The sequence below is a fragment of the Ranitomeya variabilis genome, chromosome 8, assembly GCF_051348905.1.
Source record: "Ranitomeya variabilis isolate aRanVar5 chromosome 8, aRanVar5.hap1, whole genome shotgun sequence".
Classification (NCBI taxonomy): domain Eukaryota; kingdom Metazoa; phylum Chordata; class Amphibia; order Anura; family Dendrobatidae; genus Ranitomeya; species Ranitomeya variabilis.
In genome coordinates, this window is record NC_135239.1 from 153,988,742 (window position 1) to 154,277,099 (window position 288,358).

At 46.2% G+C, this 288,358-nt stretch overlaps 1 protein-coding gene across 3 annotated transcripts; it reads right to left on the reverse strand.

Moving 5' to 3' along the window:
- Window positions 1-6,245: 6,245 nt before the first annotated feature.
- LOC143788250 (cytochrome P450 2D14-like) lies at window positions 6,246-229,866 on the reverse strand. Of its 3 annotated transcripts, XM_077277772.1 has the most exons (9): window positions 229,630-229,866; window positions 134,048-134,219; window positions 108,340-108,492; window positions 79,729-79,886; window positions 79,131-79,304; window positions 40,763-40,904; window positions 40,464-40,651; window positions 27,646-27,787; window positions 6,246-6,631 (listed from the first exon to the last, which is right to left on the reverse strand). In XM_077277772.1, the coding sequence occupies exons 1-9, from the start codon at window positions 229,822-229,824 to the stop codon at window positions 6,450-6,452; spliced, it is 1,506 nt and encodes a 501-aa protein (XP_077133887.1). In that variant the 5' UTR covers window positions 229,825-229,866; the 3' UTR covers window positions 6,246-6,449. The 3 variants fall into 3 exon arrangements, with proteins under 3 accessions (XP_077133887.1, XP_077133888.1, XP_077133889.1); XM_077277773.1 differs by lacking the exon at window positions 108,340-108,492; XM_077277774.1 differs by lacking the exons at window positions 40,464-40,651; window positions 40,763-40,904.
- Between the last annotated feature and the right edge of the window lie 58,492 nt (window positions 229,867-288,358).

The following is a 288,358-nucleotide window of genomic DNA, read 5'->3' on the forward strand; positions in this document are numbered from 1 at the left end:
ACAACACTTTAAACTTATCTTCTGGGTGCAGAGCCTCCAGGCAGCCCGTCCACCGGCTATCCACAGTCCATAGATTCAAACAAAAACCAGGCAGCACTCCATTATTTCTTAATCAATTGTGCAGTGTTTAATTACACCCACATGTCTGTCCGACGTTTCGGCTCTAACTGAGCCTTTCTCAAGTCTTGGCTCAGGCTCAGTTAGGCTCAGTTAGAGCCGAAACGTCGGACAGACATGTGGGTGTAATTAAACACTGCACAATTGATTAAGAAATAATGGAGTGCTGCCTGGTTTTTGTTTGAATCTATATATATATATATATATATATATATATATATATATATATATATATATATATATATATACAGGTCCTTCTCAAAAAATTAGCATATAGTGTTAAATTTCATTATTTACCATAATGTAATGATTACAATTAAACTTTCATATATTATAGATTCATTATCCACCAACTGAAATTTGTCAGGTCTTTTATTGTTTTAATACTGATGATTTTGGCCTACAACTCCTGATAACCCAAAAAACCTGTCTCAATAAATTAGCATATCAAGAAAAGGTTCTCTAAACGACCTATTACCCTAATCTTCTGAATCAACTAATTAACTCTAAACACATGCAAAAGATACCTGAGGCTTTTAAAAACTCCCTGCCTGGTTCATTACTCAAAACCCCCATCATGGGTAAGACTAGCGACCTGACAGATGTCAAGAAGGCCATCATTGACACCCTCAAGCAAGAGGGTAAGACCCAGAAAGAAATTTCTCAACAAATAGGCTGTTCCCAGAGTGCTGTATCAAGGCACCTCAATGGTAAGTCTGTTGGAAGGAAACAATGTGGCAGAAAACGCTGTACAACGAGAAGAGGTGACCGGACCCTGAGGAAGATTGTGGAGAAGGACCGATTCCAGACCTTGGGGAACCTGAGGAAGCAGTGGACTGAGTCTGGTGTGGAAACATCCAGAGCCACCGTGCACAGGCGTGTGCAGGAAATGGGCTACAGGTGCCGCATTCCCCAGGTAAAGCCACTTTTGAACCATAAACAGTGGCAGAAGCGCCTGACCTGGGCTACAGAGAAGCAGCACTGGACTGTTGCTAAGTGGTCCCAAGTACTTTTTTCTGATGAAAGCAAATTTTGCATGTCATTCAGAAATCAAGGTGCCAGAGTCTGGAGGAAGACTGGGGAGAAGGAAATGCCAAAATGCCTGAAGTCCAGTGTCAAGTACCCAGTCAGTGATGGTGTGGGGTGCCATGTCAGCTGCTGGTGTTGGTCCACTGTGTTTCATCAAGGGCAGGGTCAATGCAGCTAGCTATCAGGAGATTTTGGAGCACTTCATGCTTCCTGGCACCTGGTCACAGTGCCAAAACCACTGGTAAATGGTTTACTGACCATGGTATTACTGTGCTCAATTGGCCTGCCAACTCTCCTGACCTGAACCCCATAGAGAATCTGTGGGATATTGTGAAGAGAAAGTTGAGAGACGCAAGACCCAACACTCTGGATGAGCTTAAGGCCGCTATTGAAGCATCCTGGGCCTCCATAACATCTCAGCAGTGTCACAGGCTGATTGCCTCCATGCCACGCCGCATTGAAGCAGTCATTTCTGCCAAAGGATTCCCGACCAAGTATTGAGTGCATAACTGAACATTATTATTTGATGGTTTTTTTGTTTGTTATTAAAAAACACTTTTATTTGATTGGACGGTTGAAATATGCTAATTTATTGAGACAGGTTTTTTGGGTTATCAGGAGTTGTAGGCCAAAATCATCAGTATTAAAACAATAAAAGACCTGACAAATTTCAGTTGGTGGATAATGAATCTATAATATATGAAAGTTTAATTGTAATCATTACATTATGGTAAATAATGAAATTTAACACTATATGCTAATTTTTTGAGAAGGACCTGTATATATATATATATATATATATATATATATATATATATATATATATGTGTCATTGAGACACACACACATATATATATATACTGTATTTATATTTAATTCAGCGCGAGATATGTGAAAAGCCGGTAATTCAATTGCCGGCTTTTAATTTCTCCTTCACAAACCCGACATGATATGAGACATGGTTTACATACAGTAAACCATCTCATATCCCTTTTTTTTGCATATTCCACACTACTAATGTTAGTAGTGTGTATGTGCAAAATTTGGGCGCTGTAGCTGGTAAAATAAATGTTAAATGGCGGAAAAAAATGGCGTGGGCTCCTGCGCAATTTTCTCCTCCAGAGTGGTAAAGCCAGTAACTGAGGGCAGATATTAATAGCCTAGAGAGGGTCCATGGTTATTGCCCCCCCCCCTGGCTACAAACATCTGCCCCCAGCCACCCCAGAAAAGGCACATCTGGAAGATGCGCCTATTCTGGCACTTGGCCACTCTCTTCCCACTCCCGTGTAGCGGTGGGATATGGGGTAATGAAGGGTTAATGTCACCTTGCTATTGTAAGGTGAGATTAAGCCAGATTAATAAGGGAGAGGCGTCAATTATGACACCTATCCATTATTAATACAATAGTATGAAATGGTTAAGAAAACACACACACATTATTACAAAGTATTTTAATGAAATAAAGACACATGTTGTTGTAATATTTTGTTAGACTCTTAATCCACCTGAAGATCCTTGTCACCTGAAACAAAGTTAAAAAAAAACAGTAGTTACCTTGAGTTGCAGTGATGCGCCCTCTGCTGGATGTCCTCATATGAACTCGAGCGTGGGAGCTTTTCCCAGGCTCCAGTTCATGAGGACATCCAGCAGAGGGTGCAGCTCACCCTGCTTTCCATTCATTCCCCGGGTTTTTACAGGCAGGGGCGGCTGCATTAACAGGCTTCTGCTTGTAAAATTAGTTAACCCTTTCAGATGGATTTACAACGTGGGACAGAACGACGGAAGGTATGGAATATTGTTGTTTGGGTTTTTTTAACTTTGTTTCAGGTGACAAGGATCTTCAGGTGGATTAAGAGTCTTATAAAATATTACAACAACATGTGTCTTTATTTCATTAAAATACTTTGTAATAATGTGTGTGTGTTTTCTTAACCATTTCATACTATTGTATTAATAATGGATAGGTGTCATAATTGACGCCTCTCCATTATTAATCTGGCTTAATCTCACCTTACAATAGCAAGGTGACATTAACCCTTCATTACCCCATATCCCACCGCTACACGGGAGTGGGAAGAGAGTGGCCAAGTGCCAGAATAGGCGTATCTTCCAGATGTGCCTTTTCTGGGGTGGCTGGGGGCAGATGTTTGTAGCTAGGAGGGGCCAATAACCATGGACCCTCTCTAGGCTATTAATATCTGCCCTCAGTCACTGGCTTTACCACTCGGGCGGAGAAAATTGCGCGGGAGCCCACGCCAATTTTTCTGCCATTTAACCCTTTATTTTACCAGCTACTGCACCCAAATTTTGCACATACACACTACTAACATTAGTAGTGTGGAATATGCAAAAAAAAAGGGATATGAGATGGTTTACTGTATGTAAACCATGTCTCATATCATGTCGGGTTTGTGAAGGAGAAAGAAAAAGCCGGCAATTGAATTACCGGCTTTTCTATAGAACACCGCTGCGTATTTCTCGCAAGTCACACTGCTGGTCCGTGTGTAATCCGTATTTTTCTCGCCCCCATAGACTTTCATTGGCAATTTTTTTGCGCAATACGGTGACAAACGCAGCATGCTGCAATTTTCTACGGCCGTAGAAGACCGTATAATACGGATCCGTATAATACGGCTGATAGGAGCTGGGCCATAGAGAATCATTGGGCCGTGTGTTATGCGGAATTTACGGACATATTTTCTGTGCTCATACGTCTGTAAAACTCGCTAGTGTGACGCCGGCCTGACTACCACGTTTTTTGTTCTTGATTTCTTTTAGTGTTTCTTAAAGCCAGAAAGTTGACATTTGAAATGACTTTAGTTTTGTGCCATGTCTGATCTGCTTTTTTTTCTACAAAATTAAACAACTGAATGAACATCCTCCAAGGCCGGTGATTCCATAATTTTTGCCAGGGGTTGTATGAGGTTCTTTTTCAGTGTGGCACCAGTGCAGAACATTTCCTGACTGCACTTGCACACTGATATCTTTTGACTTTATTGAGCTACTGTGGGGTGATTGTCTTTTTAGTGATGTGGTATACTACCTAGCAGCCTTACAGCAGTTTACTGTCACACCAGTACAAAGGTATTATGCATTTTTTTGCTTGCTATGGATACTATGGTCATCTCAGCCCACACTTTTAGGGTATGTGCACACGTTGCGGATTACTCTGTGGATTTTTCCAGACTGATTTTTGTAATTCCGCAGGTAAACCACACTGCGGATTTCCTGCGGAATTACCACAGATTTACCGCAATTTTTTGGCTGATTTTGTGCGGATTCCACCTGTGGATTCCTATTATGGAGCAGGTGTAAACCGCTGTGGAATCCGCACATAGAATTGACATGCTGAGGAATAAACAACGCTACGTTTCTGCGTGTTTTTTTTCCACAGCATGTGCACTGTGGATTTTGTTTTCCATAGGTTTACATAGTACTGTAAACTCAGGGAAAACTGCTGCGAATCTGCAGCGGACAATCCACTGTGGAACTGCAGCAAAATCTGAAACATGTGCACATAACCTTAGATTCACACCAGGTTAACCCCCACCCTCCCATTCTAACACCGTTTTTTGATTTTCTGATTTTCTAATTTATCGGCTGTTTATTTTTCTCCTCTTTTTTGGAGGTTTTTGTTCCCTGTCTTTTTAATTGATTTTATATATTGATATTTAATAACTTTTGTTTTATTATTGAGTTGGAATCGCTTCTCATCTAAGGGTGTTTTACCACATTAAATTATTTTGATTGAAAAATTGGAATAGGTGATATGACAGGCATCTTTGAACCAGTAAGGAAAGAAGAAAGAGGTTCTCAAACTATGATGAAGACAAAGATCTAGTTGAACCAAAAGTTAGATTGCCCTACTCAAACCATGACAACGGTCTCTGAATCTGTAAATCATCCAGTGCAGGAATTTTTTCCATCTACATTTTCTTTCTTAGGGTAAGTTCACACAGGGCGTTTTTGCTGCTTTTTTTTTCTGCAGCAAAGCCTGATCATCTTGGCAGGAAAGAAGCTTCTCCAAAAACGCAGGTTTAGGTGCATTTTTGGTGCATTTTTTTCATGCGTTTTTTTCACTTTGTGCATGCCAATAAAGTTGAGTGCACACAGAGAAAAAAAACCAACAACTTCCTGTAGATAGAATGAATAGATAGAATGATAGAATAGACAGATTGATAGAATAGATAGATTGAATAGATAGATTGATAGAATAGATCGATACATTGCCTGCAGTATCTTCTCTGGCATTTTCCCACGGTGCAGAAGTTACCTCAGGTCAGGCTGTGCCCGCTCCGTCTCATTCATTCCCCAGTAGCTTACAGCCGGGAGCCGTCGCATTAGCAGCGCTCCCGGTTGTAAGATTTATCTCCCCCAGATACTACGTGGGACACTCGTTATATTGGACTACGACGGATCAGGGAGTATACTTTTGCTTTTTTTAAATTTTTATTACAGAAGATCAAGGGCTTCACTTTGGAATGGCAGAACAATAAAATGGTAAAACTGTGTGTATTGTTTTATTTCATTAAAATACTTTATTCTTAGTGTGTGTGTTTATTTAACCTTTTAATTACTATAGGATTAGTAATGGATAGGTGTCTTATTAACGCCTCTCCATTACTAAACTGGCTTAATGTCACCTTATAATAGCAAGGTGACATTAACCCCTCATTACCCCGCTTGCCACCGCTACAGGGCAAGTGGGAAGAGCCAGACAAAGCGCCAGAAATGGCGTATCTAGTAGATGCGCCTTTTCTGGGCAGCTGCGGGCTGCTATTTTTAGGCTGGGGGCCTATATCAATGGCCCCTTACCAGCCTGAGAATACCAGCCCCCAGCTGTCTGCTTTAGTAAGGCTGGTTGTCAAAAATAGAGGGACCCCACACCGTTTTTTTTACATTATTTATTTAAATAATTTAAAAAAAGCGTGAGGACCCCTCTATTCTTGATAACTAGCCTTGCTGAAGCTGACAGTTGAGGGTTGCAGCCCCCAGCTGTGAGTTTTGTCTGGTTGGTTATCAAAATTTGGGGGGAATCCACACCGCTTTTTTTTAAATTATATAAATAAATATATATAATAAAAAATATAACTTTAAAAATATATTTACCAATTTTATTAATTTGTTTAAACAATATTCATTTGATTCTAATAGCTTTTAACATTATTATATAATATATGAGTCATCTTCTGAAAATAACTATTAATAATTAGCTAAGATTTTTAGCATGACATTGATGAGACACATTCCATCAGACAGATGCAGTGATGTAAAATAAATCAGATCCCTTTGTAATTTGAAAGCTACACCCTAGCTACAACATGAATATTGTAGGGATTTGGTTTTTGTGTAAACGCATAGAAAGGATCTTCTCTTGGGCGAGCTTGGTCACTTGGAATCTCAAAGGTAAGTTGCTGTAATAAAGTGGTAAAAAGCAGGAAGAGTTCCATCCTGGCAAGTTGTTCTGCCAAGCAACCTCTACGACCTAAAAGAGAAAACAAATTTTATGCATACAAGTTTACATACCTCAAAAACCAGTTATTACTATTGTTTGTTGTGACGAGGACATTGTTTTAATTATCAACAGTTAAAACTATACACATATTGCAGGAAGTGTGGCATAAAGGAGTTTTCCCACAAACAAAAGTTCATTTTATTCACTAGATCTTGGAATTAAATTACTTGTAAGGTCCACAATAGGAAGTGATTAAAACAAATGGTCCTGTGCTGAGATAATCTTATAAATGTGGCCCTGTTATGTACTATGCAATGGCTGTGCCTGACCATGTAGGAACATGGTCTGATCATACCACAGCTTCAGGGAGGGGAGTAAGCAAAAGTTCATACAGACATTACAGCAGGGAATGACAGCTAATTATTTTTATGAGGTGAAATATTCCTGCTTTTAAACAATGTTTTTATCTCACAGAATCCACTGTGATCCCCTGCTGTCCCATTCTCTGTATACTCCTTTTTGTGTCCTCCCCTGCCCAGGAGAGGTGGTATCAGACCATGTTCCTGCAAATAAGTTAAAAAACAATTAGGTTGCACCATAATTTACCAAGAATGATTACTCTAGAACATTAGAAAGTAATGAAAAGCTAGCACACAATCAATGAAGTTCACGGTGCTAGTGAACGGGATATTGAGTCCCACACGTCATCAAATTCAAAAGATCACTGCACTCGTATGGTTTTCAAATGCATAATTCCAAAAGTTTATTAAATTTGTGTCAGAGGAAAAAGGTACTTGGCGAATTGACGTTTCGGCCAACCCGTAGCCTTGTTCACAAAATCGCTGTAACAAGTAGAAGATAAAACAATGTCACTCACAGGTAAGTATATACATATTTACAATTGTACACAGAAGAAAGAAATCCATATCACGGTGATACAATCGCCGATAGTTGGACATATTCTATATAGAATATGTCCAACTATCGGCGATTGTATCATATAACTTTTGGAATTATGCATTTGAAAACCATACGAGTGCAGTGATCTTTTGAATTTGATGACGTGTGGGACTCAATATCCCGTTCACTAGCACCGTGAACTTCATTGATTGTGTGCTAGCTTTTCATTACTTTCTACAGTTATTTGCTTTGTAAGCTATAAGCACCAATCGAAACCATGTCCGCCGAAACATATGTATACGACGAGTCAACAGGGTCTACCATTCTATCAAAGATTAAGACTAATACGGATTTCTTACATCTACCAAGTAAAGACGTTAAATCGAGAGACTGGGAGAAAGAGAGAAAGAAACTCATCAGCTACGACCTACATTGTGCAACGTTGGGAGAATACCATCGCCAGGCCAGAATACCTCGTGGTCTACGCTGCAATTTACGTCCCACTTTATTTTCAGATAATGAGAAATACTGTGCCACATTCCAGAAAATTCTGAACAAATGCTCCTTTGATATAATACTTTTAACCATTGAATACCTGCAGGAGGCCATTGAGAGTACTGAGGAAAAGATTGAGAGCATTGAAACCCAACTAACCGCTACCCTCAGTTCCACCGATCTCTCTACTCTCAAAAGTAAAATAGACTCTAGCCTAAACTCCTATCAACGATCCTTAGAAGAAAGAAAACGCACGAAGTTTCAAAGGGACACTGAGGACTACATATCTAACAAAGTGTACCGATGGGAGGACACAGCCCCCCGCCGACAGAGACCAAGATATCGATGCACACCAGGGGGCAACTACCCCTCAGGGGGCTCCTCGCCAGCTGGGGGATCATCTGCGGGATCCGGCAGCGAAACTGGTGGGGCCCAAGCAATAGGACCGCGTTTTTTAGGACAAACCGCGCGCCCACAAGGAGGGGAAGGAAGAAGAAACGTGGATCGACACATGACGCTGAGATCTCAGGTAGGAGTCCAAACTGTGGTAAATATTTCTGATTACACCCTTTCTCCTCTAGAACTCAAAGTCTTGAACATGGGCTTATCTTTCTGCCCTACTCCCAAGTGGGATTCTTTTCAACTTGAAAAGGATCTGCAACGATTTTACAGAAATATAAGACTTAAGGTACATTTCAACGAATTACCTATTCCAGTAACCAATAGGTTGGGCACTACACCTAGCCAGAGGGAAGAAACCGGCATTACCATAGGCACACTAGGCTTAAGGAGCCCTAGTACTTTTACCCCACCCAAATCAAATCATGCAGTGGAAACTTTCATAGACCTCCTTGACAGGGATATCAGGGAAACCATACATGATCAACGCCTTGGTCTTCTCCCAGTCAGACACAATCTTAACTCCTCAGAAAAACAAGCACTAGATATATTGAGTGAGAATAGGAACATCATAATCAAACCAGCAGACAAGGGGGGAGCCATTGTCGTCATGAACAAACACCACTATGTTACCGAGGTGAGACGCCAACTTTCTGATACAGGTACCTACAAAAAACTCCAGGGGGATCCCACATACTCCATACAGCGGAAGATCAATAGTGTAGTTGATAAGTATATGAGCCTGGGCACCATAGACAGTAAAACTAAAACCTACCTCATTAATCATCATCCAGTAACTCCAGTTTTGTATATTCTTCCAAAGATACACAAAAATCTTCAGAATCCCCCTGGCCGCCCTATCGTAGCCTCAACTGACTCAGTACTCAATCCCCTCTCTAAATTTCTGGAAAAAGTACTTACACCATACACTCGGCTGACCAGATCCTTCATACTTGATACCAGTGACTTTCTATCCAAAATTCGCAACATCTCTAATATCCCTCCCGAAAGCCTACTATGTACCTTGGATGTCAACAGCCTGTATACCTCTATCGTCCACGATAGAGGAATTACAGCTGTTTCACGTACTTTGCAGGAAGCAGGCCTGGACAGGAACTCACATGACCTTTGCATAGATCTTCTGAACCTGGTGCTCAGAGAAAACTTCTTCCTCTTTGAGGACGACTTCTTTGTGCAGACCTGCGGCACTGCCATGGGGTCCAACATGGCCCCGGCATACGCTAATCTTTACATGGACCACTTTGAGAGGGAGCATGTATACGCCAACCCCATTTTTCAACAAAATGCTTTAATCTGGTACAGATATATCGACGATATATTCTGTATCTGGCAGGGGACCCGCACCAGCCTTCAGGAGTTCTATGATACCATCAATACCACTCGACCTGAACTTACCTTCACACTTGCATACCATGAGAGTGAAGTCACGTTCTTGGATACCAAAGTCCTTAAGAACGCCCTGGGTAATCTTAATACGGATTTATATTCCAAACCCACTGATTGTAATAGCCTTTTGCTCTACAACAGCTGTCACCCTAAATCCACGAAAAATAGTCTCCCAAGATCTCAGTTCAAGAGAGTGTCAAGGATAGTCTCCGATCCTGACCTGAAGGCCACCAGATTACAGGAAATGTCCAACAAATTCAGGGCACGCAACTACCCAGCCGACCTCCTTAACACCGAATCCACCAGGGTTCTCAATGAAATAGAGGATGGGACAATAAAAACTCAAAAGAACCCAAGGCTCCCATTCGTGCATAGCCATCATCCTACAATGCGTAGAGTACATAACCTGATCAGGGCACATTGGCCACTCTTAACTAAAGCTTATCCCACCATCCCTACATTCAAGGAACCTCCCCTGATGTGTACTAGGAGGCCGAAGAACATAAAGGTCAGGGTCGTCAAAGCAGACTTGGGCACACAAAAAACGCTGGCACCTAGAACACTTTCTGGCCAAAAACGTACAGGGACTTTTCCGTGTTTGGGCTGCATGAGCTGCTCAAATGTAATTAAGGGCAGCGAAGTAGTACACCCAAGAACAGGCAAATCTCACTTGTAAAGCGCCATGGAATAAATGGCGCTATAACAATAAATAATAATAATAATAATAATAATAATAAATCATATAGGATCAAGGATTACTATACCTGTGAAACAAATTTTGTGGTATATATCATAAAGTGCCCTTGCGGGCTACTTTATGTGGGGGAAACCACTCAAGCGGTTAGAGATCGTATCTCTAACCATAAATCTACTATCCGCTGTGGGAAAATATGGCTCCCCCTCCCTCTTCATTTCAAAGAAGCTAACCACAATGTAGCGCAATTAAGATTTCAAGTTATAGAGCGAGTTCCCCGACCTAGGCGAGGAGGGAATCATATAAAATTATTAAAGCAACGAGAAACCTTTTGGATCTATACGCTCGACACCCTGCACCCACGGGGCTTGAACCGCGAGATGGACTGGCTAATTTGATTTTTCTCCTATATAGGCCAACTGACCAATTGCACAACCGTCTTCAATAACAAACGCGTTGTGGCTGGTAAGATACATACCCTAATAGTCCTTTTATAAGTTTCCTTACATAGATTTTTTAAAAAACTATTTTTATAAAAAAATTTTTTTCCTTTTTTTCATTTCTTTTCATTTCATTTTTTTCATTCCATTTTTGTTACCAATTTATTACATAGGAGGTTTCATCCTCAAGTACAAAAAGTTGTAACCCATTTTATCAACCCCCCCTTTTTAATTTTATTTTTATTTTTAATTTATTTTTTTCAGTTTATATTCATTTTTTCATTTCATTAGTCCATTTTCATTTTCTTTATTTCATTACTTTTATTTCATTTCTTTTCTTTGACTTTTTCCTTATTTTCTTCATTAAGGTTTGGACTCCTACCCTAATATTATAATGTATCTCATGTGATTGTTGTATATTCATGACTGTGATGTGTCCACTCGTGCAGCCTGGTGCCCTACAAGGTTGACATTGCTTTGCACTCCCATACAAGGTCCATTTGCATTTAGCATACTTTCCCTAAACATCTCTCTCATATCAAAAGAAAAGGGGGGGCACACTGTGAATTACTCAGACAAACAGACGCTGATGTTCCCCCATTATGCACAGCATACTAGCATAGACCAGTGGGGCCACACGGTATGATGCACGAGCGCCAAGTATTCACATTCAGACCCACACTCTATTCTGCCTACACAGCCCGATCAGTGTACAGACGCAGGCGCTGTGAACCAGCGTCCTGCCAAGTGTGGTGTGCGCAGGCGCCGCTCTTCCTGCCCACACATAGTGAGGGAACTCTAGTGCGCAGGCGCCGGCGTCCCCTTGCACTTCCGGTCATATGACCGGCTGGGGAAACAGATAAAACGCGGGGCCTCACTGAACACACCGAGCTGACTCACCGCCTTGACACAGGACTGTGTCGGCTTCCTCCACTACGCCACCAACGCTTGCTTCTGACCTGCACACAGGACCAGGACGTGAGATTACAGCATAATAATCTGATAAGTATAACTTCATCTTTATGAACCTTTTAGCTCATATCACCATCCCTTTTACACAGGTGCATTAATCCTGTACCTACAGGCAGCATTTCCTAATATACAGAGGAGACACCTCTACAACCAGTGGCCAGCACTTGGGTGGTCCCCTGCATTAATTGGTGACACAGGTACTAATACCTTGAATAGGTATTATAACGGGTCCTCCGTACCATTCCCTATATGAGACATGGTCCAATTAATAATTACTCCCCCTTCTCTTCCCTTGCACATAGCACTATACCCTCATATTACGTCTGGGACACTGCTAAATACACTCACCGGCCACTTTATTAGGTACACCTGTCCAACTTCTTGTTAACACTTAATTTCTAATCAGCCAATCACATGGCGGCAACTCAGTGCATTTAGGCATGTAGACATGGTCAAGACAATCTCCTGCAGTTCAAACCGAGCATCAGTATGGGGAAGAAAGGTGATTTGAGTGCCTTTGAACGTGGCATGGTTGTTGGTGCCAGAAGGGCTGGTCTGAGTATTTCAGAAACTGCTGATCTACTGGGATTTTCACGCACAACCATCTCTAGGGTTTACAGAGAATGGTCCGAAAAAGAAAAAAAATCCAGTGAGCGGCAGTTCTGTGGGCGGAAATGCCTTGTTGATGCCAGAGGTCAGAGGAGAATGGGCAGACTGGTTCGAGCAGATAGAAAGGCAACAGTGACTCAAATCGCCACCCGTTACAACCAAGGTAGGCCTAAGAGCATCTCTGAACGCACAGTGCGTCGAACTTTGAGGCAGATGGGCTACAGCAGCAGAAGACCACACCGGGTACCACTCCTTTCAGCTAAGAACAGGAAACTGAGGCTACAATTTGCACAAGCTCATCGAAATTGGACAGTAGAAGATTGGAAAAACGTTGCTTGGTCTGATGAGTCTCGATTTCTGCTGCGACATTCGGATGGTAGGGTCAGAATTTGGCGTAAACAACATGAAAGCATGGATCCATCCTGCCTTGTATGGAGCATCTTTGGGATGTGCAGCCGACAAATCTGCGGCAACTGTGTGATGCCATCATGTCAATATGGACCAAAATCTCTGAGGAATGCTTCCAGCACCTTGTTGAATCTATGCCACGAAGAATTGAGGCAGTTCTGAAGGCAAAAGGGGGTCCAACCCGTTACTAGCATGGTGTACCTAACAAAGTGGCCGGTGAGTGTATACTGAACGGATACAAGCTGACATCCAGTATTGACTGCATCCACAGGACAGGTATTCCAATAGCTCCTTATACCCCACAGTTTAACCAGTCTATATCATTGGGTCTCATTGTTCTTATGTATATATATATATATTGCAGCTACAAGTCTCGGTCCAGCCGCTTACACGGTTTTTGTGCATGGGCTTATGTTCGCTAGCACTCCTGCTAGGTCAGTACCTCTATGATGTACTATTCTATTTGGGGTGGAGATATAAGTAACCGGGCTCCAAAGAGGGAATTACTATCAATATTATATTATGTACTATATATACATGTGTCGGGTGCAGGCCCCGCCCCCCCCTCCCCCTCTGCCATGGACCTTGTGGCTCTGCTGCTTCCTCATGCTATATTGTTCTTTTCAGGTTATGCTTCTTCATCGCTTTATTTGACTCACCAAACGTAAAGGGTCCTTTCTTTGTATGCAATACAGTTCTAACAGGGTATGCTCTTCCTCCACAATTGTTTTCTCCAGATCCAACATGAACTCCTTCTCTCAACTCCTCCTCTCAAGTGTCTAGCAATTCATGTTTTTTGTTTTTTTTTTTGAAATAGATGATTCCTAGTCGTTAATCTTTATAGAATATGTCCAACTATCGGCGATTGTATCACCGTGATATGGATTTCTTTCTTCTGTGTACAATTGTAAATATGTATATACTTATGCAGCGCCCCAGAGTTCTGGTCGTTGCAGTACTGTGGCTTCGCCGCTAAGGGGAGCCATGGTACGTTCGATGGCACCGAAGGAGTTCCTCCAATCAGGTATCACAGACACCAATATGTTTCACAGCTGGGCCTCCGGGGGGAGCTAAGGGTGCTATTCATTAGGCCACTCCCCACCATAGTGGGTAAACTGGGGGTCAGGCAGAAAGTTAGAGAGAACGCTGACGTGATTGAACGGAGCAACACCCTGTGGCAGGGGGTGTTGTGAAGGGAGAGACTGTAGGGTCTCTGCCAGGGGTGGGATCCTGGCAGAGGCTTGGCATTGAAAGAACGTAACGGGTCCGCGCAGGCTCCTGGAAGCGGCGGGACTCAAGGAAAGGACTAGAAGCGAGACAGATTGTGCTGAGTGAGAAACGAGATCAAGCAGAAGGAGAATACCAGCAGGGGTTTTGTTGAAAGAGGCAGCACCCTGCTGAGGCGCAATACCGGTGGCCGGAACGCCGAGGGAGTGGATTAGAATACAGCTTCAAGCCATACTCCAAACAGCGGCAGGACAGTCGGTCTTAGGCGGGCTGTCTACCACATATCACCTATGAAGTCTTGGGGGGCAATTGCGGGAGAGGGGCGACTCTAGGGTCCCGGAAGAACTCCAGGCCTACCTGACAAACGGGTGCCATTCCAACCTGAATACAGGGAAGGGGTGGATTACAGAGGAACATCAAATCGAGTTGTGAGGGAACTTAAGAAACAGACACAACCGTTGTGGGGTTACTTTCCGTAAGCACAGCAGGGAAGGACTACAACACATAGCGCTAGAAGGAAGGCACAGATTTCCACCTGAGAGGAGAACTCTGGAGGTGCCATTGGACCGGCCGGACTTGCGTAGCCTGGTGAACCGTATTCTGGACTGAGGACTCAGAGATCTCCAGTAAAGAGGTAAAGAGACTGCAACCTGGTGTCCTCGTTATTTACCGCGACTTACACCCCACAACTGCACCGCTCCACCGCTATCATTACTACCACCTATTACACCGGACGTCCCCCACTGCCGGACAGGGCCACGGACCGGGTCTAGCCACCGTGACAACCCCGAGACTGAGACCCAGAGGCCCGGCTCCGGGTACCCCTCGGCCCTGCGGCGGTGTGGGGGCGCGCCGCAGACTTGGCGTCACGAACAGGATCTACTTAAGCCTGAAGAATCAGGTCATGTGTGCCTAGAGACTGTGATTTACTGTACTTGAACCGTACTTTATTGAAAAGACTGTGTTGTGCCATTTGCCGCCAAAATCCGCCGCCATTGCAGCGCTGAGGAAAGCGCAGGAAGAGAAGAGGGGCGTGGAGTGGGCGTAGACGAGCTGGAGAGCGCGAAGAATAATGGCCGCCCAGTCTAAATATTTCTGTGCAGTGAGGACGTGTCCGTCAGCAGCAGAGATCCGCCTCCTAATCCTTAATGGGGGGCGGAGGCAGAGAAAACGAAACTGCTCACGCAGGAGAGAGCGGGAAAAAGACCAGGAAGCGACCCACGTGGAGGACGCTATGGCCAGCAGCTCCGAACCCGACAGCGGGGTTGAAGTGGAAGTCTCCCCTGACTACCCGGCTGAGCCCAGCAGCTTGTCCTCCGTGGATAACACCAAATTCCTGAGAGCCGAGATGGAGGATTTATATAACCAGCTCCTCCAACTGCATGTAAGAGTCCAGGCCCCGCATCAGGTGGGACCGGCAGTGGATTCCCGGACATCGGAAGAACCAGCGGGACCTGTCGCGGAAAGTGGAATCGTACCAGTGGGTGAGTCCGCCGATCCTACCCCACTAGCAGAGGGTGTGTTAGTGGGTCCCGTAGCAGCACCACCTCTCCCGGGGACCCATAGACTTCAGCGCCTGTTACCATGGGAGGAAGCCACGGGCATGGAACACCGTATGCGAGCCCCAATCACCCCTACTCCCTTGCCGTGTGAGGTCAGCGCGGAGCGCACGGTGTGCCGCTGGGTGAACCCTGGATCCAATCTCATGGGGTTCCCCGGGGTGGAGACCCAGAAGGGAGAAATGGTGCAGGCCCTAAGCTGGGAGGAATACCAGATCCAGCTAGAACAGCGGTGGCGAGAGGAAGAGAAAACACATCAGGCTAAACGGGAGGCCTATCATCAAAAAGATTTGGCGGTCAAGGACCGGGCCCGTAAGGACCCCACCACTCACCAGGCCCCGCGCAGGCAGGGCATCATCACCGTCTTTAAACTCCAAGGAGGCTGGGGCTTCATTAAAGAACCGGGGCTATACGCAGAGGTCTTTGTTAACCGACGGGATGTCGAGTCACACCTTAGAGAGGGTCACCCCGATCGAGACCTCTATCCGGGAGACAGTGTTACCTACACCCGGCACCTTGGGGAAAAGAGGTGGTTCGCTCTGAACGTCTACAAGAAAGAGAAACCAGCCCCTGTGGCCAAAGTGCCGCCGTGTGACCGATCTGTAACCACCCTGGTCGGCCCCACCTGCCTGACCACAGAACTTGCGATCTGCCACCCGATCGCCGCCACCACTGTCGTGCCTAAAGAGGTGCCCCTTCGAGTGACCGATGTTCCGGATGTGCCAGCACAGAGAGAAGTGGGAACACAGACCTTGATCGCCGCGCACGACCTGGTCGTGCAACAGACCCGAACCCATGGGGTGTATCTGGCAGCGGGAGTGGACCTGAAACCTGGATTGCAGGGGTCCGCCCGCCAGGAGGCGCCTCATGGAAACTTCTGAAAGAAGAGTCACTTTGTGAAAATGTAAATAGTTACTATTTGTTCTTTTGAGTTGTTGCTAAACCCGCCCAGGGTTAATGGATCCCTCTGTTGACCCGGGATCCTCTTTGTTTGTTTTCCTTTTCTGAAGTTGTTGCACAAAAGTTACACGAACTGCAGAAATCATGGACTGTGCATGATTCGAACTTCCCTTGTAAATAGTTTGCACCTTCTTAAAGGTGCTCCCTACTGGTTTTAGCCAAAGACACTTTGCGAAGATATTTGCCCTATTTGTTTGAGCCAAAGACACTTTGTGAAGATGCCTTTCCTACCGGTTCTAGTTAAAGACACTTTGCGAAGATACCATACCGGAACCTTTGCGTGGGCTGGTAGGCTGAGAAGACGAGCTACCTCAGAAAGACTTGGTCCCCTCTTAAAGGGGATGTGAGAAACTGAACTTGAGAGAGATACTGTTGCAGAACAGTAATGCCATAATGATGCTTTGAAAAGAAATGTAACTGTTTTACATGCTAAGTTATATGTGTTGAATTTGTTGAAATGTCTAAATAATGTTTTGCAGAAAGAAAAGATGCAGAGAGCCCGTAGGGGTAGAGATAGAGGTCTGCATAATTGAAAGTAAGCAAAGTAATAATGAAGGTGAGGATAGAAGGTAAACCCCGCGTCCCCATTGAAAGTTACTTTGTTACTAAGGACAGAGAGTGAACCCGTAGGGGTTAGAGAGTGAGTCCTTAAAGGAGCCGAGTAGAGCTGGCTCAGAGTTCTTTAAACGAAAGGAATGTTATGTCTATACTATGTATAGTAGCGAAAGGCAGTAGGCCCTGGCTGAACGGGGCGGTCCTGTAAAAGAAAGGAGAGGCAGTAGGTCTGGTGCCATAGGGACAGGCGGTCCTGCAGGTTCAAAGTAGGAGAATGTGAAGTTACCTTACCCTGTAATGTGATTATAGGAAGGCCTTTGGTAAACTAAGAGTGTATGTTTCCTAAAGGCAATGTTAATTTATTGTTCCAGAATTTGCACTAAGTAGAATACCCGGTTGGGTAACAGGAGTTATGCATAGCCTGTAATTTATAATGTTGACTATGTTTGTAACGTTAAAAGTGTCCTCACCTCCCATAAAGGGAAGCCTGTTCAAGTATACTTATTGTTTTGCACTCAACAAAATTGTATGTCTGTTTACTAATCTGTATTGTTGTTTTTCTTCCCAGTCCCGGAGTACTGTGTTTAACCAGGGGGGAGTGCAGCGCCCCAGAGTTCTGGTCGTTGCAGTACTGTGGCTTCGCCGCTAAGGGGAGCCATGGTACGTTCGATGGCACCGAAGGAGTTCCTCCAATCAGGTATCAAAGACACCAATATGTTTCACAGCTGGGCCTCCGGGGGGAGCTAAGGGTGCTATTCATTAGGCCACTCCCCACCATAGTGGGTAAACTGGGGGTCAGGCAGAAAGTTAGAGAGAACGCTGACGGGATTGAACGGAGCAACACCCTGTGGCAGGGGGTGTTGTGAAGGGAGAGACTGTAGGGTCTCTGCCAGGGGTGGGATCCTGGCAGAGGCTTGGCATTGAAAGAACGTAACGGGTCCGCGCAGGCTCCTGGAAGCGGCGGGACTCAAGGAAAGGACTAGAAGCGAGACAGATTGTGCTGAGTGAGAAACGAGATCAAGCAGAAGGAGAATACCAGCAGGGGTTTTGTTGAAAGAGGCAGCACCCTGCTGAGGCGCAATACCGGTGGCCGGAACGCCGAGGGAGTGGATTAGAATACAGCTTCAAGCCATACTCCAAACAGCGGCAGGACAGTCGGTCTTAGGCGGGCTGTCTACCACATATCACCTATGAAGTCTTGGGGGGCAATTGCGGGAGAGGGGCGACTCTAGGGTCCCGGAAGAACTCCAGGCCTACCTGACAAACGGGTGCCATTCCAACCTGAATACAGGGAAGGGGTGGATTACAGAGGAACATCAAATCGAGTTGTGAGGGAACTTAAGAAACAGACACAACCGTTGTGGGGTTACTTTCCGTAAGCACAGCAGGGAAGGACTACAACACATAGCGCTAGAAGGAAGGCACAGATTTCCACCTGAGAGGAGAACTCTGGAGGTGCCATTGGACCGGCCGGACTTGCGTAGCCTGGTGAACCGTATTCTGGACTGAGGACTCAGAGATCTCCAGTAAAGAGGTAAAGAGACTGCAACCTGGTGTCCTCGTTATTTACCGCGACTTACACCCCACAACTGCACCGCTCCACCGCTATCATTACTACCACCTATTACACCGGACGTCCCCCACTGACGGACAGGGCCACGGACCGGGTCTAGCCACCGTGACAACCCCGAGACTGAGACCCAGAGGCCCGGCTCTGGGTACCCCTCGGCCCTGCGGCGGTGTGGGGGCGCGCCGCACTTACCTGTGAGTGACATTGTTTTATCTTCTACTTGTTACAGCGATTTTGTGAACAAGGCTACGGGTTGGTCGAAACGTCAATTCGCCAAGTACCTTTTTCCTCGGATACAAATTTAATAAACTCTAGAACACTGACATTGCATTGCTGCCATAGAAAATGGGGAAAAAAAACGCTATACGATGCATATATGACATATTCGTCTGCAAAAATTGCTATGTATATAGACATCACAAGAACGCAGTTAAATGCTCCCATAAAATGTATACGTTTATTTAGTAACCAATAAAACATATATCAAAACAGAGGACAGATAAATGGACAACAATAAGGGGAAGTGAAGCACTATGTGGAGGTACAAGTTGCCCAAGAACTCCAAGGCCCCATCACTGCACAACCATACCAATAATTATAGTAAATGAACGACCAATGGCCATATCAAATAGAAAGGATAAATATCCCTATGTATAGAAACATAGTAGCATCGCACAAATCATGGCCCCATACACCTAAATATGCAACAATAATACCTGGTATGTGTTACAGCCAGGAGTCCAGTTGCTATGAAAAAAAGGATAAATATTATTTATCCCCAATTTTTTATTTTCACAAGGGTAACAGAAGAAAATGGAACCAAAAATGTGTTATGCAGTTTCATCTGGGTATGCTGATACCCCTGTAACACCCCAGGTTCCTGGTTGTTATAGTGGTATTGCCTTCCACATGGGGAGGGTGATGCCATGCTTGGAAGTGAGGAAGGATCCCTTTAACAGGTATCACAAACATGCAACATGTTCTTACTCCAGGCCAGAAGGGGGAGCTCTGATCCAGTTTGTGGGTGGCTCCCCTACATATATTCTGGCTGGAGGGAAAGTAGTAGAGTCTGTCAGAGACCGAGACTGAGAGCAGTCAGGCAGACAGTAGGGTACATGCAGATATGAGGTTCTGCAGCTCCTGGAAATTAAAGAAAGGAACGGAACAGTTTGTAGAGAGCGTGAAGGAGGAAGAAGCAAAGGCGAAATGAAGAGCTGGAGAGAAGCTGCAATTAAGCTTCCTCCACATTGAAGCGCACGAAACTGGTGGCCGGAAGACCGAGGTTGTGGGGGTAACTTTATGTCCCATAGCAAAAACTGGCGGACAGCAGATTGACAGTCTCCTGTCCACCATTAACACTCGAAGGCACAGCAACACATAGAGGCCAGAGTCATCTGAGAGACCCTGTAAAAAGGCTCGGGTTGCCTGCCATGCGGGTAGTGCCCTACCCAAAGGGGGACAGAGAGAGAGTGAGGACCTTGTGTGAGGCCTAAGGGAGCAAGGTACTACAACATAGCGCAGAGAGGAAGGCTTCCAACCCCACCTGGTTAGGGGGATTCCTGAATCGTTTCCAAGCCGGCCGGACCACACCAGCACATGTGATCCGTACCCTGGACTGTGGCTACCTTACACCAGTAAAAAGGTAAAGAGACTGCAACCTTGTGTCTTCTGCACCATTTATCATCGTTATCATCGTTCTATCATCGTTCACCTGTGGGAAGCCATACCATCCCTGCTGCCACAACATCACTCCCAGTGGACCCCTTTAAGCAGCGTCGGTCATCCCTGACCGAAAACCACAGGTGGCATCACAAACACTATCATAAACCTTACTCCCCTTGTATTGGATGCCCAGGGCCACGGACCGGGTCACTGCCGCCGTGACATACCCCTTTAAGAACCTGCCCAGTTCCGAGTACCCCATGGCCCTGGCGGGTGCTCCAAACTTGGCGTCACAAACAGGATGGACCAACCCAGCAAACTGGGTCTTGTGCACCTATGATACTGTGATTTGTTGAGAGACTATTGAGCTGCTAATTGCCGCCAAAACTGCCACCAATATAGCACCATGTGGCGTGCAGGAGGAGAAGGGTGTGTTGTCATGGGTGGAGGTTGGAGAAAGGGCGTGAAAGCTATGGCCGCCCCTCACCAATACTACTATGCGAGAGAAGTATGCCCATCAACTCGAGAAGTCTGCCTCCTGATCTGGGATGGCGAGAAGAAGTAGAAGAAACGCCCACGAAGACAGGCGTGGTGGAGTGAAACCGTGTGAACCCAGACGGAGGAGGAAGTGCTGGAAAGCAGCATGGCAGAGGGAGGTGAGCAAGCACTGGAGCGTGGGGTGGAGCAGGAGGACTCCCTCAGCCGGGACCCGCAAAAACTGAACCAGCCACCGACGTTGGATTTGGACCTCCTGCGGAAGGAAGTGGAGGAACTTACTTGGCAGCTTATGCAGATGCAGCTGGAGGCTGTGACCGGGTGGAAAGAGGCCTTCCTCGGACATCATACCAGGCGACCGCCAGCAACCTTGTCCGGTGTGGAGCGAGAAAAGAGATCCGCCGCTCCGGAAGAAAACGTAAGGGGTATGACCCTGACCCCGGCAGCAGAAGGTCCCACGGCTAGGCCTGAATTACCCCCATCACTGTACACACCCGACCAGGGTTTTGGGTCCCTCGGTGAAATGTCACCATACACTGAGGGTACCTCGGCCTCAAGTCCCGCTGCAACCCCTGCACCAGATGACACCCTAGTGGGCCCCCTACCGACCCCACTGACTCCGAGGCCTGGAGGAACAGGCCATCGACTGTACTGGGACTAGGGGGGACGGCAGCTTGGATCAGATGACAGCCCCTCTAGTCTCAACCAGTGGGACCTGGGTTAACTATACCGAACCTGTGGTGTTTGAGGAGGGACCCGTGGAGGAGGTCATGATAGAGCTCCAAGGAGAAATCCCCATTATGACCTGGCAGGAGCACTGCAGACGTCGGGAAAAGCAGGAGAGACAAAATCCCTGCCCCGGCAGGCCTAAGAGGAAGTAGAGAGTTAAGTAATTGTTGCTGAGAGTTGAAATGATTGCTGAAGTTTAAAGGTTAATCTGTTTGAAAAGATATTTGGATCATGGACGGTGAATAACCAAGAAACTTTCCATTGTACATAGTTCGCACCTCTTAGAGTGCTTTCTACCTACGGGTTTTACATATAACCCATGAAAAAACTGTTCATTGTTGTTTACACTAAAAAGTTGTTTGCCTTAAAGTGACCAAGAAGAAAAAACGTTTGGCGTGGCCAAAGAAGCGGTCCAGAGAGGAGACCACTTATACCTTGCAGTCCGCGCAAAACCTACTTTGGGAGTTTAGAACGAGTCCCCCGCATCACTACTGTTGTTGATGAGAGATCTCACAATTTGCTGAATGGAACTGTTACTGTTATAACGTGAAGCACTGGAATGTTTTTACTTTTAAATGTTGCACTACCTCATTTTAAGAAATGTTGACCTTATTGCACTGTATTAAAAGTGATAGTATTAGATACTGATAAGGAAGTTGACCCGTAGGGAAATGAATAGTAGTCCAAAGTGATGTTTTGTATTACAGAGAGTTTTATATGTTTTTGGTAAAGCTAATGTTTTGCACTTATATATAGTTACTGTAACGTTCAAGAAAGTAACCTCCCATAAAGGGAAGCACAGTTATTTAACCTGTTGAAATGCATTTCTCAAAATGTTTGCAAAATCTAACCTATATTGTTGTTTTTGTTTTCCCAGTCCAGGAGTACTGGATTTAACGGGGGGGGGGGGGGGAAGGGGGGTGTAACACCCCAGGTTCCTGGTTGTTACAGTGGTATTGCCTTTCTCACCGGGAGGGGAATGCCATGCTTGGAAGCGAGGAAGGATCCCTTTAACAGGTATCACAAACATGCAACATGTTCTTACTCCAGGCCAGAAGGAGGAGCTCTACACCAGTTTGTGGGTGGCTACCCTATATATATTCTGGCTGGAGGGAAAGTAGTAGAGTCTGTCAGAGACCGAGACTGAGAGCAGTCAGGCAGACAGTAGGGTCCATGCAGACATGAGGTTCTGCAGCTCCTGGATATTAAAGAAAGGAACGGAACAGTTTGTAAAGAGCGTTAAGGAGGAAGAAGCAAAGGCGAAATGAAGAGCTGGAGAGAAGCTGCAATTGAGCTTCCTCCACGCTGAAGCACATGAAACCGGTGGCCGGAAGACCGAGGTTGTGGGGGTAACTTTATGCCCCACTGCAAAACCGGTGGACAGCAGATTGCAAGTCTCCTGTCCACCATTAACACCCAAAGGCACAGTAACACATAGAGCTCGGAGTCATCTGAGAGACCCAGTAAAAAGGCTAGAGTTGCCTGCCATGCGGGTAGTGTCCTACCTAAAGGGGACGGAGAGAGAGTGAGGACCTTGTGTGATGCCTAAGGTAGCAAGGGACTACAACATAGCGCAGAGAGGAAGACTTCCAACCCAATCTGGTTAGGGGGATTCCTGAATCGCTTCCATGCCGGCCGGACCATACCAGCACCTGTTATCTGTACCCTGGACTGGGGCTGTCTTACACCAGTAAAAAGGTAAAGAGACTGCAACCTTGTGTCTTCTGATTCTTTCTGCACCATCTATCATTGTTATCTGCACACTGGGAGCCCTGGGGACCCAGCTTCTCCTGTGGGAAGCCATACCTTCCCTGCTGCCACAACATCACCCCCAGTGGACCCCTTTAAGCAGCGTCGGTCATCCATGACCGAAAACCACAGGTGGCATCTCAAACACTTTCATAAACTTTACCCCCCTTGTAGACACCCATGGCCACGGACAGGGTCACTGATGCTGTGACATACCCCTTTAAAAGCCGGCCCGGTACCCCATGGCCCTGGTGGAAGTTCCACCCCCATTTGTGGTTGAAAACTACTTTTGAGGCACAGTGCAACTCTCAAAAGGGTAGAGGCACCATATTGTAGTTCAGATGTTGCTGGACTGGTTTGAGGGTGCCATGTCACATTGGCAGAGTCCCTGAGATGCCAGAACAGCAGAACCCCCATTAAAATACACCATTTTACAAACTAATCCTCTGAATTAATTCAACTAGGGGTGCAGTGATTATATTTACTCCACAGGTGGGTCACAGAACTGTATACCATTGGGCAGTGAAGAAAAAAATAAATACATTTTTACCACCAAAATTTTGTTTTAACCCCAGATTTTACATTTTCACATAGAGAAATGGGTAAAAATAGCAGCAAAATTTGTCCCATAAATGCTGCTGGATGTGGAAATACCCCATATGTGGCTGTAGTGTACAGCATAGGCACACGGTGAGATTCGGGAGGAATGAAGTGCTATTTGCCTTCTGGAGTGCAGATTTTCCTAGAATAGTTAATAGACTCCATGGGTGCTTTCCAAAAACAAGCAGCAGTGGATGTTGCGGAGTGAAAATTGCAACTACTGTTGCAGTGACCAGTATGTTGCAGTGACCAGTACGGTGTAGTGACGAGTACGTAATGCATAGAGATGAACAAATATCTTTGTCTCCCTCCTTATTCAGCAAGCTATTGCGCTTACCGAATTAGCTGCAGCGGGAACCCAGATTCCTGGAGCGCTCCTGCTCATGAGCTGTTCGGTGCCGCAGCTGCATGTATCGCGGCTGTGTGACAGTCACAACACATGCATGTGTTGGATAAAGGGATTAACTAGTGGGACAGTTTTATAGGTTGAGTTCTGGATGCGGCTATACCAAATATCAGCACTTTTATGGTTTATTTTTTTCATAAAAATATTTATTTATGGGTACAATATATTTTTATTATCATTTTGTGTTTATTTATATTTCTACAATTGTTTTCACTTTTTTACTTTGTCACACTATGAGACTTTTACTTTTTTTGCAGTCTGATTGCTTTACAAATTGTCAGAATTTCACAGACAGACAAATTTGCTACAACATGCTCTGGGAATGATCTAGCAAGTTTGCTAGCTCTGGTGACACGGATGTCGTCATGATGACATCGTGTCCCCATGGCAATGATGGGCCCCTCGCGATGACGTCTTTGGTGTGCCGATGGGAGAGCAGAGAAGCCTCCCTCCCTTTGTTTTGCTGGTAAATACTGTGATCAATATCCATTGCAGTATTTAAGGGGTTAAAGTGCTAGTAGCGATGTGGACACCCCTCTTGTCCTGAGCTCTGGGTGTCAGCTGTCAGAATCAGCTGACACCAGGCAGCGATCACGTGCGCACAGCCCGTGTGTGTGCTCACTATCGCCATGACATATCCATAATTCCAAGGTCGGTAAGTACCAGTTGACCTGGACATATGGATATGTCTAAGTTGGTAAAAGGGTTAAGAGGCATAGAAAAGCCAGGTAGGATGGGCTTAAATCCTAGCTCTGCAGGGTCTGTTTAGGGGTACTAGATCCAGGAAATGGGTTCACTTCACAACAGAGCAGTGTGTGGATTCTGCTAGGAGTTGCAGAGCTCCGCTTGCCACTGAGTCAGGGGAAGTGCCTGGATTCCTGCATGGGTGTGAGACTGTGGTCTGTGTGTGGGAAGAAGAAAAAGACCCCCAGTGTTGGCAGCTTTAGCTAGAAGCTTAGACCTAGGGGACTGTGATCTGAACGGTGAGCCTGCCCTGATATCACTTGTATGCAGGTACACAAACTATTTATCTTCCTGTCAAACCTTTGCGCCTTGAAGAGGTTGTTTTGTTTTTATAACCACTGGAGTTTAACGAAGCAATAAAACTTCAGATCTTTGGACCAGTGTTGTGAATTCCGTTCTGGAGCTCCCTCCTGTGGTTGCTAATGGTATTTTTATGAATTCTGCCCTTGGGCTCCCTCTGGTGGTTTCGAGTGGAACTGCTGCTTCTCTAGGTAGCTGTAGCAGCTGCCTTCACTAATCGCCTTGCCTGGGTTTGTTATTTAAACCTGCTCTGGGCTTTAGTTCATGCCAGCTGTCAATGTCTTAGGTTGAATTTGGTTCTCTCCTTGGATTTCTCTTATGGCCTGTCCTTGTCAGCAAAAGATAAGTTTCTGCTAATTCTTGTTTGTCCATTTGCTTTGGACTCTATTGTTTTGCAAACATGTCTCTTTTTGTCCAACTTGTCACTATGTCATATTTAGGCTAGCTGGAAGCTCTGGGGTAGCAGATTTGCCCCTCCACTCCGTGAGTCGGTGTGGAGTTCATTTTTGTAAACTCTGCGTGGATTTTTGGAGTTTTTAATACTGACCGCAGTATCCTTTTCTCTCTGTCTATCAAGTTTAGTATTGGCCTCCTTTGCTGAAAACTGATTTCATTTCTGTGTATGTCATTTCCCTCTCCACTCACAGTCAATATTTGTGGGGGGCTATCTTTCCTTTTGGGGTTTTCTCTGAGGCAAGATAGCTTTCTATTTCCTTCTTTAGGGGTAGTTAATTCTTAGGCTGTGAAGAGGTGTCTAGGGAGAGTCAGGAACATCCCACGGCTATTACTAGTGTTGTTGTTAGGATTAGGGACTGCGGTCAGTAGAGATACCACCACCTCAGAGCTCGTCCCATGTTGCGTTTTAGCCACCAGGTCATATCAGTGTGGCCTCTTAACCACCAGGTCATAACAGACCAGACCACATTGCCTGTGTGAACTCTACCAACTGCCAGAGAGAGTGAATCCCTACAAGGGGTATGCCATTCCATCAAAACGCAGTAATCATTTCTAGATTAGAGGGGGTTCCACTCCTGTGACCCTCACCAATAATCAGAATAGGGGTCTATTCTGTCCTGCCAGGTCACTCAAACTCTATGGCACTGATGTAGACAGACACTGCTCCAGAGACAATGAATGAAGCAGCAGGGCGCACCTGTGAGTGCCTACATCTATTCAAGATGACTTCTGTGGAAAGGTCAGTAAGGACCAAGTAAGCAAACATGAATAAAAAATGTATACTTTATTGAATAACACATATGTCCAGACACTGACAAGTAAAAGACATAATAACAGGATATTTAAACCCATAGGAGGCAGAGGAACACAGCACAATGAATATTTGGAACTAGTAATAGACATGGATATATTTCAGGAATTAATAAGTCTGGATCCGTGCAAATTATGCAATAATTAGATCAAAAACAGAAACTACTCTGAACAACAATAAAATGCTTAGTCCAAGGGGGATGAGCCAAAATATAGCTAAATATATGTAATAATGATAATAGAATCTACATTCCAAAAAGTAAGCCAATGTGCGGCCAGATGTTTTGAACAATTGTAATCTGGTATAGCCCTAAGTCACACTCTAAGGGCGCAGTCAGACGAACATGTATATTGGACCGAGATCGGACAGCAATGCTCTGAATGGTTGTAGCTCTCCCAACCCCAGCGAGACAGCTGCATAGGAAGTCTGGGCATTGCAGTCTAATCTTGGTCCGATTAATATGACTGTCTGACTACACCCTAGTAGACAGGACTAAAGGTACCCTATACTGTCAGGAGCAGAAATCAGAATAGAAAGCATGTAGTGCAATTTATTAGAGACAGGCCAAATGAGGAAAATACAAAGTGCAAACTGTAATGTGTAAAATGCAAAAAGTATGTGCAAGAAAAAGCATAACAAGTAAATCCAGTTCTATAAAGAAATAAAGGAGAATATAACCTAACATGGATAATGGTAAGGCTATTTGAGGTACATATTGTTGTCCATAATACCGATTTAATATGTCATGGAGAGTGCTATGGGACCTCCACCTCACACTCCACGAAGATAGCCATCTTGAGAGCTAATTGATCCAACTTATTCCAGGAGCTATGCTAAAACAATTTAAACATTTTGCATATAAAATAAGACTGATAACACCAATTTGGCTTCTCTTACCTGCAGAAAATGGGATAAATGCTGCTTGTTTTATAAACTTTCCATTCTCATCAAGAAAATGTTTTGGGTAAAACTGTAAAGGTTTCTCCCAGACTTCGGGATCTTTGAGTACAGAGGACAGATTGATGATGATCGTGGTGCCCTGTGGAAAAAAGTATTAAATGGAATGTGTCACCTGGTTTTTGCTACCTCATCTGAGAGCACTATGGTGTAGGCAAAGAGACCCTGATTACAGATATGTATGACTTTACTGGGTGCAGTAGATGTGATACAATCAGTTTCCTGAGGAGTAAATGGAGCAGTGCTCAGAAATCTGATCCCACACACTACTATTACAGCTTTCTATATACATTGTATATTGACAGTAAGCTACTAATCAGTGGTGGGGCAGGTTGGACCAGGTGCACACGGGCAGCTAGTCTGGTAACAATAATCTCCTACTTATAAAACTGATTGTATTGAAACAACAGCACTGCCTAATAAGTGACACATTGCTGAAATCAGTGTTTTCAGCCCCTACATCATGCTGCCTCATACAACATAGCAAAAACCTGATATATTTTCTTTAAGAATTTAAAAAATGCTACAGAACAATTGTGGTGAACATTTTGTCTGTGTCACAGGCACAAAGTCTAGTAGCAAAAATAATCGTATACTAATGTGAACTAGCAGAACAGACCCTTTTTCACAAAAGTATATTCATGCTGCAGGTCAGCTAACTCAAACTTCTGTACTCATGTGAGTGACTCATGAGTTGAGACCATGCCATCCACAGTGGGCGATGGTTATAATTAGTGATGGGGCAATACATTCGGCACTATTCGTTACTCGCATGGATAGTACTGTATTCAAGCTATTCATTATGGGACGAAAAAATTTCTATTTGGCACTTTATTTGCAGCCAATGAATATGCTGAGCTTGCTTGCCAATCATAGCAATGCTGGTGCCATCTTTGATGTGGCATTACTGTGACTGGCTTGCACCACAGCTTCATAGGGGATATTTAATCGCCGCCAGCGCCATCTTGTGCATATTACAGCCAGAAACAGCATAGGGAGAGCGTAGTGTGAGCATAGGGAAAATGAAAGCAGCGTATAGGGAGAGTTTGTGTTTACAAAAAGCTCTTTTAAGAGCTACTGAGTGTAAAGATTAGTTCAGTGTTAGGTGGAGATAACGTATAGAGAGGTTTAATACTAGAGAAAGGCAGCACCTGGCTGTTATCATTGCAAGTACGTGCTGCAGATCTCTGCTAGTTTGCATTGTGTTGTATAGTGTAGGAACAAACTGTGGGATTAGGGAAAGATAGGCAGGGTTTCATGCACTACCATAATATACAAAGCACCTGTTTTTAGAGGCGAATAATATAAGTTAGTACCAGCATATACTAAACAAACTTTTTTGGAGCTACATAATATTCCTGCGTAACACCATATAAAAAAAACATTTTTTTTACAGATAAATAATATTTGTCAGTGCCAGCATATAGTAAACATCTTTTTAAAAGCTAATTGCTTAATAATATTCCTTGCCTATTGCTGAAATAGCTAATATTTATTGTTGTGAGACTGGCACAAAACCTGCTCAGCTACGCAAACGTCACTATTTACCAGTACGTAATTTCCCTGAGTCTGTTGTTGGCATGTGTCATAAAGGCAATATTAAAAAAACCTAAATTGGTTAAATAAATAGTGTATCTTTATCTAGCAGTTGTGCGACTTCTGCAAAAGCGTGCAGAGATGCGCAAACGTCACAATTTACCAGTGCCAATAATTTTCCTTACTCTGCTGTTGGCCTGTGTCATAAGGGCAATATAAAAAAATACAAATTTTGTATTGGTTAAATAAATAGTGTATCTTTATCTAGTAGCTGTGCAACAGCACATTGCTAGATACAGGTAATTTGTACATAACAGCGCTATGAAGACACTTGTGAAAAATAAAGCCAGGAATTTTTTTTTCCATAACACATTCAATATGGGAAAGGGTGACATTAAGGAACTTGGATGTTGATGTGGTGGTGCCCGCCAAGTCTGTGTGACAAATCAGAAGGTGACTATATGTCATTCTAACTTCCTGTCAAAATTCGGTCAGCGCGCTACACCACTGTCAAACCCAGACAAGTACGAGGATGTTGTGGGGTGAATGGCAGACAAAGGCACCAGTGTGTTGACAAGCAGCACCACCATGTCTTCCACATGGTCCACTCTCAGTAGCCAAGAGGCTGGGCCTCACAATCCTCAACCTGGTCCTCCTTTCTTCCCCATCAAGAGTCCCAGGAGACATATGACCCCAACGCTGACCACTCTGAGGAACTGTTTACATTCCCTTGTAATTATTCAGGCTTGTCAACATGCACCATTAAAGAGGGTCATGAGGAGGTGGAGTGTACTGATGCACAAACATTTGAGCACCCATGGGCAGGAGAAAGCCACCTTGGGGAAGGTCAATTTATGTCTGAAGAGGTGGAGGATAATAAGTTGCCATCAGGTCATCCTAAAATCACAACTCAGAAGGAGGATCAGATTGATGAAATGGAAGACGACATATTAGAAGATAAAGCCATTGATCGAACCTGGCACGGTGGCACGCCTAGCGAGCACAGCACTGTAGACAGGGATGGATCTGTAGCATGAAAACAGGCAAGTAGAGGAAGTGGTTTGACCAGAGGGAGAACTAGGGCAACTGTTCCACAGAGCCCCCCCCCCCCCCCATTTGGCTAGATAACAGGCCAAGGGTGCGTTGTTCCACTGTATGGCAGTTTTTTTTCTGAAAGTCGTTCATACAAAACAACTGTAATCTGCAGCATCTGCCATACCAAGCTGAGAAGAAGCAAGAACACTGCCAACCAGAGCACCACCAGCATACAGAAGCACATGGCAGCCAAGCACCCCAGTAGGTGGGGGGAACACCTGGGTACAAAATCTGTGTCTGAAGGTGAAACCATTGCTCCTTCCCCTATGTTACAACCTTCCCAATCTGCTGTCCATAAAACAGGCACTGATGCCTCCTGCCCACAACCTGCAGTTGCACAGACACAAGTGAGCAACCACGTCCAGTTCATTGTCCCAGCACAGCATTCAGGTGTCCCTGCCCCAGACGTTTCACAGGAAGCAGAAATATCCATTCACCCTCCCACATGCCCAAAAGCTAAACACCCACATTGCAGATTGCTAGCCCTTGAAATGTTGCCATTTTGGCTTGTGGGAAGTGAATCTTTTTGTGACCTCTTGGCAGTGGCAGCCAAACGGTACTCGATTCCCAGCCGACACTATTTTTCCCAGTGTGCTGTCCCCACACTATATAAGCACGTGTTACACCATCAGCCATGCTCTGGTGAACGCAGTCACAGGGATGGTCCACCCTACCACAGACACATTGACAAGTTCTTGTGGACAGAGATGCTACATTTCCCTGATGGCACACTGGGTGAACCAGTCTGGGACAGAGTCAGAGGCTTGGATATCACATATCTTATCCACACCAAAAATAGCAGGCTCAACCTGCATCAAGGTTTCAGTCTCCTTGTATTCCAGTTCCTGTCTCTCCTCCTCATCCTCAGCAGAACTAGTCTCACCATCACTCCCCCAGCTGGGAGGTCTGCAGCACTGCCTTGGCAAAGTGGCAGCATGCTCTGCTGAAGAGCAGAGCTGTTGAAAGGGATAAAAGACCTCACCAATCAGTGGCTATCCCTGCTGAACCTTCAACCAGGTCTGGTTTTGCGAGATAATGGGTGGCAGGCAAAGCCAAAAATTCAAATGGGCATGTTTTAGCTGGCATTGTATAGTGATGTGGAATATGCATTCCACTATCTAGCTAACAATTTGGAATGAGGGAGGGACTTTCCAAATGTAGGAAAAACTGAAGCCAAAACGCTCCTTGTGAACATCACTAAAAGGGGGGTAAAACATTTTTATTTTGCATTATATTCATGTAAATATCAAGGAAAAATGTTTCTTAGCATTTTTCCCTTTAAAAAAAAAAATTAGATATGGTTTGGTAGTGTGGCGCCCCAGGGTCCTGGTCGTCACAGTGGCATTGCTCTCCTGTCGAGAAGAGTGATGCTATGTTCGGAGGCAAGAAAGGATAACTGTAACCAGGTACCACAAACATGCAACACATTCACACTCCAGGCCACCAGGGGGAGCTTTTGATCCTATTTACTAGGTGACTCCCTATATATATATATATATATATATATATATATGGTAGTCAGTAGGAAAAGTTAGTTAGTTCCAGACATCCGTCTGAGGAGGACAGAGGGTTTACGGAGCTGTGCATGCCCCCAGAGCTGCAGCTCCTGGAAATAGGCATTTAGAAAGCAGAATTGATTGCAGCAAGCATGCAGGAGGGGAAGCACAGGAGAGGATATGAGAAGGGGACCAGCCCCGAGCAGCTGCCTCCTTCTGAGGAGCAGAACGCCGGTAGCCAAAACACCGAGGTTGTAAGAGCCTCCACGCCTTACATCAGAGACCGGCAGGACAGCTAATTGCACGTTACCTGTCCACACCCACACCCAGGAGGCACGGTGACACCCCACAGAGCCAGGTCATCTAAGAGACCCTATAAACAGGTTCAAGTCACCAGTCATACGGGTTTTGTCCTATCCTATCCGGGGGACAGAGAGAGAGATAACATCTGTGAGGACCTTATGTGAAGCTTCTAGCAGTAAGGGACTACACCTCTACAGCGCAAAGGAAGGCTTTTATTCTTCACCTGGATTTTAAGCAAAGCAGGCTGCCGGTTACCAGCGGTGATGTCCAGGGGCCTCCGGAGAGGTGAGTGTAGCGCCCAACTGCCGCAGGGCCGAGGGGTACCCGGTACCGGGCCTCTGAGTCTCTGCGCTGGGATTGTCACGGTGGCTAGACCCGGTCCGTGACCCTGCTGAGGGGCGCCCAATAATAGGTGTGGAAGGTGGTGGTAGTGCGGTGGAGTGCCGGTCGCAGTAAATAACGAGGACACCAGGTTGCAGTCTCTTTACCTCTTTACTGGAGGCTTCAGGACACTCAGTCTGGAATACGGTTAACCGGGCTGCGCAAGTCCGGCCGGTCTGATGGCACCTCCAGAGTTCCCTTTGCAGGTGGAAATCGGTGCCTACCTTCTAGCGCTTGTGTGTTGTGGTCCTCCCCTGCTGTGCTTACGGGATAGTCCCCACAACTGTTGTGTCTGTTTCTGAAGTTCCCTCACAACTCGATTCTGATGTTCTTCTTCGTCCCCCAGATTATATGGCTAGGACGCACCCGTATGACAGGTAGGCTCGGAGCTCTTCCTGGACCCTAGTGTCGCCCCTCTCCTGTTGTTGCCCCCTATGTCTTCTTAGGTGATTTGGGTGAGACAGCCCGCCTATAACTGACTGTCCTGCCGTAGGTTTGAAGTTAGGCCTGGAGCTCTATACTTCCTCAGCGTTCCGGCCACCGGCTGCGCGCCTCAGTAGGATGTTGCCTCGTCTTACAGCACGACTCCTACTGGTGTTTCTCCTTGTTGCGTTGATCTCGTTTCTCACTCAGCACAATAAACCTCGCTTCTTGTCCTTTCTTGGGGTACCGCCGCGATCAGGTGCAGGCGCGGTCCCGTAACGTTCTCTCTGTTCGCTAGGCCTCTGTCAGGATCCCACCCCTGACAGGGACCCCCCTGAGTCTTCCCCTGCAACACCCTCTGCCACAGGATGTTGCCTGGCTCCAACCCAGTCAGCTTTCTGCCTAACTTCCTCTCTAACCCCCAGTTTTACCAGATTGTGAGGAGTGGCCTAATACATAGCACCCTTAGCTCCCCCTGGAGGTCAGACTGTGAAGTGTATTGGTGTCTGTGATACCTGGTCAGATGAACTCCTTCAGTGCCATCAGACGTAACATCACTCCCCTTAGCGGCAGAGCGACGTTACTGCAACGACCAGGACTCTGGGGCGCTGCATGAGTATATCAATATTTTTTATTTTTATTCTTTATTTTTTACATGGATATGGATCCCAGGGCCTGAAGGAGAGTTTCCTCTCCTTCAGACCCTGGGAACCATACACTGGGAACTTCCGATTCCGATTCCCGATACCACAAAAGCATCGGATCTCGGTATCGGAATTCCGATACCGCAAGTATCGGCCGATACCCGATACTTGCGGTATCGGAATGCTCAACACTAGTTATAACATATAATCCAATGGCCGAGACTGCTGAAAGTGGTATCATGGCTGTTTAACTCTTTCAGATGCTGCATTAAAGTGAAACTATCATGTCCCGAAAGGCAATGAATCTGCATAAATGTAGTTAATCTGCAGGTTAATAGTGTTCCCAAACTATGTAGCTGCCATACGGAACGCACAGCTACCGGGATGACATTAACTGTTTCTCCCACAGTCATGCTGGCATGGCTTCAGTGAACCACACAGCACACACACACTGCACTCTGGAGCTCCGTGCCATCTAACTGTGATGCTTGTTAAAGGCAACAAGTTCAAAAAGGCTACCTCGAACACACTTGGCACAAGCTTCTCCGTCTAACATACCATTCCAGAGAAACCCTGACCTACATCCTTAAACCTCTATGCAAGGATTTGGTTATCATGATCCAGACCGGGTTTTGAGTCCTGTCTTCTCTTTTCCCAGTCTCATCATGTCAGTGGTTAACTTTTCTCAGCCTCAGTCTGGTCTCAGGTTTGCTATTTAGACCCACTGTGTCCTGCAGATCATGGCAGTTATAGTTTCTGCCTAGTGCTGCTGTAAGCTGACTCTGATTGCTCCGATTTGTCCTGCTGCCTTTGCTGTCTGAACTCGTGTCTCTGTTTTCCCGTTCCCATCTTGACTCAGTGTTCCCCTTTAGTGTGCAGACTCCCCGGCTTGACTTGTCGTGTATCCTGACCTGTTTCTGTCATTTTGTTTTTTGGCTTATCCGCTCCTGACTGTTACTGACCCCTGGCTTGTCTCTGACCTCGAGTTTGCTTTTTCCTTTGGTGCTGTGCTACTGTCTAGGATTTGACCCTGCTTGTTTGTACTATCCTGAGGCCACCTGTGGTAGCCCTGCTTTTGTACTGCAGGTTAGCTCTGTTTAGGTGCAGACCTGTCACGGGGCTTCCGCGACAGAGAGGTTCCAGAGAACCGCAGCGCTCTGGGCCTCGTTCACACAGTGAACAGAAGCTCTTCACCTGTATTCTGACCTGGCTGCTTTGTGCCAGCAGTGCAGGAGTTAACCTTATTGCTGTGTTGCTGAGAGCTGGGTCTCTCAGCTGAAGTGGATCTTGTAATCTGATCCTCTATATAGACCCAGTCCTGACTTCAGCTGTTGTCAGTGATCAGTTCTATTGCCTGGCTTGGAGGTTGAAGGAGCATAGTGTTGGAGTTGGAGGTTTATTTACAGAGATTGGGGTCTGCTGTTTTGGTTGCATGTAAAACCAGTTTCCCTTCCTAGTTTATTCCTTCTCTTCCCTTCTCTGTGTTTCCTCTGTGGTTGTGTGAGCATTTGGTGAGTTTGAGACTTTTAGTTACCTTGTCTGTTTACCCTGTTGTTTGTTGTATAGTTACACTGGTGCAGTCCACCTCCTTTGGGGGAGAGGGGGCCCCTGATAGGGCCAACTCAGGAGACAGGGATACGCTGGCGGCTCAGGCCTCCTAACCATCATAGGTACCCCTGAGATAAGGGAAAGCCAGGGCCCCATTATTGTGGCAGGGTCAGGTGCGGGTCCCAGTACGCCGTCCTGCCCCTTTATGGCCATTTACGGTGTGACAAGGCCTACATCCTCTCTACTGCCATCTAGTGAAGCCTGCATCTACCTGCAATGCAGCAGCATGCACTGGTTTTCCAACTGGGTCCAGTGGATTGCTTCCATAGAAGAGATGCTGTCTGTAAGTGCAAATCAGAAGCAGGAAGAGTTGCCAAGCTGGGTCAAAGCCAAGATGTCATCTCAAGGACAAAAGCAGGAGACAAACCATTAGTCGAAATACAAACTGGAGTCAGAACATGGAAAACACAAAACAGACCACAGGAGCCAAGTCAGAAAGCCTAGGTCTCTAGCTGAACATTAACTAATAACTGGCAGCTAGAGACTATCTACTAAGGTTTATATAGAAGGAAGCCCAACAGAGGGGTAATTACCTACCAGCTCACTGCAGTAAAACACAAGTGAATAGCAAAGGAGAAACTGGTCTCAGGAATTTAAAACCTAAACACTCAAATACTACCAGTGTCCAGCAGTAACCAGAGTGTTACTGCTGCATTGCCTTGTGACCAGGGCAGGTGTTCCAGCAGCATGTTTAAACACACATGTACAATAGCAGACTTAGTCTGAATTTTTCTCTTATGCGTTGAAAAAATCATTCTTTTAAGCCCTGGTGAACTCATTCACCTACTCCGGATCTCGCAAGAGTAATTTCACACATATCTAATGTGCACCAAACATGTAACCTGCAACCTGCGCTCACTAAGAACAGCTGCAAACTCTCCCTCATGTTATACAAATAGCTACATGAGAAATCGGAATCATGACTTGTATACTGCAACTAACAAATCCAAACCTGCATCACCAGTCAGTGGCTCAGGCTCCTCTGACAAAGAAGGCTCCAAGCATCCCCATCCAGGGCAAACAAGTCACAGCTCACAGACTTTGAGCCAAAACAGGTTGCAGTATTTCCTCTCGCCATGAATCTAAGACCCACTCTTCTTTCAAGCTTTCCAACTAGGATGTCCTAATCAGAAACAATGCAGACAACCTCACTCCTTCCTGGACCACAGAATGAGGAGAGATAATGCAAAAAAATTCTACCTTCTATATTCTATATTTATTAAACTCAAGGGGAAATTGAAGACTAAGTCAAAATTGACAGCGCACATAGGGTCCGGAAGCACAAGCTACGAGATCACAAAGGTCATAATGGATAAAGTGCATGACTTCAACCATGCCACAAAATGACCTGCTTACATAATTTCAGTGATTTTCTTATTAGCTTAGGAGAAAGTGTTAACGAGGATAAGGTAGATGATATCACTGTCATGCTGATTGATTTTTAAGAGTAGAATTATTGCTTTAATAGGGGACTGGTGCTTGTAATCATTATCTTCTTCTGTTAAAAATGGTAAACTCCAAAGAAACTTGCAGTCATGATTGGTTTGCATTAAAAGCGCTTTACAGACAATGGCATTACTGCTTGAAAGATTGCCAATAAAATCAACCATTTATTTGATCATCGAGAACTTCAAAGAGACAAGTTCAATTGCTGTGAAGGCTTTTTTGGACCAAAGAAAGTCCAGCAAGTGCAAAAGAGGATTTATCCTTTGGATTAATTCAGCACTGGTGCTGAGCTTGCTCACAAATGGCAGCAGGCAGGTGTCAGAGCATCTGCACACTAGTAGAAATGAAACTGGTTGTAACTAGTGTTGCGCGATACCGTCCGATACTTGAAAGTATCGGTATCGGAAAGTATCGGCCGATACCGGCAAAGTATCGGATCCAATCAGATACCGATACCCGATACCAATACAAGTCAATGGGACTCAAGTATCGGACGGTATCCCTGATGGTTCCCAGGGTCTGAAGGAGAGGAAACTCTCCTTCAGGCCCTGGGAACCATATTAATGTGTAAAATAAAGAATTAAAATAAAAAATATTGCTATACTCACCTCTCCGAGGGAACCGGCAGCGTTGTTTGCTTAAAATGCGCGCTTTTCCTTCCTTCCGTGATGTCACGGCTTCTGATTGGTCGCGTGCCGCCCATGTGGCCGCGACGCGACCAATCACAGCAAGCCGTGACGTAATTTTCAGGTCCTTCTAGGCATTCAGTATTTTAAAATTACGTTCCGGCTTTGTGATTGGTCGCGTCGCGGGTCACATGGGCGACGCGACCAATCACAAGCCGTGACGTCACGGGAGGCAGGAGATGCGCGCATTTTAAAATGCGCGCGTGTCCAGCCTCCCGTGACGTCACGGGTTGTGATTGGTCGCGTCGCCCATGTGACCGCGACGCGACCAATCACAGCAAGCCGTGATGTAATTTCAGGTCCTTCAGTATTTTAAAATTACGTTCCGGCTTTGTGATTGGTCGCGTCGCGGTCACATGGGCGACGCGACCAATCACAAGCCGTGACGTCACGGGAGGCTGGACACGCGCGCATTTTAAAATGCGCGCGTCTCCTGCCTCCCGTGACGTCACGGCTTGTGATTGGTCGCGTCGCCCATGTGACCCGCGACGCGACCAATCACAAAGCCGGAACGTAATTTTAAAATACTGAATGCCTAGAAGGACCTGAAAATTACGTCACGGCTTGCTGTGATTGGTCGCGTCGCGGCCACATTGGCGGCACGCGACCAATCAGAAGCCGTGACGTCACGGAAGGAAGGAAAAGCGCGCATTTTAAGCAAACAACGCTGCCGGTTCCCTCGGTGAGGTCCAGGCTGCGTCGGAGAGGTGAGTATAGCAATATTTTTTATTTTAATTCTTTATTTTACACATTAATGTTGTTTCGATACCGATACCCGATACCACAAAAGTATCGGATCTCGGTATCGGAATTCCGATACCTGCAAGTATCGGCCGATACCCGATACTTGCGGTATCGGAATGCTCAACACTAGTTGTAACTCATTATGCATATGACACCTGCGACATTTCAGTCTGCGGTTTCCTTTTCTAAACCTAAGGATTTTTAAAGGATATGATCAGCTAATATACTTTCTGAGATATTTATAAGATATACAAAAAATTTGACTTTGATACATCCGCCATATATAACCCCTGGCAAAAAGTATGGAATCACCGGCCTTGGAGGCTGTTCATTCAGTTGTTTAATTCTGTAGAAAAAAAGCAGATCACAGACATGGCACAAACCTAAAGTTATTTCAAATGGCAACTTTCTGGCTTTAAGAAACACTAAAAGAAATCAAGAACAAAAAATGTGGTAGTCAGTAATGGTTACTTTTTTAACCAAGCATAGGGAAAAAATTATGGAATCACTCAATTCTGAGGAAAAAATTATGGAGTCACGAAAAACAAGCAAAAAAACACTCCAAAACATCACTAGTATTTTGTTGCACCACCTCTGGCTTTTATAACAGCTTGCAGTCTCTGAGGCATGGACTTAATGAGTGTCAAACAGTCCTCTTCATCAATCTGGCTCCAACTTTCTCTGATTGTTGCCAGATCAACTTTGCAGGTTGGAGCCTTGTTATGGACCATTTTCTTCAACTTCCACCAAAGATTTTCAATTGGATTGAGATCCGTACTGTTTGCAGGCCATGACATTGACCTTATGTGTCTTTTTTCAAGGAATGTTTTCACAGTTTTTGCTCTATGGCAGGATGCATTATCATCTTGAAAAATGATTTCATCATCCCCAAACATCCTTTCAATTGATGGAATAAGAAACGTGTCCAAAATATCAACATAAACTTGTGCATTTATTGAAGATGTAATGACAGCCATCTCCCCAGTGCCTTTACCTGACATGCAGCCCAATATCATCAATGGCTATGGAAATTTACATGTTCTCTTCAGTCAGTCATCTTTATAAATCTCATTGGAACGGCACCAAACAAAAGTTCCAGCATCATCACCTTTCCCAATGCAGATTTGCGATTCATCACTGAATATGACTTTCATCCAGTCATCCACAGTCCACGATTGCTTTTCCTTAGCCCACTGTAACCTTGTTTTTTTCTGTTTAGGTGTTAATGATGGCTTTCGTTTAGCTTGTCTGTATGTAAATTCCATTTGCTTTAGGCGGTTTCTTACAGTTCGGTCACAGACATTGACTCCAGTTTCCACCCATTTGTTCCTCATTTGTTTTGTTGTGCATTTCCTGTTTTTTAAACATATTGCTTTAAGTTTCTGGTCTTGATGCTTTGATGTCTTCCTTGGTCTACCAGTATGTTTGCCTTTAACAACCTTCCCATGTTGTTTGTATTTGGTCCAGATTTTAGACACAGCTGACTGTGACCAGCCAACATCTTTTGCAACATTGCATGATGATTTACCCTCTTTCAAGAGTTTGATAATCCTCTCCTTTGTTTCAATTGACATCTCTCGTGTTGGAGCCATGATACATGTCAGTCCACTTGGTGCAACAGCTCTCCAAGGTGTGATCACTCCTTTTTAGATGCACACTAACAAGCAGATCTAATTTGATGCAGGTGTTATTTTTGGGTATGAAAATTTACAGGGTGATTCCATAATTTTTCCCCTATGCTTGGTTAAATTAGTAACCATTACTGACTACCACATTTTTTGTTCTTGATTTCTTTTAGTGTTTCTTAAAGTCAGAAAGTTGCCATTTGAAATTACTTTAGTTTTGTGCCATGTCTGTGATCTGCTTTTTTTCTACAAAATTAAACAACTGAATGAACATCCTTCAAGGCCAGTTATTCCATAATTTTGTGCCAGGGGTTGTATTCATAAATGCTTAAGCAAAAAACCTATCTTTGATGTTAAGTCATACTCGGACCAATGTTATTCTATGAGGCCAGGCATATGTCCAATTTTTTCTTTGTACCGAGCGGTCCAAGAATAAAAATTGCATCATGCCCAAGTTGAATCTGATTATCTGATCATACTTGGCCATGCAAATCAATAAGTCAATGGAAAACATGGGACTGCACCCGAATAACATCTGATCTCATTTGAGATAATCTGATCAAACTGTGATCAAGCTCTGAGTGTGATTTGCATAATCAACTCAATTTTCTCACATGAGAGAATATATGCTGGTGTGACTCTAGCTGAACCAATTAAAAATGTTGACGATATAGTATAACCACCTAGTCTTACCAGATTGTATAAATTCCTCAATTTTAACACCTGGTAAATATACACAATCCTACATTAATCATTAGTTACAGATCTTACCTTTGGGATAAGGTAACCTTTTATCTCCATGTCTCGGTAGGTCATATGAGGCAAAGCCAAGGGAGAAATATCTCCAAATCGTTGTACTTCATGGATCACAGCATTAGTATATGGCATTTGTAGAACATCGCCCATTGTTGGTTTCCTCTCTCTTCCAATTACTCGATCAATTTCTTCCTGAACCTTGGCTGAATAGAATTATTTGCTACTACATAAATACTTCTAAGTATTACACCTTACTATATGAATAGTATACCTTACAATATGATTACTACACCTTACTATATGTTTTTACTCACATTGTACATCTGGGTAGAGGAGCATAAACAGCACTGCCCACCTCATGGTGGAACTTGTTGTTTCTGTCCCAACACTAAACAAATCGTATGTTGTCATGAGCAGGTTCCCCTCATGAAAACTAGTGGAACCATCTTCTTTCACCTAGAAGAAATCAGTTTTAATATTATGGTAGTTAAATTATGGGCACCAGGAAAAATGATCTCTGTTGGGTTATGGTCAAACAGTCGTAGATTCTCTCATTTGAAAGAATCAGGCCGATTATGAAAATGACACTCTGATCAGAAATTAATTCAAGAGTCAGCATAGTGTGATCTGAATCTCTGTGAGAGAATCGGACCACACTGTAAGGAGAAGGAGAACAAAATTTCTCCATCCTCTCCATTCTGTAAGTCCGCAGAAATTGGGCTGCACTCAGATGACCTGCTTTCCATGCACCCATAGACTTGAATGGGTGAGTTGCATCTGATTTCAAAGTGAGTGGGAGGCGGTCATTTTAACATAATAATCTGTTGCTTTTATTGCAGATTTTCCCTGTAACTGGCGCTGGTATAGTAAACCCAATTACATTGCCTGCATAACAGAACTGAGTGAGTCTCCTGGGACACACCAGCTCCTCCTTCTTCTCAACACAATCAGTGTATGGTGAAGTGTGGACTGCCAGGATGTTTAAAGTCTATGGGCATTTCATAACTGGTCAAATAGACCCCTAACATGTTGCCTATTGTCACTGGTTTACCGCGACAGAGAGAAGCCAGAAGACTGCAGCATCTGAGTTCTCCTACTACTGTGCTGAATAGAAGCACTTCACCTTTTTATTAAACAGTGTAAATTTCTTTGGGCAGTGCAGGGGTTATTCTGCTCTGCTGAGAGTTCTTGGAGGTAAGGTTCTCAGCTGTGCACTGTTAGCCACTCCCATCCCATATATAATGTGGGTCCTGACTAACACACATCCTCACTGCTAGCTTATGCTGCATGGCTTGGAGGACATTTGCTAGTAGTTATTTGAGTAGTTGGTTGGTGGATTTATCTGAGACAGTTGCTTGGTTCTGCCAGTGTGATAATTCCCTTTCTTCTTCTACTTTAGTTTAACCCCATCCTTCACTCCCTGGTGAATACCTCTGTTATATGTGAGTGTATATGTTAGGTGTCAGGATTTTCCCGCTGCGTGGGATAGATCCCAAGCATTATCTGCTTCTGCGGTCTCGCATTCAGGTCCGGCCACTGCTATTGCTGCTCAGCACAGACGTCGATCTCAGCATCTTGCTCAGGCTCGTGGTATACAATTGGTTACTGCTGGCTCTCCAGACAAGTCTATGGTAACCAATGATATGTGGGTGCAGCCTTGCGCTCTGGAGTCTAGCGTCAAAGAGTTTTCTCTTTTGGGTCAACATCTGCTTCATTCGGGTGTGCAGTTAGCACCATTTAGTTGCAGTACCAGCCCAATCCATGTGCAATTATCCCTGTGTTGTTAACAGGGTATAGCACTTCGCATACTCGTGCCGTACCTCTCGGTGAAGTAACTGAGCTTGGTACTCAGTGTTCCATTCACATTGAGTGGTGTTAACTCAGTGTGTTCAAGGTTATACTTGCTGTTGTGTTCCATCATTGTTTACTAGCAGCAGGTTCATCTCTGCATGGTGGACCCCGGGTTGCGATTGCACTTCAGTTTATATTTTATTTAGTGCAATCCGCCAACCCTAACAGTATATTTGCATGTTTGGTATTTTCCATTACCCCTGTTCTTATTATCTTGTTAATCTGGTTGGTGTACTATGGTGCCCTACTATTCCCCTCTTCCTTGGGTGGGGGAAGGGTTCAGGCTGAAGGCAGATTCAGGAGCTAAAGCAAGGTAAGTGGCCCTGGCATCTTCACCTTCAAAGGTAACCCAGGGAACAGGGCGAGCTAAGGCGCCCCCTAGCATTAGGGACAGGGAAGGAGCCCTTGGTCCCCGGACATCTGATAACAGAGTTGTAACATTAGCTCTGACCGAAAACATTTTTTCATCCATTATGAATCCTATTACTGCTCTGATAGGGCAACTGCAGCAGCTCAGTTTGGAGGTGGCAGATCTACGCACTGTCATTTTGCAACACCCTAACATATCAGGTGTGGGGATCATGACTCCCCATACAACCTTTAGTGGTGCCCAAGATCGCTTTGCCTGCCAAGTTTTCTGGGGGTGGCGTGACAAGTTTGTTGTTTTTAGGAAGGCTTGTAAACTATACGTTAGGTTACTTCCTTGTTCCTCAGTAATCGAAGAGCAAAGGGTGGGGATAATAATCTCACTCCTTCAGGGTGACCCCCAAGCATGAACATTTTCTCTCCTGACGCCCAGTGGCTCCAGATGGTGGACGAATGTTTTCTGGCGCTGGGTCATATATACGATGACCCCAGCTACAGCAGGGAGACTGGTCGGTGGAGGAATATTGCTCTAAGTTTTGGAGGTGGTCCACAGACACTAACTGGAATAACTCCTCACTCCGTAGCCAGTTCTTTGAAGAGTTATCAGTAAGGGTGAAGGATGCCTTAGCCCTGTATGAGACTCCAGTTTCCCTTGAGGTGGCCATGTCTCTGGCCATCCAGGTGGATCACCGTCTTTGCCAAAGAAATAAGGAGACACTCCAATGTGTGGGAGGTCAGGGGCAAAGGGAAATCAGGTCTGAGTAATCTGAGGAACACATGCAGTTGAATGCGGCAACTCATTCTGGCAAGCAGTCTGTTGTTTGCCGCAAAGGGGAGTATGTTTTTACTGTGGTAAAAAGGGTCATTTTGTGGGCATGTGTCATTCCCAATCTCATGATAAACAGCCACCTGAAAAACAAAGGAGCCTGGGTTGCAATGAGGTTAGCAATCCGAGATACATATCACGTCCCTGGGCAGGACACAATTTTTTCTGCCAGCTGAGATCCATCTGGAAAAAAATAAGGTAGTTATTTCTGCATTCCTGGACAGTGGAGCAGGGTTTAACTTGATCAAAGCTAGGTTTTTCTAGGTCCAGGGCCTCAATCCACATACAATCTCCAGACCTATACCCATAATTGCCATCGACTCCGCACCCTTGAAACAGGGGTATTTTACTCCATCCGTCCAAGGGTTACATCTTCAGGTAGGAGCCATGCACTCAGAAGTTATTGACTGTTATGTGATAGAGGGTCTCCCCTCTCCTGTGGTTCTTGGGCTTCCTTGATGCACTCTGCACAATCTTCTGGTAGATTGGCAAACTCAGGAAGTGGTAAAGTGGAGTTAGTATTGTCAAGGACACTGCTCGGGCACCCGGCTTGCAAGGGTGGATACCCAGTCTGTGCCTAAATACCTGTCAGACTTTGGTGATGTGTTCTCCGAGCAGGGGTGCCAATAACTTCCTCCCCATCGTCCTTATGACTGCGCCCTTAATTTTGTCCTTGGGCCAAGCTGCCTAAGAGCAGACTATATAATATCTCTGGTCCAGAGAGGCAAGCCACGAAGGACTATATCACGGAGAGTTTGGCAAAAGGTTATATCAGACCATCCTCATCCCCCATTGCTGGAGGGTATTTCTTTGTAAAGTAGAAAGATGGGGGGTTACACTCCTGCCTAGAATCCCATGAACTCAATCTGATCACAGTCCGAGATCTGTATCCACTTCCTTTCATCCTGGACCTCTTTAATCAGATTGTAGGGGCAAAATGGTTTTCTAAACTGGGTCACAGGGGGGCATATAATCTCATTTGTATTAATAAGGGGGATGAGTGGAAAACAGCTTTTTATACACATGAAAGACACTATGAGAAACTTGCGATGCCATTTAGGTTGATGAATGCTCCCACCGTCTTTCAGCACATCTTTAGTCACCTGATAGGTAGATTTGTGGTAATCTATCTTGATGACATATTAATTTATTCACCTGACCTTGAGTCACATCAGGTACATAGTTATTAAGGTTGAAGGAAGACTTTAAGTCCATCTAGTTCAACCCATAGCCTAACCTAACATGCTCTAACATGTTATAAAGCCTAAATCAAAAAAAAGGGGGGTGCAACTAATGCGCCAAAAGAGCATACACAGAAAAGAAGAAAAAGAATCCCAAAAATAAATGCAGCAAAACGATGGGCAGTCCAAATCATCCATAAAAAGATTAAATTCAAGGCAAAAGGAAGCCAGTGTAGAGCAAATCCTCATTGAGGCCCCCCGGCGAGACAGACCCAAGTAAATATATCCAACGGGCCTCTAATCTGAGCAATTCTCCCTGTCGATCAATTTTCCGGAAGTTATTTGGGACCTTCTATAGTCCCAGCACCCGTAGACCACGGGTACTGCTAGAATGAACCTGTAAAAAATGCATAGCAACCGTAGAGATATTTTTACCTTTAGACAAGTCCTGTCTAGCTAAATTAATATTTGAGATATGTTGCTGTACACGTCTGCGTAGCTCCTGAGAGGTCTGCCCCACATAAATCTTTGGACAAGAACATACAATGGCATAAACTAGATTTGTAGACTAAGGGTACCGTCTCACAAAACGATTTACCAACGATCACGACCAGCGATACGACCTGGCCGTGATCGTTGGTAAGTCGTTGTGTGGTCGCTGGGGAGCTGTCACACAGACAGTTCTCCAGCAACCAACGATGCCGAGGTCCACGGGTAACCAGGGTAAACATCGGGTTACTAAGCGCAGGGCCGCGCTTAGTAACCCGATGTTTACCCTGGTTACCGTCGTAAATGTAAAAAAAAACAAACAGTACATACTCACATTCCGGTGTCCGTCAGGTCCCTTGCCGTCTGCTTCCCGCACTGACTGACTGCCGGCCGTAAAGTGAAAGCAGAGCACAGCGGTGACCCGATGTTTACCCTGGTTACAAGCGAACGCATCGTTGGATCGGTGTCACACACACCGATCCAACGATGACAGCGGGAGATCCAGCGACAAAAGAAAGTTCCAAGCGATCTGCTACGACGTACGATTCTCAGCAGGGTCCCTGATCGCTGCTGCGTGTCAGACACAGCGATATCGTATGGATATCGCTGGAACGTCACGGATCGTGCCGTCGTAGCGACAAAAGTGCCACTGTGAGACGGTACCCTTACAGTTCATATAATCTTTTAGTGTGTAAACTACCGCATCCCTCGGGTTGGTAAAGGAAGAGCACCTATCCACAAAAGGACAGATGTGGCAATCACCACAAGGTTACATGCCTCGTAGGGTAAAACCTCTACCAATTCGCGTAGTGGGTCTCACAAAGTGGCTCCTAGACAGAGTATCCCATAAATTTGGTGCTCGTCTAGCTGTCAATAATGGAGTCACAGGCAAAAGGTCAGATACTCTTGGGTCAGTTTTTAAAATACCCCAATGTTGTTTAAACAAATCAGAAACTGAATTTCAATGTTTATGAAATGTGGTGATAAATCTTAAGCTCTCATCCGGACACCTATGAGTAGCTTTTAATAAATTGTCCCTCGGGATAGACTTGGTACGTTGGAAGGCATTTGAAATAATCAATCTCGGATATCCCCTTGCACGTAAACGTTCCAAAAGCGATTTGGCCTGTGAGTTGAAGTCACTTAAAAATACATGGGAAGCTGGTCTAGCACAGTGTTCCAGAATCATTATTAATCTCCTATTGCAACATGACAATGATTTATTGGTGACATTAAAAACAAACACTAAAAATTTGGAGATGCAACTGGTCAATTATGATTCTGTGACACAAGTCCAACCCTTCCAGACTAAACTTAAGGATATTATTACAAAATGTGAAAAATAAATTGCGGAAGGGAAAAGGAAAAAACTCCAATGTGACAAGCAAGATTATGAGAGGGGGATGTGTTGTGAATTTGGATTCTGGGCTCCCCCGGTGGCCGCTTGTGGAATTGGACTTGTCATCCTCTTTCCTGTTTCACCTGATTCCATCAGTAGTGGGTGTCGCTATTTAAGCTCATTTCTCTGGTGGTTTCTTGCCGGTCAACAATGTTATCTGATGCCTCTCAGTGCTTGTTCCTGCTTCTAGACTACTACTAGATAAGTTGGACTTTTGTCCATGTTTTGTTTTGCCTATTTGTTCCAGTTCACAGCTGAAGTTTTGTTACTGTGTCTGGAAAGCTCTCGTTGATCAGGGATTGCTACTCTGGCGTTATGAGTTAATGCCAGAGTTTAAGGTAATCTCTGGATGGTGTTTTGTTAGTGTTTTTCTGCTGACCATGAAAGTATACTATCTGTCTTCTGCTATCTAGTAAGCGGACCTCAAATTTGCTAAGACTATTTTCCTGCTGCGTTTGTTGTTTCATCTGAACTCACCGTCATTATATGTGGGGGGCTACTGTCTTCTTTGGAATATTTCTCTAGAGGTGAGCCAGGTCTTATATTTCCCTCTGCTAGCTATTTAGGTCTTAGGCCAGAGCTGGGCATCTAGCGATAAATAGGAAATGCTACCTGGCTATTTCTAGTTGCGCGGCAGGCTTAGTTCATGGTCAGTATAGTTCCATCTTCCGAGAGCTTGTCCCTCTATAGGCTTGCTATGATCTCTGCCTGCAGAGATCATGACAGTTTGACCGGCCAATAAAGTGTTAATGACCCAGGTTGAGAAAGGAGAGTTATAAGAAGTCTGCTGAAATTTTTTTTTTTTTTTTTTCCTCCAGTCTGCCTTGCTGCAGTCTTTTCTCTCTCTCTCCTCCTAATCTCTGTATGCTCTGTGTGCACCTGACAATAATGGATCTCCAGAGTGTAACTGCGGGTTTGAATAATCTCATCACGAAAGTACAAAATTTACAAGATTTTGTGGTACATGCTCCGGTATCTGAGCCGAGAATTCCTTTGCCGGAGTTCTTCACAGGGAATAGAGCTAGCTTCCAGAATTTCCGAAATAATTGTAAGCTTTATTTGTCCCTGAAGTCTCGTTCAGCTGGAGACCCTGCTCAGCAGGTTAGGATTGTGATTTCCTTGCTCAGGGGTGACCCTCAAGATTGGGCCTTCTCATTGCCAGCAGGGGATCCTGCGTTACGCGATGTGGATGCGTTTTTTCTGGCCTTGGGCTTGCTTTATGAGGAACCTCATTTGGAACTTCAGGCAGAAAAAACTTTGATGGCACTATCTCAGGGGCAAGACGAAGCTGAAGTTTTCTGCCAAAAATTCCGTAAATGGTCTGTGCTTACTCAGTGGAATGAGTGCGCCTTGGCGGCAACTTTCAGAGAAGGTCTCTCTGATGCCGTTAAGGATGTTATGGTGGGGTTCCCTTTGCCTGCAGGTCTGAATGAGTCCATGACAATGGCTATTCAGATTGATAGGCGTCTGCGGGAGCGCAAACCGGTGCACCATCTGGCGGTGTCTATGGAAAAGACGCCAGAAAGTATGCAGTGTGATAGAATTCTGTCCAGGAGCGAGCGACAGAATTTTAGACGGAAGAATGGATTGTGTTTCTATTGTGGGGATTCTACTCATGTTATATCGGCATGCTCTAGGCGTACAAAGAAGCTTGATAAGTCTGTTTCCATTAGCACCATTCAGTCTAAGTTTATTTTGTCTGTAACCCTGATTTGCTCTTTGTCATCCATTGCCACGGACGCCTATGTTGACTCTGGCGCCGCTCTGAGTCTTATGGATTGGTCCTTTGCCAATCGTTGTGGTTTTGATTTAGAGCCTTTGGAGACTCTTATTCCTCTGAAGGGGATTGACTCCACCCCATTGGCTAATAATAAACCACAATACTGGACACAAGTAACCATGCGTATCAATCCGGATCACCAGGAGATTATTCGTTTCCTGGTGCTGTATAATTTACATGACGATTTGGTACTGGGATTGCCATGGTTGCAGTCTCACAACCCAGTCTTGGACTGGAGAGCAATGTCTGTGTTGAGCTGGGGATGTAAGGGTATTCATGGGGACGTACCTTTGGTTTCTATTTCGTCGTCCATTCCCTCTGAAGTCCCTGAGTTCCTCTCTGATTATCAAGACGTCTTTGACGAACCCAAGCTTGGGTCGTTACCTCCGCACCGTGAGTGCGATTGTGCCATAGATTTGATACCGGGTTGTAAATATCCAAAGGGTCGTTTGTTTAATTTGTCTGTGCCGGAACATGCTGCTATGCGGGAATATATAAAGGAGTCTTTGGAAAAGGGACATATTCGTCCATCTTCTTCTCCCTTGGGAGCTGGGTTTTTCTTTGTCTCAAAAAAAGACGGCTCTTTGAGACCATGTATTGATTATCGGCTTCTGAATAAGATCACTGTTAAGTATCAATACCCATTGCCATTGCTTACTGATTTGTTTGCTCGTATAGAGGGTGCTAAGTGGTTCTCTAAAATTGATCTTCGTGGGGCGTATAATTTGGTGCGGATCAGGCAGGGGGATGAGTGGAAGACCGCATTTAATACGCCCGAGGGCCACTTTGAGTATTTGGTCATGCCTTTTGGTCTTTCTAATGCCCCTTCAGTTTTCCAGTCTTTTATGCATGATATTTTCCGCGATTTTCTGGATAAGTTTATGATAATATATCTGGATGATATTCTGATTTTTTCTGATGACTGGGACTCTCATGTCCAGCAGGTCAGGAGAGTTTTTCAGGTTCTGCGGTCTAATTCTTTATGTGTGAAGGGGTCTAAGTGCGTTTTTGGGGTCCAGAAAATTTCCTTTTTGGGGTATATTTTTTCTCCCTCTTCCATTGAGATGGATCCCGTCAAGGTGCAAGCTATTTGTGACTGGACTCAGCCCTCCTCTCTTAAGGGTCTTCAGAGATTTTTGGGCTTTGCCAACTTTTACCGCCGATTTATTGCTGGTTTTTCGGATGTCGTTAAACCACTGACTGATTTGACCAGACAAGGCGCTGATGTTGCTAATTGGTCCCCTCATGCTGTAGAGGCCTTTCAGGAGCTTAAGCGCCGTTTTGCCTCTGCCCCTGTGTTGCGTCAGCCTGATGTGAATCTGCCTTTTCAGGTTGAGGTTGACGCTTCGGAGATCGGAGCTGGGGCAGTGTTGTCGCAGAAAGGTTCCGACTGCTCCGTCATTAGGCCTTGTGCCTTCTTTTCTCGCAAATTTTCGCCCGCAGAGCGGAATTATGATGTTGGGAATCGGAAGCTTTTGGCCATGAAGTGGGCGTTTGAGGAGTGGCGCCATTGGCTCGAGGGGGCTAGACATCAGGTGGTGGTATTGACTGACCACAAAAATTTGATTTATCTTGAGACTGCCAGACGCCTGAATCCTAGACAGGCGCGCTGGTCTTTATTTTTTTCTCGCTTTAATTTTGTGGTGTCATACCTACCGGGTTCTAAGAATGTTAAGGCAGATGCCCTTTCTAGGAGTTTTGACCCGGACTCTCCTGGTAATTCTGAACCCACAGGTATCCTTAGGGAGGGAGTAATTTTGTCGGCCGTTTTTCCTGATCTGCGGCGGTCCTTGCAAGAGTTTCAGGCGGATAGACCGGATCGTTGTCCGCCTGATAGACTGTTTGTTCCGGATGATTGGACCAGCAGAGTCATCTCTGAGGTACATTCTTCTGCATTGGCAGGTCATCCCGGAATTTTTGGTACCAGGGATTTGGTGGCAAGATCCTTCTGGTGGCCTTCTCTGTCACGAGATGTGCGAGTCTTTGTGCAGTCATGTGACGTTTGTGCTCGGGCCAAGTCTTGTAGTTCTCGGGCTAGCGGACTGCTGTTGCCCTTGCCTATTCCTAAGAGGCCTTGGACACACATCTCGATGGATTTTATTTCAGATCTGCCTGTTTCCCAGAAGATGTCTGTCATCTGGGTGGTCTGTGACCGTTTCTCTAAAATGGTCCATTTGGTTCCTCTGCCCAAGTTGCCTTCTTCTTCTGAGTTGGTTCCTCTGTTTTTTCAGAATGTTGTCCGATTGCACGGTATTCCTGAGAATATTGTTTCTGACAGAGGTACCCAATTTGTGTCTAGATTTTGGCGGGCATTCTGTGCTAGGATGGGCATAGATTTGTCTTTTTCGTCTGCTTTTCACCCTCAGACTAATGGCCAGACCGAGCGGACTAATCAGACCCTTGAGACATATCTGAGGTGTTTTGTCTCTGCTGACCAGGATGATTGGGTTGCTTTTTTGCCATTGGCAGAGTTCGCCCTCAATAATCGGGCCAGTTCTTCCACCTTGGTGTCCCCGTTTTTCTGTAATTCGGGGTTTCACCCTCGATTTTCCTCCGGTCAGGTGGAATCCTCGGATTGTCCTGGAGTGGATGCGGTGGTAGAGAGATTGCATCACATTTGGGGGCAGGTTATGGACAATTTGAAGTTGTCCCAGGAGAAGACTCAGCGTTTTGCCAACCGTCATCGTCGTGTTGGTTCTCGGCTTTGTGTTGGAGATTTAGTGTGGTTGTCTTCTCGTTTTGTCCCTATGAGGGTCTCTTCTCCTAAGTTTAAACCTCGGTTCATCGGCCCTTATAGAATATTGGAGATTCTTAATCCTGTTTCTTTCCGTTTGGACCTCCCTGCGTCCTTTTCCATTCATAACGTTTTTCATCGGTCGTTATTGCGCAGGTATGAGGTACCTGTTGTACCTTCAGTTGAGCCTCCTGCTCCGGTGTTGGTTGAGGGTGAGTTGGAGTACGTTGTGGAGAAAATTTTGGACTCTCGTGTTTCCAGACGGAAACTCCAGTATCTGGTCAACTGGAAGGGTTACGGCCAGGAGGATAATTCTTGGGTCAATGCATCTGATGTTCATGCTTCTGATCTTGTTCGTGCCTTCCATAGGGCTCATCCTGGTCGCCCTGGTGGATCTGGTGAGGGTTCGGTGCCCCCTCCTTGAGGGGGGGGTACTGTTGTGAATTTGGATTCTGGGCTCCCCCGGTGGCCGCTTGTGGAATTGGACTTGTCATCCTCTTTCCTGTTTCACCTGATTCCATCAGTAGTGGGTGTCGCTATTTAAGCTCATTTCTCTGGTGGTTTCTTGCCGGTCAACAATGTTATCTGATGCCTCTCAGTGCTTGTTCCTGCTTCTAGACTACTACTAGATAAGTTGGACTTTTGTCCATGTTTTGTTTTGCCTATTTGTTCCAGTTCACAGCTGAAGTTTTGTTACTGTGTCTGGAAAGCTCTCGTTGATCAGGGATTGCTACTCTGGCGTTATGAGTTAATGCCAGAGTTTAAGGTAATCTCTGGATGGTGTTTTGTTAGTGTTTTTCTGCTGACCATGAAAGTATACTATCTGTCTTCTGCTATCTAGTAAGCGGACCTCAAATTTGCTAAGACTATTTTCCTGCTGCGTTTGTTGTTTCATCTGAACTCACCGTCATTATATGTGGGGGGCTACTGTCTTCTTTGGAATATTTCTCTAGAGGTGAGCCAGGTCTTATATTTCCCTCTGCTAGCTATTTAGGTCTTAGGCCAGAGCTGGGCATCTAGCGATAAATAGGAAATGCTACCTGGCTATTTCTAGTTGCGCGGCAGGCTTAGTTCATGGTCAGTATAGTTCCATCTTCCGAGAGCTTGTCCCTCTATAGGCTTGCTATGATCTCTGCCTGCAGAGATCATGACAGGGATGGCCTTTAAGTGGAAACATTCTGGTAATAGGAGGCCTTTACCCACTCCAACTTCTATGAATACTGGTGCACAAGCCGAACATAGCTTAAGTGATTTTTTAGCGTTGGATACAAGCGTCACGGACGGCGGACAAGATGGGGGAAACGTAAAACAAAACACCAGACAACAACGTCACTACCCGTCGCATGGACCAAGGAAGGGTGCCAGACGCCAGAAATAGTGAATAACCAATTACAGATCATCAATCTCTCCTCGTATACATTATCAGAAGCAGAAAGGTCAGTGCTCCAAAGGGGTCTTACCTTTTCCCTCATGTTGATGACTGATAAATTCACTATTATTAAGGACTTGTACCTTTTTTGCAGAAAGATTATTTTGAGAGCATTACATCATAAACCAGATCTTTTGCGTGAATCTTCGGCTATTTTGGACAGACGTGTTTTTTCTGACCTTTTGGATCTTTTGAATGAGAGTGATACATCTCCAGGTAGGAAGAATTTTCCTCATAGATTACCCTCTACCACAACTCCTCCTTTATCATTAGTTGCATCAGTTAAAACCTTTTTTGAGGTTGTTAAACGAGAGATAGAAAAACTTCCATTAAGTCAAAACAAAGATCAAAATTTATCTCTGAATGATAGGAGGGCTCTTGCTAGCCTGAGATCTAATAAGGATTTTTTAATAAAAGAAGCAGACAAGGGGGGCAACGTGGTCCTGTGGCCAATCGATATGTACCTGTGTGAGGTTTCCAAGCAATTGAATGATTCTAGAAACTATGTTAAGTTGCCATCAGATCCCACACATATTTTCAATAACAAATTGGAGCGCCTACTTGATGTGGCACTCTCGGAGGGGGTAATTAAGAAACCTGAAAGAGACTACATTTTTGTGAAAAAACCAGTGGTTCCTACTTTTTACCTCTTACCCAAAGTGCACAAAGATCTTGTTTGCCCTCCGGGTAGGCCCATAGTGTCGGGTATTGGAGGTCTAGGCGAGAGAGCCTGTGTCTATATTGATTTCTATCTGCAACCAATGGTACAAGACTTATCTTCTTATATAAGGGACTCAACGCAACTGATTGAGAAATTAAGGGGCATTCAGTTACCTGACCAGGCATTACTGGTGACAGTTGATGTTTCATCACTGTATACCAGTATTGCGAATGATGATAGTTTAATGGCTGTAGATCAGGGGATCTTCCTCATGGTGCCTTTCTCTTGAGCCTTCTCAGATTTGTGTTAACGCATAATTATTTTGTTTTTGATTTTTCTTTTTACCGGCAGTTGTCTGGTACTGCGATGGGTGCCCGCTGTGCTCCTTCCTTTGCCAGCCTATTCATGGGTTGGTGGGAGGAGAACAGCGTGCACCCATCGCGTGTTAGGGCTGGCAGAACTCACCGAGTTAATAGAGAGATGTTATTTGGTGCGTTCGCAGCCCGGGGTCCACCGTGCAGGAGACCTTCCAGTCCACCAAATAAAATTTTTTGCCACGTACTACCTTGCACCCCAAAATAGCGTTCACCTTGTAATCGTCCGTAGACGAACCCGATGTTCCGGCAGATGACTCAGAAAACCGAGACATGTATACGGGCTTAAGGAGGGACACATGAAAGGTGTCGGTGATACCTAAGCGTGGAGGAAGGGCCAGACGGTAGACCACAGGTTTAACCTGTTCGAGGACCTTGAAGGGACCCAAGTAGCGAGGTGCAAACTTAGTGGACTCAACACACAGCCTGATGTTACGGGCAGAGAGCCACACTAAGTCACCAGGAGCAAAGGTCGGAGCAGGGTGCCGATGTGCATCGGCGGAGGACCTCATTCTCTCCTTGGAGGCCCAGATGGCATCCTGAGTGCGGTCCCAAATGTCCCATGCCTCCACTGCCCAGTCTGCCACCCTGGAGTCAGCAGAAGACACGGGCATAGGCACAGGAACCCGTGGATGCTGGCCGTAATTAAGAAGGAAAGGAGTTTGACCGGTGGAGTCAGCTACAGCGTTGTTAAGCGCAAACTCCGCCCACGGTAGCAAGGATGCCCAGTCATCCTGCCTGGCAGAGACAAAATGTCGCAGATATGTGACCAGGGTCTGGTTGGCCCCCTCTACCAACCCATTCGTCTCAGGATGATATGCTGAGGAGAGATTCAACTCAATGCTGAGTAGACGACAAAGCTCTCTCCAGAATCGAGACGCAAACTGGGGACCCCGGTCACTGACAATTTTGGCCGGCATACCGTGTAGGCGAAATATGTGTTTGATAAACAACGCCGCCAGAGCCCGTGCAGAAGGTAGCCGTGGAAGAGGCACCAAGTGCACCATTTTGGAAAAATGGTCGGTGATCACCCAAATAATGGTGCAGCTACGAGACTTGGGTAAGCCCACCACAAAATCCATCCCGACCATCTCCCAGGGCCTATCTGCCACCGGAAGAGGGTGAAGCAACCCAGCTGGCCGTTGACGAGGAGACTTGTTCTTGGCGCAAGAGACACATGCCCGAACACAGTTAGCGACGTCACGGACAGTATAAGGCCACCAATATGTCCTCGCCAGTAACTCAGATGTCCTTTTGGTCCCAAAATGTCCACCCACCCTAGACGAGTGAGCCCAAGAGAGAACCTCCGGACGCAAACTGGATGGTACAAAAGTCTTGCCCGGAGGCACAGACTCTAGCGAAACCGGGGCCACAGTTCTCAGGCTCTCGGAAGGGACAATAAGCCGAGGCTCCTCTGCCTCCTCCTCAGATGATACCACGGAGTGAGAGAGACTGTCGGCATGAATGTTCTTCTCCCTGGAAAGAAAATGGAGGGTGAAATGAAACCGAGAGAAGAACAAGGACCATCTGGTCTGGCGAGAATTTAGCCGCTGAGCGGTCTGTAAATAAACCAAATTCTTGTGGTCTGGCTATACTTGAAAGGGAAAGCGAGCCCCTTCCAAGAGATGTCTCCACTCAGAGAAAGCCAATTTCATGGCTAGCAACTCCCTGTCCCCAATGGAATAGTTCCTCTCCGCCGGTGTGAAGGTCATGGAGAAGAAGAAGCAAGGATGCTTCCAACCTTGAGCATGCTTTTGGAAAAGGGCTGCTCCAGCACCAACGGATGAGGCATCCACCTCCATGATAAATGGCTTATCTACATCGGGGCGATGTAGGATGGGAGCGCTAGCAAAATGTGACTTAGTAGAAGAAAAGGCCTTGGAGACCTCTTCAGACCACAATTTGGGATTTGCTCCCTTCTTGGTGAGGGCTACCAAGGGAGCTACCACAGTGGAGAAGTTGGGAATGAACTCGCGATAGTAATTAATGAACCCCATAAAGCGCTGCACCACTTTAAGAGAATGGGGTTCTTGCCAGTCCATCACAGCCTGTAGTTTGGCAGGATCCATAGCCAATCCCTGGGCAGAGATGATATAGCCCAGGAAAGGTAAAGACTCCTGCTCAAACATACACTTCTCCAACTTTGCATAGAGGGAATTTGCCTGTAAAAGGTCGAAGACTCTGCCAACATCTCTCCAGTGGGAGTCAATATCTGGAGTGTAGATGAGAATATCATCCAGATAGACTACGATCGAGGTGGAGAGCATATCCCGGAAGATATTGTCAACAAAGTCTTGGAAAATGGCTGGGGCATTACAGAGCCCGAAGGTCATCACCAGATATTCATAGTGCCCATCCCTGGTGTTAAAACCGTCTTCCATTTGTCCCCCTCACGGATGCGAATCAGGTTGTAAGCACCCCGCAGATCTAATTTTGTGAATACCCTTGCTCCCCGAAGCCTATCAAAGAGCTCAGATATCAGGGGCAGAGGATACTTATTCTTAACGGTAATGGCGTTAAGACCCCTGTAATCTATGCATGGACGTAGTTCCCCATTCTTCTTCTGTACGAAGAAGAACCCAGCCCCTGCAGGTGACACTGACTTCCTGATGAACCCTCTTGCCCCAGATTCTCTTGAATGTACTGAGACATTTCCTCCGTCTCCGGGAGAGATAACGGGTAGACTCGACCCTGGGGAGGCTCAGCACCAGGCAAGAGATCAATAGGACAGTCATAGGGGCGATGGGGCGGAAGGGTCTCTGCCGCCTTTTTTGAGAACACGTCCGCATAGGGCCAATATTGCTTGGGGAGAGAGGATAGATCTGCTGGTACCTCAGTAGTAGCAACCCGAACGCATTCCCTCTGACACCTACCCCCACAAGATTAACCCCATCCCAGAATTCTGCCTGAGGACCACTCGATATGAGGAGAGTGGTACCGTAGCCAAGGTATCCCCAACAGGACCTCATCAATTCCCTCAGGAATGACGAGCAGAGATATAATCTGATGGGATGGCGACATGGACAGAGTAAAAGGGATGGTCTGGTGTGTTATCTGTGAGGGCAGTGTCGACCCATTCACCACTCGTACCATTACTGGTTTAGCTAGCATTACCAGGGTATTGCATGACGTTGGGCGAAGGCAGAAGACATAAAATTGCCCTCAGCCCCAGAATCCACGCAGAGCTCTACCGAGTGGGTGGATGAGCCTATAGTAATTGTCCCCTTAAAGGACAATTTGGAGGCAAACATCACCGTGTCTAGTGTACCTCCACCTACTACCACAAGACGCTGACATTTCCTCGACCGCTGGGAACATCTGGTGGCAAGATGTCCTGACTGCTGGCAAACATGACAGACCTTGAGTGCACAAGTGGTCCGGGACTTAGATCCCGCTCGTGACACTTCCATGGCCTCATGTGACTCAGGGACCAGGACCGGAGATTCCAGAGGTTTGGCGAAGGTGGGAGCCAGCCGAAACCTCTGCCTACACTGGGCTAGCTCTAACCTCCGCTTGTTAAAACGGAGGTCAATACGAGTGTAGACAGCTATTAACTCCTCCAGTGTGGCGGGAATCTCCCTAGTGGCCAGAGCGTCCTTCACGTGGTCAGCCAGCCCCCTCAAAAATATGGGGATAAGGGCTTTATCTGACCACTCCAGCTCAGATGCTAGGGTACAGAAGTGGACGGCAAAATGGCTGACCAAGGACAAACTCTGAGTCAATGCCATCAGTTGGAGCGCGGTGTCATGGGTGACTCGAGGTCCTAAAAAGACCTGTTTCAGAGTGCTCAGGAACAGCGGAGCACTCTGCAGCACATGATCGCCACGCTCCCACAGCGGTGTAGCCCATTCCAGCGCCCTGTCCGACAAGAGAGACACAATAAATCCCACCTTTGCCCACTCTGTGGGAAAACGTGCAGCCAGGAGCTCGAGGAATATAGAGCACTGACTCACACTAACCCCTACAAGATTTACTATCTCCAGAAAATTTTTCTGGCAGCAGGAGGCGAGATAATGTCGGAACAAGGGTGGCAGTGGACAAGGTTGCTGCTGCCACGCTAGCAGCCTGTACAGCAACTGCGGTAACATCCACAGCTGAGGTTGTGCTCTCGAGAGCCGCCAACCTACCCTCCAGCTGCTGGATGTGCCATTTACTAGCCAGACCCTGGCGCTAGTATTCTGTTAGGGCTGGCAGAACTCACCGAGTTAATAGAGAGATGTTATTTGTGCGTTCGCAGCCCTGGGTCCACTGTGCAGGAGAGGACCTGCTGCTGGCAAATGGCGGCCCTTTATGGTGGTAGAAGCGAACTCTGTTACTTCACAGAGACGCTGTGCCAGGTCTCACTTTGACCCTCGGTGGCTTTTGAGCCCGCGCCTGAGGACGCCCCGTGTCAGCAGCTGAGACCTTGGCAACTAAGATACGCGGAACCCTTTTGATTTCACAGGAGCATCCAGCAACTGCCGAGCTGATGGCAGTGTGTGGCAACACAAACGTACAATCTCCTCACCGGAGGAGCCGGTATTCTAGAGGCTTATTTCAGCCGAGTCCCTGAACACACATAAATGTGACCACACTGGTGCATGCACATAACTGATTCAATACTAGCGCATGGCCATGCCGTCATGAGAGCCTTAAATAGCTGCAGCAAGTACAGGACCTTCCTAGAAGGACCAATGAGAGGCTGCTACAGAGCCTGAGCACCTTCAGGACCTTCCTGGAGGACCAATGGATTAAGCTGCAGTATCTGAACATGTGACCCTCGATCTCCACTGAGAGATCTTACTCTGGGCATGCTCAGAACGAGAAATGCAGGACTTAGTCCCAGAAGCGTCTGCTCGCCGCTGCCCAGCACTGACTTCAATGGCAGAAGCTGGAAAAGCAGCAGTAACCCTTTGTACAGAGTCAGACTGAGCGAGACGCAGGGACCGACGTCTCTGCTGAGCAGGCTCCACTGTGGCAGGAGAAGAATGGGAGACCGCAGCGGAGATGACCCGAGATTCCCCCTGTGCAGAGGCGGGAACTTGACCTGTTATGACCCCAATGGCGAGGGTCTCAGAGGAACAAGTAAGTCTGCGAAGTACAAAAATCCAGCTCATAGGGCAGTGGTAACTGGGTTGACCATATATCTACTCCTAACGCCAACACTAGAAGTAGCCGGGGAACATGCCTACGTTGGTCGCTAGATGTCTCGCGCCAGCCGGAGGACTAACTACCCCTAGAAGAGGAAAACAAAGACCTCTCTTGCCTCCAGATAATAGACCCCAAAAGTTGGATACAAGCCCCCCACAAATAATAACGGTGAGGTAAGAGGAAATGACAAACACAGAGATGAACTAGGTTTAGCATAGAGAGGCCCACTTACTAATAGCAGAATGTAGTAAGATAACTTATATGGTCAACAAAAACCCTATCAAAATTCCACACTGGAAATTCAAGAACCCCCGAACCGTCTAACGGCCCGGGGGGAGAACTCCAGCCTCCCTAGAGCTTCCAGCAAGGTTAGGATACAGATTATGTACAAGCTGGACAAAAATGCAAACAAAAACAAATAGCAAAAAGCAAGAAAGCAGACTTAGCTTACTCTAGCAGGAACCAGGATCAGTAGACAAGAGCACAACAGATTAGCTCTGATTACAACGTTGCCAGGCATTGAACTGAAGGTCCAGGGAGCTTATATAGCAACACCCCTGAACTAACGGCCCAGGTGAGCATACAAGGGATGACTGACATACCCAGAGTCAAATCACTAGTAACCACTAGAGGGAGCCAAAAAGCAAATTCACAACAGTACCCCCCCCCTTAGTGAGGGGTCACCGAACCCTCACCAAGACCACCAGGGCGATCAGGATGAGCGGCGTGAAAGGCACGAACCAAATCGGCCGCATGCACATCAGAGGCAACCACCCAGGAATTATCCTCCTGACCATAGCCCTTCCACTTGACCAGGTACTGAAGCCTCCGCCTGGAGAGACAAGAATCTAAGATCTTCTCCACCACGTACTCCAACTCGCCCTCAACCAACACCGGAGCAGGAGGCTCCGCAGAAGGGACCACAGGCACAACGTACCGCCGCAACAAGGACCTATGAAATACGTTGTGAATGGCAAACGACACCGGAAGATCCAGGCGAAAGGATACAGGATTAAGGATTTCCAATATCTTGTAAGGACCAATGAAGCGAGGCCTAAATTTGGGAGAGGAGACCTTCATAGGAACAAATCGAGAAGACAGCCACACCAAATCCCCAACGCGAAGTCGGGGACCCACACCGCGGCGGCGGTTGGCAAAACGCTGAGCCTTCTCCTGTGACAACTTCAAGTTGTCCACCACATGACTCCAGATCCGCTGCAACCTATCCACCACAGAATCCACCCCAGGACAGTCAGAAGGCTCCACATGTCCCGAGGAAAAACGAGGATGGAAACCAGAGTTGCAGAAAAATGGCGAAACCAAGGTGGCGGAACTAGCCCGATTATTAAGGGCAAATTCAGCCAACGGCAAGAAGGTCACCCAATCATCCTGATCAGAAGAGACAAAACACCTCAAATAAGCCTCCAGAGTCTGATTAGTTCGCTCCGTTTGTCCGTTAGTCTGGGGATGAAAAGCGGACGAAAACGACAAATCAGTGCCCATCCTACCACAAAAGGATCGCCAGAACCTGGAAACAAACTGGGATCCTCTGTCCGACACAATATTCTCAGGAATGCCGTGCAAACGAACCACGTTCTGGAAGAACACAGGAACCAGATCAGAAGAGGAGGGCAGCTTAGGCAAAGGAACCAAATGGACCATCTTGGAGAAACGATCACATATCACCCAGATGACAGACATGCCCTGAGACACCGGAAGATCAGAAATGAAATCCATAGAAATGTGTGTCCAAGGTCTCTTCGGGACAGGCAAGGGCAAGAGCAACCCGCTGGCACGAGAACAGCAAGGCTTAGCTCGAGCACAAGTTCCACAGGACTGCACAAATGACCGCACATCCCTTGACAAGGAAGGCCACCAAAAGGACCTGGCCACCAGATCTCTGGTGCCAAAAATTCCCGGGTGCCCTGCCAACACTGAGGAATGAACCTCGGAAATGACTCTGCTGGTCCATTTAGCAGGCACAAACAATCTGTCAGATGGACAAGAGTCAGGCCTACCAGCCTGAAATCTCTGCAACACACGCCGCAGATCAGGAGAAATAGCTGACAAGATAACTCCTTCCTTAAGAATACCCACAGGTTCAGCGACTCCAGGAGCATCAGGCACAAAGCTCCTAGACAGAGCATCGGCCTTCACATTCTTAGAACCTGGTAAATACGAGACCACAAAGTCAAAACGGGAGAAAAACAATGACCAGCGGGCCTGTCTAGGATTCAGGCGTTTAGCAGACTCGAGATACATCAGATTTTTGTGATCAGTCAAGACCACCACACGATGCTTAGCACCCTCGAGCCAATGACGCCACTCCTCAAATGCCCACTTCATGGCCAACAACTCCCGATTGCCCACATCATAATTTCGCTCTGCCGGCGAAAACTTCCTGGAGAAAAAGGCACAAGGTCTCATAGTAGAGCAACCAGGGCCTCTCTGCGACAAAACGGCCCCTGCCCCAATCTCCGAAGCATCCACCTCCACCTGAAAGGGAAGTGAGGTGTCAGGTTGGCACAAAACAGGCGCCGAAGTAAACCGGCGTTTCAACTCCTGGAAAGCCTCCACGGCAGCAGGAGCCCAGTTAGCTACATCAGAGCCTTTCTTGGTCATATCCGTCAATGGTTTAACAACGCTAGAAAAATTTGCGATAAAACGACGGTAGAAGTTAGCAAAATCCAAGAACTTCTGAAGACTCTTAACTGACGAGGGTTGAGTCCAATCATGAATAGCTCGGACCTTGACTGGGTCCATCTCCACAGCAGAAGGGGAAAAAATGAACCCCAAAAAGGGAACCCTCTGTACACCAAAGAGACACTTTGAGCCTTTAACAAACAAAGAATTTTCACGCAAAATCTTAAAAACCATCCTGACCTGCTCCACATGCGAGTCCCAATTATCAGAAAAAAACAGAATATCATCCAGATAAACAATCAAAAATTTATCCAGATACTTCCGGAAAATGTCATGCATGAAGGACTGAAAAACTGAAGGTGCATTAGAGAGCCCAAATGGCATCACCAAGTACTCAAAATGACCTTCGGGCGTATTGAATGCGGTTTTCCATTCATCGCCTTGCTTAATGCGCACAAGGTTGTACGCACCACGAAGGTCTATCTTGGTGAACCACTTGGCACCTTTAATCCGGGCAAACAAGTCTGACAACAGCGGCAAAGGATACTGAAATTTGACAGTGATCTTGTTTAAAAGCCGATAGTCAATACAAGGCCTCAAAGATCCGTCCTTTTTGGCCACAAAAAAGAATCCCGCACCAAGAGGGGAAGAAGAAGGACGGATATGCCCCTTCTCAAGAGACTCCTTGATATATGAACGCATCGCGGTATGTTCAGGTACCGACAAATTAAACAGTCTCCCCTTAGGAAACGTACTGCCAGGAATCAAATCTATTGCACAGTCACATTCCCTATGAGGAGGCAGTGCACTGGACTTAGACTCGCTGAAGACATCCTGATAATCAGACAAATACGCCGGAACTTCCGAAGGCGTAGAAAAAGCAATAGACAAGGGCAGGGAATCTCCATGAATTCCATGGCAGCCCCAACTTGACACCGACATTGCCTTCCAGTCCAAGACTGGATTATGGGTCTGTAACCATGGCAAACCCAAAACAACCAAATCATGCATCTTATGCAGAACAAGAAAACGTATCACCTCCCGATGTTCGGGAGTCATGCACATGGTAACCTGTGTCCAAAACTGCGGTTTATTTTTTGCCAAAGGCGTAGCATCAATACCCCTAAGAGGGATAGGATTTTCTAATGGCTCCAGAACAAAACCGCAGCGCTTGGCAAATGACAGATCCATCAGACTCAGGGCAGCACCTGAGTCTACAAACGCCATGACAGGATACGATGACAGTGAGCAAATCAAAGTTACAGATAGAATAAATTTAGGTTGCAAATTACCAATGGCGACAGGACTAACAACCCTAGTAAGACGTTTAGAGCATGCTGAGATAACATGTGTAGAATCACCACAGTAGTAACACAAGCCATTCTGGCGTCTATGAATTTTCCGCTCATTTCTAGTCAGGATTCTATCACATTGCATTAAATCAGGTGCCTGTTCAGACAACACCATGAGGGAATTTGCGGTTTTGCGCTCCCGCAACCGCCGGTCGATTTGAATTGCCAGGGCCATGGAATCATTCAGACCTGTGGGAATGGGAAAACCCACCATCACATTCTTAATGGCTTCAGAAAGGCCATTTCTGAAATTTGCAGCCAATGCACACTCGTTCCACTGGGTCAGCACGGACCATTTCCGAAATTTTTGGCAATACACTTCAGCCTCGTCCTGGCCCTGAGACATAGCCAGCAAGGCTTTTTCTGCCTGAATCTCAAGATTGGGTTCCTCATAAAGCAAACCGAGCGCCAGAAAAAACGCATCAATATCAGCCAATGCCGGATCTCCTGGCGCCAGCGAGAAGGCCCAATCCTGAGGGTCGCCCCGTAAAAAAGAAATAACAATTTTCACTTGCTGAGCGGAGTCTCCAGATGAACAGGGTCTCAGGGACAAAAACAATTTACAATTATTCCTGAAATTTCTAAATTTAAATCGGTCTCCGGAAAACAGTTCAGGAATCGGTATCTTAGGTTCTGACATAGGATTTCTGATAACATAATCTTGTATGCCCTGCACACGAGCAGTAAGCTGGTCCACACCTGTAATCAAGGTCTGGACATTCATGTCTGCAGCAAACACAAGCCACTCAGAGGTAAAGGGGAAAAGAAAAAAAAAAATGAGAAAAAGAAAAAAAAAACTCAGAATTTTCTTTCTTATAATCCCGCTTCTGCAATGCATTTAACATTTAATACTGGCCTGGCAAACTGTTATGACCCCAATGGCGAGGGTCTCAGAGGAACAAGTAAGTCTGCGAAGTACAAAAATCCAGCTCATAGGGCAGTGGTAACTGGGTTGACCATATATCTACTCCTAACGCCAACACTAGAAGTAGCCGGGGAACATGCCTACGTTGGTCGCTAGATGTCTCGCGCCAGCCGGAGGACTAACTACCCCTAGAAGAGGAAAACAAAGACCTCTCTTGCCTCCAGATAATAGACCCCAAAAGTTGGATACAAGCCCCCCACAAATAATAACGGTGAGGTAAGAGGAAATGACAAACACAGAGATGAACTAGGTTTAGCAAAGAGAGGCCCACTTACTAATAGCAGAATGTAGTAAGATAACTTATATGGTCAACAAAAACCCTATCAAAATTCCACACTGGAAATTCAAGAACCCCCGAACCGTCTAACGGCCCGGGGGGAGAACTCCAGCCTCCCTAGAGCTTCCAGCAAGGTTAGGATACAGATTATGTACAAGCTGGACAAAAATGCAAACAAAAACAAATAGCAAAAAGTAAGAAAGCAGACTTAGCTTACTCTAGCAGGAACCAGGATCAGTAGACAAGAGCACAACAGATTAGCTCTGATTACAACGTTGCCAGGCATTGAACTGAAGGTCCAGGGAGCTTATATAGCAACACCCCTGAACTAACGGCCCTATGGGGCATACAAGGGATGACTGACATACCCAGAGTCAAATCACTAGTAACCACTAGAGGGAGCCAAAAAGCAAATTCACAACATTGACCCCTAACATTGCAGGCCTTTAAAGAACATGTTTTATATTGGTTTCGGTTTATAGATGATATTTTTTTTTATTTGGACGGGGTCAAGAGAGGGGTGCGAGGAGTTCCTACAGATGCTAAATAGAAACTCAATTAATTTCCATCTGACTTACCAAATGTCCTTGTCCACAGTTGAGTTTCTGGATCTCAGGCTCTCTCGCCAGTATAATACTATCTACACGGACCTCTTTCGTAAAAGTACGGCCTCCAATGGCCTTCTTGACTTCAAGAGCTTCCATCCAGATCACTTGAAGAGAAATTTACCGATTGGAAAATGTTACAGAATTCGACGGATCTGCACCCGTTCTAGTGACTTCAACTCGCAGGCCAAATCGCTTTCGGAACGTTTACATGCGAGGGGATATCCGAGATCGATTATTTCACATGCCTTCCAACGTACCAAGTCTATCCCGAAGGACAATTTATTAAAACCTACTCATAGGTGTCCGGATGAGAGCTTAAGATTTATCACCACATTTCATAACCATTGGAATTCAGTTTCTGATTTGTTTAAACAACATTGGGGTATTTTAAAAACTGACCCAAGAGTATCTGACCTTTTGCCTGTAACTCCATTATTGACAGCTAGATGAGCATCAAATTTACGGGATACTCTGTCTAGGAGCCACTTTGTGGGACCCACTGCGTGAATTGGTAGAAGTGTTACCCTACGAGGCATGTACCCTTGTGGTGATTGCAACATCTGTCCTTTTGTGGATAGGTGCTCTTCCTTTACCAACCCGAGGGATACGGTAGTTTACACACTAAAAGATTATATGAACTGTAAGTCTACAAATCTAGTTTATGCCATTGAATTTGCTTGTCCAAAGATTTATGTGGGGCAGACCTCGCAGGAGCTACGCAGACGTGTACAGCAACATATCTCAAATATTAATTTTGCTAGACAGGACTTGTCTAAAGGTAAAAATATCTCTACGGTTGCTATGCATTTTTTACAGGTTCATTCTAGCAGTACCCGTGGTCTACGGGTGCTGGGACTACAGAAGGTCCCAAATAACTTCCGGAAAATTGATCGACAGGGAGAATTGCTCAGATTAGAGGCCCGTTGGATATATTTACTTGGGTCTGTCTCGCCAGGGGGCCTCAATGAGGATTTGCTCTACACTGGCTTCCTTTTGCCTTGAATTTAATCTTTTTATAGATGATTTGGACTGTCCACCGTTTTGCTGCATTTATTTTTTGGATTGGGTATTTTTATCCGTCGGTTTGTTATGTATGACTCTTGTGTGTTTATTTGTTGGTTTTCTATTTACTTTTTGCATTCTTGGTGTTTGCGGGTATTTTTTGTATGTTAAATATGGTCTGGCATGTGTGGGGCTTACTTCATTTGGGAATTATTGTCAGAACCTTTACCCATGTGGCATATAGCTATAATCACCTTGGGTGGTACTACTGAGTTCCTAGTATGCCGCCAGGGTTGATGTGGAACAGTTGTCACATCCATTATTTGCGAAACATACATTTTTGTGTGGGACTCATCAACTAGAGTGGGCATTAGGGGGTGATATTATTCACCTTAAGAACTTTGTGGAGGAGTTTGCATAGTGCGGCTGTTGCTTTTGATGTGCGACGTTCATGATCCTAGTTTGTGGAATTTTTTGTTAACACGCATGTTACGTTTCCCCCATCTTGTCCGCCGTCCGTGTCGCTTGTATCCAACGCTAAAAAATCACTTAAGCTATGTTCGGCTTGTGCACCAGTATTCATAGAAGTTGGAGTGGGTAAAGGCCTCCTATTACCAGAATGTTTCCACTTAAAGGCCACCCACCTTTCATAATCTTGCTTGTCACATTGGAGTTTTTTCCTTTTCCCTTCCGCAATTTCTTTTTCACATTTTGTAATAATATCCTTAAGTTTAGTCTGGAAGGCTTGGACTTGTGTCACAGAATCATAATTGACCAGTTGCATCTCCAAATTTCTAATGTTTGTTTTTAATGTCACCAATAAATCATTGTCATGTTGCAATAGGAGATTAATAATGATTCTGGAACACTGTGCTAGACCAGCTTCCCATGTATTTTTAAGTGACTTCAACTCGCTGGCCAAATCGCTTTTGGAACGTTTACGTGTGAGGGGATATCCGAGATCGATTATTTCAAATGCCTTCCAACGTACCAAGTCTATCCCGAGGGACAATTTATTAAAAGCTACTCATAGGTGTCCGGATGAGAGCTTAAGATTTATCACCACATTTCATAAACATTAGAATTCAGTTTCTGATTTGTTTAAACAACATTGGGGTATTTTAAAAACTGACCCAAGAGTATCTGACCTTTTGCCTGTGACTCCATTATTGACAGCTAGACGAGCACCAAATTTATGGGATACTCTGTCTAGGAGCCACTTTGTGAGACCCACTACGCGAATTGGTAGAGGTCTTACCCTACGAGGCATGTACCCTTGTGGTGATTGCCACATCTGTCCTTTTGTGGATAGGTGCTCTTCCTTTACCAACCCGAGGGATGCGGTAGTTTACACACTAAAAGATTATATGAACTGTAAGTCTACAAATCTAGTTTATGCCATTGTATGTTCTTGTCCAAACATTTATGTGGGGCAGACCTCGCAGGAGCTATACAAGACGTGTACAGCAACATATCTCAAATATTAATTTCGCTAGACAGGACTTGTCTAAAGGTAAAAATATCTCTACGGTTGCTATGCATTTTTTACATGCACACGCCTTGCGCAGGCGTGTACTCCGGAGGACAGAGAATGAACTTCAATCCAATATTGCGGCCGGCATGCAGCCAGCGGGTAAGGAAAGGGTGAATCAAACACCCTAAAACCCCGCCCATATGACCCAAAACTCATCCCGCCAAATTCAGGTGACAGGTTCCCTTTCCCATCAAAACTTTTCGGTAGTAGCTAAACCTCTGACATATATGACCAGGAAGGGGACAGACTTTTCCAAGTGGTCCAATCCAGCCAGGGTGGCATTCAATACCTTGAAGAAGTGTTTTGTATCTGCACCAATCCTCATACAGTCTGATGATTTTCAGCATTTTATTGTCAAAGTTGACGCATCAGAAGTGGAGGTGGGGCTGTATTGGTGCTGGGCACATCTCATGGTAAATGGTGTCCATGTGCATATTTTTGGAAAAACTCATCTGCAGAGAGAAATTATGACATCGGTAACAGGCAACTCTTGACAATCAATTGGGCTTTTGAAGAGTAATGTCATTTTCTGGAGGGAGCAGTTCATCCGTTTATGGTAATCATGCATCATAAGAATCTCGTATATTTAGAATCTGCAAAATGTCTTGGAGGCAATATGGGCATCGTTCTTCACCAGGTTTAACTTTTTTGTCACATATAGGCCAGGGAACAAGAACATCAAGGCCTTATCTCATTTTTCTGTGGGGGGATATAATTGTGAATCGGTTTCTGTACTACAAAATGGGGTGGTTATTGCATCTATATGCTCCAATCTTGCAAAACAGGTTGTTGACGCTCAGTCTGTTAGGTAAACTGTTTGTGCCTATGAATCTCAGTCTGAGAGTCCTTATTGAACATCATGATTCGGTCTTGGCCGGACATCCAAGTAATAAAGCCACCTCAGATCTTCTTACTCTTCATTTTTGGTGGTCAGGGGTACAGCAGGATGTCCGGGAGTATGTAGCTGCCTGCAGTGTCTGTGTGCATTCTAAAACTGCTCATACTAGTCCATCAGGGTCTCTCCAACCATTGACAATTCCCAGTAGACCTTGGACTCATTTATTAGTTGATTTTATCATTGATCTACCCGTGTCAGCAGGGAATACTGTAATTTTGGTGATGGTGGACAGATTCAGTAAAATGTCACATTTTATTATGCTACCCGCTTTACCTAACGCCAAGATCTTGGCACAAATTTTCATCAGAGAAATTATAAAATTACATGGGATCCCTACTGATATTGTTTCGGACTAGGAAGTGCAGTTTAGTTCCAAATTTTGAAGGGTATTTTGCACCGATTTGGGGATCCATCTGTCGTTCTCTTCAGCATTTCACCCACAGTGCTAACTGAACGGTTTAACCAGTGTCATGATCCAGGTCAGGGTTTGCTTCTTGCTTTTCTTTTCCCAGCCTGGTTATGGTGGGGTTAACCTTTCCTGCCTCTCTTTGGTTCGTGGGTGGCTATTTATTGCTGCCATTCCTGGTAGCATGAGTCAGTGATAGTTCATGCTTCCAGGCTAGAACAGCTGACCCGTATACCCTGGTGATCCTTCTGCCTCTGACTTCCCGTATTTGAATGAGACCCATTCCCTATCCCTGACTTAGTGTTTGCCTGGTTGTTTCCCCTACAGTGTATGACTCGGCCTGATCTCTGAACCGGCTTTGACTCTCTGGCTTGTACCTCGACTTCGTCTTTCGTCTCAAGTTTTGGATACCGCACTTATTTACACTGAGGTCAACATTGACACATGGTAAGGTTTTAATATTAGACAGTGTAGGACTGTCCCGATGAGAGTTACCTTGATGCGGTGGGATGGCTTTTGTGGTATTTTTTTTTATCAAAAAACAGTATTACTAAAAACTCTGTGTTATTTAAATGCACTTGTGCTTTTTTACTTAGTTACATCAGGGTTTTTGCTTACTTTTTTCTCTTGTAGGTTTTAATGTTTTTAGGCCAATTTGAACATGCGTTTAACCTCTGCATGTGTACCAACTCAAGTTAAGCTCAATTTTTGTGTTTTCTTTTCTTTGTATTGTTGCATTCTGTGCAAGCCTGGGTGTGGTCTCCCCAGTGGCGTAGCTACCGGGGGGGCAGAGGGAGCTCTGAGGGCCCGGTGCTCTGATGGGGGCCCATCCGGAACTACGCAGCGTGCCAATGCAGTTACATCAATCAATCTCCCTGCTCTGCTGCTATGGGGCCCATGAGCAGGCGGGGGGCTCGGTGCCAGCAGTGGGCCCCCCGCCCATCATCGCATGGTGAGCTGTATCAGCATCTAGCCGATACAGCTGACCGCGGTGATGAGGGAAGGAGCGCTGTGCTCCTTCTCCCATCATCCCCCACGTCGTCTGACAGCGGGCACGATGACATCACCACCCGGCGCCCGCTGTCAAGAGATAAGCGGGAGCAGGGAGCGCCGCTGGAACAAGGAGGAAGAGAGGTGAGTATTTATTGTTTTTTATGGGTGTGCTGTCTTATATACAGGATCTGCCTATCGGGGGTGCTGCCTTATATACAGGATCTGCCTATGGGGGAGTGCTGCCTTATATACAGGATCTGCCTATGGGGGGTGCTGTCTTATATAAAGGATCTGCCTATGGGAGGGGGTGCTGTCTTATATACAGGATCTGCCTATGGGAGGGGGTGCTGCCTTATATACAGGATCTGACTATGGGGGGTGCAGTCTTATATACAGGATCTGCCTATGGGGGGTGCTGTCTTATATACAGGATCTGCCTATGGGGGGTGCTGCCTCATATACAGGATCTGCCTATGGGAGGGGGTGCTGCCTTATATACAGGATCTGCCTATGGGAGGGGGTGCTGCCTTATATACAGGATCTGCCTATGGGGGGTGCTGCCTTATATACAGGATCTGCCTATGGGAGGGGGTGCTGCCTTATATACAGGATCTACCTATGGGGGGGGGTGCTGCCTTATATACAGGATCTGCCTATAGGGGGTGCTGCCCTTATGTACAGGATCTGCCTATGGGGTGGTGCTGCCTTATATACAGGATCTGCCTATGGGGGTGCTGCCTTATATACAGGATCTGCCTATGGGGGATGCTGTCTTATATACAGGATCTGCCTATGGGGAGGTGCTGCCTTATATATAGGATCTGCCTATGGGGGTGCTGCATTATACTACAGGATCTGCCTATGGGGTGGGGTGCTGCCTTATACTAAAGGGTCTGCTTATGGGGGTGCTGCCTTGTATTATATTGAGGACTATCTGCACATTATACTATATGGAGGTTATCTATGGGGGACATCATACAGTGTAGAGATTACAGTGAAGGGGCCATCATACAGTGTTGGAGCCATCAAACAGTTTGGAGGCTACTAAGGGGTCAGTATACTGTGTGGGTGGTACTATACAGTGAGGGGGCATTATACTGTGTATAAGGGAGTATCATGCTGTGCATAGGGGAGCTGTAAGGGGGGCAGACTTGGGACATTATTAAATGTAAAGTGGGCACTTATTGTTATAGGGGAACGCAGGTTACTGTGAATATCAAAGGGGCACACAGGGCAATATTTCTTTCTAGGGGACAAAATATGGGCTCTATTTTCTAGGGCACTTGCACCCGGCATTACTATATTATAGAGGGTTACTTTAGAATTTAGAGGGCACAGAGAACCACACAGCAGGTGCAGTAATAGGGACACATATGGCAGCAGCAGCTCAGTATTGGGGTATCAGGGGCAGTAATAGGGACACATATGGCAGCAGTGGCTCAGTATTGGGGTATCGGGTGTAGTAGTAGGGACACATACGGCAGCAGCGGTTCAGTATTGGGGTATCAGGGGCAGTAATAGGGACACATATGGCAGCAGCAGCTCAGTATTGGGGTATCGGGCAGTAATAGGGACACATACGGCAGCAGCGGCTCAGTATTGGGGTATCAGGTGCAGTAATAGGGACACATACGGCAGCAGCGGCTCAGTATTGGGGTATCGGGTGCAGTAAAAGGGACACATACGGCAGCAGTGGCTCAGTATTGGGGTATCAGGGGCAGTAATAGGGACACACGGCAGCAGCGGCTCAGTATTGGGGTATCAGGGGCAGCAATAGGGACACATACGGCAGCAGCAGCTTAGTATTGGGATATCAGGGGCGGTAATACGGACACATACGGCAGCAGAGGCTCAGTATTGGGGTATCAGGGGCAGTAATAGGAACACATACGGCAGCAGCTGCTCAGTATTGGGGTATCAGGAGCAGTAATATTGACACATACGGCAGCAGCGGCTCAGTATTGGGGTATCAGCAGGATGAGGAGTTTGTGCAGGTTGGAGATAGATGGTGATGGGGCTGGAATATGAGAAGTGAAATGTGTCTTTGTTGTATTCTCTGCAGACAAGTCCTGGCTGGAAGAAGTTGTCATGTCGGTCTGGGCCAGATGGAAAAGACGTGAAAAGTGAACGATTCCATCAGAAAGAACGTCAGACATTATCTGTAACTGTGCTGTGATCTCTTATATGTTCTGTAGGGCTGGTATCTACCGCTGACCATATGGCGGTGATATCAGTGTTGGTCTTTATATAGAGATTATTTTCAATAACATTGCAGTGATCTGCTGAGGTTGTCCTCCACTATTAGGGCACATCACCGAGTTGTAATCAAGGTTACCTGGTTAGGGGCCCACTCAGAACTTCGCCCCCCCCTGAACCAAAACCCTAGGTACGCCTCTGGGCCTCCTTGTTTCTGAGCTAGAGATTATATATAAGGCTTCCCCTGTCTGGTGTTTCACTGGTTGGGCACAATCCTTTTGTTTGCCCTTATTCACACTCAGGTTAACATTGATACATGGTAAGGTTTTAATATTAGACAGTGTAGAACTGTCCCGATCAGAGTTACCTTGACGCGGTGGGATAGCTTTTGTGCTATTTTTTTATCAAAAAACAAAATTACTAAAAACTCTGTGTTATTTAAATTCACTTATGCTTTTTTCCTTAGTTACATCAGGGTTTTTTTTTTTCTTTTTTCTCTTGTAGGTTTTAATGTTTTCAGGCCAATGTGAACATGCGTTTAACCTCTGCATGTGTACCAACGCAAGTTAAGCTCAATTTTTGTGTTTTTTTTTTCGTTGGAGGTTGTTTGAGTAGTCGGATGGTGGATTTTTCTGTGACAGTGGCTTGGTTTTGTGAGTGTGATAATTCCCTTTCTTCTTCTACTTTGGTTTAACCCCATCCTTCAGTCCCTGGTGCATACTTCTGTTATATGTGAGAGTATATTTTGTATTTTTGTTTTTTTTTCCATTACCCTTGTTCATATTACTTTGTTAGTCTGGTTAGTGTACTACGGTGCATTACTACTCCCCTCTCCCCTTGGTGTGGAATGGTAGAGACTGATGGCAGATTTAGGAGATAAGGCAAGGTACTTGGCCCTGGCATCTTCACCTGTTGTGAATTTGGATTCTGGGCTCCCCCGGTGGCTACTGGTGGAATTGAACTTGTGACATCATCTTCCCTGTTCACCTGTTCTGATTAGATCTGGGTGTCGCTATATAACCTGGCTTCTCTGTTAGATGCTTGCCGGTCAACAATGTTATCAGAAGCCTCTCTGTGCTTGTTCCTGCTCCCAGACATCTACTAGATAAGTTGGACATTCGTCCATGTTTTGTTTTTGTATTTTGGTTCCAGTTCACAGCTGTAGTTTCGTTACTGTGTCTGGAAAGCTCTTGTTGATCAGGAATTGCCACTCTGGTATTATGAGTTAATGCCAGAGTCCTAAAGTAATTTCTGGATGTGTTTTGTTAGGGTTTTCTACTGACCATGAAAGTATGCTTTCTGTCTTCTGCTATCTAGAAAGCGGACCTCAAATTTGCTAAAACTATTTTCCTGCTGCGTTTGTTGTTTCATCTCATATCACCGCCAATATATGTGGGGGGCTTCTGTCTCCTTTTGGGCATTTCTCTAGAGGTGAGTCAGGTCTTATATTTCCCTCTGCTAGCATTATTTAGTTCTCCGGCCGGCGCTGGGCATATAGGGATAAAAAGTAGGACATGCTACCTGGCTACTTCTAGATGATGCGGTAGGTTTAGTTCATGGTCAGTACAGTTACATCTTCCAAGAGCTTGTTCCTATAGAGGCTTATGCTAGTTCTCTGGCCATGGAGATCATGACAGTTTGACCGGCCCACTAAAGGGTTAAAATCCTTGGCTGAGAAAGGAGAGAAATAAGAAGTCTGCTGAGAGTTTTTTTTTTTTTTTTTTTTCCTCTGTGCTCTTAATTGGATCACTTGCCAGTCTGTCTATGCTGCAGTCTTTCTTTTTTTTTTCTCTCCTTATAATCTTTGAATGGCTTTGTGTTCACCTGTTAATAATGGATCTTCAGAGTGTAACTGCAGGTTTGAATAATCTCACCACGAAAGTACAAAATTTGCAAGATTTTATTATTCATGCTCCGGTATCTGAGCCGAGAATTCCTTTGCCGGAATTCTTCTCAGGGAATAGATCTAGCTTTCAGAATTTTAGAAATAATTGTAAGCTATTTTTGTCCCTGAAATCTCGTTCTGCTGGAGACTCTGCACAGCAGGTTGGGATTGTGATTTCCTTGCTCCGCGGCGACCCTCAAGACTGGGCTTTTGCATTGGCACCAGGGGATCCTGCGTTGCGCAATGTGGATGCGTTTTTTTTGGCCTTGGGCTTGCTGTATGAGGAACCTCATTTGGAACTTCAGGCAGAAAAAACTTTGATGTCCCTATCGCAGGGGCAAGATGAAGCTGAAATTTACTGCCAAAGATTCCGTAAATGGTCTGTGCTTACTCAGTGGAATGAGTGTGCCTTGGCGGCTACTTTCAGAGAGGGTCTCTCTGATGCCATTAAGGATGTTATGGTGGGGTTCCCTGTGCCTGCAGGTCTGAATGAGTCCATGACAATGGCCATTCAGATCGATAGGCGTCTGCGGGAGCGCAAACCTGTGCACCATCTGGCGGTATCCACTGAGAAGACGCCAGAAAGCATGCAGTGTGATAGAATTCTGTCCAGAAGCGAGCGGCAGAATTTTAGACGGAAAAATGGGTTGTGTTTCTATTGTGGGGATTCTACTCATGTTATATCAGCGTGCTCTAAGCGTACTAAAAAGCTTGATAAATCCGTTTCCATTGGCACTTTACAGTCTAAATTTATTTTGTCTGTGACCCTGATTTGCTCTTTGTCATCTATTACTACTGACGCCTATATCGACTCTGGCGCCGCTTTGAGTCTTATGGATTGGTCCTTTGCCAATCGTTGTGGGTATGATTTAGAGCCTTTGGAAACTCTTATTCCTCTGAAGGGGATTGACTCCACCCCATTGGCTAATAATAAACCACAATACTGGACACAAGTGACTATGTGTAGTAATCCGGATCACCAGGAGACTATTCGTTTTCTAGTGCTGTATAATCTACATGAGGATTTGGTGCTGGGATTGCCATGGCTGCAGTCTCACAACCCAGTCCTTGACTGGAGAGCTATGTCTGTGTTGAGGAGGGGGCACCGAACCCTCACCAGAACCACCAGGGCGATCAGGATGGGCCCTATGAAAGGCACGAACCAGATCAGAGGCATGAACATCAGATGCAGTGACCCAAGAATTATCCTCCTGGCCGTATCCCTTCCACTTGACCAGATACTGGAGTCTCCGTCTGGAAACACGGGAGTCTAGGATTTTTTCCACAACGTACTCCAACTCACCCTCAACCAACACCGGAGCAGGAGGCTCAACGGAAGGCACAACCGGTGCCTCATACCTGCGCAATAACGACCGATGAAAAACGTTATGAATAGAAAAGGATGCAGGGAGGTCCAAACGGAAGGAAACAGGGTTAAGAATCTCCAATATTTTATACGGACCGATGAACCGAGGCTTAAACTTAGGAGATGAGACCCTCATAGGGACAAAACGAGAAGACAACCACACCAAATCTCCAACACAAAGCCGAGGACCAACACGACGGTGACGGTTGGCAAAAAGCTGAGTCTTCTCCTGGGACAACTTTAAATTGTCCATCACCTGCCCCCAGATATGATGCAATCTCTCCACCACCGCATCCACTCCAGGACAATCCGAGGATTCCATCTGACCGGAGGAAAATCGAGGATGGAACCCCGAATTACAGAAAAACGGGGAAACCAAGGTGGCAGAGCTGGCCCGATTATTGAGGGCGAACTCCGCCAATGGCAAAAAAGCAACCCAATCATCCTGGTCAGCAGACACAAAACACCTCAGATATGTCTCCAGGGTCTGATTAGTCCGCTCGGTCTGGCCATTAGTCTGAGGGTGAAAAGCAGACGAAAAAGACAAATCTATGCCCATCCTAGCACAAAATGCCCGCCAAAATCTAGACACAAATTGGGTTCACTACCTCCGCACCGTGAGTGCGATTGTGCTATAGATTTAATTCCGGGTAGTAAATACCCAAAGGGTCGTTTATTTAATCTGTCTGTGCCTGAACATACTGCTATGCGAGAATATATAAAGGAGTCCTTGGAAAAGGGACATATTCGTCCATCGTCATCTCCCTTAGGAGCCGGTTTTTTCTTTGTGTCAAAAAAAGACGGCTCTTTGAGACCATGTATTGATTATCGGCTTTTGAATAAAATCACGGTTAAATATCAATACCCATTGCCGTTGCTGACTGATTTGTTTGCTCGCATAAAGGGGGCCAAGTGGTTCTCTAAGATTGATCTCCGTGGGGCGTATAATTTGGTGCGGATCAGGCAGGGGGATGAGTGGAAAACCGCATTTAATACGCCCGAGGGCCACTTTGAGTATTTGGTGATGCCTTTTGGTCTTTCTAATGCCCCTTCAGTCTTCCAGTCCTTTATGCATGATATTTTCCGCGATTTTTTGGATAAATTTATGATAGTGTATCTGGATGATATTCTGATTTTTTCGGATGACTGGGACTCTCATGTCCGGCAAGTTAAGAGGGTTTTTCAGGTTTTGCGGTCTAATTCTCTGTGTGTCAAGGGTTCTAAGTGCGTTTTTGGGGTTCAGAGAATTTCCTTTTTGGGATATATTTTTTCTCCCTCTTCCATTGAGATGGATCCTGTCAAGGTTCAAGCTATTTGTGATTGGACGCAGCCCTCTTCTCTTAAAAGTCTTCAGAAATTTTTGGGCTTTGCCAACTTTTATCGTCGATTTATTTCTGGTTTTTCGGATGTCGTTAAGCCATTGACCGATTTGACTAGACAGGGTGCTGATGTTGCTAATTGGTCCCCTGATGCTGTGGAGGCCTTTCAGGAGCTTAAGCGCCGTTTTTCTTCTGCCCCTGTGTTGCGTCAGCCTGATGTGACTCTTCCTTTTCAGGTTGAGGTCGACGCTTCTGAGATCGGAGCTGGGGCAGTGTTGTCGCAGAAAAGTTCTGACTGCGCCGTGATGAGGCCTTGTGCCTTCTTTTCCCGTAAATTTTCGCCCGCTGAGCGGAATTATGATGTTGGGAATCGGGAGCTTTTGGCCATGAAGTGGGCGTTTGAGGAGTGGCGCCATTGGCTCGAGGGGGCCAGACATCAGGTGGTGGTATTGACTGACCACAAAAATTTGATTTATCTTGAGACCGCCAGGCGCCTGAATCCTAGACAGGCGCGCTGGTCATTATTTTTTTCTCGGTTTAATTTTGTGGTATCGTACCTACCAGGTTCTAAGAATGTTAAGGCGGATGCCCTTTCTAGGAGTTTTGAGCCTGATTCACCTGGCAACTCTGACCCCACAGGTATTCTTAAGGAGGGAGTTATCTTGTCAGCTGTTTCTCCAGACCTGCGGCGGGCCTTGCAGGAGTTTCAGGCGGATAGACCGGATCGTTGTCCGCCTGATAGGCTGTTTGTTCCTGATGATTGGACCAGTAAAGTCATCTCTGAGGTGCATTCTTCTGCGTTGGCAGGTCATCCTGGAATTTTTGGTACCAGGGATTTGGTGGCAAGATCCTTCTGGTGGCCTTCCCTGTCACGAGATGTGCGAGGCTTTGTGCAGTCTTGTGACGTTTGTGCTCGGGCCAAGCCTTGTTGTTCTCGGGCTAGTGGATTATTGTTGCCCTTGCCTATTCCTAAGAGGCCTTGGACACACATCTCGATGGATTTTATTTCAGATCTGCCTGTTTCTCAGAAGATGTCTGTCATCTGGGTGGTGTGTGACCGTTTTTCTAAGATGGTTCATTTGGTTCCCCTGCCCAAATTGCCTTCTTCTTCCGAGTTGGTGCCCCTGTTTTTTCAAAATGTTGTTCGTTTGCATGGTATTCCTGAGAATATCGTTTCTGACAGAGGAACCCAATTTGTGTCTAGATTTTGGCGGGCATTTTGTGCTAGGATGGGCATAGATTTGTCTTTTTCGTCTGCTTTTCACCCTCAGACTAATGGCCAGACCGAGCGGACTAATCAGACCCTGGAGACATATCTGAGGTGTTTTGTGTCTGCTGACCAGGATGATTGGGTTGCTTTTTTGCCATTGGCGGAGTTCGCCCTCAATAATCGGGCCAGCTCTGCCACCTTGGTTTCCCCGTTTTTCTGTAATTCGGGGTTCCATCCTCGATTTTCCTCCGGTCAGATGGAATCCTCGGATTGTCCTGGAGTGGATGCGGTGGTGGAGAGATTGCATCATATCTGGGGGCAGGTGATGGACAATTTAAAGTTGTCCCAGGAGAAGACTCAGCTTTTTGCCAACCGTCACCGTCGTGTTGGTCCTCGGCTTTGTGTTGGAGATTTGGTGTGGTTGTCTTCTCGTTTTGTCCCTATGAGGGTCTCATCTCCTAAGTTTAAGCCTCGGTTCATCGGTCCGTATAAAATATTGGAGATTCTTAACCCTGTTTCCTTCCGTTTGGACCTCCCTGCATCCTTTTCTATTCATAACGTTTTTCATCGGTCGTTATTGCGCAGGTATGAGGCACCGGTTGTGCCTTCCGTTGAGCCTCCTGCTCCGGTGTTGGTTGAGGGTGAGTTGGAGTACGTTGTGGAAAAAATCCTAGACTCCCGTGTTTCCAGACGGAGACTCCAGTATCTGGTCAAGTGGAAGGGATACGGCCAGGAGGATAATTCTTGGGTCACTGCATCTGATGTTCATGCCTCTGATCTGGTTCGTGCCTTTCATAGGGCCCATCCTGATCGCCCTGGTGGTTCTGGTGAGGGTTCGGTGCCCCCTCCTTGAGGGGGGGGTACTGTTGTGAATTTGGATTCTGGGCTCCCCCGGTGGCTACTGGTGGAATTGAACTTGTGACATCATCTTCCCTGTTCACCTGTTCTGATTAGATCTGGGTGTCGCTATATAACCTGGCTTCTCTGTTAGATGCTTGCCGGTCAACAATGTTATCAGAAGCCTCTCTGTGCTTGTTCCTGCTCCCAGACATCTACTAGATAAGTTGGACATTCGTCCATGTTTTGTTTTTGTATTTTGGTTCCAGTTCACAGCTGTAGTTTCGTTACTGTGTCTGGAAAGCTCTTGTTGATCAGGAATTGCCACTCTGGTATTATGAGTTAATGCCAGAGTCCTAAAGTAATTTCTGGATGTGTTTTGTTAGGGTTTTCTACTGACCATGAAAGTATGCTTTCTGTCTTCTGCTATCTAGAAAGCGGACCTCAAATTTGCTAAAACTATTTTCCTGCTGCGTTTGTTGTTTCATCTCATATCACCGCCAATATATGTGGGGGGCTTCTGTCTCCTTTTGGGCATTTCTCTAGAGGTGAGTCAGGTCTTATATTTCCCTCTGCTAGCATTATTTAGTTCTCCGGCCGGCGCTGGGCATATAGGGATAAAAAGTAGGACATGCTACCTGGCTACTTCTAGATGATGCGGTAGGTTTAGTTCATGGTCAGTACAGTTACATCTTCCAAGAGCTTGTTCCTATAGAGGCTTATGCTAGTTCTCTGGCCATGGAGATCATGACATTCACCTTCAGAAGTAACCTGAGGAACAGTGCGAGCAATGGCGCCCCCTAGCATTAGGGACAGGGAAGGAGCCCCTGGTCCTAGGACAGCCAATAAAAGAGTCATGATATCTATACATTCTGGTGCATTCAGTTTCTATCATTGTGACTGTCATTTTACCAGCATTTTAACTCAGCATGCAGTGCAATATTGTCCAGGAATCTTCCAGAATCTAATGCGGACGTGGATTGAGCATAACAATTATAAAAATGCTGTTACCTTTTTCATCTCCTCTAGGTAGGCATCAATAAAATCACGGTTGTAGCTTGGGTCCCAAGTTTTCTGATGCTCCACAATCATTTCCTTTAGAAATGCAAGCAGTTCAAACTCTGGTTCCACCACATAGTCAGCAAGCCATGGAATGTGGTTGAGAAAAGGAATTTCATTTAAAATCTAAAAAATGAATTCAATAATTGTACAATGTAATAGCTATCTATGACTAGACTAATTGTTTAGTGTGTTTATGACAGCATGAATTATCCGTCATTTGCTAATAGTAGACAAAGAAAATCCTTTGCTATATAGTAAATTATTCTAGGGAAAAATAACATTAAAGGTGTACTACAGTGTATTCCAATGTAACTATAGGCAGGTGCTGTGTTTGTTGTGGATGAGCCAATGGACCAGGGTCAAAAATTATATTTACTCTTTTCAACATATTGTTTGATGTAGGTTTTACATCTTATTCCATAGAATATATATCTAATACAAACATACCCTGGTTACCAGTTTAATAATGTATATATAATATGTAACATTTATAATGTTTTACAGAAAATGAGTGTTAGTCCATAAAGCTTTAAAGCATTTAAATTACTTGGGCTAAGAGTCCGGATTCGGTCTTCAGTGTTGCATTTAAGAGACTTAAAAGACGTTTAAACTTTTCATCATTGTACTCAAACCGATCTCCAAATACAATTGAACAGATCACGTTGCTAACAGCATTGTTTATGAGCAAAATTGGATCAAACTTATCTGTAAAAAATACAATAATAAAGGCTTATTATGTGAAATGTTATATACGGGGTTAGAGCTTAACATAGAATTTAGAATTGATAATTATTTGCCTACTGTTACTTTCCTGTCCCTCCCTGCACATGTGTTGGGCCTGATTCCCTTCTACGGTTGGCTCCAATTGCTGCAGTCATGCACACCGGGTTCTTCAGATCACCCGGCAAACTTCTCTGACATAACCACCCTAGGCCATTTAAGGTAATATTTGGCAAAATTCAGATGCTGGGGTATTAAGTAGCATTGTTTCAGTTGCCTCAGGTTAGTCAGAAAAGTTTATCAGATCCAGCCAAGTGCCTATTATCTCCTCAGTTAGTCCTGACTTCCATGCTACAATCAGCAGTATTTCCAAGCTCAGCTTGCTACATGTTGTCCCCACTCCCCAAGACCTTTTCAGCACAGAAGATGTGTGCACACGGAGGGAGAGACCTGTCACTCCAGAGCAGGGAGAAGTTGCCTGGGACACGCCTGTTGTTAGGACTGGTGGAACGCACCAAATAATAATATTAGAGAATATGAGGTGCGTTTGCAGTCCGGGGTCCACCGTGCAGAGATGAAACCTGCTGCTGAGTAATGGCGGATGGACGCTTGCTCGCACGTGGGTTAGACCTCACCCAGTGTGAATGAAAGCCAACTCTGTTGCTTCACAGAGTCACCAGAAATATGCTGCACCCTGTTAGCAGTCACAGGGTGCAGCTGAAAGACACTAGTGGGATCCCTATGAATCACCCCCACTAAACTGGTGATTGGACTCGCTCTGACCCTCGGTGTCTTTTAAGCCTGCGCCTGAGGTTGCCCTGAGTCAAATGCTGAGTCCAAGCGGGAATTCCCACCCTACACTAACCGGCTGTCAGGACAGCGCACTGATTGCACATGGTGCCGTACAGGTGGGCACTGCAAATAGACACTGAAACGTGTGCCAAGTGTGCAGGTAGCACTGTCGGGCGCTAGGTAGCTTCCACCATTCGCGACCCATCATCAACACAAGGAATGGAAATGATTAAGGAGCTTTCATCTATTGACAGACATTCATCTACACACACATGTTATCAAGTTTATACTAGCGCATGGCAGTGCGGCCAAGCGAACCTTTTATAACTGTAGCTCTCAAGGACCTTCCTAATGGTCCAATCGGAGCTGCTACAGGACCTGAGTGTGTGACCCCCGACCTCCAATGGGCGGTCGTCCTGTGGGCATGCTCAGTATGGGAAAAGCAGGACTTAGTCCCTGAAATGCCTGCTCGCTGCTGATCAGTGCTGGCTACAAAGGCAGAGCCTGGAAAGGCAGCAGTAACGAAGCGCACAGTATCAGCTTGAGCCAGACTCTGGGACCGATGTCTCCCCTGAGCAGGCTCCACTGTGGCTGGAGAAGAATGGGAGACCGCAGCGGACATGGTTTGAGATTCCACCTGTGCAGTGGTGGGAACTCGACTCCTATCACCTGTCATGCTCGGTCCCCACTGGCTTTTAAAGTATACATTTCTCTGAAATGCAGCAGGATGTCAGAGTCCAACTTTCCCCGACTGAAATCATACAGTCAATGATTGATACATTCTCTCCATGGATCAGGAAGCATGTATCAGAGGTCAGGTTCAATTTAAAAAAAAAAAAATGCTTTTTACAGATTATTTGTGGTCACTTACTTATATCAGGCTTTTATAAACAATGGCATGCCCATTGTTATAAATGATGAGATCCAACAGATTACAACTCTTGTTGGATCTTCCACAAACTGGCCTATAAAATGATTATGCAGCAAGCTGAGGAATTTTCTCCTCTTTGAGTTGAAGCAGAAACATGACCCCAGTCAATATCTGGGTAGTTACAATCATCCAAAATCAGTATTGTACTATTCTGGGCAGACGTGCCATCTGATTATGCATCCGACCCCCCAACTGTTGGATGAGTCTATACATTAAACCAAAATATTTTTTTCTGTGTTTTGTTTAATCCCATAAGGGATTAATGACCAAGCCTCATTTTTCAAATCTGACATGCATCACTCTATGTGGTAAAAACTCTGGAATGCTTCAATAAGTCCTAGTGATTCTGAGAATATTTCTTCGAGATATATTATACTTTATGTCAGTGGTAAATTTAGGTCAATGTGATTTGCGTTTATTTATGAAAATATCTAAAATTTGACAAGAAAATAAAAAAATCCAGCAGAAGTGTATTGCAGTGCATGAACTCACTGGGACCATGTACTGCAATACACGCTTCGAAACACAGCGGAGGAGGAGATGGGAGGTGAGTAAATTGGTTTATTGTTTTTTTTTTTTGCATATTAGGGGAGACATATACCAGGATGAGCGACATGTACCATGGGGGTCATATACCAGAATGATGAACAAATACCAGAGTGAGCAACATATACAAGGATGGGGGGCATATGCCAGGTTGGGGGGCATATACCAGGATGAGGGACATATACCAGGATGAAGGAGATATACCAGGATGGGGAGCATATACTAGGATTGGTGAACATACAGTTGTGCTCAAAAGTTTACATACCCCGGCAGAATTTTTGCTTTCTTGACATTTTTTCAGAGAATATGAATGATACCACCAAAACTTTTTATCCACTCATGGTTAGTGGTTGGGGGAAGCCATTTATTGTCAAACTACAGTGTTTTCTCTTTTTAAATCATAATGACAACCCAAAACATCCAAATGACCCTAATTAAAAGATTGATCTTGGACTCCTTGACCATTCTGACTCACAGCTTGGCCATGAGAAGTGGCTAGCATCACAGTGGGTTTTTCTTTGCATCCCGAACAATTTTCCTGGCAGTTGTGGACAGCTTTTTTGTTGACCTACCTTGATTGTGGTTTGGTTTTTGAAGAGCCCCTGATTTTCCATTTGTTAATCACAGTTTGAACACTACTGACTGGCGTCATCAATTCCTTGGATATCTTTTTGTATCCCTTTCCTTTTTTATACAGTTCAAATACCTTTTCCCATAGATCCGTTGACAATTCTTTTTCTTTCCTCATGACTCACAATCCAGAAATGTCAGTGGCTGGATGAAAGATGCAAGAGTCTGTCTGGATCCCAGAAACTCACTCTGCTTTTATGCACACACACTGATTACAAGTAAACATGTCACAGGTGAGGATGTTGCTATTAGTAGTCAGTCAAACCCATTTGTGGCAACTTCTGTGCATGTTATCAGGCAAAAACTCACCAGGGTATGTAAAAAAGAGAAAACACAGTAGTTTGACAATAAATGGCTTCACCCAACCACTAACCATGAGTGGAGAAAAAGTTTGGTGTTATCATAAATATTCTCTAAAAAAAAGCCAAAGAAAGCAAAAATTCTGCCTGGGTATTTAAACTTTTGAGCACAACTATAATTTCACTGAATCCCTCATCTCCTGTAACAAAACAAAAATAAAAAACAATATCCTTCACATGTCCGTCGTTCTGTCCCATGCCGTAATCCATGTCTGGGGGATGAACAGTTTTCAACCTGGACGATGTCAAGATGCTAGCACCAGGCTGAGAACCACTGGTGAGTAAAGTGCTGCAAGTGCAGCCTCTGTAACCAGCAGTGACATCATCGAGGTTATCTCCAGTCACTATAGCTGCATTCCCAGCTGATAGATGAACTGCGGTGACCTTGGTGAGATTCCCACTAGTCTCATTGTGCTAGCGGGGACCTCACCGAGGTCACCTTAGTTCAACCAGGCTGGGAACACAGCCTCATTGACCGGAGGTAATCTCGATGACAGCACTGCATCGATGAAATTTTCCCCCAGCCATCATGCCGACGTCACATAGGTGAAGTGAGTTAATTGGCTGTGAACTCGCAGGACCTGTGTGATGGCATCACAAGCAAAACTTTCTCTTGCTCACGATGTGATCAGATAGGTAGTAGGAGTTCACAGGGAAACACTGAGCACCATGTGTCTGCTAGATGACAGGCTGTATGGTCGCATTATGCAACCATGCAGCCTGCCATCTAGATGTAGCAGAGCTAGACCCATCATGGGACAAATGAATTAGCAGTATCTCTGCAGAAATTTGAGGAATATTGTTGTTTTTTAACTCTTTTTCAGATGATGAGGGCATCAGGGCAATGGGCAAGGTCATAAGTATGGTTTAATTAATATTATTATAGGAGTCTATGTCATTCTTTCAATTAACCCCTTAGTGACAGAGCCAATTTGGTACTTAATGACCGAGCCAATTTTTACAATTCTGACCACTGTCACTTTATGAGGTTATAACTCTGGAACGCTTTATCGGATCCCGCTGATTCTGAGATTGTTTTTTCGTGACATATTGTACTTCAAGATAGTGGTAACATTTCTTCGATATTACTTGCGATTATTTATGAAAAAAACGGAAATATGGCGAAAATGTTTAAAATTTTGCAATTTTCAAACTTTGTATTTTTATGCCCTTAAATCAGAGAGATATGTCACGAAAAATAGTTAATAAATAACATTTCCCACATGTTCACTTTACATCAGCACAATTTTGGAAACAAATTTTTTTTTTGTTAGGGAGTTATAAGGGTTAAAATTTGACCAGCAATTTCTCATTTTTACAACACCATGTTTTTTTTAGGGACCACATCACCTTTGAAGTCATTTTGAGGGGTCTATATGGTAGAAAATAACCAAGTGTGACACCATTCTAAAAACTGCACCCCTCAAGCTGCTCAAAACCACATTCAAGAAGTTTATTAACCCTTTACGTACTTCACAGGAACTGAAACAATGTGGAAGAAAAAAATGAACATTTAACTTTTTTTTGCTAACATTTTAATTCAGAACCATTTTTTTTAATTTTCACAAGTGTAAAAACAGAAATTTAACCACAAATGTTGTTGTGCAATTTCTCCTGAGTACGCCGATACCCCATATGTGGAGGTAAACCACTGTTTGGGCACACCGCAGGGCTGGGAAGTGAAGGAGCGCCGTTTGACTGTTTCAATGCAGAATTGGCTGGAATTGAGATCGGACGCCATGTCGCGTTTGGAGAGCCCCTAATGTGCCTAAACAGTGGAAACCCCCCACAAGTGACACCATTTTGGAAACTAGACCCCTTAAGGAACTTATCTAGATGTGTGGTGAGCACTTTGAACCCCAAAGTGCTTCACAGAAGTTTATAACGTAGAGTCGTGAAAATAAAAAATCGCATTTGTTTTCACAAAAATGATTTTTTCGCCCACAAATTCTTATTTTCACAAGGGTAACAGGAGAAATTAGACCACAAAAGTTGTTGTGCAATTTCTCCTGAGTACGTCGATACCCCATATGTGGGGGTAAACCACTGTTTGGGCGCACCGCAGAGCTTGGAAGTGAAGGAGCACCGTTTGACTTTTTCAATGCAGAATTGGCTGGAATTGAGATCGGAAGCCATGTCGCGTTTGGAGAGCCCCTGATGTGCCTAAACAGTGGAAACCCCCCACAAGTGATACCATTTTGGAAACTACACCCCTTAAGGAACTTATCTAGATGTGTGGTGAGCACTTTGAACCCCCAATTGCTTCACAGAAGTTTTTAACGTAGAGCCGTGAAAATAAAAAATCGCATTTTTTCTACAAAAATGATCTTTTTGCCCCCAAATTTTTATTTTCACAAGGGTAACAGGAGAAATTAGACCACAAAAGTTGTTGTGCAATTTCTCCTGAGTACGTTGATACCCCATATGTGGGGGTAAACCACTGTTTAGGCGCACCGCAGAGCTTGGAAGAGAAGGAGTGTCGTTTTACTTTTTCAATGTAGAATTGGCTGGAATTGAGATCGGACGCCATGTCACGTTTGGAGAGCCCCTGATGTGCCTAAACAGTGGAAACCCTCCACAAGTGATACCATTTTGGAAACTAGACCCCTTAAGGAACTTATCTAGATGTGTGGTGAGCACTTTAAACCCCCAGGTGCTTCACAGAAGTTTATAACGTAGACCCGTGAAAATAAAAAAATCGCATTTTTTCTACAAAAATGATATCTTTTTGCCTCCAAATTTTTATTTTACCAAGGTAACAGGAGAAAATGGACCCCAGAAGTTGTTGTACAATTTGTCCTGAGTACGCCGACACCCCATAAGTGGGGGTAAACCACTGTTTGGGCGCATGGCTGAGCTCGGAAGCAAAGGAGCGCCATTTGACTTTTCAATGCAAAATTGACTGGAATTGAGATGGGACGCCATGTCGCGTTTGGAGAGCCCCTGATGTGCCTAAACAGTAGAAACCCCCCAAAAGTGACCCCATTTTGGAAACTAGACCCCCCATGGAACTTATCTAGATGTGTAGTGAGAACTTTGAATGCCCAAGTGCATCACAGAAGTTTATAATGCAGAGTCGTGAAAATAAAAAATATTTTTTTTTTAACAAAAAAGATTTTTTAGCCCCCAAGTTTTTATTTTCACAAGGGTAACTAGAGAAATTGGACCCAAACGGTTGTTGTCCAATTTGTCCTGAGTATGCTGGTACCCCATATGTGGGGGTAAACCACTGTTTGGGCGCATGGCTGAGCTCGGAAGGGAAGGAGCGCCGTTTTGGAATGCAGACTTTGATAGAATTGTCTGCTGGCGTTATGTTGCGTTTGCAGACCCCTAATGTACCTAAACAGTAGAAACCCCCAACAAGTGACCCCATTTTGGAAAATAGACCCCCCAAGGAACTTATCTAGATATGTGGTGAGAACTTTGAATGCCCAAGTGCTTCACAGAAGTTTATAATGCAGAGTAGTGAAAATAAAAAATATTTTTTTTTCCCACAAAAAAGATTTTTAGCCCCCAAATTTTTATTTTCACAAGGGTAACAAGAGAAATTGGACCCCAAAAGTTGTTGTACAATTTGTCCTGAGTATGCTGGTACCCAATATGTGGGGGTAAACCACTGTTTGGGCACGCGGCAGAGCTCGGAAGGGAAGGAGCGCCATTTTGGAATGCAGGCTTTGATAGAATGGTCTGCGGGCGTTATGTACCTAAACAGTAGAAACCCCCCACAAGTGACTCCATTTTGGAAACTAGACCCCCCAAGGAACTTATCTAGATATGTGGTGAGAACTTTGAATGCCCAAGTGCTTCACAGAAGTTTATAATGCAGAGTAGTGAAAATAGAAAATATTTTTTTTTTCCACAAAAAAGATTTTTTAGCCCCCAAGTTTTTATTTTCACAAGGGTAACAAGAGAAATTGGACACCAATGTTTGTTCTCCAATTTGTCCTGAGTATGCTGGTACCCCATATGTGGGGGTAAACCACTGTTTGGGCACACGGCAGAGTTCGGAAGAGAAGGAGCGCCATTTTGGAATTCAGACTTTGATAGAATTGTCTGTGGGTGTTATGTTGCGTTTGCAGAGCCCCCGATGTACCTAAACAGTAGAAACCCCCCACAAGTGACCAAATTTTGGAAACTAGACCCCCTAAGGAACTTATCTAGATATGTGGTGAGAACTTTGAATGCTCAAGTGCTTCACAGAAGTTTATAATGCAGAGTAGTGAAAATAAAAAAAAATTTTTTCCCACAAAAAAGATTTTTAGCCCCAAGTTTTTATTTTCACAAGGGTAACAGGAGAAATTGGACCCCAAAAGTTGTTGTCCAATTTATCCCGAGTACGCTGATGCCCCATATGTGGGGGTAAACCACTGTTTGGGCACACGGCAGAGCTCAGAAGGGAGGGAGCACCATTTGACTTTTTTAGCGCAAAATTGTCTGTCGTGTTTGGAGACCCCCTGATATACCTAAACAGTGGAAACCCCCCAATTCTAACTCCAACCCTAACTCCAACACACCCCTAACCCTAATCTCAACCCGGTCCATAATCCTAATCACAACCCTAACGATAATCACAACCCTAACCCCAAAACAGCCCTAATCTCAACTCTAACCATAACCCTAATCAAAACCCTAAATCCAACACACCCCTAACCCTAATCTCAACCCTAACCTCAAACATAACCCTAATCCCAATACACCCCTAACCCTAATCCCAACCCTAACCTTAACCCTAATCCCAACCCTAACCCTAATCCCAACCCTAATCCCAAACGTAACCCTAATCCCAACCGTAACCCTAATACCAACCCTAATCCAAACCCTAACCATAATCCCAACTCTATCCCTAACTTTAGCCCCAACCCTAACCCTAACCCTAATTTTAGCCCCAACCCTAGCCCTAACCCTAACTTTAGCCCCAATCCTAACCCTAAATTTAACCCTAACCCTAGCCCTAACTTTAGCCCCAACCCTAACCCTAAGACTACTTTCACACTTGTGTCATGTGGCATCCGTCACAATCTGTCGTTTTGGACAAAAAACGGATCCTGAAAATGTGCCCACAGGATGCCTTTTTTGCACATAGACTTGTATTACCGACGGATGGCCACACGTCGCGTCCATCGTGCACTGGATCCGTTGTGTTTTGGCGGACCGTCGTCACAAAAAAAGTTCAATGTAACCCTTTTTTTGTACGTCGCGTCCGCCATTTCCACGCATGCGTGGCCGTAACTCTGCCCCCTCCTCCCCAAGACATAGACTGGGCAGCGGATGCGTTGAAAAACTGCATCCACTGCCCACGTTGTGCACAATTTTCACAACGTGCGTCGGTATGTCGGGCTGACGCATTGCGACCGCCCCGTACTGATGCAAGTGTGAAAGAAGCCTAAGGCTACTTTCACACTAGCGTCATACTCGGCCCATCGCAGTGTGTCGGGCCGACGTACCGACACTAGCGTTGTAAGCGCCGCACAACGGGTGCAGAGGATGCTGTTTTTTCAACGCATCCGCTGCCCCATTGTGAGGTGCGGGGAGGCGGGGGCGGAGTTCCGGCCGCGCATGCGCGGTCGGAAATGGCGGACACGTCGCACAAAAAAAGTTACATGTAGGGTTTTTTTGTGCCGACGGTCTGCCAAAGCACGACGCATCCGTCGCACGACAGATGCGACATGTGGCAATCCGTCGCAATGTGTCGCTAATGCAAGTCAAAGGAGAAAAAAACGCATCCTTTAAGCACTTTTGCAGGATGCGTTTTTTCTCCAACGACGCATTGCGACGGAAGCCAAAAAACGCTAGTGTGAAAGTAGCCTAACCCTAACCCTAGCCCTAACCCTAAATTTAGCCCCAACCCTAACCCTAACCCTAGCCCTAGCCCTAACCCTAGCCCTAACCCTAGCCCTAACCCTAGCCCTAACCCTAACCCTAGCCCTAACCCTAACCCTAACCCTAACCCTAGCCCTAACCCTAGCCCTAACCCTAGCCCTAACCCTAACCCTAAGTTTAGCCCCAACTCGTCTCTCCTGCCGGCCGGCAGATGGCAGCAGATGGCGGGCGCACTGCGCATGCGCCCGCCATTTTCTTTGCAGAGGAAGAAGCCGGCCGGCAAGAGGAGACGCAGGAGGACTCGGGGACACCGGGTGAGTATGATAGGGTCCCCGAATCCCCCTATTTCTCTGTCCTCTGATGTGCGATCACATCAGAGGACAGAGAATTACAGATCGCTTTTTTTTTTCTTTTTTTTTTGCGGTCGCCGGTAAACAGTTAATTACCGGCGACCGCAAAACAGGGGTCGGTAAAAACCGACCCCGATCATGTTCTTTGGGGTCTCGGCTACCCCCGGCAGCCGAGACCCCAAAGATCTTCCGGGTGCCGAGCGGCGGGCGCACTGCGCATTCGCCCGCCATTTTTTCCCGGAAAAAAGATGGCGGCGCCCATCGGGAGCCACGAGGAGCACCGGGGGAGATAGGTGAGTATTGGGGGGCTATTGGGGGCCATCGGGGACACTATTTCTCTGTCCTCCGATGTGCGATCACATCGGAGGACAGAGAAATTAAATGGCAAATCGCGTTTTTTTTTTTTTGCTGCGACCGCCGGTAAACGGTTAATTACCGGCGATCGCAACTCGGGGGTCGGTAAAACCCCCCCGAATCATGTTCTCTAGGGTCTCGGCTACCCTCGGCAACCGAGACCCCAGAGAAAATCCGACTCTGGGGGGCGCTATTCACTTTTTCCACAGCGCCGTTAATTAATGGCGCTGTGGTTTAAGTACCCTTAGCGGCCGCTGTTAAAAGGCGTATCGGCGGTCATTAAGGGGTTAAAGGACTTTTTTCTGGGTGTCTGTGTTTTCATACAATGTGACTATAGGGTTAGTAATGGGGGCATCTTATTGACGCCTCTCCATTACTAACCTCGAGGCTTGATGTCACCTGACAAAACAAATGTGACAGTCTGCAGCTGTCTGCATAGACTTTGCTGGTTACTAATTATAGGGGGACCCAACATCAATTTTTTTTGGGTCCCCCATTTTAATATTCAGCAAAGGTTAATTATACAGCTGTGAGCTGACATTAATAGCCTGGGAAGCTCCATGGGTATTACCCCCTTCCCAGGCTATAAACATCTGCCCCCAGCCATTGGCTTTCCCTCTGCTTGTTATCAAAATTACGCTGGAGCCCACGACATTTTTCTCTGAAAAATAACATTTTATGAATTAAATACATGCACAGTAAGCTGCAAACACATTGTACTAATTGTATATGTCACTGACATCTGTATATCTACCTATTCTTTTTGTATTTAGTATATGTAATCCATCTCTTCTATCCTGTCGGCTCCTGCATTGATTTTACAGTACACGGCAGATGAATTGCAGGCTTTTCTTCTTCTCCTGTTTGCATGTTAGGTGTCGAGTTCCCATCGCTGCACAGGGGGAATCTCGAGCCATCTCCGCTGCAGTCTCCCATTCATCTTCAGCCGCAGTGGAGCCTGCTCAGCAGAGACATCTGTCCCAGTGTCTGGCTCAGGCAGATGCTGTTGCGCTTGGTTACTGCTGATCTTCCAGGCTCAGCCATTGTAACTAGCACTGTTCTGCGGCGAGCGGATGCTCCTGGGACGAAGTCCTGCTTTTCCGCTACTGAGCATGCCCAAGGAACGACCTCTCATTAGAGGTCGGGGGTCACATGCTCAGGTCCTGAAGCAGTTCCTATTGGACCACTAGGAAGATCCTGGAGAGCTTTCTCTATAAAAGGTTTGCATGGCCGCACGGCCATTAACCTTTGTTTATGAGCTTAGCTACCTTGTGGTCAGTGTCTGCATGTGTTCAGGGTCAGCTGTATAGCCACTAGAATTCCGGCACCTCCATAGAGGAGTTCGTGTGTGTGAATTTAGGGCTGGCATATAGCCACTAGAATTCCGGCACCTCCGGAGAGGAGTTGTTTGTGTGCTTATCCTTACTGTATGGCCACTGTATGCTATCTGCTCTGTTAGTGAGCTGTGATCCTCTGTGAAGTTAACAGAGCACAGAGTTATCCTAATCTCGGCGACTCTGTGAAGCAACAGAGTTCGCTCCTACACAGACCGAGTGACGGAACCCGTGTCTATTCAGGCGTTATACCGCCATATAGTGCCGCCATTTACTAGCAGCAGGTTCCACTCCTGCACGGTGAACCCCGGGCTGTGAACGCACCTATTTTATCTCAATATTTACTTGGTGCGTTCCGCCAGCCCTAACATTGCGTGGGTTTCCTCCGGGTCCTCCGGTTTCTTCCCACATTTTAAAGACATACTGATAGAGAATTTAGATTGTGAGCACCAGTGGGGACAGCGATGATAATGTGTGCAAAAAAAAACTGTAAAGCCCTGCGGAATATGTTGGCGCTATATAAATAAAGAGATTATTATTATCTATCTATGTAATATATATATATATATATATATATATATATATATATATATATATATATATATATATATATATATATATATATATGCAGCGCCCCAGAGTCCTGGTCGTTGCAGTAATGTCGCTCTGCCACTAAGGGGAATGATTTTACGTCTGATTGCACTAAAGGAGTTTCTCTGACCAGGTAACACTCACACTACACTTCACACTCCGGCCACCAGGGGGGGTGGTTCTATCTAGTAGGCCACTCCTCACACTCTGGTAAAACTGGGGGTTGGACAGGAAGACAGAGAGAGAAGTAACTGGGAAGAGCTAGTGAGAGGACCTGTCAGGGATGGGATCCTGGCAGACTCCTAAGAGCAGAACTAACCAGTGAACAACGGGAATACAGTAAAGAGGAATTAGGACCAGAAGGAGTCGTGCTGTTAGACCGAGGCAACATCCTTCTGAGGCGCAAACAGTCGGTGGCCGGAACGCCGAGCAAGTAAGAGACTCTAAGTACTACTGCAAACCACGGCCGGACAGTCAATTATAGGTTGGCTGTCTCACACAAATCACCTAAGCAGACAACGGAGGCAGCTGTGGGAGAGGGGCGACTCTAGGGTCCCGGAAGAACTCCAGGCCTACCCCGTCATATGGGTGCGTCCTACCATATCACCTGGGGGATGGAGAGAACGAACATCAGAGACAGGCAGAATCAGTTGTGAGGACTATCCCGGGAGCTCAGCAGGGAAGAACTACAACACCCAGCGCTAGAAGGTAGACACTGATTCCCACCTGTAAAGGGAACTCCTGATGTGCCTTTGGACCGGCCGGTCTCTGACAGCCCTGTTGACAGCACTCTGGACTGAGGACTCTAAAACCTTCAGTAAAGAGGTAAAGAGACTGCAACCTGGTGTCCTCGTTATTTACTACGACCTACACTGCACCGCAACATCACCATCCACATCTATCATTTACTGTGCGCCCCTCAGCAGGGTCACGGACCGGGCCTAGCCACCGTGACAACCCCAGAGCAGAGACTCAGAGGCCCGGTACCGGGTACCCCTCGGCCCTGCGGCAGTGGGGGCGCTACAACTTGGCGTCACGAACAGGATCTACTTAAGCCTGAAGAATCAGGTCATGTGTGCCTTGGAACTGTGATTTATTGTGCTTGGACTGTAACTTATTGCAAAGACTGTGCGTTGACAATTGCCACCAGGAGTTTCCGCAGTGTGCGGAGGGAGGAGCCTCAGCTTCGTGGGCGGGACCGGCCAAAAAGAAGCGCAAAACGAGAAAGCGCGGTAACGTGCCGATCCCGGAAGAGGAACTCCGACCTCCAGCAGGTTAGTGGAGGAGGGGCCAGCCATGTCCGAGTCGGGAGGAGCGGAGGAAGAGGCCGCAGCCGGGGACGCAGGGGCACCTCCGGGCCCCGCAGCGGGCGAAGCTGCGGCCCTAATACAACCACCGGATGCCGCAGAACCTGCTGTTCCCCTCAGCCAGTCGGACGCTGCCGCTAGCACAGAAGCCATAATGCCCTTCGCTATGCCGTACCTGCCCGGAGCGGCCTGGCTCCCACGATACTCTGGGGAGTCGCATACATTCACTGACTTTAAGGAAGGGCTCTGCAGCCTGCTCGAGTTCTATCCCCTGACGGAGCCTCAGGAGGTTCATATGATAACCGGCCAACTCTTTGGGGCGGCTCTGAGAGAATTGAAGTCCTGGCCCGCCGAGGATAAGGGAACTGCACAGCAGATTTTTGCAAAGCTTAAAGCCACCTTCGATACTCGCACTGCTACAGAAATTAAACTGACTTTCTATGGATGCAAACAGAGACCGCAGGATAGCTTACGGGACTATGCCCTTAATCTCCAGGAGGCGATGCGGGCCATTAAGCAGAGTGACCCCGGCAGCATGCAGGATGAGGATAAACTCCTGAAGGAGCGGTTCATTGAGGGGCTCCTGTGCAGTCACCAGCGGGGCCAATTGCACTTCCTGGCCATGCAAAATCCAGACTTGACTTTTGCGCAATTCAAAGATAGAGCTATCCAGGCATTGCAGGAGCGACAGCCCAGCCGCGCAATACCACCCAGGCGCCCCGCACTCACATACCACCAGGAGGTGGCATCGGATACCCCAGTTGCCGCGGAGGCCGACGCCCAGAGCTTCGAGGACGACTCCCCTGCAGGACTCCGTCTTCAGATGCAGGAGCTGACCAAGAGCGTTGCTGCCCTAGCCCAGACGGTGCAGTCCCTACAGGAGGCCCCCAAGGAAAAGATCCAGCTAGCCTCCAGACCAGAAGATGTCCCCTGGATGCGACAGAAGAGGACCCCACCGACCAGAGGCCGGGACAGCGATCGCTTCCATCAGGACGGACGACCCATCTGCTGCCGCTGTCACCAGGTGGGCCACCTTGCAAGGTACTGTCCTTTAAACGAGCAACCCCTGGGGCAAAGGGCCAACCCCCAGGAGTAGGACGGTCAGGCCCGCAGCATTGGAGAACCAAGTATATTGGAGGACGACCAGTTCTCCCTGTAGTGGTTGATGGAATCCCCTTGAACGCTTTGCTGGACACCGGTTCTGAGGTGACGACTATACCTTACGTGCTTTATAAACGGTATTGGGAGGACACCGATATTACTCGTGGCCCTGACAATGATTTCACCATAATAGCCAGTAATGGTCAGCCGTTGCCACAAGTGGGGTATAAGGAGGTCACCATCAAGGTGGGGCGGGTGGAATTGAAAGCCCAAGGGATTGTGATTGTTGATATTGATCGTCGAGAATGTAATCCCATGATGACTCTTGGTACTAATGTTATAGAAAATTGTCTTGCAGAAGTTATTGTTTTGTTGCAACAGGTGGCAGAAACTGCTGGCCACAGTGAGCAACGTGCCCTGCAGAAGGAAATCAGAGCTCTGATGCAGAGACAGCAGGTAGAGCTGACTGGTGGTGAGATTGGTCGTGTCACTGTGAGTGATTCAAACCCCATCGCGATACCCCCCAGGAGTGAAATGTTAATATGGTGTCGAGCAGCCATAGGCCTCAGGGGAAAGGACTACCAGGCCTTGGTAGAACCCGTATATTCAGACAATAGGCCTACTATTCTGACAGCCCGGGGGGTGGTCGACGTTCGCCAGGGGAGAGTGCCCGTACGTGTCCTCAATTGTGGGGAGGAAGAGGTTCACCTCACCAAGTATGCTACGCTCGCCAAATTGTTCACTGTTAATAATAGTGTGATACAGACACCTGAACCCTTGGTCCCGTCAAACGTGGCGGAGGACAACGGTTCTGCAGAGCACTCGAAAGACTGGTGTCGGGAATTGCATGTGGGCACTGACTCTACCCCATCCCATCAAAAACAGGGGGCCTACAGGGTGGTACACGAGTACGAGCAGGTATTCAGCAAACACCCCTTAGATTTTGGGCAGGTGAAAGGGATCCAACATCATATCCCCAAGGGAGATCACCGACCCATAAAAGAGAGATATCGCCCTGTACCCCCAGCTCATTACCAGTGTGCCAAGGACATGTTGCGGGAAATGAAGGAGGCTGGGGTGGTGAGAGACAGCTGTAGCCCCTGGGCAGCTCCGTTAGTCCTTGTTAAAAAGAAAGATGGTACAATGAGGATGTGTGTTGATTACAGGCAGTTGAATCGCATTACACATAAGGACGCATACCCACTGCCCAGGATAGAGGAGTCTCTGGCTGCCTTAAAATCTGCTAACTACTTCTCTACCTTAGATCTCACCAGTGGGTACTGGCAGGTTCCTGTAGCGGAGGCGGACAAAGAGAAGACGGCCTTCACGACGCCAATGGGTCTCTGCGAATTCAATTACATGCCCTTCGGATTGTGCAGTGCTCCCGGGACGTTCCAGAGGATGATGGAGTGCTGCCTGGGGCACATGAACTTCGAAACCGTGCTGCTGTATTTGGATGATGTCATTGTCTTCTCTAAGACCTACGAAGACCATCTGAAGCACCTGGCCGAGGTGTTTGAAGCCCTGTCCAACTTTGGCTTAAAGGTGAAACCGTCCAAGTGTCATCTGCTGAAACCTAAAGTGCAGTACTTGGGCCATGTGGTGAGCGCTGAAGGAGTGGCCCCAGACCCCGACAAGGTCACGGTGATCAAGGACTGGCCAAAGCCCAGTGACCTCCACGAAGTCCGGCAGTTCCTCGGGCTGGTAGGCTATTACAGTAGGTTCATTAAGGACTTCACCAAGAAGGCCGCACCCTTGCAAAACCTGTTGGTAGGCCAACCAAAGAAGACCAAGGGGAAGAACACCCCCTTTGATTGGAACGAGGAGCTGGAGGGATCCTTCACTTGTTTGAAGTCGGCACTGACGGGAGAAGAGGTACTGGCTTACCCCGAATACGACCAACCGTTTGTGCTGTACACAGATGCCAGCAATGTGGGATTAGGAGCCGTGCTGTCCCAGGTCCAGAAAGGCAAAGAAAGGGTGATCGCTTACGCCAGCAGGAAACTCCGTGCCACGGAAAGGAACCCTGACAACTACAGTTCCTTTAAACTGGAATTCCTTGCCATCGTCTGGGCAGTGACAGAGAGGTTCAAACACTACCTGGCCTCCGCGAAATTCACTGTCTTCACAGATAACAATCCGCTAACGCATCTGGATACTGCCAAACTCGGGGCCTTGGAACAGCGGTGGATGGCCCGGCTGTCCAACTACGATTTCACCATCAAGTACCGGGCAGGACACAAGAATGCCAATGCCGATGCCTTGTCCCGAATGCCCAATTTGCCAGAAACGGGAGAAGACCCAGAGGCACTTGAAGAGGTGGAGCTGCCTGCGTTCCATCGCCCCAAAGCCACTCAGAACTCTCATTATGTGAAGAACAGGCACAGGAACCAACCGGATGCCACGCTGAATCCCCTGCCCCATCATGGGTGGGCGGAGACCCAGGATGGTGACCCCGCGGTCCGTCGGGTGAAAGAGCTCTTGACGCAGGCAGGGTTGCATCCCGGCCCAGATGATCCACAGGAAACCCAACAGCTGTGGAAGGGGAGAAGCAAACTGTTTATCCATGATGGGAAGTTGTGCAGGAGGAGCATCGACCTACGTACTCATGAATTGGTGTGGCAGATAGTGGTGCCAAGGCGAGATGCACCCATGGTCCTGGGAGCCTACCATGATGGAGCCGGACACTTCGGATGGAGGAAGCTAGAGAGGCTACTCCGAGGGAGGTTCTATTTTTGGTGGTTGTACCTGTCAAGGATCTAACGGCCAGGACTGCCGCCAAGGCCTTCCAGCAGTACTTTTGTAGGCCCCATGGCTACCCGGAGAAGGTACTGACCGATCAGGGACCAGCATTCGAAGCAGAAGTGTTCCAAGAGTTCTGCCAACTGTACGGGTGTAAGAAGATCCGAACCACGCCGCACCATCCTCAAACCAATGGGATGTGCGAAAAGATGAGCCAGGTGGTGATCGACTTATTGAAGACCTTGCCCGTAGAGGAACGGAACCTGTGGCCGACGAAGTTGCCTGATTTGGTGGATATCTACAATCACATCCCAGTAAATTCCACCAACTGTACTCCAGCGTACCTAATGAGGGGAAGGCCTAGCCAGTTACCCGTTGATCTGGACATGGGGGTCCTAGTCCCCGAAGATACCTCACCGGATGCAGATTGGGATGCAGAAAGGCAGCGAAGGTACCGCAAAGTACAGGAGTGCGTGGAAAGAAGTCTCACCCAGGCTAGGCAAAAACAAGAAAGGGACTACAACCAGCACGCTCCTGCGATTCCCCTGTCACCTGGTGAGCAATACTTAAACGAAAGAGGAGACTACACAAGCTCGATGACCAATGGGAAGCGGAACCGTATACCATCCTGCCATCCGATTTCGACAACACGAAGGTCTGTCTCATCAGCAAGGACAGAGGGGAGACCTCGACAGCGGTATCCAGGGATCACCTTAAGGTCTGCCCCGATAAGTTGAGAGAGAGGGACACGGCCCCAGGAATCTCCCCGCCGGTGGAAAAGGAGAAGATGATCCATACCGTCCTTGGTGACTTTCCCCAGTCCTGGACTCAGATAAATCAGGCCATCGTGGTACCTGTTCTAATGTTTCAACAGCCGGACCCACCAGAAACAATGGTGGTCCCAGATAATCCGGCCCCGCAACCTCAACAAGCCTTACCTGAAGATGCCATGCCAACCGTTGACCCGGCAAATCCTCCCTCTGCTATCGGTGAATCTGCTGTACCCACTGTTGATAGCAGCAGCTCTGAGAGCCCCAACCTGCCAGTGCTACCCAGACTCACTAGAAGTGTAGCTAGAAGACAGTGCACTACACCAGCGGTAGCAAGCATAGCGGGCCCTGTTAGGCCAATAGCAACCCCTGCGCTGCGAAGGTCCACACGCAGCACTCAGAACCAAACTCCCCTCCGCTACAAAACTTGGAGGTATTAATAAGGGCTCCTATTTAATTAAAAATGTTTGTGTGTATATCTTTTGTTACAGGTTTTAAAATGGACAATAGAGTAATGGACGGTGAATTGCTCAAAAACTTTCAAAAGGGGGACCCCTTTGTTTACCCGGGGTCCCTGCTGTTTTAACCACTGAACTGAGAGTCATAAACTGTGCATGACCTAACTTTCGCAACGTTCAAGAGTCCTCACCTCCCATAAAGGGAAGCACTGTTATGTTTAATTGTTTATGCTATTTCAAAATTTTGTGTGTTTTCTGTTAACATGTATTGTTGTTCTTGTTTTCCCAGTCCGGGAGTGCTGGATTTAACCGGGGGGGAGTGCAGCGCCCCAGAGTCCTGGTCGTTGCAGTAATGTCGCTCTGCCACTAAGGGGAGTGATGTTACGTCTGATTGCACTAAAGGAGTTTCTCTGACCAGGTAACACTCACACTACACTTCACACTCCGGCCACCAGGGGGGGTGGTTCTATCTAGTAGGCCACTCCTCACACTCTGGTAAAACTGGGGGTTGGACAGGAAGACAGAGAGAGAAGTAACTGGGAAGAGCTAGTGAGAGGACCTGTCAGGGATGGGATCCTGGCAGACTCCTAAGAGCAGAACTAACCAGTGAACAACGGGAATACAGTAAAGAGGAATTAGGACCAGAAGGAGTCGTGCTGTTAGACCGAGGCAACATCCTTCTGAGGCGCAAACAGTCGGTGGCCGGAACGCCGAGCAAGTAAGAGACTCTAAGTACTACTGCAAACCACGGCCGGACAGTCAATTATAGGTTGGCTGTCTCACACAAATCACCTAAGCAGACAACGGAGGCAGCTGTGGGAGAGGGGCGACTCTAGGGTCCCGGAAGAACTCCAGGCCTACCCCGTCATACGGGTGCGTCCTACCATATCACCTGGGGGACGGAGAGAACGAACATCAGAGACAGGCAGAATCAGTTGTGAGGACTATCCCGGGAGCTCAGCAGGGAAGAACTACAACACCCAGCGCTAGAAGGTAGACACTGATTTCCACCTGTAAAGGGAACTCCTGATGTGCCTTTGGACCGGCCGGTCTCTGACAGCCCTGTTGACAGCACTCTGGACTGAGGACTCTAAAACCTTCAGTAAAGAGGTAAAGAGACTGCAACCTGGTGTCCTCGTTATTTACTACGACCTACACTGCACCGCAACATCACCATCCACATCTATCATTTACTGTGCGCCCCTCAGCAGGGTCACGGACCGGGCCTAGCCACCGTGACAACCCCAGAGCAGAGACTCAGAGGCCCGGTACCGGGTACCCCTCGGCCCTGCGGCAGTGGGGGCGCTACATATATATATATATATATATATATATATATATATATAGCCCTTGTAAAAATTAAGAGACCACTGCAAAATTTTGCTGAAGCATCCCCAGATCAATACCTGGTCATCTAATGGTTAGACAGAGACCTAGAGAGACATACAAGCCACAGTGTCTTGCACCCACTGTGAAATTGGGTGGAGGATCGGTGATGATCTGGGGATGCTTCAGAAAGGCTGGAATTGGGCAGGTTGTTCTTTGCGAAGGACGTATGAATCAAGCCGCATAAAAGGTTATCCGGGGAAAACAGTTGATTCATTCTGCTCAGGCAATGTTCCCCCAACTCTGAGGATTGGTTCTTTCAGCAGGACAATGTGCCATGCCACACAGCTAGGTCAATCAAGGTGTGGATGAAGGATCACCACATCAAATCCCTGTCATGGCCAGCCCAATCTCCAGACCTGAACCCCATTGAAAACCTCTGGAATGTAGTCAAGAGGAAGATGGATAGTCACAAGCCATCAAACAAAGAACTGCTTAAATTTTTGTACCAGGAGTGGCATAAGGTCACCCAAAGACTGGTGGAAAGCATGCCAAGACGCATGAAAGCTGTGATCATGGTTATTCCACAAAATATTGATTTCTGAACTCTTCCTGAGTTAAAACATTAGTATTGTTGTTTCTAAATGATTATGAACTTGTTTTTTTTTTTGCATTATTTGAGGTCTGCAAGCAATGCATTTTTTTGTTATTTTTAGTGATGTGCGAGTATACTCGTTGCTCTGGTTTTCCAGAGCACTCTCGGGTGATCTCCGAGTATTTGTGACTGCTCAGAGATTTAGTTTTCATTGCTGCAGCTGGATGATTTGCGGCTACTAGATAGCTTGATTACATGTGAGGATTCCCTAGCAACCAGGCAACCCCCACATGTACTCAGGCATGCTAATAGCTGTAAATCATCCAGCTGCGGTGATGAAAGCTAAATCTCCAAGCAGTCATAAATACTCGGAGACCACTCGAGCGTGCTCTGGAAAACTCAAGCTACGAGTATACTCACTCATCACTAGTTATTTTGACCATTTCAAAGAAAAAACGCAGATGAACCCACAATGATAGAATAACATTGGTCCGAATGCTATTTGATTTTTTTATCTGATTGCAGTGGTCCGATTTCATCGCAAGTGGGAATAAAGCCTTATAAATATATTTATAAAGTTGGTGAAGTGAAAGGTTGAACTTTATGGACCCAGGTCTTTCTTCATGTGATTATGTAAGTGTGTTCAATATTTGTTTCACCCACTGTATATACAGTGATTGTCAAAAGAGTTGGCACCCTTGAAATTGTTCCAAAAAATGAAGTATTTCTCCCAAAAATATTATTGCAATTAAGCATATTGTTATACACATATTTATTTCATTTATGTGTATTGCAAAAACAGAAAAAAACTTCAGAAAAAACGAACTTGGACATAATTGTACCCAAAATGCAAAAATGGGCTGGGAAAAATTAGCTTCAGGCATGTGATATTTGTTAAAACTCAACTGTGGCAAGTATCAGGTGTGGGCCATATGAAAAACACACCTGAAACCAGATAAAAAGGGGAGAAGTTGACTAATTCTTTGCATTGTGTGACTATGTGACACACTGAGTATGGGAGAACAGAAAGAGAAGAAGAGAACTCTCTGAGGACTCAAGAATAGTGTTGAGCGATACCGTCCGATACTTGAAAGTATCGGTATCGGAAAGTATCGGCCGATACCGGCAAAGTATCGGATCCAATCCGATACCGATACCCGATACCAATACAAGTCAATGGGACTCAAGTATCGGACGGTATTCCTGATGGTTCCCAGGGTCTGAAGGAGAGGAAACTCTCCTTCAAGCCCTGGGAACCATATTAATGTGTAAAAGAAAGAATTAAAATAAAAAATATTGCTATACTCACCTCTCCGAGGGAACCGGCAGCGTTGTTTGCTTAAAATTCGCGCTTTTCTTTCCTTACGTGAAGTCCCGGCTTTGTGATTGGTTGCGTCGCAGTCACATGGGCGACGCAACCAATCACAGCAAGCCGTGACGTAATTTCAGGTCCTTAAGGATTTTAAAATTATATCCCGGCTTTGTGATTGGTTGCGTCGCAGTCACATGGGCGACGCAACCAATCACAGCAAGCCGTGACGTAATTTCAGGCCCTAAAGGATTTTAAAATTACGTCCCGGCTTTGTGATTGGTTGCGTCGCAGTCACATGGGCGACGCAACCAATCACAAGCCGTGACGTCACGGGAGGCTGGACACGCGCGCATTTTAAAATGAGCGCTTGTCCAGCCTCCCGTGACGTCCCGGCTTGTGATTGGTTGCATCGCGGTCAACCAATCACAAGCCGGGAGGCTGGACACGCGCGCATTTTAAAATGAGCGCTTGTCCAGCCTCCCGTGACGTCCCGGCTTGTGATTGGTTGCATCGCGGTCAACCAATCACAAGCCGGGAGGCTGGACAAGCGCTCATTTTAAAATGCGCGCGTGTCCAGCCTCCCGGCTTGTGATTGGTTGACCGCGATGCAACCAATCACAAGCCGGGACGTCACGGGAGGCTGGACAAGCGCTCATTTTAAAATGCGTGCGTGTCCAGCCTCCCGGCTTGTGATTGGTTGACCGCGATGCAACCAATCACAAGCCGGGACGTCACGGGAGGCTGGACAAGCGCTCATTTTAAAATGCGCGCGTGTCCAGCCTCCCGTGACGTCACGGCTTGTGATTGGTTGCGTCGCCCATGTGACTGCGACGCAACCAATCACAAGCCGGGACTTCACGTAAAGGAAAGAAAAGCGCAAATTTTAAACAAAGAACGCTGCCGCTTCCCTCGGTAAGGTGCAGGCTGCGTCGGAGAGGTGAGTATAGCAATATTTTTTATTTTAATTCTCTCTTTTACACATTTTTACATTAATGTTGTTTCGATACCGATACCCGATACCACAAAAGTATCGGATCTCGGTATCGGAATTCCGATACCCGCAAGTATCGGCCGATACCCGATACTTGCGGTATCGGAATGCTCAACACTACTCAAGAACCAAAATTGTTGAAAAATATCAACAATCTCAAGGTTACAAGTCCATCTTCAGAGATCTTGATGTTTCTTTGTCCACAGTGCGCAACAAAATCAAGAAATTTACAACTCATGGCACTATAGCTAATCTCCCTGGACATGGATGGAAAATATAAATTATGAAAGGTTGCAATACAGGATAGTCAAGATGGTGGATAAGCATGGATATGCATCCCAAATCAAGTTCCAAAGAAATTTAAGCTGTCCTGCATGCTCAGGGTGCATCAGTGTCAGCGCAAACTATTTGTCGATATTTGAATGAAATAAAACGCTATGGCTGGAAACTCAGTAGGATCCCTGCTGACACAGAGACATGAAAAGCTAGACTGCAGTTTGCTAAAATGTACGTAAGCCAAAAATCTTCTGGGAAAGATGCCGCAGGGATACCAACAATTTGGTTTGACGCCTCCGAAAAATCTGTGACTTTTGTAGGATAGTAGAATGTCAATGGAAACTTAAATTTGGGAGAAAGAGCAGTAACCCCAGTTATAAATTCTTAACAACGGTTGAAGGGGCGGTGGTATATATCTGTGTAACCAGGCCAGGGAATGAGAACTGTGCTTCATGGTCTGATGTAGCTTGGAATTCAGGAAACCCCTGGGGATATGAGCCAGAGGAGGCTAAGACTCGCCTTAGTGCATCAGGAAAGCCTCTCCTTCACAGGGTGTATATCACAACGATGGGGGGCAGATGGGACTGTAAAACAGAGGAGTATGGGTGGGGAGCATCCTGCAACCCTGTCCTTATGATCATAAATGAACCCTCTCGGGGAGATGAAGGTCTTTATGTGCTGGGACTATATTCCCCGGGTAAAAGGGCTCAGTTGGGAAAATTCTGGCTAAGGGCTTACCCACCAGAAGAGAGTGGGAATGAGGGAAAGGAGCCCCAAGAGACAACAACAGTAGAAAGGCCAAAATTCAACGTATTTAGGGAAGTGAGCTACGAGGAGAAGGTAGCCATAGAAACAGGCTATACTGAAAGGAATGAGTGGCTCATGTGGATGAGATTTACAGCAGGACAGCATAATAAGTCTAAAGGCCTCATCACACATAGCGAGATCGCTAGCGAGATCGCTGCTGAGTCACAAGTTTTGTGACGCAACAGCGACCTCAGTAGCGATCTCGCTATGTGTGACACGTACCAGCGACCCGGCCCCTGCTGCGAGATCGCTGGTCGTGTCGGAATGGCCTGGACCTTTTTTTGGTCGTTGAGGTCCTGCTGACATCGCTGAATCGGTGTGTGTGACACCGATCCAGCGATGTCTTCACTGGTAACCAGGGTAAACATCGGGTTACTAAGCGCAGGGCCGCGCTTATTAACCCGATATTTACCCTGGTTACCAGCGTAAATGTAAAAAAAAACAAACAGTACATACTCACCATCTGATGTCCGTCAGGTCCCTTGCCGTCTGCTTCCTGCTCTGACTGAGTGCCGCCGTACAGTGAGAGCAGAGCGCAGCGGTGACGTCACCGCTGTGCTGTGCTCTCACTGTACGGCGGCACTCAGTCAGAGCAGGAAGCAGACGGCCAGGGACCTGACGGACATCAGATGGTGAGTATGTACTGTTTGTTTTTTTTGGTAACCAGGGTAAACATCGGGTTACTAAGCGCGGCCCTGCGCTTAGGAACCTGATGTTTACCCTGGTTACCCGGGTGCTGCAGGGGGACTTCGGCATCGTTGAAGACAGTTTCAACGATGCCGAAGTCGTTCCCCTGATCGTTGGTCGCTGGAGAGAGCTGTCTGTGTGACAGCTCCCCAGCGACCACACAGCGACTTACCAACGATCACGGCCAGGTCGTATCGCTGGTCGTGATCGTTGTTAAATCGCTATGTGTGACGGGGCCTTAACTGTATTGCATGTGCTACTGCCAGACCTCACTTAGGGACAATTCCTCTGAAGTCTTCAGAACCAGATCAAACAGACCTGCAATGCATTGTAGCCCTGTACGATGCTACATATGACCCCTCTGACAATATCCTATGCCATGCTCTTTCAGCTTTGTACCCACCTGTAAAACTCGATCAGGTACCCCCTAGAGTTTTTGCATATCCAGGGAATTACACCTGTTTCCAGAGACAAGGGACGGGAGCAGGTAAACCAGTATCAGTAGGAAACCTCACATCAGAGTTCTGTGACACTGCCATCCCCATAGACCAAGACACGGAGGGCTTCAAGGCTAAATGGTTTCAAGGACAGGCCACAGCAAGGAGTGATATATGGTGGATATGCGGAGACATGCTACTTAGAGCCAGATTGCCAGCAGACTGGGTTGGCAGCTGTGCCCTAACGCAGATACTCATGCCATTTCAGATAATCTCGTCAGAGGAGATACAAAGGGGTAAATTGAATGTTGATACTCTGCGCAGAAATAAGAGATCAGCACCTGCTGGATCCTTTGATCCAAGGATCTACATAGACAGCATAGGGGTTCCTAGAGGTGTACCAGATGAATACAAGGCTAGGAACCAGATTGCAGCAGGGTTTGAGTCAGTTTTCTTTTGGTGGGTTACACTTAACAAAAATGTGGACTGGATAAATTACATATATTATAATCAGCAAAGGTTTATAAATTACACAAGAGATGCTATAAAAGGGATAGCAGGACAATTAGGCCCTACTTCATTAATGACGTGGCAAAATAGAATGGCTCTAGACATGTTGCTAGCAGAAAAGGGAGGCGTCTGTAAAATGTTTGGCACTTATTGTTGTACTTTCATCCCAAACAACACAGACCCAGATGGAAGCATCACTAAAGCACTGGAGGGTCTTACATCACTGTCTGAGGAGCTGGCAGAGAACTCGGGTATCGACAATCCCTTCACAGATTGGCTCGAGTCATGGTTCGGAAAATGGAGTCACCTGGTGTCCAGCCTCCTCATCTCCCTCTCTGTCGTCACAGGAATCCTTGTGATCGCCGGATGCTGCTGCATACCCTGCATCAGAGGGCTCCTCCAGAGACTGATCGATGCATCCCTTAATAAGACCATGTACATGCAGATGAAACCCCGCAATGATGAATATGAACATGTGATATGATTAAGATGGGATATGATCTCCCCATCGGCCGAAGAATTAACAAGAAAGTCCGACATTGGCATTAGGCCAGTGACAGCACCTGTGGGCTAGGGGTAGAATCATATCTAATCTCAAAAGGGGGGACTGATAGGGAAATCAGGGACCACCTTACTTCAACCTCATAATTCATATACATGATTCTTAGGCTAACAGGAATATGTCTTGACATGTCCCAGACTCTGTTGAAGTCATCCTGCTGACTACGTGATTATTGATTAGAACTACTGATTAAAGTTATTGACGAGAGTTATGCCTAATAAAGATTAGGTCTAGGACCTTAGCCCCTTGCATGGCTAAACTCGAGTTACCCCTTATGTCAGACTCACCTGGCCAGCAAGATGTCCTTATTAGGAATTAGACCAGATAAATTAAGAATGATTTCATATGTAATAAACAGCTGATTGGCGCTCGGACATAATGTATACGCCTACTCAAAAGTGTATATAACCGCATGTCTCAATAAACGGTTTATGGCTTGTTCAGATACCACATCTGTCTGTGTCCATCACTCTCCGGAGAATCCACTCATTTGGCAGCCATCCAATATCCCTGAAGGGCCTGACTTGCAGACCACCCTAACAGGGTCTTGTGGGCAAACAAGATCAAGATAGAGCTTTTTGATAAAACACATCATTCTACTGTTTACCGAAAATAGAATGAGGCCTACAAAGAAAAGAACGCTGTACCTACAGTCAAACTTGGTGCAAGTTCAAAAATGTTTTGGGGTTGTTTTTCTGCCTCTGAAACTGGGTGCAAGTTATCATGAAATCTGAAGATTACCAAATGTTTTGGGGTTGCAATGTAGTGCCCAGTGTCAGAAAGCTGGGTTTGTGTCCTAGGTCATGTGTCTTCCAGCAGGACAATGACCAAAAACATACTTCAAAAACACCCCAAAATGGATGGAAACAAAGCACTGGAGATTTCTGAAGTGGCCCGCAATGAGTCTGGATCTAGATCCGATTGAACACCTGTGGTGTTATCCCTAAAAGTACTGTTGGAGAAGGCCCTGAGTCACCCGCCAGGGCTGTGGGGTACTCGGTACTGGGTCCTGCAGTTCACAGGGGGATGTCACGGTGGTGACCCGGCCTGTGGCCCTGGGCGCCCATGTAAAAGGGAAAGGTCTTTAAAGGGAATAAAGTTTATGTTCGTGACGCCACCTGTGGTATTCTGTCAGTGGGGACCGACGATGCTTTAAGGGGTCCGCTGGGGTGATGTTATGGCAGCTAGATGGTATAACTTCCCACAGGTGAAGTATTTCCCCAGGGCTCCCGGTGTGTAGATGGAAGATGGTGAAAGGCGCAGTAAAGAATGAGGACACAGGTTTGCAGTCTCTTTACCTGGTTTACTGAAGACTTCAGCAGCTACAGTCCAGAGTACCAGATCACAGGACAGGCAGGATCTGGCCGGCTTGGAGTCAAGTTAGGAGTCCCCTTATCCAGGTGGAAATCAAAGCCTTCCTCTAGCGATGTGGTGTTGTAGTCCCTTACTGCCTATGGCTTCAAATAAGGTCCTCACAAGTGTTCTCTTGCTCTCTCTGTCCCCCATATAGGATAGGACACGACTCGTATGACTGGTGTCTTGAGGCGGTTTATAGGGACTCTAGCACGCCCCAGCCTCTAAGGGTGTCACCGTGCCTCCTGGGTACTAAGGTGGACAGGTAACATGAAGTTCAGCTGTCCTGCCGGTTTCTGATGTAAGTCGTGGAGGGCCTTACGATTCTCGGTGTCCGGCTACCGGTTTCTGCGCCTCAGAAGGAGGCAGCCTGCTCGGGGCTGGTCTCCCCCTGGTATCCTCTCCTGTGCTTTGCTCTCCTGCACGTTCACTACAATCAATTCGGCTAACTGAATGTGTCTTTCCAGGAGCTGCTGCACTGCGGATACACAGCTCCGTAAACCCTCTTCTGCCTCACACTGATCCAGTCTGTTTCCTGGCAAGAACTGTTGTCTCTGGAGCTCTGTCAGGAACTACCTAGCTTTCCCTCCTAAACTACCATATATATGGGGAGTCACCTAGTAAATAGGATCAAAAGCTCCCCCTGGTGGTCTGGAGTGTGAATGCATTGCATGCTTGTGTTACCTGGTTATAGTTATCCCTTCTTGCCTTCAAGCAACACATCACTCTTCCCGTGAGGAAAGCAATGCTACTGTGACGCCCAGGACCCTGGAACGCCACAGCCCCCTTCAAATATGAGAGATCTGGAGCAGTCTCCAAACAAAAAGTGGTCAAAAATTCCAGTTGAGAGGTGTAAGAAGCTTGTTGATAGTTATAGGAAGCGATTGATTGCAGTTATATATTCCAAAGGGTGTGCAACCAAATATAAGGTTGAGGATGCCAGCAATTTTGTGTTTTTGAGGTTTTGAGTGAAATTATGTCCAATTTCCTTTGTTTTGGCTGTTTCTTGTGTTGCTCCAATACACACAAAGGAAATAAACGTGTGTAATAAAACATGTGTACTTGCAAGAATTTTCTGGTAGAAATACTTAATTTTCTGGAACAATGTCAAGGGTGCCAACACTTTTGGCCATAACTGTATGTATATTTTTAATGATGAGCGAGTGTACTCGTTGCTCGGGTTTTCCCGAGCACGCTCGGGTGACCTCCAAGTATTTATGACTTAAAGGAGATTTAGTTTTCATCTAGGCAGCTGAATGATTTACAGCTATTAGCCTGCTTGATTACATGTGGGGATTCCCTAGCAACCAGGCAACCCCCACATGTACTCAGCCTGGCTAGTAGCTGTAAATCATTCAGCTGCCGTGATGAAAACTAAATCTCCGAGCAGTCATAAATACTCGGAGGTCACCAGAGTGTGCTCGGGAAAACCCGAGCAACGAGTACACTCGCTCATCACTATATATTTTACATTTTATACAACCTTCTATAACTCACCTTTTTGCGATTTAAGTTCAGAACAAAGGAACTGTGCTTCTTCTATCACTCTCTCCTCAAGGGATTTCTTACCCATTCCAAAGTTTTTAAGTGTTGTCAAGGTAAACCTTCTTTGTTCTTGCCATGAGCTCCCATATCGGGCAAATACTATGCCTAACAGATACAACACATAAAATATTCATTATTAAATGATCAAACAACTGTAGTGTTTGTAATTTTCAATTCATATCTTTAAACTTTGGAAGTCATTTTGGCTACGTTCACATTTGCGTTGTTGGGCGCAGCTTCGGCGCCGCAACGCAAAACGCATGCAAAACTCATGCACAACGCAGCTTTTTGTGACGCATGCGTCCAATTTTGGCATGATTTTCGGCGCAAAAAAACTGCATCATGCAGCGTCCTCTGCGCCCTGATGCTTGCGCCAAAAATGATGCATGCGTCACAAAACGCTAGACAACGCATGTCCATGCGCCCCCATGTTAAATATAGGGGCGCATGACGCATGCGTCGCTATGCGTCGCCGAGCCTGCGCCCGACGCAACGCAAATGTGAACGTAGCCAAAGAAGGACACATATAGCGGAGCTCTATGGCACCGCAGTAATTTTTCTTTTATGCTAAGTCAGTTCACTAACCTTGCTCATACAGGAATAGTGCTCTTAGTGAAGCCCATTAGTATTCCTGAACAATATGATACCCTTTCATGGCCCCCACTCAGCCCTCCATAAACAGGTTGATGCCCACTTAATTCTCAACACACACATTATGATGCCCACACATTACATTTGTATACACAAAGTAAGACACTCACTGGATCCCAAATATGGTATGATGTCTGCACAGCAAGATGTAAAAGCCTCCCACACTCCCTATGATTACTCCTCTTGCTCCCTCATATATACAATATGTAACACCAAATGTGTACCCACACACAATATGTTGCCTCACAGTACATTCCCCTACACATAGTATGATGCCCCTGCATAGTGTAAGTAAAGCGCCCACCGGGGCCGTGGGGATACTCGGTACCGGGCCGGTTCTTAAAGGGGAAGTGGTCACAGCAGCAGTTTCCTGGTCCGTGGCCATGGGCGTCCAATTAAAGAAAATAGTGTATAGTGAATAAATAAAGTCTTCAGAGTATGTTCGTGACGCCACCTGTGATACTCGGCCAGGGATGCCAGACTCTGCTTAAAGGGGTCTGCTGGGGCCAACAGTAATGCAGCTAAGATTGCTTAGCTCCCCACAGGTGGAGCAGAGGCCCCAGGGCTACCAGGACAGTCTATAAGGAGTTGTAGATGTTAGGGTGCAGGAAATAATTGGAGGACACAGAGTTTGCAGTCTCTTTACCTTTTACTGGTGAATTGCATTCCGGGGCACAGGTTACAGGTGATCTTGAAATCCAGACGGCCTGGAAGCAGTTCGGAATCCCCCTAGCCAGGTGAGGTTGGAAGCTTTCCTTTCTGCGCTGAATTATCTGTCTCTTGCTGCCTTAAGCTTCACACAAGGTCCTATCTCAATGTGTCCTTTTAGTAGAACAATACCCGCGTGGCAGACAGCTCAAGCCTTTTTACGTGTCCATTTCTCGCGGTGACTCCAGGCTCTAATCTGCTGCTGTGCCTTCAGGTGTCAGTGGTGGCCTGCAAACTCCTGCACTCCAGTCTCTGCTGTGGGGCATACAGTTCCCACACAACCTCGGACTCTGATGTCTGGTTTCTGCGCTCAAGCCTGGAGGGAGCCCAATCGCAGCTTCACTCCAGCTTCTCCTCACATGCTCCTTCTCCCTTCACTGTCTCACACAGACTGCCTAACTCCTCCCCCAAGCCAGAACTTATAGAGAAGCTATCCTGAAACTGGGTTTAAAGCTCCCCTTCTGGCCTGGAGTCAGGAAAGTGTTGTATGCTAGTATTACCTGTTAAGGGGATCCGTTATTGCTTCCAGGCATGGCATCATCCTCCCTGAGAGGGAGGCAATGCCACTGTGGTTTCTGGATTCCTGGGGTGCCACATAAGCAGGTTGCGGGATGAAGTGACAGACAGAAGGCAGAGCAAGGGTTAACAAATATAACAGTTTTAATTTAACTCCTCGCAGGGAGGTGCAGGGTTAAATGGGGAGAATAAGAGTCCAATGGTAAAGGATATGCAGAGTTAAGGAACAATGAATCAGATAACGGCATTTCTTGTGAATACTGCAGGAGAGTCAATAGCACCAACAACGACTGGCGCGATTCTGGTACAAGAAGGTTCATCTGGTCATGGTGGTCCATCTTCTGGCGGCAGCGGTCGGTGTATTGTACCTTCCACTGAGCCCCTAGTCCATGAACATATGCGGCCAGAGCAAACAAGGCCGCAGCACAATCAGGGTCTCCCATGGACGAGAAGGTATATGGTCGTAAGGTGGGCTGAAAACATCTATCCAGTACCCGGTTCTCACTTTGCTGCACGTGTGCTGTGCTGACGGTCATGAAGAACCCGGCATCTCTCTCTCTGTCAGCTACCGGGCACGCTGCATTTCTCTCTCTAAGCTGCACGGTGTCTGTTCCCACCAAGATTGAAGTGCCAACAACAGCTAGCGCGATCTTTCTCCAACGAAGTCCTGCAGACCACGGTCCGACGACGAGGGCAGCAGCGAACAGCCCTGAACTCTGACCTGGCTCTTAGGCTGGCATGCAGCTGTTAGCTGAACAGGGCTCCCAGCTCCTTCCATATTACTGCGGTGGGCTCCAGCAGCATCCCAGCATCAGATCGGCCACGCAGAGGCATATCTAGGGGGGCAGCCAAGGCATGTGCCCCGGGCGCAGCCAGCAGGGGGGCGCAGTCGGGCCACCTAATGCGACGATCCGCAGTGTCTCACCCAGCGACTGCATTCTGCCGCCCCCCGGACTGGGAGTCAGCTGTTCTCTGTGCCGACAGTCAAGCTGACAGCTGGCACAGAGCAGCTGCAGCGTGCCGGCTCCAAGTGTTCAATTGTACTGCATCTGTAAGATGCGAGTGCAATTGAAGCTCTGACTGCCGGGTCAGAGCGACGCCAGCAGCGTGATCAGGTCATGTGATCACGCTGCTGATGTCACTTGCCCGCACAGCAGAGCAGAGCCAGAGATGCAGATCAGTGGTAAGTGCTCAAGTAGAGCTGAAGACACCGAAGGAGCTGGAGGGGGAGATTTAATGTGAGTGGGTATGGGGGGATTTATTGTGGGGGGAAGATTTAATGGGAGTGGGGATGGGGGGATTTATTGTGGGGGAGAATTGAAGTAGAGACGGGTGTGTTTAATGTGTGTGGGGAAAATTGGAGTGGGGATGGGGATTTAATGTGTGAGGGAGATTTGAGGACACAAAATGAAGAGCAAAGGGGGTGATGGGGGGCACGTATGAGGAAACAGTACAGGGGAATGGGGGCATGTATGAGGAAACAGAATGGGGAGCATGTACGAGGAAACAGTACGGGGGAATGGGGGGCATGTATGAGGAAACAGTACATGGGAATGGGGCCATGTATGAGGAAACAGTACGGGGGAATGGGGGCATGTATGAGGAAACAGAATGGGGAGCATGTACGAGGAAACAGTACGGGGGAATGGAGGGCATGTATGAGGAAACAGTACAGGGGAATGGGGGGCATGTATGAGGAAACAGTATGGGGAAATGGGGGGCATGTATGAGGAAACAGTATAGGGGGATGGGTGCAGACAGTATGGGGAGCAAACGGGGGAATGTATGCGGACACAGTATGAGTAGCGATGTGAAAAATGTGGACAGAGTACGGGGAGTGAGGGTGTTGTGATGTGTGCATGTGTAGTATTGGGAGACAGTTTAAGGGTACAGCCAGGAGGGGACAGTATACCAAAGAGGAGGGAGTGTGATGAGAATACAGTATAAATATTGGACCCTATAGGGGGGGACACAGTATGAGAGGACAGTGTGAAGAAGGGGGGGGAAAGGAGAGGTCAGTGTAAAGAGCATGTAACATAAGAGGGACAGTGTTGGGGTCATATTTTGTGCAGGCAATATAGTGAGGGGCAATTTTTTATTTAGGAGCTGTGACAAAACACTCCGGGATCGCCTTTGCTGGGGTCAAAGGTCATGTGGTTTGTGCATTGAATTCTGAGGCGACAGCAGGTTTCTGAGTTGGCTGACCTCAGGTCAGATTTATTAACGTGAAAGCAACATAGAAAAAACAAAACATAAAAATAAATCCTAGCCTGTCCGGCACTAACTAAACAGATACGTTGCCATCTGAACAACTGGGGGGGCTTCTCCCTCCCAGCTAACAACACACAGTCCTTGAGCACAGCTCTCACTCACGTTTGTCTCACACAGACAGGCAATCTGTGTGCCCCAGGCTGACGCCGGAAACCCTCAGCTGGTCATCCTTTATTCCTGCACTCATTAACCCATCATTATCCTGAAGATACTGAGCAGCCTAATTCACATAGGACAAATACCTGGGCGAGATATACCTGCCCCCGACTACCAGACCGACATGATTCTTACATATCCTCCCCCCCTGCTCAGACCACTCAGGTCGAGCAAGAACACTCTCGAAACAGTGCACTCGGGACAGGGCATCAGCGTTCCCCATCTGCACCCCGGGGCGGTGCTCCACCGTGAAAGAGTAAGCCTGCAGGGCAAGGAACCACCAGGTTACCCGACTATTACGGTCTTTGTGGAGGTGCATCCACTTGAGAGGGGCATGGTCCGTGACCAGCTTAAACTTCCTACCTGCCAGGTAATACTTGAGGGAGTCGAAAGCCCATTTAATGGCTAGGCACTCTTTTTCAACCACGGCATACCTCTGCTCATGTACATTCAGTTTCCGGCTGAGGTAGAGGACCGGGTGTTCCACTCCGTCCCTCACCTGGGAAAGTACAGCTCCGACCCCAGTATCAGAAGCATCAGTTTGGACCACAAACTCGCTGCTGAAATCAGGAGTCACTAGTACGGGCTGAGAGCACAAAGCTCGTTTCAGGCTGTGGAAGGCCTCTCCAGCCGCTGAGGTCCATTTTACCATGACGGAACCCTTCCCTTTGGTAAGATCCGTCAAGGGGGCAGCCATGGCTGCAAAATTGGGTATGAACCGGCGATAATAGCCGGCGATCCCCAGGAAAGCTTGTACTTGTTTCTTGTTCACTGTTTGCGGCCAGCCCTGAATGGCCTGTATTTTGTCGATCTGTGGCTTAACCACTCCTCTGCCAATCACGTAACCCAAGTATCGGGCTTCTTCAAGCCCGATGTGACATTTCTTGGGGTTTGCCGTTAAGCCTGCGTCTCGCAGGTCATCAATCACCGCCTGTACCTTCCGGAGGTGAGTTTCCCAGTCCAAGCTGTAAATTACAATGTCATCCAGGTAGGCCGAAGCGTACTGCCTGTGGGGCCTCAAGACTCGATCCATCAACCTCTGGAACATTGCTGGAGCTCCGTGAAGTCCAAACGGCATGTAGACATACTGGAACAGATCTTCCGGTGTAGCAAATGCCGTCTTCTCTCTGGCCGCCTCGGCCAGAGGGATCTGCCAGTACCCCTTTGTTAGATCCAGGGTCGTAATGTATCGGGCTTTACCCAGCCGGTCGATCAACTCATCGACCCGAGGCATAGGGTACGCATCAAATTTAGAAACCGCATTCAGTTTCCTAAAGTCATTACAAAACTGTATGGAGCCATCCGGCTTTGGTATCAACATGATTGGACTGGACCAGGGTCGTAATGTATCGGGCTTTACCCAGCCGGTCGATCAACTCATCGACCCGAGGCATAGGGTACGCATCAAATTTAGAAACCGCATTCAGTTTCCTAAAGTCATTACAAAACTGTATGGAGCCATCCGGCTTTGGTATCAACATGATTGGACTGGACCAGGCGCTGTGTGACTCCTCAATGACTCCTAAGTCCAACATTGCCACCACCTCCCGGGAGACAGCTTCACGGCGTGCTTCCGGAATCCGGTATGGCTTCACATGAACTGTGACACCAGGCTCTGTAACAATCTCATGTTTCACCAGCTTAGTCCGGCCAGGTTTTTCCGAGAAAAACTGTCGGTTCTGTAACAAAAACTGCTTAACCTCAGATTTTTGTTGTTCCAAGAGAGTCTTGGCAATCTGCACCTCCGGTACGGTAGGTGCGCAAACCGGACGGGGCAGATCCGCCGTTAAGGCAGAGCGGTCTTTCCAGGGTTTTATCAGATTCACATGATAAATCTGTTCTGGTTTTCTCTTACCGGGCTGGTACACTTTATAGTTCACTTCCCCAACTCTTTCCTTGACCTCAAAGGGGCCCTGCCATTTTGCCAGAAATTTACTATCCACTGTAGGGATTAGGACCAACACCCTATCCCCGGATGCAAACGTACGGACCTTAGCACCTCTATCATAACTTTGCCTCTGGGCTCCCTGGGCCTGTAACATATGGTCCCTAACAATGGGCATGACAGCGGCAATACGGTCCTGCATTTGTGTAACATGGTCGATCACCGTTTTAAAGGGAGTGACTTGACCTTCCCAGGTTTCTTTTGCGACGTCCAACAGTCCCCGGGGACGACGGGCGTACAACAGTTCAAAAGGCGAAAACCCTGTGGAAGACTGGGGAACTTCCCTAATGGCAAACAGCAAATAGGGTAGCAAGTAATCCCAGTTCTTCCCATCTTTGTTTATCGCCTTCCGGAGCATCTGTTTTAAGGTTTTGTTGAACCGCTCAACCAGGCCATCTGTTTGAGGGTGATAGACAGACGTATGCAACTGGTCTATTTGTAAGAGTCTGCAGAGCTCCTTCATCACCCTCGACATAAAAGGAGTCCCCTGGTCGGTGAGTATCTGTTTTGGAATTCCCACCCGACTAAACACTTGTACCAATTCTTTGGCGATCGCTTTAGTAGCAGTGTTACGCAAAGGGATGGCTTCTGGGTAACAAGTGGCATAGTCCATGATGACGAGGATATGTTGGTGCCCACATGCAGACCGGGGAAGGGGCCCAACCAGATCCATCCCAATTCTCTCAAAAGGGACTCCAATGATAGGGAGGGGTACCAAAGGGCTACAGAACCGAGTTTTAGGCGCAGAGATTTGGCACTCTGGACAGGACTCACAATAGTTATGTACATCACTATGTATTCCGGGCCACACAAAACAATGCAATATCCTTTCTGTGGTTTTCTGTACCCCCAGATGTCCCCCCATTATATGTCCGTGGGCCAGGTCCAGTACCTTCCGCCGATAAGGTTTGGGTACCACTAACTGTTGCACAGTGTCTTCTCCTTTTTTCTCTACCTGGTAGAGCAAATCATTTTCAAGAACCATGTACGGGTACGCTAGCCTAGTGTCAGGTTCTACGGGTACCCCATCTATCATTTTTACATTTTTCCTAGCCGGAATCAGGGTAGGATCTTTCATTTGCTCGCTGTGGAAGTCATCCAACTGGACTCCCAAATCTGGCAGGCAAGGTGCTGGATGGCTGTCTGCCTCCGCCTCTCGCTGAGTTTCCTCAGTTTCCTCAGTTTTCCCTGCCAGAACTGAGAAGGGGAACTGAAGGTTAGTTTCAATAACCTCCCCAGCAACGTCTTCCTGTGGGTCCTCCTCTAGGAGTTCGGGACCTCCAGATGGCATGGGAAAAAACTCACAGCTACCGTGAAGGAGCAACTGATTCTCCCACAACTGCCAGAAATGGGGAAAATCCCTGCCCAGGATTACATCCTGTAACAATGCGGGAACGAGTCCCACTTTGTGTTGCACAGACCCATAGGGAGTGGAAATCGATATGACCGCTGTTAGGTACGAGCAGGTGTCACCATGCACACACGTTACAGAAAATTTGTCAGACGAACCAGATGGAAGTGCCACCAGACTAGCTTTCACCAGAGTCACCACACTTCCAGAGTCTAGTAATGCCACAACACTTTTCCCATCAACAGATAATTCACACAGGTGTTTTGCTATATCATTTTGACCCGTATTCACATTCACTAGCCGTGTAACCAAAGACATGCGTTTCTTAGAGTCTGTAACATCGCTCTGCATGGGTTCAGTGGTAACAGGACAGTTCGCAGAAATATGGCCCTTCTCACGGCAGCGAAAACACCTAACAGGCCCCCTACTGAGACCACCGTCCAACACTCTCGGTCTCGGAGTACGAGCAGTCCCGTGTTCCTCCCCCACAGTTTTTGGCAATTTTCCTTCACCCGTAGTCACTGGAACAGTCTTACCGGTTCCACGAGGAGAAGGCACAGACCTGGTGCTAGCGGTTTCGTCGGGAAGTCCTTCTGCCACGGAATAACGCTCGACCAACTCCACAAGTTGATCCGCTGTCGTGGGATTTCCTTGGCTTACCCACCTTTTCAGCGCTGGTGGTAGTACTCTCAGGTACTTGTCCAAGACAATCCGCTGGATTATTTCGGGTGTTGTCAGTACCTCGGGTTGCAGCCATTTCTTTGTCAAGCAGATCAGGTCGAACATCTGAGACCGCGCCGGTTTATCTTGCTGGTATGTCCACTGGTGTACCCTCTGTGCACGGACAGCCGTTGTTACAACCAGCCGGGCCAGGATCTCAACTTTCAGCTTCTTGAAGTCCTGAGCGACTTCCGGGTCCAAGTCATGGTAAGCTTTTTGGGCCTCGCCGGAGAGAAACGGAGCAATCAAATCGGCCCATCGTGCCTTCGGCCACTTCTCCCTCAATGCCGTCAGCTCAAACGTTGTCAGGTATGCCTCGACGTCATCATCTGTAGTCAACTTTTGCCAGTATCGACTCACATGGATCCTTCTGGACTCTGCTTCCGGATCTGCCTCAGGCATGCTCATCAGGCGCTGCGCCACCTGTTGGAGAAGCTGGCGGTCTGCAACCGTCATGTCCATTAACTCCTTCAGCTGTGCGGCCATCAAGCGATTAGCTTCATGCTGTGCGGCAGTGGCCTGCTGCTGTACGGCAGTGGACTGTACTAGGGCTTTCACCACGTCTTCCATACTGTCGCCTGTGCCACATAATTGCCCGCATTCTCCACCACAATGTGACAAAACACTCCGGGATCGCCTTTGCTGGGGTCAAAGGTCATGTGGTTTGTGCATTGAATTCTGAGGCGACAGCAGGTTTCTGAGTTGGCTGACCTCAGGTCAGATTTATTAACGTGAAAGCAACATAGAAAAAACAAAACATAAAAATAAATCCTAGCCTGTCCGGCACTAACTAAACAGATACGTTGCTATCTGAACAACTGGGGGGGCTTCTCCCTCCCAGCTAACAACACACAGTCCTTGAGCACAGCTCTCACTCACATTTGTCTCACACAGACAGGCAATCTGTGTGCCCCAGGCTGACGCCGGAAACCTTCAGCTGGTCATCCTTTATTCCTGCACTCATTAACCCATCATTATCCTGAAGATACTGAGCAGCCTATTTCACATAGGACAAATACCTGGGCGAGATATACCTGCCCCCGACTACCAGACCGACATGATTCTTACAGAGCATTTTAATGACACTTCTATCTTTAAGGGCATCTTGTGTAGATTTTCTGCAAAAGACCGGAGAACATGGAAGTCTGCAGAGACAATCTGTGGATGAGAAAACTTATCATGGGGTCTGGACAAGATGAAGAAAAGAAGAATGGCTCCAGAGACAACGTCATCTATAAGGTACCTGGATGTAAATGTTATTTGTGATGCTAACTAATTCTCATGTTTTTATTTATGTTAGGAGAATTAAAGGGGATGTCTAGGTTTGTAATGCATCTGCAGTCATTCTTTGTGACTGCAGACTTCTGAATTCTTACAGTGGGCACTGTACGCTGTCAGGATTCTCTCGTGCTGGCAATTTACATACATGCAGTCACGTGCTGACTAGACATGTGTGGCCTCACTCAATGAAAATTAACTGAGTGAGGCCAGGCACATCTAGTCGGAATGTGGTCAGAAGTATACAAGTCACATACTGTACTTGTGCTGACATGACTGTCCACCGGCAAGGGAGAATCCTAAAAGTGTGCAGTGCATTAGTTGTAAGAATTCAGAAGCCTGCGATGTCAGGATTCAGTTCTGCAGGTTTCAGTAGTCATCACATGGACACTTCAATCATATGCGACTTTCATACATGTGGTCCTGTGACAACGAGCTTCTCTTCCTGCTTCTCTCAGTTTTTCACTGATCATTGAGAGCATTAGGGAGAGGAGCTCGTCGGTACATGACTAAGTGTGCAAATCGCATATTTCCTGGGGTGGGGCGCCAAACTGAATTCTTGCCCCAGGTGCCAGAAACCCTAGATACTTAGGGTTGAGCGACTTTTACTTTTTCAGGAACGAGTCGGGTTTCGCGAAACCCGACTTTGTCAAAAGTCGGGTCGGGTGAAATCGGCCGATTATTGCAAAAAGTCGCCTGCCTCCCACCGGCAGAGACACTTTTGCATACTATGAGGGGCCCTGTGCCAGTGACGTCGCCAACGAGTATGCCCCCCCCACCTGTTGAAGGAACCTGCACTTTCATCTGCACCTTCCTCTTTGTCCCCGTGTAAGGTGGTATAGTATGCGGGAAGGGGAACCAGACTTTCTGCAGGGTCAGATACTGGCTATGTAGAGTGCAAGGGGAATGTAGTGGTCTGGGTCAATGTACCGGCAGACTCATCTAGCAGTGGCTGGGCAATGGGCAGGATGAGGAGGAAACACAGATATAGGCCCAAAGAATAAAGTAGGCTAAATGCAGTTCAAAATTGGTAACAGGAGTAAACAGGCAGCACTGCTTTGTTCAGTGGAGGAGAACAGGAAGTAGCGGCAGACACAGTTAGTAGGCCCAACCAAACCAGTAGGCCAAATGCAGTTTTAAAATTCCTATAGGCCGAAAGCCTGAAGATTGAAGCTCAGGAGAAAAACACAGGAGAATACGAAGGAGCGGCAGACACCGTTAGTAGGCCCAACCAAAGTAGTAGGCCAAATGCACTTTAATACGTGATATCGGCTGCAAATTGAGGCTCTGCTTTGTGCAGTGAAGGACAGCTGTATTGAGTGGCACAGACAGACACATGTAGTAGGCCTAAATTTAAAAAGTTGGCTCAATGCAGTTTAAAATTGGTTACAGGGGTACACAGGCGGCAGAGCGTTGTTAAGCGGAGGACGATTGTCAGGACTGGAGTGGCCCAGACAGACTTAGTAGGCCTAAAATAAAAAAGTAGGCGCAATGCAGTTAAAAATGGGTAACAGGGGTACACAGGCAGCATTGTTTTGTTAGGCGGAGGACGATTGCTAGGAGTGGGGCAGACAGACTTACTAGGCCTAAAATAAAAAAGTATGCCAATGCAGTTCAAAATGGGTAACGGGTACACAGGTAGCATTGTTTTGGTCAGCGGAGGACGATTAGTAGGAGTGGCGCAGACAGACTTACTAGGCTTAAAATAAAAAAGTTGGCTCAATGCAGTTTAAAATGGGTAACAGGGGTACACAGGCAGCACTGGTTTGGTCAGCGGAGGACGATTGCTAGGAGTGGCGCAGACAGACTTACTAGGCCTAAAATAAAAAAGTAGGCTCAATGCAGTTCAAAATGGGTAACAGGTACACAGGCAGCATTGTTTTGGTCAGCGGAGGATGATTAGTAGGAGTGGCGCAGACAGACTTACTAGGCCTAAAATTAAAAAGTTGGCTCAATGCAGCTTAAAATGGGTAACAGGGGTACACAGGCAGCACTGGTTTGGTCAGCGGAGGATGATTGCTTGGAGTGGCGCAGACAGACTTACTAGGCCTAAAATAAAAAAGTTGGCTCAATGCAGTTCTAAACTGGTAACAGGAGTAAACTGGTGGCACTTCTTTGTTCGGTGGAGGACAACTGGAATAAGTGTCTGACACAGTACATTGGCCTAAATAGTAAAGCGGGCTGAATGTCTGCAAAAAAAATGTTCGTAAATAAAAAGGTGGCAAAGCAACGTACAGGGGTGGGTTCCTCTGCTGAGTACCAGATAGTGGTAGTTCGTGCACAGTATTCACAGGTCAAAATGGAGGGCATGGTCCCTGTATATATTTACTATCATCTCTCAATTTGTATTGGCAGTGCCATTGAAGGATTTAACAGCACCGACTAAACAGCGGTGGAGCACTGTTTGAGCTGGGGGGGGACACTCTCTCGTGGGCGGCGGTACTGGCCCAGGGCCCCTCATATTACGATGGTGTGTCTGACGTTGGGTGTGCACCCCCACCACCAGAGACACTTAATTGTACGATGAGGGACCCTGTGCCAGTGCCGTCAGCCAAAAGTGGGCACACCCACCTGTCCAGGCAAACGGCACTCGCATGGGTGCTTGCGCCAAGTGGTGACCACGGGCCCATAGGGGGAGTCAGCCCATTTAGGGAGGTGTTAAAAATGGCCTATGGTGGACATTCAGCAGCAGCAAATGGAGGAATTGGAGCAGTCAGTAAGAGGAGTCCAAAAGCAAGACCTTTTTAAAGGAAAGCTACGTGTCAGCAGGGGAAGGTGGGGCAAAAGAATTTGAAATCCATGATTGGTTCATTTTAATGAAGGTTAGATCATCAACATTTTGGGTAGCCAGACGTGTCCTTTTTTCGGTCAGTATTGAACCAGCAGCACTGAAGACTCTTTCTGATAGCACACGGGCAGCAGGGCAAGCGAGCTCCTGTAATGCATATTCTGCCAATTCAGGCCAGGTGTCTAGTTTAGATGGCCAGTAATCAAAGGGGAATGACCTGTGAAGGAGAACATCGATAAGGGAGGAAAAGTAGTTTGTAACCATACTGGACAAATGCTGTCTCCTGTCACTTTGAATCGATGCAGCTGTCCCTGTCGTGTCTGCGGTCATTGAAAAATCACTCCACAACCTTGTCATAAAACCCCTCTGTCCAACGCCACTTCGGATTTCTGCACCGCTAGCACCTCTGCCATGTTGCCCCCTACGGCTCGTGTGAGAACCATCACCGCCGCTGTGTGCTGGGAATGCCAGAACCAAACGGTCTACAAGAGTTCCTTGTTTGGTAGCCAATATTTGCTCTAGGTTCTCATATGGCATGATATTTTGCAATTTCCCTTTGTAGCGTGGATCCAGCAGGCAGGCCAATGTTATGATCCCGTGACCTTGGAGCCGCATGAGACTTTCTCAGGAGAAGGTGGAACCTGTACTGACCGCAAACCCTAAACTGACACCGCAACTAGAAGTAGCCGTGGGGTGTACCTAACACATCCTAGACACCTCGACACAGCCGGAGGACTAAATACCCCTATAGATGGAAATGGGAATTCTATCTTGCCTCAGAGCAGAACCCCAAAGGATAGGCAGCCCCCACAAATATTGACTGTGAGTATAAGAGGAAAGACAAACGCAGGCAGAAATCAGGATTTAGCAAAAGAGGCCATGCTAGCTAAATAGGAAAGGATAGGACAGAATACTAAGCGGTCAGTATTAAAACCCTAAAAATATCCACAGCAGATAATACAAAAATTCCACATCTAACTAAAGACATGAAATGTATCTCTGCATCTCCTGAGAATCCAACTTGACTGAAAATATCCAAACACAGTCTAAGCTGGACAAGAAAAAACAATGAATAGCACTGAATTGAAAAGCACACCGCATGTGTGCAGCAGAAACAAAACCAGACACTTATCTTGGTTGATTTGGCAGCAGGGCAGGAGGAACCAGACAGAGATGCATAACCTCCAAGAACAATGGACAACTGGCAATGGCTAATGAATCCTGCACACCTAAATACCCCAGTCAGAGCTGCAATCAGCAGGAACACCTGCCCAGGATTGCAACCCAGGGACAACTGCATTACCACCAGCAACCACCGGGGGGAACCCAAGAGCAGAATTCACAACAGCCAACCAGTAATCGCCATCGGTCATCATTTTGACAATGCGGGGGTCCCTTTTTAGGATACGCAAGGCATACTCAGCCATGTGGGCCAATGTTCCAGGTGTCAATTCACTGCTTCTGCTGGGTTGAGGAGCACTTTCTTGCAAATCTACATCACAGTGTCCCACAAGAAACCTGTACCAGACCTTGCAACGGCACCAGTTTCTATTGCCCCCTGAGAAGCTCCCTCCTCCCATACATATTCAGCCCCATCATCCTCCTCCTCATCCTCTTCCTCCGCCCCCGCCACCTCGTCCTGGACAGTTCCCTGACCAGACAATGGCTGACTGTCATCAAGGCTTCCCTCCTCCTCGGCTGCAGACGCCTGCTCCTTAATGTGCGTCAAACTTTGCATCAGCAGACGCATAAGTGGGATGCTCATGCTTATGATGGCGTCGTCTGCATTTACCAGCCGTGTGCATTCCTCAAAACACTGAAGGACTTGACAGAGGTCTTGTAGCTTCGACCACTGCACACCTCCATGTCTGCCATCCAACTGCCTGCCCGTGTATGCGTATCCTCCCACAAATAAATGACAGCACGCCTCTGTTCACACAGCCTCTGAACCATGTGCAGTGTGGAGTTCCACCTTGTTGCAACATCTATAATTAGGCGTTGCTGTGGAAGATTTAGCGATCGCTGATGGTTCATCATACAGCTGGAGTGTACGGGCGACCGGCGGATGTGCGAACAAAGTTTTCGCACCTTCAGGAGCAGGGCTGGTAACTCCAGATAATTTTTCAGGAAGCACTGCACCACCAGGTTCAAAGTGTGAGCCAAGCAAGGTATGTGTTTAAGTTGTGAAAGGGCTATGACAGCCATAAAATTCCTTCCGTTATCACTGACTACCTTGCCTGCCATAAGATGTACACTGCCCAGCCATGACTCACTTTCTTGCTGCAAGAACTCGGCCAGCACTTCTGCGATGTGTCTGTTGTCGCCCAAACACTTCATTTCCAACACAGCCTGCTGACGCTTACCACTAGCTGTTCCATAATGAGACACCTCGTGTGCAACACTGGCAGCTGCGGATGGAGTTGCCAGGCGACTGCGCTCTGTGGACGAGCTGTCGCTTCTGGAGGAGGAGGAGGAGGGGTGTCGAACACCTACTGCCAACTGTTTCCTAGACCATGGGCTAGGCAGAACTGTCCCACTATGGCTGTCCCCTGTGGACCCTGCATCCACCACATTAACCCAGTGCGCCGTGATGGACACGTAACGTCCCTTGCCATGCCTACTGGTCCATGCATCTGTGTTGAGGTGCACCTTTCCACTGACAGACTGCCTCAGTGCATGGACAATGGGGTCTTTGACATGCTGGTGGAGGGCTGGGATGGCTTTTCTTGCAAAGAAGTGGCGACTGGGTAGGTCATAGCGTGGTACTGCGTAGGCCATCAGGTCTTTGAAAGCTTTGCTTTTGACCAACCGGTAGGGCATCATCTCTAACGAGATTAATCTGGCAAGGTGGGCGTTCAAACCCTGTGTACGCGGATGAGAGGATGAGTACTTTCTTTTCCTCACGAGAGTCTCTTCTAGGGTGAGCTGGACAGGAGACCTGCAGATGGTGGAACTAGAGGTGGTGGTGGTGGTGGACATGGCGGATTGAGAGACAGTTGGTGATGTTGGCCTACATTCAGTGCTTCCTACCAATAACCTTCTGATTCCCTGCCTGCTTTGGCCTTGCGATGATCCCTCCACATTTGCTGCTGGTGGTGTCCGAACCGGTGGGCTTACAGTGAGGGAAGCAATGTAGTGTTGCTGACTACCTTCATTCTGACCAGGTGCACCAACGGTACAGGACGTTTGGTAATTAGTCCAGGCTTGCAAGTCCATGCTGGTTAAATGTCTACGCATGCACGTTGTATTTAAATTTTGAAGAATCTTCCCTCTGCTAAAGGTCTTTGAGCATTTCTTACAGATCACTTTAGACTGATCATTGGGATCTTGGTCAAAAAAATGCCACACTGCACTCTTCCTACTATGGAATTCCTTTTCAGGCATTGCACGCTGTGCAACTTTCAGCGGTTGGCCACGCTGTCCTAAAACTGTTTTTGTCACACATTTTGGGCCTGGCTGATGACAACTGTTGCGATGTAGATTGGTGTTGCTGCGGATAACCCTCCTCCGCTTGTGAGCTAGTGCCAGCGGCACCCTCTTCCCCCAATGGCTGCCAATCTGGGTCAAGAACTGGGTCATCTATCACCTCCTCCTCCACAATGTCATGTGCACCTTCCTCAGTGTCACCGTGTAAGCCGGTGCTATAGCGTTCGGGACAGGGCACCATAGTCTCATCAGGGTCAAATTCTGGCTCAGGAAACTGCGAGGTCAATGTAGTGATCTGAGTCAATGGAACAGCATCATAATCTAGCTGTGCATCAGTGCACTCCATGTCCGATTCTTCTTGTAATGGGCAGTGTACAATTTCCCTTTCTAACCCTGGCACGGTATGGGTAAAGAGCTCCATGGAGTAACCTGTTGTGTCGCCTGACGCATCCTTCACTTTTGTTTTGGGAGAAGGACACAAGGAAACGTCTTTTTCCGGACCGGATGCATCCACTGATGACTGGCTGCTCTTAGATTTTGAACTTTGGGAAGAGGAGGCAAAAGAGCTAGAGGCTAAGTCAGCAAGGAAAGACAAAACTTTTTCCTGCTGCTCCGGCTTTAAAAGCTGCTTTCCTACTCCCAGGTAAGGGAGCCTTCGAGGCCTTGTGTAGCCAGATGATGACGCAGGCTCAACACCTCCAGCCTTAGGTGCTACTGTGCTTTTGCCACTACCACCAGATGCAGCACCACCACCACCACCATCAGTACTAGCTGCCAACCCCCGCCCACGGCCTCTTCCACCAGACTTCCTCATTTTTTTGGGGGGAGACACTGAACCACAACTCTGGCCCAGTGGTATAACACAACACTATGAACGTGGCAGAAAGTGGCTGCCTGATATACGACACACTAGCAGTACAGCAGAATATAAACTGTGTGAGAAATACTATCTCACTTTTGGGGGGAGACACTGAACCACAACTCTGGCCCAGTGGTATAACACAACACTATGAACGTGGCAGAAAGTGGCTGCCTGATATATGACACACTAGCAGTACTGCAGAATATAAACTGTGTGAGAAATACTATCTCACTTTTGGGGGGAGACACTGAACCACAACTCTGGCCCAGTGGTATAACACAACACTATGAACGTGGCAGAAAGTGGCTGCCTGATATATGACACACTTGCAGTACTGCAGAATATAAACTGTGTGAGAAATACTATCTCACTTTTGGGGGGAGACACTGAACCACAACTCTGGCCCAGTGGTATAACACAACACTATGAACGTGGCAGAAAGTGGCTGCCTGATATATGACACACTAGCAGTACTGCAGAATATAAACTGTGTGAGAAATACTATCTCACTTTTGGGGGGAGACACTGAACCACAACTCTGGCCCAGTGGTATAACACAACACTATGAACGTGGCAGAAAGTGGCTGCCTGATACATGACACACTAGCAGTACTGCAGAATACAAACTGTGTGAGAATTACTATCTCACTTTTGGGGGGAGACACTGAACCACAACTCTGGCCCAGTGGTATAACACAACACTAGGAACGTGGCAGAAAGTGGCTGTAATTATTATTTAAAAAAAATTACTGCAATAACAAGCTTCCTACAATGATCTCAGGACAAGTATGGCAGCAATAAAAAGGACTGCTGAAAAAAAAAATTGGTAGACAAATAAACAAGACAGGTAACTGTGCAGAAAGGAGCAACAGGATTTTTGCTTTGAAGAAAGCAGTTGGTTGCACTAAAATACGACCTCCACTGTCCCACTGGTGTGGGACAGTGAAAATAGCTCCAGCACAAGCGGTTTGGGGGGTTTATATTTCCTCCCTAACTCGGTCCCTGCTTCTGACTAACTGCAGCGAACTCTCCCTATGCTCAGATCGGCAGAAGTAAGATGGCGGTCGGCGTGCATGCCCCTTTATAGCCCCTGTGACGCCGCAGACAGCAAGCCAATCACTGCCATGCCCTTGTCTAAGCAGGTGGGGACAGAGACCTATGTGATCACGCTGCCCACACTCTGCGTCTTCCTTCATTGGATGAAAAACGGCGGTAACAGCGTCATACGAAACGCGACTTTGGCGCTCTGATCGTGTACCGCATGGCTGATCCCACACTAGGATCTGTTCGGGTTTCATGAAACCCGACTTTGCCTAAAAGTCGGCGATTTATGAAAATGACCAATCTGTTTCACTCAACGCTACTAGATACACCTCTTCGGCTTTGTGTCATTGCTGCCTGGCTGTGCCCCCCTCGGAGCCCGCTGCACTTCTCTCTCTATGCTGCGCGCTGCCTGTTCCGCCAAGACTAAAGCACCGACAACAGCTGGCGCGATGTTTCTCCAACAAGGTCCTGCAGACCACAGTCCGATGAGGAGGGCAACAGCGAACAGTCCTGAACTCTGCCCTGGCTCTTAGGCTGGCGTGCGGTGGTTAGCTCAACAGGGCTCCCGCCTCCTTTCTTATTACTGCGGTGGGCTCCGGCAGCGTCCCAGCATCGGATCGGCCACGTGCCATTGCGGCCCAGCTGCGTGCCCCTCGGAGCCCACTGCATACATACCTTGCCTCTGTCACAGCCGCTGGGAAACGGCTTTTACTTATAACTGTGCCCCCAGCTTCCGGGTCAGGAAACCTGTACGGGCCTTTTTGCCTTTCCCTGGATGATATGGGATGCAGCCTCAGCAGTTCCGGACCCAGGCTGGCACAGGTACCCGCAGTCCGGTCTTCCTCCTTACAATTACATGCCCCCAAAACAGTATAAGGTCCCAACATGCAGTATGATGTCCCACACAGTACATTTCCCTATACATAATATGATGCCCTGCATTACATGCCCCCAAAACAGTATAAGGTCTCAACACACAATATGATGTCCCACACAATACATTTCCCTACACATAGTATGATATCCCCCTAGTGTATTTCCTCATGCACAGTGTGGTCTTCCACAGTACTTTCCCCCGCATACACAAGCTGATGTCGACACAGTATATCCCCCCACACATAATATTATAATTATTATTCATTCCCCTACACAGTATGATGTCTCCACAGCACATTCCAATAAAAAAAAAAGTTGTGAAGTAGACATCTGTCAGTACAAAATGACTGTTGAAACCAAGCACATGTGCTTGGTGCACATATAGTGTGGCTAAGCATTTCAGTGCACCTACCCACCTACTTGTTTCCATCTCTGCCATCCTGTGGCTCCTTTAAACCAGGACTGTTATTCAATGAATAAGGGGTGGAGATCCGGGGCAACCACATAGGGGCCCAAGAGGTTAGGGGGCTCACTACCACCTCTAAAGCAGCAAGCAATAACGGTCTTGATTTACAGGTGCTGAAGTGGTGGGTCTTGATTTTACAGGTGCTGAAGTGGTGTGAGGTTTGATAATGGACCGAGTGGAATACATAGCAGTTATCAAGTTCCTTTACTTGAAAGACCGCACTCCAAAGGAGACGTTTGATGAGATGAAAGAGGTTTATAGAGATGATAAACCTATCATATGATGTAGTCAAGAACTGGCATCATTAATTCAAATGTTGTCGGACTTCGGTTCAAACAGCTTCAATTACAGGGTGACTCCACTATGCTATTGATGAAACACACCATCCAGCAAGTGGAGGTCACCATTTTGGAAAATCGCCGCATAACCATTTGTCACCTAGCCCAAAATGTCGAGAATAGTGTGGGGTCTGTGGAAAAATACATCCAATACAATCTTCACATACATAAGGTATCTGCTCACTGGGTTCCCGGCTGCTCACACCTTTCCAGAAGCAGGAACGAGTCAATTGCTCTCAGGCTCTATTGACGATAAGCCATGGAAACCAGGAGGGCTTTTTCAACACACTGCTCACACAGGATGAAAGCTGAGTCCATCACTATGATCCTGAGACTAAAGTCCAGTCGATGCAATGGAAGCATCATGACTCACCGCCTTCAAAGAAGGCATGTGCCCAACCCTCGGCAGGCAAGGTCATGATCACAGTATTTTGGAACCAGCACTGAGTAGTATTGATGGATTTCCTACCAAAGGGTACATGATCACTGAGGCATACTATGCTTCACTTCTGGGGAAATTGCGGGAGGCCATCAAAATGTGGCATGCTCACCAAAGGTGTCCGCCTACTGCAAGACAATGCACCAGTTCACAACTCACATGTTGCCCAAATGGAAGCATGCTCCTGTGGCTGTGAAATTCTATTGCATCCCCCTTATTCACTCGACCTCGCACCGTCGAACTTCCACCTCTTCCCAACAGTGAAGTTATTTTTGATGGGTAATCATTTTCCAGATGATGAGACTCTGATTTCCGAAGTCACAATGTGGTTTTTGAAGCAACCTGTCGACTTCTACAAGCGAGGTGTTTACAGTTGCTTAAAGAGATGGGAGAAGTGTGTGTCCCTAGGTGGCACCTATGTAGAGAAGGACTAATAACTGTGCCAAGTTTCAATGCTATCAGTGCACAGGAAGTGGGTCAGGGGAAATCTTTAATGAACGCCCCTCGTAGATACTATTCTTCTAGCACAGGGGACCTATTCTGTCTTTTTTCCACCCTTGGAGGAGACAGAAGCAAAAGAAGTAGGTGGGAAGTGCACTAAACTGCTTGCACACCCCAGAGGTGCACTGAGCTCTTGTGCTCGGCTTGAAAAGTCATTTTATACCGACAGACACCCTTTTTGGATATCTTCACCTATCACGTTTAATATTCTGTTTCTGCAGCAGTACATTGCTTTGTGATATATGAGACAATGTTGCAACATTTATTGACCACTAATCAGTAAATATTTACTGATCGGTAGTTGTTTAATATCCAGTTTTACAGAGGCAATCTATGCTTCAGATGTACGCCACTAAACGATCAGTAATAAAATATTCAGTGTATATAGGCTGACATTATTTTTGACAGTGCAGTTGGTGTTAAAGGACAATATGCAGCTGAGAACAATGATCTTTGCAAAGAAAAAGATAATTTCTCTTGATAAACAAGTGTTTTGCTCATTCATTGTGTGATCAGCACCCATGGGGAGATTAGACTGCAAGATTATCATGAAACGAGTGTTCCTAGGAATGCTCATTTACAAAAGTAAAGCTGTATATATGGACCTTAAAGGAAACCTGACAGGTGACACAAGCTCCCAAAACTGTAGGTAGCATATATCAACCACTGGCTGTAGTGTCACAGCCATGTATGTTTGTCTCTGAAACAATATGGCTTTTCAGAGAAAAACATACTTTTTATAGCCGTCGAGAGCCGAGCTTCACGAATGACTAGTTGTACAGGCGGGTCCCCAGCGGCATCTCTCCTCCCACTGAAAGTCACTGACAAGCCTCTGCCTATACACGCACACTGGCAGGGACTTGCCAGTAACTGTCAGCGGCCAGCGAGAAGCCGCCAGGGACCCTCCTGTACAACTAGTCACCTGCACACCTCTGTCCCCGGAGGCCAATTAAAGTATTTTTTTCTGAATCACCGCAGCATTTCAGAGATAAACAGACATGGCTGTGACACTACAGCTAGCGGCTGATTTATGCTGCCTACATTTTGGACAGTATGTATCAGCTCAGATTTCCTTCAAGGCTACGCTACTACGTTGAGCGTTAGCCATTTTTTTCATTGCATTTTCAGTGCATTTTTAGCATGCGTTTTAATTGTGTTTTTGTGTCTTGTTGTTTGCTTTGTTTTTGATAATTCCTGATATTTGTTTTTAATAAAACCTTATTGATACAGTCATGTGCGTTTTTTACCTGCAGATTTTTCACATCTAATACAAATTCTATGGAAAATATCTGCACATAAAACTCAACCTATCCGCAAGAGAAACTGACATGTTGCAGATTTCTATAAATCCCATCCACTTTGCTAAAAATGATGTTTAAAAAAAAAAGATTTTTTATTTTCACGGCTCTGCGTTATAAACTGTAATGAAACACTTGGAGGTTCAAAGATCTCACAACACATCTAGATAAGTTCCTTAGGGGGTCTTCATTCCAAAATGGTGTCACTTGTGGGGGGGTTTCAATGTTTAGGCACATCAGGGGCTCTCCAAACACAACATGGCGTCCCATCTCAATTCCAGTCAATTTTGCATTGAAAAGTCAAACGGCGCTCCTTCGCTTCCGAGCTCTGCCATGCGCCCAAACAGTGGTTTACCCCAATATATGGGGTATCAGAGTACTTAGGACAAATTGCACAACAACTTTTGGATCCAATTTCTCCTGTTACCCTTAGGAAAATAAAAAATTGGGGGCAAAATATCATTTTTGTGAAAAAATATGATTTTTTATTTTTACGGCTCTGCATTATAAACTTCTGTGAAGCACTCGGTGGGTCAAATTGCTCACCACACATCTAGATAAGTTCCGTAGGGGGTCTACTTTCCAAAATGGTGTCACTTATGGGGGGTTTCAATGTTTAGGCACATCAGGGGCTCTCCAAACGCAACATGGTGTCCTATCTCAATTCTAGTCAATTTAGCATTGAAAAGTCAAACGGCGCTCCTTCCCTTCCGAGCTCTGCCATGTGCCCAAACAGTTGTTTACCCCCACATATGGGGTATCAGCGCACTCAGGACAAATTGTACAACCACTTTTGGGGTCCAATTTCTCCTGTTACCCTTGGTAAAATAAAACAAATTGGAGCTGAATTAAAATTTTTGTGAAAAAAAGTTAAATGTTAATTTTTTAAACATTCCAAATATTCCTGTGAAATACCTGAAGGGTTAATAAACTTCTTGAATGTGGTTTTGAGCACCTTGAGGGGTGCAGTTTTTAGAATAGTGTCACATTTGGGTATTTTCGATCATATAGACCTCTCAAAGTGACTTCAAATGTGATGTGGTCCCTAAAAAAAAGTGTTGTATAAATGAGAAATTGCTGGTCAACTTTTAACCCTTATAACTCCCTAACAAAAACAATTTGGTTCCAAAATTGTGCTGATGTAAAGTAGACATGTGGGAAATGTTACTTATTAAGTATTTTGTGTGACATATCTCTGTGATTTAAGGGCATAAAAATTCAAAGTTGGAAAATTGCAAAATTTTCCAAATTTTTGCCAAATTTCCATTTTTTTTCTCAAATAAACGCAGGTAATATCAAAGAAATGTTACCACTATCATCATGTACAATATGTCACGAGAAAACTGTGTCAGAATCATCAGGATCCATTGAAGCGTTCCAGAGTTATATCCTCATAAAGGGACAGTGGTCAGAATTGTAAAAATTGGCCCGGTCATTAACGTGCAAACCAACCTTGGGGGTTAAGGGGTTAATGTGAAAAAAATGAAGTTTTTTGAATTTACTAAATGGCTGCAATGAAATAAAGAGTGAAAATTTTAAAAGGGTCTGAATACTTTCTAAAGCCACTGTAAATAAATAAATGAAATGAATGGCATGGGGTCCCCCTATTTTTAATACACAGCTAAGGGAAAGCAAACAGGTGCAGGCTTATATTAACAGTCTGGGAATTCCCATGGTTATTGGGCCATTCCCAACCTACAAATATCAGCCTACAGCCGCCCAAGGAGTTGTGCATCAAAATTGATGAACCAATTCTGATGCATAGCATCAGCTCTTCCTGATTGCCCTGGTGTGGTGGCAGTCGGGGTAATTGTTTTTGGGGTTTATGTCAGCAGCTGGCTGACAGCAAGCCCAGGGGTTAGTAATGCAGAAGTCTCAGTCAGGCACCCTCATTACTAACTTAGTAGTAAAAATAAAAAAACACACAGAAAAAAATACTTTATTTCAACAAAGACTCCCCCACTCTCCTTCATTTACCCATTTATTAATTCAAAATAAATCCAGGAGGCTTCAACAGTAATTCAATAGTGATATGTTCCAAGATGCTTATCGAATCCTATAGAGTCTCATTCTGAGAAAGTTCTCAGAACAAGACTTCATAGTTCACTTCCACTGACTGCAAGTAACCCTATTGAGCCTTGTTGAATGAGGCTAGATAGGGTTATTTGTGTTAAGCGGGAGGCAGGAGCTTCAAAATTTCTGTGCCTGCCACTGAGCGGAGTGAAATATAAAGTCTTGTTCTGAGAACTTTCTCCGAGCAAGACTCCATAGGATTCGATGGGCGACGATAGACATTTCACTATTGGATTACCAACGGAACCTCCTGGATTAATTTTTAATTAGAAAATGGGTAAACAAGGGAGTGGGGGAGTCTTTATTCAAATAAATTATTTTTTTCCTGTTTGTCTGTGTTTTTTAACTATTCACTTACCTGGTTAGTAATGGAAGCGCCTGATAGACGCGGCTCCATTATTAACTTTTGGGCTTGCTGTCAGCGGACATTACACAGCTGAGATCAATCCCTAATATTACACAGCTTGCCAAAGCATTAGGGCAAGTGGGAAGAGCTGGGAAAAGTGACAGAATTGGCACATGAATGCACCTTTTCTACGGCGGCTGCAGGCTGCTATTTTTAGGCTGGGGAGGGCCAAATATCTGTGGACCTTCCCAGTTTGAGAATACCAGCATGTAGAGTAGCTGCAGAGACACCATCATGTGTTTCTCAACGCAAGCAGTGAATAGCCAGGCCTTTCCCCGGGAAGGAACAACCACGGGAAGGGCAGCATCCGATAAAGGAAAACATCCAATAAAGGAAAACCACCTATGCCAAGCATGGTATCCATCCACAGACAGCTGTTTGGGGGGTTTTGCCCCTCATCAGTGTGGAGTAGGAAACTGGCTATTAGGAGCAGTGCCTAGTAAAAAGGCTATGAAGGTACAGATGATTGACCTCGTGGAGACCAAATGTTCTGTGGATGGATACCATGCTTGGCATAGGTGGTTTTCCTTTATTGGATGTTTTCCTTTATCAGATGCTGCCCTTCCCGTGGTTGTTCCTTCCCGGGGAAAGGCCTGGCTATTCACTGCTTGTGTTGAGAAACACGTGATGGTGTCTCCGCAGCTACTCTACATGCATTTGCATATTGGGGCAGTGTTCTGGATCACAGCGTTGAGAAACACGTGATGGTGTCTCCGCGGTGTTGGGTGTTTTGGTCTCCACGAGGTCAATCATCTGTACCTTCATTGAGAATACCAGCAGTCTGCTTTAGCAAGGCTGGTTGTTAATTATATAAAAAAAAAATTTAAAAAGGGGTAGGGGCCCCTCTATTTTTGATAACCAGCCAAAATAAAGACAGCTGCTAAGTACTGCAGCCTGTGACTGTCTACTTTAACTGAGCTTGTTTTAAAAAATAGGGGGTCCCATGTCTTTTTTTTTGTTTATTTTTTCTCACATGGTGCACCAGTCAGTCACAGCCATGCCAATACTTGTCGTGGCTATGATGGTGCCAGAAGTTCCCATACCGGAAAAACTTGTTGATTGGCTGTGCTGCAGCCTTTCAACAAGATTTATTAGTCTGCCAAACCTGAACAGTAACACAAACGTACAATGAGAAGTTCGTGTTCGGGCTTCTGTGCTGGGCACTAGGTGTCCGGTACGAACCCCGAACTGTACAGGTCAGGTTCACTCATCCCTAAATAGAGAAGTTACTTTTCCTTTATTTGTTTGAATACTTTTACCTACTGGTGGCATGGCCATACTCTTATTTTTGTCAAATAACATGGCATTCGAACTCAGCTTACTGCACAAGTTGCAGAAAACTTGTCTCAAACCAGTTTTCATTAGTAGATACATTTTACATAACAAGTGTTTATTTAAGTAGAGATTATAAGGACCAATAGCAAAAGTAAACTGAACTGTAGTAATGCAACTAGCATATACCTACTGTCACATAGCATAACCAGGGATTTCTCTCAGGCTTTGATTTTAACATTTGAATAAACTTTGTGAAGATAGTAGTTCATTACCTTTGGTGTCTCCAGCATATCCTATTTTTTCAAACATAGCAAATCGAGGACGATCTGATATCTCTTCAGACCTGTTGATTAGAGCTTCCTTATGTACTTCAAATCCATTTAGCACCACTATTTTTTTCCAGAAGTACTGCAGACTGTATACTGTCCCAAACTCTTTTCCCAGCTGTTAAGAACAGATACATTTTGTATTTATGAAGGAAATGATTAATATTTTCAATAAAGTGATAGCATGAGGTATAAATTCATGAAAAATGCAGAGATCCTAACTTCAAAATAATGATGACCCTTGACATGCAGCGGCTGAAATAAGTATTGAACTTGCCTTCAATTTTCTTAGTAAATATATTTCTAAAGGTGCTATTGACATGAAAATCTCACCAGATGTCGGGAACAGCCCATCCTACATTATTGACAAATAAATCAAACCATGCATGTCCATAAATGAAATAACATAAGTATTGAACACGCATGCTGAAAGTTATTTAATAGTGATGAGCGAGCATGCTCGCAACTACTCATTACTCGCCCGAGCATCTCGCTGCTCGAGATGCTGGGAGCTCGTCGAATATTTCCAGGGTTGCTCGGCGGGAGCTCGGGTCCCCGCCCTGCATGTTTGGCGCTCTTTAGAGAGCCAATGAACAAGCAGGGATTGTCTGTCACACCCTGTAATGCCACAGCCATGTTGGTTGTGGCATTAGAGTGATTGGCTAGCCCCACAGTGCCATCAGGTCTATATCAGACCTGGCACTGTCGTGCTTGTCACAGTCTACTACAGAATCAGGCAGTGTAGGGAGAGATGCTTCTGAGCTAGTGAGAGATTTGTTTGATTCTTACTTAGTGTGGGTATACCACATATTATACACATATCCATCTCAACTAACAGTCCTTCTGAGGACTAATAAAGCTGAATAGATATCAGTGCTAGGCAGGCAGGCAGTGTATGTGGCAGACTGCAGCACATATAGCAAGAGGGTCCATTCCAGTTCTGTCTGCTGCTGCTGCTATTACAGATATTTCTAGACATAGCCCTAGGTATCAGGGGCCAGGAACAATTTTTTTACAGGCCAGCTATTTAAAACTGAGTCAGGTTGTCACAGTGACATTGCTTCCCTCACAGGGGGGTGATGTCATGCCTGGAAACAAGGAGGGGTCCCCTTGGCAGGTAACACCAGCATCCAACACTTTCCCACTCCAGACCAGAAGGGGGAGCTCTAACACCTGATTTCAAGGGAGCTTCCACATAAGTTCTGGCCTGGAGGCAGAGTTAGTCAGTCTGAGGAGGATGAAGTGAGAGGAAGCAAGTCTAGGAGAGCCTGGGGATAGGGGCGGTAGCCAAGCTCACCCCAGAGCCAAGCGCCCAGAAACTGGACACCGGAGTCCGTGGTTGTTCAGGTACAGAAGTCACGGCAGCTAAATTCAGAGGGCAGGGGACTGCAGGTCTCCTGGCCCATCTGATACCCTGCAGCACAGCAGCACTTCAGAGCCCGGAGCCGTCACTGAGCAGCGACACCTAGAATAGGCTCAAGCAGCCTGCCATGCAGGTAACGTGTTACGCAAACTGATAGACAGTGAGAGGAACTTGAGCTGTGCTTCAGGCAGCAAGGACCTACATGGAGAGCACAGAAGGAAGGCCTCCAAACCCACCTGGCTAGGTGGATCCCAAGTTGCTTCCAGGCAGCCCGGATCCCATCATCACCTGTCACTCATGCCCCTGATTGCATCTGCAACTAAGAAGTAAAGGTAAAGAAAACTGCAGTCCTTGTGTCCTTCAGTCATTTTCTGCACCCTCAGTCCTGCACCCAATTGTCTACAATCCCTTACCGACTATACTGTTTGCCCTGGGGCCCCACTCCACCTGTGGGGAGCAGAACCATCCCAGCTTTGTCACCATCGCCCCAGCGATCCCCTTAAGAAGCTTCGGTCATCCATTGCCAAACACCACAGGTGGCGTCATGAGAAGATCTCCTAAAAACTTTATTTTTCCCCTTCACATCACTTTTCATTGGATGCCCAGGGCCACGGACCGGGTCACTGCTGCCGTGACCATCTCCTAAAGAACTGTAATACCCGGCCTGAGTACACCATGCTCCTAGCAGGCGCTCTACCATCACAAGGATCAGAGATAAAAAGTGACCTCCAAATTCTGCCATTTCTGGCCTCTCTTTAAATTTTGTTGCAGTTTGTTAGTGAAGTTATTGACACCAGTTTGCTGTTAAAAATAGTTACCTTTGGGCCAGATATTTAAAACTGTGGTATGTCCATCACACATAGATCAGAGATAAAAAGTGTGCTTCAAATTCTGCCATTTCTGGCCTCCCTTTAAATTTTGTAGCAATGTGTTAGCAAAGTTATTGACACCAGTTTGCTGGCAAAAATAGTTACCTACAGGCCAGCTATTTCAAACAATGGTTTATCCGTCACGCAGATCACATAAACATGCGCTCAAACTTCTGCCATTTCTGGCCTCCCTTTAAATATTGTTGCTGTGTGTTAGCGAAGTGATTGACACCAGTTTGCTGTTCAAAATGGTTACCTACAGGCCAGCTATTTCAAACTGTGGTTTGTCCGTCACACGGATCACATAAACGTGCGCTCAAAATTCTGTCATTTATGGCCTCCCTTTAAATTTTGTTGCAGTGTATTAGCAAAGTAATTGACACCAGTTTGCTGTACAAAATAGTTACTTATATGCCAACTCTTTCAAACTGTGGTTTGTCCGTCACGCAGATCGCATAAACGTGCGCTCAAACTTCTGCCATTTCTGGCCTCCCTTTAAATGTTGTTGCAGTGTGTTTGTGAAGTGATTGACACCAGTTTGGTGTTCAAAATGGTTACCTACAGGCCAGCTATTTCAAACTGTGGTTTGTCCGTCACACGGATCACATAAACAAGCGCTCAAAATTCTGCCATTTCTTGCCTCCCTTTAAATTTTGTGACAGTGTATTAGCAAAGTGATTGACACCAGTTTGCTGTTCAAAATACTTACCTACATACAAACTCTTTAAAACTGTGGTTTGTCCATCACACGGATCACATAAACGTGCGCTCAAAATTCTGCCATTTCTGGACTCCCTTTAAATTTAGTTGCAGTGTATCAGTGAAGTGATTGACACCAGTTTGCTGTTCAAAATGGTTACCTACAGGCCAGCTATTTCAAACTGTGGTTTGTCCGTCACACGGATCACATAAATGTGCGCTTAAAATTCTGCCATTTCTGGCCTCCCTTTAAATTTTGTTGCAGTGTATTAGCAAAGTGATTGACACCAGTTTGCTGTTCAAAATAGTTACTTACATGCCAACTCTTTCAAACTGTGGTTTGTCCGTCACGCAGATCACATAAACGTGCGTTCAAACTTCTGCCATTTCTGGCCTCCCTTTAAATGTTGTTGCAGTGTGTTTGTGAAGTGATTGACACCAGTTTGGTGTTCAAAATGGTTACCTACAGGCCAGCTATTTCAAACTGTGGTTTGTCCGTCACACGGATCACATAAACAAGCGCTCAAAATTCTGCCATTTCTTGCCTCCCTTTAAATTTTGTGACAGTGTATTAGCAAAGTGGTTGACACCAGTTTGCTGTTCAAAATACTTACCTACATACCAACTCTTTCAAACTGTGGTTTGTCCATCACACGGATCACATAAACGTGCGCTCAAAATTCTGCCATTTCTGGACTCCCTTTAAATTTAGTTGCAGTGTATGAGTGAAGTGATTGACACCAGTTTGCTGTTCAAAATGGTTACCTACAGGCCAGCTATTTCAAACTGTGGTTTGTCCATCACACGGATCACATAAACGTGCACTTAAAATTCTGCCATTTCTGGCCTCCCTTTAAATTTTGTTGCAGTGTGTTAGCGAAGTGATTACCATCAGTTTGCTGTTCATAATAGTTACCTACAGGCCAGCTATTTCAAACCGTGGTTTGTCCGTCACACGGATCACATAAACATGCGCTCAAAATTCTGTCATTTCTTGCCTCCCTTTAAATTTTGTTGCAGTGTATTAGCAAAGTGATTGACACCCCTTTGCTGTTCAAAATACTTACCTACATGCCAACTCTTTCAAACTGTGGTTTGTCCATCACACGGATCACATAAATGTGAGCTCAAAATTCTGCCATTTCCGGACTCCCTTTAAATGTTGTTGCAGTGTGTTAGTGCAGCGCCCCAGAGTCCTGGTCGTTGCAGTACTGATGCTCCGCCGCTAAGGGGGGCTATGGTACGTCTGATGGCACTGAAGGAGTTCTTCTGACCAGGTATCACAGTCACCAATACACTTCACAGTCTGGCCTCCAGGGGGAGCTAAGGGTGCTATGTATTAGGCCACTCCTCACAATCTGGTAAAACTGGGGGTTAGGCAGAAAGTTAGGGAGCAGCTGACTGGGAATCGAACAGGCAACACCCTGTGGCAGAGGGTGTTGCGGGGAGAGACTCAGGGGGTCCCTGTCAGGGGTGGGATCCTGACAGAGGCCTAGCGAACAGAGAGAACGTTACGGGACCGCGCCTGCACTTGATCGCGGCGGTACCCTAAGAAAGGACACGAAGCGAGGTATATTGTGCTGAGTGAGAAACGAGATCAACGCAACAAGGAGAAATACCAGTAGGAGTCGTGCTGTAAGACGAGGCAACATCCTACTGAGGCGCGTAGCCGGTGGCCGGAACGCCGAGGAAGTACTAGGCTCCAAGCAATACTTCAAACCTACAGCAGGACAGTCAGCTATAGGCGGGCTGTCTCACACAAATCACCTACGAAGACACAGGGGGCAACAATAGGAGAGGGGCGACTCTAGGGTCCCGGAAGAACTCCGAGCCTACCCGTCATACGGGTGCGTCCTAGCCATATCATCTGGGGGACAAAGAAGAACATCATAATCGAGTTGTGAGGGAACTTCAGAAACAGACACAACAGTTGTGGGGACTATCCCGTAAGCACAGCAGGGGAGGACCACAACACACAAGCGCTAGAAGGTAGGCACAGATTTCCACCTGCAAAGGGAACTCTGGAGGTGCCATCGGACCGGCCGGACTTGCGCAGCCCGGTTAACCGTATTCCGGACTGAGGATCCTGGGACCTTCAGTAAAGAGGTAAAGAGACTGCAACCTGGTGTCCTCGTTATTTACTGTGACCTGCACCGCACCACCACAACATCATCACCATACCTCCACCTTCATTGTACGCCCCCCAGCAGGGTCACAGACCGGGTCTAGCCACCGTGACAACCCCAGAACAGAGACTCAGAGGCCCGGTACCGGGTACCCCTCGGCCCTGCGGCAGTGGGGGCGCTACATTAGCGAAGTGATTGACACCAGTTTGCAGTATAAAATAGTTACTTACATGCCAACTCTTTCAAACCGTGGTTTGTCCATCACGCAAATCACATAAACGTGTGCTCAAACTTCTGCCATTTCTGGCCTCTCTTTAAATGTTGTTGCAGTGTGTTAGCGAAGTGATTGACACCAGTTTGCTGTTCAAAATGGTTACCTACAGGCCAGCTATTTTAAACTGTAGTTTGTCCGTCACACGGATCACATAAACGTGCGCTCAAAATTCTGCCATTTCTGGCCTCCCTTTACATTTTGTTGCACTGTATTAGCAAAGTGATTGACACCAGTTTGCTGTTCAAAATACTTACCTACATGACAACTCTTTCAAACTTTGGTTTGTCCATCACACGGATCACATAAACCTGCGCTCAAACTTCTGCCATTTCTGGCCTCCCTTTAAATGTTGTTGCAGTGTCTTAGTGAAGTGATTGCCATCAGTTTGCTGTTCATAATGGTTACCTACAAGCCAACTGTTTCAAACTGTGGTTTGTCCGTCACGCAGATCACATAAACCTGCGCTCAAACTTCCGCCCTTTCTCGCCTACCTTTAAATGTTGTTGCACTGTGTTAGCAAAGCGATTGACACCAGTTTGCTGTTCAAAATGGTTACCTACAGGCCAGCTATTTCAAACTGTGGTTTGTCCGTCACATGGATCACATAAACGTGCACTCAAAATTCTGCCATTTCCGGACTCCCTTTAAATTTAGTTGCAGAGTGTTAGCGAAGTGATTAGCAACAATTTGCTGTTCAAAATGGTTACCTACAGACCAGCTATTTCAAACTGTGGTTTGTCCGTCACACGGATCACATAAACCGGCGCTCAAAATTCTGCCATTTCTAGCCTCCCTTTAAATTTTGTTGCAGTGTATTAGCAAAGTGATTGACACCAGTTTGCTGTACAAAATAGTTACTTACATGCCAACTCTTTCAAGATGTGGTTTGTCCGTCACGCAGATCACATAAACCTGCGCTCAAACTTCTGCCATTTCTGGCCTCCCTTTAAATGTTGTTGCAGTGTTTTAGCGAAGTGATTGCCATCAGTGTGCTGTTCATAATGGTTGCCTACAGGCCAGCTATTTCAAACCGTGGTTTGTCCGTCACACGAATCACATAAAGGTGCGCTCAAAATTCTGCCATTTCTGGACTCCCTTTAAATTTTGTTGCAGTGTATTAGCAAAGTGATTGACACCAGGTTGCTGCACAAAATAGTTACTTACATGCCAACCCTTTCAAACTGTGGTTTGTCCATAATGCAGATCACATAAACGTGCGCTCAAAATTCTGCCATTTCTAGCCTCCCTTTAAATCTTGTGACAGTGTATTAGCAAAGTGATTGACACCAGTTTGCTGTTCAAAATACTTACCTACATGCCGACTCTTTCAAACTGTGGTTTGTCCATCACACGGATCACATAAACGTGCGCTCAAAATTCTGCCATTTACGGACTTCCTTTAAATTTAGCTCCAGTGTGTTAACGAAGTGATTGACACCAGTTTGCTGTTCATAATTGTTACCTACAGGCCACCTATTTCAAACTGTGGTTTGTCTGTCACACGGATCACATAAACATGCGCTCAAAATTCTGCCATTTCTTGCCTCCCTTTAAATTTTGTTGCAGTGTGTTAGCAAAGTGATTGACACCACTTTGCTGTTCAAAATACTTACCTACATGCCAACTCTTTCAAACTGTGTTTTGCCCGTCACACGGATCACATAAACGTGCGCTCAAAATTCTGCCATTTCCAGACTCCCTGTAAATTTAGTTGCAGTGTGTTAGCGAAGTGATTGACACCAGTTTGCAGTATAAAATAGTTACTTACATGCCAACTCTTTCAAACCGTAGTTTGTCCATCACGCAAATCACATAAACGTGCGCTCAAACTTCTGCCATTTCTGACCTCCCTTTTAATGTTGCAGTGTGTTAGCGAAGTGATTAACAACAGTTTGCTGTTCAAAATGGTTACCTACAGGCCAGCTATTTCAAACTGTAGTTTGTCCGTCACACGGATCACATAAACGTGCGCTTAAAATTCTGCCATTTCTGGCCTCCCTTTAAATTTTGTTGCAGTGTATTAGCAAAGTGATTGACACCAGTTTGCTGTTCAAAATACTTACCTACATGCCAACTCTTTCAAACTGTGGTTTGCCCATCACACGGATCACATAAACGTGCGCTCAAAATTCTGCCATTTCCGGACACCCTTTAAATTTAGTTGCAATGTGTTAGCGAAGTGATTGACACCAGTTTGCTGTTCAAAATGGTTACCTACAGGCCAGCTATTTCAAACTGTAGTTTGTCAGTCACTCGGATCACATAAACGTGCGCTCAAAGTTCTGCCATTTCTGGCCTCCCTTTAAATTTTGTTGCAGTGTATTAGCAAAGTGATTGACACCAGTTTGCTATACAAAATAGTTACTTACATGCCAACTCTTTCAAACTGTGGTTTGTCTGTCACGCAGATCACATAAACCTGCGCTCAAAATTCTGCCATTTCTCGCCTCCCTTTAAATGTTGCAGTGTGTTAGCAAAGTGATTGACACCAGTTTTCTGTTCAAAATGGTTACCTACAGGCCAACTGTTTCAAACTGTGATTTGTCCCTTACACGGATCACATAAACGTGCGCTCAAAATTCTGCCATTTCTGGACTCCCTTTAAATTTAGTAGCAGCATGTTAGCGAAGTGATTGACACAAGTTTGCTGTTCAAAATGGTTACCTACAGGCCAGCTATTTCAAACTGTGGTTTGTCCGTCACACGGATCACATAAACGTGCGCTCAAAACTCTGCCATTTCTGGCCTCCCTTTAAATTTTGTTGCAGTGTGTTAGCAAAGTGATTGACACCAGTTGGCTGTTCAAAATACTTACCTACAGGCCAGCTATTTCAAACTGTGGTTTGTCCGTCAAATATAAGTTCACTCCAAAATCAGCCATTTGTAGTGAACGTGGAAAATATTGTCCTCCATTTAAAATGGGCCAGGAGCGTGGAACGGGGAACTGGGCATGATGGTGATGATGCATGCAGAGGCCGAGGACGAGAGCAAACTGAAATTGTGCCACAGCAAATTCTCACGTCTTCTCGCCCGATCTTCCTGTCCCAGTTACTAGGGGACCGCAGCACACCACTATTGAACCCAGAGCAGTGTCAAAAGGTTGTTTGCCACCACCACCACCCTGTCTTCCACATGGTCAAGTTTCAGTAGCTGTGAGTCTGGACAGCATATTCCTCACCCTGATCCTTCTTCCTCCCAGCATGCCAAATGCCGGAGACAACTGATCCCACACTTGGACACTCCGAAGAGCTGTTCATTTTTCGATTTACAGATTCGGGCCTCTCGCCTAGTCCACTTGAAGTGGGGCAAGAGCAGATAGCATGTAGCGATGCCTAAATATTTGAGCAGCAACGGTCACACAAAGGCGACGGTGGGAAAGTGTTACAAGAGGTGGACGATGAGACACAATTGCCAGACAGTCAGGAGGAGTACCAGGGTGCGGAAGTGGAAGATGAGGTGGTGGATGATATAGTAACTGACCCAACTTGGCAGGAGGACATGCAGAGTGAGGACAGCAGCACACAAGGGGAGGGAAGCGTAGCACCCCAACAGGCAGAAAGAAGCAGTATGGTGGCCGCAAGCAGAAGATAGTAACATAGTTTCTTAAAGACTCTGTCAATAATCCTAAAAAGGCCATTTACACCACCTGCAAGGCCAGCATCAGTAGAGGTAGCAAAACTACCAGCCTGACCACCACCAGCATGATCAGGCACATGACAGCAAAGCATCCGACTTTGTGGACTGAACATCTGGCCCAGGAACAGTGTCTGCAGGTGACACCACTGCTTCTTCCGCATGCGCGGACGGAATTCCACCCCCTCCTCCCCGCAACTCATAATGGGCAGCAGATGCGTCTGAAAACTGCATCCGCTGCCCACATTGTGCACTATTTGCACAACGTCCGTCGGTACGTCGGGCCGACGGTTTGCGAAGGCCCTGTACCGACGGATGTGTGAAAGAGGCCTAATAAGCTGCTGTCATCTGTATCGCGCGCTTCCCTCCCCCACAGTGTAAGCAGCAGAGAGATAGACGGCTCCCTGCTACAGCTCCAAAGGTTGAAGAAGGGGCCCCCTGGCAGCCTAAAAATGAGTGTAAATGGGGGGCCTTTAGTGTGAGGTGATAGAGGGGGAGGGGCTAAGTCACTTAGGAATAAATGAGGGCCCCATTACCTCATCTCTCCTTTCATTCCTGACTGCACCGCCTCGCTCTTTATCATCCCTGACTGCACCCCCTCTCCCATATCACCCCTGACTGAGACCTCTCCCACTATATGACCCCTGACTGAGCCGCCTGCCTTGTATCACCCCTGATTGCACCCCATCCCCTGCATCACCCCTGCGGAATCCCCTCACCCTGGAATTACCCTGACTGAGCCCCTCAACACATGTATTACCACTGACTGCACCCCCTCCTCCTGTATCACCCCTGACTGCACTTCCTCCCTCTTATAACCCCTGCTGAATCCCCTTGCCCCAGAATCATCCTGAGTGAGCTCCTCTACTCCTGTATTATCCCTAACTGCACCCCCTCCTCCTGTATCACCCCTGACCATCCCCTCTCCCATATCATCCCTGCTGAATCCCCTTGCCCCGGAATCATCCTGACTGAGCCCCTCTACCCCTGAATTATCCCTGATTGCACCCCCTCCTCCTGTATCACCCCTGACCACCCCCTCCCCCTGGAATCACCCTGACTGAGCCTCTCTACCCCTGTATTACTCCTGACTGCACTCCCTCCTCCTGTATCACCCCTGACTGCACCACCTCCCCTTGTATCATCCTGATTGAGCCTCTTTCCCCCTGTATTACCTCCGACTGCACCACCTCCCCTCTCTGACTGTGTACCCTCCCCCAGTATCACCCTGACTGCACCACCTCCCCCTGTATCACCGACTGTTCCACCTCCCATGTATCACCCTGATTGTGCCACCTCCCCCTGTATCACCGACTGCGCCACCTTCCCATGTATCACCAACTGCACCACCTCCCCCTGTATCACCGACTACGCCACCTTTCCCTGTATCACCCACACTGCGCCACTTCCCCCATATCACTGACTGCACCACCTCACCCTGTATCACCGACTGCGCCACATCCCCCTGTATCACCAACTGCGCCACCTCCCCCTGTATCACCCATGATTGACTGTGTCCCCTCCCCCATGTATCACCCCTGGCAGTGCCACCTCCCTCTGTATCACCCCTGACTGACTGAGCCCCTCTTCTCTTGTATTACCCCTGACTAACTGCATCCCCTCCCCCTGTAACACCTCTGATTGATCCCCTCTCCCCCTTTATCACCCCTAACTAAAACTTTTCTTTCCCTGCTACTAATAAAATGAGGCCCTTCATAAAACATTATGGTCTTACAGGTGGCAGAGAGATTTCTGTATGTGTATGAGGGGGATGTGAGGGAGAACTCTTGATATTACTCCAATGTTTTATATAAGTGATCTAGGACCCCCACCACCACTAGAAGCGGGGGCATTCACAGAATCTATTTGATGCAGAAATCAAACAGCAAATTAACAGCGGAAATATCCACACAGACATTGTGCAGATATTGCTGCGTTTACTACTACAGCAGTGGATTTTCTCAGAGTATAGATGACATGTTGCAGCGCCCCAGGGTCCTAATCATTGCAGTAATGTCATTCTCCTCTAAAGGAGAGTGGTGTTACGTTTGGAGGCAAAGAAGGACAACTGCGTCCAGGTACCACAAACATGCAGCACATTTCACACTCCAGTCCACCAGGGGGAGCCTTGCTCCTATTTATTAGGTCACTCCCCACATATAGGTAAAACTGATGACCTGTAGGGAAAGTTAGTCAGTTGCTAGCTGAGCTCCGCTTAGTTAGTTGGTCCCTGGCAGGGGTGGGATCCTGTCAGAGAGCAAAGGAGAAGGATACAGAGCTGTGCATGCCCTCAGAGCTGCAGTTCTTAGAAAGAGACATAGAAGGCAGAATTGTATTTCAGCGAGCGTGAAAAGAAGTCGTAGCAAAGGAGTGGATATCAGGAGGGGACAGCCCTACACAGGCTGCCTCCTTCTGAGGCGCAGAATCCCAGTAGCCGGAACATCGAGGGACCTTTATGCCTTGCTCCAGAGACCGGCAGGAAAGCTAATTTCACGTTAGCTGTCCGCCCTACACCCAGGAGGCACGGTGGCACTCCTTAGAGGCTGGGGCATGATAGAGTCCCTATAACCCGCCTCAAGCCACCAGTCATACGGGTTTGTCCTATCCTATCCGGGGGACAGAGAGAGAGACATAACATCTATAACATCTACAACAGTTGTGAGGACCTTATGAGAAGCTTAGCAGTAAGGAACTACAACACTGCAGCGCAAAGGAAGGCTACTGATTTCCACCTGGACAAGGGGACTCTGGATTTGCCTCCAAACAGGCCAGACTCTACCTGCCCTGTGATCTCATGCCCTGGACTGTGGATGCTGAAGTCTTCAGTAAAGATACTGCAACCTTGTGTTATTGTTATTCTCTGCGCCTCTCACCATTTACCATCTGCACACCGGGATGCCCTGGGGATACACTTCACCTGTGGGAAGGTATACATCTAGCTGCCATAACATCACCCCAGTAGACCCCTAAGCAGCGTTGGTCATCCTGACCGAATACCACAGGTGGCATCATGAACATTTCCTCTTTAAAGACCTTTCCCTTTTACATGGACGTCCTAGGGCCACGGACCGGGTCAGCCACCGTGGCATCTCCCTTGAGAACCAAAGGACCCGGTACCGAGTACCCCACTGCCCTGACAATGTGATCCAATGTCGTAAAATCCCCTCCTCTACACTGGTGCTATAACACATTGGCTTAGTGGTTAATAAACAATAGGACACATTTATCATTGAGTGTGAACCAAAATGTGGGTGCCAACCCCTGCTATATCATTAAGATGTTTACTACTGCAGTGCCCCAGGGTCCTGATCATTGCAGTAATGTCATTCTCCTCTAGGGGAGAGTGGTGTTACGTTTGGAGGCCAGAAGGATAGCTGCATCCAGGTACCACAAACATGCAGCACATTTCACACTCCAGGCCACCAGGGGGAGCCTTGCTCCTATTTATTAGGTCACTCCCCAAATATAGGTAAAACTGGTGACCTGTAGGGAAAGTTAGTCAGTTGCTGGCTGAGCTCCGCTCAGTCAGTTGGTCCCTGGCAGGGGTGGGATCCTGTCAGAGAGCAAAGGAGAAGGATACATAGCTGTGCATGCCCTCAGAGCTGCAGTTCTTAGAAAGAGACATCGAAGGCAGAATTGTATTGCAGCAAGCGTGCAAAGAAGTCATAGCAAAGGAGTGGATATCAGGAGGGGACAGCCCTACACAGGCTGCCTCCTTCTGAGGCGCAGAATCCTGGTAGCCGGAACACCGAGGGAGTAATGACATTTATGCATTGCTCCAGAGACCGGAAGGACAGCTAATTTCTCGTAACCTGTCTGCCCTACACCCAGGAGGCATGGTGGCACCCCTTAGAGGCTAGGGCATGATAGAGTCCCTATAGACCGCCTCAAGCCACCAGTCATACGGGTTTGTCCTATCCTATCCGGTGGACAGAGAGTGAGACATAACATCTATAACATCTACAACAGTTGTGAGGACCTTATGAGAAGCTTAGCAGTAAGGAACTACAACACTGCAGCGCAAAGGAAGGCTACTGATTTCCATCTGGACAAGGGGACTCTGGACTTGCCTCCAAACAGGACAGACTCTACCTGCCCTGTGATCTCGTGCCCTGGACAGTGGATGCTGAAGTCTTCAGTAAAGGTAGAGACTGCAACCTTGTGTTCTTGTTATTCTCTGCGCCTCTCACCACCCACCATCTACACACCAGGAAGCCCTGGGGATACACTTCACCTGTGGGAAGGTATACCATCTAGCTGCCATAACATCACCCCAGCGGACCCCTTAAAGCAGCGTCGGTCACCCTGATCGAATACCACAGATGGCATCACGAACATTCCCCTTAAAGACCTTTCCCCTTTTACACAGACGTCCCAGGGCCACAGACGGGTCAGCCACCGTGACATCCCCCTGTGAACCGAAGGACCCAATACCGAGTACCCCACAGCCCCCATGGGGCGATCCACTACCTTATGTTATGCCCTGATATTAGCATGTTATATTGCACAGTTGGTAGTCTTGTGTTTATTTCTATGTAGCTACATAGTGGGCCCCAAGAATGATTTTCTCTGGTGGGCCTAAGGTGCTCCAGTCAGACGCTGAAAGGGGTATTGGGGTGCGTTCAAATTTTGGGCAGCCTTGCCACTCACTGCATAGGAAAACACTATGGGAGACCCACTGCCTAATAATGGGACATTTTTTTTATGAGGCCCTCCTCTACGTCTCTTCAAAGGGACATTGGTGTGCCTCCAAATTTATGGCAGCCCTTGCATTTGCTGCATAGGCAAACAGTATGGGAGACCCCTTCTTAAGAATGGGAACATTGTTTTCAGGAGGCCCTCCTGTACATCTCTTCAAAGGGGTATTGGGGTGCGTCCAAATTTTGGGAAGCCCTGGCTGCCACTCATTGAATTGCATACACAATAACAGTATAGGAGACCCACTGTTTAATAATGGGAACAGCAAAGCATAGCCGGCTGATGGCTCTCTAAGAATAGTGAGGACTGACTGCTGGCCCTATAAAAATAGGCTTTGTGACTTTCGGAGTCCCTCCTTCATAAATGAAACAGGATGTGTTTGATGATGTGTCACACACCACAAGGCCAGATAAGGTTGCAAAATGTTAAAATGACGTTTCTTTCCCATTGAATGCATTTGTCTTGGTTGAAAGCAATGCTAAAGTTCAGAAACGCATCAAAAACACTACATGTGAACATAGCCCAAGGTGTGGAGGAGCATTTTTTTAATTTATTTTGCCTTATATTCAAGTCATTACCCTAGAAAGATGTTCCTTAACATATTTCCCAGGAAAATCCATTTTCGTTTCATTTTTGTATGTTTTATTGTGAGTCTGTAAAAGTGGCGTAAGACTCTGACAACATTATTTACAACAGTGACCTGGGAGGCGGAAATGCTTCCAGGGGTCTTCCCTATGCTGTTCACATGTCATTTGAGCACTGTTTCCATCGATTTCCGCAATTTCTAATCCCTCCGCAGACTGCCGTGGGGAGGGGTCGCGCAAGAAAAATGCTTAAGTTTCCCGTAGACTTACATTGGACTCGTTGCTCGGGTCGAACATCCGAGCATTCCAATTTGCTCAACCCAAGCAACGAGCACCAGAGCTTTTTAGTGCTCGACCATCACTATTATTTAATACTTCACACAACAGCCTTTATTGATGACGACAGTTTCAAAATGACTCTTGTATGGAGAACCTAGTCGTATGCATTGCTCAGATGTGATTTTGTCCCATTTTTCCACACAAACACTCTTCAACTCCTGAAGGTTCTGTGGACTCCTTCTAAGAGCTTTAGTTGCTTCCATAAATTTTCTGTTGGTTTCAGGTCAGGTGATTGGCTGGATCATTCTAGCAGCTTTATTTTTACTTTCTGACACCAATTGTTTCCTTCATGGCTGTGTGTTTGGGATCATTGTCTTGCTGAAATGTCCACCCTCACTGCATCTTCATTATCCTTGTAGATGGCAGATTTGTATCAAGAATTTATCAGTACATTTGTGCATTCATCCTTCCTTCAATCACAAGAAGTTTACCAGTGCCGTATGCCGAAAAACAGCCCACAGCATGATGTTCTCACCTCCAAACATCACTGTTGGTATGATGTTTTGGGATGATATGTAGTGCTTTTTGACCTCCAAACATGGTGTGCATTATGACATCCAAAGAGTTCAATTTTGGTCTCATTTGACCAGACAATATCCTCCAAGTATTGCACAGGCTTGTCTAAATGTTTTTGAGCAAACTTTAAATGCACTTGAACATGATTTTTGCTCAGCAATGGAGTCTTGCATGGTGAGTGTGCATACAGGCCATAGAAATTGCGTGTATTACTTATTGTTTTCTTTTGAACAATTGTACCTGCTAATTCCATGACTTTCTATAGCTCTCCACAGGTGTTCCTTGGATCTTGGACAACTCTTCTTGTGCTCTTCCCCCAGAGATAAATACCATTCATCTGTTTGGTTTGCATAGCATAGAAAAATAAGTTCTGCATTTGTTTGTTACCTGATAAATGTATTCTCTTGCAACATTGCCATCTGCTGGTCAGTATTTATTATAGCTCGCTCTTGTTCATTCCAATCAAGTTGGCTCAAGCTTTGCATGGCAGTAGGTGGGTCACTTGCTCTAAGCATCCATTTTATAGCCAGAGTTGCTGTGAGGCAGGGACCACTTGTCCTGGGTGTAACAACTCTACTGACATCACTACATGGCCTTCCATCCCTCACACACCATCTTACTCACTGCTCCATGTCATGTTGTGTTCTGTCTGTTGCCAGCTCCATATTCTGTGCCTCTGTTCTCTGCATGCTTCCTGGCTGTGTGCATGGGGGGGCGGCACCAGAACTCTCTGGTTCTTATAGAATCATGGTGCACCCATCTAATCTGTTCCAGACCAATTACCAAGAGGCCTCCAGTATTTAGGACAGCTCCACCCTGTGGACTAGGCCTGTGCAATGCGTTAACTCAGTTAGTGTTTTTCTTCTGAGCTGCCAGGCCTTGCTCTGTGTTCCTCCTTCTCTGGAGGTTCTACTAGCTTTGCCTTGATCTTGTCTGTCTGCCCTCCAGGAGGCTGTATATCCTGGTCTCAGTGTTTCTGTTCTAGCCTTGCCTTGTTCTTGTCCGCCCTCCAGGAGGCAGAATATCCTGGTCCCTGTGTCTTTGTTCTTGTACCTTGTCTTGTTCCATTACCTTGTCTGAACTTTGTCCTACCTCTGTCTCCTTGTCTGTGGCTTCTTTCCCTGCTGTGTCTTTCCTTGTGTCCTCTGTTTGCTTATGCTTCACACTTTTGTGGCTCTTGGGGCTTTGCCTGTGCTCTGCTCTCTTGCAGCTTTACCTCTGCTCTGCACTCCTGCGGTTCTGCTCCATTCTACTCTGCTCCTGCTGCTGCAGATATCTCTTGCTGCAGCTCCTCTCCGCATTCCTTGTTGTTTCGCTCTGCTTAGCTTCTGCTGCAGTAATCTCTTGCTGCAGCTCCTCTCCGCATTCCTTGCAGTTCCTCTCTGCTTAGCTTTTGTTGCTGCACTATCTCTTGCTGCTCTACCGCTCCTATCCTAAGCCTTGCGGTTCTCTTCCTGTGTGAACAGGTCCCAACCTGTTCCTTCATACTTCATTCCTTCCTGCTTGTTTCCTTACCTGCACCTCCTGTGTGAATAGGTCTCAACCTGTACCTTTATACTTCATATCCGTACCTGCACCTCCTGTGTGAACAGGTCCCTACCTGTTCCTTCATACACCACACCAACCTGCCCTGTGTCTCTGCCGTGCCTGCCAGCCCTGTGTCTCTGTCATGCCTGCCAGCCCTGTGTCTCTGCCGTGTCTGCCAGCCTTGTGTCTCTGCCGTGTCTGCCAGCCCTGTGTCTCTGAAGTGCCTGCCAGCCCTGTGTCTCTGCCGTGCCTGCAAGCCCTGTGTCTCAGCCGTGCCAGCCTACTCGTCTGAGTTTCATCCATGCTCTTCTGCTAGTCCTGCCTGATGCTCGCACCTGTCCTAGTGTTCCTGTTCTCCAAGTGGGATCAGCAGCCACAGCCAGACACCACCCTAGAGTAGCACATGGCAGCTGCCTGCTGCACAATCCTGACCTCACCATCAGAGGCTCCAGTGAAATCCAAGGCAGCTGTCATAGTCACACCTCTTCCAGGGTAGTCTGGTTCATGGCACAGTGGGGCCACAAACCCTTTTGGCTCACACCCACCAGTCAGGGCGTGAGCGTGACAGTGGGCTTGTGAAGTGATCAATTTGTGACCAGCAGCAACTGAAATAAGAGGCTTTAGAGAAAGTTACAGTATTGTCTTGACAATTATTAGTGTATCTGGGTTGAAATAAACCAAGTGTTGAATTGCACCCACGCTGTGGTTTTACATTCGAGTCTATGGACACTAAGTCTACACTGGTCCTGTCTGCTTCTCATCTTGGATACGGAGGTAGGAAACAATCTCTTAGCATCTTATCAATCAGCTACACCTCCATTCTCCTTTTGTGGAGACAGAACACTTCTGATAATTGTTTTCATTCCTATGTCTGAAATCTTGCTGGGAGCACCTGGTTAATGCCTGTTTATGGTGAAATTATATTCTTTCCACTTCCGGATTATGATCCCAACAGTGCTCACTGGCATCTTCACTTGTTTAGAAAATCTTCTGTCAATGGCATCACTATCTTTTGCAACAATAAGGTTGCAAAGGTTTTGAGACAGCTCACTGGTTTTAGCCTTCATGAGATGTTTCTTGTGTGGCGCTGTGGTAATGAGACACCTTTGTATAGGCCATCAGTTGCACCAGCTGATATTATTTTTCACTAAGTGTCAGGATTGCTTTCTAATTACTGATAGATTTCAGCCTCTGTCAAGAATTTCCAAGACTTTTTGCACCTCTACTTCTACATACAGTATGTTCAATAATTTTTCCCTTTGTCATTTCTCACTGTTAAACATAACTTATTTTATTGACATTGTTATGCAGTGACCCCTGTTACAGGTAGGGGGCACTGCATAGTCTCCTAAGAATACACACGGAGGCGTATTGAGGCCATGGGAATGCATGGCAGTCGCAGGCATAACTGTGATGATGAGACAACATTCGGCATTATACTTTGCGCTGTAAGCCTGAAATAAGGTTGTTCTGGGACCTGTAGTTCCATGAGTTTTATTTGCATGGTTGTAAAGGGAGGCTTGCATGGTTATTTGGAGAGCTGGGTGGGTCTGACTAACCACACACAACTCCCACCTATGGGAGTGGTTAAACTACATAATGTGACCAAGGTTTGGGTCACATGGTCTCTGTGGTGGAGAGTGTTTGGATCTGTTTGGTCTATGTGCAAGATCCTGGAAGCTTATGTGTTGAGAGTGATATCTCCCTGAATAGCACGTGGTGGGGCTTTGGCACTGAGTGGTCTGTGTGTTGGATAGTCCCAGCTGGGGACAGACCTCCTGAAGAGCGCACGGAGAAGCCATGTGTGAGTAGAGTTAGTGACGGTGCTGCATTGGGGAGCTACCAACCTTTGGAGAGTCTGGACTGTCGTGAGTGCCCTGGTTGCAAGGACAGTGATCCCCGTTAGGCTGCTTCCCAGGAGTGTGGACTGACAAGGAGTCAGTGAATGGAGCAGGAGCTCCAGAAAGGTAACTCCAGATGAAAGAGTTTCTATGAACTGTGCGGTCACCCACCGTAACTGGTCAGAGGAGGACCAGCATGTTTAGCAACTGCAATCTCATGTCATCTAATGCTGTGTGAATAGAGACATTAATACGGCGCTTGGACAACCCCGGGAACTAGTCAGAGGAGGACTGGAGGGTGTAGTGTCTGTCAATGAAGTTAATGCTGTATACTATAAAGTGCTGTGGAGTATGTGTTAAGCCTGTGATATATAACATGGCCTCAAGCGGTTTATGAGTGCAAATAAACCGCATAGACTATTTAAAGTGGAAAGTGTTCCTGTATGCCTTAAATCTCGCAGCCAAGCAAGTGTCCCCCAACACACTTTGCCTGTGTGGATTGGATGGGTTGTTACTAACATCTGGTGAGAATTTCATGTCATGTTTATTTAGTAAATTGGTGACGTGTTCAATACTTATTTCACCTGCTATATATGAATGCACACCTTCATCATGTAAGGTCCCGCTGCACAGTCCTTCAATGCTTTAGATCTCATATGCAAATAAACAGCCAGTACAAGTCAGATCACTTACAATGCATCTTTAAAAAGAGAAATTTTAAAAATGTACAAAATCCTTCATACATAAAAGAATAATGCATCATCATTCTCCTCAATATGAATTGAGGGCTCTTTTCCATTTGCGAGAAACACGTCCGTGTCTCGCATGTGAAAACCAAGCTCTGGTGCCGGCACTCCAGAGCGGAGCGTGCGGCGGCATAGCAACACATGGAGCTGCACGCTCCGCTCCCAAGTGCCGGCGCCAGAGCTTGGTTTTCACATGCGAGACACAGACGTGTTTCTCGCCAATGGAAAAGAGCCCTTAATCCTTTTCACAGAATTGTAGTCGACTCGTGTAAAGCCAAGCTATCAGAAATGTTAGCAGAGATGCTGCATCAACGATGAACTGTTTGCACCTGTTTCATGATGTTTCAGGGACATCCCCCTTTCTCAAGCACATAATACAACATTTTAAACTTCATTATAAAGACTATATAACGTGATGCCCAACATCAATCCTGAAAAAAAGATAAAACCACAGATAAATTACATATACTTGACATGAGGTGATGATTAAACATTGTTATGATAGAAAAATATAAATGTATATATTTCTATAATTGTACACAATAAATATGGCTACGAAAATACCAATGCAAAAATACGCATCCATATAATTCATTATTAAATCTATTCTACAGGGAGGGCCATTTATATGGAATATACAGGGTGGGCCATGTATATGGATACACCTAATTAAAATGGGAATGGTTGGTAATATCAACTTCCTGTTTGTGGCACATTAGTATATGGGAGGGGGAAACATTTCAAGATGATTGGTGACCATGGCAGCCATTTTGAAGTCCGCCATTTTGGATCCAACTTTATAAATGGCCCACCCAGGTGTATCCATATAAATGGCCCACCCTGTATATCCTTCTCAAACCACCTTTAGCATACCAAATATAAACAAGTGCTAATCCTCCCCTACCCAATCTACCTGTCACAATAAAGGACATCATGCTTTCTCCTGTATCAGAATCCGCTGCCTCACAGTAACCCTCAACTCTGCCCTGTCCTCCAAACTACACATCCAAGCTCTCGCCACCTCCTGTTGCCTTCAACTGAAAAATATCTCCAGAATCTGTCCTTTCCTCAACCCTGAATCTACTAAAATGTTAGCACATGCCCTCATAATCTCCCACCTTGACTACTGTAATATCTTCCTCTGTGGCCTTCCTGCTAACACTCTTGAACCTCTCCATTCCATCCTTAAGTCTGCTCCCCGACTAACCCTCCTTTCTCCTCACTGCTCTTCCACTTTTTCCCTCTTCAAATCCCTTCACTGGCTCCCAATTCCCCAATGTATCCAGTTCAAACCACTAACATTGATCTACAAAGCCGCTCATAATCTGTCTCCTCCTTATATATCCCAACTAATCTCCCGATATCTTTCCACACGTAATCTCCAATTCTCCCAAGACCTAATTTTCTCCTATACAATTGAACATTCCTCACATAATCACCTCCAAGACTTTTCCAAGTATCCCCCATCCTCTTGAATTCTGTGCCCAACACGTCTGATTATTCACCACAACTGGAATTTTCAGACAAATTGAAAACCCATCTCTTCAAGAAAACTTACAGCCTGCTATGACCCCGCTGCCACCTCATCAAATCTGCAGCTGCTGAAAGCTCCCACCATGCTGTCTCTTTCCCTACTATCCTGTAAGACTGTAAGTGCATAAGGGAAGGGGCCATCTGGCCCTCTGTACCATTTGGTTGTAGTTTGTTAGTTTGTTCACTGCATTTTATATTTGTATCTTGTATGTAAACCCCTTCTAAGCAAGGTGGCATTAACCCTTCATTACCCCATATCCCACCGCTATAGGGAGTGGGAAGAGAGTGGCCAAGTGCCAGAATAGGCGCATCTTCCAGATGTGCCTTTTCTGGGGTGGCTGGGGGCAGATGTTTGTAGCCACGGGGGGGCCAATAACCATGGACCCTCTCCTGGCTATTAATATCTGCCCTCAGTCACTGGCTTTACCACTCTGGTGGAGAAAATTGCGCGGGAGCCCACGCCAATTTTTTCCGCCATTTAACCCTTTATTTTAGCAGCTACAGCGCTGAAATTTTGCACATACACACTACTAACATTAGTAGTGTGGAATATGCAAAAAAAAGGGGGATATAAGATGGTTTACTGTATGTAAACCATGTGTCATATCCTGTCGGGTTTGTGAAGGAGAAATGCAAAGCCGGCAATTGAATTACCGGCTTTTCTATAGAACACCGCTGCGTATTTCTCGCAATGCACACGCATGGTCCGTGTGTAATCCAATTTTTTCTCGCACCCATAGACTTGCATTGGCGAGTCTCGGCCGAGATACGCTGACAATCGCAGCCTGCTGCGAGTTCCCTCGGATCCGAAATACGGTGGAGAAAATATCGGATGATGGGAGCTGGACCATAGATTAACATTGGGCCGAGTGCTATGCGATTTTTTATCGCATAGCACTCGTCCGTATTACGGTCTAGTGTGACCCCGGCCTAAGAGAGATCACCGGAGCTGATCAGCTGATGAACTCCGGTGAACTCTTTCACGGCAGCTCAGTGATATACTGCGGGAGCGATTACCTCCTGTTAGTTTATGGTCGCCTGAGAGCAATCACTTCACTGATGTGACTGCTCTCAAAGTGATCAGGATCATCATGGGACATTATGGATTATCTTCTCGGTGGACAGGAGAGAAATGTTGTGGTTTATTATTTTAGTTTTGTTACAGGAGACGTAGGCTTCAGTGGAATATGCATAATCCAAGTGAAAAGAGGTGGCACTCACCGGAATAAAATCCAATCTTTATTGGTCCAAAAACTGTTTAACCCCTTCCCGACCTTTGACGCATACGCTGCGTCATGAAAGTCGGTGCCAATCCGACCTGTGACGCACCGTATGCGTCATGGAGGGATCGCGTCCCTGCAGATCGGGTGAAAGGGTTAACTCCAATTTCACCCGATCTGCAGGGACAGGGGAAGTGGTACTTTAGCCCAGGGGGGGTGGCTTTGCCCCCACGTGGCTACGATCTCTCTGATTGGCTGTTGAAAGTGCAACAGCCAATCAGAGCAATTTGCAATATTTCACCTATGAAAATGGTGAAATATTGCAACCAGCCATGGCCGATGCTGCAATGTCATCGGCCATGGCTGGAAATCCTGATCTGCCCCCCCACTGCCACCGATCTGCTCCCCGGTCCTCCGTTCAGTCCGGTACTCCCCTGCGTCCGCCTGTCCGCTCCCCCGTCCTAGTGTCCGTTCCCCCCTGCGCTCCGATCCACCCCCCTGCGCTCCGATTCACCCCACCACCACCCCTTCATACTTACCGATCCTCCTGGAGTCGGTCCGTCTTCTCCCTGGGCGCCGCCATCTTCCAAAATGGCGGGAGCATGCGCAGTGCGCCCGCCGAATCTGCTGGCCAGCAGATTCGTTCAATGTACATTTTGATCACTGTGATATAACCCATCACAGTGATCAAAATAAAAAAATAGTAAATGAACCCCCCCCTTTATCACCCCCATAGGTAGGGACAATAATAAAATAAAGAAAATATATATTTTTTTTTTCCACTAGGGTTAGTGTTAGGGGTAGGGTTAGGGGTAGGGTTAGGGGTAGAGTTAGGGTTAGGGGTAGGGTTAGGGGTAGAGTTAGGGGTAGGGTTAGGGGTAGGGTTAGGGCTAGGGTAAGGCTATGTGCACACGTATTCTGGTACTCTGCGGATTTTTCCACAGCGGATTTGATAAATCCGCAGTGCAAAACCGCTGCGGATTTACCGCGGATTTACCACAGTTTTTCTGTGGTTTTTCTTCAGATTTCACTGCGGTTTTACAACTGCGTTTTCTATTGGAACAGTTGTAAAACTGCTGCGGAATCTGCAGAAAGAAGTGACATGCTGCGGAATGTAAACCGCTGCGTTTCCACGCAGTTTTTTCCGCAGCATGTGCACAGAGTTTTTTGTATCCCATAGCTTTACATTCAACTGTAAACTCATGGGAAACTGCTGCGGACCCGCAGCTGCGGAAACGCTGCTGCGGACCCGCAGCTGCGGAAACGCTGCTGCGGACCCACAGCTAAGGAAACGCTGCTGCGGACCCGCAGCTGCGGAAACGCTGCTGCGGACCCGCAGCTGCTGAAACGCTGCTGCGGACCCGCAGCTGCGGAAACGCTGCTGCGGATCCGCAGCGTTTTCCGCAGCGTGTGCACATACCCTTAGAATTAGGCTATGTGCACATGGTGCGGATTTGGCTGCGGATCCGCAGTGGATTGGCCACTGCAGATTCGTAGCAGTGTTCCATCAGGTTTACAGTACCATGTAAACCTATGGAAAACCAAATCCGCTGTGCCCATGGTGCGGAAAATACCACGCAGAAATGCTGCATTGTATTTTCCGCAGCATGTCAATTCTTTGTGTGGATTCCGCAGCGTTTTACACATGTTCCTCAATAGCAATCCGCAGGTGTAATCCACACAAAAAACACTTGAAATCTGTGGTAAATCTGCATGTAAAACGCAGTGCCTTTTACCTGCGGATTTTTCAAAAATGGTGCGAAAAAAATCTCACACGAATCCGCAACGTGGGCACATAGCCTTAGGGTTAGGGTTGGAATTAGAGTTAGGGTTGGAATTAGGGCTAGGGTTGGAAATAGGGTTAAGATTAGGCTTGTGGTTAGGGTTATGGTTAGGGTTAGGGGTGTGCTGGGGTTAGGGTTGTGGTTAGGGGTGTGTTGGGGTTAGGGTTGTGATTAGGGTTATGGCTAGAGTTGGCATTAGGGTTTGGGGTGTGTTGGGGTTAGTATTGAGGGGTTTCCACTATTTAGGCACATCAGGGGTCTCCAAACGCAACATGGCACCACCATTGATTCCAGCCAATCTTGAGTTCAAAAAGTCAAATGGTGCTCCCTCCCTTCCGGGCCCTGACGTGTGCCCAAACAGTGGTTTACCCCCACATATGGGGTACCAGCATACTCAGAACAAACTGGGCAACAACTATTGGGGTCCAATTTCTCCTGTTACCCTTGTGAAAATAAAAAATTGCGGGCTAAAAAATCATTTTTGAGGAAAGAAAAATTATTTTTTATTTTCACAGCTCTGCGTTGTAAACTTCTGTGAAGCACTTGGGGGTTCAAAGTGCTCACCACATATCTAGATAAGTTCCATGGGGGTCTAGTTTCCAAAATGGGGTCACTTGTGAGGGGTTTCTACTGTTTAGGCACATCAGGGGCTCTGCAAACGTAACATGATGCCCGCAGGCCATTCCATCAAAGTCTGCATTCCAAAGCGTCACTACTTCCCTTCCGAGCCCCGGCATGTGCCCAAACAGTGGTTTTCCCCCACATATGGGGTAGCAGTGTACTCAGGAGAAACTGGACAACAACATTTGGGGTCCAATTTCTCCTGTTACCCTTGGGAAAATAAAAAATTCTGGGCTAAAAATCATTTTTGAGGACAGAAAAATTATTTTTTATTTTCACGGCTCTGCGGTATAAACTTCTGTAAAGCACCTGGGGGTTTAAAGTGCTCACTATGCATCTAGATAAGTTCTTTGGGGGGTCTAGTTTCTAAAACGGGGTCACTTGTAGGGGAGCTCCAATATTTAGGCACACAGGGGCTCTCCAAACGCGACATGGTGTCCGCTAACGATTGGAGCTAATTTTCCATTCAAAAAGTCAAATGGCGCGCCTTCCCTTCCGAGCCTTGCCGTGCACCCATACAATAGTTTACCCCCACATATGAGGTATCGGCGTACTCAGGAGAAATTGCCCAACAAATTTTAGGATCCATTTTCTCCTGTTGCCCATGTGAAAATGAAAAAATTGAGGCTAAAAGAAATTTGTCTGAAAAAAAAGTACTTTTTCATTTTTATGGATCAATTTGTGAAGCACCTGAGGGTTTAAAGTGCTCTCTATGCTTCTAGATAATTTCCTTGGGGGGTCTAGTTTCCAAAATGGGCTCACATGTGGGGGAGCTCCAATGTTTAGGCACACAGGGGCTTTCCAAATGTGACATGGTGTCCGCTAACGATGGAGATAATTTTTCATTCAAAAATTCAAATGGCGCTCCTTCCCTTCCGAGCCTTACCATGTGCCCAAACAGTGGTTTACCCCCATATGTGAGGTATATGTGTACTCAAGAGAAATTGCCCAACAAATTTTAGGATCCATTTTATCCTGTTGCCCATGTGAAAATGAAAAAATTGAGGCTAAAATAATTTTTTTGTGAAAAAAAAGTACTTTTTCATTTTTACAGATCAATTTGTGAAGCACCTGGGGGTTTAAAGTGCTCACTATGCCTCTAGATAAGTTCCTTGTGGGGTCTAGTTTCCAAAATGGGGTCACTTGTGGGGGAGCTCCAATGTTTAGGCACACGGGGGCTCTCCAAACGCGACATGGTGTCCGCTAAAGATTGGAGCCAATTTTTCCTTCAAAAAGTCAAATGGCGCTCCTTCCCTTCCGAGCCCTGCCGTGAGCCCAAACAGTGGTTTACCCCCACATATGAGGTATCAGCGTACTCAGGACAAATTGGACAACAACGTTCGTGGTCCAGTTTCTCCTTTTACCCTTGGGAAAATAAAAAAATTGTTTCTAAAAGATCATTTTTGTGACTAAAAATGTAAATGTTCATTTTTTACTTCCATGTTGCTTCTGCTGCTGTGAAGCACCTGAAGGGTTAATAAACTTCTTGAATGTGGTTTTGAGCACCTTGAGGGGTGCAGTTTTTAGAATGGTGTCACTTTGGGGTATTTTCATCCATATAGAACCCTCAAACTGACTTCAAATGTGAGGTGGTCCCTAAAAAAAATGGTTTTGTAAATTTTGTTGTAAAAATGAGAAATCACTGGTCAAATTTTAACCCTTATAACTTCCTAGCAAAAAAAAATTTTGTTTCCAAAATTGTGCTGATGTAAAGTAGACATGTGGGAAATTTTATTTATTAACTATTTTGTGTCACATAACTCTCTGGTTTAACAGGATAAAAATTCAAAATGTGAAAATTGCGAAATTTTCAAAATTTTCGCCAAATTTCCGTTTTTTTCACAAATAAACTCAGAAATTATCGACCTAAATTTACCACTATCATGAAGCCCAATATGTCACGAAAAAAAAATCTCAGAACCGCTAGGATCCGTTGAAGCGTTCCTAAGTTATTACCTCATATAGGGACACTGTGTTGTGAACTCTGTTTTCGGGCTCCCTCTTGTGGTCACAAGTGGTACTGTGTGAGTGCTGTCTTTGGGCTCCCTCTGGTGGCTCTTTGTGTCATTCTGCAGGTCTGAGGCTGGATCAGCTGTCTCGTTATCTGTTAGCTGGTTTCCTATTTAGCTCACCTGGACTTTCAGTGTTTGCCTGCTGTCGATGTATTCAGTGCTATTTTGATCTCTCCTGAATTCCTTCGCTATCAGTCTCTCCAAGAGAAGCTAAGTTTTCTGTTTGGTTATTTTTTGCTCATCAGTGTTCAATATGTTTTTTGGTTATTTACTTGTCCTTGTCCAGCTTGCTAATATGTGATTTCCTTGCTTGCTGGTAGCTCTAGGGGGCTGAGTTTCTCCCCTCACACCGTTAGTTGGTGTGGGGGTTCTTGAATTCTCAGCGTGGATATTTTGTATAGGGTTTTTTACTGACCGCACAGTTCCCTGCCTGTCTTCTGCTATCTAGTATTAGTGGGCCTCATTTGCTGAATCTGTTTTCATTTCTACGTTTTGTATTTTCCCCTTACCTCACCGTTATTATTTGTTGGGGGCTTCCTATATCTTTGGGGTCATTTCTCTGAGGCAAGTGAGGTCTTATTTTCTCTATAGGGGTAGCAAGTTTCTCAGGCTGCGTCGAGACGTCCAGGAATTTAGGCACGTTCACCGGCTACCTTTAGTGTGTTTGTTAGGATCAGGTTGCGGTCAGTCCAGTTACCACCTCCCTAGAGCTTGTTCTATTTTCAGTAACTTAGCTAGTCCATTCTGTGATCCTCAGCCACTAAGGATCATAACACACTGGTCAGAATTGCAAAAAACGGCCAGGTCATTAAGGTCAAAATAGGCTGGGTCATGAAGGGGTTAAAACATCTCAGGCAGGTGGGGGGCTGGAGAGTGCAAAAGATAACCGCCATTTCGCGCTCTGTTGTGCAGGACCTGTAGAAGCGCAACAGAGTGCGAAACGGCCGTCGTCTTTGCACTCTCCAGCCTTCCACCTGCCTGAGATGTTTTAAACAGTTTTTGGACCAATAAAGTTTGGATTTTTATTCCAGTGAGTGCCACCTCTTTTCTTTTCACTTGGATTATGTACTTTGCTCTGGTGTGCACATAAAGGAAAAAAGTTTATGCATGTGGTAATTTTGTTCAACTGATGGTGTTGGCTCCGTGGATAGCCGTTGGTGCTCGGCTTCCTCTACTATTGTGACTTCAGTGGAATATGCATTTGGTGAGTATGGTTTAATTAAGATTATTAAAGGAGTCTGTGTCATTATTTCAAATAAAAGGCTTTATTCTGAGTGTGTGTTTTTATACAATATCACTATGGGGTTAATAATGGATAGGTGTGTTATTGATGCCTCTCCATTACTAACCTGTGGGCTTGATGTTATCAGGCAATACAAAGGTGACATCAACCACACAAATATGAACCCCACTTGAAACCGCTACAATTCAAGTAGAAAAGAGGGAAATGGGTCAAAAAGAGACCCAAAAGAATGACCAAATAGTCCACAGATAATAATAAAGTATGATCCATCTTTATTAAATATAAGATAGGAAATAGGTGAGGAGACAGTGCCACACTAAGTACAAAACACCGCACAATCACATGACTGCACCAGGGGCGCATGGAGCCAGGGGACCATAACTGCTTATGTTTCAATCAAATTATCAAAACCATTCCCTCCCCAACTGGTTTCCAAGGGGCTGTGCACCTACCCCGACGCACATTTCGGAAGCACTCCTTCTTCAGGGGTGGGCGCACAGACCCCGGGAACCCGGTTGTCTGCATTCTATTAAAGGTAATAATCTTCATTAGGGTTGAGCGAAACGGGTCGATCATTTTCAAAAGTCGCCGACTTTTGGCTAAGTCGGCGTCTCATGAAACCCGATCCGACCCCTGTGCTTGTCGGCCATGCGGTACGCGACTTTCGCGCCAAAGTCGCGTTTCAATGACGCGAAAAGCGCCATTTCTCAGCCAATGAAGGTGAACGCAGAGTGTGGGCAGCGTGAGGACATAGATCCTGGTCCCCACCATCTTAGAGAAGGGCATTGCAGTGATTGGCTTGCTGTCTGCGGCGTCACAGGGGCTATAAAGGGGCGTTCCCGCCGACCGCCATCTTACTGCTGCTGATCTGAGCTTAGGGAGAGGTTGCTGCCGCTTCGTCAGAAGCAGGGAGAGCGTTAGGCAGGGTCCACTAACCACCAAACCGCTTGTGCTGTAGCGATTTCCACTGTCCAACACCACCTTCGGTGTGCAGGAACAGTGGAAGCTATTTTTTTTTTTTTTCCTCAGCGCTGTAGCTCATTGGGCTGCCCTAGAAGGCTCCGTGATAGCTGTATTGCTGTGTGTACGCCACTGTGGAAACCAACTGCTTTTTTCAAAGCACATATCCTCTTGTTCCTTTCTGCACAGCTATCTTTTTTGTTTGTCCACACTTTTTATTTAATTTGTGCATCAGTCCACTCCTATTGCTGCCTGCCATACCTGGCTTAGATTACTGCAGGGAGATAGTAATTGTAGGACAGTCCCTGTTTTTTTTTTTTTTTTTTTTTGTGGGAGATTAAGATTGGCATTTCTGCTACAGTGCCATCCCTGTGTGTGCCATCTCTCACTGAGTGGGCCATAGAAAGCCTATTTATTTTTTCCGTGATTTGTGTTCTAAATTCTACCTCAACACAAAAACACTACATCAATCAGTGGTAGAAAAATATTGGCCTCAGTCAGGGCTTGTGTGCCACTGCTGTGTGTGCTATCTCTCATTCAGTGGGCTATAGAAAGCCTATTTATTTATTTATTTTTTTTCTTATTATTTGGTTTCTAAAGTCTCCCTGAAAAAAAAAAAAAAAAAAAAAAAACAGTGGGAGAGTAATATTGCCCTTTCAGCTTGTGTGCCAGTCTTGACTCCTGGGTGTGCCACCTCTCTCTCATTCAGTGGGCCATAGAAAGCCTATTTATTTTTTTGTTTTTTTTAATATTATTTGGTTTCTAAAGTCTCCCTGAAAAAAAAAAAAACATAAAAAAACAGTGGGAGAGTAATATTGCCCTTTCAGCTTGTGTGCCAGTCTTGACTCCTGGGTGTGCCACCTCTCTCATTCAGTGGGCCATAGAAAGCCTATTTATTTATTTTTTTAAATATTATTGGGTTTCTAAAGTCTCCCTTAAAAAACAAAAAATACATAAAAAAACAGTGGGAGAGTAATATTGCCCTTTCAGCTTGTGTGCCAGTCTTGACTCCTGGGTGTGCCACCTCTCTCATTCAGTGGGCCATAGAAAGCATTTTTTTTTTTCCTTGATTTGTGTTCTAAAATCTACCTCAACACAAAAACACTACATCAATCAGTGGTAGAAAAATATTGGCCTCAGTCAGGGCTTGTGTGCCACTGCTGTGTGTGCTATCTCTCATTCAGTGGGCTATAGAAAGCCTATTTATTTATTTATTTATTTATTTTCTTATTATTTGGTTTCTAAAGTCTCCCTGAAAAAAAAAAAAAAAAAAAAACAGTGGGAGAGTAATATTGCCCTTTCAGCTTGTGTGCCAGTCTTGACTCCTGGGTGTGCCACCTCTCTCTCATTCAGTGGGCCATAGAAAGCCTATTTATTTTTTTGGTTTTTTTAATATTATTTGGTTTCTAAAGTCTCCCTGAAAAAAAAAAAACATAAAAAAACAGTGGGAGAGTAATATTGCCCTTTCAGCTTGTGTGCCAGTCTTGACTCCTGGGTGTGCCACCTCTCTCATTCAGTGGGCCATAGAAAGCCTATTTATTTATTTTTTTAAATATTATTGGGTTTCTAAAGTCTCCCTTAAAAAACAAAAAATACATAAAAAAACAGTGGGAGAGTAATATTGCCCTTTCAGCTTGTGTGCCAGTCTTGACTCCTGGGTGTGCCACCTCTCTCTCTCATTCAGTGGGCCATAGAAAGGCTATTTATTTTTTTGGTTTTTTTAATATTATTTGGTTTCTAAAGTCTCCCTGAAAATAAAAAAAAAAAAACTTAAAAAAACAGTGGGAGAGTAATATTGCCCTTTCAGCTTGTGTGCCAGTCTTGACTCCTGGGTGTGCCACCTCTCTCTCTCATTCAGTGGGCCATAGAAAGGCTATTTATTTTTTTGGTTTTTTTAATATTATTTGGTTTCTAAAGTCTCCCTGAAAAAAAAAAAAAAATAAATTAGGTGGGAGATTAATATTGACATTAGTGCTTGAGTGACAGTCCTGCGTGTGTGTCATCTCTGTGATTTTGTGCCACAGAAAACAGAGTGTGTAACATTGTGCCTGATTTTCCTTGTGGTCTCACCAACCTGTTAAGGGATATTGAAATCATACTGAAGTTATAGCTCACCGTGTAAGTTGTTTGACAGCAACAAATAAAGTTACTTTGGTTAAGATTTTAAAACAATGAGGAAGTCTGGTGCAAGAGGTCGTCGTGGGCGTTCATTGTCAGCTGGTAATGATGGTAGTGGTAGTGGAGCATCAGGTGGTCGTGGGGATAAAAATATTCCACCTAAGTCTGGAGCTGTGGAGCCAGTTTCGTCGTCAGGCTACACAAGGCCTCGAACGCTCTCTTTTCTGGGAGTAGGAAAACCGCTTTTAAAGGCGGAGCAGCAACAGCAAGTTTTGGCTTACATTGCAGACTCAGCCTCTAGCTCTTTTGCCTCCTCTTCCGAAACTGGTAAATGTAAAAGCAGCGCGTCGCTTGTGGATGTTCACGGTCAGGGACAAGTCGCTTCCTTGTCCTCCTCAGCAAAAACTACAACAAGAGAGAAGGATGCAGCAGGCGACACAACGGGTCACTCCATGGAGCTCTTTACACATACCGTCCCTGGCTTAGAAAGTGAAACATTTAACAGGCCATGCCCATTACAAGTATATTCTGACATGGAGTGCACTGATGCACAGCCACAGCCAGAGTACTATGCTGCTCCTTTGACTCAGACCACCACATTGCCCTCTCAGGGTACAGATCCACAATCAGACCCTGATGAGACTATGTTGCCCCGCCACGAACGCTATACCACCGACCGACACAGTGACACAGACGAAGTTGCACACGAGCTCGAAGAGGAGGTAATAGATGACCCAGTTATTGACCCCGATTGGCAGCCATTGGGGGAACAGGGTGCAGGCGGCAGTAGTTCAGAAGCGGAGGTGGAGGAGGGGCCGCAGCAGGCATCAACATCGCAACAGGTTCCATCTGCCGGGCCCGTATCTGGCCCAAAACGCGTGTCAAAGCCAAAACCTGTTGGAGGACAGCGTGGCCATCCGGTTAAAGCTCAGTCTGCAATCCCTGAAAAGGGATCCGAGTCTAGGAAGAGTGCAGTCTGGCATTTTTTTAAACAACATCCAACTGATCAGCGCAAAGTCATCTGTCAAAAATGTTCAACTAGCTTAAGCAGAGGTCAGAATCTGAAAAGTCTAAATACTAGTTGCATGCATAGACACTTAACCACCATGCATTTTCAAGCCTGGACTAACTACCAAACGTCCCTTAAGGTTGTAGCACCCTCGGCCAATGAAGCTAGTCAGCAACGCAACATCCCTTCCGTCACTGTAAGGCCACCATTTTCCGCACCACCGGCAGTATCTGTGCAGGTTTCTTTGCCAGCCAAAAGCAGTCAGGGTCAGGGAACCACCAGTTTTGTAGGAGGAAATATTGCATCTAGGGCACCGGCGGAAACAATACCGTCTCCAACCGTCTCTCAGTCTGCCATGTACACCGGCACACCCGAAAGTTCCACGATCTCCAGCTCTCCAGTCCAGCTCACCCTACATGAGACTCTGGTTAGAAAAAGGAAGTACTTATCCTCGCATCCGCGTACACAGGGTTTTAACGCCCACATAGCTAGACTAATCTCGTTAGAGATGATGCCCTACCGGTTAGTTGAAAGCGAAGCTTTCAAAGCCCTGATGGAGTACGCTGAACCATGATACGAGCTACCCAGTCGACACTTTTTTTCCAGAAAAGCCATCCCAGCCCTGCACCAGCATGTTAAACAGCGCATCGTCCATGCACTCAGGCAATCTGTGAGTACAAAGGTGCACCTGACTACAGATGCATGGACCAGTAGGCATGGCCAGGGACGTTATGTGTCCATCACGGCACACTGGGTGAATGTGGTGGGTGCAGGGTCCACAGGCGACATCAATTTAGGGACAGTTGTGCCTAGCCCACGGTCTAGGAAACAGTTGGCTGTAGGCGTTCGCACCCCCTCCTCCTCCTCGTCCTCCTGCAGAAGCTACAGCTCTTCCACAGAACGCAGTCTGCCAACCACTCCATCGGCAGATGACACTGTTGCACACCAGTTGTCCCATTATGGGCCAGCTACTGCCAAGCATCAGCAGGCTGTATTGGCTATGAAGTGTTTGGGCGACAACAGACACACCGCGGAAGTTCTGTCCAAGTTCTTGCAACAAGAAACGCAGTCGTGGCTGGGCACAGTAGATCTTGAGGCAGGCAAGGTAGTGAGTGATAACGGAAGGAATTTCATGGCTGCCATCTCCCTTTCCCAACTGAAACACATTCCTTGCCTGGCTCACACCTTAAACCTGGTGGTGCATGCTTATTGAAAACTTATCCTGGGTTCTCCGACCTGCTCCTCAAAGTGCGTGCACTTTGCTCACATATCCGACGTTCGCCTGTACACGCCAGCCGTATGCAGACCTATCAGCGGTCTTTGAACCTTCCCCAGCATCGCCTAATCATAGACGTTGCAACAAGGTGGAACTCAACACTGCACATGCTTCAGAGACTGTGCGAACAGAGGCGTGCTGTTATTTATTTGTGGGAGGATACACGGGCAGGCAGTAGGATGGCAGACATGGAGTTGTCAGGTGTGCAGTGGTCTAAGATACAAGACATGTGTCAAGTCCTTCAGTGTTTTGAGGAATGCACACGGCTGGTTAGTGCAGACAACGCCGTAATAAGCATGAGCATCCCCCTAATGCGTCTGCTGATGCAAAGTTTGACGCACATAAAGGAGCAGGCGTCTGCACCAGAGGAAGAGGAAAGCCTTGATGACAGTCAGCCATTGTCTGGTCAGGGCAGTGTACAGGACGAGGTAGCGGGCGAAGAGGAGGTGGAGGACGAGGAGGATGATGGGGATGAGTATATTTTTAATGCCGAACCTTTCCCGGGGGCACAGGAAATTGGTTGCGTGTCACGGCCGGGTTCTGGTTTTTTGAGGGACACAAGTGACGTAGATTTGCCTGCAACTGCCCCTCAACCAATCACAACCGGAGATTTGACAACTGGAACTTTGGCCCACATGGCGGATTATGCCTTACGTATCCTAAAAAGGGACACACGCATTACGAAAATGATGAACGATGACGATTACTGGTTGGCCTGCCTCCTTGATCCACGCTATAAAGGCAAATTGCAAAATATTATGCCACATGAGAACTTGGAACTAATATTAGCAACCAAACAATCAACTCTTGTTGACCGTTTGCTTCAGGCATTCCCAGCACACAGCGCACGTGATCGTTCTCACACGAGCTCCAGGGGGCAGCAGACTAGGAGTGTTAGGGGTGCACACATCAGAAGTGGCGTTGGACAGAGGGGTTTTCTGACCAGGTTGTGGAGTGATTTTGCTATGACCGCAGACAGGACAGGTACTGCTGCATCAATTGAAAGTGACAGGAGACAACATTTGTCCAGTATGGTTACTAACTATTTTTCATCCCTTATCGATGTTCTCCCTCAACCGTCATTCCCATTTGATTACTGGGCCTCCAAATTAGACACCTGGCCAGAATTGGCAGAATATGCATTGCAGGAGCTTGCTTGCCCGGCAGCAAGTGTCCTATCAGAAAGAGTATTCAGTGGTGCAGGTTCAATATTAACCGAAAAAAGGACTCGTCTGGCTACCCAAAATGTTGACGATCTAACATTCATTAAAATGAACCACAACTGGATTTCGAAATCTTTTGCCCCACCTTGCCCGGCCGACACCTAGCTTTCCTATGAAAAGCTCTTGCCTGTGAATTACTTTTCTAATGTCTAATTTGCTGCAGCTGATTGTACAGCATACGACATGTTTACACCTCCCTAAATGGCAAAACTCCCCACACGGGGCCGTGGTATCGCGACTTGGCGCAAGCACCCGTGAGACTGCTGTTTGTCTGAAGAGGTGGGTGTGCTCGCTTTTGGTTGACGGCATTGCTACTGGGTCCCTCATAGTACAATGTAGTGTCTCTGGCGGTGGTGGTGCGCACCCAACGTCAGACACACCGTTGTAACATGAGGGGCCCTGGGGCGGTCCCGCCGGCCTCAAGAGAGTTCCCCCCTACCCCAGCTCAAAATGTGCTCTACCACGTGCAAAATTATGTCGCACAGCTCCACCAATCTTTAGTCTATTCGCTGACATCATTCAATGTCTGGCACTGACAATACAAATTTGTAGACATCTATGATGCAACTTAAAGTAGTCTGTGTCTGTGTCCTATATTGGCACCATTAAATAGTTACTGCCAAATTACTATGTCAGAAACTCAGTAGATGAGCCCACCCCTGTACCTAAGTATGCCACCTTTTTTTTTGTTTTGGTTGTTTTGCGAGACATTAACATCTATTTATATTTTGGGAGTACTGGGACAGACACTCCTTGCACTACTCCTCCACTCACCACCAAGCTGCCTGTGTATCCATGTAACCGCTGTAAAGCTGCCATGAGCCTATTGTTTGTTATTTTAGGCCTTTGATAGCCTGTCTGCGGTCCCTACTTTAAATACTCCTCCACTCATCACCAGCTGCCTGCCCGTGTATCCATGTAACCGCTGTAAAGCTGCCATGAGCCTATTGTTTGTTATTTTAGGCCTTTGATAGCCTGTCTGCGGTCCCTACTTTAAATACTCCTCCACTGACCACCAAGCTGCCTGCCCGTGTATCCATGTAACCGCTGTAAAACTGCCATAAGCCTATTGTTTGTTATTTTAGGCCTTTGATAGCCTGTCTGCGGTCCCTACTTTAAATACTCCTCCACTCACCACCAAGCTGCCTGTGTATCCATGTAACTGCTGTAAAGCTGCCATGAGCCTATTGTTTGTTATTTTAGGCCTTTGATAGCCTGTCTGCGGTCCCTACTTTAAATACTCCTCCACTCATCACCAGCTGCCTGCCCGTGTATCCATGTAACCGCTGTAAAGCTGCCATGAGCCTATTGTTTGTTATTTTAGGCCTTTGATAGCCTGTCTGCGGTCCCTACTTTAAATACTCCTCCACTGACCACCAAGCTGCCTGCCCGTGTATCCATGTAACCGCTGTAAAACTGCCATGAGCCTATTGTTTGTTATTTTAGGCCTTTGATAGCCTGTCTGCGGTCCCTACTTTAAATACTCCTCCACTGACCACCAAGCTGCCTGCCCGTGTATCCATGTAACCGCTGTAAAACTGCCATGAGCCTATTGTTTGTTATTTTAGGCCTTTGATAGCCTGTCTGCGGTCCCTACTTTAAATACTCCTCCACTGACCACCAAGCTGCCTGCCCGTGTATCCATGTAACCGCTGTAAAACTGCCATGAGCCTATTGTTTGTTATTTTAGGCCTTTGATAGCCTGTCTGCGGTCCCTACTTTAAATACTCCTCCACTGACCACCAAGCTGCCTGCCCGTGTATCCATGTAACCGCTGTAAAACTGCCATAAGCCTATTGTTTGTTATTTTAGGCCTTTGATAGCCTGTCTGCGGTCCCTACTTTAAATACTCCTCCACTCACCACCAAGCTGCCTGTGTATCCATGTAACCGCTGTAAAGCTGCCATGAGCCTATTGTTTGTTATTTTAGGCCTTTGATAGCCTGTCTGCGGTCCCTACTTTAAATACTCCTCCACTGACCACCAAGCTGCCTGCCCGTGTATCCATGTAACCGCTGTAAAGCTGCCATGAGCCTATTGTTTGTTATTTTAGGCCTTTGATAGCCTGTCTGCGGTCCCTACTTTAAATACTCCTCCACTGACCACCAAGCTGCCTGCCCGTGTATCCATGTAACCGCTGTAAAACTGCCATAAGCCTATTGTTTGTTATTTTAGGCCTTTGATAGCCTGTCTGCGGTCCCTACTTTAAATACTCCTCCACTCATCACCAGCTGCCTGCCCGTCTATCCATGTAACCGCTGTAAAGCTGCCATGAGCCTATTGTTTGTTATTTTAGGCCTTTGATAGCCTGTCTGCGGTCCCTACTTTAAATACTCCTCCACTGACCACCAAGCTGCCTGCCCGTGTATCCATGTAACCGCTGTAAAACTGCCATAAGCCTATTGTTTGTTATTTTAGGCCTTTGATAGCCTGTCTGCGGTCCCTACTTTAAATACTCCTCCACTCACCACCAAGCTGCCTGTGTATCCATGTAACCGCTGTAAAGCTGCCATGAGCCTATTGTTTGTTATTTTAGGCCTTTGATAGCCTGTCTGCGGTCCCTACTTTAAATACTCCTCCACTCACCACCAAGCTGCCTGTGTATCCATGTAACCGATGTAAAACTGCAGTATTTTGCTTATAAAAAAGAAAATACTGGAGAGATATCAAATGCAGACATTTTAACATTAAAAACAAAAACACATACAACAAAAAACTGGTACAGTACAAAAATTGGCCACCAGCTACAAAAACTTTCTCCTGCAAGTAGTTAACTGAAAGGTTTTTTTCCATTGAAAACACATATATGGCATCCACCGAGTGTTGTCCTGTCGCGTCTTCTTTATATTATTGCCAAGAAGCTGCAACTGAATAAAGCTGAGCTTCTACCTTCTGCCTCTTATTAACTGCTTTTTTTAAAAAAAATTGTCCACCAGCTACAAAAACTTGCTCCTGCAAGTAGTTAACTGAAAGGTTTTTTTCCATTGAAAACACAGATATGGCATCCACCGAGTGTTGTCCTGTCGCGTCTTCTTTATATTATTGCCAAGAAGCTGCAACTGAATAAAGCTGAGCTTCTACCTTCTGCCTCTTATTAACTGCTTTTTTTTTATAAAATTGGCTGTTCCGGCCTACTAAAGGTGTCTGTCTGCCCCTGCCTGGTGTTGTCCTCAACTGAATAAAGCTGAGCTTCAACCTTCTGTTCCAAATTACCATTTTTAAAAATGCAATTGGCTGTTCCGGCCTACTAAAGGTGAATGTCTGCCCCTGCCTGGTGTTGTCCTCAACTGAATAAAGCTGAGCTTCTACCTTCTGTTCCAAATTACCATTTTTAAAAATGCAATTGGCTGTTCCGGCCTACTAAAGGTGAATGTCTGCCCCTGCCTGGTGTTGTCCTCAACTGAATAAAGCTGAGCTTCTACCTTCTGTTCCAAATTACCATTTCTAAAAATGCCATTGGCTGTTCCGGCCTACTAAAGGTGAATGTCTGCCCCTGCCTGGTGTTGTCCTCAACTGAATAAAGCTGAGCTTCTACCTTCTGTTCCAAATTACCATTTCTAAAAATGCCATTGGCTGTTCCGGCCTACTAAAGGTGAATGTCTGCCCCTGCCTGGTGTTGTCCTCAACTGAATAAAGCTGAGCTTCTACCTTCTGTTCCAAATTACCATTTCTAAAAATGCCATTGGCTGTTCCGGCCTACTAAAGGTGTCTGTCTGCCCCTGCCTGGTGTTGTCCTCAACTGAATAAAGCTGAGCTTCAACCTTCAGTTCCAAATTACCATTTTTAAAAATGCAATTGGCTGTTCCGGCCTACTAAAGGTGAATGTCTGCCCCTGCCTGGTGTTGTCCTCAACTGAATAAAGCTGAGCTTCTACCTTCTGTTCCAAATTACCATTTTTAAAAATGCCATTGGCTGTTCCGGCCTACTAAAGGTGTCTGTCTGCCCCTGCCTGGTGTTGTCCTCAACTGAATAAAGCTGAGCTTCAACCTTCAGTTCCAAATTACCATTTTTAAAAATGCAATTGGCTGTTCCGGCCTACTAAAGGTGTCTGTCTGCCCCTGCCTGGTGTTGTCCTCAACTGAATAAAGCTGAGCTTCTACCTTCTGCCTCTTACTAACTGCTGTTTTTTTAAAAAATTGGCTGTTCCGGCCTACTAAAGGTGTCTGTCTGCCCCTGCCTGGTGTTGTCCTCAACTGAATAAAGCTGAGCTTCAACCTTCTGTTCCAAATTACCATTTTTAAAAATGCAATTGGCTGTTCCGGCCTACTAAAGGTGTCTGTCTGCCCCTGCCTGGTGTTGTCCTCAACTGAATAAAGCTGAGCTTCTACCTTCTGCCTCTTACTAACTGCTGTTTTTTTTAAAAATTGGCTGTTCCGGCCTACTAAAGGTGTCTGTCTGCCCCTGCCTGGTGTTGTCCTCAACTGAATAAAGCTGAGCTTCAACCTTCTGTTCCAAATTACCATTTTTAAAAATGCAATTGGCTGTTCCGGCCTACTAAAGGTGTCTGTCTGCCCCTGCCTGGTGTTGTCCTCAACTGAATAAAGCTGAGCTTCTACCTTCTGCCTCTTACTAACTGCTGTTTTTTTAAAAAATTGGCTGTTCCGGCCTACTAAAGGTGTCTGTCTGCCCCTGCCTGGTGTTGTCCTCAACTGAATAAAGCTGAGCTTCAACCTTCAGTTCCAAATTACCATTTTTAAAAATGCAATTGGCTGTTCCGGCCTACTAAAGGTGAATGTCTGCCCCTGCCTGGTGTTGTCCTCAACTGAATAAAGCTGAGCTTCTACCTTCTGTTCCAAATTACCATTTTTAAAAATGCAATTGGCTGTTCCGGCCTACTAAAGGTGAATGTCTGCCCCTGCCTGGTGTTGTCCTCAACTGAATAAAGCTGAGCTTCAACCTTCAGTTCCAAATTACCATTTTTAAAAATGCAATTGGCTGTTCCGGCCTACTAAAGGTGTCTGTCTGCCCCTGCCTGGTGTTGTCCTCAACTGAATAAAGCTGAGCTTCTACCTTCTGCCTCTTACTAACTGCTGTTTTTTAAAAAAATTGGCTGTTCCGGCCTACTAAAGGTGTCTGACTGCCCCTGCCTGGTGTTGTCCTCAACTGAATAAAGCTGAGCTTCAACCTTCTGTTCCAAATTACCATTTTTAAAAATGCAATTGGCTGTTCCGGCCTACTAAAGGTGAATGTCTGCCCCTGCCTGGTGTTGTCCTCAACTGAATAAAGCTGAGCTTCTACCTTCTGTTCCAAATTACCATTTTTAAAAATGCAATTGGCTGTTCCGGCCTACTAAAGGTGAATGTCTGCCCCTGCCTGGTGTTGTCCTCAACTGAATAAAGCTGAGCTTCAACCTTCAGTTCCAAATTACCATTTTTAAAAATGCAATTGGCTGTTCCGGCCTACTAAAGGTGTCTGTCTGCCCCTGCCTGGTGTTGTCCTCAACTGAATAAAGCTGAGCTTCTACCTTCTGCCTCTTACTAACTGCTGTTTTTTTAAAAAATTGGCTGTTCCGGCCTACTAAAGGTGTCTGACTGCCCCTGCCTGGTGTTGTCCTCAACTGAATAAAGCTGAGCTTCAACCTTCTGTTCCAAATTACCATTTTTAAAAATGCAATTGGCTGTTCCGGCCTACTAAAGGTGAATGTCTGCCCCTGCCTGGTGTTGTCCTCAACTGAATAAAGCTGAGCTTCTACCTTCTGTTCCAAATTACCATTTTTAAAAATGCAATTGGCTGTTCCGGCCTACTAAAGGTGAATGTCTGCCCCTGCCTGGTGTTGTCCTCAACTGAATAAAGCTGAGCTTCAACCTTCAGTTCCAAATTACCATTTTTAAAAATGCAATTGGCTGTTCCGGCCTACTAAAGGTGAATGTCTGCCCCTGCCTGGTGTTGTCCTCAACTGAATAAAGCTGAGCTTCTACCTTCTGTTCCAAATTACCATTTTTAAAAATGCAATTGGCTGTTCCGGCCTACTAAAGGTGAATGTCTGCCCCTGCCTGGTGTTGTCCTCAACTGAATAAAGCTGAGCTTCAACCTTCAGTTCCAAATTACCATTTTTAAAAATGCAATTGGCTGTTCCGGCCTACTAAAGGTGAATGTCTGCCCCTGCCTGGTGTTGTCCTCAACTGAATAAAGCTGAGCTTCTACCTTCTGTTCCAAATTACCATTTTTAAAAATGCAATTGGCTGTTCCGGCCTACTAAAGGTGAATGTCTGCCCCTGCCTGGTGTTGTCCTCAACTGAATAAAGCTGAGCTTCAACCTTCAGTTCCAAATTACCATTTTTAAAAATGCAATTGGCTGTTCCGGCCTACTAAAGGTGTCTGTCTGCCCCTGCCTGGTGTTGTCCTCAACTGAATAAAGCTGAGCTTCTACCTTCTGCCTCTTACTAACTGCTGTTTTTTTTAAAAATTGGCTGTTCCGGCCTACTAAAGGTGTCTGACTGCCCCTGCCTGGTGTTGTCCTCAACTGAATAAAGCTGAGCTTCAACCTTCTGTTCCAAATTACCATTTTTAAAAATGCAATTGGCTGTTCCGGCCTACTAAAGGTGAATGTCTGCCCCTGCCTGGTGTTGTCCTCAACTGAATAAAGCTGAGCTTCTACCTTCTGTTCCAAATTACCATTTTTAAAAATGCAATTGGCTGTTCCGGCCTACTAAAGGTGAATGTCTGCCCCTGCCTGGTGTTGTCCTCAACTGAATAAAGCTGAGCTTCAACCTTCAGTTCCAAATTACCATTTTTAAAAATGCAATTGGCTGTTCCGGCCTACTAAAGGTGTCTGTCTGCCCCTGCCTGGTGTTGTCCTCAACTGAATAAAGCTGAGCTTCAACCTTCAGTTCCAAATTACCATTTTTAAAAATGCAATTGGCTGTTCCGGCCTACTAAAGGTGTCTGTCTGCCCCTGCCTGGTGTTGTCCTCAACTGAACAAAGCTGAGCTTCCACATTCTGGCTTTCGCCCTATACTATCAGATATTAAACTGCATTTGGCCTACTAGTGTGGTTATGCCCTTGAAACAGTGTCTGCTGCTCTTGGGTTTGCTACTCCACTGAACAAAGCAATGCCGCCTGTTTAGTCCTGTTACCAATTTTGAACTGCATTTAGCCTACTTTATTCTTTGGCCCTATATCTGTTTCCTCCTCATCCTGCCCATTGCCCAGCCACTGCTAGATGAGTCTGCTGGTACATTGACCTAGACCACTACATTCCCCTTATACTCTACACAGCCAGAATCTGACCCTGCTGAAAGTAAGGTTCCCCTTCCCGCATGTTATACCACCTTACACAGGGACAGAGAGGAAGGTGCAGATGAAAGTGCAGGTTCCTTCATCAGGTGGGGGGGCATACTCGTTGGCGACGTCACTGGCACAGGGCCCCTCAGAGTACGCAAAAGTGTCGCTGCTGGTGGGAGGCGCCCCCGCCATGCAAACACACATCGCTGTACTTTGAGGGGCCCTGTGCCAGTGCCAATGCGAACGAGTGGGCCCCCCCTGCTTGCTCAGGATCACAGCACTTGCAACGTTGAAATACTTACCTTTCCCTGCAACACCGCCGTGACGTAGTCCGCATTTCCTGGGCCCACGAAAAACTTGAGCCGGCCCTACTCCCCCCACAACTTTTGCCAAATGACCCCCAATTACCTATGCCCAACTATTATTATAAAGTTAATTAAGATTGACAAGCTTCAGAAACAAGAATGGATGTTTTTGGCATTAAAATGGGCACTGTAGGTGTTTTCCTGGCCTCCACTCACTGCCGACTATGCTTCCCCATTGACTTGCATTGGGTTTCGTGTTTCGGTCGATCCCCGACTTTTAGCGATAATCGGCCGACTGCACTCGACTCGACTCTGGACAAAATCGGGTTTCACAAAACCCGACTCGATCTTAAAAAAATGAAAGTCGCTCAACTCTAATCTTCATTCCCCTGTGGTTAGAGTTCCTGCCTTTGGTGGGATTAGGTATCTTATACTATAAGTAATATATTTCCATATTAGAATTTTTCCTTGATGCTATATATGTGCAGCTCTAACCTCTTATCATTACATGCTACCCACATTTAATACACGCCCTTGGTGGGGAGGGAATGGTTTTGATAATTTGATTGAAACAAATGCAGTTATGGTCCCCTGGCTCTGTGCACCCCTGGTGCAGTCATGCGATTGTGCGGTGTTATGTACTTGGTGTGGCACTGTGTCCTCACCTGTTTCTCATCTTATGTTTAATAAAGATGGATCATATTTTCTTATCATCTGTGGACTTTTTGGTCGTTCGTTTGGATCTCTTTTTGACCCATTTCCCTCTTTACTTATAGTTAATCAGCGACCGGTCCGTATACTCTATACAGTATTGTTATCAGCGGACACTTATTTTAATCTCTACCTTCAGTAATATTTGTATAGTTGGTAGTTATGCTTTTTAAAGATGTGACTTTGTTTATACAATGCAAGTGGGAAGAGCAAGGCTGAGCTCCAGATTTGGCGCATCTTATAGATGCACCTTTTCTAAGCTGATGTTCTTAGTCTGGGAGAGGACAATATCCATGGCCCCTTCCTAGGCTATTAATATCAGCTCACAGCTGTCTGCCTAACCTTTGCTGGTTAAATTTTATAGGAGGACCCTATGTCAATTTTTTTCTGGGGTCCCCCCGTAAACTAACCATAAAGTATAAGCAAACTGCTATGAGCTAATAGTAATAGCCTGGGAACATTTGTTAGCTACTTCCCAGAATATTAACACCAGCCCTCAGCCTTCAGCTTTCCCTCTGCTGGTTATTAAATTTATGCGTGAGCCCACGCTATTTTTGTTTTCATTTTTTTCTTTCAAATTAACAGTTGCTGTCTGGTTACAGCCTATGTACATAAGTTCTGTTAACACTCCTACATAAGCTGGTGACAATGTGCATGTTTATGTGTTTGTGTTTACTTATCGGCTAAGTAATGAGGGTGTTGGGCTGACACCTTTTCATTACTAAGCCTAGGGCTAGGTGTCAATGACAGCTGCTGACACCAAGCCCTAATCCCATTATTCTGATGCTACTACATCAGGATGAAAAAGGTGGTGTTAAACCAAGAAATTACATCATAAAACTTATTTTTAAATATCTTTATTTAGCTCAGAAAAGCATTCACTGCTGTACAAAAAAACGCATGCAAAAACACATACAAAAACGCACACAAAAACACAGCAAAAATAGCAAATAATCAACATGTGCACATAGCCTATGGCTGAGAAATATAAGCCTAAAAATAAATTTTCACTTTTTTCTCACTTTTATAGATCACAAAAATGTACCCAGACCAAGTAATACTATATGGCTGAGAAATGTAGCCCTACAACATTTTTAAATGCTTTTTCTCAGTTTCATAGATCACAGAAATGTACTCCACACTATGGAATAGAGTATGGGAGAGAAATTTAACCCAGTGTGGTGCAGCGGTGTCATTGCTGAGCAGTGAGAGGCAGTGACCCAATCATGTTCAAACAAAACAGGTTTAATGTCCAAAAAAAGAAAACTCACACAATGCACAGCATGCTGTGTCCTCTGAGTCGCAGCCGGCAAAAACAAAAGACAGTCCGTGTTTGGTTGCCGTAAGCGACCACACTAGGGTTGAGCAAAACGGATCAGACAAATTAAAAAATCGCCGACTTTCGGCAAAGTCGGGTTTCATGAAACCCGACCCGATCCTAGTGTGGGATCGGCCATGAGGTCGGCGATCTGCGCGCAAAAGTCGCGTTTCGTATGACGCTTTCAGCACCATTTTTCAGCCAATGAAGGAGGACACAGAGTGTGGGCAGCGTGATGACATAGGTCTCGGTCCCCACCATCTTAGAGAAGGGCATGACAGTGATTGGCTTGCTTTCTGCGGCATCACAGGGGCTATAAAGGGCCGTGCACGCCGACCGCCATCTTACTTCTGCCGATCTTAGCATAGGGAGAGGTAGCTGCAGCTTCATCAGAAGAAGGGATATAGTTAGGGAGGGAAGATTAACCTCCAAACTGCTTGTGCTGTAGCGATTTCCACTGTCCAACACCACCTTTTTTTTGCAGGGACAGTGGAGGCTATATTTTTGTGCATAAGTTCTGTAGCTTATTAGGGTGCATTGCTGTCTGCACGCTGCTGTGCAAACCAACTGCTTTTTTAAAAGCAAAAATCCTGTTGCTCCTTTCTGCACAGTTATCTTGTTTATTTGTCCACACTTTTGTGTGCAGCAGTCCTTTTTATTGCTGCCATACTTGTCCTGAGATCATTGTAGAGAGATTGAAATTGTACTACAGTCCTTGTATTTTTTCATATATCTTCCAGCCACTTTCTGCCACTTACATTGTGTTGTTTTATACACTGGGCCTGAGTTTTGGTTCAGTCTCCAAAAAAAAAAGTGAGATTCAAATTCTCACAAAGTGGATATACTTCAGTCCTGTTAGTTGGTCGTATATCAGCCAGCCACTTTCTGCCACTTACATTGTGTTGTTTTATACATTGGGCCTGAGTTTTGGTTCAGCCTCCAAAAAAAAAAATGAGATTCAAATTCTCACAAAGTAGATATACTTCAGTCCTGTTATTTTGTAGTATATCAGCCAGCCACTTTCTGTCACTTACATTGTGTTGTTTTATACACTGGCCTGAGTTTTGGTTCAGTCTCCAAAAAAAAAAGTGAGATTCAAATCCTCACTAAGTGGATATACTTCAGTCCTGTTAGTTTGTCATGTATCAGCCAGCCACTTTCTGCCACTTACATTGTGTTGTTTTATGCACAGGGCCTGAGTTTTGGTTCAGTCTCCCAAAAAAAAAAGGGAGATTTAAATTCTAACAAGTTTATATACACCTTCTACCTTGTTTTACAGTACCATATAATGGTTGTTATTTTGGTTAGATTTTCTAAAAAATGAGGAAGTCTGGTGGAAGAGCCCGTGGGCGGTGGTTGCCAGCTGGTACTGTTGGTGGTGGTGGTGCATCTGGTGGTAGTGGCAAAAGCACAATAGCACCTAAGGCTGGAGGTGTTGAGCCAGCGTGAACGTTTGGCTACCCAAAATGTTGATGATCTAACCTTCATTAAAATGAACCAATCATGGATTTCAAATTATTTTGCCCCACCTTCCCCTGCTGACACGTAGCTTGCCTGAAAAATGTCTTGCTTTTAGACTCCTCTTACTGACTTCTCCAATTCCTCCATTTGCAGCTGCTGAATGTCCACCATAGGCCATTTTTATACCTCCCTAAATGGGCTGACTCCTCCCACAGGGACGTTGTCACCACCTGGCGCAAGCACCCGTGCGAGTGCCGTTTGCCTGGACAGGTGGGTGGGCCCACTCTTGGGCGACAGCAGTGGCACAGGATCCCTCATAGTACAATGAAGTGTCTCTGATGGTGGTGGTGCACAACCAGCGTCAGGCACACCATCGTAATATGAGGGGCCCTGTGCCAGTACCGCCGCCCACGAGAGAGTGTTCCCGCCCAGCTCGAACAGTGGTCTACCACTTGCAATACTTACCTCTCCCTGCTCCACCACTGTGTAGTCTGTGCTGTTAAATCCTTCAATGGCACTGCCAATACAAATTTGTTGAAATGATAGATGATAGTTAAAATATACAGGGGCCCTGGCCTCCATTTAGACCAGTTAATACTTTGCGCCTACTACCACTGTCTGCTACTCAGCAGAGGAGCCCACCTCTGTACCTAGCTATGCCACCTGTTTATTTATGAACAATTTTTTGGCAGACATTTAGCCCACTTTATTATTTGGGCCTACTAACTGTGTCTGCTACTCCTTACAGTTTTCCTCCACTGAACAAAGCAATGCCGCCTGTTTTGTCCTGTTACCACATTTGAACTGCATTTAGCCTACTTTATTATTTGGGCCTATATCTGTATTTCCTCCTCATCCTGCCCATTGCTCAGCCACTGCTAGATGAGTCTGCTGGTACATTGACCCAGACCACTACATTCCCTTTGCACTCTACACAGCCAGAATCTGACCCTGCTGAAAGTCAGGTTCCCCTTCCCACATACTATACCACCTTACACGGGGACAAAGAGGAAGGTGCAGATGAAAGTGCAGGTTCCTTCATCAGGCATAGGGCCCCTCATAGTGCGGCGGTGTGTTTGACGGCGGGTGGCGCCTCCCACTGGCAGAGACACTTTTGCGTACTATGAGGGGCCCTGTGCCAGTGACGTCGCCAACGAGTATGCCCCCCCACCTGATGAAGGAACCTGCACTTTCATCTGCACCTTCCTATGAACGAGTGGGCCCCCACTGCTTGCTCAGGATCACAGCACTTGCAAAGTTGAAATACTTACCTCTCCCTGCTCCACCGCCGTGACTTATTCCGCGTTTCCTGGGCCCACGAAAATCTTGAGCCAGCCCTACCCCCCCACAACTTTAGCCAAATGACCCCCAGTTTTCAATGCCTAACTATTATTATAAAGTAAATTAAGATTGACAAGCTTAAGTAATAAGAATTGATGTTTTTGGCATTAAAATGGGCACTGTAGGTGTTTTCCACTCACTGCCGACTTTGATTCCCCATTGACTTGCATTGGGTTTCGTGTTTCAGTCGGCCCCCGACTTTTCGCAATAATCGGCCGATTTCACCAGACCCGACTTTTGACAAAGTCGGGTTTCGCGAAACCCGACTCGATCCGAAAAAAGTAAAAGTCGCTCAAATCTAGACCACACTACTGTGCATGCCGAGGTACCAGAAGTTTTGGCTCTGTTTGGCCCTGTGTTCCCTCACAGAGGGAAGGTTTCTGCAGACCATTTGCTCTGTCTCCCAGCAAGCTCAAAACTGACACATCCAAACTCTCTTGCAGGGTTTTTTTTCTTCTCTCCAGACTGTGGCCATGGGCCACTTATAAGATCAGGGCTGAAGGAAACGGGCCGGCCCCACTACCTTCCTGCAGTCCGTTTAAAAAATAAAAGCCCACACCGGGTTTTCCTGAATAATTTCTTGATCAAATAGCTTGACCCAGTTCACACTCACTTTTATTCTGCACTGTGACTCACGGGCAACCTGCTGTGAGCACAGGGCACTCAAGAGGATCTAATATGCTTTTGAGCACATCCTGGGGAACACATAGCGACCCTCATATATGACACCGGTCACTGCCTCACACCAGGAAAAAGCTTCAACAATTTTTGGAAGTGTTATATAACACAAAAAGGACCTCTAAGCACTTAATACTTGATGGATCAAAATGTGTTAAATTTTTTCAGCCACTCCCCCCAAAAAAGCCGCAGCTATATATTTGCCAATGGACTGCACAGCCCCAATCCCTGTCTACGGACTGTATTCTGCCACTCTTTCTACTCCTGCAACTCCCTTTCCCTCCCTAGGCTAAATGTAGAGTGTATGTGATCCAAGCAGAAAAGCAAACATTTAGCCATAGAAGGGCTCTTAGTATGATGGTTCAGCTTCAGCACCAGTGTCAGCACTACAGGGCTCTAATTCGTTATACTGTGCACAGAGGTCGAGACAAGCATTCTCTCCCTCCAATACAAAGTGTCACTGAGCTGTGCAATGGCGTCAGTGTGCCGAGCAAGGAGATTTAAGTTTTACATAGAGCACCGCCCTTTACGAGTAATGAGCACATCCCATTCCCATCACCGTGATACTAGAGTGATAACCGAAAGGATTTGTTTTATCCAAAACGTTGCCACACCACAGGGCATCAAAGTCCTCTTTTTTAAATCTTTTTGTGCTGTTTAACTTTTTGTTTCCTATCTATAGATAGATATATCTATAGATAGCTAGATATATATATCGATAGATAATAGATAGATAATAAGATGATAGATAGATAAATAGATGATAGATAGATAGATAGATAGATAGATAGATAGATAGATAGATAGATAGATACGATAGATAGATAATAGATAATATAGAGATAGCTCTATAGATAATACCAAGCCCGATGTTTAGTAACAAATATTATAAAATGGTAATAAAGTGTTAGGCCGGGATCACACATGCGAGAAACTCAGACGAGTCTCACATCTTAATACCCATCACTGCTACCGGCACTCGGGAGCGGAGCATGTATTTTTGTGCAGCCGCACACTCCAGTCCCGAGAGCCGGGTATTAAGATGCGAGACTAGTCCAAGTTTCTCGCACGTGTGATCCCAGCCTTAAAAGCAACAGCTGTTTAATTAAAAAAAAATGTTGTGGGCTCCCGCGCAATTTTCTGCACCAGAGAGGGAAAGCCAACAATTGGAGGACCAATGTTTGTAGCCTGGGAAGGGGTTAATACCCATGGCCCCTTCCCACGCTATGAATATCAGCCCCCAGCTGTATAATTAGCCTTTACTGGCTATAAAAATAGGGGGACCCCCCAAAAAAATGACATGGGGTCCCCCTATAATTTATAGCCAGAAAGGCTACGCAGACAACTGCGGGCTGATATTCATGGCCTACAGAGGGGCTATGGATATTGGCCCCCCTGGCTACAAATACCAGCTCCCAGCCGCCCCAGAAATGGCGCATCTGTAATATGCCAATTCCGGTGCTTAGCCTCTCTCTTCCCACTCCCGTGTAGGGATATGGGGTAATAAGGGGTTAATGTCACCTTTGTAAGCCGGCTTAGTAATGGAGAGGCGTCACTAAGGTACCTACTATTACTAATGCTATAGTAGTGAAAAAGTTAATAAAACATAATGGAGCAACAAGAGAAGGCAGCCACGTAAATAGAACGCACACCCAAAGGGATACAAGCTAAATAGCAAAAAATACAGAAAAGTTTATTGAAAATAGAGACAAATACACTAAAATAAAAACATATTAAAATATGACAGCCACACCACTGGTCCCATTGTAAATACTCGCTTACAGACGGCCCAAAATACAAATGATGTTACACAACAAAGATAAATGATACGCCACACAACAATAATTATAATACAGAGATACGTATGTATAGAAATCAATCTTTAGGCGGCATATAAGGATGACCTATAGAATGGGGAATGATATCCCCTAAACCCTATATGAGTATAGTATAACTCAATATTTTAATGACCCGGATATAATAATATATATACATGTAGAGGAGCACATGAGATAACTCTCCAGGGATCACCTACACTGCAGTGTTCTCACAATCAGCTGATCAGCTGATTGTGAGAACCAGCCTAGTGACCAGAGATAACCCTCTGTCAAGTGCACGGCAGTTCTAGCGGTAAGCCAAGTTATCGCGAGAACTGCAGTAGAGTGCAGGTAAGACCTTATTTGAATTAGCATTTACGCAGTTACTAAACATGTGACTAATCATTAGATGTGGTTTTACCGCATCTAATGATTGTCTATGGGAAATTTACGGTGCGGCAACAGAGCGTCACCGCATTGTAAACAGACATGCTGCATTCTGAAAAGATGCGCCGCATGTCCGTTTACGCTGGTATGCCGCATGCGTGTTTTAGCGCATAGTGGAGACGGGATTTCAGGAAATCCCCTCCACTATGCTGTATCATCTGGACGCTGCGTGTTTGATGCTGAGGCTGTACGCAGCATCAAACACGCAGTGTTTCCTCACCGTGGAAACACACACTCAGGGTTCTGTTTGAAGCACAGAGAGCATCATGAAGACCAAGGAACACAACAGGCAGGTCCGTGGAGACGTTTAAAGCCGGATTTAAATGCAAAATGATTTCCAAAACTTTAAACCTACCCTACCCTACCTAGCTGCTGAGGTTGGCACTCTACTAGTCGACATAAGTGCCACTGCACTGTGTCGACTATCCCTTTGTGACTCTAATAAAACTCTATGAGGTAATCAACCCATAGTAGTTCAGGGTATAGGGCATATGAAAATGAAGGCATAGAGAGTGTCTAGATAACACAGATGCACACACACAAATAATAGAAGACTTTCATTGTATATAATTCAATAATATATACCTCACAATATTATGATTAACAGTAGGTATATTAAGGATTATTTCTTGACCAAATAAAAAATTGATGTTCCTTTACTGGTCAATAGGAAAAAAGGTTTAAGCATAATAACAGACGCGGATTCTTTACTGTAAGAGCAGTGAGACTATGGAACTCTCTGCCGTATGATGTTGTAATGAGTGATTAATTACTTAAATTTAAGAGGGGACTGGATACCTTTCTGGAAAAGAATAATGTTACAGGGTATATATATATTAGATTCCTTGATAAGGCGTTGATCCAGGGAACTAGTCTGATTGCCATATGTGCGGTCGGGAAGGAATTTTTTCCCCATGGTGGAGCTTACTCTTACCACATGGGGTTTTTTTGCCTTCCCCTGGATCAACATGTTAGGGCATGTTAGGTTAGGCTATGGGTTGAACTAGATGGATTTAAAGTCTTCCTTCAACCTTAATAACTATGTAACTATGTAACTATCTAATAAGACACCACTCAGGCACTCCAATGAGTATATTGTGCCCTCCCTATAACCCCTGGGGTTCGTGTATATATATAGACCATAGCCAAAAATATAATGTATATGGGCACTGGCTCCAGGTCTTTCATAGGTTGTCGTGCCAGCTCAGTACCGAGGAGCTCTGGATCCAACACTGTCATCTGGTCTGGGGTTTTATCCTGTCGGTCCGGTAAGTTTACGTCTCCTTCCACCTGCCTCTGCTCCTCACCGCTGCTCACAATAGCATCCACCGGGTAGCGTGCAGCCATGCTGCGGCCACACTTTCCCGCGCTCCTCTCTCTCTCTTCTGTGTGCGGTCCTTGCCCCACTTTCCTGCCAGCCATCTCTGGAGGCGGTTCCGTCCTCTGACCGACAAATCACTATTTCATTCAAGTCCTCACAGTCGGCGGGTCCAGCATCCTCGGGCTTCACCCATGATAGCACATGTTCTCCATTCCTCACCCTCCACATGGTGTAACAATGGCAGCAATCAAACAATTCAGTAAAGTTTGTGGCACACAGGACCCGATTTTTCAGGTCGGTCCATCCTGTTCGTGATGCCAAAAATGGAGCACCCGCTAGGACCGTGGGGTACTCTGTACCGAGTCCAGTGATACTAAAATGGGTGGTCACAGTGGCAGTGACCCAGTCCATGGCCCTGGGAGTCCAGTTAAAGGGGATGTGAGTGAAAGTGGAAAATAAAGTCTATTAAGGAAATGTTTGTGACGCCACCTGTGGTACTCGGCAATGGAGATGTTAGCTGACGCTGCTGTGCAGTCCTCTGGGGTAGAAGATAATGCAGCTGAGTTCTTAAAGCTCTCTACAGGTAGAGCTTGGTCCCCAGGGCAGTTAGTGGTGTGGGTAGCAATGTTGCTAGTGGCAGATAGTGATGCAGAGTAGGTGATGCCGGAAAGAAACAAAAGGACACAGCATGTTGCAGTTTTCACAGTTTTGCTTACAGTTCGGGCCCCCAACCAGGGTTCTGTGTCCTCCAGTTATGAAGTCCAGGAAACTCTCTGGCAAGTTGGGCTACCTCCTCTCCTGCCCTGCGCTTGCCACCCAGTGTCCAAAGTCAGTGAACCCGCGTTCTGGTTGGGCAACATACTCTCTGTCTCCTGGACCTTCTGTGTTCACCTTTTCGGCGAATAGGTGCAAGTTTGGCTACTGCACCTACAGTCACAGTAGCCTCCGGTTTGCTAGCTGGAGCCTGAAGCTGTCCCACTAGTTCAGGAGCCGGTCACCTACTGCGGCCTGGTTCCTCAACTTCTGGATACGGGTCCCACGGGTGGCCTCCGCACTTCCCATGTTCCTGGAACCCCTTCTGGCTCCCTGGGAGCTTCTTGCTTTCCTTCTCCCTTCACTGTCAGTAGCAGCAGACCCTCATGTCTGCTCAGCTCCACTTCCTTTCTCCAACTCTCTTTGTTTCTAACTCTGTGTGTCCTAGCTCCCCTCTCTTTCCTACCTTCCTCCACCCACACCCTCTACCTACTAACCTTCTCCAGCCTGGGATGAGGCCATCCTCCCTTAGGGTACGCCCCGGGTGCCCTGACAGGAGAAGTGTGGTGTTGGATGCAGGTGTTAGAGTCCTGTACAATGTTCCCTTCTTACCAGAGAGATGAGATACTACACCTCTGTGTCATGTCGGACGCTATTCAGACCAGGTCGTTCGACAGACAGCGGTAATTCCGCTTTTGACCACTATTTGCTCATTGGCGTCGGCTGGATTTTGTCTAGCTGTTCCGGGGTTAATTTACCTGTTCCTCGGATTGGAAGCTGGGCCATGCCCATTGCCTTTAAATAGTTCTCCTGATCATTGGGCGTCGCCGATTATAGCTTCTGTCTTGTGAGTTGTTATCTCGGTCCGGAGTGGAGAGCTGGTTGTTGGAAATTCGTTGCTGGTGGTGTATTTTCCTTAGTCTTATTTACTCCTCCCTATATTTGTATTTATTTTGCCCTGCACATTTATAGTGTATTCCTGTGAGACTGCGGCGTGGTGTATATTTTCCTTTATCCTTGTCTGTGCTAACTGTGGGTATTGGTGTATTACCTCTTCACTGGGTGGTGGGCTGTTATGGACTGGTGATTTAGGAGCGACATGCGACTAGCTCTGAGCAGGTGGTAACTATACTGACCGCAGTTCCTGATCTTAACACAACACTAGAAGTAGCCGTGGGATGTTGCTGTCTCTCCCTAGACACCTCGTCACAGCCTAAGAGCTAACTACCCCTAAAGGTAGAAACAGGAAAGCTATCTTGCCTCAGAGAAAATCCCCAAAGGATAGGCAGCCCCCCACAAATAATGACTGTGAGTGGAGAGGGAAATGACATACGTAGAATGAAACAAGATGTAGCAAAGGAGGCCACTTCTAGCTAGATAGATAGTACAGGAAAGAACACTGTGCGGTCAGTAATAAAAACTAGAAAAAAGTCCACCGCAGAGAATGCAAAAATCTCCACACCTGACTAAAGGGTTGGAGGGCAAAATCTGCTGCCCAGAGCTTCCAGCTTAGCTGAATAGATCCATACTGATAAGCTGGACAAATTAGAAAAACATAGAATGTGCTGAACAATAAAGTCCACAACAAGTGGACTGCAAAAGGACAAGCAAGGAATTATCTTTGCTGAACAGGTCAGAGTGTCAGGGAAATCCAAAGAGCCGTGACTCCATGCAGGAACAATTGACAATTGGCATTGATTGAGGGATAAGGCCAGACTAAAATAGCCGAGCCAGAAAGACAATCAGTGGAAGCAGCTGCTGATGCTAAATCCAAGAAGCAGCCATACCACTCAAAACCACCGGAGGGAGCCCAAGAGCAGAACTCACAAAAGTGCTACTTACAACCACCGGAGGGAGCCCAAGAGCGGAATTCACAACAGTACCGCCCCCTTGAGGAGGGGTCACCGAACCCTCACCAGAGCCCCCAGGCCGATCAGGAAGAGCCAAGTGAAAAGCATGAACCAAATCGGTGGCATGGACATCGGAGGCAACCACCCAAGAATTATCCTCCTGGCCATAACCCTTCCACTTGACAAGATACTGAAGCCTCCGCCTCGAAAAATGAGAATCCAAAATTTTCTCAACCACATATTCCAACTCCCCCTCAACCAACACCGGGGCAGGAGGATCAGCAGAGGGAACAACGGGTACCACATATCTCCGCAACAAAGATCTATGGAAAACATTGTGGATGGCAAAAGAGGCTGAAAGGGCCAAACGAAAAGACACTGGATTGATAATCTCAGAAATCTTATAAGGACCAATAAACCGAGGCTTGAACTTAGGGGAAGAAACCTTCATAGGAACATGACGAGAAGATAACCAGACTAAATCCCCCACCCGAAGCCAAGGACCAACACACCGACGGCGGTTAGCAAAACGTTGAGCCTTTTCCTGAGACAACGTCAAATTGTCTACCACATGAGTCCAAATCTGCTGTAACCTGTCCATCACAGAATCCACACCAGGACAATCAGAAGGCTCAACCTGCCCTGAAGAAAAACGAGGATGGAAACCAAAATTACAAAAGAAAGGCGAAACCAAAGTAGCCGAACTGGCCCGATTATTAAGGGCAAACTCGGCCAACGGCAAGAAAGCCACCCAATCATCCTGATCAGCAGACACAAAGCATCTCAAATAGGTTTCCAAGGTTTGATTAGTTCGCTCAGTTTGGCCATTTGTCTGAGGATGGAACGCCGAAGAAAAAGACAAATTAATGCCCATCCTAGCACAAAAGGCCCGCCAAAACCTAGAAACAAACTGGGAACCTCTGTCAGACACAATATTCTCCAGAATGCCATGCAAACGAACCACATGCTGAAAAAACAATGGAACCAAATCAGAGGAGGAAGGCAATTTAGGCAAAGGTACCAAATGGACCATTTTAGAGAACCGGTCACAAACCACCCAGATAACAGACTGTTGTGAATTCCGTTCTCGAACTCCCTCCTGTGGTCATGAATGGTACTTCGGTGAGTTCTGTCCGTGGACTCCCTCTGGTGGCTGTGAGTGGAGCTGCTGGTTCTGAGATTCCTTCTCCTGCTGCCCTCGTTTAGGGCTAGGCTGGATTCTCTATTTAACTCCACTCAGATCGTTACTCCATGCCAGCTGTCAATGTTCTAGTACTGGTTCAGATCTCTCCTGGATCTTTCTGTGGACCTGTCTACTCCAGCACAAGCTAAGTTCCTGCTTGTTCATTTGTTACATATGGTTTTTCTTGCTAAGTTCTAGTCCAGCTTGCTATCATGAAACTATCTGGCTAGCTGGAAGCTCTGGGGGTGCAGAGTGGCACCACCGCATCGTGAGTCGGTGCGGGGGTATTTTTTTGCACACTCTGCGTGGTTTTTGTAGCTTTTTGTGTTGACCGCAAAGATCCCTTTTCTATCCTCAATCTGTTTAGTTAGACTGGCCTCTCTTTGCTAAAACCTATTTCATCCTGTGTTTGTGATTTCCTCTTATCTCACAGTCAAAACTTGTGGGGGGCTGCTTTTACCTTTGGGGAAAATTTCTCTGAGGCAAGTGAGGCTTTGTTTCCTTTCTTTAGGGGAAGTTAGCTCTTAGGCTGTGAAGAGGCGTCTAGGCAGAGTCAGGCACGCTCCACGGCTATTTCTAGTTGTGTTGATAGGAGTAGGGTTTGCGGTCAGCAGAGTTCCCATTTCCCCAGAGCTCGTCCCAATTCCGTGTTTAACTATCAGGTCATTTCTGGTGCACCTAACCACCAGGTCCATAACAGTACGAAGAAAAAAGGATTCGTTCCAGCTCCCAAGAATAAAATTCCAATTCTTTATTAATCAATATTAAAAATACAGGCTGAATTACTCTCCATTGCACGGTAGGAAACGAGCTACGCGTTTCGATCTTAACAGATCTTTGTCAGAGCTACAAATGAATGAACATTTGACTTCATATAGCCACCATCAGCCAATAATCAACTGACCCAAAATCACATGACAGAGACAGGTCCTGCTAATATAAAAAAAAAAACAGTACAGCTGGCCCACAAAGTGTTAATGCATCTCAATAGAGGGAAAAGAGAAGTTCTGAGACCATTTTTTTTTTTCTCTCTTCAGTGTGTTTTGCCTTTCTTTTCCCCTTAAACTCTGGGTGGTTCAGAACTTAGGTGTGGATATGGACATTCAAGGTCTGTCCTCTAGTGTAGATCAACTCGCTGCAAGGGTACAAAACATTCAAGATTATGTAGTTCAGAATCCTATGTTGGAGCCTAGAATTCCAATTCCTAATTTATTTTCTGGGGATAGATCTAAATTTCTAAATTTCAAAAACAATTGTAAACTGTTTCTTGCTCTGAAACCCCGCTCTTCTGGTGACCCTATTCAGCAAGTAAGGATCATTATTTCTTTGTTGCGTGGCGACCCTCAAGACTGGGCATTCGCCCTGGCGCCAGGAGATCCTGCATTGCGTAATGTAGATGCGTTTTTTCTGGCGCTGGGTTTGCTTTATGATGAACTGAATTCTGTGGATCAGGCAGAGAAAATTTTGCTGGCTTTGTGTCAGGGTCAGGATGAAGCGGAGGTATATTGCCAGAAGTTCAGAAAGTGGTCTGTGCTTACTCAGTGGAATGAGTGTGCCCTGGCAGCAATTTTCAGAAAGGGTCTTTCTGAAGCCCTTAAGGATGTTATGGTGGGGTTCCCCACGCCTGCTGGTCTGAATGAATCAATGTCCTTGGCCATACAGATCGATCGGCGCTTACGTGAGCGCAAAACTGTGCACCATTTGGCGGTATCCTCTGAGCAGAGGCCTGAGCCTATGCAATGTGATAGGACTTTGACCAGAGCTGAACGGCAAGAACATAGACGTTGGGCTGTGTTTTTACTGTGGTGACTCCACTCATGCTATCTCTGATTGTCCTAAGCGCACTAAGCGGTTCGCTAGGTCCGTCACCATTGGTACTGTACAGCCTAAATTTCTTCTGTCCGTTACTCTGATTTGCTCTTTGTCATCCTTTTCTGTTATGGCATTTGTGGATTCAGGCGCTGCCCTGAATTTGATGGACTTAGAGTTTGCCAGGCGCTGTGGTTTTTTCTTGGAGCCCTTGCAGCATCCCATTCCTTTGAGGGGAATTGATGCTACTAGGGTTGAGCGACTTTCATTTTTTTAAGGTCGAGTCGGGTTTTGTGAAACCCGACTTTGTCCAGAGTCGAGTCGAGTGCAGTCGGCCGATTATTGCTAAAAGTCGGGGATCGACCGAAACACGAAACCCAATGCAAGTCAATGGGGAAGCATAGTCGGCAGTGAGTGGAGGCCAGGAAAACACCTACAGTGCCCATTTTAATGCCAAAAACATCCATTCTTGTTTCTGAAGCTTGTCAAACTTAATTAACTTTATAATAATAGTTGGGCATTGGAAATTGGGGGTCATTTGGCAAAAGTTGTGGGGGGTAGGGCTGGTTCAAGGTTTTAGTGGGCCCAGGAAACGTGGACTACGTCACGGCGGTGGAGCAGTGAGAGGTAAGTATGTCAAGTTTGCAAGTGCTGTGATCCTAAGCAAGCAGGGGGGGCCCACTCGTTGGCATTGGCACTGGCACAGGGCCCCTCAAAGTACAGCGGTGTGTTTGCACGGCGGGGGCGCCTCCCACCAGCAGCGACACTTTTGCGTACTCTGAGGGGCCCTGTGCCAGTGACGTCGCCAACGAGTATGCCCCCCCACCTGATGAAGGAACCAGCACTTTCATCTGCACCTTCCTCTTTGTCCCTGTGTAAGGTGGTATAACATGCGGGAAGGGGAACCTTACTTTCAGCAGGGTCAGATTCTGGATGTGTAGAGTGCAAGGGGAATGTAGTGGTCTAGGTCAATGTACCAGCAGACTCATCTAGCAGTGGCTGAGCAATGGGCAGGATGAGGAGGAAACACAGATATAGGGCCAAAGAATAAAGTAGGCTAAATGCAGTTGAAAATTGGTAACAGGACTAAACAGGAGGCATTGCTTTGTTCAGTGGAGTAGCAAACCCAGGAGCAGCAGACACTGTTTTAAGGGCCCAACCACACTAGTAGGCCAAATGCAGTTTAATATCTGCTACTATAGGCCAAAAGCCTAAAGACTGAAGCTCAGCTTTATACAGTGGAGGACAACACCATGGAGCGGCAGACACCGTTAGTAGGCCCTAACCACCAATTTTTTTGTTAAAAAAGCACTTAATGAGAGCCAGAAGGTTGAAGCTCAGACAAGGCAACCTGGAGGAGAACACCAAGGAGGAGGAGAACACTCAGGAGGAGGACAACACCAGGGAGCGGCAGACACCGTTAGTAGGCCCTAACCACCAATTTTTTTAAAAACAGCACTTAATGAGAGCCAGAAGGTTGAAGCTCAGCTTTATACAGTTGAGGACAAACACCAGGGAGCGTCAGACACCGTTAGTAGGCCGTAACCAAAGTTGAAGGCCAAATGCAGTTTAATATCTGATACTATAGGCCGAAAGCCAGAAGGTTGAAGCTCAGCTTTATTCAGTTGAGGAAAAACACCAGGGAGGGGCAGACACCGTTAGTAGGCCCTAACCACCAATTTTTTAAAAAACAGCACTTAATGAGAGCCAGAAGGTTGAAGCTCAGCTTTATTCAGTTGAGGGAAAACACCAGGGAGGGGCAGACACCGTTAGTAGGCCCTAACCACCAAATTTTTTAAAAAACAGCACTTAATGAGAGCCAGAAGGTTGAAGCTCAGCTTTATTCAGTTGAGGAAAACACCAGGGAGCGTCAGACACCGTTAGTAGGCCATAACCAAAGTTGAAGGCCAAATGCAGTTTAATATCTGATACTCTAGGCCGAATGCCAGAAGGTTGAAGCTCAGCTTTATTCACTTGAGGACAGACACCAGGGAGGGGCAGACACCGTTAGTAGGCCCTAACCACCAAATTTTTTAAAAAACAGCACTTAATGAGAGCCAGAAGGTTGAAGCTCAGCTTTATTCAGTTGAGGGAAAACACCAGGGAGCGTCAGACACCGTTAGTAGGCCGTAACCAAAGTTGAAGGCCAAATACAGTTTAATATCTGATACTATAGGCCGAAAGCCAGAAGGTTGAAGCTCAGCTTTATTCACTTGAGGACAGACACCAGGGAGTTGCAGACACCGTTAGTAGGCCCTAACCACCAAATTTTTTAAAAAACAGCACTTAATGAGAGCCAGAAGGTTGAAGCTCAGCTTTATTCAGTTGAGGACAAACACCAGGGAGGGGCAGACACCGTTAGTAGGCCCTAACCACCAAATTTTTTGAAAAACAGCACTTAATGAGAGCCAGAAGGTTGAAGCTCAGCTTTATTCAGTTGAGGAAAACACCAGGGAGCGTCAGACACCGTTAGTAGGCCGTAACCAAAGTTGAAGGCCAAATGCAGTTTAATATCTGATACTATAGGCCGAAAGCCAGAAGGTTGAAGCTCAGCTTTATTCACTTGAGGACAGACACCAGGGAGGGACAGACACCGTTAGTAGGCCCTAACCACCAAATTTTTTAAAAAACAGCACTTAATGAGAGCCAGAAGGCTGAAGCTCACCTTTATTCAGTTGAGGAAAAACACCAGGGAGGGGCAGACACCGTTAGTAGGCCCTAACCACCAATTTTTTTAAAAACAGCACTTAATGAGAGCCAGAAGGTTGAAGCTCAGCTTTATTCAGTTGAGGGAAAACACCAGGGAGGGGCAGACACCGTTAGTAGGCCGTAACCAAAGTTGAAGGCCAAATGCAGTTTAATATCTGATACTATAGGCCGAAAGCCAGAAGGTTGAAGCTCTGCTTTATTCAGTTGAGGGAAAACACCAGGGAGGGGCAGACACCGTTAGTAGGCCGTAACCAAAGTTGAAGGCCAAATGCAGTTTAATATCTGATACTATAGGCCGAAAGCCAGAAGGTTGAAGCTCAGCTTTATTCACTTGAGGACAGACACCAGGGAGGGGCAGACACCGTTAGTAGGCCCTAACCACCAAATTTTTTAAAAAACAGCACTTAATGAGAGCCAGAAGGCTGAAGCTCAGCTTTATTCAGTTGAGGAAAAACACCAGGGAGGGGCAGACACCGTTAGTAGGCCCTAACCACCAATTTTTTAAAAAACAGCACTTAATGAGAGCCAGAAGGTTGAAGCTCAGCCTTATTCAGTTGAGGGAAAACACCAGGGAGGGGCAGACACCGTTAGTAGGCCGTAACCAAAGTTGAAGGCCAAATGCAGTTTAATATCTGATACTATAGGCCGAAAGCCAGAAGGTTGAAGCTCTGCTTTATTCAGTTGATGGAAAACACCAGGGAGGGGCAGACACCGTTAGTAGGCCGTAACCAAAGTTGAAGGCCAAATGCAGTTTAATATCTGATACTATAGGCCGAAAGCCAGAAGGTTGAATGTTGTGAATTCTGTTTGTGGGCTCCCCCAGTGGTGTTTTATGGTAGTGCCACTTATTTGCCTTCTTCTATCCTTGATCACCTGTTGACACCCATTAGGGGAGTTTCCTATTTAAGGCTGCTTGGCTGCTGGTCTGATGCCGGCCAACAATGTATCAGTAGCATTCTGTTGCATTCTCCTGCCTCAAGATCCTGTTCAGCTAAGTTGTATTTTGTTTCTAGTTTATGCTATTTTTGTCCAGCTATTTGCAATGTGACTCTCTGTAGCTGGAAGCTCTCATGGACTGAAATTGCCACTCCAGTGGCATGAGTTGTCACTGGAGTTTTAAAGTAATTTCAGGATGGTGTTTTTGAGTAGTGTTTTGAAGCTGACCGTGAAGTGACTCTTTCCTGTACTTCTGCTATCTAGTAAGCGGACCTCACTGTGCTAAATCTGCTGTTCATCCTACGTATGTCTTTTCCTCTTGACTCACCGTCAATATCTGTGGGGGGCTGCTATCTCCTTTTGGGGTTCATCTCTGGAGGTAAGGCAGGCCTGTATATTCCTCTGATAGGGTTAGTTAGATCTCCGGCTGGCGCGTGGTGTCTAGGGCATCGTAGGAAACACTCCCCGGCTACTTCCAGTGTCGTGTCAGGTTCAGGTCACGGTCACTTTAGTTCCCATCACCCGAGAGCTAGTCCGTTGTTATTTTGATTTCCCTGCCATTGGGAAAATCATAACAGTTTGGCCGGCCCACATGTGTTAAAACTATGCACTAAAGCAGGAAAGGATATGAAAAGGTTTTTTTTCCTTCTGTGTTTGGAAAGTGCACCTTAGTGCTTATTTGTACTCCTTGCTTAAACTGCAGTCTTCAGCCTTTTTTTTTTTTTTTTCCTCTCCTCTTAATCTCTGAATGGCTTTGGTTACACCTGTTTGAATCATGGATCCACAGAGTTTGGTTGCAGGTCTGAATAACCTGGCTACAAAGGTCCAGAACTTACAAGATTTTGTTATACGTGCTCCAATGTCTGAACCTAAGATCCCTATGCCTGAATTTTTTACCGGAGACAGATCCCGTTTTTTGAATTTCAGAGAGAATTGTAAATTGTTTTTGTCTCTGAAATCTCACTCTGCTGGTGATCCTGCGCAACAGGTTAAAATTGTTATTTCCCTATTGCGGGGTGACCCACAAAGTTGGGCATTTGCATTGTCGCCAGGGGATCCTGCGTTATTAAATGTAGATGCGTTTTTTCTGGCTTTGGGGTTGCTTTATGAAGAACCTAATTTAGAGATTTTGGCTGAGAAAGCCTTGATAGCTCTTTCCCAAGGGCAAGATGAAGCTGAGATATACTGCCAAAAATTTCGTAAATGGTCGGTGCTTACTAAATGGAATGAGTGCGCTCTAGCAGCTAATTTCAGAGAAGGTCTCTCTGATGCCGTGAAGGATGTCATGGTGGGGTTCCCTGTGCCTACAGGTCTGAATGATGCCATGAAATTGGCTATCCAGATTGATCGGCGTTTACGGGAGCGCAAATCTGTGCACCATATGGCGGTATCTTCTGAGCAAAAACCTGTGCACCATATGGCGGTATCTTCTGAGCAAAAACCTGTGCATCATTTGGCGGTGACCTCTGAAAAGGCACCAGAGCATATGCAATGCGATAGTGTATTGTCTAGAGGCGAACGACAGAATTACAGGCGCAAAAATGGGTTGTGCTTCTATTGTGGAGATCCAGCTCATGTTATATCAGCATGCTCTAAACGCATAAAGAAGGTTGATAAAAAGGTTGATAAATCTTTTTCTATGGGTACCTTGCAGTCTAAATTTCTTTTGTCCGTGACATTGATTTGTACTTTATCATCTGTTACTGTGGATGCTTATGTGGATTCTGGCGCCGCTCTGAGTCTCATGGATTGGTCCTTTGCCAAGCGTTGTGGGTTTGATTTAGAGCCTCTGGAGGTTTCTATTCCCTTAAAGGGTATTGATTCTACACCTTTGGCTAGCAATAAACCACAATATTGGACACAAGTGACTATGCATCTTTCCCCAGACCATCAGGAGATTATTCGTTTCCTTGTGTTATATAATCTACATGACGTATTAGTACTTGGATTACCATGGTTACAAATTCATAATCCAGTCTTGGACTGGAGATCAATGTCTGTGCTGAACTGGGGATGTCAGGGGATTCATGGGGATGCACCTTTGGTTCCCATTTCTTCATCTACTCCCTCTGAGATCCCAGCATTTCTGTCAGATTTTTATGATGTCTTTCAGGAGCCTAAAACTGATTCTCTCCCCCCTCACAGAGAGTGTGACTGCGCTATTGAGTTGATTCCCGGTAGTAAATTTCCTAAGGGTCGCTTGTTTAATTTGTCTGTACCTGAACATACTGCTATGCGGGAGTATATCAGAGAATCTTTGGAAAAGGGTCATATTCGCCCCTCTTTGTCTCCACTGGGGGCAGGGTTTTTCTTTGTGGGTAAAAAGGATGGTTCATTGAGACCTTGTATCGACTATCGACTTCTGAATAAGATTACAGTTAAATACCAGTACCCGTTACCTTTACTGACTGATCTTTTTGCTCGCATAAAGGGGGCGAAGTGGTTCACTAAGATCGATCTACGTGGTGCGTATAATTTGGTGCGGATTAAGCAGGGGGATGAGTGGAAGACCGCATTTAATACGCCTGAAGGCCATTTTGAGTATTTGGTAATGCCTTTCGGTCTCGCGAATGCCCCTTCCGTTTTTCAGTCCTTTATGCACGATATTTTCCGTGAATATCTGGATAAATTTATGATTGTGTATTTGGATGATATTTTGATTTTTTCGGAGGACTGGGAATCTCATGTTCAACAGGTCAGGAGAGTTTTTCAGGTTTTACGAGCTAATTCTCTATTTGTGAAGGGCTCAAAGTGTATTTTTGGGGTTCAGAGAATTTCCTTTTTGGGATATATTTTTTCCCCTTCATCTATGGAGATGGACCCTGTTAAGGTTCAGGCTATTTGTGATTGGGTACAACCTACTTCTCTAAAGAGTCTTCAGAAATTCTTGGGATTTGCTAATTTCTATCGCCGATTCATAGCGGGTTTTTCTGCCATTGCTAAACCTTTGACTGATTTGACCAAGAAGGGTGCTGATGTTGCTAATTGGTCCTCTGCGGCTGTGGAGGCCTTTCGGGAGCTTAAGCGCCGCTTTTCTTCTGCTCCTGTGTTGCGCCAGCCTGATGTTTCGCTCCCGTTCCAGGTTGAAGTAGATGCTTCCGAGATCGGAGCAGGTGCAGTTTTGTCGCAGAAAGGTCCTGACTGCTCAGTGATGAGACCATGTGCGTTTTTCTCTCGAAAGTTTTCGCCCGCTGAGCGAAATTATGATGTTGGAAATCGGGAGCTCTTGGCCATGAAGTGGGCATTTGAGGAGTGGCGTCATTGGCTTGAGGGTGCTAGACACCAGGTGGTGGTCTTGACTGACCACAAAAATCTAATTTATCTTGAGTCAGCCAGGCGTCTGAATCCTAGACAGGCGCGCTGGTCGTTGTTTTTCTCTTGATTTAACTTTGTGGTTTCATATCTGCCTGGGTCTAAGAATGTGAGGGCGGATGCCCTCTCTAGGAGTTTTGAGCCTGACTCGCCTGGTGATTCCGAACCTACTGGCATCCTGAAGGATGGGGTGATATTGTCAGCTGTCTCCCCAGACCTGCGGCGCTCTTTGCAGGAGTTTCAGGTGGATAGGCCTGATCGCTGTCCGCCTGGTAGACTGTTTGTCCCTGATGACTGGACCAGTAGAGTTATTTCGGAGGTTCACTCTTCCGCGTTGGCAGGTCATCCTGGAATTTTTGGCACCAGGGATCTGGTGTCTAGGTCCTTCTGGTGGCCTTCCTTGTCTCGAGATGTACGTATTTTTGTGCAGTCTTGTGATGTTTGTGCTCGGGCTAAGCCCTGCTGTTCCCGGGCCAGCGGGTTGTTGTTGCCCTTGCCTATTCCTAAGAGGCCTTGGACGCACATCTCTATGGACTTTATTTCTGACCTTCCTGTTTCTCGTAGGATGTCCGTCATCTGGGTGGTGTGTGACCGTTTTTCCAAGATGGTTCACTTGGTACCTTTGCCCAAATTGCCCTCCTCCTCTGAGCTGGTCCCTCTATTTTTTCAGAATGTTGTGCGTTTGCATGGTATTCCTGAGAATATAGTGTCTGACAGGGGTACTCAGTTTGTGTCTAGATTTTGGCGGGCGTTCTGTGCCAGGATGGGCATCGACTTGTCTTTTTCGTCTGCATTCCATCCTCAGACTAATGGCCAGACTGAGCGTACTAATCAGACCTTGGAGACTTACTTGAGGTGTTTTGTGTCCGCTGATCAGGACGATTGGCTTGATTTTTTGCCATTGGCAGAGTTTGCCCTTAACAATCGGGCCAGTTCTGCCACTTTGGTTTCTCCATTTTTTTGTAATTCAGGGTTTCACCCTCGCTTTTCGTCCGGTCAATTGGAGTCTTCGGATTGTCCTGGAGTAGATGCTGTGGTTGATAGAATGCATCAGATTTGGGGACAGGTTGTGGACAATCTGAAGTTGTCCCAGGAGAAGACTCAACAGTTCACTAATCGTCATCGGCGTGTCGGTCCTCGTCTTTGTGTTGGGGACCTGGTTTGGTTGTCTTCTCGATTTGTTCCTATGAAGGTCTCGTCTCCTAAGTTTAAGCCTCGGTTTATCGGCCCTTATAGGATTCTGGAGGTTCTCAATCCTGTGTCCTTTCGTTTGGACCTCCCAGCATCTTTTACTATTCATAATGTTTTTCATCGGTCATTGTTGCGGAGGTATGAGGTGCCGGTTGTTCCGTCTGCTGATCCTCCTGCTCCTGTGCTGGTTGAGGGTGAGTTGGAGTATGTGGTGGAAAAGATCTTGGACTCCCGTGTTTCCAGACGGAAACTTCAGTATCTGGTTAAGTGGAAAGGCTATGGTCAGGAGGATAATTCTTGGGTGACAGCATCTGATGTTCATGCTCCTGATTTGGTTCGTGCATTTCATAGTGCTCATCCAGATCGCCCTGGTGGTTCTGGTGAGGGTTCGGTGCCCCCTCCTTAAGGGGGGGGTACTGTTGTGAATTCTGTTTGTGGGCTCCCCCGGTGGTGTTTTATGGTAGTGCCACTTATTTGCCTTCTTCTATCCTTGATCACCTGTTGACACCCATTAGGGGAGTTTCCTATTTAAGGCTGCTTGGCTGCTGGTCTGATGCCGGCCAACAATGTATCAGTAGCATTCTGTTGCATTCTCCTGCCTCAAGATCCTGTTCAGCTAAGTTGTATTTTGTTTCTAGTTTATGCTATTTTTGTCCAGCTATTTGCAATGTGACTCTCTGTAGCTGGAAGCTCTCATGGACTGAAATTGCCACTCCAGTGGCATGAGTTGTCACTGGAGTTTTAAAGTAATTTCAGGATGGTGTTTTTGAGTAGTGTTTTGAAGCTGACCGTGAAGTGACTCTTTCCTGTACTTCTGCTATCTAGTAAGCGGACCTCACTGTGCTAAATCTGCTGTTCATCCTACGTATGTCTTTTCCTCTTGACTCACCGTCAATATCTGTGGGGGGCTGCTATCTCCTTTTGGGGTTCATCTCTGGAGGTAAGGCAGGCCTGTATATTCCTCTGATAGGGTTAGTTAGATCTCCGGCTGGCGCGTGGTGTCTAGGGCATCGTAGGAAACACTCCCCGGCTACTTCCAGTGTCGTGTCAGGTTCAGGTCACGGTCACTTTAGTTCCCATCACCCGAGAGCTAGTCCGTTGTTATTTTGATTTCCCTGCCATTGGGAAAATCATAACAGTTTGGCCGGCCCACATGTGTTAAAACTATGCACTAAAGCAGGAAAGGATATGAAAAGGTTTTTTTTCCTTCTGTGTTTGGAAAGTGCACCTTAGTGCTTATTTGTACTCCTTGCTTAAACTGCAGTCTTCAGCCTTTTTTTTTTTTTTTTCCTCTCCTCTTAATCTCTGAATGGCTTTGGTTACACCTGTTTGAATCATGGATCCACAGAGTTTGGTTGCAGGTCTGAATAACCTGGCTACAAAGGTCCAGAACTTACAAGATTTTGTTATACGTGCTCCAATGTCTGAACCTAAGATCCCTATGCCTGAATTTTTTACCGGAGACAGATCCCGTTTTTTGAATTTCAGAGAGAATTGTAAATTGTTTTTGTCTCTGAAATCTCACTCTGCTGGTGATCCTGCGCAACAGGTTAAAATTGTTATTTCCCTATTGCGGGGTGACCCACAAAGTTGGGCATTTGCATTGTCGCCAGGGGATCCTGCGTTATTAAATGTAGATGCGTTTTTTCTGGCTTTGGGGTTGCTTTATGAAGAACCTAATTTAGAGATTTTGGCTGAGAAAGCCTTGATAGCTCTTTCCCAAGGGCAAGATGAAGCTGAGATATACTGCCAAAAATTTCGTAAATGGTCGGTGCTTACTAAATGGAATGAGTGCGCTCTAGCAGCTAATTTCAGAGAAGGTCTCTCTGATGCCGTGAAGGATGTCATGGTGGGGTTCCCTGTGCCTACAGGTCTGAATGATGCCATGAAATTGGCTATCCAGATTGATCGGCGTTTACGGGAGCGCAAATCTGTGCACCATATGGCGGTATCTTCTGAGCAAAAACCTGTGCACCATATGGCGGTATCTTCTGAGCAAAAACCTGTGCATCATTTGGCGGTGACCTCTGAAAAGGCACCAGAGCATATGCAATGCGATAGTGTATTGTCTAGAGGTGAACGACAGAATTACAGGCGCAAAAATGGGTTGTGCTTCTATTGTGGAGATCCAGCTCATGTTATATCAGCATGCTCTAAACGCATAAAGAAGGTTGATAAAAAGGTTGATAAATCTTTTTCTATGGGTACCTTGCAGTCTAAATTTCTTTTGTCCGTGACATTGATTTGTACTTTATCATCTGTTACTGTGGATGCTTATGTGGATTCTGGCGCCGCTCTGAGTCTCATGGATTGGTCCTTTGCCAAGCGTTGTGGGTTTGATTTAGAGCCTCTGGAGGTTTCTATTCCCTTAAAGGGTATTGATTCTACACCTTTGGCTAGCAATAAACCACAATATTGGACACAAGTGACTATGCATCTTTCCCCAGACCATCAGAAGATTATTCGTTTCCTTGTGTTATATAATCTACATGACGTATTAGTACTTGGATTACCATGGTTACAAATTCATAATCCAGTCTTGGACTGGAGATCAATGTCTGTGCTGAACTGGGGATGTCAGGGGATTCATGGGGATGCACCTTTGGTTCCCATTTCTTCATCTACTCCCTCTGAGATCCCAGCATTTCTGTCAGATTTTTATGATGTCTTTCAGGAGCCTAAAACTGATTCTCTCCCCCCTCACAGAGAGTGTGACTGCGCTATTGAGTTGATTCCTGGTAGTAAATTTCCTAAGGGTCGCTTGTTTAATTTGTCTGTACCTGAACATACTGCTATGCGGGAGTATATCAGAGAATCTTTGGAAAAGGGTCATATTCGCCCCTCTTTGTCTCCACTGGGGGCAGGGTTTTTCTTTGTGGGTAAAAAGGATGGTTCATTGAGACCTTGTATCGACTATCGACTTCTGAATAAGATTACAGTTAAATACCAGTACCCGTTACCTTTACTGACTGATCTTTTTGCTCGCATAAAGGGGGCGAAGTGGTTCACTAAGATCGATCTACGTGGTGCGTATAATTTGGTGCGGATTAAGCAGGGGGATGAGTGGAAGACCGCATTTAATACGCCTGAAGGCCATTTTGAGTATTTGGTAATGCCTTTCGGTCTCGCGAATGCCCCTTCCGTTTTTCAGTCCTTTATGCACGATATTTTCCGTGAATATCTGGATAAATTTATGATTGTGTATTTGGATGATATTTTGATTTTTTCGGAGGACTGGGAATCTCATGTTCAACAGGTCAGGAGAGTTTTTCAGGTTTTACGAGCTAATTCTCTATTTGTGAAGGGCTCAAAGTGTATTTTTGGGGTTCAGAGAATTTCCTTTTTGGGATATATTTTTTCCCCTTCATCTATGGAGATGGACCCTGTTAAGGTTCAGGCTATTTGTGATTGGGTACAACCTACTTCTCTAAAGAGTCTTCAGAAATTCTTGGGATTTGCTAATTTCTATCGCCGATTCATAGCGGGTTTTTCTGCCATTGCTAAACCTTTGACTGATTTGACCAAGAAGGGTGCTGATGTTGCTAATTGGTCCTCTGCGGCTGTGGAGGCCTTTCGGGAGCTTAAGCGCCGCTTTTCTTCTGCTCCTGTGTTGCGCCAGCCTGATGTTTCGCTCCCGTTCCAGGTTGAAGTAGATGCTTCCGAGATCGGAGCAGGTGCAGTTTTGTCGCAGAAAGGTCCTGACTGCTCAGTGATGAGACCATGTGCGTTTTTCTCTCGAAAGTTTTTGCCCGCTGAGCGAAATTATGATGTTGGAAATCGGGAGCTCTTGGCCATGAAGTGGGCATTTGAGGAGTGGCGTCATTGGCTTGAGGGTGCTAGACACCAGGTGGTGGTCTTGACTGACCACAAAAATCTAATTTATCTTGAGTCAGCCAGGCGTCTGAATCCTAGACAGGCGCGCTGGTCGTTGTTTTTCTCTCGATTTAACTTTGTGGTTTCATATCTGCCTGGGTCTAAGAATGTGAGGGCGGATGCCCTCTCTAGGAGTTTTGAGCCTGACTCGCCTGGTGATTCCGAACCTACTGGCATCCTGAAGGATGGGGTGATATTGTCAGCTGTCTCCCCAGACCTGCGGCGCTCTTTGCAGGAGTTTCAGGTGGATAGGCCTGATCGCTGTCCGCCTGGTAGACTGTTTGTCCCTGATGACTGGACCAGTAGAGTTATTTCGGAGGTTCACTCTTCCGCGTTGGCAGGTCATCCTGGAATTTTTGGCACCAGGGATCTGGTGTCTAGGTCCTTCTGGTGGCCTTCCTTGTCTCGAGATGTACGTATTTTTGTGCAGTCTTGTGATGTTTGTGCTCGGGCTAAGCCCTGCTGTTCCCGGGCCAGCGGGTTGTTGTTGCCCTTGCCTATTCCTAAGAGGCCTTGGACGCACATCTCTATGGACTTTATTTCTGACCTTCCTGTTTCTCGTAGGATGTCCGTCATCTGGGTGGTGTGTGACCGTTTTTCCAAGATGGTTCAATTGGTACCTTTGCCCAAATTGCCCTCCTCCTCTGAGCTGGTCCCTCTATTTTTTCAGAATGTTGTGCGTTTGCATGGTATTCCTGAGAATATAGTGTCTGACAGGGGTACTCAGTTTGTGTCTAGATTTTGGCGGGCGTTCTGTGCCAGGATGGGCATCGACTTGTCTTTTTCGTCTGCATTCCATCCTCAGACTAATGGCCAGACTGAGCGTACTAATCAGACCTTGGAGACTTACTTGAGGTGTTTTGTGTCCGCTGATCAGGACGATTGGCTTGATTTTTTGCCATTGGCAGAGTTTGCCCTTAACAATCGGGCCAGTTCTGCCACTTTGGTTTCTCCATTTTTTTGTAATTCAGGGTTTCACCCTCGCTTTTCGTCCGGTCAATTGGAGTCTTCGGATTGTCCTGGAGTAGATGCTGTGGTTGATAGAATGCATCAGATTTGGGGACAGGTTGTGGACAATCTGAAGTTGTCCCAGGAGAAGACTCAACAGTTCACTAATCGTCATCGGCGTGTCGGTCCTCGTCTTTGTGTTGGGGACCTGGTTTGGTTGTCTTCTCGATTTGTTCCTATGAAGGTCTCGTCTCCTAAGTTTAAGCCTCGGTTTATCGGCCCTTATAGGATTCTGGAGGTTCTCAATCCTGTGTCCTTTCGTTTGGACCTCCCAGCATCTTTTACTATTCATAATGTTTTTCATCGGTCATTGTTGCGGAGGTATGAGGTGCCGGTTGTTCCGTCTGCTGATCCTCCTGCTCCTGTGCTGGTTGAGGGTGAGTTGGAGTATGTGGTGGAAAAGATCTTGGACTCCCGTGTTTCCAGACGGAAACTTCAGTATCTAGTTAAGTGGAAAGGCTATGGTCAGGAGGATAATTCTTGGGTGACAGCATCTGATGTTCATGCTCCTGATTTGGTTCGTGCATTTCATAGTGCTCATCCAGATCGCCCTGGTGGTTCTGGTGAGGGTTCGGTGCCCCCTCCTTAAGGGGGGGGTACTGTTGTGAATTCTGTTTGTGGGCTCCCCCGGTGGTGTTTTATGGTAGTGCCACTTATTTGCCTTCTTCTATCCTTGATCACCTGTTGACACCCATTAGGGGAGTTTCCTATTTAAGGCTGCTTGGCTGCTGGTCTGATGCCGGCCAACAATGTATCAGTAGCATTCTGTTGCATTCTCCTGCCTCAAGATCCTGTTCAGCTAAGTTGTATTTTGTTTCTAGTTTATGCTATTTTTGTCCAGCTATTTGCAATGTGACTCTCTGTAGCTGGAAGCTCTCATGGACTGAAATTGCCACTCCAGTGGCATGAGTTGTCACTGGAGTTTTAAAGTAATTTCAGGATGGTGTTTTTGAGTAGTGTTTTGAAGCTGACCGTTAAGTGACTCTTTCCTGTACTTCTGCTATCTAGTAAGCGGACCTCACTGTGCTAAATCTGCTGTTCATCCTACGTATGTCTTTTCCTCTTGACTCACCGTCAATATCTGTGGGGGGCTGCTATCTCCTTTTGGGGTTCATCTCTGGAGGTAAGGCAGGCCTGTATATTCCTCTGATAGGGTTAGTTAGATCTCCGGCTGGCGCGTGGTGTCTAGGGCATCGTAGGAAACACTCCCCGGCTACTTCCAGTGTCGTGTCAGGTTCAGGTCACGGTCACTTTAGTTCCCATCACCCGAGAGCTAGTCCGTTGTTATTTTGATTTCCCTGCCATTGGGAAAATCATAACAGTTGAAGCTCAGCTTTATTCAGTTGAGGACAAACACCAGGGAGGGGCAGACACCGTTAGTAGGCCCCAACCACCAATTTTTGGTTAAAAAAGCACTTAATGAGAGCCTGAAGGTTGAAGCTCAGATTTAGACAGTGGAGGACAATTTGAATTAGGGACTGCAGACAGACTTAGTAGGCTGTCCCCTGTGGACCATGCATCCACCACATTAACCCATTGCGCCGTAATGGACACGTAACCTTCCGTGGCCATGCCTACAGGTCCATGCGTCTGTTGTCAGGTGCACCTTTGTACTCACAGATTGCCAGAGTGCATGGACAATGCGGTCTTTTACATGCTGGTGGAGGGTTGGGATGGCTTTTCTAGAAAAGAAGTGCCGACTGGGTAGCTCGTAGCGTGGTACAGCGTAGTCCATCATGGCTTTATTAATATTAAATAAAATATATAAATAGGCTCTATGAACTTTTAAATAGGTTCCAGGGGTACACGGGCAGCATTGGTGTGGTCAGTGGAGAAGTATTGCAAGGAGTGACCGCAGACAGGCTAACGAAGGCCTAACATAACAAAAAATAGGCTCATGGCAGTTTTAAATCGGTTACATGGATACACAGGCATCATTGTGGTCAGCGGAGGAGGATTGCAAGGAGTGACCGCAGACAGGCTAACGAAGTCCTAACATAACAAAAAATAGGCTCATGGCAGTTTTAAATTGGTTACATGGATACACAGGCAGGATTGTGGTCAGCGGAGGAGGATTGCAAGGAGTGACCGCAGACAGGCTAACGAAGTCCTAACATAACAAAAAATAGGCTCATGGCAGTTTTAAATCGGTTACATGGATACACAGGCAGCATTGTGGTCAGCGGAGGAGGATTGCAAGGAGTGACCACAGACAGGCTAACGAAGGCCTAACATAACAAAAAATAGGCTCATGGCAGTTTTAAATCGGTTACATGGATACACAGGCAGCATTGTGGTCAGTGGAGGAGGATTGCAAGGAGTGACCGCAGACAGGCTAACGAAGGCCTAACATAACAAAAAATATGCTCATGGCAGTTTTAAATCGGTTACATGGATACACAGGCAGCATTGTGGTCAGCAGAGGAGGATTGCAAGGAGTGACCGCAGACAGGCTAACGAAGGCCTAACATAACAAAAAATAGGCTCATGGCAGTTTTAAATCGGTTACATGGATACTCAGGCAGCATTGTGGTCAGCGGAGGAGGATTGCAAGGAGTGTCTGACACAGTACTCACAAAAAATAAATAGATGTTAATGTCTCGCAAAACAACAACAAAAAAAAAAAAGGTGGCATACTTAGGTACAGGGGTAGGCTCATCTGCTGAGTTTCTGACAAAGTAATTTGGCAGTAACTTAGTATTTACTGGTGTCAATATAGGACACTGACCCAGACTACTTTAACTAGCATCATAGATGTCAACAAATTGGTATTGTCAGTGCCAGGCATTGAATGATGTCAGCGCATAGACTAAACATTGGTGGAGCTGTGCGAGATAATTTTGCACGTGGTAGAGCACAGTTTGAGCTGGGGGGGTGGGGGAACTCTCTTGTGTCCGGCGGTACCGTCCCAGGGCCCCTCATGTTACAACGGTGTGTCTGACGTTGGGTGCGCACCACCACCGCCAGAGACACTACATTGTACTATGAGGGACCCAATGGCAGTGCCGTCGACCAAAAGCGGGCACACCCACCTGTTCAGACAAACAGCACTGTAACGGTGCTTGCGACAAGTGGTGAGACCACGGCCCCGTGGGGGGAGTTTTCCCATTGGGGGATGTGTAAACATGTCGTATGCTGGACAAACAGCTGCTGCAAATTAAGAGATTGGAACACTCAGTAAGACCAGTCCACAAGCAAGACCTTTTTATAGGAAAGCTAGGTGTCAGCCGGGAAAGGTGGGGCAAAATAATTTGAAATCCAGGAGTGGTTCATTTTAATGAAGGTGAGAGCATCCACATTTTGGGTAGCCAGACGAGTCCTTTTTTCGGTTAATATTGAACCAGCAGCACTGAATACTCTTTCTGATAGCACACTAGCTGCTGGGCAAGCAAGCTCCTGCAATGCATATTCCATACCTCCCAACCGTCCCGGATCCCGCGGGACTGTCCTGATTTTGACAGCCAGCCCCGGGATCCCGGGCGGGACACTAATGTCCCGTGCCTAGGGCAGGGACAATGCAGGGGGCGGCACCTGAGTAGCTTAGGTTTGTGGCTGTTTTTTTTTTCTTATACATGCTGGGTCTCCTCCCGACCGATAACGCCCCCCCCCCCGCCCCCGCCCCCTGTGTGTGCGGCGCTGCCACGCTGAGGAAGAGAGCCAGCAGCGATCAAGATGAGAGGTCAGCGACTCACTTCCTCCTGTGTGTGCACGGAGCTCCGGCGTCTCCTGCTCTTAGCTGCTATCCCGGCAGAGAAGGAGAGACGGGGGAGGTGCCGGGACAGTGCAGAGCTGTGAGCAGCCGGAGAAACTGAAGAGCTGCAGTGCACATGGACAGATCAGTCGCCCCTGCACCACAGAGGAGATTGTGTGTGTGATGTGTGTGTGATGTGTGTGTGTGTGTGTGAGATGTGTGATGCTGCATTTGTGTGTGTGTGTCATGTGTGTATGAGGTATCTGGTGTGTGTGATGGCTGGGTGTGTGTGTGATGGCTGGGTGTGTGTGTGTGATGGCTGGGTGTGTGTGTGTGTTGGCTGGGTGTGTGTGTGTGATGGCTGGGTGTGTGTGTGTGATGGCTGGGTGTGTGTGTGTGATGGCTGGGTGTGTGTGTGTGATGGCTGAGTGTGTGTGTGTGATGGCTGGGTGTGTGTGTGTGATGGCTGGGTGTGTGTGTGTGATGGCTGCGTGTGTGTGTGTGATGGCTGCATGTGTGTGTGATGCTGCATGTGTGTGAGCTGCGTGCCTGTATGTCATTATACAGTATGGAGAACTGTGGCCATAATACAGTATGGAGCATCATGTGCGGTCATTATACAGTATGGAGCATCATGTGCGTTCATTATACAGTATGGAGCATCATGTGCGGCCATTATACAGTATGGAGCATCATGTGCAGTCATTATACAGTATAGAGCATCATGTGCAGCCATTATACAGTATGCATGCGGTCATTATACAGTATGGAGCGTCATGTGTGTTCATTATACAGTATGGAGCGTCATGTGTGGCCATTATACAGTATGGGGCATCATGTGTGGTCATTATACAGTATGGAGCACTGTGTGGCCATATTTTTTTGTTTATAACTATTGTATATGAAACAGTGTGATCAGCAGTGCTAAATGGGTGTGCTTGGGACGTGGATATGGGTGTGACTAATTATGAATGGGTGTGGTCAGAGGCGTGGCCTAAAATTTGCCCCTCTTTCCCATCTTCAAAAGTTGGGAGGTATGCATATTCTGCCAATTCAGGCCAGGTGTCTAATTTGGATGCCCAGTAATCAAATGGGAATGACGCTTGAGGGAGAACATCGATAAGGGATGAAAAATAGTTAGTAACCATACTGGACAAATGTTGTCTCCTGTCACTTTGAATAGATGCTGCAGTACCTGTCCTGTCTGCGGTCATTGCGAAATCACTCCACAACCTGGTCAGAAAACCCCTCTGTCCAACGCCACTTCTGATCTGTGCACCTCTAACACCTCTGCCCTGTAGCCCCCTGCAGCTTGTGTGAGAACCATCACCGGCGCTGTGTGCTGGGAATGCATGAATCAAACGGTCTACAAGAGTAGCTTGTTTGGTTGCTAATATTTGTTCGAGGTTCTCATGTGGCATAATATTTTGCAATTTGCCTTTATAGGATGCAGGCCAACCAGTAATCGTCATCGCACATCATTTTAATAATGCGTAGGTCCCTTTTGAGGATACGTAAGGCATAATCCGCCATGTGGGCCAAAGTTCCAGTTGTCAAATCTGCGGTTGTGCTGGTTTGAGGGGCAGTTACAGGCAAATCTACGTCACTTGTCTCCCTTAAAAAACAGAACCCGGCCTTGCAACGCCACTAATTTCTGTTGGCCCAGGAGAAGCTTCCTCATTAAAAAAGTACTCATCCCCATCATCCTCCTCGTCTTCCTCCTCCTCTTCGCCCGCTACCGCGTCCTCTACACGGCCCTGACCAGACAATGGGTGACTGTCATCAAGGCTTTCCTCTTCCTCGGCTGCAGACGCCTGCTCCTTTATGTGCGTCAAACTTTGCATCAGCAGACGCATTAGGGGGATGCTCATGCTTATTATGGCGTTGTCTGCACTAACCAGCCATGTGCATTCCTCAAAACACTGAAGGACTTGACACAGGTCTTGTAGCTTCGACCACTGCACACCTGACAACTCCATGTCTGCCATCCAACTGCCTGCCCGTGTATCCTCCCACAAATACATAACAGCATGCCTCTGTTCGCACAGTCTCTGAAGCATGTGCAGTGTGGAGTTCCACCTTGTTGCAACGTCGATGATTAGGCGATGCTGAGGAAGGTTCAAAGAACGCTGATAGTTCTGCATACGGCTGGAGTGTATGGGCGAACGGCGGATATGCGAGCAAAGTCTGCGCACTTTGAGGAGCAGGTCGGGTAACCCCGGATAACTTTTCAGGAAGCACTGCACCACCAGGTTTACGGTGTGAGCCAGGCAAGGAATGTGTTTCAGTTGGGAAAGGGCTATGGCAGCCATGAAATTCCTTCCGTTATCACTCACTACCTTGCCTGCCTCAAGATGTACAGTGCCCAGCCATGACTGAGGGTGCAAGAACTCGGACAGAACTTCTGCGGTGTGTCTGTTGTCGCCCAAACACTTCATTGCCAATACAGCCTGCTGACGCTTGCCACTAGCTGTCCCATAATGGCACACCTGGTGTGCAACAGTGGCAGCTGCGGATGGAGTGGATGTGCGACTGCGGTCTGTGGACGAGATCTCGCTTCTGCAGGAGGAGGAGGAAGAGGAGGAGGGGGAGCGAATGCCTACAGCCAACTCTTTCCTTGACCGTGGGCTAGGCAGAACTGTCCCAATATTGCTGTCCCCTTTGGACCCTGCATCCACCACATTCACCCAGTGTGCCGTGATGGACACGTAACGTCCCTGGCCATGCCTACTGGTCCATGCATTTGTTGTCAGGTGCACCTTTGCAGTCACCGACTGCCTGAGTGCATGGACGATGCGTTCTTTAACATGCTGTTGGAGGGCTGGGATGGCTTTTCTAGAAAAGAAGTGCCGACTGGGTAGCTCGTAGCGTGGTACAGCATAGTCCATCAGCGCTTTGAAAGCTTCGCTTTCAACTAACCGGTAGGGCATCATCTCTAATGAGATTAGGCTAGCAATGTGGGCGTTCAAACCCTGTGTACGCGGATGCGCGGATGAGTACTTCCTTTTCCTAACAAGAGTCTCATGTAGGGTGAGCTGGACTGGAGAGCTGGAGATCGTGGAACTAGCGGTGGTGCCGGTGGACATGGGTGAGTGACAGAGGGTTGGAGATGTTATTCTTGCCGGTGCCCGACATGCAGTGTTTCCTACTGCAAACCTGGTGATTCCCTGACTGCTTTGGCCTGGCGACGAAAGCTGCACACATACTGCAGGTGGTGCGGGAAATGGTGGGTTTACAGGGAGGGAAGGGATGTAGCGTTGCTGACTAGCTTCATTGGCCGAGGGTGCTGCAACCTTTAGGGATGTTTGGTAGTTAGTCCAGGCTTGCAAATGCATGGTGGATAAATGTCTATGCATGCAACTTGTATTTAGACTTTTAAGATTCTGACCTCTGCTTAAGGTAGTTGAACATTTTTGACAGATGACTTTGCGCTGATCATTTGGATGTTGTTTAAAAAAATGCCAGACTGCACTCTTTCTACTATCGGATACCTTTTCAGGCATTGCAGACTGAGCTTCTTTAACCGGATGGCCACGCTGTCCTCCAACAGGTTTTGGTTTTGCCACGCGTTTTTGGCCAGATACGGGCCCGGTAGATGGAACCTGTTGTGATGTTGATGCCTGCTGCGGCTCCTCCTCCTCCGCTTCAGAACTACTGCCGCCTGCACCCTGTTCCCCCAATGGCTGCCAATCGGGGTCAACAACTGGGTCATCTATGACCTCCTCTTCTATGTCGTGTGCAACTTCGTCTGTGTCACCGTGTAAGCCGGTGGTATAGCGTTCGTGACGGGGCACCATAGTCTCCACTGGGTTTGATTCTGCCTCAGTACACTGCGAGGGCAATGTTCTGGTCTGAGTCAAAGGAACAGCATAGTAATCTGGCTGTGGCTGTGCATCTGTGCACTCCAAGTCCGATTCAACTTCTAATGGGCATGGCCTGTTAACTGTTTCACTGTCTAACCCAGGAACGGTATGTGTAAAGAGCTCCATGGAGTAACCTGTTGTGTCGACTGACGCATCCTTCACTGTTGTTCTGGGTGAAGGACACAAGGAAGCGACTTGTTCCCGACCGGGAGCATCCACTGACAATGCACTGCTCTGACATTTGGCACTTTCCGAGGAGGAGGCGAAAGAGCTAGAGGCAGAGTCAGCTATGAAAGCCAATACTTGTTCCTCCTGCTCCGGCTTCAAAAGTGGTTTTCCTACTCCCAGAAAAGAGAGCGTCCGAGGCCTTGTGTAGCCAGACAACGAACCTGGCTCAACAACTCGAAACTTAGGTAATGTACTGCTTTTACCACGACCACCTGATGCTCCACCACCACTACCATCATTACCAGCTGACAATGACCACCCACAGCCACGACCTCTTCCACTAGACTTCCTCATTGTTTGCAAAACGTAACCAAAGTAATGGTATTTGTTACTGTAAAACAACTTATAAGGTGAACTCAAACTTCTGTAGGATTTATATATACCTTTACAGGTGCCTGACACTGAAAGGAAAATCAGGCCCAATGTTACACACTTAGTTTTCTGTGCCCCAATAATTTGAGACAGATGGCACACACAGGACCGGCACTCAAGCAGAAATGCCAATCTTAATCTCCCACAATTTTTTTTTTCAGGGAGAATTAAAAAAAAATAAAAAAAAATGGCCAAGTATTACACAGTGGTTTTCGGTGGCACACAATGAGAGACAGATGCCACACACAGCAATGGCACAGAGGCAGACTTGCCAATATTTATCTCCCACTAATTATTTTTTTTTGAAAAGGGAGAATTTGTAAAAAAAAAAAAAGGCCAAGTATTACACAGTGGTTTTCGGTGGCACACAATGAGAGACAGATGCCACACACAGCAAAGACACAGAGGCAGACTTGCCAATATTTATCTCCCACTAATTATTTTTTTTTGAAAAGGGAGAATTTACCCCCCCCCAAAAAAAATGGCCAAGTATTACACAGTGGTTTTCGGTGGCACACAATGAGAGACAGATGCCACACACAGCAATGGCACAGAGGCAGACTTGCCAATATTTATCTCCCACTAATTTTTTTTTTTTTTGAAAAGGGAGAATTTACCCAAAAAAAAAAATGGCCAAGTATTACACAGTGGTTTTCGGTGGCACACAATGAGAGACAGATGCCACACACAGCAATGGCACAGAGGCAGACTTGCCAATATTTATCTCCCACTAATTATTTTTTTTGGGAAAGGGAGAATTTACCCCCCCCAAAAAAAAATGGCCAAGTATTACACAGTGGTTTTCGGTGGCACACAATGAGAGACAGATGCCACACACAGCAATGGCACAGAGGCAGACTTGCCAATAATTATCTCCCACTAATTATTTTTTTTTGAAAAGGGAGAATTTACCCCCCCAAAAAAAAATGGCCAAGTATTACACAGTGGTTTTCGGTGGCACACAATGAGAGACAGATGCCACACACAGCAATGGCACAGAGGCAGACTTGCCAATATTTATCTCCCACTAATTATTTTTTTTTTGAAAAGGGAGAATTTGTAAAAAAAAAAAAAAAAATGGCCAAGTATTACACAGTGGTTTTCTCTCCCTACGCTCAGATCAGCAGCAGTAAGATGGCGGTCGGCGGGAACGCTCCTTTATAGCCCCTGTGATGCCGCAGAAAGCAAGCCAATCACTGCAATGCCCTTCTCTAAGATGGTGGGGACTGAGATCTATGTCATCACGCTGCCCACACTCTGCGTCCACCTTCATTGGCTGAGAAATGGCGCTTTTAGCGTCATTGAAATGCGACTTTGGCGCGAAAGTCGCGTACCGCATGGCAGACCCCACACAGGGATCGGCTCGGTTTCATGAGACGCCGACTTTGCCAAAAGTCGGCGACTTATGAAAATGAACGATCCGTTTCGCTCAACCCTAGATGCTACGCCTTTGGCCAAGAATAAGCCTCAGTACTGGACCCAGTTGACCATGTGCATGGCTCCTGCGCATCAGGAGGATATTCGCTTTTTGGTGTTGCATAATCTGCATAATGTGGTCGTGTTGGGTTTGCTGTTGTGAACTCTATTTTTGGGCTCCCTCTAGTGGTCACAAGTGGTACTGTGTAGTGTTGTCTTTCTGCAGGTTGCTTCATCACCTGGTTCGTTATCCTTGGTTGGTTTCCTATTTAGCTCACCTGGATACTCAGTTCCTTGCCTGCTATCAATGTAATCAGTGCTCTTCAGATTCCTGGTGACTACCTTGCTCCCAGTCTCTCCAAGACAAGCTAAGTTTTTGTTTGTTCAGTTTCTGATTATCAGCGTTCATCATGTTTTTTGTCCAGCTTGTTAAAATGTGATTTCTTACTTGCTGGTTGCTCTAGGGGACTGAGTTTCTCCCCTCACACCGTTAGTTGGTGTGGGGGTTCTTGAAATCTCAGTGTGGATATTTTGTAAGGGTTTTTTACTGACCGCATAGACCCCTTTTCTATTTTCTGCTATCTAGAATTAGTGGGCCTCTTTTGCTGAATCTGCTTTCACCCCTGTGTATGTGCCTTCCTCTTACCTCACCGTTATTATATGTTGGGGGCTTCTATATCTTTTGGGGATTATTTCTCTGGAGGCAAGAGAGGTCTTTCTTTCTCTCTAGGGGTAGTTAGTTCCTCAGGCTGGCTCGAGACGTCTAGGATTTTAGACACGTTCACCGGCTGCCTCTAGTGTGGTTGGATAGGTTCAGTTTTGCGGTCAGTCCAGTTTTCCACCTCCCTAGAGCTTGTCCTATGTTTAGTCACCTTGCTGAAGTAATTTGTGATCCTCAACCACTAAGGATCATAACAGTATAGCAGGCCAAAAAGTGTTTTTTGCATCGCAGAAGTGGGATTAAAAGAAGACCTGAGTACATTTTTTTTTTATTTTTTTTTGTGCTGCAGTCTGTCTAGCTTCTTTCATCCCCTTGAACTCTGAGTGGTTTTGAGCTCAGCTGCAGACATGGATGTTCAGACTCTGACTTCTAGTGTGGATCATCTTGCTGCACGGGTGCAAAGTATTCAGGATTTTGTTATTCATAGCCCTATGTCAGAACCAAAGATACCCATTCCTGAGTTGTTTTCTGGAGATAGATCTAGGTTTCAGAATTTTAAGAATAATTGTAAGTTATTTCTATCTCTGAGACCTCGTTCCTCTGGTGATTCCGCTCAGCAAGTAAAAATTGTTATCTCCTTGTTGCGTGGCGACCCACAGGATTTGGCTTTCTCTCTGGCGCCAGAAGATCCTGCATTGCTTAATGTGGATGCGTTTTTTCTGGCTCTTGGATTGCTTTATGAGGAGCCTAATCTTGAGAATCAGGCAGCAAAAGCGTTGCTGGCCCTCTCTCAAGGGCAGGATGAAGCAGAGGTGTATTGTCAGAAATTTCGGAAATGGTCAGTGCTTACTCAATGGAATGAGTGTGCCCTGGCTGCAAATTTCAGAGAAGGTCTTTCTGAAGCCATTAAGGATGTTATGGTGGGGTTCCCCACCCCTACAAGTCTGAGTGATTTTATGGCTTTAGCCATTCAGGTTGATCGGCGTTTGCGGGAGCGCAAATCTGCTCATCCTTTGGCGGTATTTTCTGAACAGGGACCTGAGTCTATGCAATGTGATCGAACCCTGACCAGAATTGAGCGACAAAGTCATAGACGTCAAAATGGGTTGTGCTTTTACTGTGGTGATTCTGCTCATGTTATCTCAGCATGCTCTAAACGCTTAAAAAAGGTTGCTAAACCTGTCACCATTGGTACTATACAGCCTAAATTTATTTTGTCTGTTACTTTGATTTGTTCTTTGTCGTCCTACTCGGTTATGGCCTTTGTGGATTCGGGTGCTGCCCTGAATCTGATGGATTTGTCATTTGCCAGGCGCTGTGGTTTTGTCCTGGAGCCTTTGGAATTTCCTATTCCTCTGAGGGGAATTGATGCTACGCCATTGGCTGAGAATAAACCTCAGTATTGGATGCAAATGACCATGTGCATGACTCCTGTTCATCAGGAGGTGAATCGCTTTCTTGTTTTGCATAATTTACATGATGTTGTCGTTTTGGGTCTGCCATGGCTGCAGGCTCATAATCCAGTTTTAGATTGGAAAGCTATGTCTGTGTCTAGTTGGGGTTGTCAGGGAATTCATGGCGATACTCCATTGGTGTCTATTGCTTCTTCCACTCCTTCTGTGGTCCCTGAGTTTTTGTCTGACTACCAGGATATATTTGATGAGCCCAGGTCCAGTGTCCTGCCCCCTTATAGGGATTGTGACTGTGCTATAAATTTAATTCCTGGTAGTAAATTCCCTAAGGGACGACTGTTTAATTTGTCTATACCAGAGCATGCCGCGATGCGGAGTTATATAAAGGAGTCTTTGGAGAAGGGACATATTCGCCCATCCTCTTCCCCTCTTGGTGCAGGATTCTTTTTTGTGGCCAAGAAGGACGGTTCTTTGAGACCGTGTATAGATTATCGCCTTCTGAATAAAATCACAGTCAAATTTCAGTATCCTTTGCCACTATTGTCTGATTTGTTTGCTCGGATTAAGGGTGCCAGTTGGTTCACCAAGATAGATCTCCGTGGTGTGTATAATCTTGTGCACATTAAGCAGGGAGATGAATGGAAAACAGCATTTAATACGCCCGAAGGCCATTTTGAGTACTTGGTGATGCCTTTTGGACTCTCTAATGCTCCTTCTGTGTTTCAGTCCTTCATGCATGACATTTTCCGAGAATATCTGGATAAATTTATGATTGTTTATCTGGATGACATTTTGTTTTTTTCTGATGATTGGGAGTCCCATGTGAAGCAGGTCAGGATGGTGTTTCAGGTCCTGCGTGCTAATGCTTTATTTGTGAAGGGCTCAAAATACATAGTTACATAGTTACATAGTTATTAAGGTTGAAGGAAGACTGTAAGTCCATCTAGTTCAACCCATAGCCTAACCTAACATGCCCTAACATGTTGATCCAGAGGAAGGCAATAAAAACCCATGTGGCAAAGAGTAACTCCACCATGGGGAAAAAAATTCCTTCCCGACTCCACATACGGCAATCAGACTAGTTCCCTGGATCAATGCCCTATCAAGGAATCTAGTGTATATACCCTGTAACATTATACTTTTCCAGAAAGGTATCCAGTCCCCTCTTAAATTTAATTAATGAATCACTCATTACAACATCATACGGCAGAGAGTTCCATAGTCTCACTGCTCTCAAGGTACCTTCACACGAAGCGACGCTGCAGCGATAGCGACAACGATGCCGATCGCTGCAGCGTCGCTGTTTGATCGCTGGAGAGCTGTCACACAGACCGCTCTCCAGCGACCAACGATGCCGAGGTCCCCGGGTAACCAGGGTAAACATCGGGTTGCTAAGCGCAGGGCCGCGCTTAGTAACCCGATGTTTACCCTGGTTACCAGCGTAAAAGTAAAAAAAACAAACAGTACATGCTCACCTGCGCGTCCCCCAGCGTCTGCTTCCTGACACTGACTGAGCTCCGGCCCTAACAGCACAGTGGTGACGTCACCGCTGTGCTTTCACTTTCACTTTAGGGCCGGAGCTCAGTCAGTGTCAGGAAGCAGACGCTGGGGGACGTGCAGGTGAGCATGTACTGTTTGTTTTTTTTTACTTTTACGCTGGTAACCAGGGTAAACATCGGGTTACTAAGCGCGGCCCTGCGCTTGGTAACCCGATGTTTACCCTGGTTACCAGTGTAAAACATCGCTGGTATCGTTGCTTTTGCTTTCAAACACAACGATACACAGCGATCGGACGACCAAATAAAGTTCTGGACTTTATTCAGCGACCAGCGACATCACAGCAGGATCCTGATCGCTGCTGCGTGTCAAACGAAACGATATCGCTAGCGAGGACGCTGCAACGTCACGGATCGCTAGCGATGTCGTTTCGTGTGAAGGTACCTTCAGAGTAAAGAATCTGCGTCTGTTATTATGCTTAAACCTTTTTTCCTCCAGATGTAGAGGATGCCCCCTTGTCCCTGTCTCAGGTCTATGATTAAAAAGATCATCAGAAAGGTCTTTGTACTGTCCCCTCATATATTTATACATTAAAATAAGATCACCCCTTAGTCTTCGTTTTTCCAAACTAAATAGCCCCAAGTGTAATAACCTATCTTGGTATTGCAGACCCCCCAGTCCTCTAATAACCTTGGTCACTCTTCTCTGCACCCGCTCCAGTTCAGCTATGTCTTTCTTATACACCGGAGACCAGAACTGTGCACAGTATTCTAAGTGTGGTCGAACTAGTGACTTGTATAGAGGTAAAATTATGTTCTCCTCATGAGCATCTATGCCTCTTTTAATACATCCCATTATTTTATTTGCCTTTGTAGCAGCTGCCTGACACTGGCCACTGAATATGAGTTTGTCATCCACCCATACACCCAGGTCTTTTTCATTGACGGTTTTGCCCAGAGTTTTAGAATTAAGCACATAGTTATACATCCTATTACTTCTACCCAAGTGCATGACCTTACATTTATCCCCATTAAAGCTCATTTGCCATTTATCAGCCCAAGCTTCTAGTTTACATAAATCATCCTGTAATATAAAATTGTCCTCCCCTGTATTGATTACCCTGCAGAGTTTAGTGTCATCTGCAAATATTGAAATTCTACTCTGAATGCCCCCTACAAGGTCATTAATAAATATGTTAAAAAGAAGAAGGCCCAATACTGACCCCTGTGGTACCCCACTGCTAACCGCGACCCAGTCCGAGTGTGCTCCATTAATAACCACCCTTTGTTTCCTATCCCTGAGCCAGCTCTCAACCCACTTACACATATTTTCCCCTATCCCCATTACTCTCATTTTATGTAACAACCTTTTGTGTGGCACCGTATCAAAAGCTTTGGAAAAGTCCATATACACTACGTCCACTGGGTTCCCTTGGTCCAGTCCGGAACTTACCTCTTCATAGAAGCTGATCAAATTAGTCTGACATGAACGGTCCCTAGTAAACCCGTGCTGATACTGGGTCATAAGGTTATTCCTCTTCAGATACTCCAGTATAGCATCCCTTAGAATGCCCTCCAGGATTTTACCCACAGTAGAGGTTAAGCTTACTGGCCTATAATTACCGAGTTCAGTTTTTGCCCCTTTTTTGAATATTGGCACCACATTTGCTATACGCCAGTCCTGTGGTACAGACCCTGTTATTATGGAGTCTTTAAAGATTAAAAATAATGGTCTATCAATGACTGTACTTAGTTCCTGCAGTACTCGGGGGTGTACCCCATCCGGGCCCGGAGATTTGTCAATTTTAGTTATTTTTAGACGCCGCTGTACTTCCTGCTGGGTTAAGCAGGTGACATTTAATGGGAAATGCCTCTTCGGAGTACAGAAGGTCTCCTTTTTGGGTTTTATTTTTTTCCTTCTACTGTGGAGATGGACCCAGTCAAGGTCCAGGCTATTCATGACTGGACTCAGCCCACGTCTGTTAAGAGTCTTCAGAAGTTCTTGGGTTTTGCTAATTTTTACCGTCGTTTCATCGCTAATTTTTCTGGTGTGGTTAAACCTTTGACGGATTTGACCAAGAAGGGCTCTGATGTGACTAATTGGTCTCCTGCCGCCGTGGAGGCCTTTCGGGAGCTTAAGCACCGGTTTTCTTCAGCTCCAGTCTTATGTCAGCCAGATGTCTCTCTCCCCTTCCAGGTCGAGGTTGATGCTTCCGAGATTGGAGCAGGGGCTGTTTTGTCGCAGAGAAGCTCTGAGGGCTCTGTGATGAAGCCGTGTGCTTTCTTTTCAAGAAAGTTTTCGCCTGCCGAGCGAAATTATGATGTTGGTAATCGGGAGTTGTTGGCTATGAAGTGGGCATTTGAGGAGTGGCGACATTGGCTCGAAGGAGCTAAACATCGTGTGGTGGTCCTGACTGATCACAAAAATCTGATTTACCTCGAGTCTGCCAAGCGCCTGAATCCTAGACAGGCTCGTTGTTCGTTGTTTTTCTCCCGTTTCAACTTCGTGGTCTCATACCTGCCTGGTTCGAAGAACGTGAAGGCTGATGCACTTTCTAGGAGTTTTGTGCCTGACTCTCCGGGAGTTTCTGAGGCGGCTGGTATTCTCAGAGAGGGAGTGATTTTGTCTGCCATTTCTCCAGATTTGCGATGAGTGCTGCAGAAATTTCAGGCGGATAGACCTGACCGTTGTCCACCAAGGAGACTGTTTGTCCCAGATAGATGGACCAGCAGAGTTATTTCCGAGGTTCATTCTTCGGTGTTGGCGGGTCATCCTGGGATTTTTGGTACCAGAGATTTGGTGGCTAGGTCCTTCTGGTGGCCTTCCTTGTCGCGGGATGTGCGTTCCTTTGTGCAGTCTTGTGGGATTTGTGCTCGGGCTAAGCCTTGCTGTTCTCGTGCCAGCGGTTTGCTTTTGCCTTTGCCTGTCCCGAAAAGGCCTTGGACGCACATTTCCATGGATTTTATTTCGGATCTGCTAGTATCTCAGAAAATGTCTGTCATCTGGGTGGTGTGTGATCGTTTTTCCAAGATGGTCCATTTGGTGCCCTTGCCTAAGCTGCCTTCCTCCTCCGATTTGGTTCCTCTATTTTTTCAGAATGTGGTTCGCTTGCACGGCATTCCTGAAAATATTGTGTCTGATAGAGGATCCCAGTTTGTGTCCAGGTTTTGGCGAACTTTTTGTGCTAAGATGGGCATTGATTTGTCTTTTTCGTCGGCCTTCCATCCTCAGACTAATGGCCAAACCGAGCGAACTAATCAGACGTTGGAGACTTATTTGAGATGTTTTGTTTCTGCTGATCAGGATGATTGGGTGACTTTTTTGCCATTGGCCGAGTTTGCCCTTAATAATCGGGCTAGTTCTGCTACCTTGGATTCGCCTTTTTTCTGCAATTCTGGTTTCCATCCTCGTTTTTCCTCGGGTCAGCTTGAGTCTTCTGACTGTCCTGGGGTGGATTCTGTGGTGGATAGGTTGCAGCAGATTTGGAGCCATGTGGTGGACAATCTGAAATTGTCACAGGAGAGGGCTCAGCGCTTTGCCAACCGCCGCCGCGGTGTGGGTCCCCGACTTCGTGTTGGGGATTTGGTGTGGCTGTCTTCTCGGTATGTTCCTATGAAGGTTTCATCTCCTAAGTTTAAGCCTCGCTTCATCGGTCCTTATAAGATCTTGGAAATCCTTAACCCGGTGTCTTTTCGTTTGGATCTCCCGGCATCGTTTGCCATCCATAATGTGTTCCATAGGTCTTTGTTGCGGAGGTATGTGGTACCTGTGGTTCCTTCTGTTGAGCCTCCTGCTCCGGTGCTGGTCGAGGGCGAATTGGAGTACGTGGTGGAGAAGATTTTGGATTCTCGTATCTCTAGACTGAGACTTCAATATCTGGTTAAGTGGAAGGGCTATGGTCAGGAGGATAATTCCTGGGTTGTCGCCTCTGATGTTCATGCGGCCGATTTGGTTCGTGCCTTCCATGCAGCTCGTCCTGATCGCCCTGGGGGTCTTGATGAGGGTTCGGTGACCCCTCCTCAAGGGGGGGGTACTGTTGTGAACTCTATTTTTGGGCTCCCTCTAGTGGTCACAAGCGGTACTGTGTAGTGTTGTCTTTCTGCGGGTTGCTTCATCACCTGGTTCGTTATCCTTGGTTGGTTTCCTATTTAGCTCACCTGGATACTCATTTCCTTGCCTGCTATCAATGTATTCAGTGCTCTTCAGATCCCTGGTGACTACCTTGCTCCCAGTCTCTCCAAGACAAGCTAAGTTTTTGTTTGTTCAGTTTCTGATTATCAGCGTTCATCATGTTTTTTGTCCAGCTTGTTAAAATGTGATTTCTTACTTGCTGGTTGCTCTAGGGGACTGAGTTTCTCCCCTCACACCGTTAGTTGGTGTGGAGGTTCTTGAAATCTCAGTGTGGATATTTTGTAAGGGTTTTTTACTGACCGCATAGACCCCTTTTCTATTTTCTGCTATCTAGAATTAGTGGGCCTCTTTTGCTGAATCTGCTTTCACCCCTGTGTATGTGCCTTCCTCTTACCTCACCGTTAATATATGTTGGGGGCTTCTATATCTTTTGGGGATTATTTCTCTGGAGGCAAGAGAGGTCTTTCTTTCTCTCTAGGGGTAGTTAGTTCCTCAGGCTGGCTCGAGACGTCTAGGATTTTAGACACGTTCACCGGCTGCCTCTAGTGTGGTTGGATAGGTTCAGTTTTGCGGTCAGTCCAGTTTTCCACCTCCCTAGAGCTTGTCCTATGTTTAGTCACCTTGCTGGAGTAATTTGTGATCCTCAACCACTAAGGATCATAACAGTTTGCCATGGCTGCAGGTCCATAATCCAGTATTGGATTGGAAATCAATGTCGGTGTCCAGTTGGGGTTGTCAAGGGGTACATGGGGATGTTTCATTATTGTCAATTTCTTCCTCTACGCCTTCTGAAATCCCTGAGTTTTTGTCAGATTACCGGGATGAATTTGATGAGCCCAAGTCTAGTACCCTACCTCCTCATAGGGATTGTGATTGTGCTATTAATTTGATTCCTGGTAGCAAGTTCCCTAAGGGACGACTTTTCAATTTTTCTGTGCCAGAACATGCCGCTATGCGGAGCTATATAAAGGAGTCCTTGGAGAAAGGGCATATTCGCCCGTCGTCGTCACCATTGGGAGCAGGGTTCTTTTTTGTGGCCAAGAAGGATGGTTCTCTGAGACCTTGTATAGATTACCGCCTTCTTAATAAAATCACGGTCAAATTTCAGTACCCTTTGCCTCTACTGTCTGATTTATTTGCTCGGATTAAGGGGGCTAGTTGGTTCACCAAGATAGACCTTCGAGGGGCGTATAATCTCGTGCGTATTAAACAGGGCGATGAATGGAAAACAGCATTTAATACGCCCGAGGGCCATTTTGAGTACCTGGTGATGCCATTCGGCCTTTCTAATGCTCCCTCTGTGTTTCAGTCCTTTATGCATGACATCTTCCGAAAGTATCTGGATAGATTCATGATCGTATATTTGGATGATATTTTGGTCTTTTCGGATGATTGGGAGTCCCATGTGAAGCAGGTCAGAATGGTGTTCCAGGTCCTTCGTGCTAATTCCTTGTTTGTGAAGGGATCTAAGTGCCTCTTTGGAGTTCAGAAGGTTTCCTTTTTGGGCTTCATTTTTTCCCCTTCTACTATCGAGATGGATCCTGTTAAAGTCCAAGCTATTTATGATTGGACTCGGCCTACATCTGTGAAGAGCCTTCCGAAATTTCTGGGCTTTGCCAATTTTTATCGTCGCTTCATCGCTAATTTTTCTAGTGTTGTTAAACCGTTGACTGATTTGACCAAGAAGGGTGCTGATGTGGTGAATTGGTCCTCTACGGCCGTTGAGGCTTTTCAGGAGTTGAAACGTCGTTTCTCTTCGGCTCCTGTGTTGTGTCAGCCAGATGTTTCGCTCCCTTTTCAGGTCGAGGTTGATGCTTCTGAAATTGGAGCAGGGGCTGTTTTGTCTCAGAGAAGTTCTGATTGCTCTGTAATGAAGCCATGCGCTTTCTTTTCGAGAAAGTTTTCGCCTGCTGAGTGTAATTATGATGTTGGCAATCGGGAGTTGTTGGCTATGAAGTGGGCATTCGAGGAGTGGCGACATTGGCTTGAAGGAGCCAAGCATCGCGTGGTGGTCTTGACAGATCACAAGAATCTGACTTATCTCTAGTCTGCCAAGCGGTTGAATCCTAGACAGGCTCGTTGGTCGCTGTTTTTCTCCCGTTTCAATTTTGTGGTTTCGTACCTTCCGGGTTCTAAGAATGTGAAGGCTGATGCCCTTTCAAGGAGTTTTGTGCCTGATTCTCCTGGGGTTCCTGAGCCGGCTGGTATTCTCAGAGAGGGGGTAGTTCTGTCTGCCATCTCCCCTGATTTGCGGCGGGTGCTGCAGGAGTTCCAGGCTGATAGACCTGACCGTTGTCCAGCGGAGAAACTGTTTGTCCCTGATAGATGGACTAATAGAGTTATCTCTGAGGTTCATTGATCGGTGTTGGCTGGTCATCCTGGGATTTTTGGTACCAGAGATTTGGTGGCTAGGTCCTTTTGGTGGCCTTCCTTGTCGCGGGATGTGCGTTCTTTTGTGCAGTCTTGTGGGACTTGTGCTCGGGCTAAGCCAAACGTAGGTCTTTGGCGTGCTACAAGGCATAACTCTTCAGACCATTCTTTGGCTACGCCAAACGGTTTTGATTCTTGGTCACTTGCAAACAAACAGGGTTCTACCCACGCTGCCAGTGCATGGTAAAACAATAGGGAGCACTTTAAGTGTTAACTATTTACAGTAAAGTTTCTACCACTCATTGTTCATGATCCTGTTGTTTTAAAATTAACAAACATAACCAGGTTAACCAACTCTTAACTTTTAACATTGATCCTCTGTCATGTCATTTATTCCCTTTTCCAGGGAAGATCCTGGTGGCCACAGCTTCCTGCCTGGGGAAGTTCTTTTTCTAATGTCACAATGGGTGACTCTAATGGGTTTAGTTCAGTAGCTGGAGACTCTGTATGCTCTTCAGTGCATCTTTTAACATTAAGGGCATACCATCCCCTCTCTCTTTTGTGCCGAGTAAATGTCACTTGATTTCCAGGGTAAAGGTCACGATACGGGTGTCCCTTTAAGAGGTGTGACTCTACATCACGGCGATTTACAAAAAGTTCTGAAGATTCTCCATGTTCCTGGATGATTCTCCATCCTTTATCTAGGTTAAAGGATACCACAGTACCTTGTCTGGGCTGACCTCTATCAGCGGGTCTGGCTTTGCGCATTTGGGCATTAGCCTGTATGTTGCGTTGTTCCATGGTCTCCCATTGAGCTCTGCTCTCACGCCTTTCTGTCTCCAGTTTTAAGAGCTGCTGCCGGCAAAATTTTTCCTTACTAGTAGTCTCTACATGGTTAGTTCCTGCTTGGGCCTCCTCTGGGAATCCCATTAGATCTGTCTCTGGATAACTCCAGCGAATTGCCTCCCCTTTTCTACATGCCCCCAGGGACAAGGGTTCGGGTACCATTGGTTCTTTCAGGGGGGTGGGGTTAGGTTAGAACAGCTAATAATTTAAGAAAGAATAGAGGTACAGAGAGGAACATCAAGTGCATGTATACTAATGCCAGAAGCCTCGCCAACAAAATGGACGAATTAGAACTAATGTTGTTGGAACATAATTATGACATGGTGGGGATATCTGAAACATGGCTGGATGAGAGCCATGACTGGACTGTTAACTTGCAGGGCTATAGCCTTTTCAGAAATGACTGTACAGATAAGCGAGGGGGAGGGGTGTGTCTGTATGTAAAATCCACCTTAAAACCCATCCTGCGTGATAATATAGGTGAATCTAATGAAAATGTAGAGTCCCTGTGGGTGGAGATAAGGGGAGGGGGAAAAATAATAAATTACTGATAGGGGTTTGTTATAAATCTCCAAAAATAATGGAAGCAATGGAGAATATCCTCGTAAAGCAAATAGATGAAGCTGCGACTCAAGGAGAAGTCATTATTATGGGGGACTTCAACTACCCTGAAATAGATTGGGGAACAGAAACCTGCAGTTCCAGTAAAGGTAATCGGTTTTTGACAACTATGAGAGACAATTACCTTTCACAACTGGTTCAGGACCCAACAAGGAGGGGGGGCACTGCTAGACCTAATATTAACCAACAGGCCAGACCGCATATCAAATATAAGGGTTGGGGGTCACTTGGGGAATAATGATCACAAAATAATAAGTTTTCAGGTCTCCTTTAATAAGATGTGTAGTAGAGGGGTGACAAGGACACTAAACTTCAGGAGGGCAAATTTCCAACGGATGAGAGAGGATCTTGGTGCAATTAACTGGGACTATATCCTGAGACATAAAAGTACACAAAGAAAATGGGAGACGTTTATTAGCATCCTGGATAGGACCTGTGCACAGTATATACCGTATGGGAATAAACATACTAGAAATAGGAGGAAACCAATATGGCTAAATAGAGCTGTAAGGGGTGCAATAAGTGACAAAAAGAAAGCATTTAGAGAATTAAAGGAAGTAGGTAGTGATGAGGCATTAAATTAATACAGAAAATTAAATAAATTCTGTAAAAAGCAAATCAAGGTAGCAAAGATTGAGACAGAGAGACTCATTGCCAGAGAGAGCAAAAATAACCCCAAAATATTCTTTAACTACATAAATAGTAAGAAACTAAAAAATGATAGTGTTGGCCCCCTTAAAAATAGTCTGGGTGAAATGGTGGATGAGGACGAGGAAAAAGCCAATATGCTAAATGACTTTTTTTCATCAGTATTTACAAAAGAAAATCCCATGGCAGCCAATATGACTAGTGATAAAAATTCCCAATTAAATGTTACCTGCTTAACCCAGCAGGAAGTACGGCGGCGTCTAAAAATCACAAAAAATGACAAATCTCCGGGCCCGGATGGGATACACCCCCGAGTACTGCAGGAACTAAGTACAGTCATTGATAGACCATTATTTTTAATCTTTAAAGACTCCATAATAACAGAGTCTGTACCACAGGACTGGCGTATAGCAAATGTGGTGCCAATATTTAAAAAGGGGACAAAAACTGAACTCGGAAATTATAGGCCAGTAAGCTTAACCTCTACTGTGGGTAAAATCCTGGAGGGCATTCTAAGGGATGCTATACTGGAGTATCTGAAGAGGAATAACCTCATGACCCAGTATCAGCGCGGGTTTACTAGGGACCGTTCATGTCAGACTAATTTGATCAGCTTCTATGAAGAGGTAAGTTCCGGACTGGACCAAGGGAGCCCAGTGGATGTAGTGTATATGGACTTTTCAAAAGCTTTTGATACGGTACCACACAAAAGGTTGATACATAAAATGAGAATAATGGGGATAGGGGAAAATATGTGCAAGTGGGTTGAGAGCTGACTCAGGGATAGGAAACAAAGGGTGATTATTAATGGAGCACACTCGGACTGGGTCGCGGTTAGTAGTGAGGTACCACAGGGGTCAGTATTAGGCCCTCTTCTTTTTAACATATTTATTAATGACCTTGTAGGGGGCATTCAGGGTAGAATTTCAATATTTGCAGAAGACACTAAACTCTGCAGGGTAATCAATACAGAGGAGGACAATTTTGTATTACAGGATGATTTATGTAAACTAGAAGCTTGGGCTGATAAATGGCAAATGAGCTTTAATGGGGATAAATGTAAGGTCATGCACTTGGGTAGAAGTAATAAGATGTATAACTATGTGCTTAATTCTAAAACTCTGGGTAAAACTGTCAATGAAAAGGACCTGGGTGTAAGGGTGGATGACAAACTCATATTCAGTGGCCAGTGTCAGGCAGCTGCTACAAAGGCAAATAAAATAATGGGATGTATTAAAAGAGGCATAGATGCTCATGAGGAGAACATAATTTTACCTCGATACAAGTCACTAGTGCGACCACGCTTAGAATACTGTGCACAGTTCTGGTCTCCGGTGTATAAGAAAGACATAGCTGAACTGGAGCGGGTGCAGAGAAGAGCGACCAAGGTTATTAGAGGACTGGGGGGTCTGCAATACCAAGATAGGTTATTACACTTGGGGCTATTTAGTTTGGAAAAACGAAGGCTAAGGGGTGATCTTATGTTAATGTATAAATATATGAGGGGACAGTACAAAGACCTTTCTGATGATCTTTTTAATCATAGACCGGTGACAGGGACAAGGGGGCATCCTCTACGTCTGGAGGAAAAAAGGTTTAAGCATAATAACAGACGCGGGTTCTTTACTGTAAGAGCAGTGAGACTATGGAACTCTCTGCCGTGTGATGTTGTAATGAGTGATTCATTACTTAAATTTAAGAGGGGACTGGATGCCTTTCTGGAAAAGTATAATGTTACAGGGTATATACACTAGATTCCTTGATAGGGCATTGATCCAGGGAACTAGTCTGATTGCCGTATGTGGGGTCGGGAAGGAATTTTTTTCCCCATGGTGGAGCTTACTCTTACCACATGGGGTTTTTTTGCCTTCCCCTGGATCAACATGTTAGGGCATGTTAGGTTAGGCTATGGGTTGAACTAGATGGACTTAAAGTCTTCCTTCAACCTTAATAACTATGTAACTATGTAACTATGTAACCCTCCAGGTCTGCCATGTGGTCCCAGGTTACTTCTGTCACTACCTGGCTCTGTGTTAGAGTCATCGGGGGTCTTAGAGGTCTCACCAGGGTCTCCTTCACTACCAGGGCAACATACATACCTGCTTTTCTGGTGCCGGTCCTCTTCTGTGGCTCCGCTGGGGTCGAGGGTGGTGGCTCCAGGTGTTTCATGTTGTAACAATGGTGGCAATCAAACAATTCAGTAAAATTCATGGCGCACAGGACCCGATTTTTCAGGTCGGTCCATCCTGTTCATGATGCCAAAAATGGAGCACCTGCTAGGACCTTGGGGTACTCGGTACTGAGTCCGGTGATACTTAAAGGGGTGGTCACAGTGGCAGTGACCCAGTCGATGGCCCTGGGAGTCCAGTTAAAGGGGATGTGAATGAAAGTGGAAAATAAAGTCTATGTAAGTTGGATGCAGGTGTTAGAGTTCTGTACAATGTTCCCTTCTTACCAGAGAGTTGGGATACTACACCTCTGGCTGAGATGCAGTACCTCTGTGGCGTCTGGACCTTCAGGGGCACCACATATGTTCATTGCACAGCGTTAATACTAAATAAAGCCCATAAAAAGTGCCAGTTAATTTCTCCTGCGATTTGTGTGCTCATCAGAGGATCACCACAAAAGTATGAATTACAGAGCAAAAGAGTAACCCATGCCAGTTTGCACTTTCTGCAATTAGTCAGTTCACAATCATGGAATCTGGAATCTTATTCACATATGACATGAACAACACGAGTAAAACAATTTGTGGCCGTGCATCACGTCAGTATTATTTCCAACTGCTAACTACCATGGTGAAACCAACTAGGCAGCCTGTTATTTGTAGGAAACTTTTTCCACCCTCCTTTAAAATAAGGTAAAGCATCTGTGATTTTTTTTCTGAAGCTGGAGGAACTTGGATGTAATGCATTCATGACAGTATTCTAACCCAGACATATTACACTTATAATCTTTGTGAACCATTATGGTTTTCCAATATGTCCGTAAAAAAGCTGTCTATGATTTCTGGATAAGAAAAAATCTGGTCACCATGGAGAGCACTTGAGATTGTCAGATGGTGGGACAATGGTAGAGAAGTCTGATAAGTCAGTATGATACTGTAAGTACGCTGGGAAGTGTATTGTTTTAGTATGTGTCACCTTAAGGGTACTGTCACACATTGGCACAGTACGATCCGTGACGTTCCAGCGATATCCATACGATATCGCTGTGTCTGACACGCAGCAGCGATCAGGGATCCTGCTGAGAATCGTACGTCGTAGCAGATCGTTTGGAACTTTCTTTCGTCGCTGGATCTCCCGCTGTCATCGCTGGATCGTTGTGTGTGACAGCGATCCAGCGATGCGTTCGCTTGTAACCAGGGTAAACATCGGGTTACTAAGCGCAGGGCCGCACTTAGTAACCCGATGTTTACCGTGGTTACCAGCGTAAACGTAAAAAAAACCAAACAGTACATACTCACATTCCGGTGTCTGTCCCCCGGCGTTCTGCTTCTCTGCACTGTGAGCGCCGGCCGGCCGGAAAGCGAGCACAGCGGTGACGTCACCGCTCTGCTTTCCAGCTGGCAGACACAGTGCAGAGAAGCAGAACGCCGGGGGACAGACACCGGAATGTGAGTATGTACTGTTTTTTTTTTTTTTACGTTTACGCTGGTAACCACGGTAAACATCGGGTTACTAAGCGCGGCCCTGCGCTTAGTAACCCGATGTTTACCCTGGTTACCCAGGGACTTCGGCATCGTTGGTCGCTGGAGAGCGGTCTGTGTGACAGCTCCCCAGCGACCATACAACCACTTACCAACGATCACGGCCAGGTCGTATCGCTGGTCGTGATCGTTGGTAAATCGTTTAGTGTGACAGTACCCTTAAGGGTTATTCCTATCTCGGCTTTTCTTGAGACAGGAAAAACTCAATCAATCCAGCCCCAGCTCCGAAGTTAAAAACAGTTTGCTATTTCAAGACTTCATAGCTCAGCCTCCGTCAGATGTTTTGATGACTCCATCTCCAGTGATCAGAGCGGGATGGACTTATTTGTGCCATGACGTGAGAATAACTCTAAACTTGTTTGCTGTTAATTTAATTGAGGACATCAATTTCTAATTCAGAAAATTCAATATATTACCATAACAGTTTTACAAATTAATGTACAGTACGATGGTAATTGATATCTGAACCACTGGATTGCCACATATGGTCAAACATAGCACCAACTACTCCTGATATAATATCGTAAATCTTTTCAAATATTATTTTATTAAGCTTCTCATTTACAAATTACACGTGTCTGTCCAGTATGAACATAATTTACCTGATTAATTGTTATTGTAGGATTTCTGAAGTCTACCTGCAGAATGTTACCAAGAAATGGAAGACCTCTGGGACCTGGAGGAAAGCGTAATCCAGGCTTCCTGCTCTTCACAAAGTCCAAGAGGAAAAGACAAAGAATGATTGTAATTCCCAATAAATATCCATTGGAAAACAATAAGGAGATAAACTCTGCCATCTCCTCTCTGTGCTACGTCTACTGGATCCTAATAGCTCTCGCTCACAGATCTTACTGCACAGGTATATAAATGACAGACATTTCCATATGTACTCACAGTGCAAGTCTGGTTGGATTGTAATAAGTAGTAAACAGAATCCTCTAAATACTGACTTTGCTATGCAAACTCCCACAGTTTAATTTCAAGTAATAGTGCCTATAAAATTTGCTGAAAAGGAGAGTGGACGGTACCTCCAAAATCATACATTGATCTACTGCCACTAGGCAAAATTATATATAACTGAACATGAGGTTCTTAGTTTAACATTCTGATCAGACTGTATGAAGCCCACTGCCACGTCACGGCAAACCTCGTGGTGGGTCCCTATCACCATAACAGAGCAGAGCCGCACGCTGACCACCGACACAGAGGCAATGCACCAGCAGCGCAGACGGCCTGGTGTCTCCAGACCGCGCTGCGCCAGCACAAAACCACAGCAACAATGGCCACCACACAACACCAAACTAAAGGAGTCCGTATCGCCCCACTGGAGCGGAGCCGCCCGCCGACCACCGCCGCAGATGCACTGCATCGGCAGGGCAGATAGCCTGGTGCTTCACAGCGCCCATGCTGCAAGACTGAGTCCCCATGACTCCAGAACGTGCCGCCCCACCAGAACCGTCGGCACTGTAGTGGTTGTCGGTGCACGGCTCTACTCCTTTAGGGCGATAGGGACCCACTTCAAGGTTTGCCATGAAATGGCAGTGGGCTTCATACAGTCTGATCAGAAAGATAAATTAAGAACCTCATGTACAGTTATATATATTTTTGCCTAGTGGCATTAGATCAATGTATGATTTTTGGAGCTGCTGTCCACTCTCCTTTTCAGAAAAGTATCTATAAAATGTATGTTCAGTGTCTCTAGCATTGTAAAGTGTAATCACTGATAAATTCTGATACATGCAGTGGATGTATTAACCCCACAGGGGCCCATTCTGTGTTTTTAGGAGAAAACATTTTTTTTTTCATCATCACAATTCAGGAGCCATTTTTTTCATAGTCAAAGCTGAATGAAAGCTTGTTTTTAGCATTCTTGGGTACATATAACTTATTACCTAATTTCTATTAACTTTTGTTATGAGAAAAAAGCATTTTCCCATTGACAAAGTTGTATGAAGGCTTACCCTTGCAACTCTTGAACAGCCATTTGAGGGTGCATACTGCTGTGCCAGATGGGTGTGTAAAGTTGCCAAGACCTCTAGTCATGATCGAGCTGCTGTCCTGTTACACTCTGGCTCTGGTTTTACATGAAAACAGTGTCCCAGTCTCAGTCTGCTGACAGATGTGGGGTGCATCACAGTCACTTGTAGGCCGCAGGCTTCTGCTGCCTCTAGGCCTCCATCCTTAAGGGCCATTGCACACAATACAGGGGACACCAATTTCATTGCAACAATCAAAAGTTTAATGGTCAGTTCAAGTTCATCAGGTTGTAACATGTGGGATAGGGTGCAACACTTCATATGTCTTACTTCCTTAGTACAACGTATCTGAAGCCCTACCATTAATTCATTCTGGACTATTCCTAAGCCCACTGACTCCGTCAGGCTCAGGAATTTCCTGCCCACCTTAGCAGTGCACCTGGGAACCAGTATCTTCCATCTACACAGGGCCATGTCCATCTTCCCTTGTATGCCAGAGCAGGACCAGTGTCAGCACTCAGGCAAGTGACGGGGCCCTGAGCAGGTTGGGGGCCCATAGGAGCACTGTGGAGGGTCTGTGCCTGTGTCGGTGCCCACGAATGGCCCCCCCGCAAGCTTCGGGCCCCGGCACTTGCGATACTCACCTCTCCCTGTTTCATCACTGTGGGGTCTTCCACATCTCCTGACTGTCACGTTTCAGGTCAGAGGGTGCGATGATGTCATGTCTGTGGGGTTAATTACATGTGGAGCATCTTATAGGGCCAATTACATATGGAGCATCTTATGGGGCCAATTACATATGGAGCAGTATATGGGGCCCATTATATATGGAGCGTCTTATGGGGCCAATTACATATGGAGCATCTTATGGGGCCAATTACATATGGAGCAGTATATTGGGCCCATTATATATGGAGCATTCTATGGGGCCAATTATATAAGGAGCATTATATGGGTCCCATTCTGGTTGGAGCAATATGTGGGTCCCATCATATACTAGAGCATTATATGGTGGCCATCATATACTGTACGAAGCATTATGTCTGGTATATTCTGTATGGAGCATTATATGGGACCTATTCCGTATGGAGCAATATATGGGGCCCATCATATATTGTATGGAGCATTATATGGAGCTCATTATACTGTATGAAGCAAGATATGGGGCTCATTATTCTGTATGGAGCAATATATGGGTCTCATTATACTATATGGAGCAATATACAGGGCTCATTTTTCCTATCGCCATGACAGCACCCACTACGAGAGAGGGGATCCGCCCACCATCAGGACAGGAACCTACAGGTTAAAAAGGGGCGGTCTCACTCACCTCTCCAGTTTGGGTTCCTGTCCGACACTGGATCCTGCAGGTTAAAGAAGCTGTGGCTTACCCGGGTCCATCCAGCCTCTGCGTGGTAACATATACGGGCGCACTGGAAGCAGCGTCGGGGTACTGCTCGCAGACCCCCCCCCTCATCTGGGCAGAAGGGGGACGCGATCCCAGGGGCCAGGGAATGCCGCCCTGGGTCACGTGAGCGCAGCGCTACTCAGCACGTTTATCCGGATACAAGCGCTCATGAGCCGGAAGTGGAGGCAAGTACTTCCGGGAGGCTGGGAGGAGGCGCGCGGCAATAGTTTAAAACACAGATGCAGATGGTGAATGGTGTGTGGTAAGATGTCCTCGATAGGGGACGCAGAGCACCTTCAGGCGGAGGTGCCTGAGCAGAGCAGGAAGAGCAGTAATAGCCGCTCAAGAAGCAGCAGCACTGTGTTACGGGGACGGCAGAGTTCCAACACCCCAGCTTCACGTGGCAATTCACCTCCTCCGGAACCGGTACTCCATTGATCAGCCTTTGGTGAGTGTGTAATCTACACCTAGTAGCTGATTTGTTCCGTTTTTTCTGTGTTTTGTTATAGGTTAAAACGACATCAAAGACCAAACACAGACAGTGTGCATTATGCACAGTACCCTTGCCAGACAGTTATATTAAAAAGCTGTGTCAGGCATGTATTTGCCGTACTTTGGAGGAAGAGGCTCCTCTCCGTACATCGGATTTAAGAGCAGTTATTAGGGAAGAAATCAAATGTTCTCTTAGAACTAAACGGCATGAAAAGCCTTGTATTGATTTGTTGTCTGATTCCAGCCCATCTCTGCAGGAGGGTGAATGCTCAGACTCCTCGTCGCCATCCTCCTCAGATGAGGTGGGAAGGCCAAGGTTTTCTATAGAAAACATGGATACGTTAGTTAAGGCGGTTCGCATGACCATGGGGGTCGTGGAGAATAAAGAACCCAGATCTACTCAGGATATTATGTTTGCAGGATTATGAAAAAAAAAATTGCAGATTTTTCCTGGTAGTAGACACGGTGAAAGATCTAGTCAGACATGAGTGGGACAAACAGGATAAGGGGTTTTTACCATCAGCTGCAAAAAGGAGATACCCCTTTGATGATGAACTCTTGTCTCAATGGGTAAAGGTGCCTAAAGTGGACGCAGCTGTGGCTTCAACGTCAAAGTCAGCCACTCTCCCATTGGAAGACGTAGGCCTTCTTAAAGACCCATCTGACAGGAAAGCAGACATGTTCCTAAAGAAGGTATGGGAATCGTCATCAGGAGCCTTTAAACCTGCGATTGCAAACACGTGTACAGCCAGATCTATTATGGTCTGGGTAAGTCAGCTGGAGGATCAACTTAAAGCCCAAATTCCTAGAGATAAGTTGCTAGACTCTCTATCCCAGATTCGTGAAGGAGTAGCATACTTGGCGAATGCATCGGTAGACTCTTTGAAGTTAGCAGCCAGATCCACAGGTCTTTCGACTGCTGCCCGGCGAGCACTCTGGCTGAAAACTTGGAAAGGTGATGCTCAGGCCAGAGCAAAATTGTGTACTATTCCATGCAGGGGTGAGTACTTATTTGGCCCTGTGCTGAATGATATCCTTGCGAAGGCAGATGATAGGAAGAAAGGATTTCCTAAGGTATTTAATCCTGCTTTCAGAAATGCTTTCAGAAGACGAATGCCTTTCCGAAGACCTCATTCGGACAGAGATTGGGAACCGGCGGAGCAGAAGAAAAGAGGTGCATACTTCGGGGGCTCTTCATCATCATCAAGATGCAGACACAACTATAGATAGGACTGATCTCCCGGTGGGGGGGCAGGTTAAAATATTTCTTTGCACAATGGGACAAAATAACATCTAGTAGCTGGATCTTAGGTATAGTTGCTTCAGGGTTAAAATTGGAGTTTCAGAAAATACCTCCGAACCATTATGTAGTAACTACTCTTAATTCTTCGGACCAACAACAGGCCCTAAAAATAGAGATTCAGCAGTTAAGGGAAAAGCAAGTTATTGTAGAAGTCCCAAAGAATCAAGAAAGGGAAGGTTTTTACTCTCCTCTATTTTTAATTTCCAAACCTGATGGATCCTTTCGGACCATCATAAATCTACGGAAATTAAATACATTTCTACAATATCGTGCCTTTAAGATGGAATCCATCAAATCGACAACTAAACTTCTATTTCCCAGGTGTTACATGTCTGTGCTGGATCTATAAGATGCATACTATCATCTACCCATTTACAAAGATCACCAACAGTTCCTCAGAATGGCGGTGCACCTAAACGATCAGGTTAGGCATTTTCAGTTTACAGCAATGCCTTTTGGTCTGTCCATGGCCCCAAGAGTTTTTACTAAGATAATTGCAGAAGTAATGGCTCATATCAGAGAAAGGGATACCCTCGTTGTATCCTACTTGGACGATTTCCTAATATTTGGAAATTCGGTTGTCCAATGTAAGGCCCGCTTAAATTGTATAATATCATCTCTGCAGGACCTGTGTTGGCTTATCAACCTAAAGAAGTCAAAACTAGAACCCTCAACGTGTCAAGTTTTCCTAGGTATTCTGCTGAACTCGGAGGATCAGTCATGTTTTCTACCCGAAGACAAAAAAGAAAAGATTATTCACAAAGTCAAGGTAGTGAGTAGTGTTGAGCGATACCGTCCGATACTTGAAAGTATCGGTATCGGAAAGTATCGGCCGATACCGGCAAAGTATCGGATCTAATCCTATACCGATACCCGATACCAATACAAGTCAATGGGACACCAAGTATCGGACGGTATCCTGTATGGTTCCCAGGGTCTGAAGGAGAGGAAACTCTCCTTCAGGCCCTGGGATCCATATCAATGTGTAAAAGAAAGAATTAAAATAAAAAATAGGGGTATACTCACCCTCCGACGCAGCCTGGACTTTACCGCCGTAACCGGGAGCCGTTGTACCTAAGAATGCGCGCTTGAAGGGCCTTAGATGAGGTCACGGCGCTCTGATTGGTCCGTAGCCGTCGCGTGACCGCTACGCTACCAATCACAAAGCCGTGACGTCACCTAAGGTCTTTCAAGCGCTTGAAAGACCTTAGGTGACGTCACTGCTTTGTGATTGGTCCGTAGCGGTCACGCGACCGCTAAGGACCAATCAGAGCGCCGTGACGTCATCTAAGGCCCTTCAAGCGCGCATTTTTAGGTACAACGGCTCCCGGTTACGGCAGTAAAGTCCAGGCTGCGTCGGAGAGGTGAGTATATCCCTATTTTTTATTTTAATTCTTTCTTTTACACATTGATATTAATCCCGATACCGATTCCCGATACCACAAAAGTATCGGATCTCGGTATCGGAATTCCGATACCCACAAGTATCGGCCGATACCCGATACTTGCGGTATCGGAATGCTCAACACTAGTAGTGAGGAAAAATCCGTATCTTACATTAAGAGACGCAATGTCCCTACTAGGGTCATTAACATCATGCATACCGGCTGTTCGATGGGCTCAATCCCATACTCGGGTACTGCAATCAGAGATCCTCGAGGCAGAAAGAAAGCGTCAAGGTTGTCCAAATGGAAAACTCAGGCTATTGACTGCCACTCTCTACGACCTAAAGTGGTGGCTGGACATGTACCATTTGTCAAAGGGGGTTCAATGGGGAATCATACCGGACAATGTAGTCACGACAGATGCCAGCCCATTTGGTTGGGGAGCTCACATGGGGGATGTTCTGGCCCAAGGGCGGTGATCAGTTCTAGAGTCCCAAAGTTCATCAAACCTAAAGGAACTCGTAGCAGTCAGATATGCTCTCCTTCACTTGTTGCCATCCCTACGGGGTTCACATGTACAAGTACAGACCAACAGTACGACAGTGGTCGCCTATCTCAACCATAAGGGAGGGACAAGATCAGAATCGCTAGTATCCACCACGGCAGAAATTCTCACTTAAAGGGAACCTGTCACCCCCAAAATTGATGGTGAGGTAAGCTCACCGTCATCAGGGGCTTATCTACAGCATTCTGTAATGCTGTAGATAAGCCGCTGACGTTACCTGAAAGAGGAGAAAAAGAGGTTATAATATACTCACCTGGGCGGTCCCGCTGCTGGTCCGCGGTCAAATGGGCGTCTCAGGTCTGCTCCGGCGCCTCCTATCTTCATTCCATGATGTCCTCTTCTGGTCTCCGCGCCGTGGCTTTGGCGCAGGCGTACTTTGTCTGCCCTGTTGAGGGCAGAGCAAAGTACTGCAGTGCGCAGGCGCCGGGCCTCTCAGACCTTACCGGCGCCTGCGCACTGCAGTACTTTGCTCTGCCTCAACAGGGCAGACAAAGTACGCCTGCGCTGGAGCAGCGGCGCGAAGACCAGAAGAGGACGTCATGGAATGAAGATGGGAGGCGCCGGAGCAGACCTGAGACGCCTATCGGAGCGGGACCGCCCCTGGGTGAGTATAATCTAACATCTTTTTCTTCTCTTTCAGGTAACATCGGCGGCTTATCTACAGCATTACAGAATGCTGTAGATAAGCCCCTGATGACGGTGAGCTTACCTCACCATCGATTTTGGGGGTGACAGGTTCGCTTTAAGCTGAAGCTCACTTCCTTTCCCTTTAAGCAGTTCACATAAAAGGGGAACTCCATGTGGAAGCAGACTATCTCAGCCGACATTGCCTACGCCAAGGGGAGTGGTCTCTGGATTGGCAAATATTCAAGCAGATAGTCAGGCTCTGGGGGTTACCAGTTATAGTTCTGTTTGCCACAAGGAGAGACAGACAGGTCAGGGAGTTTGCATCGCTTCAGGTAGCAGACAGACCATGCATAGTAGACTCTCTTCAGGTCCATTGGGATTTTCCTCTAGCCTATGCGTTTCCCCCAATGTGCTTAATTCCTCTAGTTCTCAGGAAGATCAGGGAGGAAAGGGCGACAGTAATTCTAATTGCCCCCTTCTGGCCCAGGAGGCCATGGTTTTCTCTACCCAGAGCGATGTCAGTAACCGATCCCTGGGTGTTACCTGTTAGTCTGGAGCTCCTCTCTCAAGGTCCATTTCATCATCCCAATATGGAGAGTCTTCATTTGATGGCGTGGAACTTGAGAGGGAGTTACTAAAGCGGAGAGGGTTTTCAGAAGCCTTAATATCCACTTTATTAAATAGCAGAAAGGAGGTTTCTACAAATATTTATTCTAAAGTCTGGAAAAAATTTCTTGCTTTTCATCAGCATCCTCTGACAGACCATGTTCCAATTCTGGCTATTCTGGAATTTTTGCAGAAAGGCTGAGAATTGGGGTTGGCAGTTAATACTGTTAGGGTTCAGGTGTCAGCCTTAGGAGCCCTATATAACAGCAATGTTGCGGGAAATAGATGGGTCTCTAGGTTTATTAAAGCTACTGAGTGTAGTAACCCAGTTCATATTGCTAGGTTGCCACCGTGGGACTTAAACTTGGTGTTAGATGGGTTACACAACACCCTTTCGAGCCCTTAGATTCTGCCTCAATTAAAATTCTAACCTTAAAAACAGCTCTTCTGTTAGCCTTAACTTCTGCAAGACGGGTTAGTGATATCCAAGCATTATCAGTGGATCCTCCCTATCTAATGATCTTTCAGGATAAAATTGATTTGAAACCAGATCCGGCATACTTACCAAAGGTAGCCTCTAGGTCTCATAGGAGTCAGGAGATATATTTACCATCCTTTTATGATAATCCAGTCACAGCAGAAGAACATAAGTGTCATACTCTAGATGTTAAAAGAGCAATATTAGAGTATTTAAATAGGACACAAAGCTGGAGGCAGAGTAGGGCTCTGTTTGTTTCTTTCCAGACTCAAAAGAAAGGTTCGAGAGTCACAAAAGGTTCTATCGCCAGATGGATCAGGGATGCGATATGTCTTGCCTATTCCGCCAAAGGGGAAACACCACCAAAAGGCATCAAGGCCCACTCCACTCGAGTTATGGCCTCATCCTGGGCAGAGAAGGCGGATGTTCCCATTGATATGATATGTAAGGCGGCAACATGGTCATCTCCTTCCACCTTTTTTAAACACTATTGCCTTGATCTATCAGCAAATTCCAGCCTAGACTTTGGGCGTTCAGTACTTAGTGCTGTAGTCCCTCCCAGTAAATAGTCTCTGAAAGTCTCTTGTAGTGGGTGCTGTCGTGGCGATAGGAAAACCGGTGTTTACTTACCGGTAATAGGATTTTACAGAGTCCACGACAGCACCCGCTCATTCCCCCCCGCAGTAGTTTCTAATTTCTTGCACTCTTTGGAAGGTGTGCTTTTCAGATTTCACTCTATAAGGGTGATGGTATTTTAGTGTTGTTTAAGGAATAATTTTCATGTACTAATTTACTGGCAGTATCCCTTGTACTCTGGAACACAAACTGGAGAGGCGAGGGGAACTGCCCCTTTTTAACCTGTAGGTTCCTGTCCTGATGGTGGGCGGATACCCTCTCTTGTAGTGGGTGCTGTCATGGACTCTGTAAAATCCTATTACCGGTAAGTAAAAACCGGCATTCTGTATAGAACAATATATGGATATCATTACACTGTATGGAGCAATATATAGGGCTCATTATTCTGTATGGAGCAATATATGGGGCTCATTATACTGTTTGGAGCAATATATGGGGCTCATTATTCTGTATGGAGCAATATATGGGTCTCATTATACTGTATGGAGCAATATATAGGGCTCATTATTCTTTATTGAGCATTTTATGAGGTCCATTATTCTGTATGGAGCAACATATGGGGCACTTTATTCTGTATGGAACACTATGGAGTGCCCATAATATTGCATGGAGCCATACATGGAGCTCATTATTCTCTGCGGAGCACTATATGGTGCCCATAATACTGTATGGAGGACTATACTGTCCGGTTTGTGGGCTATAGATAGCACTTATGTAATGTAAGAAGTAAGTGAAATCTTTGGCATTATACTATTCCTATATTTATCTGCTGTATCTGTGTATCATGAATTGTGGTATGTATTAAAGGGGCCCACTGAGACTCTTTTGCCCGTGGCTCACAAAAACCTGAAGCTGGACCTGTGCCAGATGTACCAGGCAGCCCCTATGCCAAACCTTGAGCTCTGGAAGTGATGGGACCGTTCGCTCAGGATTCCAGTACGGCCTCCCACTGCCTCCCACTGCCTCGAATGCCCTTGCAACCCACTGTACTTGAACTTGACATTGACCTTCTCACTGCACTTTCCAATATGAGCCACAACCAGAAAGTCACTGGTTTTTACTAACACTTGTCTCCACCCACTGGGCTACTTCTATACATTAACTATATCCTATCCTATAGAATAAACTTATTTTCCTTATCTTAAGTCGTATGCCTTTCCTACTCCATTTAACTTTATGAACAGTACTTATACTATCCCAAGTCTAGTCCTGTGCTTACCCTGCACTACACACTATGCAGTATTCACATTGTACACAAACACTTTACATTACTTATATGCTGTGAATTACCATTGTAGCGCCCCCACTGCCGCAGGGCCGAGGAGTACCCGGTCCTGGGCCTCTGAGTCTCTGTCTTGGGGTTGTCACGGTGGCTAGACCCGGTCCGTGGCCCTGCTGAGGGGCACCCAATGAAAGGTGTGGGTGGTGATGATGTTATCGTGCGGTGCAGGTCGCAGTAAATAATGAGGACACCAGGTTGCAGTCTCTTTACCTCTTTACTGAAGGCTTCAGGATCCTCAGTCCGGAATACGGTTAACCGGGCTGCGCAAGTCCGGCCGGTCCGATGGCACCTCCAGAGTTCCCTTTGCAGGTGGAAATCTGTGCCTACCTTCTAGCGCTTGTGTGTTGTGGTCCTCCCCTGCTGTGCTTACGGGATAGTCCCCACAACTGTTGTGTCTGTTTCTGAAGTTCCCTCACAACTCGATTATGATGTTCTTCTTCGTCCCCCAGATGATATGGCTAGGACGCTCCCGTATGACGGGTAGGCTCAGAGCTCTTCCTGGACCCTAGTGTCGCCCCTCTCCTGTTGTTGCCCCCTATGTCTTCTTAGGTGATTTGGGTGAGACAGCCCGCCTATAACTGACTGTCCTGCCGTAGGTTTGAAGTTAGGCCTGGAGCTCTATACTTCCTCGGCGTTCCGGCCACCGGCTGCGCGCCTCAGTAGGATGTTGCCTCGTCTTACAGCACGACTCCTACTGGTGTTTCTCCTTGTTGCGTTGATCTAGTTTCTCACTCAGCACAATAAACCTCGCTTCTTGTCCTTTCTTAGGGTACCGCCGCGATCAGGTGCAGGCGCGGTCCCGTAACGTTCTCTCTGTTCGCTAGGCCTCTGTCAGGATCCCACCCCTGACAGGGACCCCCCTGAATCTTCCCCTGCAACACCCTCTGCCACAGGATGTTGCCTGGTTCCAACCCAGTCAGCTTCTCTCTAACTTCCTATCCAACCCCCAGTTTTACCAGACTGTGAGGAGTGGCCCAATACATAGCGCCCTTAGCTCCCCCTGGAGGCCAGACTGTGAAGTGTATTGGTGTCTGTGATACCTGGTCAGGTGAACTCCTTCAGTGCCATCAGACGTACCATAGCCCCCCTTAGCGGCGGAGCATCAGTACTGCAACGACCAGGACTCTGGGGCGCTGCACCATCATACAATATAAAAGATGCACATTACTATTCACATTGCATGTAAAACCACATGACACTGTACACATAGCTCAATTGTTGTCTTCAGGGGTAGGAGCACATCAGAACAGTCAACCACCCGCAACATGTGCATGTTTTATATTTGGAAGCCCAGGTACTGGATGTTAATAAGTAGCTTGCAAACTGAGATCCATTGGCAATATGGAAAGCATTTTGCTGCTCAATGAACAGGTGCTTTCTGGGGTTAATGTGGAGAAGGAAGACAGCATGGAGCAATAGGATAGTGAAGCAGCTAGCTTGGTGACAGAAGACAGGTTAGAGCAGAGGTCTCAAACTGCGTTCCTCAAGGGCCGCAAACAGGTCATGTTTTCAGGATTTCCTTCTACTGCACAGGTGATCATTTCATCACCTGCACAGATAATGATTCCAGCATCTTGTGCAATGCTAAGGAAATCATGAAAACACGCATGATTTGTGGCCCTCGAGGAATGCAGTTTGAGACCCCTGGGTTAGAGGGATGAGTGTCAGGGAGGCTAGATCTGGCACACCCCAACAAGTTTACTAGGTTGGCAGATGAGGGGAATCTTAGTACAGGGGTACCATTGCTGCAGTAAGACACATACTCTCAAAGCCAGTGGAGTGTCTGCTTCCATAAGGGGGTAAATAGGAATGCAAAGCAGACCAGACACGTGCTGGTAGTGGGAGACTCCATTATTAGGGGAACAGATAGCGCAATCTGGCACAAAGACAGGGATAGTCGAATGGTGTGTTGTCATCCTTGTGTTTGTGTTCGACACAGGCTGGTAGATTATTGGGAGGGACTGGTGAGGAACAAGGAGTCATAATGCACATCTGCTCCAATGACAAATTTAGAGATAGGTGAAAGGTCCTTCACTCCTTCACTACGCAGCTATTTTGCATTTTTTCATCTTTGTTTTTCCCTCCCCTTTTTCCAAGAGCCATACCTATTTTATTTTTCTGGCCATATAGCCATATGAGAGTTTGTTTTATGCGGGATGAGTTGTATTATTTTATTATTTAACAATGTCATTCATTTTACCAAACAGTGTACTGGAAAACAGGGAAAAAAATGCTAAGTGCGTTGAAATTGCAAAAAAGTTCAATATGATTCCCCAGGTCAACACACATATACCAAACATACTGTATATAGTTTTTTTTATTAGCAGATTTGTAAAAATAAAACTTTTTTGCTTTTGTGTCCATTTCATTTGATTTGTTTGGGATCTGGGGCTATGTGAGGGCTTATTTTATGTCCCCTGAGATGCCGTCTTTATTGATACCTTTTTGGAGTACACATAATGTTTTGTTCGCCTCTTATTGCATTTTATTGCAATCGTTATATAAAAGAAGTGTGCCACATAGTTGGGATCACCAAGCAAAATAATGAAAAATATTTCATTGGAAAAGTCCTGAAGAAACAATGACATGACGATAACAACATTTAGAAAGCAATACAGCTATGATATTAGTAATACACCGGGTGTGTCAGTATTAGAAATAACACCCCTCCTCTAATGTCTACCACAAGGTAACCCACTGGAAAATTTAAAATATCAACCACAGTTAGACCAGTTTCACACGTCTGTTTTCTTCTGGTACCAGAAATCCGGTTGTGGGTTCCCCTGTATTTTATATAACCAGCCAGGCAAAACTGACAGCTGCTGGCTGCAACTCTCAGCTGTCAGCTTCAGCAAGGCTGGTTAACAATAATAGAGGGGTCCCATGCTGTAATTTTTTAATTATTTAAAAAAAAAATTAAAAAAACAGTGTGGGGTCCTTCACATTTTTGACAACCAGCCAAGCTAAATATGACAGCTGGGAGCTGGTATTCTCAGGCTGGTAAGGGGCCATGGATATTGACCCCCCAGCCTAAAAATAGCAGCTGCAGCCACCCAGAAAGACACATCTATTATATGCGCCAATTCTAATGCTTTGCCCGACTCTTTCCACTTGCCCTGTAGAGGTGGCAAGTGGGGTTCATATTTGTCAGGTTGATGTCACCTTTCTATTGTCTGGTGACACCACGCCCACAGGTTAGTAATGGAAAGGCGTCTATAAGACACCTATCAATTAATAATTCTATAGATATATGGTAAATAAAAACACAGCAAGTATAACTTCCTTTATTTGAAATAAAAACAAAACATACTTTTCCATTTTTAATTAACCCCTTCACAGAGCCAATTTGGTACTTAATGATCAAGCCAATTTTTACAATTATGACCACCAGGGCCGGACTGGCCATCAGGCACTTCTGGCAAATGCCAGAAGGTCCGGTGCCAGTAGTGGGCCGCTGCACGCCGACTCACCCCCCCACCAGCGCCACTGCCACCGCATTCAACTATACCGTCATCTATGACGTCAGTGCAGTTGAATGCAATGAAGGAGAGAGCGTCTGCTGATGCCCCCTTTCCCGTCATTCCCTGCTCTACCTCTGACACTGCGGGTGCACGCGCACTCACTGTGTGCCAGGTAGTGCATCGGCAGCTGCCGAGACAGGAGCAGGGAGCAATGCGGGCATGAGGAGAGGTGTGTTTTGGTTTTTTTACTCGACTGTGGGGCCATTCTCGGGGGGAGGAGAGATGCTTGCTGTGTTGTATACTAATATGTGGGCTGTGCTGTATACTGCTATGTGGGCTGTGCTGTATACTGCTATGTGGGCTGTATTGTATACTGCTACGTGGGCTGTGCCGTATACTGCTACGTGGGCTGTGCTGTATACTGCTACGTGGGCTGTGCTGTATACTACTGTGTGGGCTGTGCTGTATACTACTGTGTGGGCTGTGCTGTATACTACTGTGTGGGCTGTGCTGTATACTACTGTGTAGGCTGTGCTGTATACTACTACGTGGGCTGTGTTATCTGCTGTGCGGGTTGTGCTATATACTATGCGGGCTTTGCTATATACTTGGGGGTATATTATATTCTATGGGGGAGGCTGTGTTATATACTATGGGGTATATTATATTCTATGGGGGAGGTTGTGTTATATACTATGGGGGGCTGCATTATATTCTATGGGGGCTACATAATATATTATGGTGAGGTGGGCTGTATTATATTCTATGCGGGGCTGTATTAGATTTTATGAGGGATGATTGCATCATACTCTTTGATGGGGCTGCATTAAATTCTGTGGAGAGGTGGGCTGTATTATATTCTATTCAGGGCTACATTATATTCTATGGGGGGCTGTATTATATTTATATTCTTTGAGGGGTGATTGCATCATACTCTATGAGGGGGCTGCATTAAACTATGGGGGGCTGCATTATATTCTATAGGGTGGCTGCATTATACTCTGGGGTGGCTGCATTATATTCTTGGGTGGCTGCATTATATTCTGTAGGGGGGTGACTGCATTATACTATATGTGGGCTGCATTATACTGTATCGAGGACTATGGGGAATATGTTCTACTATATGAAGAACTATGGGGTGCATTATACTATGGGAAGTGAATTGTACTACATGGATGACTATGGCGGTGCATTATAGTATATGGAGCACTATGAGGAGTGTATTATGCTATATGGAGGACTGAGCAGTGTATTTTAATATATGGAGGACTATAGGGAGTGTATTATACTATATGGAGGACTGTGGTGCTCATTATAATATATGGAGGACTATGGGGTGTATTTTACTAAACAAGTACAATGCTGCATATTCAGATTGTTTTTGCTGGAACAAAAATTGTTCTCAGCAGCACATCGCCAGTGTAAACTGTAGATGTGCTGCTGATAACATGATACTGTATGGTGATCTGTTAATGATCTATTAGTGATCGTTCTGTCCCATCATTATTCCTCAGCTGGTGGAAAGAGGCCGGGAAACAAGCATTGAACAACTTCAGTATTGTCGATCAAACTCATTTAGCGGCCTGAACTCAGCGCTTGTAAATACAACCGAAATGCTTTTGTGTGATGTGCAATATGTTAGCATTTGGGGCCCCATTTTAAACTTTGCCTAGGGCCCCACTTTGCCTAAAACCGGCCCTGCCTACAAGTGTACAAAGATATTATACAGTCACCATGTGACAAGTGGGCCTGCGTAACTTCAAATTCCAGGGCTGAATTTTAGTCCCAGTCCGGCCCTGCTGACCACTGTCACTTTATGAGGTTCTGAGATTGTTTTTCGTGACATATTGTGCTTCATGCTAGTGGTAAAATTTCTTCGATATAACTTGTGTTTATTTATGAAAATAATGGTAATTTGGCAAACATTTTGAAAATGTTACAATTTTCAAACGTTTAATTTTTGTACCCTTAAATCAGAGCCTGGTGTACAAAAAAATAGTTAATAACTAACATTTCCCACATGTCTACAGGGTGGAACATTTATATGGATACACCTCAATAAAATGTGCATGGTTCGTGATATCAATTTCCTGTTTGTGGTACATTTCAAGATGGGTGGTGATCATGGCGGCCATTTTGAAGTCGGCCATTTTGGATCCAACTTTATTTTTTCCAATAGGAAGAGGGTCATGTGACACATCAAACCTATTGAGAATTTCACAACAAAAGCAATGGTGTGCTTGGTTTTAACACAACTTTATTATTTCATGAGTTATTTACAAGCTAATGATCACTTATAAAATGTGTTCAAAGTGCTGCCCATTGTGTTGGATTGTCAATGCAACCCTCTTCTCCCACTCTTGACACACTGATAGCAACACCGCAGAAGAAATGCTAGTCTAAGGTGGTCAGATACCTTGTAGGAATGCTCGGACCTGACACCCATAATGTGGTGGTGCACCATCTTGCTTGAAAAATTCAGGGAACGTGCCATCTTCAGTGCATAAAGAGGGCAACACATCATCATGTAGCAATTTCAGATATCCAGTGGCATTGAGATTTCCATTGATGAAGAATGGCCCCACTATCTTTGTACCCCATATACCACACCATACCATCAATTATGGGTGTCAGGTCCGAGCATTCCTACATAAACAGTTTCCTGGAAAGTGGATTGGTCGCCGTGGGCCAGTTGAATGGCCACCAAGGTCTCCCAATCTGACCCCCTTCAACTTTTATCTTTGTGGTCATCTTCCTTGGTGTAAGCACCCACCTTTATGATGGACGTTTTATTTGCCTTTACTGCGCATGTGTTGTGGATTCTGTTTGTGGGCTCCCTCTGGTGGTTACTGCTGGTACTGGGTGACTTTGGTGGGTTGCGGCCTTTGGTTTCCACCTGTCCATCAGAGGCTGGGTGTTTCCTATTTTACCTGGCCTTTCTGTCATTCCCTTGCCGGCTATCAATGTATTCAGATGTGCTCTGTTTGGTTCCTGCCTACCTGCTCCCAGATCTTTCAGGATAAGCTAAGTGCTGATTTTCAGTTGTTTGGTTTTTTGTCCAGCTTGCTTATTATGTCTCTATGCTAGCTGGTAGCTCTAGTGGACTGAGGTTCTCCCCATGTGCCATGAGTTGGCACATGGGTTCTTGTAATCTCAGGATGGTTTTTTTGATTAGGGTTTTTTGCTGACCGCTCAGTCCCCTTTTGTATCTTTCTGCTTTCTAGTTTACAGCGGGCCTCAATTTGCTAAAGCTATATATATCATCTCTATGTGTGTGCCTTCCTCTCATTTCACCGTCAATACATGTGAGGGGGCAACTATATCTTTTGGGGTTCATTCCTCTGGAGGCAAGTGAGGTCTTATTTTCTCTGCAGTACTAGTTAGCTCTTAGGCTGGTGCGTGGCGTCTAGAACCAACGTAGGCACGCTCCCTGGCTATCTCTAGTTGCGTTTGTCAGGCGTAGGGCAGCAGTCAGCCCAGGTTCCATCACCCTAGAGCTCGTCCGTTATTTATTTGTACTTTGCTTGTCCTGTGCTATCCCTAGCCATTGGGGATTCATGACAGTATAGCCGGCCCACAAAGTGTTAATTGTTTGGGCTGAAGCAGGAGAAAAAGAAGTGTTTAAGGGAAATTTTTTTTTTTTTTTTTTCCCTTCAGAGTTTTGCTGCCTAGCCTTAATTGCTGTCTAGCTACTTCTTACCTCCTCTTAACCCTTGAATGGCTCTGATCTTAGCTGTTTAACATGGATGTCCAGAGTTTGGCTTCCAGCCTGAGTAATCTCGCGGCAAAAGTTCAAAACATACAGGATTTTGTTGTTCACACTCCCATGTCTGAACCTAGAATTCCTATTCCAGAGTTCTTTTCTGGAGATAGATCTACCTTCCTGAATTTCAGGAACAATTGTAAATTGTTTCTTTCTTTAAAATCTCGCTCCTCTGGAGACCCTGCTCAACAGGTCAAGATTGTAATATCTTTCCTGCGGGGCGACCCTCAGAATTGGGCATTTGCATTGGCACCAGGGGATCCTGCATTGCTCAGTGTGTGTCCTGGTTCTCAATGGCAAGAGACCGTAGTAAAGCATACAAAAGGACTAGCTCTTGGAAGATGGGAACTCGAGCTGACTGTGAGCTAAACCTACCGCACAACTAACAGTGGCCGGGTAGCGTGCCTACGTTTTATCCCTAGACGCCCAGCGCCAGCCGGAGGACTGACTGACCCTAGCAGAGGAAAATACAGACCTGGCTTACCTCTAGAGAAATTTTCCCCAAAAGGCAGACAGTAGCCCCCACATATATTGTCGGTGATTTTAGAGGAAATTGACATACGAAGTATGAAGATAGGTTTAGCAAATTGAGGTCCGCTTACTAGATAGTAGGAAGACAGAAAAGGGAACTTCACAGTCAGCTGAAAACCCTTTCAAAACACCATCCTGAAATTACTTTAAGACTCTAATATCAACTCATGACACCAGAGTGGCAATTTCAGCTCACAAGAGCTTCCAGCCTCAGAAATATTCAAACACAGAGAACTGGAACAAAAATGCAAAAACAATCTTAGGACTACAAGTCCAACTTAGCTGATAGTAGTCTAGGAGCAGGAACATGCAACAGAAAGGCTTCTGGTAACATTGTTGGCCGGCATAGAAATGACTGAGGAGCAAGGCTAAATAGAAACTCCCACATCCTGATGAAAACAGGTGAACAGAGGAGATGAAGCACACAAGTTCAGTACCACCAGTAACCACCGGGGGAGCCCAGAAACCAAATTCACAACAGTACCCCCCCCTCAAGGAGGGGGCACCGAACCCTCACCAGAACCACCAGGGCGATCAGGATGAGCCCTATGAAAGGCACGGACCAAATCGGAGGCATGAACATCAGAGGCTGTCACCCAAGAATTATCCTCCTGACCGTAGCCCTTCCACTTGACCAAATACTGAAGTCTCCGTCTGGAAACACGGGAGTCCAAGATCTTCTCGACAACGTACTCCAACTCACCCTCAACCAACACTGGAGCAGGAGGCTCAACGGAAGGCACAACCGGTACCTCATACCTGCGCAACAATGACCGATGGAAGACATTATGAATAGAAAAAGATGCAGGGAGGTCCAAACGAAAGGACACAGGGTTAAGAATCTCCAATATCTTGTACGGGCCGATGAACCGAGGCTTAAACTTAGGAGAAGAAACCTTCATAGGGACAAAACGAGAAGACAACCACACCAAGTCCCCAACACAAAGACGAGGACCAGCACGACGACGGCGGTTGGCAAACTGCTGAGTCTTCTCCTGGGACAACTTCAAATTGTCCACCACATGCCCCCAAATCTGATGCAACCTCTCCACCACAGCATCCACTCCAGGACAATCCGAAGACTCCACCTGACCGGAAGAGAAACGAGGATGAAACCCCGAATTACAGAAGAAAGGAGAAACCAAGGTGGCAGAACTAGCCCGGTTATTGAGGGCAAACTCCGCCAAGGGCAAAAAGGCAACCCAATCATCCTGATCCGCAGACACAAAACACCTCAAATAAGTCTCCAAGGTCTGATTAGTTCGCTCAGTCTGGCCATTAGTCTGAGGATGGAAAGCAGACGAAAAAGACAAATCAATGCCCATCCTAGCACAGAACGCTCGCCAAAATCTAGACACGAATTGGGTTCCCCTGTCAGAAACGATATTCTCCGGAATACCATGCAAGCGAACCACATTTTGAAAAAACAGAGGAACCAGCTCGGATGAGGAAGGCAATTTAGGCAAGGGGACCAAATGGACTATCTTAGAGAAACGGTCACACACCACCCAGATGACAGACATCTTCTGAGAAACAGGGAGATCAGAAATAAAATCCATGGAGATGTGAGTCCAAGGCCTCTTCGGAATAGGCAAAGATAACAACAATCCACTAGCCCGAGAACAACAAGGCTTGGCCCGAGCACAAACATCACAAGACTGCACAAAACCTCGCACATCTCGCGACAGGGAAGGCCACCAGAAGGACCTAGCCACCAAATCCCTGGTACCAAAGATTCCAGGATGACCAGCTAACGCAGAAGAATGGACCTCCGAGATGACTCTACTGGTCCAATCATCCGGAACAAACAGTCTACCAGGCGGGCAACGATCAGGTCTATCCGCCTGAAACTTCTGCAAGACCCGTCGCAAGTCTGGGGAAAAAGCAGATAATATCACTCCATCCTTAAGGATACCTGTAGGTTCAGAATTACCAGGGGAATCAGGCTCAAAACTCCTAGAAAGGGCATCCGCCTTCACATTTTTAGAACCCGGTAGGTAAGAAACCACAAAATTAAACCGAGAGAAAAATAACGACCAGCGCGCCTGTCTAGGATTCAGGCGCCTGGCAGACTCAAGATAAATCAAATTCTTGTGGTCAGTCAATACCACCACCTGATGTCTAGCCCCCTCAAGCCAATGACGCCACTCCTCAAAAGCCCGCTTCATAGCCAAGAGCTCCCGATTACCAATATCATAATTTCGCTCAGCGGGCGAAAATTTACGAGAAAAGAACGCGCAAGGTCTCATCACGGAGCAGTCGGAACTTTTCTGCGACAAAACCGCCCCAGCTCCGATTTCTGAAGCGTCGACCTCAACCTGAAAAGGAAGAGTAACATCAGGCTGAGGCAATACAGGGGCGGAAGAAAAGCGGCGCTTAAGCTCCCAAAAGGCCTCCACAGCAGCAGGGGACCAATCAGCAACATCAGCACCCTTCTTAGTCAAATCAGTCAACGGCTTAGCAACATCAGAAAAACCAGTTATAAATCGACGATAAAAATTAGCAAAGCCCAAAAACTTCTGAAGGCTCTTAAGAGAAGAGGGTTGCGTCCAATCACAAATAGCCTGAACCTTGACAGGGTCCATCTCAATGGAAGAGGGGGAAAAAATGTACCCCAAAAACTAAATCTTTTGAACCCCAAAAACACACTTAGAACCCTTTACACACAAGGAATTAGAGCGCAAAACCTGAAAAACCCTCCTGACCTGTTGGACATGAGAGTCCCAGTCATCCGAAAAAATCAAAATATCATCCAGATACACAATCATAAATTTATCCAAATATTCACGGAAAATGTCATGCATAAAAGACTGAAAGACTGAAGGGGCATTTGAAAGACCAAAAGGCATTACTAAATACTCAAAATGGCCCTCAGGCGTATTAAATGCGGTTTTCCACTCATCCCCCTGCTTAATTCGCACTAAATTATACGCCCCACGAAGATCAATCTTAGAGAACCACTTGGCCCCCTTTATTCGAGCAAACAAATCAGTAAGCAGTGGCAAAGGATACTGATATTTAACCGTGATTTTATTCAAAAGCCGATAATCAATACACGGCCTCAAAGAGCCATCTTTTTTAGATACAAAGAAAAAACCGGCTCCTAAGGGAGATGACGAAGGACGAATATGTCCCTTTTCCAAGGACTCCTTAATATATTCCCGCATAGCAGCATGTTCAGGCACAGATAGATTAAATAAACGACCCTTTGGAAACTTACTGCCCGGAATCAGATCTATAGTACAATCGCAATCTCTGTGCGGAGGTAGTGAACCAAGTTTAGGCTCCTCAAAAACATCACGATAATCAGATAAAAATTCCGGAATCTCAGAGGGAATAGATGACGAAATGGAAACCAAAGGTACGTCCCCATGAGTCCCCTGACATCCCCAGCTTAACACAGACATTGCTTTCCAGTCGAGGACTGGGTTATGAGATTGCAGCCATGGCAATCCAAGCACCAACACATCATGTAGATTATACAACACAAGGAAGCGAATAATCTCCTGGTGATCCGGATTAATACGCATAGTTACTTGTGTCCAGTATTGTGGTTTATTACTAGCCAATGGCGTGGAGTCAATACCCTTCAGAGGTATAGGAACTTCCAGAGGCTCTAAATTAAACCCACAGCGTTTGGCAAAGGACCAATCCATAAGACTCAAAGCGGCGCCAGAGTCGACATAGGCGTCCGCGGTAATAGACGATAAAGAGCAAATCAGGGTCACAGATAGAATAAACTTAGACTGTAAAGTGCCAATTGAAACAGACTTATCAATCTTCTTAGTACGTTTAGAGCATGCTGATATAACATGAGTTGAATCACCACAATAGAAGCATAACCCATTTTTTCGCCTAAAATTCTGTCGTTCGCTTCTGGACAGAATTCTATCACATTGCATAATCTCTGGCGCCTTCTCAGTAGACACCGCCAAATGGTGCACAGGTTTGCGCTCCCGCAAACGCCGATCAATCTGAATAGCCATTGTCATGGACTCATTCAGACCTGTAGGCACAGGGAACCCCACCATAACATCTTTAATGGCATCAGAGAGACCCTCTCTGAAATTCGCCGCCAGGGCGCACTCATTCCACTGAGTAAGCACAGACCACTTACGAAATTTTTGGCAGTATATTTCAGCCTCATCTTGCCCTTGAGACAGGGCCATCAAGGCTTTTTCAGCCTGAATCTCTAAATGAGGTTCCTCATAAAGCAACCCCAAAGCCAAGAAAAACGCATCCACATTGAGCAACGCAGGATCCCCTGGTGCCAAAGCAAATGCCCAATCCTGAGGGTCGCCCCGGAGCAAGGAAATTGCAATCCTGACCTGCTGTGCAGGATCTCCAGCGGAGCGAGATCTCAGAGACAAAAATAATTTACAATTATGTTTGAAATTCTGGAAGCGAGATCTATCCCCGGAGAAAAATTCAGGTAAAGGAATTCTAGGTTCAGATATAGGAGCATGAATTACAAAATCCTGTAAACTTTGAACCTTCATAGCGAGATTATTCAAACCTGTAGCTAAACTCTGAGAATCCATTTTAATCAGGTGAAATCAGAACCATTCAAGGATTAGAAGGAGAGAGAGACAAAGGCTGCAGTAAGCAGAGATGCAAGTGAATCAACTAATGAGCAAACTCAGAAAAAAAAAAAAAACAATTCTCTGCAGACTTCTTTTCTCTCCTTTCTTCTGCCAATAAAATAATTGGCCGGCCAAACTGTCCTGGTTCTCAATGGCAAGAGACCGTAGTAAAGCATACAAAAGGACTAGCTCTTGGAAGATGGGAACTCGAGCTGACTGTGAGCTAAACCTACCGCACAACTAACAGTGGCCGGGTAGCGTGCCTACGTTTTATCCCTAGACGCCCAGCGCCAGCCGGAGGACTGACTGACCCTAGCAGAGGAAAATACAGACCTGGCTTACCTCTAGAGAAATTTTCCCCAAAAGGCAGACAGTAGCCCCCACATATATTGTCGGTGATTTTAGAGGAAATTGACATACGAAGTATGAAGATAGGTTTAGCAAATTGAGGTCCGCTTACTAGATAGTAGGAAGACAGAAAAGGGAACTTCACAGTCAGCTGAAAACCCTTTCAAAACACCATCCTGAAATTACTTTAAGACTCTAATATCAACTCATGACACCAGAGTGGCAATTTCAGCTCACAAGAGCTTCCAGCCTCAGAAATATTCAAACACAGAGAACTGGAACAAAAATGCAAAAACAATCTTAGGACTACAAGTCCAACTTAGCTGATAGTAGTCTAGGAGCAGGAACATGCAACAGAAAGGCTTCTGGTAACATTGTTGGCCGGCATAGAAATGACTGAGGAGCAAGGCTAAATAGAAACTCCCACATCCTGATGAAAACAGGTGAACAGAGGAGATGAAGCACACAAGTTCAGTACCACCAGTAACCACCGGGGGAGCCCAGAAACCAAATTCACAACAGTGTGGATGCGTTTTTTCTGGCATTGGGATTGCTCTATGAGGAACCTAACCTGGAGATTCAGGCTGAAAATACTTTATTAGCCCTCTCTCAGGGGCATGATGAAGCGGAAATATATTGTCAAAGATTTCGGAAATGGTCGGTGCTTACTCAGTGGAATGAGTGCGCCCTGGCTGCAAACTTCAGAAATGGTCTTTCTGAGGCCATTAAGGATATTATGGTGGGGTTCCCTACGCCTACAGGTCTGAATGAGTCTATGGCTATGGCCATTCAGATTGATCGGCGTTTACGGGAGCGCAAACCCGTGCACCAGTTGGCGGTGTCTTCTGAACAGGCACCTGAGACTATGCAATGTGATAGAATTCAGTCCAGAAGTGAACGGCAAAATTATAGGCGGAAAAATGGATTGTGTTTTTATTGTGGTGATTCAGCTCATGTTATATCAGCATGCTCTAAACGCACAAAAAGGGTTGATAAATCTTTTGCCATTGGTACTCTGCAGCCTAAGTTCATTTTGTCTGTGACTCTGATTTTTTCACTGTCTTCCATTTCCGTCGATGCCTATGTGGATTCGGGCGCTGCCCTGAGTCTTATGGATTGGTCATTTGCTAAACGCTGCGGTTTTAGTCTGGAGCCTCTGGAAGTTCCTATTCCTCTGAAGGGAATTGACTCTACACCATTGGCTATGAATAAACCGCAGTACTGGACACAAGTGACCATGCGCATGACTCCCGTTCATCAGGAGGTGATTCGCTTCCTTGTACTGTATAATTTACATGATGTACTAGTGCTTGGTCTGCCATGGTTACAAACTCATAATCCTGTCCTGGACTGGAAAACAATGTCTGTGTTAAGCTGGGGATGTCAGGGGGTTCATGGTGATGCACCTCCGATTTCAATCGCTTCATCTACTCCTTCTGAGATCCCTGCGTTTTTGTCTGACTATAGGGATGTTTTTGAGGAGCCTAAGCTCAATTCGCTCCCTCCTCATAGAGAGTGTGACTGTGCTATAGAATTGATTCCTGGCAGTAAGTTCCCTAAGGGTCGTTTATTTAATCTGTCACTACCAGAGCATACTGCTATGCGGAATTATATTAAGGAGTCCTTGGAAAAGGGACATATTCGTCCATCTTCGTCCCCTCTGGGAGCAGGTTTTTTTTTCGTGGCAAAAAAAGATGGTTCCCTGAGGCCTTGTATAGATTATCGCCTTCTAAATAAGATTACAGTCAAATATCAGTATCCATTGCCATTATTAACTGATTTGTTTGCTCGCATTAAGGGGGCCAGGTGGTTCACTAAGATAGATCTTCGCGGTGCGTATAATCTGGTGCGGATAAAACAGGGTGATGAGTGGAAAACCGCATTTAATACGCCTGAGGGCCATTTTGAGTATTTGGTAATGCCTTTTGGACTTTCTAATGCTCCGTCAGTCTTTCAGTCCTTTATGCACAATATTTTCCGTGAATATCTGGATAAGTTTATGATTGTGTATTTGGATGATATTTTGGTGTTTTCTGATGACTGGGAGTCTCATGTTCTACAGGTCAGGAAGGTGTTTCAGGTTCTGCGGGCCAATTCTCTGTTTGTGAAGGGCTCAAAGTGTCTCTTCGGAGTCCAGAAGATTTCTTTTTTGGGGTACATTTTTTCTCCTTCTACTATTGAGATGGATCCCGTCAAGGTTCAGGCTATTTGTGACTGGACACAACCTACATCTGTTAAGAGCCTTCAGAAGTTCTTGGGGTTTGCTAATTTTTATCGTCGGTTCATTGCTAATTTTTCCAGTATTGTTAAACCTTTGACTGATTTGACTAAAAAGGGTGCTGATGTTGCTGATTGGTCTCCTGCGGCTGTGGAGGCCTTTCAGGAACTTAAGCGCCGGTTTTCTTCTGCTCCTGTGTTGTGTCAACCAGATGTTTCACTTCCTTTTCAGGTTGAGGTTGATGCTTCCGAGATTGGAGCGGGGGCGGTTTTGTCACAGAGAAGTTCTAATGGCTCGGTGATGAAGCCATGTGCATTCTTCTCTAGAAAATTCTCGCCCGCCGAGCGCAATTATGATGTGGGTAATCGGGAGCTTTTGGCCATGAAGTGGGCATTTGAGGAGTGGCGTCATTGGCTTGAGGGTGCTAAACATCGTGTGGTGGTCTTGACTGATCACAAGAATCTCATTTACCTTGAGTCTGCCAGGCGTTTGAATCCTAGACAGGCTCGTTGGTCGTTGTTTTTTTCTCGTTTCAATTTCGTGGTTTCATACCTGCCAGGTTCAAAGAATGTGAAGGCAGATGCTCTTTCCAGGAGTTTTGTGCCTGACTCTCCTGGAGACTCTGGGCCTACTGGTATCCTTAGGGATGGGGTAATATTGTCCGCCGTATCCCCAGACTTGCGACGTGCATTGCAGGAGTTTCAGGTGGATAAACCGGATCGTTGTCCCCCAGAAAGACTGTTTGTCCCGGATGATTGGACCAGTAGAGTCATCTCCGAGGTCCATTCTTCTGTGTTGGCTGGTCATCCTGGAATATTTGGTACTAGAGACTTGGTGGCCAGGTCTTTTTGGTGGCCTTCCTTGTCTAGGGATGTGCGTACCTTTGTGCAGTCTTGTGAAGTGTGTGCTCGAGCTAAGCCTTGCTGTTCTCGGGCCAGTGGGTTGTTGTTATCTTTGCCCATTCGGAAGAGGCCTTGGACGCACATTTCCATGGATTTTATTTCTGATCTCCCGGTTTCACAGAAAATGTCCGTTATCTGGGTTGTTTGTGACCGCTTTTCCAAGATGGTTCATTTGGTGCCCTTGCCTAAGTTGCCCTCCTCCTCTGAGTTGGTCCCTTTATTTTTTCAGAACGTGGTTCGTTTGCATGGGATTCCGGAGAATATCGTTTCTGACAGGGGATCCCAGTTTGTGTCTAGATTTTGGCGGACGTTTTGTGCCAAGATGGGCATTGATTTGTCTTTCTCGTCTGCATTCCATCCTCAGACGAATGGCCAGACGGAGCGAACTAATCAGACCTTGGAAACTTATTTGAGGTGTTTTGTTTCTGCTGATCAAGATGACTGGGTTGCTTTTTTGCCACTGGCCGAATTTGCTCTTAATAATCGGGCTAGTTCTGCCACGTTGGTCTCTCCTTTTTTTTGTAATTCGGGGTTTCATCCTCGTTTTTCCTCTGGTCAGGTGGAGTCTTCGGATTGTCCTGGAGTGGACATGGTGGTGGACAGGCTACATCAGATTTGGAATCAGGTGGTGGACAATTTGAAGCTATCTCAGGAGAAGACTCAGCAGTTTGCTAATCGCCGTCGCCGCGTGGGTCCCTGACTTCTTGTTGGGGATTTGGTGTGGTTGTCTTCTCGTTTTGTCCCTATGAAGGTCTCTTCTCCTAAGTTCAAGCCTCGGTTCATCGGTCCTTATAGGATCTCGGAGATTCTTAACCCTGTATCTTTTCGTTTGGATCTCCCAGCATCGTTTGCTATTCATAATGTGTTCCATCGGTCGTTGTTGCGGAGGTATGAGGTGCCCGTTGTTCCTTCGGTTGAGCCTCCTGCTCCGGTGCTGGTGGAGGGAGAATTGGAGTATGTTGTTGAGAAGATCTTGGATTCTCGTGTTTCCAGACGCAAACTCCAGTATTTGGTTAAGTGGAAGGGTTATGGTCAGGAGGATAATTCCTGGGTGGTCGCCTCCGATGTTCATGCGACTGATTTGGTCCGTGCCTTCCATAGAGCTCACCCTGATCGCCCTGGGGGTTCTTGTGAGGGTTCGGTGACCCCTCCTCAAGGGGGGGGTACTGTTGTGGATTCTGTTTGTGGGCTCCCTCTGGTGGTTACTGCTGGTACTGGGTGACTTTGCTGGGTTGCGGCCTTTGGTTTCCACCTGTCCATCAGAGGCTGGGTGTTTCCTATTTTACCTGGCCTTTCTGTCATTCCCTTGCCGGCTATCAATGTATTCAGATGTGCTCTGTTTGGTTCCTGCCTACCTGCTCCCAGATCTTTCAGGATAAGCTAAGTGCTGATTTTCAGTTGTTTGGTTTTTTGTCCAGCTTGCTTATTATGTCTCTATGCTAGCTGGTAGCTCTAGTGGACTGAGGTTCTCCCCATGTGCCATGAGTTGGCACATGGGTTCTTGTAATCTCAGGATGGTTTTTTTGATTAGGGTTTTTTGCTGACCGCTCAGTCCCCTTTTGTATCTTTCTGCTTTCTAGTTTACAGCGGGCCTCAATTTGCTAAAGCTACACTCACCGGCCACTTTATTAGGTACACCTGTCCAACTTCTTGTTAACACTTAATTTCTAATCAGCCAATCACATGGCGGCAACTCAGTGCATTTAGGCATGTAGACATGGTCAAGACAATCTCCTGCAGTTCAAACCGAGCATCAGTATGGGGAAGAAAGGTGATTTGAGTGCCTTTGAACGTGGCATGGTTGTTGGTGCCAGAAGGGCTGGTCTGAGTATTTCAGAAACTGCTGATCTACTGGGATTTTCACGCACAACCATCTCTAGGGTTTACAGAGAATGGTCCGAAAAAGAAAAAAAATCCAGTGAGCGGCAGTTCTGTGGGCGGAAATGCCTTGTTGATGCCAGAGGTCAGAGGAGAATGGGCAGACTGGTTCGAGCTGATAGAAAGGCAACAGTGACTCAAATCGCCACCCGTTACAACCAAGGTAGGCCTAAGAGCATCTCTGAACGCACAGTGCGTCGAACTTTGAGGCAGATGGGCTACAGCAGCAGAAGACCACACCGGGTACCACTCCTTTCAGCTAAGAACAGGAAACTGAGGCTACAATTTGTACAAGCTCATCGAAATTGGACAGTAGAAGATTGGAAAAACGTTGCTTGGTCTGATGAGTCTCGATTTCTGCTGCGACATTCGGATAGTAGGGTCAGAATTTGGCATAAACAACATGAAAGCATGGATCCATCCTGCCTTGTATGGAGCATCTTTGGGATGTGCAGCCGACAAATCTGCGGCAACTGTGTGATGCCATCATGTCAATATGGACCAAAATCTCTGAGGAATGCTTCCAGCACCTTGTTGAATCTATGCCACGAAGAATTGAGGCAGTTCTGAAGGCAAAAGGGGGTCCAACCCGTTACTAGCATGGTGTACCTAATAAAGTGGCCGGTGAGTGTATATATATCATCTCTATGTGTGTGCCTTCCTCTCATTTCACCGTCAATACATGTGAGGGGGCAACTATATCTTTTGGGGTTCATTCCTCTGGAGGCAAGTGAGGTCTTATTTTCTCTGCAGTACTAGTTAGCTCTTAGGCTGGTGCGTGGCGTCTAGAACCAACGTAGGCATGCTCCCTGGCTATCTCTAGTTGCGTTTGTCAGGCGTAGGGCAGCGGTCAGCCCAGGTTCCATCACCCTAGAGCTCGTCCGTTATTTATTTGTACTTTGCTTGTCCTGTGCTATCCCTAGCCATTGGGGATTCATGACAGCATGACCTTGGAGCGGCCCCCAGACGCAGGGCAGTGGGGTACTCGGTACCGGGTCTCTCGGTTCTGGGAATGTCACGGTGGCCCGACCCGGTCCGTGGCCCTACTAAAGGGCGCCCAAATAAAAGGAGTAGGTGGTGGTGTAGGGTGCTGTAAATGACAAGGACCACAGGGTTGCAGTCTCGTTACCTCTTTACTGAAGGCTTCGGCATCCGCAATCCAGAGCACTGCTAACAGGGCTGGTTGAGACCGGCCGGTCCGAAGGCACATCCAGAGTTCCCTTTGCAGGTGGAAATCAGTAGCCTACCTACTAGTACCTGGGTGTTGTAGTACTTCCCTGCTGAGCACCCCGGGATAGTCCTCACAACTGTTGTGTTTCTGTTCTTTCTCTCCGTCCCCCAGATGATATGGATAGGACGCACCTGTATGACGGGGTAGGCCTGGAGTTATTTTATAGGGACCCTAAAGACGCCTCTCTCCCACAATTGCCTCCATTGTCTTCGTTAGGTGTAAAGGTGAGACAGCCAGCCTAAAGTTAACTGCCCTGCCTTAGTTCAAAGTAATGCGTAGAGTCTATTATTTCCTCGGCGTTCCAGCCGCCGGCTACGTGCCTCAGAAGGATGTTGCTGATCTTGGAGCACGACTCCTTCTGGTTCTACATCCTTTGTGCTGTGGTCCCGTTTCTCACTTCTCCACACTATACTTCGCTTCGTGTCCTTTCTTAGGAGTCTGCCGCTATACGGTACAGGCACGGCTCCGTAACGATCTGTCTGTGTTAGGCCGCTGTCAGGATCCCACCCCTGACAGGTCCTCTCTCGAACACTCCCCAGCTACTTTCCCCCTAACTTCCTATCCAACCCCCAGTTTTACCCATGTGTGAGGAGTGGCCTAGTAAATAGGACCTTTTGCTCCCCCTGGCGGCCGGAGTGTGAAGTGTAATGTGTGACTGTGATACCTGGCAAGGTGAACTCTTTTAGTGCAATCAGACGTACCATCACTCCCCCTGGTGGAAGAGCAAAGCCACTGCAACGACCAGACTCTGGGGCGCTGCACTGTCTTCTCCCTCTATTTATCATAGCTACCATCTCTTTGCGCACGCGCTGATCATCTTCCCTTCTTGGTCTGTGAGCTACTTGCGCACGCGCAGGTTCCGAGTGCCCCCTCTGACTTCCGGAGGTGCCGACACACTTGACCGCAGTGCGTTCCACTGCGTGTCACGGTGTGCTGTTCCGGAAGTCCCCTTGGTAAGGTGGGACGGCCCTGTATGCGCGCGCTAAATGCAAAGCTCACTGGACCTCCCCTTCCGCACTTTGTACTTCCACACACAGTATATAAAGACTCCTAACACCTGTCAAACCATCCACACCCCTTTTGGAAGAAGCTAATTGCGAAACGGTGCTTGTTGGGCGCAGGGGAGCCTCTACAGAACTCTGACCTCGGCACACAGATCCGGGATACTCTAGCATCTGCATTTAGCAGGTAAATTATTCTCTTTGGTTGTTTAGGTTCACTGCACATAAACTAGGTAGTGTAGTGTCCTATCACTCCCCAGGTATTTATAGCAAGCAATTGCTACAGTTCTGGGTATATCTGCCTTTTGCTACATGTGGTGAACATATTACCTTTACACAATATACCGTACCATAACATTATACACAGCTCTGTGCGCTGCATAATATTGTGCATAATAATAATTTTCTAAGCTACAAGATATTTATATTATTTTAGCTCACTGCTTTTTCTGGCATTGTGCTGTATTAGCCTCCCCTGGTATTTGGAGGTTTCCGTTCCCCCTTTGTCTGTCTCTATAATTGTTTTATGTATTGGAAATATTTTTAGAACAAGTTTCATAAATAAATATATTGTTTTTATCTGTATTTTCTTTTCACTTCATTTTTTCTGTGGCACCTACCACATGAGAATGTGTTTTGACTTGATGCTGGAGTGACTTTAGCCGCTGCTAAACAAAGGACTATGGGAATAATTGTCTATGATGTGAAGATACGAGATGTGCAGCATCTGAAACAAAGGGTACTGGAATCCTGTGCTAGCATTTCTTCTGCGGTGTTGCTATCAGTGTGTCAAGAGTGGGAGAAGAGGGTTGCATTGACAATCCAACACAATGGTCAGCACTTTGAACACATTTTATAAGTGGTCATAAAGTTGTAAATAACTCATGAAAGAATAAATTTACGTTAAAACCAAGCACACCATTGTTTTTGTTGTGAAATTCTCAATAACTTTGATGTGTCTCACAACCCTCTTCCCATTGAAAAAAATTAAGTTGGATCCAAAATGGCTAACTTCAAAATGGCCACCATGGTCACCACCCATCTTGAAAAGTTTCCCCCTCCCATATACTAATGTGCCACAAACAAGAAGTTCATATCACCAACCATTCCCATTTTATTTAGGTGTATCCATGAATGAAATGGGAAATTTGACTTTTTTTTGCTGTCGCCATTATTCCGTTAATAACGGTGATCACAAAACTCACCAAACGCCCATTCAATTGAATGCCTTGTCTCCTGTAAAAAAAATAAATAAAAAACAACAATATCCTTCACCTGTCCATTGTTCTATCCCACACCGTAATCCATGTCTGTGAAATAAAGTTTTCAACCTGGACGGTGCCAAGATGTGACAGTCCAGGCTGAGAACCACTGGTGAATGAGCTGCTGCATTCCCAGCCAGACTGACCTGCATTGACCTCAGCACCGTGAGAAAAAGTTACGGTTCATCACAGTTCTTTGATCTGCAGTGAACTCACTGAGCTGAACTGCAGTGACCCCATCACTTACTTTTTCTCAAGTTGCTGTGGTCACCGCAGTTCAGCACGGTTGGGAATGCAGTCACAGTGACCGTCGGTAACCTCGATGATGTCACCGACAGTTAATGATGCTGCACTGGCAGCAGCTTACTTACCAGTGGTTCTAAGCCTGGACTGTCATATATTGGCAGTGTTTAGGTTGAAAACTAAAAACGTGATTTCTTTATTGTGAACAAACACCAAAATGAGGGTATCACTGCAGTGTTTCAAGGTAGGTAACGTTTCGACCCACAGGGTCTTTCTCAAACCTTACTTTCAGTGGTAGATACCAAGAAGAGGGCACAAATCCCTGTAGAGATGCAGGAGTCCCGTTAGGGGCTGTAGAATGAGAGTATCTGGTGTCTGCGGTGGTGACACACCTTGAAACACTGCGGTGATACCCTCATTTTGGTGTTTGTTCACAATAAAGAAATCACGTTTTTTTGACTAATGAAAATTCTAAAAATTCCTTTATTGAGTGCGACTGTTGTTGTACAGGATTATAGTCTGGAGTATCCCTCCATGTTCAGTCCGCACCAGCACTAGCGAGAGTGCACGTCTTGTTCTTCACTAGGTTGAAAACTATTTATCCCCCCAGAAATGGATTACAGCATGGGACAGAATGATGGACAGGTGAGGGATAGTGTTGTTTTTTAATTTTTGTTTTATTACAGGAGACAAGGGATTCAATGGAATGGGCCTTAGGTGAGTATAACTATGTTTGTTGTTTTTGAATAAAAATGGAAAAGAGTGTTTTGTTTTTATTTCAAATAAAGTACTTTATATTTGCTGTCTCTTTATTTACCAAGTAACTATAGGATTAGTAATGGCTGGGTGTCTTATCAATATAAAGGTGACAACAACCCCACAAATATGAACCCACTTTCCACCAATACAGGACAAGTGTGAAGAGCCGGGCAAAGCACCAGAATTGGCACATATACACTGTAATAGATGTGTCTTTTCTGGGCAGCTGCGGGCTGCTATTTTTAGGCAGGGGGGTCAATATCCAAGGCCCCTTACCAGCCAGAGAATACCAGCCCCCAGTTGTCAGCTTTAGCTTGGCTGGTTGTCAAAAATGTGGGGGACCTCATGCCATTTTTTAAAATAATTTATTTAAATAATTTTAAAAATCAGCTTGATAATCAGCCTTGATGAAGCTGACAACTGGCGTTAGCAGCCCACAGCTGTCAGTTTTGCTTGGCTGGTTTTAGAAAATACAGGGGAACCCACAACGGATTTTTTTAAAATTTATGTATAGCGCTGGCAGTGGGTGATGACCGCCACCTGCTCTCACTGGTATTAGCAGCAGCAGGTGTAGGCTAATGAGAGTAATAATCCCATCAGCCGCCACTGTTATCAGTTGAATACAGCTCTCATCATTCTCCCCTGCTCGTGCTGATTGCTGGTAGAGCAGGGGAGAATGATGATAGACTTCCTTAGCAACCGGCGCTGGGGAAAAGCATTAACTGTATTGCTGCTTCTCAGGTGCCGGTACGTGTCACACAGATGACATTCCTGTGTGTCAGGTGTGTGCACGTGTGCGGAACGTTTTGCAGCCCATGCTGCTGGTAAAAAATGGACATATTTTTCCCCTGGACACATGGTCCATGGAAATACACTGACAGTCACTTCAATGGGTCTACGTGTATAAATGTCTCTGGTACATGTGAGAACTGTCACCACACATACTGGAGACACGGACGTGTGAAAGAGGCCTTAATGTGCAATAATGGCTAAAGGTGAAATGTGTAAAAAGTTATGATGAATATATTAATATGCTGAAACTTGCAGCAAAGCCATGGAAAATATATCAAAAGCATTAAAGCACTGTGTAACTGTGTAAAGAGACCAGTAAAGTCCAAAATAGCAAGATAAATCCTAAATATATCACCAGATCGAATGTAATGAATAATGCCAAAAAAATGCAGCCAAGGCACATAAAAAGGGTTAAAGCCTGTAAACAAATAAAGGAAGGTCATGAGAAACACTAGCAACCAAACTTGCTCTATAAAGCCTCCTTCACATATCCTAATATTTCCGGTACAGGAAAATCCAGTATCGGTGCTATTCGTGTACATGTGCCCATGTGTCCAATCCATGTGGCATCTGTGCACTATCCATGTGACACATATTGGAATAGCATGCAGAATAGAAATGAAAGATGTTTAGGTGTTAGATGGGCTGAGATAGAAAATAGATATATCGATATCCATGACATATATAATTAGGGTCATGTGTGTGTAGTTTACTGTACATGTATTTAAGTAGCAAATAGATAAATAAATGAAAAAATGGCATGAGGTTCCCCCTTATTTTAATAACCAGCTAATGGAAAGCTGACAGCTGTGAGGTGGTTTTAATAGTCTGGGAATGGGCCAATAAACATGGAGCTTGCCAGCTTATTAATATCAGCCCGCAGCTGTCTGCTTAGCCTTTACTGGTTATTAAAAAGGGGGTACCCTAAAAATGATGATGTGGGGTCTGCCTATTGTTACAGGTGTGTCAGGTGTGACATACAGTTATCCTGGGTCTGGTTGTAGAAGGTCATTGCAATTAGCTCAAGCACCTTCTTGATTTTTGCATCTCTGTTATGAATCGATATCCTTCTCCCTCTAAAACCTAACAGTTACCTACATCTTTTGCTGCTAATTACATACCTTTGCTGAAGGTTTAAATGCAGTCAGTTCAGAGGGACTGCTGAGAACACACGTTGGCAAGCAGCACTATGGGTAAGCTGAGCAACTTTTCTGATACTATCACCCTTGGCTTTTAAGATGTTTTGGAATTGGTATTTACCTTTATACTTTTGCAATTTAATTTGATATACACCATATTTTGATCTTGGGTCTTCTAAATGTATCATATTTATGCACCTTACAAGCAGTAGGCACTTTTGAGAAGATGTATACTCTTAATCCTGTGAGGTATACTTTATTCAGCTTTGCTTTTTGCTCCCTCCCTGTGATATAACCAACGGTTGTTTTTGTCCTTCACGTATGAGCCTTCTATATATCTTGTCTCTCTAGCTGCTGATTATACAGTACAGACCAAAAGTTTGGACACACCTTCTCATTTAAAGATTTTTCTGTATTTTCATGACTATGAAAATTGTACATTCACACTGAAGACATCAAAACTATTAATTAACACAGGTGGAATTATATACTTAACAAAAAAATGTGAAACAACAGAAAATATGTCTTATATTCTAGGTTCTTCAAAGTAGCCACCTTTTGCTTTGATGATTGCTTTGCACACTCTTGATACAGGAAAGATATATATGTCTTGGTACCGTGTTAGCCAGTAGATAAATAAATTCTGAAGAATCACATATTTATGCAAAACAATTTATGTTGTGCATAAATATGTGATTCTTCAGAATTTCTTTTAGTCTTTGCCTGATGAAGAGACCTGTGTAGTCTCGAAAGCTTGCAATTTGTTACCATCTTTTCAGTTAGCCATTAAAAGGTATCAACCACTGAGGACTCTCAATTCTAAATATTTTGCACACTCTTGGCATTCTCTTGATGAGCTTCAAGAGGTAGTCTCCGGGAATGGTTTTCAATTCACAGGTGTGCCCTGTCAGGTTTAATATGTGGGATTTCGGCCTTATAAATGGTGTTGGGACCATCAGTTGTGTTATGCAGAAGTCTGGTGGATACACAGCTGATAGTCCTACTCAATAGACTGTTAGAATTTGTATTATGCCAAGAAAAAAGCAGCTAAGTAAAGAAAAACAAGTGGCCAATCCATTATTACTTTAAGAAATGAAGGTCAGTCAGTGCGAAAAACTGGGAAAACTTTGAAAGTGTCCCCAAGTGCAGGGGCAAAAACCATCAAGGGCTACAAAGAAACTGGCTCACATGAGGACCGCCCCAGGAAAGGAAGACCAAGAGTCACCTCTGCTTCTGAGGATAAGTTTATCCATGTCACCAGCCTCAGAAATCGCAAGTTAACAGCAGCTCAGATTAGAGACCAGGTCAATGCCACACAGAGTTCTAACAGCAGACACATCTCTACAACAACTGTTAAGAGGAGACTTTGTGCAGCGGCATTCATGGTAAAATAGCTGCTAGGAAACCACTGCTAACGACAGGCAACAAGCAGAAGAGACTTGTTTGGGCTAAAGAACACAAGGAATGGACATTAGACCAGTGGCAATCTGTGCTTTGGTCTGATGAGTCCAAATTTGAGATCTTTGGTTACAACCACCATGTCTTTGTGCGACGCAGAAAAGGTGAACGGATGGACTCTACATGCCTGGTTCCCACCGTGAAGCATGGAGGAGGAGGTGTGATGGTGTGGGGGTGCTTTCCTGGTGACACTGTTGGGGATTTATTTAAAATTGAAGGAATACTGAATCAGCATGGCTACCACAGCATCTTGCAGTGGCATGCTATTCCATCCGGTTTGCGTTTAGTTGGACCATCATTTATTTTTCAACAGGACAATGACCCCAAACACACCTCCAGGCTGTGTAAGAGCTATTTGACAAAGAAGGAGAGTGATGGGGGGCTACGCCAGATGACCTGGCCTCCACAGTCACCAGACCTGAACCCAATCGAGATGGTTTGGGGTGAGCTGGAACACAGAGTGAAGGCAAAAGGGCCAACAAGTGCTAAGCATCTCTGGGAACTCCTTCAAGATTGTTGGAAGACCATTTCCGGTTACTATCTCTTGAAGCTCATCAAGAGAATGCCAAGAGTGTGCAAAGCAGTCATTAAAGCAAAAGGTGGCTACTTTGAAGAACCTAGAATATAAGACATAATTTCAGTTGTTTCACACTTTTTTGTTAAGTATATAATTCCACGTGTGTTAATTCATAGTTTTGATGCCTTCAGTGTGAATGTACAATTTTCATAGTCTTGAAAATACAGAAAAATCTTTAAGGTGTGTGTTAGGTGTCGAGATCCTGCCTCTGCGCAGGAAGAATCTCGAACCATCTCCGCAGCGGTCTCCCATTCTTCTCCTGCCACAGTGGAGTCTGCTCAGTGGAGATGTTGGTCCCAGCGTCTAGTTCAGGCTGATACTGGATGATTGGTTACTGCTTCCTTTCCAGCTTCTGCCATTGTAGCCAGTACTGGGCAGCGGCGAGCAGACGTGTTTGGGACTAAGTCCTGCTCTTCCCTATCTGAGCATGCCCAGGGCAAGATCTCTCGTTGGAGATCAAGGGTCACATGCTTAGATACTGCAGCAAATCCCATTGGTCCTTTAGGAAGGTCCTGAAGGTGTTCTACTTCTGTGGCTGACTCCCATTGGTCCTTCTGGGAAGGTCCTGTTCTTGCTGCAGCTATCAAAAGGTTTGCATGGCCGCATGGCCTTGCGCTAGTGTACATTTGGAATCGTGTGTGTGTTGATGAGTGCAAGTCGTTCTTTAAAATCCCCTCCCTTGTGTATGACTGTTCACTGTGTGGATGCTTGCTGTCTAGCGCCCGACTAAGCTGTGAACATAAAGACACACGATACAGCGTCTATTGCTGTAACCGCCAGTGCAGCGCCGTGCGCTTATAGAGCACTTTCCTATCCCAAGTCTGGGTGGTTAGTCGTGTCCGCCAAAGTGGCACAGCATGCACTCTTATGCTTTAAGTTATATTTTCAGTTACTTTGACACCCCAGTTGCGGTGTTGAGCGCAAGTGGTCTGAACATACTCTAATCCTGTGTCTTGGGATAGAGTCCTGAGACTCCTTGCTTGCGCTCTTGGTGCGGTACCGCGGCCCTGTGATGCAACAGGGTTTGCTTCCTTAAAACAGGGTGAAGTTAACCCGTGTGTGTATCCACATTGTTCCGCCATATAGTCTGTAATTACTCAGCAGCAGGTTCCATCTCTGCACGGTGGACCCCGGGCTGCGAACGCACCTTATACGATCTCTCTTATAATTTGGTGCGTTCCACTAGCCCTAACACTGCACTAGCACCAGGGTCTGGCTAGCAATGACGGACAAACAGCAATCCTTGCTGTACATCCAGCAGCTGGAGGGTAGGTTGGTGGCTCTCGAGCACACAACCTTAGCTGTGGATGTAACCGCAGTTGCTTTTCAGGCTGCTAGCGTGCCTGCAGCAACCTTGTCCACTGCCACCCCTGTTCCGACATTATCTCGCCTCCCACTGCCAGAAAAATTTTCTGGTGATAGTAAGTCTTGTAGGGGTTTCGTGAGTCAGTGCTCTATACATCTCGAGCTTCTGGCCACATGTTTCCCCATAGAGTGGGCTAAGGTGGGATTTATTGTGTCTCTTCTGTCGGACAGGGCGTTGGAGTGGGCTACGCCGCTGTGGGAGCGTGGTGATCATGTGGTGCAGAGTGCTTCATTGTTCCTGAGCACTCTGAAACAGGTCTTTTTAGGGCCTCATGTCACCCATGATACAGCCTCCAACTGTTGGCATTGACTCAGGGCTCGTCCTTGGTCAGCCATTTTGCCGTCCACTTTCGCACCCTAGCATCTGAGCTGGAGTGGTCGGATAAAGCCCTTATTCCGATATTTTGGAGGGGGCTGGCTGACCACGTGAAGGACGCTCTGGCCACTAGGGAGATTCCCGCCACACTGGAGGAGTTAATAGCAGTGTCCACTCGTATTGACCTCTCTTTTCACGAGCGGAGGTTAGAGCGAGCCCAGTGTAGGCAGAGGTTTCGGCTGGCTCCCACCTTCGCCAAACCTTTGGAATCTCCAGTCCAGGCCTCTGAGTCATATGAAGCCATGGAAGTGTCACGAGCAGGATCTAAGTCCCGGACCGCTCGTGCACTCCAGGTTTGTCATGTTTGCCAGCAGTCAGGACATCTTGCCACCAGATGTCCACAGCGGTCGAGGAAATGTCAGCATCTAGTGGTAGTAGGTGGAGGTACACTAGACACGGCGACGTTTGCCTCCAAATTGTCCTTTATGGGGACAATTACTATAGGCCCATTTTCCCACTCGGTAGAGCTCTGCTTGGGTTCTGGGGCAGAGGGCAATTTTATGTCATGTGCCTTCGCCCAACGTCACGCAATTCCCCTGGTAATGTTAGCTCAACCAGTGACCGTACGAGTGGTAAATGGGTCAACACTGCCCCTACAGTTAATACACCAGACCATCCCTTTGACTCTGTCCATGTCGCCATCTCATCAGGAGATTATATCTCTGCTCATCATTCCTGAGGGAATTGACGAGGTCCTGTTAGGGATGCCTTGGCTACGGTACCATTCTCCTCATATTGAGTGGTCCACAGGCAGAATTTTGGGATAGGGTGAATCTTGTGGGGGTAGATGTCAGAGGGAATATGTTCAGGTTGCTACTACAGAAGTAACCACATATCTATCCTCTCTCCCGAAGCAATATTGGCCCTATGCGGACGTGTTCTCCAAAAGAACTGTGGAGACCCTTCCGCCTCACCGCCCCTATGACTGTTCTATTGACCTCTTGCCTGGTGCTGAGCTTCCCCGGGTCAAGTCTATCCGTTATCTCTCCCGGAGATGGAGGCAATATCACAGTACATCCAGGAAAATCTGGCAAGAAGATTCATTAGGAAGTCAGTGTCACCTGCAGGGGCTGGGTTCTTCTTCGTGCAGAAGAAGAACGGGGAACTATGTCCATGCATAGATTACAGGGGTCTTAACGCCATCACCGCTAAGAATAAGTATCCTTTGCCCCTGATATCTGAGCTCTTTGATAGGCTTCAGGGAGCAAGGGTATTTACAAAATTAGATCTGCGGGGTGCTTACAACCTGATCGCATCTGTGAGGGGGACGAATGGAAGACGGCCTTTAACACCAGGGATGGGCACTATGAATATCTGGTGATGTCCTTCGGGCTCTGTAATTGGAGCGCCCCCACGCCGCCGCAGGGCCGAGGGGTACCCGGAGCCGGGCCTCTGAGTCTCAGTTCTGGGGTTGTCACGGTGGCTAGACACGGTCCGTGGCCCTGTCTGTCAGTGGGGAACGTCCAGTGCAATAAGTGGGGTGCAGGTCGCGGTAAATAACGAGGACACCAGGTTGCAGTCTCTTTACCTCTTTACTGAAGATCTCTGGGTCCTCAGTCCAGAATACGGTTCACCAGGCTGTGCAAGTCCGGCCGGTCCAATGGCACTTCCAGAGTTCTCTTCACAGGAGGAAATCTGTGCCTTCCCCCTAGCGCTATGTGTTGTGGTCCTTCCCTGCTGTGCTTACGGAAAGTCCCCACAACTGTTGTGTCTGTTTCTTAAGTTCCCTCACAACTCGATTAGATGATGTTCTGCTAATCCTCCGTCCCTCCCTGATGTTCTGGTTGGGACGGCACCCGTTTGACGGGTAGGCTCGGAGCTCTTCCGGGACCCTAGAGTCGCCCCTCTCCACAAGTTGCCCCCCAAGACTGCATAGGTGATTTGAGTTAGACAGCCCGCCTTAGACTGACTGCCCTGCCGCTGTTTGAAGTATTGCTTGAAGCTGAATGTTATGATACTTCCTCGGCGTTCCGGCCACCGGTAGTGCGCCTCAGCAGGATGTTGCTTCGATCTTACAGCATGACTCCTACTGGTATTTCTCCTTTGCGTGATCTCGTTTCTCACTCAGCACAATCTATCTCTCTTCTAATCCTTTCTTGGGCACCGCCGCTACCCGGAGCAGGCACGGTCCCGTTACGTTCGTTCTTCTTGCCAAGCCTCTGTCAGGATTCCACCCCTGACAGAGACCCTACTGTATCTTCCCCTACAACACCCTCTGCCACAAGGTGTTGCCTGGTTCCAACCCAGTCAGCTTTCTCATCTAACTTCCTGCCTGACCCCCAGTTTACCCACTATGGTGGGGAGTGGCCTAATGAATAGCACCCTTGGCTCCCCCCGGAGGCCCGGCTGTGAAATGTATTGGTGTCTGTGATACCTGATCAGATGAACTCCTTCAGTGCCATCAGACGCACCATAGCTCCCCATAGTGGCGGAGCCACAGTACTGCAACGACCAGGACTCTGGGGCGCTGCACTATGTCCCAGCCGTTTTCCAAGACTTTGTGAATGACATCTTCCGGGATATGTTCTCCACATCGGTCGTAGTCTATCTGGATGATATTCTCATCTACTCTCCAGATATTGACTCCCACTGGAGAGATGTTTGCAGAGTCTTCCACCTCTTACGGACAAATTCCCTCTATGCAAAGTTGGAGAAATGCGTGTTTGAGCAGGAATCCTTACCTTTCCTGGGCTATATCTTCTCTGCCCAGGGATTGGCTATGGATCCTGCCAAACTACAGGCTGTGATGGACTGGCAGGAACCCCATTCTCTTAAAGTGGTGCAGCGCTTTATGGGGTTCATTAATTACTATCGCCAGTTCTTTCCACATTTCTCAACTTTGGTATCTCCCTTGGTTGCCCTCACCAAGAAGGGAGCAAATCCCAAATTGTGGTCTGAGGAGGTCTCCAAGGCCTTTCTCTCCATTAAGTCACACTTCGCTAGTGCTCCCATCCTACATCGCCCCGATGTAGATAAGCCATTTATAATGGAGGTGGATGCCTCATCTGTTGGTGCTGGAGCAGTCCTTTTCCAAAAGGATGCTCAAGGTCGGAAGCATCCTTGCTTCTTCTTTTCTAAGACCTTCTCACTATCAGAGAGGAATTATTCCATCGGGGACAGGGAGTTGCTAGCCATGAAGTTGGCCTTCTCAGAGTGGAGACATCTCTTGGAGGGAGCTCGTTTTCTCTTCCAAGTCTTCACAGATCACAAGAATTTGGTGTACCTGCAAACAGCCCAGCGGTTAAATTCTCGCTAGGCAAGATGGTCCTTGTTCTTCTCCTGGTTCCATTTCACCCTCCATTTTCTTTCCAGGGAGAAGAACATTCATGCCGATGCTCTCTCTCACTCCGTTGTATCATCTGAGGAGGAGGAAGAGGAGCCTCGGCTTATTGTCCCCACCGAGAGCCTGAGAACTGTGGCCCGGTTTCGCTTGAGTCTGTGCCTCCGGGCAAGACTTTTGTACCATCCAATCTGCATCCGGAGGTTCTTTCTTGGGCTCACTCATCCAGGTTGGGTGGGCATTTTGGGTCCAAAAGGACATCTGAGCTACTGGCTAAGACATATTGGTGGCCGCATATGGCTCATGACGTCGCAGACTATGTTCGGGCGTGTGTCTCTTGCGCCAAGAACAAGTCTCCTCAGCAACGGCCAGCTGGGTTGCTTTACCCCCTGCCAATGGCGGACAGGCCCTGGGAGATGGTCGGGATGGACTTTGTGGTGGGCTTACCCAATTCTCGTAGCTGCACCATTATCTGGGTGATCACCGACCATTTTTCCAAAATGGTGCACTTGGTGCCTCTTCCACGGCTACCTTCTGCACTGGTTCTGGCAGCGTTGTTCATCAAGTGGAGCGCCCCCACACCGCCGCAGGGCCTAGGGGTACCCGGAGCCGGGCCTCTGGGTCTCAGTCCTGGGGTTGTCACGGTGGCTAGACCCGGTCCGTGGCCCTGTTTGTCAGTGGGGGACGTCCGGTAGAATAAGTGATGATGATGATGCAGTAACGGTGGTGTAGCGGTGCAGTTGTGGGGTGCAGGTCGCGGTAAATAACGAGGACACCAGGTTGCAGTCTCTTTACCTCTTTACTGGAGATCTCTCAGTCCGCAGTCCAGAATACGGTTCACCAGGCTGCGCAAGTCCGGTCGGTCCGATGGCACTTCCAGAGTTCTCCTCACAGGTGGAAATCAGTGCCCTCCTTCTTAGCGCTATGTGTTGTAGTCCTTCCCTGCTGTGCTCACGGAAAGTACCCCACAACTGTTGTGTCTGTTTCTTAAGTTCCCTCACAACTCAATTCACTGATGTTCTTCTCGTATTCCATCCCTCCCTGTTATTCAGGTTGGAACGGCACCCGTTTGTCAGGTAGGCCTGGAGTTCTTCCGGGACCCTAGAGACGCCCCTCTCCCGCAATTGCCCCCCAAGACTTCATAGGTGATATGTGGTAGACAGCCCGCCTTAAACTGACTGCCCTGCCGCTGTTTGGAGTATGGCTTGAAGCTGTATGCTATTCCACTCCCTCGGCGTTCCGGCCACCGGTAATGCGCCTCAGTAGGATGTTGCTCCGGTCCTACAGCATGACCCCTACTGGTATTCTCCTTTTTGCTTGATCTAGTTTTTCACTCAGCACAATCTATCTCGCTTCTAGTCCTTTCTTGGGCACCGCCGCTATGCTGAGCATGCACGGTCCCGTTACGTTCTTTCTAATGCCAAGCCTCTGTCAGGATCCCACCCCTGACAGAGACCCTACTGTCTCTTCCTCCACAACACCCTCTGCCACAAGGTGTTGCTTCGTTCAATCCAGTCAGCTTTCTTCTCTAACTTCCTGCCTGACCCCCAGTTTACCCACTATGGTGGGGAGTGGCCTAATGAATAGAACCCTTAGCTCCCCCCGGAGGCCCTGCTCTGAAACATATTGGTGTCTGTGATACCTGGTCAGATGAACTCCTTCAGTGCCATCGAACGCACCATGGCTCCCCATAGTGGCGGATCCACAGTACTGCAACGACCAGGACTCTGGGGCGCTGCACTCCCCCCTGGTTAAACACAGTACTCCGGGACTGGGAAGAAAACAACAATACAGGTTAGCAAAAAGACATACAATTTTCGTTGAGTGCAAAACAATAAGTATACTTGAACAGGCTTCCCTTTATGGGAGGTGAGGACACTTTAACGTTACAAACATAATTAAATATCATAGCAACAGGCTACAATTAGCTCTCATTACCCAACCGGGTATTCTACTAGATGCAAACATTATTGACCAATAATTTAACTTTGCCTTTAAGGATATACACTCTTAATCCGCTAAAGACCTTCCTATAATCACATTATAAGGTATTTTAACTTTGCATTCGCCTTCTTTGGAATCTGCAGGACCGCCTGTCCTAACGGCACCAGACCTACTGCCTCTCCTTTCTATTACAGGACCGCCCCGTTCAGCCAGGGCCTACTGCCTTTTCAACTACTATACACAGTATAGAACATAACTTTTCTTTCAGTTTGAGAACACTGAGCCGGCTCTACTTGGCTCCTATAAGGACTCACTCACTAACCCCTACGGGTTCACTTTCTGTCCTTAGTAACACATTATTAACTTTCTATGGGGACTCAGGGTTTACCTTCTATCCTCACCTTCGTTATTACTTCCTTTCTTTCAACTATGCAGGACTCTAATTCCTCCCCTACGGGCTCTCTGCATCTTTCTTTTTAAAGAACATTATCTAGGTTTCACATTTCAAACAGATTAAACACACATAACTTTTCTTTATGCAAAAACAGTTACATTTCTTCCAGAGCATCATCATATTACTGTTCTAAAACAGTATCACTTTTCAAGTTCAGGTCAAACATCCCCTTTAAGAGGGGATCAAGTCTTTCTGAGGTAGCTCGTCTTCTCAGCCTACCAGTCTTTGCTCAGCAAAGGTTACAGAACGGTATCTTCGCAAAGAGTCTTTAAGTAAAACCAGTAGAAAGCGCCTTTAAGAAGGTGCAAACTATTTACAAGAAAGTTTGGATCATGCACTGTTCATGATTTCTCAGTTTGTAAAACTTGTGCAAAACTGGTAGGAAAAGCAAACAATAGGGATCCCGGGTCAACTAAGGGATCCATAAAGAGTTAACCCTGAGCGGGTTTAGCAGCAAACAGTTCACAAACAGTTAACGGGAAAACTATTTACATTTTCAGGTTTCCGAGGTTTACTCTTGTTCAGGTGGCCGGGGGTCCGGGCCTCCGGCTGCTGTGGCGCCGGTGCCCGTGGCCCGAACGTGAAGGTGAACTCGGCTGGCCAACTCGGTGGCTGCTACCAGGCGCACCATTGCAATGGTGACAAGGTCGGGTGCTCCTGGGACGAGGTCCGGAGTAGTGAGTGTCGCGGCTCCAGACATACACCGCCGAACGTTCCGTGCATACCACCCGAGCGGGTTCTGGTGGCGGTTGTAGGTCACCTGATCCCCCTTTTGCAACGGTTCTCCGCCTCGGCCACAGCAGGGAGTCCTTACGTTACAGTGCGCAACAAAAACATCAGTATCCAATCCCGGCTCATGTATGAGGCCCCATCCCCTTTTTACATGGTAGGCCAACACAGTTCCCCGCCTGACCGCGTCTCGGTCATCCCATGCCGGAGGGGATTGTTGTACTTTCAATGGACCCATCAACTCGACCTCTTTCCGTCCTTCCCAATGTAGGATCAAGCACTGTCTATATTGTTCCCACGTAAGCACCGCAAGAGTGAATCCGTTCTCCCGGGATCCATCTGTCCCAACCCAGGGGTTGTCCCACCGAAGAACTACCCCGTCTGGGCTCACATCCACAGGTTCCCCCATTCTAGTCGGCAGCGGTGGCACCATCCTTCCCAGGGCATCGGGGGGTAATACCATTAACCCCGCCGAGAAGCGTCGACCCTCACTGAGATGGGGGCCGATCGTGGAAGCGGGCTCGTGGGGGGGCGCAGGGGCGCTCTCCGTACCTGCGCCTGATGTGGTTCCATCGATGCCGATCTGGTCCATTAACAAGGGTGCTGGAATCGGCCGTAGCCCGGACCGCGGCTCCTCCGATGCGGTCCCCGAACGCTGTTCCGCTCACTGTGGTTCCTCCTCCGCTGACTCCGAGGCCAGGATTGGGGGACTCGGCTCCGCTATCTGTTCCAAAGGCTTCGGATCCGCCGGCTGTAGAGGACACGGGTCCACCTCTAGTGAACGAGGGTAAGCCGGGACTGCTCCTTCCCCGTTCCGGCACTCGCTGTTCTTCATCATGATCTGCTGATCGGTGGCAATGCATGCATCTGACTCCGCCATTTCTCCGAGGTCGGGCTTCTTCATCACCCGCTTCCCGCCGTTGCAAATCAGGAGGTTGTCCTCTGCTTTGGGGCAGGTCATCTCCTTGCAGCCAGAAGCGCAGGGGGCGGTATCCATTTATCGCGCCATTCTGGTAGTCTCCTCCCATAGCACGCCCTCCTTCTTCTCCGAAGTAGCAATGGCGGCGGCTTTTGGCGGGAACTTCTCTTGGTCAATGGTAGCACACAGTCTTTGCAATAAAGTACAGTTCAAGCACAACAAATCACAGTTCCAAGGCCCACATGACCTGATTCTTCAGGCTTAAGTAGATCCTGTTCGTGACGCCAAGTTGGAGCGCCCCCACACCGCCGCAGGGCCTAGGGGTACCCGGAGCCGGGCCTCTGGGTCTCAGTCCTGGGGTTGTCACGGTGGCTAGACCCGGTCCGTGGCCCTGTTTGTCAGTGGGGGACGTCCGGTAGAATAAGTGATGATGATGATGCAGTAACGGTGGTGTAGCGGTGCAGTTGTGGGGTGCAGGTCGCGGTAAATAACGAGGACACCAGGTTGCAGTCTCTTTACCTCTTTACTGGAGATCTCTCAGTCCGCAGTCCAGAATACGGTTCACCAGGCTGCGCAAGTCCGGTCGGTCCGATGGCACTTCCAGAGTTCTCCTCACAGGTGGAAATCAGTGCCCTCCTTCTTAGCGCTATGTGTTGTAGTCCTTCCCTGCTGTGCTCACGGAAAGTACCCCACAACTGTTGTGTCTGTTTCTTAAGTTCCCTCACAACTCGATTCACTGATGTTCTTCTCGTATTCCATCCCTCCCTGTTATTCAGGTTGGAACGGCACCCGTTTGTCAGGTAGGCCTGGAGTTCTTCCGGGACCCTAGAGACGCCCCTCTCCCGCAATTGCCCCCCAAGACTTCATAGGTGATATGTGGCAGACAGCCCGCCTTAAACTGACTGCCCTGCCGCTGTTTGGAGTATGGCTTGAAGCTGTATGCTATTCCACTCCCTCGGCGTTCCGGCCACCGGTAATGCGCCTCAGTAGGATGTTGCTCCGGTCCTACAGCATGACCCCTACTGGTATTCTCCTTTTTGCTTGATCTCGTTTCTCACTCAGCACAATCTATCTCGCTTCTAGTCCTTTCTTGGGCACCTCCGCTATGCTGAGCAGGCACGGTCCCGTTACGTTCTTTCTAATGCCAAGCCTCTGTCAGGATCCCACCCCTGACAGAGACCCTACTGTCTCTTCCTCCACAACACCCTCTGCCACAAGGTGTTGCTTCGTTCAATCCAGTCAGCTTTCTTCTCTAACTTCCTGCCTGACCCCCAGTTTACCCACTATGGTGGGGAGTGGCCTAATGAATATAACCCTTAGCTCCCCCCGGAGGCCCTGCTGTGAAACATATTGGTGTCTGTGATACCTGGTCAGATGAACTCCTTCAGTGCCATCGAACGCACCATGGCTCCCCATAGTGGCGGTTCCACAGTACTGCAACGACCAGGACTCTGGGGCGCTGCACAAGCATATCTTTCGCCTGCACAGTATGCCGGACAAAATTGTCAGTGACCGGGGTCCCCAGTTTGCGTCGCGATTCTGGAGAGAGCTTTGTCGTCTACTCAGTATTGAGCTGAATCTCTCCTCGGCATATCATCCCGAGACGAATGGGTTGGTTGAGAGGGCCAACCAGACCCTGGTCACATATTTACAACATTTTGTTGACTGGGCATCCTTGCTACCGTGGGCAGAGTTTGCGCTTAACAACGCTGTAGCCGACTCCACCGGTCAGACTCCATTCCTCCTAAATTACGGCCAGCATCCGCGTGTCCTTGTGCCAATGCCCATGTCTTCTGCTGACTCCAGGGTGGCAGACTGGGCTGTGGAGGCATGGGACATTTGGGACCACACTCAGGATGCCATTCAGGCCTCCAAGGATAGAATGAGGACCTCTGCCGATGCTCATCGGCGCCCCGCTCTAACCTTTGCTGCTGGCGACTTGGTGTGGCTCTCCACCCGTAACATCAGGCTGCGAGTTGAGTCCACTAAGTTTGTACCTCGCTACTTGGGTCCCTTCAAGGTCCTCGAACAGGTGAACCCTGTGGTCTACCGTCTGGCCCTTCCTCCACGCCTGGGTATCACCAACACCTTTCATGTGTCCCTCTTGAAGCCCGTATACTTGTCCCGGTTTTCCGAGTCATCTGCCGGGACATCGGGTTCATCTACGGACGATTACGAGGTGAACGCTATTTTGGGGTGCAAGGTGGTACGTGGCAAAAAATACTATTTGGTGGATTGGAAAGATTATGGCCCAGAGGACAGGTCCTGGGAGCCTGCTGAACACATTTGAGCTCCACAGCTTTGAGCGTAGCGAGGTCCAAGCCCTATGAGGGGCGGTAATGTTAGGTGTCGAGATCCCGCCTCTGCACAGGGGGAATCTCAAACCATCTCTGCTGCGGTCTCCCATTCTTTTCCAGCCGCAGTGGAGTCTGCTCAGCAGAGACATCGGTCCCAGAGTCTAGCTCATGCTGATACTGGATGACTGTTTACTGCTGCTTTTCCAGCTTCTGCCATTGTAGCCAGTACTGGGCAGCGGCAAGCAGACGTGTTTGGGACTAAGTCCTGCTCTTCCCTTTCTGAGCATGCCCAGGGCAAGATCTCTCGTTGGAGATGAAGGGTCACATGCTTAGATACTGCAGCAAATCCCATTGGTCCTTTAGGAAGGTCCTGAAGGTGTTCTTCTTCTGTGACTGACTCCCATTGGTCCTTCTGGGAAGGTCCTGTTCTTGCTGCAGCTATAAAAGGTTTGCATGGCCGCACGGCCATGCGCTAGTGTACATTTGGAATCGTGTGTGTGTTGATGAGTGCAAGTCGTTCTTTAAAATACCCTCCCTTGTGTATGACTGTTCGCAAAAGGTGGATGCTTGCTGTCTAGTGCCCGACTAATCTGTCAACATAGACACACGATACAGCATCTATTGCTGTAACCGCCAGTGCGGCGCCGTGCGCTTATAGAGCACTTTCCTATCCCAAGTCTGGGTGGTTAGTGGCGTCCGCCAAAGCGGCACAGCACACACTCTTGTGCTTTAAGTTATATTTTCAGTTACTTTGACACCCCAGTTGTGGGGTCTAACGCAAGTGGTCTGAACATACTCTAATCCTGTGTCTTGGGATAGAGTCCTGAGACTCCTTGCTTGCGCTCTTGGTGCGGTACCGCGGCCCTGTGATGCAATAGGGTTTGCTTCCTTAAAACAGGGTGAAAGACCCTAAATGCACATGCGCGTGCTGCAATACAGCAATGTCGCACAGTATCAACGGCGATGGGACAAGATATAAGAGTTTTAGTTTGTGCATGCGCGCATATCCATTATCGTCCTACATTGAACATACTTTAATGCGTGGGTGCACCTGGATAATATTTCCCCTGATAAAGCACACGAAAAATGGCTTTAAGCTATAAAGAGAGCAAATGTTCCTGCTGTTTTATATACATGTGCCACATGTTCATGTTTGTACTAATGAAGCAATATCGTGCTTTGATCCTATAAAAAATACCCCGAATGTGCTTGCACAAATGATAATCAAATTATCAAATTATATGAATGCATAAAGGCTCAAACATATTAAGGTAACATAGATGTAATTACCAAAAAGAAACAGAAGTAGCAAAGAGATGAAGCGACATAATAAAATGATTGGACATAATGGTCTTTTTTTAACTCTTAATTTATTTTTGGTATATACCGTATATACTCGAGTATAAGCCGAGATTTTCAGCCCATTTTTTTAGGCTGAAAGTGCCCCTCTCAGCTTATACTCAAGTCATTGTCCCAGGGGGCCGGTGGGGGAGGGGGAGTGGCAGCTGTGACATACTCACCTGCTCCTGGCGCGGTCCCTGCATCTCCTATGGTCTCTGGGCGCTGACAGCTTCTTCCAGCGTTGTGCGGTCACGTTACCGCTCATTACAGTAATGAATATGGACCAGACTCCCCTCCCATAGGGGTGGAGCCGCATATTCATTACTGTAATGAGCAGTACCATGTGACCGCTCAACGCTGGAAGAAGCTGTCAGCGCCCGAAGATGCAGGGACCGCGCCAGGAGCAGGTGAGTATAATGGGGAGGGGGAGCACTGTGCGATATTCACCTTTCCTCGTTCTGGGCGCAGCTCCATCTTCCGCGCCCTCTGCAGTGACGCTCAGGTCAGAGGGCGCGATGACGTGGTTAGTGCACACCTTTTGCCTGAACGCTAGTGCAGAGGATGCGAAAAACACAGCGGCGCCAAAACGAGGACCGGTGAGTATTGCAAGTGCCGGGGGCCTGAGCGACGAGAGGTGACTATGTCATTTTTTTTTTTAATTGCAGCAACAGCATATGGGGCGAATATCTTTATGGAGCATCTTATGGGGCCATAATCAACATTTGTGCAGCATTATATGGGGCAAATATCTTTATGGAACATCTTATGGGGCCATATTCAACGTTTGTGCAGCATTACATGGGGCAAATATCTCTATGGAGCATCTTATGGGGCCATATTCAACGTTTGTGAAGCATTATATAGGGCAAATATCTTTATGGAGCATCTTATGGGGCCATATTCAACGTTTGTGCATCACTATATGGGGCAAATATCTCTATGGAGCATCTTATGGGGCCATAATCAACATTTGTGCAGCATTATATGGGGGCAAATATCTCTGGAGCATCTTATGGGGCCATAATAAACATTTGTGCAGCATTATATGGGTCAAATATCTCTATGGAGCATCTTATGGGGCCATAATCAACATTTGTGCAGCATTATATGGGGCAAATATCTCTATGGAGCATCTTATGGGGCCATAATCAACATTTGTGCAGCATTATATTGGGCAAATGTCTCTATGGAGCATCTTATGGGGCCCTTATTAACCTTTATGCAGTACTGTATGGGGCAAATGTGTGTATGGAGCATCTTATGGGGCCATTATTAACCTTTGTGCAGCATTATATGGGGCATATTTTAATATGGAGCATCTTATGGGGCCCATCATGAACTGTATGGAGCATCTTATGGGGCCCATCATGAACTGTATGGAGCATTATATGGGGCTCCTGATTCAATATGGATATTCAAAAACACTTAACCTACTGATATCTCAATTAATTTTACTTTTATTGGTATCTATTTTTATTTTTGAAATTTACCGGTAGCTGCTGCATTTTCCACCCTAGGCTTATACTCGAGTCATTAAGTTTTCCCAGTTTGTTTTTTGTGGCAAAATTAGGGGGGTCGGCTTACGCTCAGGTCAGCTTATACTCGAGTATATACAGAAGATTAAAAACATTAGTGCACAAGCACATCATAATCTTAGATTGAGATATATACTCGAAAAAATGCAATACGTTTGTAAAATAATGAACTATTCATTCATGTGAAAGATACAGATGCCATGTGCTTGACCGTGTATGGCCAATATGGCTACTTCTTACCCCATAACATCCACCACCCACTAACCCGTGAACACAAAACATCATACTTTAAATAAAAACGAGACACAATAATTCTTTTTGGATATTTTTGGCCACAGCGGCCAGTTTATTAACAAAACAATAACAAACATTTACTTTAAGCATTAATATGCATTTATGCAAAATTCGAGGGGAGGATTCTTGGAGCCCACCGGGAAAAAATTCTGGCTTAAAATATTTTGGCAAAACCAAAAAGAACTTAAACACCTCAATTTACCCTCAGCCATACCACCAGCTCGAGGGCACCATAAATCCCGTTCCTGGAAAAAATTAACCACCACCAGCTCCCATGGTAAAAACCCCATCCAGAGCCCGTAACCAAAATGCCAGATCCACAAACACCATTTTAACTCTGGAATTTTACTTAAAAATTCCTTCCCCGCTGAATCAGCATCAACTCCAAGAACCCCACCCCCTGCCAAAACGCCACTGTGACAAATTAATCGCCAGCCTTCACATACCCGTCTACCGCCATCCATCCATATGCCCCAACCTCCGGTAACCCCCAGATAAACACATTACTGATTAAAGAAAAAATCAAAATTACACATAGGGAGGGTGGGTGGGTCTCTTCACTCTGGCTTCCAGATAGCAACTGACACATTTCCCGCACTTTTCCCCTCATACCCACGCCCCCCCACTAAAGTTCCTCCCTACGCTCCCCCCTTCCACCCAATCATATTCTCTTGGCCCAAGTTTTAAAAGGTGCCTATGACCAAGCACAGTCATTGGGGGCCTACATTGAGCTGTGCTTATTCCTGCCCCCTCCTTTATGAGCATAAGTGCCATGAATTATATGAATATAATAAAGTACATCAAAATGTGCATATTAAAATTTGTTACAGCTAGGGATGAACGAACGTCCTCGGTGACACTCGGATATCACTTGAGTATCTGGGTGTTTGGATGTGCTCGTTACTCGGTGAGCATTGGGTGCTGCTCGATTTAAAAGTCGAATCCCCGCCCAGCATGTTTGGTGCCTGTTGCACAGCCCATAAGCATGCAGGGATTGCCTGCACATCATTGTAATGCCATAACCATCTTTGTTGTGGCATTACTTTGATTGGCTGGCTGTGTGACATCATCAGGGATTATAAAAGAATATAGAGCTGAGAAGAAAGGGTGCACTATAGCTGTATGCTAACTATAGATAGGGGTGCAGTGCCTAGTCCAATGATATATATAGCCACAAAGAAGAAAAAGGATTGGACTAAAAAAGGCCCGCACAACCACATGTTGTAGAAAAATATAACAAACGTTTTATTGAACACCACAACAAGCAACATAAAAACATTTAAAAATGCACAAATCAGTACATGACACCCCAATTCAAGTAAATATGCAGAGTAGAATATATATATATATACCACTGATATGCTCAACCATACTGGCACATATGTGCCGACATCATAGCCAGAACCATAGGGGGACCCTTTAAAGTAAACCAAACAATAATGAAAGAGGTCCCTAGCAATGTATGGTAAAATCCTATAACCTACAGCAAAGAATGATAAGGTTGCAGGTAAACAGGAGAAAGCTGCTAAATATGCAGAAACACGGTATAGTGCCGTAAATACCTAGCTGAGTCTGGAGCAAATCAGAGTCAAAAAAGATGTAAGGCCATGGAAATCGCCTAAACCTGCATACCAAAAATAATCAGCGTAAAGTGCAGAGATGGGGTGTGGGAGACTGGCCCCACGCGTATCGCTGCCGCAGCAGCTTCATCAGGGGAAGTGAAGTGTGTGGTGAACCGCCCACGTTATATATAGAATATAATTGCCTTAAGTACCTGCCGTTGTGTTGACTCGAATAGGCAGACATGGACCGCACTGTGCGCGCTAACCGGAAGTAGAGGGGAACTGTGCGGAAGTCGCAAGAATCTCCATGGAGAAGAAGTTGCGCCTGCGCACACACGGCTCAAGAATGAGCCATGTTGCGCAAGCGCCCAGTGAGGGAGAAAAAAAAAGTATAGTAGGAGGAGTAAAGACCTGCGGTATAATCAACACACAGGAATGAAACAGAAAAATAGCGCAGATGGGGGCTCCAGAGGCACCAGAGGAGCAAGAGAACACCTATATCGCACCACACAGGAGTAAAATGTATAGTTAATACAAACCAATATAAATATAAATATAAGTGTATCTCCAAACCAAATGGCCATGGTAAGGTTCCCTAAGGAGAAATAAAAATAAAAAATATAGATACATACATACAGGGGAAACAGTACAAATCATGTCCAATATATTAACAAGTGAGGCACATAGTCAAAAGTATTATTACCGATGTAGGCACGCAGCTCACGAAAAGCACAGAACTAACTGGCTATGAAGTAAACTAAGTTTCCATCGTATTCAAACTTAGGGGGTGCACGTAATAATAATGTTCATGGAGACCAAATCAACAAGTCTATTGTATGTAGAATGAATGGATGTCCCAAATCACTGTTCCGTTGGTTCCTTTAGACAGGTAATTCTGACGTGTCCAGTAGTCATGTCCATCAAGATCCAGATTTATGCAAACTTAGGGGGTGCACGTAATAGTGATGTTCATGAAGACCAAATCAACAAGTCTATTGTATGAAGAATGAATGGATGTCCCAAATCACTATTCCGTTGGTACCTTTAAACAGGTAATTCCGACGTGTCCAGTGGTCGTGTCCATCAAAAACCAGATAGTCCCCAACTCCTCAGTATCCAGGTGTTCAGGAAACCAGAATATCCAAAGGTCATGTACAGGAGAATATAAGATAGCCGGCATACAGAAAAAATGTGAGTCCGGAGAGAATAGATGCAATCGCCGGAAAAAGCTGAAATAATATGAATAGAAAATATAAAGAGAAAAAATAGTGAAGGATAATAAAAATAAAAATAAGATTAATACAACCTAATAGAAAAATATGTATATAAATTTAAACAGAGAGGTTTACTTGCCCAAAAACCCCGTGAAGAGAAGTTCTTCGTTGAGGCCAGAGGGAGCCACCGATTGCAACTCAAAAATCCATCTGGACTCAAACTGTAAGAGGAACCTGCGACTATCTCCTCCTCTCTCATTGGGGGCAAGTTTTTGTAAGCCCACCATACTAAGGCCAGTAGAAGAACCTCGATGTTTGGTAAAGAAATGCTCAGCCACAGGAGTAAGTGTCCTGCCCTTCTTGAGATCTGAGGCCGCTAGATGTATCGTGGAAAGATGTTTCTGTATGCGTCTCCTCAGTTCTTGCGATGTTTGCCCTACGTACACCATTTTGCATGGACAAATAAGAGCATATATCACATCCCTAGATCTACAATTGATATATGTTTTCAAGGGATGTCTACTCAAAAGTGTGGGATGGACAAAGAGGTCTCGCGTTGGAACCATGTGGGGACAAATATTACATCCCCCACATGGAAATGAACCCCTGAGGACAATACCTCTATTCAACCTCACCACAGGCCTCTTAAAATGGCTCCTCGTGAGTATATCTCGCAGATTTGGTGCCCGTCTAGCTGTCAAAGACGGTCTATCACTCGTAATTTCCATCGTTTGATGGTCTGCTCGCAAAATCGGCCAATGTTTAAATAAAATATCACTGACCTGCTTCCAGCTGTTGTTGAAATCTGTGATAAACCTAGTCTGTGTCTCTTGACGTTGTCTTCCAGATGACAGGAGTGATTTCTGGTCCTGTCCTCTTGCTTTTTGGTAAGCTGTGGAAATGATACGTCGGGGGTAACCCCTTTGTTTAAAACGGGATGACAAGTCCCTAGCCTGGACAGAAAAATCACAATCACGAGTACAATTGCGTCTTACGCGTAAGAACTGCCCTGTAGGCACACCCACCTTGGTGTGCCAGGGATGGAAGCTGAAAAATTCCAAGAGCGCATTAGTTGCCGTAGGCTTTCGGAATAAATTTGTCGCTAGGCGATTCTCATGAGGAAAGATCTTCAGGTCCAAGAAGGTGATTTCGCTATCAGAAGTAGAATACGTAAGGAAGATATTGTAGGGGTTAGAATTTAAGACATTAAAAAATTCCATACACTCCCCCTCCGTGCCCTTCCAAAGGATGAAGACATCGTCTATAAAGCGAAACCAGGCGTGTACATGGGTTGCGAAGGAGGGAAGAGGATAAACAAATTTCTCCTCCCACCAGCCTAAAAAGGTGTTGGCATAGGCTGGTGCACACTTCGCACCCATTGCCACGCCTGATCGCTGTAAGTAATAGACTCTATCAAAAAGAAAAAAATTATGATGAAGGACGAATGTCAGAAGATCAAGTAAAAAGGAATCATGCCCCCTATCTGAGGAATTGTTTTTGTCCAGAAAATAAGTTACCGCCTCTATTCCCTCCGTGTGACCAATGTTAGAATACAAGGACTCCACATCGCATGTTATCAATAAAAAATCCTCAGGGAGTTCAACCTGATCACACAGTTCAATGAAATGTGAGGAGTCACGAACATATGAAGGGAGAGAAGAGGCAATAGGCTGCAGGAAGAAATCCAGGTACTCACCCGCCCTTTCACACATGCTGCCAACACTAGAAACAATAGGTCTACCCGGAGGTCTTATGCTGTCCTTGTGTATCTTCGGCAACATATAAAATGTTGCTGTAACCGGATTTTCCACCCACAGATATTGTTTCTCTTGTGGTGTGATGATGGCGAGCTGTGAGGCCCTGTGAAGAAGTCGCTCATATTTTAAAAGGAACACCGATGTAGGGTCAGAGGGAAGCTTTTGATAGTACTGGGTGTTATTAAGTTGCCGTTTGGCTTCAACCTCATACAACTGAGTGGACCATAACACCACGTTGCCCCCTTTATCTGCCTCCTTAATGGTAAACCTACTGTTATTTTGTAGGGCAGTTAGAGCTCGTTTCTCTTCTGATTTTAAATTAGAGGGACCACTTACCCGAGTTGGCATAGCCAAGATATCCCGCTTGACCACCTCAAAGAATATCTTTATGGCCGGCACCAGGGAGAAGGACGGTGTTTTCATGGATTTGTTCCGGTGTGGGAACCTTCTTCTAGTAGATCCTGATTCATTTTCCTCTAGTAGATCCAACAGATCCTGAAACGTCTGGCGTTCGTCTGTAGGAATTGTCTGTAAGATATCCGGTCTCCTGTACATGACCTGGAAGGTAAGTTTTCTGCAAAAAAGGTACAGATCTTTTATAAGGGTAAATTTATCTGCAGAATGTGTAGGGACAAATGACAGACCCTTCTGTAGAACCGACAGCTCAGCGGGTGTAAGATGATGATCGGAAAGGTTAATTACCTGTAATACCGTAGAGATGGACTCGTCTCCTGAGGTGTCTTGACAGGGAACATCCAGATCCGCTACTTCCGTCTCGTGGGATATCTGTGGTGGTACGGGGATCTGTGACCCCTGTAACGGGTAAATCTTCTTTGTGCGTTTCTTGCGTTTTCCTCCCCGTCTGGTCCGTGGTCTATCTCGCTCCCGGTTGAAGATAAAAAATCATCACTGGAGCTTTCCTCCCTGCGGGAGGTGGTAGTAGCCAGCGATGAAGGATAATCCCTGTTTGCTTTTGGACGCCGGGCATTACCTGTATGTCTCCACTTATATGCCGTCTTATGTTCAAAATCCATCTTATCCCTTTGGAATTTCTTATGCTTGCGCTGTGTCACCTCAGTCTCATATTTATCAAGTGTGTCCTTCAATTTATTCTTGAAGGTCATAATTTGTCCTTCATCAAATACTGCCAATTTTGTTTCCAAATCTTTGACCAAAGTTTTAGTAGATGCAAAAAGCGTTCTATCATGTTCAAGTAATAAATTCATCAGAATAATGGAACAACGTGTGAGTCCCTGTTCCCAATGCAGTTGAAACATATCAGACGGTTCCCAAGCCGGAAAAATCGGTATGCGGAGTCCCCTAGGGATGTAACCAGATTTAATATACTCCTCTAGACTCCTCATGTTCCACCAGAGTCTCACAGTTTGAGTCCAGATGGATTTTTGAGTTGCAATCGGTGGCTCCCTCTGGCCTCAACGAAGAACTTCTCTTCACGGGGTTTTTGGGCAAGTAAACCTCTCTGTTTAAATTTATATACATATTTTTCTATTAGGTTGTATTAATCTTATTTTTATTTTTATTATCCTTCACTATTTTTTCTCTTTATATTTTCTATTCATATTATTTCAGCTTTTTCCGGCGATTGCATCTATTCTCTCCGGACTCACATTTTTTCTGTATGCCGGCTATCTTATATTCTCCTGTACATGACCTTTGGATATTCTGGTTTCCTGAACACCTGGATACTGAGGAGTTGGGGACTATCTGGTTTTTGATGGACACGACCACTGGACACGTCGGAATTACCTGTTTAAAGGTACCAACGGAATAGTGATTTGGGACATCCATTCATTCTTCATACAATAGACTTGTTGATTTGGTCTTCATGAACATCACTATTACGTGCACCCCCTAAGTTTGCATAAATCTGGATCTTGATGGACATGACTACTGGACACGTCAGAATTACCCGTCTAAAGGAACCAACGGAACAGTGATTTGGGACATCCATTCATTCTACATACAATAGACTTGTTGATTTGGTCTCCATGAACATTATTATTACGTGCACCCCCTAAGTTTGAATACGATGGAAACTTAGTTTACTTCATAGCCAGTTAGTTCTGTGCTTTTCGTGAGCTGCGTGCCTACATCGGTAATAATACTTTTGACTATGTGCCTCACTTGTTAATATATTGGACATGATTTGTACTGTTTCCCCTGTATGTATGTATCTATATTTTTTATTTTTATTTCTCCTTAGGGAACCTTACCATGGCCATTTGGTTTGGAGATACACTTATATTTATATTTATATTGGTTTGTATTAACTATACATTTTACTCCTGTGTGGTGCGATATAGGTGTTCTCTTGCTCCTCTGGTGCCTCTGGAGCCCCCATCTGCGCTATTTTTCTGTTTCATTCCTGTGTGTTGATTATACCGCAGGTCTTTACTCCTCCTACTATACTTTTTTTTTCTCCCTCACTGGGCGCTTGCGCAACATGGCTCATTCTTGAGCCGTGTGTGCGCAGGCGCAACTTCTTCTCCATGGAGATTCTTGTGACTTCCGCACAGTTCCCCTCTACTTCCGGTTAGCGCGCACAGTGCGGTCCATGTCTGCCTATTCGAGTCAACACAACGGCAGGTACTTAAGGCAATTATATTCTATATATAACGTGGGCGGTTCACCACACACTTCACTTCCCCTGATGAAGCTGCTGCGGCAGCGATACGCGTGGGGCCAGTCTCCCACACCCCATCTCTGCACTTTACGCAGATTATTTTTGGTATGCAGGTTTAGGCGATTTCCATGGCCTTACATCTTTTTTGACTCTGATTTGCTCCAGACTCAGCTAGGTATTTACGGCACTATACCGTGTTTCTGCATATTTAGCAGCTTTCTCCTGTTTACCTGCAACCTTATCATTCTTTGCTGTAGGTTATAGGATTTTACCATACATTGCTAGGGACCTCTTTCATTATTGTTTGGTTTACTTTAAAGGGTCCCCCTATGGTTCTGGCTATGATGTCGGCACATATGTGCCAGTATGGTTGAGCATATCAGTGGTATATATATATATATTCTACTCTGCATATTTACTTGAATTGGGGTGTCATGTACTGATTTGTGCATTTTTAAATGTTTTTATGTTGCTTGTTGTGGTGTTCAATAAAACGTTTGTTATATTTTTCTACAACATGTGGTTGTGCGGGCCTTTTTTAGTCCAATCCTTTTTCTTCTTTGGGATTATAAAAGAATAGGCACCGCCCAGCTCAGCACACTAATGCCATTGCACAGCTCTGTGACAGTTCGCATTGGATGGAGACAGTACTTGTCCAGGCATGTGTATGCACAGTATAGCGAATCAAAGTCTGGTGCTGAAGCTGAACCATCATA

What these genes read in the sequence shown, in the direction of transcription:
- LOC143788250 (XM_077277772.1), bottom strand. Translation starts at nt 229,824, where the DNA reads ATGGCAGAGTTTATCTCCTTATTGTTTTCCAATGGATATTTATTGGGA. An exon ending in CTACAATAACAATTAATCAG is followed by an intron (nt 134,220 to 229,629) that starts GTAAATTATGTT and finishes TGTTCTTAACAG; the next exon opens with CTGGGAAAAGAGTTTGGGAC. An exon ending in CCTCTACCCAGATGTACAAT is followed by an intron (nt 40,652 to 40,762) that starts GTGAGTAAAAAC and finishes AATTCTATTCAG; the next exon opens with CCAAGGTTCAGGAAGAAATT.